Source organism: Rhinopithecus roxellana, chromosome 19 (genome assembly GCF_007565055.1).
Source record: "Rhinopithecus roxellana isolate Shanxi Qingling chromosome 19, ASM756505v1, whole genome shotgun sequence".
Taxonomy (NCBI): domain Eukaryota; kingdom Metazoa; phylum Chordata; class Mammalia; order Primates; family Cercopithecidae; genus Rhinopithecus; species Rhinopithecus roxellana.
Window position 1 is genome coordinate 33,924,389 of NC_044567.1, and position 240,808 is coordinate 34,165,196.

The 240,808-nt window shown below is 44.0% G+C and overlaps 7 protein-coding genes across 19 annotated transcripts; 4 read left to right on the forward strand and 3 right to left on the reverse strand.

The window, feature by feature from the left end:
- Positions 1 to 22,543: 22,543 nt before the first annotated feature.
- LOC104659616 lies at positions 22,544 to 28,233 on the reverse strand. Its single transcript, XM_030923257.1, has 5 exons — positions 27,600 to 28,233; positions 27,211 to 27,276; positions 26,635 to 26,734; positions 26,127 to 26,276; positions 22,544 to 25,191 (listed from the first exon to the last, which is right to left on the reverse strand). Exons 1-5 carry the CDS (start codon positions 27,609 to 27,611, stop codon positions 23,984 to 23,986), a joined length of 1,536 nt encoding a protein of 511 aa, XP_030779117.1. The 5' UTR covers positions 27,612 to 28,233; the 3' UTR covers positions 22,544 to 23,983.
- Positions 28,234 to 29,175: 942 nt separating this feature from the next.
- Positions 29,176 to 50,158, reverse strand: LOC104659614 (TBC1 domain family member 28-like). Its single transcript, XM_030923258.1, has 8 exons — positions 50,051 to 50,158; positions 34,160 to 34,235; positions 33,902 to 33,984; positions 32,059 to 32,098; positions 31,505 to 31,585; positions 31,198 to 31,305; positions 30,761 to 30,870; positions 29,176 to 29,500 (listed from the first exon to the last, which is right to left on the reverse strand). Coding segments are annotated over exons 1-8 (600 nt in total). The 5' UTR covers positions 50,053 to 50,158; the 3' UTR covers positions 29,176 to 29,400.
- Positions 34,211 to 67,699, reverse strand: ZNF286A (zinc finger protein 286A). Of its 7 annotated transcripts, none has more exons than XM_030923254.1 (7): positions 67,499 to 67,664; positions 66,917 to 67,074; positions 65,962 to 66,050; positions 60,170 to 60,284; positions 58,717 to 58,809; positions 50,051 to 51,301; positions 34,211 to 34,235 (listed from the first exon to the last, which is right to left on the reverse strand). In XM_030923254.1, the coding sequence occupies exons 1-6, from the start codon at positions 67,555 to 67,557 to the stop codon at positions 50,070 to 50,072; spliced, it is 1,746 nt and encodes a 581-aa protein (XP_030779114.1). In that variant the 5' UTR covers positions 67,558 to 67,664; the 3' UTR covers positions 34,211 to 34,235; positions 50,051 to 50,069. The 7 variants fall into 7 exon arrangements, with proteins under 7 accessions (XP_030779114.1, XP_030779113.1, XP_010358005.1 ...); XM_030923253.1 differs by lacking the exon at positions 34,211 to 34,235 and adding an exon at positions 42,767 to 43,356; XM_010359703.2 differs by lacking the exon at positions 34,211 to 34,235 and having other exon boundaries at positions 46,576 to 51,301; positions 66,917 to 67,151; positions 67,499 to 67,699.
- On the forward strand, positions 62,197 to 62,797 carry LOC104659612 (60S ribosomal protein L29-like). The gene has a single exon (XM_010359702.2). It carries the CDS (start codon positions 62,207 to 62,209, stop codon positions 62,672 to 62,674), a length of 468 nt encoding a protein of 155 aa, XP_010358004.2. The 5' UTR covers positions 62,197 to 62,206; the 3' UTR covers positions 62,675 to 62,797.
- A 15,222-nt stretch (positions 67,700 to 82,921) lies between the features above and the next one.
- Positions 82,922 to 136,580, forward strand: TRIM16 (tripartite motif containing 16). Of its 3 annotated transcripts, XM_030922843.1 has the most exons (7): positions 82,922 to 83,807; positions 86,350 to 86,438; positions 122,945 to 123,040; positions 128,533 to 128,766; positions 131,844 to 132,009; positions 132,842 to 132,937; positions 135,341 to 136,580. In XM_030922843.1, exons 1-7 carry the CDS (start codon positions 83,720 to 83,722, stop codon positions 135,922 to 135,924), a joined length of 1,353 nt encoding a protein of 450 aa, XP_030778703.1. In that variant the 5' UTR covers positions 82,922 to 83,719; the 3' UTR covers positions 135,925 to 136,580. The 3 variants fall into 3 exon arrangements, with proteins under 3 accessions (XP_030778703.1, XP_030778701.1, XP_030778702.1); XM_030922841.1 differs by lacking the exons at positions 82,922 to 83,807; positions 86,350 to 86,438 and adding an exon at positions 112,833 to 113,556; XM_030922842.1 differs by lacking the exons at positions 82,922 to 83,807; positions 86,350 to 86,438; positions 128,533 to 128,766 and adding an exon at positions 112,844 to 113,556.
- Positions 136,581 to 140,767: 4,187 nt separating this feature from the next.
- Positions 140,768 to 188,909, forward strand: CDRT1 (CMT1A duplicated region transcript 1). The gene is given in 15 exon segments (XM_030922840.1): positions 140,768 to 140,801; positions 140,804 to 141,268; positions 144,844 to 145,008; positions 146,008 to 146,208; positions 146,298 to 146,425; positions 147,221 to 147,343; positions 152,131 to 152,240; positions 154,371 to 154,571; positions 160,480 to 160,601; positions 162,498 to 162,646; positions 164,259 to 164,401; positions 179,752 to 179,910; positions 182,434 to 182,705; positions 185,075 to 185,131; positions 188,045 to 188,909. Coding segments are annotated over 15 exon segments (3,147 nt in total). The 3' UTR covers positions 188,863 to 188,909.
- Positions 188,910 to 190,572: 1,663 nt separating this feature from the next.
- Positions 190,573 to 217,493, forward strand: LOC104659611 (Golgi apparatus membrane protein TVP23 homolog B). Of its 5 annotated transcripts, none has more exons than XM_010359700.2 (7): positions 190,573 to 190,886; positions 198,923 to 199,005; positions 200,490 to 200,634; positions 207,103 to 207,192; positions 208,337 to 208,468; positions 213,645 to 213,773; positions 216,350 to 217,493. In XM_010359700.2, exons 1-7 carry the CDS (start codon positions 190,875 to 190,877, stop codon positions 216,374 to 216,376), a joined length of 618 nt encoding a protein of 205 aa, XP_010358002.1. In that variant the 5' UTR covers positions 190,573 to 190,874; the 3' UTR covers positions 216,377 to 217,493. The 5 variants fall into 5 exon arrangements, with proteins under 5 accessions (XP_010358002.1, XP_030778707.1, XP_030778705.1 ...); XM_030922845.1 differs by lacking the exon at positions 190,573 to 190,886 and adding an exon at positions 190,895 to 192,128; XM_030922846.1 differs by lacking the exon at positions 190,573 to 190,886 and adding an exon at positions 190,895 to 191,099.
- Positions 217,494 to 240,808: the final 23,315 nt, after the last annotated feature.

Below are 240,808 nucleotides of genomic sequence, written 5' to 3' on the forward strand. Positions count from 1 at the left end.
GATGTGCACAGATGGCATCTCTTGGGCCCCCTTTTCACTGTGGCTTCAGGTTGTTCTCACCAATGGAAGTCACTGGCAAGAAATCAAAAGACAGGTGGAAAAACAAGTTGAATATTTTCTCCACTCCCTCCCAGTTTCAGCATCATAGCTGTGAAAACGGCGCATCCCCCTGTAATCACAGCTCCCCTGAGCATCACTGGTTCTAGCAGCTTCAATCTCTCCCTTCCCTTCAGGCTGTTACTGAACTTGGAAAACCCACATTATCTTTTGTTTTCAGAAATTTGCCCTCACTACACTACCGTATGCTGTCCCTTCATTAAAAATCTCATCTAATTCACCTGATCGAATCTGTTTATCGGCAGGGTCCTGACTAATAACAATAATAGACCCACCCTTCTCTCAGCAGTCATTTGTCAAACACCTCTTTCACTTTAGGGAAACAAAACATCATTCATTCTGAGCTGCTTATACTTCACTGCTGACCATGATGCAGTCTGTTCCCCACTAGCGATCATGTGCACTTCTGAGGCCTAATCTGTTGCCTTGCTGTGGTTTACACTGTTGCTTCACCCTGACAGCAGATTGACTAGGTGTCGAGACCCTTGCTGGGCTCTCAGGTTACTCACTGTACTTGTCAAGGCTTCAGGTGACAAATGAGTTTCCATGCACCAGTTGTAGCCCAACCTGTCTTGCTTGCAATAAGCAAGGCGAGTCAAGTCCTTATCTTTCTTCCCTCCTCACAGAGCAGTGTTTGTGAGTTTAGATGTTTTGCTTTCTTGATAAAAATCTGTGTAAAAAGCCTGTGGAGCCAGAAGTTTTGATCCTGGTATGGCAAGGCAAGATTCCTGGAGAAGAGAAGGTGCTGGAGGCTTTATCAAAGTTATGACTCTGACCATTGCACAGCTTGACATGAGTGAGTAAGCTTTGGCACTACCTTGGTCCGTCTTGCAAATACCGAAGTGGCTCAACTCCCCAGGCATGTGCAGGATCCTAATGATCTTCTCAGTCCACTGCAGCTCTAAGCAAGCGCTATTAGCCCAGTTTCAATTCAACAGCTCTTCAAGCTCCTGTTCTACCACCACCTCAAAACACTGCAATAAGACTTGGGTTTGAACACCTATTTTGCCAATATGAACAAGTTACTTAACTTCTCTGTATATATTTTTAATCTTTAAAACTGGGATAATAATTCCATTCAGGAAGACGGAAATAGATAAGTTATTGTTAATTGCTATCCGAGTGTCCTATTATGTAACAAAACATTCAACAAATGTTAGTTGTTTCTCTCGTTGAAATGGAATCCAAATTCTTCATCCCTATATCAAATCCTGCTACGCATTATCCAATTTTGTTAAGTTCTCAACCACAACCATAGAATCATGTGCCTAAGAGTAATCGTAAATCAGAAAGATCTGGGCTGAACTCTGGCTATATACCTTTCCAACTGTATGGTATAAAGTCAGCTAATCTTTCTGCATCTGAATGATTAACTCTGGAATCCTATTGCCTGGGTTCAAATTCTAGCTTTATCCCTTATTACCCAAGCAACTTACACAGTGTACTTAGTTCTCTATGCCTCTGCTTCCTCATCTGAATTTATTTTGACTGGAGATCACCTACCTTATTGCGTCATTAACATAATTAAATGACTTAATTCTTATCAAGTGCTTAAAACATGTCTGTTCAACGTAAGTTAACAAATACTCATTTCTTTTGTATGTAAGGTTGGTATGGTATTTACTCATAAATTATTGGATTTAAATGAAATAATAAATTGGGCAGAACCAGATGAAAGTGCCCAACATTGGCCATATGACATTTCTTAGTAACACATGAAACTGTTAACATAATGGCTGACACATATTTAGTGCCAATAAAGGTTACCTGTCACCATTTTAATACCATGTTAAGGTAAAAACTCACACTTACGCCAACTCTTCTGTATACTGTGGCCCAGACTCAGATATCCTTTTGTAGGTTGAGAATATTGGCACTATTTGGTCTAATCCTGTAGACAGAAAGAGATATGAGTTTGCTTTCACTCCCAAACATGTCTTGAATCCCACATGTCTAACATACCCTAAATAGAGCTTTCCAGGGAGCTGGCCAACTTATTGTCTAAAAGTATATGGGATTCTCTCCTCCACCCCTCAGGCTCTGGAGGTGTATGTACTGGCAATATGTGTCCAGATATTCCTTCTGGTTTTGGGCCACTTCCAATTGTGGCAAGCTATAATTCCAGAGCAGCTAGCTTCAAAGTTGTAAGTTTAGAAACTCTTCCATCTACTGTCCCCTAGTTGGCCTCCTGACCAATCACCCCCTTGAAGCGATGGTTTATGGAAATAAAAAATTCATGGCTTTTTGTGTAGAGTAAGATAGCAGGTGGCAAAGCTCTACCGTCTCTTGCATTGAGCTCGCTAAAATGTGCCACTCCGTCCTATATCAGAGAATGGGATAGCACACTCTCCAGAAACAAGGCCGCCTTGCGGCACCAAGGGGAGAAAGGTGGGTGGGAGGGCAGAGGGGTCCTTGGGCAACAAGCTCCTCTTGTAATAGTCCATGAGAAAATCCAAGAAATATACTAAAGGGTTCTTCTTAGACATGTGTTCAAGAGTATTCACATAGATCCACACAAATGGATAAGTTTATAAACCCTACATTGAAGAAAGCCCTCATTCAGCCCTGTCTCCCCGATTCTGAATAGGACTGAATGAACATCTCGCACAGGTGTGTCAAAACTCATTTGAACAGAAGTGGCCAGATGAGGTAACGGCGAGTTAGTAAAAATGTGTTGGAGAGAACAAAGGAAAATTCTTGCATAAAAAATTTCTATTAAATAATTGGAAAATAGAATGAAAACACCTACAGTTTTAATCAAGTTACCAATGTGGCATAGAATATTTGTTAAAATTTTTTGGCACACCCTACATCCAGCCATTTAGTTTTTTTTGTTACGGTGCAGTATCTTTTATTAGTTTATTTCATCCTATGAGTTTTATTTCAAACTTTAAGTTAATAGATTTTAATTGTACTTTGAAACTCATTTCAACTCATACCAGTGGTAAAAACCACAGCAGGGCAAACTACTGAGAATAAATGGCGCAATGATTACAGTTGGGGCGTTAGACTGATCTTGGATAGCTTTTACTACTCACTTTTTGTTGATGCTCAGTTTTTATGTTGAGCTTTGGGGGTGATGAAAGTATAGTTTGTTATGGTAAGTGGTTCTCCACAGCACCTTTTCATTTCAGATACTATATTGTGTGTACTTTTAATTGTCAATTGCTTAGCAATCAGCATTTTTTTTTCCTCCTCTTTGGAAAGAACACACAGTAATACAAAATAGCATAATAATCTCACTTCCTTTCCATTTACTTTTAACTGTTAAAAAACCAATTTCCGTTTTTAAAGCAAATAGTACTCATGTTTTCTTATTTAAAATTCCTCCTGGACCACATATTGTCCTGGACTCAATCATCAATTCCAGCCCCATTTGCTTCCCAGCCTTTTCATGCTGAATTATCTTCACCTTTTTAAATCACAGGACATTAAAGTAGAAATGGGTTCATTAAAAGGTATTATATGTACATACCTGAAGGTGTTGCAGAATCAAACAATACCAGTGTAAGGTTTCTGTTGGCATTGAATTGCCTTTAACATCTTGGCATATGCTTTGAATATCCTTATGATTCTGCTCTTTGCCCTCTGATGGTAGATTTATGCTTCCAATTGTTCAAAGGGCTAGGGGACCAAGTTTAGTGCCAAAAGAGCCATGAACTGGCTTTAATAGAAATAAGGGCACTTATAAAATATTAAGTCCACTCTTTCTTTGTTAGTAAATTCATCAGTCATTTACTTTTAAACAACTCAGTGTAGTGCTACTATCTTAAGTTAAAAGAAAACTTTTACAGAGTTATTTGTCAAGTTTGGCGTGTAAATGTGACTTGGTGAAAAAGGTAAATTTAAGATTAGTGGAGTAGATCTTCTAACATGCTGGATAGCCAGCAGGATTATAATTTTCTGTAAAAATCCTATTCTAGAGCAATGCTTATAAATCCTGAGGAAAATCAAAATCTAATGGGTAAATGGTGACTTACATTGAATCAGAAAATTATCATTGACATCTCAGCCAAAACTAGTTGCTATGTTATAAAATCTCCTCATTTTAAAAATCATAATTTGATGTCATTTGAAAGAAAGACATGTCAACCCTGTAGTAAGCTACTAATTTAATGTGTATATATACACTTTGTATATCATAAGTGTTGTATACATTTATATATTACATTAATATTTGTTAATATACATAAATTTTCAATAATGTATTATTGAATAAATTATTGAAATTACTGAATAAAAATAGGATATTATTTCAAATAAATTTCAATGCATAATACACTTAACTATTTAATTAAAGTAATCAGTAATTCTACTTGTATTTTGCCACAACTATTAAAAGTATTTTTTTTAATAGAAAACTGAAGTTCGCAAAATATTCTTTGGCTTTCACGTTCTATTTTGAATAAAAAACTTCTTTTTAGTCTAAATCAATAGATATTATTGTATATACTTTAAGCATTTTTCTCATTTTTTCTCTCTGAATCTTTTGCTATGAAGCAGGTTAAGTAGAAATTCATGAATTATGTCATTAAAATTTTTGCTAAAAGCAGGTTAAGTACAAATTCATGAATTAATGATAGAAAATGTGTATTTGTTTTACATAAGACATAGTAATAAAAAACTTATTTAATAACAGATCTTTTTTCATGCAATTTCTCTAAAATTACTATAGCTATTTATCTAACCACTTTAAAAATATGCAAAAACCCAAAATTAAAATAAAAAATTAGAGCTCTGAACGGCTATACAATATCATTAAAATTATATTTGGAGTCTCTGACTCCAATAAAATTGATTTTAGTAGAGTACAGAATGGTACACTAATTTCAGCAGTGGTAGTTGTCACCATACAATTTTTCTGTCTCAGGAAATGATGTAAAGACTTGGATAAATTACCTTCAATGTATCCAAAATACCCTGATTACCTTCACTCTCCCCTCCTTGAAAAGGTAAAAAAAAGAAAAAAAAGGAGAAAACCTCTATAAAATTAAAACCTCAGAAAGGGAAAGGGCAGAGTGATAAATTGTAATGCTTCCTAAATACTATGGTCTCCCTTTGCTTTCTAAATATTTTAATTCTTTTTAAAATTGTGATAGGAACATATAAAAGTTTTGGATTATTATATTTTAAGAAGGAGAAAAGTTTTATATACAAATTACAAAGGACGAGAAAAGAGAAGATCAATTTCAAGCAGCAGATGTGTGAATATTCCTTGCTTAAAACCGAATAGGAACCACAGTTAACGATCAAAAATTCTAAACACAAAAGTGTAAGGTCAATGTTTTTATCTCCACAGTGAAAATACTGTTGTGAAGAATAACATGGCAAAACTGAAGAAAAAATACTAAGGTTATTAGAGAGACTGCCCATGATGAATTTTAGAGGAATGGCCCTTAAGGAAAATAAAAGGGAACCTGATTCACTTTTATCATGATGAAAGAAGGAGTTGAGAAATTCATCTCACCATAGAAAATGACTACAAAGCTGTACAAAACTGTCAAAACAGCACTTAAATGTTTGGGAACTGTAAAAGATGTACATAACAAATCAAGAGTGTTTATTCACAAAAATGACTAAACTTCGAATAGTAACAGTGAGAGCATGTGGCATTTTTATTGGCGATGTTCCTATCCACACCTCATCTTTTTGGCAAAGAGGTTCAACCAGAAGAGCAGACCTTGAAAATTAGCAGTCTATTGCTACTGCTAGGGGGACTCATTAAAGCACTGTCAGTAAAGTGATGATCCAGTGACACATGAACATGCAGGGCCAGAGTTGTATTAGCCTGAGTTGAAATCCTGTTTGAAGCAAACAGCAAGGTGACCGCCAGGGAATTTCCGGGAGTTCCAGATGTAAGCTAGCTAGAGCGGACTTGATAAACTCTCTACATATCCTAGGTTGTCCCAAGCCTCGCTGATGCACAACGAGCCTGCAAGGAGGCCCAAGCTCCCCAAGCAGAAAAGCTAGAACACATGCACTGAGTGGAAGTGTTACAGCTTCACCTTGTCACGCTGGCACTGGGAGGCAGGGACCAGTTTCAGTGAAGGCACTCAAACCACCCTCCAAACCCAGCTTTTGCTTCTAGCAAAAGCTGGCCAGGAACTGGGGCCTGGGCTGGGTGTGTGCCTTCACTAAATCAGCCCCTGGCCAGGTCCAGCTGCCAGGAATTGCTGCCCATCTGCACTGCACCCTTGGGGAGCCCAAGTAGGAGAAACTCAGACGAGCCGCCCTCCCCACCAAGTGCTGGTTCCATTCCTGACGCCTCCACACACAGTGCCCTTTTTCCCCTCTCCTCCCGTGGTGCCCACTAAGTCCCCCTGTCTGCTAGTCCCAGGTAGTCTCTGCAACACAGAACATGAGTGTCCAGGCCAGGGAACCACAGTGGGTGTGGGGACCCTGCTGAGCCCAAGAGTGCTCAAGCGTACTCGAAGAGGAGCAGGAGATCACCCTCTAGAGCTTTAAGTCCGGAAAGAGGAGAACGATCCCTTCCTTGGAGTCCACCAGAAAGAAGGAGGTCACCACTGTCACTGCCTCCTCAGCCCGCCAACTCCGCTGGCAGTATAGCCCCCAATAGCACCCCTAACCTGCCCTCTGCTGCCAGCCCTGTAGCCCCTGGATAGCACACCCAACACACCCTACAGCTGCAGGCAATGTAACCCCCAATACCCCCCTGCCCCCAGGCCCCGAGCTCGCAGACAGTGTTAGCACCCGATGGTGCCCACAACCTGACCCACCCACAGGTGTTACTGCACTAGACAGCTCCCCAAACCCGCCCTCCCCCACCCTGCCATAAGCAGCGCAGCTCCTGATAGTGCACCCCCACTCACGGGCAGTGCAGCACCCGACGATGCCCCTGAACCACCCCTCGCTGCCAACACTGTAGCTCCAGCTAACTCCACCCAACCCGCCCCCTGCCACGAGCGCCCTTAACCCATCCACTGCCAGAAGATAGCGCCAGAAGATAGCGCCCTTAACCCATCCACTGCCACTGGCAGTACACGTTAGTGTACACGACCTGCCTCCCATGACCACCCCCGCCACCGTAGCCCCCACTCCACCACCAGCAATGCAACCCCAGAGAGTGCCCCCAACCAGACCAATGCCACAGGTAGGTAGCCTTGGGCAGTGAGCCCCAATAGGACACCCAACCTTTGCCCAGGAGGACAGTGCAGCCCTGGATAACTCACCTATCCCGCCACATTTGTACCACTCTGGCCGAGCTTCAGTCTCTGATGTCACCACCCACCGCAGCGAGGCGACCCGCGGTGGCGCAGGCTCCAGCCTCCAGCATGCAGTGGTGCTTCTTCTTGTCTTCCAGCTTGGCAGGAGAAACTCCCACTGCTAGCTGCCCTCCTACTGCTCTGTCACCACCACCAACAGCAGCGAAACAGGGCCTCAGGCTCTGGACTCCAGGCTCTGGGCTCCAGGCTCCCGCGGGCGGCAAGTGAAGGCCCCTTCCAGTTCTCTAAGCTGAGACGTAACTGCTCACCAGGCTGACAAACAAGAGTCTGAAACGACCTGAGACCGCTTCAACATGCTTTATATACTGAGGTGCCGCACACGCGGATGCTGGAATACATGTTCTGATTGGATGAAAGAAAACCTCTACACCTACTATGATTGGACTTTATTTTCATGCTGTGATTGGTTGTCTTCAGACTTGTTCTCATCCAATCAAAACACGATAATAAAGTCCAATCCGAGTAAGCCTGGAGGTTTTTTTTCCCATCCAATCAGAACATGCAGTCAAAGAAGCTCCACGTGCATAACCTCAGTATATAAAAGAGGCTGAAGTAGAGGCAGGGTCTTTTAGTTTCCGTATCTTCTTGTGAAGCTGGTCAGTTGCTGACTTAGAAGACGAGGAGAAGGGAGTTACACGCCGTGGCTGGAGGCTTGAGTCGCCACACTACGGGGCGGCTCGCTTCGCTGCGGTTGGCGGTGGCTGGAGGCTTGAGTCGCCACACTACGGGGCGGCTCGCCTCGCTGCGGTTGGCGGTGGCTGGAGGGTTGAGTTGCCACACTACGGGGCGGCTCGCCTCGCTGAGGGTTGGCGGTGGCGGTGGCGGTGACGGAGAGGCTGGAACTACGGTAGGAGGAGGAAAATAGTTTCGGGATAGATAGACGGAGTGGGGCAAAGAGGGCGGTTAGTGACAAAGGGAAAAAGGGATAGTGAGGAGGAGAAGACATTGCAAAAAGACAGTGGGGAAAAATGTTTTTGGGTAGATGGAGGCAGAAAAACGGCGGGGAGCGGGAGGGAGGGAAGGTTTTGCAGAAAGACTATGGGTAAATTTATGGGTAGATGGGAGAGGAAAAAGAGAGATGGTGACGGGTGGAAAACGGGGGCGAGCGGTAGTGAGAGAAGATTCTGAAAAAAGATGGTGGGGAGAAAAGTTTTTGGGTTGATAAAGAAGCAAAAGAAGGTAGCAAATGGGAGAAGGAAAAAGAGGGTAGCCAGCCAGAGGAAGAGAAGGTTTAGTGAAGAGACAGTGGCAGAAAAGAAAGATGGTGAAGAAAGAAAAGAGGGTGAGTAAAAAGTGTTTGGGTAGATGGAGGAGGGAAAGAGGGTGACGAGGAGGAGAAAAGAGGTGGCGAGAAGGAGCGGGGAAGAAGGTTGGGGAAAAGACGGGAAAATTGTGGTAGAGAGAGGGCAAAAAAGGGTGGCAAGCAGGATAGGGGAGAGAAGAGGACGAGTGAGAAGCGGGGAAGACTTCGTGAAAAGACAGTGGGGAAAATTTGGGGGGTAGATGGAGGGGGAAAAGAGGGAGGTGAGAAGGAGTGGGAAGAAGGCTTTGAGAAAAGACTGGGGAAATGTTTTTGGGTAGTTGGAGAAGTGAAAGAGAATGGCAAGGAGGAGCCGGGGGAAGACGATGAGGAAAACAGTTTTTGGGTAGATAAGGGAGGAAAAGAGGGTGGTGAGCAGTAGGAGTGGGGAGAAGTCTTTGGGAAAAGACGGGGAAAATGTGTTTGCTTAGATGAAGGAGCAAAAGGGGGTGATGAGAGCGGGAGGGGGAAAAAGAGGGTGGCCAGGGAGAAGGGGAAAATGCGGTGGGAAAAAACAGTGGTGAAAGTGTTGGGTAGATGGATGGGGAACAGCACGGTGAGCAGGAGAGTAGAGAAAGCTTTGCGACGGTAAGGAAACAATGGTGGTGAAAAAGTTTGGGGGTAGTTGGGGGAAGAAAAAGGGTGGCGAGAGGGAGGGGGCCAAATGCGGTCGGGAAAAGAAGGTGGGGAAATAATGGTGGGGGACGAAAGTTTTGGGTAGATTTTTAAAAATAAGATTATTTGTGTTTTTGCTTTTGAGTAGTTTGAGTTCTTTGTGTATTTTGTGTATTTACCCCTTGCCTGAGGCATAGTTTGCAAATACTTCCATTCTCTGGTTTCTTCATTCCACTGATTGCTTCCTCTGCTTTGCAGAAATTTTTAATTTAATGTAATTACTTTTCTGCTCTTATTGCTTGTGCTTTTGATGTTTGTTTGAAAATTCGTTGTCCTAACCAATTTCATGAAGCATTTATCCTATGTTTTCTTCTTTGGGTAGTTTCATAGTTTTGGGTCCTACATTTAAATCTTCATTTTGAGTAGATTTTTGTCTATGGTAAGAGAACAGCCTAGATGTATTTTTGTACATGTGGATGTTGGGCTTTCCTAGCACAGTTTATTGAAGCTATTGTCCTTCCCCAATGTGTGTGCTTGGTGCCTTTGTTAAAAGTGAGTTGACCGTAAATGTGTGAGTTTATTTCTGATTTCTCTATTCCGTTTCACTTGTCTGTATCTGTCATTTGTCTCTTTCTCACCGCAACTCCTTTTATTGATAGTACCATGCTGTTTTGATAGTACCATGCTTACTATAGATTTGTAGTATATTTTGAATCAGGTAGTGTGATGCCTCCAACTTTTCTTTTTATTCCAGATTCTTTTGTCTATCTGAGGTATTTTGAATTTGCATGTGAATTTTAAGATTGTTTTTTCCTATTTCAATGAAGAAAGTGTTTTGTAATTGAACACAGATTGCATTGATTCTGTAGATCACATTGGGTGATACAGATATTTTAACATTATTCCAGTGCATGGACATGGATATCTTTCCATTTACTTGTGTTGTCTGCCTTAATACCTTTAATCTATGTTTTATACTTTTCATTGTGGGATCTCTTGCCTTTTTGGGTAACTTTATCCCTAGATACCTTTTTTTCTAATGAAATAGCTTTCTTGATTTTTTTCTTAGACATTTCACTACTGGTGCATGGGCGTGCTACTCATTTTTATATATTGATAATTGTATCTTGGAACTTGACTAAATTTCTCATTTCTAATAGGCTTTTTGTGGAATCTTTTGGGTACTCTCTATGTTCATGTCACGTGGAAACAGAGACAATTTGACTCTTTTTTCTGATGTGGATGCCTTTTATTGCATTCTCCTAATTGTTCTAGCTAGGACTTCCAGTACTATGATGAATAAAAGTGGTGTAAAAGTAGCCACACTTGTTCCAGAGCTTAGAGGAAGAGCTTTTAATTTTTCCCTGTTGATGATGATGTTAGCTTTGGATTTCTCATACATGGCTTTTATTGTGCTGAGATATGTTCCTTCTGTTACTCATGTTGAGTTTTTATCATGAAGGAATGTTGATTTTTATTTTTTTTCAGCATCTACTGAAATGATTATATGGTTTTCGTTCTTGATTTGCTGAATGTGATGTCACCCATTTATTTGTGTTTAGTGAATCGTCTTCATATTCCTGGGATGAAACCCACTTGATCATGGCAGATTATCTGTTTATTGTGTTGTCAAATGCAATTTCCAGCTATTTTGTTGAGAATTTCTTGCATCTGTGTTTATCCTGGATATTGGCCTGTGGTTTTCTTTTTGTGTTGTGTCCCAGTCTGGTTTTTGTACCAGGGTCACGCTGTCCTCATAGAACAAGTTTCGAAGCGATCCTTCCTCTTCATTTTAGGGGGAATATTTTGAGTAAGATTGGTATTAGCTCTTTTAAAAATGTGTGGTAATTTAGCAGGAAAACCATGATTCCAGCGTTTTTCTTCGCCGGGAGGCTTTTTATGACCGCTTTAATTGCATTACTCATTATTGGTCTATTCAGGTTTTTTATTTTTATTTTTTATCACTCTATTTTGGGAATTCGTTATGTGTCTAGAAATTTATTCACTTCTAAATCTCACAGTCCTTCATATTTTTGCGTTATCAATTGCAATGTCTCCTTTTTTATCTACGATTTTGTTTTCTTCTTTGTATCTTTAGTTAAAGCTTGTCAGTTTTGAATTTATTTTTTCTAAAACACCCCGGCTCTTTGTTCCATTGACTTTTTGTGTTTTTTGTTTCTATTTTTAAAATTTTTTCTCTAATCTTTATGGTATTTTTTCTACTAATTCTAGCATTTGACTGTTGTTGTTTTGTTCATTACTGGAGGTGTACTGTCAGGATGGCTATTTGAGATCCTTCTATTTTTCTGATGTGGGCATTTATAGTTATGCACTTTTCCTCTTAGAATTGTCTTTGCTGCATCCCACAGGATTTGTTGTGTTTCTATTCTTATGTTTCAATAAATGTTTAATTTCCTTTTTTTTCATTTATTGGTTCATGAGCATGTATTTCAATTTCCATGTATGTGTACAGTTTTTAAAGTTCCTCCTGTTACTGATTTCTACTACTACTACACTCAGGTCAGAAAAGACACTTGATATGAATTCAGTTTTTAAAAATGTGTTGGGACTTGTTTTTTTGGCCTGACACATAATCTGTCCTGTGGAATAATCCACGTGCTACTCAGTAGAATGTGCTTTGTGTGGTTGTGGAGTGGAAACCTGTGAAAATGTCTGTTAGGTCCATTCTGTATTCCATATAACTCACAAGAACAGGCAATAGTTGAAAGAGCTAATCATACTTTAAAAACTCAAATACAAAAACAAAAAGGGAGAGATGAGGAATATAAAACACCCCATATGCAATTTACATTTTGCTTTATTAACATTAAATTTTTTAAATTTACAAAAACATCAACTCATGACAGCAGCTTAACAACACTTAACAGGACAAAAGGAAAATAAAAAAGTTGGACAAGATGTATGGTGGAGGGATGCACATACAAAGAGTTGGGAAAAAAGAAAAATAATTACATGGGGAAGAGGATTTGCTTGTGTCTCTCCAGGTGACAATCAGGTGCCTGTATGGGTGCCCACCAAACATCTGAAGGTCTATCATGACCCTCACCAGGAAGAGAGGACTCTAGGAAGAGCCAGAACTCCTGATGCAAGTGATAGCATGAATGAACTCTCAGAGACAAAGGAAAAGCCCCAAAATACTCCCAGGCAGATCCTCCAACATGGGGACAAATCAAGAAACTGGTGCAGATGGCAGAAGACAATCTGAGAGCACGGAACAAACCAAAAACAACTAGTAATGTAACGGTGGCTATGATGGCAGTACTCACTGCAGCAGTCAGCCTCCCTACTGTAAGAGCAACTCAAAATTTTACTTAGTGGGCATATGTCCCATTTCCTCCTTTAATTAGGTCTGTGAGTTGGATGGAACCTGTTATTGAGGTGTATAGCAATGACAGTACCTGGATGCCTGAGCCCATAGATAACTGAGGGCCAGTGCATGCTAATGAGGAAGGGATAAAAATAAATATATCAATAGGATATATATATATCGATGGATGCTTACAAATTTGCACACAAGTCTGATTGGCAGTAATCCCTGGAAAAAATAAATAACAGGCTACCTTGCAGATGATTTCAGGGCAAAGTTTAAAATACAAACATTCTAGCCCTAAAACTCAGCAGTTCCGTCCAAACAAACTCGAATATGAACAAAATAGAGTTTGGCTTGAAGGTGTGGATGTTTGAAATTGGGAAAATTGTATAGCAAGTAAGGCTGAGTTGCTAAAAAATAATTCCTATGGAATCGTCATTGATTGGTCCTCTAAGGACATTTTTAAGAAAAATTGCACTAGAGGGCCTTCTTCTAAAATAGGCGAATGGAATCGTTGGAAAAAAAACTATGCACAGTATATTCAGACAGAAGCTGACGTCTCTATCATATGGAGCCCTGGTGGCATTGTCACTCCTAGTCCAAAAATGGTATCTCCTGCCATAGGACAGGAACATTCAGAATTATGGAAATTAGCTATGGCTCAAAGTTCAATCAAAATTTGAGAGAGTAAATATAATAAGTATAAAGGGGAGGGAGGTAAAGATAAATACGTTCTCTCCTTTCTTTCTAACAGGACCTTTTGGATTCAAAGTTGTGTCCAGCCACCTTTTATGTTAGCAATAGGAAATATTACTCTTGACATGAATACCCATTTTATCACCTTCCCTGAAGGTCACTTGTTTACTTGCATTAACTCAACCTTTGATAAAAACCGAACTATCTTGTTAATTAGAGCCAGAGAAGGAGTTTGGATCCGTGTGTCTCTAAATAGACAATAGGAGTCATCACCATCCATTCATATTGTAACTGAGATCCTTAAAACACTCTTATCCCATTCAGAAAGATTTATAGTTGCTCTTATATTTGCTATAATTGGCCTCATTGTGGTTACCACTACTGCTGCAGTAGCTGGTGTGGCTTTACACTCATCTGTGCAAACTGTTGAATTTAATAAATGACAAAAGAATTCTACAAAAAAAATTATGGAACTCTCAAGCCCAAGTAGATCAAAAGATAGTTAATCAAATGAATGATCACCGTCAGACAGTGACTTGGAGAGGGGAACGCATCATAAGTTTAGAAACTAGAATTCAAATGCAATGTGATTGGAATACATCTGATTTTTGCATTACTCCTTGTGGTTACAATGAAACAGAACACCAATGGGAAAGAATTAAATGCCATCTAGAGGGAAGAGAGGAAAACCTCACCCTCAATATTGTAAAATTAAAATAACAGGTTGTTTTTGAAGCCTCTCAGGCTCACTTAGCCCTGCTCCCAAGAAGTGATATTTTAAGCAAGGCAGCCGATGGGGTGTCTGCAATCCTCTTAAATGAATTAAAACCATTGGAAACTCTACATTTGGAAATTTTGTTCTAATAATTATGTGCTTGTGCTGTTTCCTTTTAGTCTATAGATGTGGAAGCTGCCTCTGGAGAGAAAGCTGCCACCAAGAACAAGCAATGATAGCTGTGGCAGTTTTGCAGAACAAAAAAGGGAGACATGTTGGTGTTTGGATGAACAGAGGCAAGATGGCGCACTTCCGGGTTCTTCATCCCCCAACTTTTCCCGCGCGCGCGAAAATCCAGCCGGCGACCCGGGAAGGTGCAGACCAACTAGGCATGCGCCAGGTGATGTCAATCTGAAGAGACCAAGATTTACCTGGTCGCACCTGTGGAACGCCCCCTGACACGCCCGTGCCCCGCCTATTGCCCTCCCACTCCTAGAAAAGCCGCTCCAGAGGCACGCCACGCGCGGCCTTCCTCAGTCCTCCACTCCTGTCGGGATGTCAGGACTGTGGGAACTCCGTCCGAGAGCTGTACGGGTGACTCTGGGGGCCCCTTTTGTCGGGGGGCCAACAGACCTCTCCCTACCCACCTTCTTCCCTTGAAGCTAGGTGACCAAAATAAACTTGCAGTTTTGCTCCTACCCTTGCCTAGTCGCTGGTTCTTTTGTACCCGCTCTGGTGGTCTTAGAAAAACAAAACAGTTGGTGCCGAAGACCCGGGAGGAGACCCCTCCTCAGGCCTCTAAGGGTTGAGGAACCTCCTCCTGCTCCCACGCGGCAGACGGACCAGGACCTGAGACCCGCTTCCCTCACTCCCACGGCCTCTCTGGGGTAAGTGCCCTTGTCTCCTCTTTACCTCCCTCGGCCAGAAATCCTGCGCAGGTCCGGGGTCCATTTGGAGCCACCAAGTGGCTCGGGAGACCCGTTCAGGACGGAGACGTCCGCCTGAAGGTAATCTCCACTTAGGCTTCAAGAGCCTCTCGTCTGTCTCTGCTGGTTCCAAAGGACGCTTTGAAGCCAGGCAGGGATCCATTCCCATGTCCATTGGGTCCATTGTGTAAGTAAAGAGGAAACAAATGGGAAACCCCCAGTCCAAATTTCCAAAGAGCACCCCCTTAGGGTGCCTCCTAGCCAATTTAAAAACCTTACAGCTTGAACAAGACCTTAGGAGGAAGCGGTTAATTTTCCTTTCCACTGTGGCGTGATCGACCTCAGCAATTTCTGCCAGCGGTTAGGCATGTGGTCTGAAATTACGTACATACAAGGCTTTTGGGCCTTAAGCTCTCGTCCCTATACTCCTTCTCTCCCTGCTCTCTCCACCCCCTCCCTTCCTGCCCAGACTCCTCCTTCCTCCTCCTTACCTACTAGTAATCCACTCAGTCCCGTGCTTCCTTTGGGGCCCCCAACTGGCTGTCTTGAGTCTCCTGTCTCTGCACACACCCGCTCTAAGTGCCCTGCTGATGCCTCCACTCCTGCCCCACACCCTCCTACAGTGTTAGCACCTTTGCGAGAGGTGGCTGGGGCGGAGGGGGTAGTCAGAGTACATGTCCCTTTTTCATTGGCCGATCTTTCCAAAATTGAGAAGCGTTTAGGGGATTTCTCAGCTAATCCCACCATCTACATAAAGGAATTTAGATACCTTTGTCAGGCCTATGACTTAACTTGGCATGACCTCCAGGTTATCCTAACCTCCACCCTAAACCCTGAGGAGCAAGAGCGCATCCTAGCGGCCGCCAGGCAGCACGCCAACCAACTACATTTAACTGACGCCACCATCCCACTAGGGGAGCAAGCAGTCCCCTCGGCAGACCCGGACTGGAACTATCAAGCAAACCAGCCTGGGCGCCGTAGGCGAGACATAATGGTTCAGTGTTTGTTGGGTGGTATGCAAACAGCCTCAAACAAAACTGTAAATTTTAACAAATTAAAAGAAATTATTCAAAATCCAGAAGAAAATCCAGCCGCATTCTTAAATAGGCTGACTGAGGTTCTAACCCAATATACCCGGTTAGATCCGGCCTCCCCTACAGGGGCCACCATTTTGGCGTCTTATTTCATTTCTCAATCAGCTCCTGACATTCGTAAGAAACTTCAGAAGGTAGAGGATGGTCCTCAGGCACCAATACAAGACCTGGTTAAATTAGCCTTTAAGGTCTATAACTCCAGAGAGGAGACGGCTAAGGCAGTGCGACAGGCACGCCTCAAACAGAAGGCCCAGCTCCTAGCAGCGGCTTTACAGCCCAGTTGTAACCCCAGACCAGAGAGCACACACCCCACAGACTCCAAGGCCACGAAAGGAGCCTGCTATAAGTGCGGCAAGGCGGGACACTATGCCAACAGGTGTCCGCAAGGTCCCCAAGCCCCAACGCAGCCTTGCCATAAGTGCAAGGCGTCAGGACATTGGGCCAATGAATGTCCTAAGCCTCGTCCACCAGCAACCCCCTGCCCTGCTTGCCAGCAGGGAGGACACTGGAAGTCTGATTGCCCCACCCTGAGAACAGGTGCTGCGTCTCCACGTGACCCCCTTTCCCAGGATCCTGGGAGCTCCTTCCAGCTCCTACATCTGGACGATGACGACAACTGAAGGTGCCGAGACTCGGGGACCCCCATCACCCTTGCCGAGCCGCGGGTAACTCTCCTGGTAGCGGGTAAGACAATTGATTTTTTTAATAGATAGCGGGGCTACCTATTCTGTTTTGCCGTCCTTCTCTGGACCTAGCCTTCAATCCGTTATCTCTGTAGTAGGAGTAGACGGAAAGCCATCCACCCCACGAAAAACTCCACTCCTTAATTGCTGCCTGGCCAACAACTACTTTGCGCACTCGTTCCTCATTATACCCTCATGCCCTACCCCCTTACTAGGCCGAGACATCCTGAGCACCTTAAAGGCCTCCATATACATTCCCACCAACTCATCCACTCCCCTTCAATCCCCTCATGACCTGTTGCTCATGCTTTGTGCAAGTGCACAGGCTCCTCCTATGTCGCCCCCACCCCCCATCTTCCCTATTTCTGTACACCCTCAAGTGTGGGACACTTCCACCCCAGTCATAGCTGCTCACCACCCACCAGTTCTCGTCAAGCTCAAAGATCCCACTCGTTTCCCAAACCGTCCCCAATTCTCTCTCTCTCCGACACATCTACAAGGTTTAAAGCCAATTATCACGGGACTACTTAGCCAACATATTCTTGTCTGCAAACATTCCCCCTGTAACACTCCAATACTTCCAGTTAAAAAGGCAGATGGAACGTATAGGTTAGTACAGGATCTTCGGCTAGTCAATGAAGCCACCCGTCCCACGCACCCTGTAGTTCCCAACCCTTACACCCTTCTGTCCCATATCCCCACCAATTCTACTTATTTTACTGTGCTAGACCTTAAGGATGCTTTCTTTACCATACTCCTACACACAGACTGCCAGTTCCTTTTTGCTTTCACATGGGAGGACCCAGACACATCTCCAGTGGCAAGGGACACTCCGTGACTACACTAAAAATGAAGTCTCATTTTATACTTATATTGCTGTTTCACTCATACACTCAGACCTTTGCTAGTCCGCCTACTGTATGGCAATTTTTTTCTCATCACTGAAACTTGGCCATAAGACAGCTGAACACACTCAGTAGTACATAGTTCTGCCAGTTGTCTTCCTTAAGGCTATTTCTCGTGCAACTGCCCAATCCTTCCTTTCCGTTATTCAACTCCAAATTCACCCTGAGGTAATCATACTCAGGCACCCAATGGAGGCCAAAACGGCCCCCATTGAAGGCCCGATCCTTCCTTTCCGTTATTCAACTCCAAATTCATCCTGAGGTAATCATACTCAGGCACCCAATGGAGGCCAAAACAGCCCCCATTGAAGGCTATTTCTCGTGCAACTGATCTCTCTCTAAAACTCTTAACCATACAGCCACTAACTGATTCCTCTATGTCCCCGTGTCCTTGGTCCCCAGTCTAACTCTATACAGCCAGGCAGAAGTAGCAGAGCTTTTCCAGCAACTTTCCATGCCACTACGCCACTCCCGTCAAAACGGGCTGTTTTTCCTCCCTCTAGTTATTGGAATCAGCTGAAAGCCTGGCCTCCCTGCAGCGCCGAACTACCTCAATAGCCTAAGTAGCTGCCCAAAACAGGCAAGCCCTAGGCTTGTTTACAGCTGAAAAAGGAGGCACTTGTCTCTTCCTTAGAGAAGAGTGCTGCTATGATGTTGGCAAGTCAGGCCTAGCAGACACTAACATTCAAACCCTCAAATGCTTCCATACCTCGTTCCTATACTAATACTGTGCTTTATTTTATTCTTCATCCGTACGTCCAAATGCCAACCATGGGCCCCGACCTTAACAGCGCCCCTTAACAGCAGGAAGTAGCCAGACAGACCACGGCGCCCCTTTCACTATTATCAATAAAAGGTTGGACTGTTTGGATGAACAGAGGCAAGATGGCGCACTTCCGGGTTCTTCATCCCCCAACTTTTCCTGCGCGCGCGAAAATCCAGCCAGCGACCCGGGAAGGTGCAGACCAACTAGGCATGCGCCAGGTGATGTCAATCTGAAGAGACCAAGATTTACCTGGTCGCACCTGTGGAACGCCCCCTGACACGCCCGTGCCCCGCCTATTGCCCTCCCACTCCTAGAAAAGCCGCTCCAGAGGCACGCCACGCGCGGCCTTCCTCAGTCCTCCACTCCTGTCGGGATGTCAGGACTGTGGGAACTCCGTCCGAGAGCTGTACGGGTGACTCTGGGGGCCCCTTTTGTCGGGGGGCCAACAGACCTCTCCCTACCCACTTTCTTGAAGCTAGGTGACCAAAATAAACTTGCAGTTTTGCTCCTACCCTTGCCTAGTCGCTGGTTCTTTTGTACCCGCTCTGGTGGTCTTAGAAAAACAAAACAGTTGGTAGAAGGGCTGAGGCAGGGCTTGCTTGTCTGACGTAATGTAAAAGAGCCTTGGAACATGTCCTGGGTCCAGGGTCTAAAACCCCTTGTGGCCTATGAAACACCAAGCTCTGTGCCAAAGAGTGGAAGACTGCCCTGCTGCACTACAATCTAAGCCCAGTGCATAAAACCCCTTGTGGCTTGGAGAGCACCCAGGGCTCAGGGCATAAAACCCATCGTAGCCTCTGGAAAGTGTCCAGACTTGCTGGCCCCTTGCTTCTTGCTCTCCAAAGATCATAAATTGATTGTATCTTGAATTAGAAGAATCTGTTCTCCCTTATTTCAAGTAGCAGAGCATATGCTAAACCGTCACAGCTACACTTGATGCACTGCTACCTTTCTACCCCCACATCCTCACGTCCTCACCTGTCTACCACCATGTCCACACCACCTGCTTCTTTGTTTGATTACCAATAAATAGTGTGGGATCCCAGAGCTCAGAGCCTTTGCAGCCTCCATACTAGCATTGGCCCCCTGGACCCACCCTACATACTCTTGTCTTGTTTCATTCCTTTGACTCCGCTGGACTTCGTAGCCCCCACGAGCTGGTGTTGGGTCTGATCACCCAAACAGATTGTTGGAGGAAATAACTTGTTTCTTTAGCTTCACAGGTCCACAAATTGAAAGTGTGCCCCCAGGATCTGCACTAAATGATTTGTGACAAGATTTTAAACTTCAAGTTTACGATGTTTAGGGGCCCATTTTGGACTTTGAGGTGATTAGATGATATGATTTAGATAATAGTACTTTGGATCTGAGCTGATAATGAGACAAAATCTTTGAGAGGGAGTAAATGTATTTTGCCTTTAGGGAAAATAAGAACATTTGAAATTTAGAGGGAACTGTATGGTAGGTGATATGAAGATTTCTTCTCAGATTTTTTTCCATGGTAAACAATTACCATGCTATAGGGAAGGCTGCATGCAATAGAATGGTGGGCAGCCTCCAGGAGTTGAGAGCAACTCTCCATTGACAGGCAAAAAGAAACCAGAATCTTCAGTCATGTAACTGCAGGAACTGAATTCTGACAAAAACCATTGAGCTTGGAAAATGGCCTGAAATAAAATAACAGCCTTGCATCCAACTTGGAAAGGAAAACCTCAAATTCTGTTTGTTTGCAGATGATACAATCTTCTATTTGGAGAAACCTAAAGACTCCACCAGAAAACTAACAGAATAGTTAAATAAATTTAGTTAAGTTGCAGGATACAAAATTAACATACAGAAATCCGTAGTATTTCTCTATGCCACAGTGAACAATCTAAAAAAGAAATTAAGAAAGAAATCCCATTTACAATAGATACAAATAAAACACTTAGGAATAAACTTAACCAAAGAAGTGAAAGATCTCTACAAAGAAAACTATAAAGAATTGGTGCCGGAAATTGAAGAGAACACACACAATTGACATATATTCCATGTTCATAGATCGGAAGAATCCATATTGCTAAAATGTCTATACTACCCAAAGCAATCTACAGATTCAATGCAATCCCTGTCAAAATACCAAGGACATTCTTCACAGAAGTAGAAAAAATAATCCAAATCGAACCACAAAAGACCCAGAATAGCCAAAACTACCGTAAGCAAAAAGAACAAAATTGGAGGCATCACATTACCTGACTTCAAATTATACTACAGAACTATAGTAATCAAAACAGCAATGGACTGGCATAAAAACAGACACATAGACAGTGGAAAAGAATAAAGAACCCAGGAATAAATCCCCATGCCCCTGGGCCCTTTCCCGTCTCCCCTTGTGTTCAGGGGTGGCTGCTGCTCTGAGAACTTTAGAACTGGGAAGAGAGATGGAGCCAGTGCATTCTTGGTGGGCATTATCCTAAACTTTTAGATCCAAGTGAATCCCCCTTATTCACTGTGGCATTGCTTAAGCATTGCCCTGTGACTGCTGCTAAAGAACTTCTCACCAGAGGCAGGCAGTGGCCATGGGCACTGCCCCTTGCATTAGGTCTTGTTTGATGTGCTCTTGTGAATTTACTTTGTTAGAACAAAATATTTCCACGGTGGTCTTGGGAATCTTTTCCTTTATCTCCCAATCTGCTATGAAATTCAGGAAAACATTTTTCCTTTTTCCTAGTACCCTCCTGTGTAGGTGCTGATTATTTCAAAGTGTGTCTGACCACTGAAGGACCCCTGGGTGACCCCAGACTCATTCACACCAGTGTATGAAAAATCATCTGCATTTCTGAGATGCTGGCTGCCCGTTCAGTGTTTCACAGGAAGACAGATGGGCTTTCCCTCTTCAGATGCCTGAAGGGAGTGCTTTGAGCTGAGTGGTTTGCTGGCCTCCCTCCAGCCCTAGGGCCCTCCATGGGTCTGGGCTCCCTGGAGGGTCACTGCAACCTCCCTGAAGGTTTCCTGTTGCACTGGCACCACTGCAACATATAGATCTGAGTGCTATTGTATTCTGGCTTGGTGTATATGCTTTTCACTTTGTAAAACTGCCGTTCTTTTGACAATTCAAGTGACTGTTTTGTTTACTATATCCTTGAAAACAAAAATTGTAACAAAAACATTCCCATGATGGTGCTGTGGTTGGAGACTTTATTACCAACATATTTACACCTTCATTTTCCTCCCCCCAATAACTTGAGTCTTTCCTATGTCATAATAAAGCTACAATTTCTTCTGAAAACTGGCAGGTTCTCACTTCCTAACACAGACAGCCGAGGAGAGGGTGGCAGGAGGGAGAAGAGCAGCCAGGGCACACCGGCCTGCATGGGGGCGTTCCTGGTAAGAGTCAGCGGCCAGAGCTGCAGCCTGCCTTTGTGCCCAAAGTCTTGACTGGGGGTCAGGAAGGCCATGCACTCACATTTCATCTCTCTTTGTGACTGGTCTGCTGCTGGTTGACCCTTGGTCCTCCTTTTTTGGGCAGGAAGGTGACATCCAGGATTCAGGACAGCCTTCTGACTTGGGTGTGCATGAAAGTCACCTGAGGCGCTTGACGTGCAGGAATCCTCGCCAGGGTTGGATTGCAAGCCCCAGGCTATGGTATAGCAATGTGCATTTTGTAGCAAGCTCCCTGCTTGATGGGAGAGTCACAAATGGCAAGAAATACTATAATCAGTGGAGAGAAGATGTGCACAGCTGTACAAGTGTGCGGTTCTGTGACAGATTACAAGGTGGGGGTGGATCTGTATGACGTCTTCTCCCAGCAGCCCTTGCCCTCAGTGGGTCAGGAGTCTCCTGCTTGGCCTCATCTTCGATTCTGAAGCCTCTGAGTTCTGAATAGTTCTGCCCCCTACTTTTTCAAGTTGCCTCTGTGGCAAACCTGTTATTTGACTTTTCTTTTATTTGACAGAGCCTCGCTCTGTCGCCCAGGTTGGAGTACAGTGGTGCAATCTCGGCTCACTGCAAGCCCTGCCTCCTGGGTTCATGCCATTCTCCTGCCTCAGTCTCCTGAGTAGCTGGGACTACAGGCGCCCGCCACCACGCCCAGCTAGTTTTTTGTGTTTTTAGTAGAGATGGGGTTTCACCGTGTTAGCCAGGATTGTCTGGATCTCCTGACCTCGTGATCTGCCCACCTTGGCCTCCCAAAGTGCTGGCATCACAGGCATGAGCCACCATGCCCAGCCTATTTGACTTACTTTACGTGGAAACATCAAGAACACCAGAGAATGCCCCAGGGTTCCAGGCTTAGTCCCGTCTCTTCATTTTAAATAGAACCATTGTTGTCTTCCCCTGGGGGAAGCTTCACTCTGCGTGGGTCCTAAGACTTTCCAACCAGCAAAGCTCCCTTTCTCCAGGACAGGAATAGGAAAACTTTGTGACTGAGACATTCGGTGCAATACTGAACATCGTCCACTTTCACACCTTCACTCTGAGAACTACACCTTCTGGGTGTCGGAGAGTCAGCACCGTATACTGGATTCCGGTAGAAAGCGTAACATTTATCTTGTAAAACAAACCATCACTTCAGCGTAACTGAGCGATCCTAAGCCCAGTTGCTTCCAGGTGGGGACTGATGTAGTGCGAACAGTTAGTTCTCTGGTCAGGGGCCACTGCTGCATGTCCCTCACTGTGAATGAAGTGACCTGGTCAAAAGCAATACCATGTGGGCTGCCATGATGGTGACAGGCAGGACAAGCAAGTCTATATCCAGGTAGGGGCTCCCTGCAGTGAAGGCCAATCTCAGCTCCCTCCACAGCTGAGGAGGTCAGCTGGTCCTCCTGGGAAACAGTGCCAGCCCAGGGATCCACACCAAGTCCCTCGTCAGCAGATGGGATGCTTGGCAGTGCTGTTGGCCTGGTCAGCCTTGGTCAGGGCACATGCAGCATGCTGAGCCTCTTCTGTCCCATGCCTGTCTGATGGCCACTTTGTCCCCGCCTAACATGGTGGCCAGGGAAAGAAGCTGACTTCATCTCCTGGCATGCCGTTTTGCCCACCTTTGATCAAGAGCATCCTCTGCAGGGATTCTCTTTGGTGGGAACAATGGAAATGTGGATGAAACCACCTTCACAGTCTGAGCCGCTGAGGCTCCTCTGCCTTCTGGGAAGCCTGACTGGAAGGAGCTTGGCAGCGGTGCCTGCTGTGGTTGTGGCAGCAGCTGAGCTGCAGGACGAGGCTTCCAGGAGGGGGGTGGTGTGGCAGGCAGGGCCTCAAAGCCTCCAGGTGGCATGTTGGCACAGCAGACCTGGGCACTTGGGGCACTGTTGGGCCAGGCTCTGGGGTGCAGACTGCCTGCACTGCAGTGATGGAGTTGGGAAGAGGCAGCAGTGTTCACAGCTGTTGACCCCCTTTTGCCAGCTGCCCATAGCATCACTGTGCGGGCTCAGCATCTCTGGCCCAGCTTGCCCAGGTTGTCTGATGTGAACTCTCGCAGCACCCAGGGCTCGCTGTGCCCTAGTCCCCTGTGTGGGCCTGCGGTGCCCCTCTCCCCCTAGGACTCAGGTTGAAGCCAGGTCCCTCTGGGCCGGGGACTTGGGCCCTGGGGGAGGGGCTGTGACCCACAGGTGGGGTCAGGGGCCCCAGGGCACGCTGCTGGCTGGGGCTGTGGGAACCCCATGCTCAGCCTTCCCTCCTGAGGCCGTGATGGGACCAAGTCCCGTACTGAGTATTTCCCAAGGCCCAGAAGACAAAAATATAAAATAAAAATAAAGTAACAGTAAAAAACAAGGTCCAGCAGCCATCTGGGGCTGCGAGGCAGCTGGGCAGGGGCTGCGAGGCAGCTGGGCAGGCGCTGCCTGGGCTCCCTCCATGCCATGTTGTTGTTCTACCAATGTGAGTCTCAGGCAGGGGACACCTTGTTGCAGGGGTATCTCTCGAAGTGCCTCCTCCCTGTCATAAACCCAGGCAGGGCCTGGTGTCGCGGTCCCAGTGGGCTTGCTGGGCGGGGTGCATCTTGTTGTTCCAGGGCTGCTGTCCACAGAAGATATATAACTGACAGAATCCCAGGAGCCGTGTTCAAAATGGCAGCACAGGAAACACGGACCCCCGACATGCGGGTCTGTGTGGAGCTGTGGCGTAGAGTTCCCGGACAAGTGTTTCCGTGTAATAGAAAGCCTGACCTCACCGGGGGACAGGCTGCCCTCATCTTGAACCTCTGGGCACCCCAGAGAGCAGCCTGCTGCCCTGGGTTCTTGAGAAGCCCCTGGGCCCCCGACATGCAGGTCTGTGTGGAGCTGTGGCATAGAGTTCCTGGACAAATGTTTCCGTGTAATACGAAGCCTGACCTCACCAGGGGACATCCTGCCCTCATCTCGAGCCTCTGGGCCCATCGGACAGCAGTCTTCTGCCCTGGGCTCTGGGGAAGCCCCCTCAGAGTCCCAGGAGCTGTGTTCAAAATGGCAGCACAGGAAACATGGACCCCCGACATGCGGGTCTGTGTGGAGCTGTGGCGTAGCATTCCTGGACAAGTGTTTCCGTGTAATACAAAGCCTGACCTCACCCAGGGACAGGCTGCCCTTATCTCCAGACCCCAGGCTCCTCAGACAGCAGTCTTCTGTTCTGGGTTCTTGAGAAGCCCCTTTGTGCTGATGGACCTCAGCCTGGGCCTTGGGGACAGCCCCATTAGGCCAGGCTGGCAGAGGACAAGGCTTTTGTCCCAGGGGGACTGATGGCATGAGGTCCTGGAGCTGAGCTGGTGGGGTGGGGACGGCCAGTCTGTCCCCATCATGGAGGGGTCCAATGCCAGGGGACACCCTCGAGGACCATTGCCCCAACTCGGCTGAAAAAAAAAGGAGCAGACATGGTCAGCATCTTCTCCAAGCCCATCTGGTCTCTTGAGGGCTACGCCCCATAGGCCTGAGTCTCTGGCGTCCTCTGGGTCCCTATGCAGTCCCCTGGCCTGACACTGAGGACGCCCCTGCAGGCTGCTGATTCCACGGCGAGGGCTGTGTGCAGTCTGGGGTAGGGGAGCTTTCAGGGAACCTCAGGTCGCTCCTGAAATGGCCCCCAGGGTTCAGGGTGGCTCAGGGCTTCCTGCCTCACGCCCTCACCTCAGGGCAGTTTGGCAGCCCCGATTCAGGACTCACGTGGGAGGGACCTGCACTGTCACCCAACCCCCTTGCCACCTCACATGGGGACCTGTCTCCACAGCGGGTGAGAAGGGAATGGGCACAGGTTCCCCTCTACCCTCCAGGCCGCCCACTCCATGCCAGGGCTGAAGTGATCCCACACCCGGCTGAACTCTTTTGTGGCTCTGGGTCAGGGCTTCCCCCGATGCTCTCTGCCCGAATGCTCTCTGGGTCAGGGACACTGATTCTCTTGTCCCCCTGGCTTTTTATTTTGACACCCTTGGGGGGCACTAGAGAATGAGGGGTCTCTGCTGCTTGGAGGTGGGGGTGGGGGCTTCCACAGCTGGGTCTGACTGCCCCACTGTCCCTCAGGGCCCTTTGAGGGGGGAGGGGGACAATGTGGAAAGTGGAGGAGGGGTTGGGGGGTCCTGCCCATGCCCCTGCCTGTCCACTCAGCATGTCCAGCACACGCATGCACTCAGTGCCTGCCCTGAGGACCGGTAGACCCATTTGAGTTTCTTAGAGGAGGAAGTGGAGAAGAGGTGCAGGAGGAAGGCCAGGTAGGAGGGCTGGTGGGGCCAGGGCACTCCCAACCATTGACTGTCCCAGAGGGAGACTTGGGAGGGGACCTGGTGCTGGGGCTCACCTGGGGGTGGCAGGTCCCAGTGTTTTTTTGTGAGTTCTTTCATAGAGGCATGAAGATTCCTGAGGACTGTGTTGTCCTCCAGGGCCCAGCTCTGAGACAGTCGCTCCTGAAACTTCCAGATGGTGCTCCAGGAAAGTTTCATGAGGCGCTCTAGGGACAGGGCAGGCATCAGGCCAGGAAGGTTCCCTGGGAGGGGTCAGTGCCTGAAACCCCATTTCCACCAGGCCCACCTCCCACTGGGTGGTGCCTGGTCCTTTTTGGCCACCCTGGGTTCCAGCTGTGCACAGGAGGCTACAGCTGGGGAAGGACGGGCAGGGAAGCGCTCACCACACTCCTGACTTCCATCTGTGTCATGTCAGGGGTGGACTCAGTGTCATCATGCCTTGCCCAGCCCACCAGGCCAGACCCCCCAACCGGGATGGAGCAGGCAGTGTAAGGACACTTCCCTCAGGCCAGCGGGCTCTGTACCACGTGTTCCCCCAAGCACCCTTGGGCACACGGGACTCACTCCTGTGTATTTTGAATGATGTATGCGCCATGGCCGTCAGTACCCGCTCGCCCTCCAAGATGAGCACATCCCACAGTCTCAGGGTGAGCCGGAAGGATTTCTGTGGGGACAGCAAGTGTGAGAGAACCTGCCCTTACAAGCTGGGGCCAGTGGCCTGAGCAGGGCCCACTGGGGTTTCAGTCCCCTGGCGTGCTAGGGAATCCCCTCCATGGGATGAGAACCCCCCGTAAGACTGAGTCAGACAAGGTCCTGTAGCTCCTCATGGGGGACTCATCTCAGTAGCGCTGTGGCTTCTGGAAGGAGGGGTTTCCTGAGGACTTGGGGCTTCGCTGGGTCCTCACAAGTCGGGTTCTGCCCCAGTTTGCCCACGAGGCTGGGCCTGAGCCCTGGTCTCTGCCATGGGATGCCCCCTCTTAGGCAGAGCCTGGCTTGTGAGCCCTGCAGGGACCTGCCTGTGCCTCCTGTGGGCTGGAGGTGAGCCAGGTCCTCCTGGGGGAGCTGGACCCCTGAGCTGAGGGTGCTGGGCACTGCAAGGTAGAAGAGTCCCAGGGCTGGGGTCTCCCTGTGCCTCCTTACCCCATCAGTGAAACACCGGAGGAGCCTCGTCAGCATGGAACCCTCAATGCACAGCCCTTCCTTGCCCTGAAGGGAGGAGCAGAGGTGCTCAGGGCCCCTGAGCTGCCCTGAAATCCTCCCACTTCCAGGCCCCTCTGCAGACCCTTCCTTAAGAGGCACAACCCAGGGTGATGGCCAGGGCTCCAACACCCTCCGCATGCACGGACAGCCGGTGGACACACTTCTTTTAGCCCTGCTCAGCTGCAGCTCGGTCCTGGTCCCAGCGCCTCTGCCTCTGCCAGGCCATGGCTGGCACTCAGCCTCTTGCCAGCCCCATGAGGGGCTCAAGCCTCCCCTGGCCTATGGGGCCCAGGGCCTCTGGGGAGGAGCCAAGTGTGTCATCCACTCACCAGGTGTCTCATGATCTTCGGGAAGGACTTGTGCAACACCTGCTTCTGGTGTGATAGGAGCCTCTTGAGCTGGGCAGCATTTGGGCTGTAGAATACTGAGAAGTCCCTGACCCATCACCCCATCAGATCCCACGCCCAAGATGTGGAGGCATCAGCTGGAAGATCTGGGCAGGGCAGGGGACCCCAGACCCCAAGGCCTCCCTCCGTCCCATCTGGTGACCCCAGCATGCAGCCTCAGCCTTGGCGAGGAGGGCCCTGGCTGGAGGTGCTGCCCAGTAGCATCCCGGGTCCAGGTGCCTGGAAGGCAACCTGCCTTTGACACCATGAGGCAGGTGCTGGTAGGGAGAACAGGGTGGAAGCTGGGGGCTATGTGGCCATCTCTTGGATGTGGGGTCAGGCTGGGGGACATGGGATGGGCAGACACTGCCATCTTGGTTTTGTTGGCCCATCTGTAGGGAGGGAAGGTGGCTGGGAGCACAGCCAGCTGGGAGGCAGAAGGACTTTCAAGGAGGTGAGTGGCACCTGCACAAAATCGGGGCTGGCTTTGGGCGACAGAGGGCGGCCTGGGGGAGGTATCCATGTCCTCTGATATTAGGGATGAAAGGCGTCTGACTTGAGGTGAGGGAGTTCCTGTCCAGACCCAGGCTGCTGTGGGACCTCAGCAGGGACATCCTGGAGGCTCCAAACAAGCTAGGATACAAGGAAGACACCTTGCCTGGAAGTTGGGGTCACCAGCCAGGGTGGCCGTCCCCTGGCATGGCTGTGTAAGGCCTCGGGGGCAGCTGTCCACCTACCCTGCAGGGAGTGTCCCTCACCGGCCAGCAGCTGGGTCAGTGCCCAGAAAGCATCTTCCTCCGGCAGATACAGGAGGATGATGGCGGTGATGTGGCTCAGGTCCCTGTGGTAACCCACCTCCTGCAAGAGCCAGAGTCACTGTGGAAGGATGTCACCTGGGAGGGCTGAGGCCACCTGGGAGGATTTACATCACTAGAGATGGCACAGGTCCTTGGGAACACCTGCCTGAGGCCCCAGGAGATTTGAGGTGCAGCTGTGCACCCCTCCCCTGGCACTGGGCATGAGGACTGGGCAGATCACGCACAACTCAGTTGACAAGGAGCCTGGGGGCACTCCTGCAGCTAGCGTCCAAGCTCACATGGCCCGAAAGGGCAGGCTGGGGAGGCCACTATGCCAGGCCTGGGGAAGCACCTCTGAACTGCACCCACCACGAGGGCAGGCAGCAGGGCGCTGACCACCACACAAAAGGTCCCGCAACAGCCCAAAGGCTGCCTGCCAGACACAGGGCAGCTGGGTCCTCCATGTAGGCAGCTCATGCAGTCAGCTCAGTGGCTCTCCCTGCCTGGAATGGTCTGGAAAGTGGGGGTCAAGCAGGAGCAGCCACCTGGGTGACACACCTCCCTATCTGCTATGCTCCAATGGGGTTCGGGCAAAGAGGAAATTGGATCCTTGCTAGGTTTCCAGTGAAGAAGAGGCTCCCTCAGGATGCAAACTCATCTCGTGACAAGAGCCTGACCCATCAGGCACCTCAGCAACTTCTCAAACCTGTCTCCTATGAGGACCATCCTGCGTAGGACCCTGACAAGCTCCTAGGCTTTGGGGCAACACCAGGAGGGGAAGGTCATTTCTTCATCTGAGACATGGTGATTGGGTCCAGGTGACAGCAGGAGTCCAGGCTTCAACCCTCTTCTGCCAGCAGTGAGCTTGAGTCCTGCCTACTACATGCTGGTGGGTCACGAACACTGAATTTTCAAGAAGTGCTGACACCCTCAGGAGACACCCATGCCTATGAATATGGGTACATGGCCCAGGAATATCGCTGCCCGGGAATACTCACAGGATTATATGCAGAATAGGCCACAAGGATGTCACATAATTCCTGCTGCCTAGAAAAGAGGGAAAAGAGGATTTTGTTTGTTTTGTGCAGGTGCTGTCAGTTTCATTTTCTCTACAAACCCAGACAGCAAACAATTCTGGGATAAGATGATCCCCCAAATAAGCAGTGAGCTCTTCAGAACACCTGAGTTTTTAGGAATTTTTTTTCTGTAAAATCCACATTCCTTGCAATGCAAATATCACAGGTGTACAGTTGGATCAGTGATTATTTTCACTCTGGTTGATTTTTTCTTCCCCTTTTTCTCGGTTTGCACACACAGAAGTCCAGTCTTTGGGACATGCAGTTCCATGGTTCTGAACCAATGTGCAGAGCCTCCCGTCCACCACTGCAGCCCCTCCCAGAGCAGCTCCTTCAGCCTCCCAAGTCCCCAGCATGTCCCCTTTGCAGCCAGCGTGTCCTGGCTCTGTCAGCCCCTGGCCATCCTGACCTGTTCTCTGTCTCTATGGTTTGCCCTTTTCCAGAATGGCCGATGAATTGGAACCCCACAGTGGTAGCCTGTGGGGTCTGGCGTCATTCCCTCAGCAATACACATCTAAGATCCACCCATGTTCCTGTGGGCATTAGGGGTTCGTTCCTTTTCCTCCCTGAGTCGTTTCTCTCTGAAGAGTGGAACCCCCTTCCTCCTAAGTTCCCGTGTTGAAAAGCATCTCGGTAGCCTCCGGGTGTGAGTGACAATCAAGCAGTGAATGTGGCATGCAGGTTTTACTTGAACCTCAGTTTTCAAATCAGTGTGGTCAATATCTGTCACACTTTGGGGATGTGTGGTACAAGGCCACTGAACTTTGTGAGTCACAGCCCATCTGACTTACAAAGTGGCTGTGCCCTGTCACGTTCCCACCAGCCAGGGATGAGAGTTTCCGGAGCCCCGCATCCTTTCTAGTATTTTGGGCTGTCAGTGTTGCCTGGGAAGGCTCCCAAGCGCACCCATCTTGCCACCTTCCCATGGGTCCCTATTCTGGGTAGTTGTGGGTCATGGAGAGCACTTTTCACCATCTGCATGATTTTTTTTTTCTGCTTTCCATCTCCTTGTGAGCCACCTGGGTTCTGGCCCTAAACGTCCCAGCCTGGCCCAGGGCTTATAGCCGGGGAGGTGCTCAGTCCATGGTGCTGGCTGCTCCCTGGGCTAGGAGAGCCCTTGGTTGTTCTGTCACCCCTCCTGGGTGACCCTGGCGTCTGCCCTGGGTATGCCCTCATCCCTCTGGATTACCCCCATCTTCCCTGGTACCCCTGCAGCCCCCATAGGTCTTACCTGACTCCAAATCTTTGTATGAACATCATGTGGTTCTGTAGGGTGCTGCTGACATCTAGCTGGATGCGGTGGATGATTCTGGAGGACCTCTTGCCCTTCTCCTTCATGGCCTGTAGGAGGACCAGCAGGGCCAAGAGGAGGAAGCAGCCTCAGAACAGACAAAAGACTCCCTGCCCCTAACGGCAGTCATCCCACAGTCAGCACTTCTGAAAGGAAGGGAGGAAGGTTTCCTTCTGCAGAAAGTTCCTTTTTGCCAGGGAGGGTCACAAAGCCCAGCACACCTGTGGTGCCTGAGTTACCATCTATGCCCAGGATGTGCATTTGACCACAGCCTCCATCCCCAACCCAGGCTCGACATTCCCTCCAGCTGGAGTACTGGGCTCCTGTTATAGCCTGGCTTGTTTGTCCTGCCCTGGCTGAGTGTGGGAGGGACTTACCTTATATTTGCCTGGGTTCTGGGACTTGATTTTGTCAATATTTAGCAAACGTGACCATGCCTGGCCCCGCACCGCCAGGGGAATGCCTTTATATACTCTTTGAGACAGCTACAGACAGAAGAACACTCCAGTGAGACAGGACACAGGGCAACTCCGCGGAGGAAAGCTGGCGGACAGGCCTGCTGTGCTATGGTGAGGACGGGGTGCCACCCACCCACTGAGGCAGACAGTGCCAGGTCTGCCATGGGTGCCTGTCCCCTGGCTCTGCAGAGAGCTGTCACAGGGGGCCACTCCCTCCCCATGTTACCTTCTTGGTGTTCCTATATTTTGGCCAGTCTGCAAACATCTTTAGCCACTTGTTGGTACGTTTACTTTCCTTGCGTCTTTGCTGTCAAATGAGCCATGATGGAGTTAGCGGAGCTGCCAGGCCTCTGACAGTGGCCCATGGATGCTGGGTCCAGGGCTTTGGGGCCCTGAAGAGACCCAGCCTGAAGGAATCAGGAAAGGGCAGACCCCGGGGGCTGAGACCCTCTGAAGGAACCAGAGCTGGTAGTCTGGACTGGTGATGCCAGAACAAGCCATCCTCAGGCCATAAATGCCCCGAGTTTGGGTTAGGTCCAGCCTTCCGCTGGGGTCTTGGTTCAAACAGGCAGTGGACTCTGAGCCAGGACTGCAGTTCTTGGTTTGGGTTTTGGTCAAGCCCTCATGGGAACAGAGTGAAGCAGGAAAGGTCGCCCCTCCCAGTGACAGCTGTGGCCCATTCACTACCACACAGGCCCATAGGCCACCCCCTCTGCCTCACTGACCACCCGATTCCTGGTCCCTGGAGCAGCCTCCCACGCAGCAGGCACAGACTCTTACCTTCACCTCCAGGGCTCTTATCGGGGGCAGTTCCGTCTCTCTGTAAGGCAACCCAGGCAGAGCTGAGGACCTGGCCGGGCCAGGAGCCATCCCCGTCCCTGAGAGGGCCCCGGGGAAGGACCAGCCTATCCCCATCCACCCTAAGTCTCAGCCTGGGAGAAGACACAGAGAAGGACGGCAAGGGCCTTCCTGTGGATCTGACACCTGCGAGGCACTGGGACCCTGGAGAGAAGGGAGCTCGAGGCTGCTCTGGCAGCGGCCACTCAGGGCCCGTGGGGCGCCTCGGGCTGCGCAATGGGGCTGCTCCTCCAGGGCTGGAGGTGACATGTTCTGTGGATGCTGAGAAAGTCCAGTTCTGAGAGGGGATGGGTGCCACCCCGGGTGGGCGGCCAAGCCCTGACTGACAGCAGTGCCTTAGGAGTGACCACATCACCCACCAGAGTCCAGGGAGCCTGGCCTGAGCGCTGCCTGGTGCCCTGAGGACACACCTGGAGCCCATCCCATCTGACATTCCCCATGGGCCTTGCAGGGTCTGATCTCCCAGCTTGCACCTGCCTTCCCCTGCATCCTGGCCGCTCACCCTGCCTGCTCCCCATCTTCCCTCATCCTGCCTGGCCTAGAGACTGTGACCCTCTCTCTGGCCACCCTGGCCCTTCGTGACCCCGTCCTGTCAGAACCTCTGAGTGAGACCTCCCAGATCCATCCACACCCATGCCTTGGTCACTGTTTCACTGGGCTGCCACTGCTGGGGAGACATCCAGGGCAACAAGGGTGACCAAGGGCCCTGCAGGCAGTAGGGCTGGCTCCACCACTCCCGCTGCAGCCTCAGCTGGCTCTCAGGGTCATTGGCCTTCAGCCCTCAGCCTCCTCCCAGCCACTGCAAAAACCAGGAAATGGGATGCCTGCCTGTCCTCCGCCTACTGTCCTGTCTGCCCCGACTCAGCCCCTCCATCCACCTTGCACAGTGCTGACTGAGCCAGCAGGAAGCAGAGTCTCTGGAGGGCCACGCAGAGCCTTGGGGACTGACTGAGTCCCCCCACTGAGGGGTCCCAGATGAGCCACTGTTCCCTGCCCACCCCATCTGTTGTCCTGCCCAGGCTGTCAACTCCACTCTGGGCTGGCTTGGTTCAGGTGCGTTCCAGAAGTGGCAGGTCTCATGGGCTCATCCCGCCCCCCTGCCCCAGGCTCCTCTCTCTCCATCCTGTGAGTCCTGAGGGGCTGGCTCCAGGCTGGGCTCCCCTTACCAGGCGCAGGTCCCTTCCCAGCACTACTCCCAGGGCCTTCAGCTGCTCGCTCTGTTGTCCCCCTGGCCTCCGTGAGAAGCCAAGTCCAGGGCCCTGCCCTTCTTCTTCCACAACCTATCAGGGCCAGGGCCAAGGCCCTCACTGTCCCCATGCCCCTTCCTCTTGGCTGAGCCCCCTGAGCCCTCAGAGATCTGCTATACAACTGCCCACAGGCCAGGCCAGATGCCCCCTTGTCCTGTGGCCACAACCCTCAGATCTCACCAAGTCAGGCCCTAAGGGGACAGGGCCAGATCCTCAGGCTGCCTCCTCCTCTCCAGCTTACTTGGAGACGACAGTGCTGAGAGTCCATGGGCCTGCCCCGAGAGTCCCCTCTCTGTCCTGACCCCCTCTCTCGAGCTCCCTAAATGTGTCATGAGGCTATGCCCTAACCGTGACCACGGGCTGGGCCTGCAGGAGAGCCTGGAAGAGTTCTCACCCTGGAGAGGAGGTTGGCCCAGCCAGGGAGACATGTCCTACTTCAGAGAGGCCTTTCTTTCTAAAAGCAAAACCCATCCCTGAGGTGAGATTGGTGGCTGGGGTCGGGGGCACAGAGGACTCACTGCATAATCCCGAGGTGATTAGCGTATTTCCCGATGTTGATCTGCTCATGCCCCATGTCCACTGCTGCCCCAGCTCGGTGTCCCTGAAACCCAGAGGAGGCGAGGGTAAGGGGGGGAAAGGTGAGAGGTATGGGGGGGCCCAGAGATGTGGGCAGCCCCTCTCCACCCGGTGATCTTAGGGAGCCCAGGACCCTCTGACCAGGGCACAGCGGGAGAGGCAAGGTCCTACCTCCCTTGAGGGAGCGGCCCAACCTGTACCTGCTCATACTTAGTAATGATGATGTTGCCTTGCCGCTGGGCAGGCAGGGTATCCGGGTCCTCATCCATCTCCATCCTGCAAGACAAAGTCATCCAAAGGCTCTGCCGCACCCGAGATCTCCAGAGCACAGCTGAACCATACCCACTGCACTGCCAGACACACTCCAGTCTGGTGAGCCCCATTCCACCACCCCTCCCAGATGACAAGGGGCCAGACTAAGTGGCCCCACCCCTGACTGGATCTCTGGAGTCCTCCAACCACTGGTGTGTTCCTTCCTGAGGACTTGAGCACACGGGATCTGGACAGAGAGGCCCATCAATCCCCGAACACCCCAAGGCGGACACACACCTGCCCTGGCAGGACAAACAATGTCCACTTGTTAAGGGTGAAGGGCCCACAATGGGCTGTTCTGGGCATCTGGAGGCAGGTGGAGTCAGGGACCGGATGTCTCTTACGATCGTTTAGAAACCAGGAAGATACTTAGTTTTCTGTAGGAAGCAAGACATCTGGTGACTGCTTCATTCTGCCCCAATTCTCACTCACTCTGCCCAGTGAAGCCGCTTCAGGAACACCACCAGCCAAGCAGTTTGGTTTGAGGAAAAGATGATCTATTGACTCCAGAGCAGCCTCTGCTCGTGGAGACCCTGTCTCAGGTGGAGGATGGCGGACACCACAATTCCTAGCTGTCAATACAGGAGGGGACTTCGTTTTCCTGGGTCATCAAGAAAGAACAAGAGAACTCTGGGGCCATAAGTCCTAGAGAACACCCGGGGGGACCGTCCCTGCCAGGAATACTCAGGGCAAAGGGAGGATAAGGCCTCTAGAGGATCAGATAGAATGGGACGCTGTGGGAGGGTTCCAGTCCCCAAGCCCCTTTGACCAGAAGGGACGATCGTCACTCTCCAGGCAGCCCTCCAGGGCTCCTTTGTTTTCCACAACTGCCTGAGGGCAGAGGGATCCCCGCTCTACTCCCAGACGAAGGACCCCATGTGTCCAGTAGGTCCAGCAACCATCAGTGACCGCACCTGAAGTCTGATTTGGTGAGCCCTCCTCCTGTGGGGACCCAGCCTAGGGCCCAGACTTGGACCAAGAATCGCACCCTCCACCCCACCCACAGGGGCTCTGTCCCACTGGCTCTTCCAGGACCAGACCCTGCCTCATTGAAGTCCAGAACTCCAGGAAGATTTGGAATCTAGAGTAGGGAGGCCACAGCGGTCAAAGCTCAAGTTCAGCACAGCAAAGGGTAGGGTTGAGTGCACGGCCTGGGTCACATCTGGGTCTCTGGGCCGGTCACCGCCTCTCTGACTCTACACATCTCACCTGTGGAATGGCTACATTTGGGGACAGCACCCACCTCACAGAGTCACTGTGAGGACAAAGGAGAGGACGGTCCACTTAGTGCAGAACATGCACCTGGTGAGTGCTCAGGGATGACCCTCCTTGGCATCTGCCTAGAGGTCACTCACCTGAGTCTGCTGAGGCAGCTGTGTCTCTCACTTAGAAAAGTCGTTTATGCATAGAACCAGACACCTGTGTGTTTCTTGTGTCCAAGTGCTGCACAACACAGAGATGGGCGGGTGGGTGGATGGGCAGTCACTAAGCACCAGTGACATTGTGGGGTCATGACACCCATCACAATGGGCCATTGCCCAGGTCAAGAGGGCCCAGAGTCAGTGTCCTCCAGCCCCCAAGGTGTCAAAATGTTTGTGCAGGTGAGCATGCATGTTTATGTGGGTGAACATGTGTGTGCACAAGTAGCCTCTCTGGCCGGGGCTGGCTGTCCCACTTACATATGCACCCAAGTCCTCATCAGTGCCACCTTCCCTTGAGGCGTGTGGCCAGCATCAGAGCATCCATGGGTCCTCCCCAACCTCAGGCCTCCCTACCTGGGGCAGTCCTGAAGATAGAGATTGGGGCTAGGGGATAGAGGGCACAGGGCAAGGTCCCTCATTAGGGGGAACTCAGCTAGACTGTAAAATGCTAGGTGTGAGTGGCAGGGTCGGATTCCACACATCTCACCTCCTCCCAGTAGCCTTCCTGGGTGCCATGACTCATTTCTGCTACGGATGGAGGCAGGGAGGCTCTAAGGACAAACCCCATGCCTGAGGTCACTCAGCAACCATCTGGCCAGCCCCCCACTAACCAGACTCCTGCTGGCCAGGCTTTCACTGACCGTTTTCCCAGCGACTAGGCCTTCTGACTAGGTGCTCGCTGATCAGGCCCCTGATGACCAGGCTCTAACTGACCATGTCCCCACTGACCAGGTTTTCATTGACTAAGCCCCAGTGGCCAAGCCTCTGCTGACCAGGCCCCTGATGACCAATTCTCTACTGACCATGTCCTCACTGACCAGTCCCCCAGCGACCAGGCCTCCCTGACCAGGTCCCCACTTCCCAGGTCCCCCCTGCCCAGGCCCCAGAGCAGCAGTGCTCAAGGTCCCCTACCACAACTGCCCACAGGCAGAGGGCTCCCTACTCCCTCCCAGACAAGGGACCCCATGTGTCCAGTGGGTCCCGCAATGACCATTAGTGACTGCATGTGAAGTCTGAGTTAGTGAGACCTACTCCTGTGGGGACCCAGCTTAGGGCACAAACTTGGACCGAGCACCACGTCCCTCCACCCTACCCATAGGAGTTCCATCCCAGGGGCTCTTCCATGGGCAGACTCTGTCCCATCACGGGGCAGAAAACCCTGGGCAGATTTGGAATCTAGGGCTACAAAGGTCAGGGCGTGCACAGGGCAGGGCTAAAAGCACAGGCCAGGATCACGTCTCGGTCCCTTGGCCAGTCACCACCTCTCTGACCCTAGACATCTCACCTGTGGAATGGGTACATTGGGGGACAGCACCCACCCCACAGATTCCACCAGGTCAGTCCAGAACAGGCACCCGGTGAGTGCTCAGGGATGATCCTCCTCGACACCTGCCCAGAGGCTAGCACTGCCCACCAGGTAGTGACTGTCCCCAGGTCAGCAGGGAGGGAACAGAGCAGGTCAAACTCACTTGAGTTGGTTGAGTCAGCTGTGTCTTACTTAGCAAAACTTCCTCTTCTGAGAACCAAACACGTCTATGTCTTGTCTGCAAGAGCTCCAGACACAGAGAGGGCAGGCAGACAGGTGGGCAAGTGCTCAGCACCAGTGATATTGTGGGGTCATGACACCCATTACAATGGGCCCCTGCCTGGGTCAGCAGGGCACAGAGTCAGCACCCTCCACCCTCTGACGTGTCAACGTGCGTGTGTGCAGTTTGTGCATGTGAGCAGGCACGTGTATGTGGGTGAACACGTGTGCATGTGTTTGTCACTGCTCTGGCTGGGCCTGGCTGCCCCACTCTTATTGCACCCAAGACATTGGGTCACCCTTGTCACTGTCTCCTGCCTCAGGACCCATGGCCATCGTCAGAGCATCCACAGTGTTCCCTAAACTCAGATCTCCCCATCCAGGGCAGTCCTGGCATTGCAGATGGAGGATAGGGGGCAGAAGGTTGACGGTTGGGGGCAAAAGGCAAAGGGCAGATCCCCTCCCTAGCAAGGGACTCAGCTAGGCTATAAAGTACTAAATCTGTTTGGCAGAGCTGGATTCCACACACCTGCTCACCTCCTCTTCCCAGCAGCCCTCTGGAGTGCCATGACTCATTCCCACTACAGATGGCAGCAAGGAGGCTCCAAGGACAAATCCTGCCTGAAGTCACCTAGCAGCCACCTGGCCAGGCTATGCCAGCCAGACCCCCACTGACCAGGCCCCCACTGACCAGGTTCCCACTGACCAGTCCCCCACTGAGCAGAACCCTGAGCTGCGGTGCTCAATGTCCCCTGCCAATGACTCCTCCCTCAGTCCACAGACCTCCCTTTCCCGCATCAGCACCCACAGGCCATGCCCTAGGGGGTCTTCTTGGTCAGGCCCTTCCTCCAGGACACGGAGGGACAGTTGGCCTCAGCCTCTGGGTGCCCACCTTCACACTTGCCCCCAAAAGCCCTCTGGGCTCACCTCAAAGGGGGTAATGAGATGGCCTGGCACTGCCTGGACATGATATCTCAGCCTATTCCTGAGCCACAGAGCCAGAGGAACGGGGGGACATTTTTCAGACCAGGCACCCCATTTTGCTGGGTCTCCCAGGGTTCTTCCTAGGCACAGCACCGAGGCTGCAGGGTGACCGGCCCAGAACCCTTGAGACTAGGCTGGGGACCGCATGAGAACTGTCCCCAGATGACCAGAAGACCCTTTGCTAATTTCCTGGTACCTCATTTCTCACCAGTTACCCTTCCCCCACCAGGAATCCCCTTCTTGCAGAGTCGATGAGGAGAGGAAGATGGTCACAGAATCCATGGAAAGAAAGAAAACAAAATGACAATAGGGCGTCATCTATTTCATGTCCATCTGAAAGGAAAGCCTAAGGAAGCCTATTGGGTTCCATCACCCTGAGGGGGTCCCAAGGATGGCATCACACAGTGCAATGCCCAACAGCAGGGGCTGTGCTCCATCCCTTCAGACGTCACTGAGGGTTGTCCAGGGTCACCGACCTGGCCACAGAGCAGAAACTGGGTCAACAGGAGTGCACACATGTGCACACTCACATACTGGAATAAAATGAATTGAATTTTGTAGCAAGTGTCCACATGCACACACACACACACAAACTTGTTGCTGATCTGTTGACTTATCTCATTGGCATGAAACAGCAGCTAAGCCTGTAATTGCTCTGCCTTTCCCGGGATTTTTCCTTTAGTTTCTCTGACTGCTGGGTTACTGGCCTGTGTTTAGCTTCATGAACATGGGTTTCACTTTATTTTTATAGGGTTCCAGCACTTGCTCATGGAATTCCTCCTTGCCTGTTCTGTAATCTTCCCTTTTTTACTGCCTGTGGACTTCAAGTACCAGACACAGAGAAAGCTTTGTAGAGACTGTGTACTCCGCCCTCACAATTTCCATAGCAGGTCTCTTAATTCCCATCACCTCCAGGGAGGGTCATTGCTGGGATCCTAGGAATCATGTGCCTTTCTCAATGGCCACAGTGGTAACCATAACAGGCAGTTCTTCCCTCTGTGCAATTCTGGAACATAAAAATCTTCTCTGGTAACAAGACTACAGAAAGCAATGAAAGCAACACTAAACTGAGAGTTTGTTGGTCTGTGTTCCTAAGAAATTTCATGTGTTTACATAAATAAGAAGAAATGACTTTTCTAAAGTTCCTGTCATTTATGCCATGGATTGGACTCTTCTGTGAAAGCCGTTTCATTGATGGATGTGGATAGCTTAATTTCAAGTAAAAGATTAGAGAGCAAATTGTAAACACAACTGTGCTTTTTGACACTCAAATGACATGAATTAGTTTTGGATTTCTAGAAATATATATTTGCACACATAAGTTCTATATTGAAATACCCAAGTGTGGAATCCTTCGGGTGACATTTTTCATCAACTAGAAATAATATTAAAATTGCAAAGATTTATTATGATTTACATTATTTGTCCTAATGGCAAAAATGAATTCAAATACATTTACTCAAGTATAATATACACAGGAATCCTACTATTCTACTACCCAATAACAATCTGGCAATCCCTCTCCTGAAGGTCTGCTCCCTAACCACTGCCCATCTGTCTTGCCAAAGCGAAGAGTCACCTGGTTTTTAGCAGCCCCAGTTAGTGTTGCCTGTTTCATAAATGGATGCATGGAGGGCCATTCGGTAGGAATGGTTTTGTGTGTGGCTTCTTTGGCCCAGCATTACATTTGTGACACTCCTTCAGGTGGTTTCATGAAGCAGTTCTTTTCTTTTGAGACGGAGTTTCGCTCTGTCAGCCAGGCTGGAGTGCAGTGGCGCAATCTCGGCTCACTGCAAGCTCTGCCTCCCAGGTTCACGCCATTCTCCTGCTTCAGTCTCCCAAGTAGCTGGGACTACAGGCGCCCACCACCAGGCCCGGCTAATTTTTTTTGTATTTATAGTAGAGATGGGGTTTCACTGTGTTAGCCAGGATGGTCTCCCTCTCCTGTTCTCGTGATCCATCCGCCTTGGCCTCCCAAAGTGCTGGGATTACAGGCATGAGCCACCGTCCCCGGCCCAAGCAGTTCATTTCTTTTCCCTGCTTGGTAGTGCTCTGTATGAATATGGCACATCTGTCAATTCTACTGTTGATGGACATTGGTTTGTTTCCATTTTGGGACTATTAGCAATAAAGCCACTATGAACATTCTTGTTAATTTATCTTGGTACACATGCATAGATATTTTAGTTAAGTACAGACTTACAAATAAAATAGCTTGGTCATAGTAACTGCATACGTTCAAATGCAATGCATGTCACTAAAAATTTCAGCTAGGAGGAAAAGCTCAAGAGCTCTGTTGTACAACATGTTGACTACAGTTAATAACAATGTGGTAATACTTGAAATTGTTGAGACAGCAGATTTTAAATGTTCTCAACACACACACACACACACACACACACACACACAAGATAAGTATCTGAGGTAACCGATATGCTAGATAGCTTGATTTAGCCATTCTACAACGTATGTCTGTGCCTATATATATATACACACAGATTTAGCTATTTTACAATGTGTGTCTGTGTGTGTGTGTGTATGTATGTATATATATGTAAAATGTGGTACAGCACAAATACATACAATTTATCAATTAAATTTTAATTCCAAAGACTTTTTTGACTAATATATAACCCAACTACAAGTTTGAGTTCTAATTAGATGTCCTTTCCAACACTTGATTTTGTCAGTCTTTCTTTTATATAATCTGGTTAGTGGATAATGTTATTTTGTTTTTATTTATTTTGGTTTTCTGATTATTAAAAGGCCTGAGACCATTTTCATAAATGTTTATTGAAAATGTATATAATCAGGCTGTGCACGGTGGCTCATGCTTGTAATCCCAGTACTTTGGGAGGCCGAGGTGGGCGGATCACTTGAGGTCTGGAGTTCAAGACTAGCCTGGCTAACATGATGAAACCTACTAAAAACACAAAAAAATTAGCTTGTCATGGTGGCAGGCGCCTGTAATCCCAGCTACGTGGGAGGTGGAGACGGGAGAATTGCTTGAAACGGGGAGGCAGATGTTGCAGTGAGCCAAGAACATGAGTGCCATTGCACTCCAGCCTGGGGGACAAGAGCGAAACTCCATCTCAAAAAAAAAAAAAAAGACCAAAAAAGAAAAGAAATTAGCCGGGCGTGGTGGCACATGCCTGTAATCCCAGCTACTCAGAGGCTGAGGCAGGAGAATCGCTTGAACCCAGGAGGCAGAGGTTGCAGTGAGCCAAGATTGCGTCATTTCACTCCAGCCTGTGCTTCAAGAGTGAAACTCAGTCTCAAAAACACAAAACAAAAAAGAGAATGTATATAATCATATTTTCAGGGGTCTATGCAATTTTTTATACTTTTTCTACTGTGGTATCAATCTTTTTAAATGATCTTTGAGAAGTTTTTAAAAATAAATTATTGACATAAGTTTTTGGGGTTTTTGTCAGTTAAAGGTGGAAATATCTTCTCTATGAAAGATCTTGGTTGGGCACGGTGGCTCACGCCTGTAATCCCAGCATTGTGGGAGGCTGAGGTGGGCTGTTCACGAGGTCAGATCCAGACCACTGTGGCTAACACAGTGAAACCCCATCTCTGCTAAAAACTACAAAAGAATTAGCCAGGCGTGGTGGCGGGCGCCTGTAGTCCCAGCTACTTGGGAGGCTGAGGCAGGAGAATGGCGTGAGCCCAGAAGGTGGAGCTTGCAGCGAGCCGAGATCGCGCCACTGCACTCCAGCTGGGTGACTCCGCCTCAAAAAAAAAAAAAAAAAAAAAAATTAAAAAAGAGCTTATTAAGCCGGGCGTGGTGACTCACACCTGTAATCCTAGCACTTTGGGAGGCTGAGGCCGGCAGATCACAAGGGCAGGAGATTGAGACCATCCTGGCTAACAGGGTGAAACCCTGTCTCTACTAAAAATACAAAAAAATTAGCTGGCTGTGGTGGTGGGCGCCTGTAATCCCAGCTACTCGGGAGGCTGAGGCAGGAGAATCGCTTGAACCTAGGAGGTGGAGGTTGCAGTAAGCTGAGATCGCACCACTGCAGTCCAGCCTGGACTACGGCGCAAGACTCTGTCTCAAAAAAAAAAAAAAAAAAAAAAAAAAAAAAAAAAGCTTATTAATGGATAGTCAATCATTGGAGACGTTAAGTTTTAGGTAAGATAGAAAAAAGGGTCTTTTAACATAGTGGTATTATATATATTTTTGCCTTGTATTTTTATGTTACAGAATGGGTCTAACTTTGGGTCAATATATGTGTTCACTTAATTTTGTTTTAATTTGGAAGTAACCTGAAACTTACACAAAGATTGCAATAGCATTACAAAGGATAGCCAGGTTCTTCTTAGACTGACACACTGTTAACATTTAATTCTGCTTGTTTTATCATTTGCTCTTTCTATATACAAATTTTTCTTGAATCATTTGAGAGTAAATTTCGTACATTACTCTTCTTTATCTCTAAATACTTCAATATGCATTTCTCAATAATGAGGATATTAATACTTTACACAACCATGATATAGCTATCAATTGCAGTAAATTTAACATCAGTATATTACTTTAATCTATTCTATTGCTTGTATTTCAGTTTTGAAAAATTGAACCAATAATGTTTTTAGGAGATTTTCTCTCACACAAGACCTAGTCGAAGATCCTGTATTGTATTTGGTTGTCATGATGCTTTAGTCTCTTTTAATTTGGAACAGTTATTCAGCTTTTCCTTGACTTGTGTGACATTAATATTTTTGAAGAATGCAGTCCTTTTAATAGTCCTCATTTTGAAGTCTGTCAAATATTTCCTCATGATTAGATTCGTTATGCATTCCCAGCCAGAATAGTATACACATTATGTTATGTCCTTCTCATGGCATCACATCTAAGGCACACAATGTCCATGTGCCGCTTACTCATTATATTAATTTTGATCATGTAATCAAAGTTTTTCCCAGTTCTTCCGCAATTATGTTTTTGCCTTGCAATTGCTAATCATAACAATCTCTGGAAAAGATACTTCAATTCTATGCAAATATCCTGTTCCTCATCAAAATTTCCCCTTAGATTTAGCATCCATTGATGATTCTTGCTTGAATCAGTCTTTACTGTTATGGCTACAAAATGATAGTTTTCCAGCACCAACATTCCCTTCGCATTCACTCGTTGGCATAGGGTATTCTGCGAAAGCAAGGGTCCTCTGTTATCGCTCATTTATTTACTTATTATCAGTGTTATTGCTCATTTATTTACTTATTATCAATGTGAACGCAAGGACTACTACTTTTTCATTGGTTTACAATTCATTTTCTTGTTTTGCTGCTCAAATTGTTCCGGATTTAGTCAGTGAGGGCTACTTCCTGTGTCTTTGTGACCTACCCTCATCATTTTTTTGAGTACTATTTTTTTTTTTTTTTTTCCGGAATAAGATGTTCCAGGATCTTCTTGGAGTTTCCTTCCCTTAGACCTGCAATCAGCCATTTTTCTGAGGAGCCTTGGTTCCTTTTAGTAGAGAACAATGTCAGAAACCAAGATCTGGGCTCATGGCAACTGAGGTGTCATTGCTTTTAGCCCCTTTCAGTAGACAGAGCTAGGAAATGTGTGTGTTAAGAAGGTGTAAAAGGGATATGTGGCTGCAGGAGGTCATTTTATATGTTTGTGAGTTTTGCTCATCTGCTAAGTTGCCTGTCAATGTAGAGAGTTCTGATTATCTACATCCCAATTAATTTCTTTGGTTAGCAAATTTGTGATTAATATGAGTGGCTGGGAGGCTGTATGAAAACAATAGTGTCAACGAAACTGTGCAGAAAAGTTAACATAGCAAGTCCGAGCCTGCTATCTTTAGAAAGACTTGCCTACAAGGTTGGCCATGGCTGGTATCTGGGAACTATAACTTTGGGATCATTTCCCCTAATTCTGGAATTAAAGTGAATCACTGCTCCTAAACTGTCTGTAAAAACAATGCAGTTTATGCTGAACACCTGCTTTCCTCCTGGAAATCTGGAGTTTTGGTACATGCTACACAGAGAGTGCCTATGTGACCAGCACCCAGTACAAACCTTTGAATTGAATCTCTACTGAGCTTCCCTGATAGAAAATGACAACATGCTGAGTCCTGTGGATCCTTCTAGTGAATCATTGAACCTGGGGGTGGTCTTGGGGATCACTAAACATGTAAAAAGAAAATGTGATGTTTTTGTTTATCCAGAGAAAACAGGACTATTTTTCTCTTAGAGTGAAATGTGTGGTTATTGCAGCATGCGAAAGATAGTAAAGCACAAAACTGGAGAGGAATCTGTAAGTTTTGGAAGGTTTGGGGAAAGTGAACTTTACTTGTGCTTTATAATAGCTGCGAATACTGAAAAGAAGAAATAAAATATATTAAAATTTGGACAAAAGTTGGCTTGATTTTGATGGGTTTCTTCATTAAAATCTTTGTAAAATCTTTAATTCAAAATATTATATTTAAAAAGATTCAACTTTGGTTATCTTTGCTTAAGTGATAGTTTGTTCAATAAGAGAAAGGGAAAGATCATTTTTTACCTTCTGTGTAATCTGCCCAAATAGTAGAAATTGTCTCTCATCAGAACTACAATTTTGTGCTTTGTTCTGCTTTTCATTATACACACACACACACACACACACACACATTTATATTTACATAAATGAACAAAGTCAAAACAGACCCTTATCTTGGAGCCTATGATATGGCACTCATAAACAGGAAAATGTAAGAAATACTTGGGTTTGTTTGGTATGTCCTATAGTTATTAATTAGTTCAAAATGATTGTAAGAGCTGCTCTGTTTATGGGAAGAGGTGTCAGATCAAAGAGAAGGGAAACCTTCCCTAGTTTAATTTTGTACAGATATGTTACTAAAATAAATGTTTCAGAAACTATATACTTATGTTTAGAAGGTCCTGGAGATGTCCACACTGTATATAATGCATTCTTACTCTCAGGGGAACACTGATCAACTCCTCTTTGGAATAATCATGTGTTATACTCCAATAAAGGATTTTACTGTCCTTCATTCTGATAATTATAATAAATTATAAATCGTTATTTATAAATTCAGATAGAATTAAATGGTGCTGAGATAGCAAGAGAATGATCTGATGATATCTTCTGAATATCTGAATCCAGTCATATCTGAAGCCAGATCTTACCATGGGTTTTTAAAAATTACAGTCCTGGGCTGGGAGCGGTGGCTCACGTCTGTAATCTCAGCACTTTGGGAGGCTGAGGCGGGCGGATCACGAGGTCAGGAGATAAAGACCATCCTGGCTAGCATGGTGAAACCCCGTCTCTACTAAAAATACAAAAAATTAGCCGGGCATGGTGGCAGGCACCTGTAGTCCCAGCTACTCGGGAGGCTGAGGCAGGAGAATGGCGTGAACCTGGGAGGCGGAGCACGCAATGAGTCGAGATTGCGCCACTGCACTCCAGCCTAGACAGAGCAAGACTCTGTCTCTGGAAAAAAAAAAAATTACAGTCCTGGATAACCCAGCAGGTTTGAGTCACTAAAACATGAGATGCATAGGTCACAAGATTAGGAACTGAATCAACCATACACAAAATTATGTTGATATGGCAGAAGAAATATTTATGGTGGTGGCTGCCCTATAGCATATCGGGTCCCTAAATGACTACTGATGAACAAAGACTCCCTGACAGGTCACAAAGGACAGGTAGCACAAGTTAGCATTAAGAACTGGCACCCTCGTGAGAGGTCCATGCTTTTTGCATACCAGAACCTGGCATCAAAGAATAGAAAATTATCACCAAAACACAGCTCAGCAATGTGCAACAAAGCCCTTTCACATATATAATTTAACATAACCCTCACAGAAACTCTATGAAATCAATGTTGGAAATACTTTCTTAGGTTTTTTTTGTTTTGTTTTTGAGATGTTGTCTTGCTCTGTCACCCAGGCTGTCACCCAGACTGGAGTACAGTGACATGATCTTGGCTCCTGACCTCAGGTGATCTACCTCCCTTGGCCTCCCAAAGTTCTGGGATTACAGGCTTGAGTCACTGTGCCTGGCCCATTTTGCCTAATTTTAACTGTGCTTTTTATACGAAGTTCTTCCCTCCCTTTCACCCCAATTAGCCCTACTGAGTGGTACCTATACCTGGCCTGGGGACTCAGCACTACTTGTTAGGAACTGTCTTCTACTCCTTAACCTTCTTGTAGATACTTGGGCTGCTGAGGGTATCTCCCATTCCATCACTCCAGAAGTTGTGAAGCCAGATGAACAGCTAGAAATGGGACTGGTATTCTGAACGATATGGAGATATTTTTTGGTTGGTCCTTCATTACCAAAGGGAAGGACCTTTGGTAATTTAAAAGCAATTACCTTTTTAAAAGGGAAGAATTTAAAAGCAATTTATAAAAGTTTCTGACAATACATATAAAACATCTTTATTGACAAGTGAGCCAATAAGAGCACATTTAGGTTACAAATAACCAAAAAAATTGAAATGCATAACATTAAAATTTCCAAGATTCACATTGCAGTACAAACATGTGGCAGGTTAAACATCAGGCATAAAAAGGACAAATACTGAAACGCAAAGGGCCAGAGATCCCAAGTCCCTTAACACTATTTAAAAGGTTACTCAACTGCAAACTTCAGCCTCTGGAACCATCCCAGATAGCTACTGGTTAAGTGATATGAAGTAGGAAAAAAGAAGGTTCTGGATGGTCTCAAGGAGGCTGTGTAGAGAACAGCACCAGATGGAAGCAAGAGCAGAAAGAAGTCAAGTCCCATCTTTATGATAAGCCAGAGAACAGGATGGTCACAGTTCTTCATGGGTAAACAAAAGATGGGGAAGACACAGCCACCCTTAAGTAACTTCTACTGACAGATGCTCCAGCACTTCTCTATGTAGAGAAGGAGAGAGAAAGAGAGCACCAAGCAGGAGTGGGGGACTCTACATTTATTGTCTGCCAGTTCCTTTATATGCATTGTCTTATTTAATCCTTATGACAACTTTATGAGAAGCTGATGATTTATTCCCTTTGTTGAAACCTAATACAGATAAAGAAACTGAGACTCAGAGTAGGGAGTTTTTCAAACTTACATGACTGCTTAGTGGGGGTGGCAGAATTCAAACTCAACTTTGAAAAGCCCATGTTGGTCTTCTTTCCTTAGTCAAATTTTGGCCCTCAAATGAATTTATTTTCACTCAAGAATTTGGTAAGTTTCAATAACTTGAATTCTCCTGACAATATATAGTAACATCCTAGAGGTAGGAGTATTTTGATACATCATTTCCCATCTCTTTTATTTTTCTGACCCCTATGAACTCTCAGTAAGTTCAACTTTTCCATTCCACCTAATTTCTCTGACTGGTTTAAACCCTTTATCCCATTTCTTGATGAATGCTCTACAACAGGGGCCAAGCAAATATTTTCTGTAAAGAGCCAAATAGTAAATATTTCAGGCTTTCAGGGACATACAACCTACTATGGGCTATATCCCCACCAAAGTCATATAATGAAACTTCATTGATGGTATTACAAAATGGGGCCTTTTGGAGGTGATTAGGTCATGAGGGTGGAGCTCTCATGAATGGGATTAGTGCCCTTATAAGGGGCTGAAGATACCAGAACTCTCCCCTTCTATCACGTGAAGACACGGTGAAAGGTGCTTTCTATTAACCAAGAAGCAGACCTCCCCTATACCCTAAATATGTTGACATCTTGATCTTGGACTTCCCAGTCTCCAAAACTGTGAGAAGTAAATTTCTGGTGTTTATAAGCTGCTCTGTTTGTGATATTAAAGCGCAAAGGCACAACCTCCACTGCAGCTACTCAGCTCTGACACTGGACACAAAAGCAGTCAAGGACAACACGTAAATGAGTAAGTGTGGCTGAGTTCCAATAAAATTTTCTTCTGAGAAACGTGGTGGGTCAGAGTTGGTCGATGAGTCCAGGCCACAGTTTGTCAATTCCTGCTCTAAACCATTAGTACTAAATACTAAGATGGTAAAAGAGGTGAGTTCCTTTTCCTGTTTTCTTTCTTTTTTTTTTTTTTTTTTTTGAGTAATGATATGGTTTAGGTTTGTATCCCCACCCAAATCGCATGTTGAATTGTAATCCCCAATGTTGGAGGTAGGGCCTGGTGCAGGGTTACTGGACCATGCAGGTAGTCTCTCATGAATGATTTAGCACCATCCCCCTAGTGCTGTCTCGTGATAGAGTTCTCATGAGATTTGGTTGTTTAAAAAGTGTGTAGCACTTCCCCTCTCTCTCTTCCTCCTGCTCCTGCCCTGTGAAGATACCTGCTCTGGCTTTGCCTTTTGTCATGAGTAAAAGCTCCCTGAGACCTCCCCAGTTGCACTTCCTGTACAGCCCATGGAAGTATGAGCCAATTAAACCTTTTTTAAGTTCAGTCTCAGGCATTTCTTCATAGCAGTGTGAGACTGAACTAATACAGAAGACAATAACAAAAAGTAGGTAAATATGAAGGCCTGAGAAATGGCAACTTCTTCATGAAGGGAAGCTGCTTATCCTCAAGCAAGTCAGTTGAGGACTATCTTGTGAGCTATTTTCTGTACCTGTTTTCCACTTATACAGGGAAGTATGCCCTGTGTCTCACAGTTGCTTCAATTCTTCTTTACTGAGACCCTAAATATAATAACACACTGAGCCACTCAACTTCTCAGACCCTCAATATCCCTAGGGCTTTTTCTCAAATGGACACAGCATAGCTTACAGAAAGCTGAATAATGTAGACAAAGGAAGTCTCCCTGACCCTTTGATTATAGAAAACCAAGGATTCATTCAGTGCCAAGGATAAAAAAGGAGGGACTTGATCAACAACCACCGTTAAGATTTTGACCTATCTGCTACTTCACATAAACTCCCAGGGAAAAGGAAAATGAAAGAAGGTCTCCACAGTAGAGGGATAACAATGATATAAATCAATGATGATGCCAGGCGCGGTGGCTCATGCCTGTAATCCCATCACTTTGGGAGGCCAAGGCAGGCAGATCATGAGGTCAGGAGATCAAGACCATCCTGGCTAACACAGTGAAACCCTGTCTCTACTAAAAATACAAAAAACATTAGCCGGGTGTAGTGGCATGTGCCTGTAGTCCCAGCTACTCGGGAGGCTGAGACAGGAGAATGGCATGAACCTGGGAGGTGGAGGTTGCAGTGAGCTGAGATCGCGCCACTGCACTCCAGATGGGGCTGCAGAGCAAGACTCCATCTCAAAAAAAAAAAAAAAAAAAAAAATCAATGAACATAATCCATGTGAACATAACTTAGAATTGTCTGTAAATATTATATAGCCTAGTTATAGCCATCAAATTAGACAGCAGCTTGTTGAGGGGGGAAGGGAATGCTAAGGACTTTCAACGCGGCCTTTTTGGTTTTTATGGATAATATAAAAGAAATGACACTCTAGAGGAATTGTACCATATGTGTATCTAGATCTCAACTTGGGACTCAAAGAGTAATAAATAACAACATTGTGTCTTCCTGATGATAAGGATATAAGCCCTCAGCCTAACCTACCCAATGAGAATTCCCTTACAAAGCAAGAGGCTTACAACAAAGCTCTGACATAACCAAGAGAGGGGAAAACTGAATTTCACAACGTTTGTACTGCTACCCACTCTCAGGGACTTCTTGAATTTCCACAAATAGCTATTTGGGAGGTTGGAGATTAAAATTTTGAAATTGCTGGCTACATGTCATAATGATCAAATTAATGGACATAAGGAACCTGCCTATGGCTCAAAAGTATGTATTACACAAATGAAATTAGATGCATACAGAATTGGTCCTCACATGCATATTATGGATGGATCTTCCACCTAAACACACAAGTATTTAATATAGTGATAAAACCAACTTACATTTCTTCACATTAATTTTTCAGGGTTGCTCTTCAGTGTGAACTCTTTGATGTCTGATGAGAGATGAACTGCACTTAAAGCTTTTCCCACACTCATTACATCTAAAGGGTTTCTCTCCGGTATGAGTTCTCTGATGTTGAATAAGAGCTGATGAATGAATGAAGGCTTTTCCACACTCACTACATTTGTACGGTTTCTTTCCAATATGAATTCTTTGATGTTTAGCAAAATTGGAGCTCCGGCTGAAGGTTTTCCCACATTCATTACACTCATAGGGTTTCTCTCCAGTATGAATTCTCTGATGTTGAACAAGATGTGTGCTCTGACTAAAAGTTTTTCCACATTCACTGCATTCATATGGCTTTTCTCCAGTATGAACTCTCTGATGCTTAGTTAGGGATGAGCAATGGCTAAAGGCTTTCCCACATTCTTGACATTTATAAGGTTTCTCTCCAGTATGAGTTCTTTGATGTTTAATGAGTGCTGATGAATGAATAAAAGCTTTATCACATTCATTACATTCATAAGGCTTCACTCCAGTATGAATCAGCTGATGCTGCACAAGATGTGTACTTCGATTAAAACCTTTCCCACATTCATTGCATTCATAAGGTCTCTCTCCAACGTGAATTCTCTGATGTGTTGCAAGGGATGAGCTTTCTGTGAAGGTTTTCTTGCATTCACTGCATTCAAAGAGAATTCTAGTATGAGTTCTCTGGTGTTTAGTTAAATTAGCTCTGTGGCTAAAAGATTTCCCACATTCATTGCAGGTATAGGGTTTCTCTCCAGTATGGACTCTCTGGTGTCGAATAAGCACTGAATGGTAGGTGAAGAGTTCACCACAATCATTACACTTATGAGGTTTTTTCTCTTTGTAAGTTTTCTGCTTTTTCATTAAGTTTGATTTTTGTTTCAACCTTTTTTCAAGTGTATGAAAGGCATAAGATCCTTTGGGAACTCTGTCTTCAGTGATAAGGACAGATTTCTGATTGAAGCTTTTCCAGTATACATGATGCTCATGGTCTGTTTCCTCAGAGAGTGAATTCATGTGAGTGAACATTTCTCTCAAATGTCTCTCCTGATTTCCTGGCTGACTCTCTAACCAATTTTCACATTCAAGAGCTGCTTCCAAGTTGGAGTTATAGACACTATTCCGTGTCAGTCTGTCTATTATTGCAACTTTGCATGATTCTGCTTTGGAAAAATCTTGCACTGAAGTTGAATCCTTGCTCTGTGGTCTAGTCTCCACGTCTGAAAGACATTGGAAATGCAAATTTCCTTCGTTTTCTGTGCTCAACAAAAAGGCAGTTCTGTAATAGGTAAGAGTTAATGAAAGTGAAAAGCATGCCTTCAAGAAGCAAGTGGATTTGACTCTTTTAGATGATTTGCAAAGAGAAACAAATGGAGGGAAACAAATGTTCAGAATATGCAGAGAAAATGAGTACATCCTATCCAGGAGAGTCAGAAGAGGGGAAAGATGACAAGAAATATAAGAGTAGAGATGCCGATGAAGCAATATATCCACAGATGAGCAGGCAATGCATACACAGATCAGGATGGGAAGAAATAACTTTTTATAGAATACCTACTTGTTGTGATAAATTTCTAGGCACACAACCATCTTAGTGTAGAGCACAGTTACGGCTTCTAAATTTTCACTATTCCCATCCTACTTACATCCAAATATGTATTCCATTGCCAGTTTAATCTTCCTAACAACGCTTTTGTAACATTTCACTGATCAAAAACCTCCTATGATCTCCCAAAGGCATAATGACAAATACATGACATATGCACAAGGCTTTGTTGAAGCACTAATTGAGGTAGCAAAAGACTGATAACATCTCACATATCCTACTATATAGAAATGATTGAACATACAGTGGATACGTACAATGGAGTACCATGCAACTCCTTAAAAAATGACAAAGATCTTTACATATTGCTATAACGTGACCACCAGGATATATTAAGTTTAAAAAGAAAAAGCAAGATATAAATAAGTATGCACAGTTTCCTACTGTTTTATAAAGAAAAAAAGGGGGTACAAATACATATACTATTTGCTTACATTTTACAAAACAACAAAAAAAGGATAAAAAGGATAAATGGAAAACCAATAAAAATTTGTACCTATAGGGAAAACATCGGAACAGGGAGGGCAGAGATGGAAGCTTAACCTCTCTAAATATATCCAATATACATATAGTAGAATTTTTATATCCAATACAAAGCTAATTTATACAGAGATAAAATATTTTCAATAGTGTAGTTCAAAGAAATAAACAGAGGAGTAAAACAAGAGCAAATACAGAAATACAGTATATGTAAGAATTAAAGATAACATGAAGGTGGTATTTCAGTCAGTGAACAAAACAGAGATTTGTTTTTCCAGTGATGCCATGGAAACTGATTAACTATTTGAAGAAAATTAAGTTAGATGAGTCACTCATTTCATCCACTCAAATAAATTGTATTCATTCATCTATCTCTTCATCTTCTATCTATTTTATTCAACAAATATTTATAGAATATCTTCCACGTGCTAGGCTCTGAACTAGTCACTGGGAAAAAAGAGTCACTATGCATACACAGGAAGAAATAATTTAATCTAACATTCACAAGCAAAACCTGAATTGGAGTTCTGCCGCTTACTAGCTGTGTGATACTGGATGTTATTTAACCTCTTTACTTCAGTTTCCATATGTGTAAGAGGGGGTAATAACAGTACCCATCCTACCTTAATGAGCATTAAATGCAAATATTTATGAAGCACTTAAAAATGCTGACACAGCATAAGTGCTACATTAAGTGTTTGTTAAATAAATAAAACAAATTGATAGAAGGCTTGTATAGGTAGGTAGAGGCAAAGATCCTCAAGGATGGTCCATGAACCCCTGGGAAATAGTAAGTTCAAAACTGCTTTCAAAATAAGATTTAGATGTTATTTGCCTTTTTCATTGTCTCAACATTTTCAATGATGTTGTAAAGTAATGGTAAAATCGCTTACTAAACTTACTAGTAGTCCCCATCATGTACTCTTCGTTTTTTTTTTTTTTTTTAAAGCCAGTTTTATTTAAAAATGTCTATGGAAGCATAAACATTACTAATTTCATTGAATTTTAACCCTTGAAGTGCCTTTTTAATATACAGGGTTAATGAAATAGGAAATATTCATAAGGCAAATCTGTTTATACCAAAGAACAATGGTCACCTTGAGGAAATGAGTTGTGAGCTGAACCAACCGCTTGTTTCACAGACCACCATTTTACCTGAAAGGGTGACCGAATGGCAAACTATGTTATCTAACTTGGGTATCTGGCAGACAGTTTCTCAAAAATGAACAGAGTAAACCTGTCGTATCAAGGACAACAAATGAGTTTTTTATAAAATTTGAGCTTTCAGGCAGAAATTACAAGGTTTGGAAAACTTCTATCTACTACCGAGAGCTTGATGGCCTCCTAAAACTTAAAGGCTTTTCTGATAACGTCAGTTGTGATACTGCAAGTTATAATATTCAAAAATATTGCACAATATAAAGTGTCAACAAAGATCTGCATAACTTAGTGAACCAATATTGTCCAAAGACTGATAGAGTTCAATACATGAAAAATTCACGGATGTGGTTTCAGATTCTACATTGAACCTAATCTTTCAGAAAGTACCACTTGTTCAGTTTTGGAGCTGTTTCAAAGAAGAAAAGCCATAATTACCTGAAAAGACCATAAAATACTCCTTCCTTTTCCAACTTATACCCATGTGATGCTGGATTTTCTCCATGCATGGCAACCAAAACAACAAGTCATTTCAAGTTGCATTCAGAAGCAGTTGTAAGACTATAGCTACCTTCTATTATGTCATACATTAAAGAGATTGGCAAAAGTGTAAAACAATGCTATATTTCTTAACATTTTTTGGTTAAAGAAAATAGCTGTTTTTTAATAAAAAAAATACTGTGCTAACATGTAACAGGTTTATAATTTTTTATTTATATTTTTCTTTTAAGAGATGAGGTCTCACTTTACTGCTCAGGCTAGTCTCTAACTCTTGGGCTCCATCGACCCACCCACCTTGGCCTCCCAAGGCACTGGGATTACAAGTGTGGACCACCACACCGACCAATTATTTTTAAATGAATTAGCTAATAGCTTAAAATTTTTCTGTTTTAACTTGCAGTATAGTAACTATTGGTAGATATAACCCACATAAATGAAACATCTTTAGGGTCTTTAATAATTTTTATAGTTACAGTAGGTCCTTTGATGCCAAAGCATTCAGAACTGCTACCCTAGAGCACAGAGATGAAAGAAGAGTAGCTGTGAAATGAGGTTGGGATAATGAGTAAAAGCCAGATTTCGCAAGTTTTTGTAGACCTCCAGGATTCTGTCTGTTACCCTGAAGGCAGTGAGAAGCCATTCAGATGTTTCAAGCAGAGTGATGGCAAGATCAGATTTGATCATGAAAATACCAGTCTCACTACAGAATGAAGTATATGGGGCAAAGGTAGAATTAGAAAGATTATCACAGTAATCCAGGCAAACAAAAAAATATATAAAGGAAAACTCACCATGAAGAAATACTTAGAATATAATTAGGTAAATACAGTAATGAATTGAGTAAAGGAGAAAGGGGGAGATGTAAAGACTGTGCATAGATTTCTGCCACGTACAATTTGATGACAGTAAGTATTACTAAAACAATTACTGGAAAAGGATCCTATGAGAGAGATGGGAAATTTAGACTTATTTTAGATATTCAGTTTTAAACATGCTATATTGAAGTATCTTTGACATAAGCAAACAAAAGAATCAAATAGTTAAGATGTTGAGAACAGCCCTGAGGAGAGCTCCAGGATGGAAATACCAATTTGGGACTCATCTTGATAGACAGTAACTGGTTGTGGGAATGATGAGACTAATGAAGAAGTAAGTAGAGGCTGCAAACAGTTGATCAGTTGGCCAAATCGGACTTTAGACACATTTTCTTTGGGCCACACTGTTTATGCAAACTTTTAAAATTAGTTACACACAGTTAAAAATAGGGAGATTGCAGCTGGACGCAGTGGCTTACGCCTGTAATCCCAGCACTTTGGGAGGCCGAGGCAGGCGGATCACAAGGTCAGGAGATGGAGACCATCCTGGCTAACACGGTGAGACCATCCTGGCTAACACGGTGAAACCCCATCTCTACTAAAAATACAAAAAATTAGCCAGGTGTGGTGGCAGGCACTGGTAGTCCCAGCTACTCAGAAGGCTGAGGCAGGAGAATGGAATGAACCTGAGAGGCGGAGCTTGCAGTGAGCCGAGATCGCGCCACTGCACTCCAGCCTGGGCAACAGAGACAGACTCCATCCCCCCAAAAAAAGGGAGATTACAGATAAATGCAAATTTAGGGTTTCTCTCTTGAAAACAACTGGAAGCATACTGAAGGACAACAACCATTTAGAGCAGGGATTGGCAACTATAGCCTGATGCCTACTTTGCTAAATAAATTTTTACTGGAACATAACCATTTATGTTGTATTTTCTAGGGCTGCTTTTATACTACTGTGGCAGACTGAATGGCTGCAGGGAGACCATGTCCCACAAAGCCTAATTATTTACTATCTAGCCATTTACATAAAAACCACGCCAGCCCTTGAGCTAGAGCTAATGAAGTAATGGCTACTCCTTTCAGTTGAGGCCTGCACTCCTCTGGGTCACCAGTTTCCACCTTGCTTGCTTTAACTCAGTGATATTACCTCCTGGCCCATGTAAGTACTCAAGTTTATGATCCCAGGTATACAAAAGGAAGGGCGATTAAAATCAAATTTTGAGGAATTAGAATATTTAATTGTTCAAAAAAGAAGGCTAAGAAGATACACTCAGAGAAGTAAGAAGCAATTCCAAATGGATTAAGAATTTAAAGAAAAAAAATAAAGAATATACTAGGAAACAGAGGCAAATATATATGTAGCCTTGGGGTAATGAAAAACGTTTTAAGCAGTACTGAAAGGGCAGAAAAAAAAAGATTGCAAAAATTAAACTTGTACATCAAAATGCATAGCAAAACTGAAAGGCAAAAACTAGAAAAAATATCTGTAACATAACAAAAGGTAAAAAACCTCATATATAAGGACCTCTTAACAGATCACTGTGAAAACTGCAATACCCCAAAAAAGGGAGATGGGTGGTGAGTGGGTAAGTCACAGAAACTGACAGGTCTCTGAGGTGAAACAGACATATCCATAATCACAGGGATTTTTTTTAAAACTCTTTCAATATTCAAAAGCATAACATTTTTAAAAAATAAGAATATCCAGGAAGGATTTTCTTTATGAGCTGTACATACTACTAAGTATAGTAATGAAAACAGTATGGTACTGGACACAGACAAGAAACAGAAGCAAGTATGCAGGGGAACTAGGTTTACCACAGCTAGCATTACAAATCAGTAACAGAAGATTATTCCACGAACAATGCTGGACTTACTGGCTTTAAGTATGGAAAAAGACAAAATTAGTTTTCCTGTTTCATACCATATACAAAAATAAGTAACTGTAAAACAAAATGGAACATTTTGGAATAAAATAATCTTTCTGACACTGGGATAAAGTAGATAGACAATTTATAAAAAACAATATTAAAAAGTTATTAAAAATTTTAAATTCTATATGCCTAACACACCAGAAAATAAAATACTCCAAAGATTAGAAGAGCCAATTTCTTCTCACTGATTTGCAATGCTACTTCTGTCATATATTAGCACCTAAAATATATGAAGAACTCCACCAAATCAAGAGAAAAGATACAAACAGCCCAATCCCAAAAAACAGGCAAAGGGTAACTCACAAGAAGAAACTTGAATAGCCAACAAACATGAAATGCTCAAACTTGTATTTATCCCTCAGAGAAATGAAAATTTTAAAACATCATTTTACATCTGTCAGATTGACAAAAATTACCAAGTCTGATAACTCAACTGTTGGCAGTTCCTAGTAAAGCTAAACATGTGATGATTTAAGACCTACTAATTCTTCTTCCAGTTATCTCTCTAAACCAGCTCTCAAGATGAACATAAGGAAAAAAAAAGAAAAAAAAAAAATGAACATAAGGAATCAATAAAAGGATGATCACTGCAACTGTTACTAATGGCAAAAAAATAAAGTATTCAGTTTATTCATACAATGGACTTACTACTCCACAGTAGTTAAAATGAATAAACATAATTCACATATATTAACAGATTAATATCAAAATATAATGTGAACTTTAAAAAATCAGACTACACAAGAAAAAGTGTAACAATAAAACACATTGTTTTATATACATATGTATATACGTCTCTGTGTATACATACACATACACAAACACTGAAATGATTCACACCATTTCAAGATATAATGGTTACTTCTAGGGGAGAAAGAGAATAAAAGGGTTTCTTTTTTTTGTTTTTTGTTTTGAGACAGAGTCTCCCTCTGTCGCCCAGGCTGGAGTGCAACGGCATGATCTCAGCTCACTGCAACCTCCGCCTACTGAGTTCACGCAATTCTCCTGCCTCAGCCTCCCAAGTAGCTGTAATTACAGGTGCCTGTCACCATCCCCAGCTAATTTTTGTATTTTTAGCAGAGACAGGTTTTCACCATGTTGGCTAGGCTGGTCTCAAACTCCTGACCTCAGGTGATCCACCCATCTTGGCCTCCGAAAGTGCTGGGATTACAGGCTTGAGCCACCACGCCCGGCCAAGAATAAAAGGGCTTTAACTGAATATGTAATATTTTTTATTTCTTAAAAAATAAAAGATATCACACAACCCAAAAGGATGGCTAAAATGAAAACACGATACTAAGTGTTGATAAGCATGTGAACAACTGGAACGCACATACTCTGCTGCTGGGAATGTAATTGGTACAGTGACTCTAGAAACTTCTTTGGCACTATCTACTAAAAATGAGTATGTATCTATCCTATGATAAAACAAGTCTACTTGTATGTATATATCCAAAAGAAATGCATATATTTGTTCACCAAAAGGCATTTAAAAAGTGTACATAGCAGCATTATTCAGACAGCTAAAAAAGGGAACTATCCAAATACTCATCTTCAGAAGAATAAACTGGTATATTAACAAAATGAAAAATTACACAACAATGAAAATGAATAAATTACAATGACATGCAACAACACGGATGTATCTCACAGCTAATGTTCAGTGAAGGAACCCCAGACACAAGAGTACATACAATATGATTCCATTTATAGAAAGTTCAAGAACCGTCAAAACTTGGTGCTATAAGTTAGGATAAGGTTACCCTTGGGAGGAGAGAGGGGCCTGAAAGAGGGCACAAGGGTGCTTCTAGAGGTGCTGGTAAGGTTGTTTTCTTGATGTGGGCAATCGTTACATGAATGTGCTAAATTTGTGAAAATTCATCCAACTGTGAGTTTTATATTGTAAGAAAAAGAAACAAAAGAGGCAAATGAAGCAAAATATTAGTATGTGTCTAATCTCAGTGATGGATATATGAATGTTATTTTATTTTCTGGACTTCTGTATATATTTAAAATGCTTTAGAATTTTTAAAAAATTAAAAAATAAGGGCACACAGGTATTTTCTTAAGCACCAAAAAGTATTTCTTCATTGTCCTGCCGGGCTATCATTTCTGAAGACTCCCATCTATCTGGCTCACCTGAATAGCTGCTTTTGGGGGTTTTTCTCTCAAGCTTCAATGGTTCTTTTCCATTCTCCAAGTTGTAGTTCTCAGGTTTGGAAACTGGAAGCCCTATTCATTTAAAAAAAGAAAAAGACAGAAAGAAGAAAGTAATGGGAGTAAGTTATTTGTGGAAGTTTTCTTCCAGCAGGTTGAATTGTTACATATTCCTTTGTGAATTCCAACTTTCTTTCTTATTTTTTTAATTTATAAAAATTTACTTTTTATTTTTTATTTTTTATTTTTAAAGTTAATGGGATCTCACTATATTGCCCAGGCAGGTCTCGAACTCCTGGGCTCAAGCTATCCTCCCACCTCTGCCTCCCTAAGTGCTGGGATTACAGGCATGAGCCACCACGCCCAACTTTCATGGCCACTGTCCTGCTGGACTTATTTATTTGCAATGGGTATAAAGATCTAAACTGGAATATGGTCTCAACTTCTTGATCTACAAAGACAAAGTATTATATATAGGAAGAGCTGAAGTAAGGGAGGGTGAACCTCTAAATAAAGCTTAAAATATCTACAGCAAGAGTCTGGGCCTGGTAAGGAGTTCAACTGGATTTGTAAATACAAATATTTTCAACTCAGAAAAGAAAGGAATTTCTCTTTATTTCCTTATTGTGCGAGGAAACTTCAGAGAGATGTTGCAAATTAGTCCTTACCTCAGGAAAGGAGGAAAAAGTGGGACCTCAATGGCAGCACCACATAACTGTGGTAACTGAAGTTTTATCTTCTAATGTTTTTCCTTTCCTTCTTCAGTTACTAGAAGTCACTTTCTTAGGGGATTTTTTTTTTACATGAGGTTTGGGAGGGGCTAACAGTTCCCTCTACCCCTCACATAATCATATGCATGCACGTGTGTATGCGTGCCATGCTGGTAGGCCCAGGATCTAAAACTGGCCACAGAGTACTCAATCTCTCTGGCTCTAGAGATTATTTCACCGATGGGCCTGTGACCTTATTTGCTGAAACTCCCAGAAAAGAAGCATTTTCTTTTTTAGCTTAGCTATCTAACTGGAAGAATAACGTAACCCTGGGACTGCCACTGGCCATCTTTGCCACATAGGGAGATCCTAAGAATAAAGCTAATACAGAGCAAAACCAAGCCAATTGATTAAAAATAAATCAATGAATACAGGAAATTCTTGATAATATATTTGGATTCCTGAAAAATCAAGATTTTTTTCCCCTTTAAGAGTGTGAGTTAAGTTTCTGTCACTTAAATCCAAAGAATCCTGATACAAAACAAGCATAGACATTTCATCAAGAATCTAAATCAAAAACAGATTTTCTACATAGGCCAAAAAGAATTAACACTTTTTGACTCCTGAATGCAAAGGTGAAGGCTTTGTTAAGTTATTTCACTTTCATTAAAGTAATGATGTTCCCGTAAGCAGATTCCAGAATCACAATGATAATCCATTCTTACAAAGTGAGACCAGGTTCCTATAGTTCTCCAGCATCACATCCCTTTGTGCAGGATCCAGCTTCCCCCACTCCTCTGGCGTAAAGTCCATGGCCACATCCTTGAATGTCACTGTTTCCTAAGACATAAAACATCTTTTTCAACATCTTTCCCTTGATAACCTCTCTTTCATCCCCCAGTTTCTGCTGGCCCTGGAGCAAAAGCCTGAGATGCACTTAACAGGGGAACTGACTGTGATAAATGACAAGTATTCTAATGGTCATCAGATTCAGAGTACTTTACGTAAAGGGTAACTATCAATTATGTGCCAGGCACACTATGCTAGATTCAATATGAGAACTAAAAGATGACCCTGGTTTCTCCATTGAGAGACTACAATTTTTCTGAGGAATAAAGTATTAAAATACGAACCAATGAGTCAACAATGTAGTTTGATTAAAGTAAAATATAAGAAGAGGGAAATAAATGTCATGTCTACATAATGCTTCTCTGAGTTCTCAATAAAAAATTGATGAGTCAGTCTAGCCAATCACAAGATGAATTGCAATACAGAACTTGGAAAAGAAGAAGTCGTGGAAAGAAAAGACAGCAAAAACAAATCCAATTAAACATGAATTAATTCAAGGCAAAAAGCATTAAATTGGAAAATGGCTCCAATTTATGAGATACGACTCATAAATATTTACGTGTAAAATATCGTAAGATTATACTTCTATAAGACAAAAAATACAAAAACCATAAGGAGATAGATACATATCTGCATTGAACATGCACCTTTAAGTAAACCCATAGACAACAGCAATAATATTTCAAGGTTACTGAAAGAAATATGCGTCAAATGCTCTAACTGGATAGAAAACACCTTCTGTTTAAACATGTAGCATTTGCAAGAAGTAACAAAGTAAATTTCAGTACATTCCAAAAATAGAACAGAATAATTTATAACTGAGAAAATACATCAAAATATGAAAATAATGATGAAATAAAATAGGAAAAAAATGCCAAATGGCTAAAACTGTACTCAGAGGAAATTTCATAGCTTTAAACACTTCCATTTCATTTTTTTAAAAATGTAAATAAATGACCAGAGCACACAAATCAAGTTAGAACAAAAAACAAAGGAAAAGAGAAATATTTACAATATAAAAGCAGAAATTTTTACAAGAGAAAAATAAGACAGCTGGAAAATCTGAATAAGGTCAGTAGGTTATAGTATTATGCCAATGTGAATGTCCTGATTTTGAAAAAAGCATAATAAAGCAAAGTAAAATATAAATTTTTACAAAATCTGGGTGAAGCATATACAAGTTCTTTGTGCTATTTGCCACACTTCTTATGTCTAAAATTATTTCAAAGTAAAGCTACTATGGGAAAATAATCTAAGATTTAAGAAATAAGAGAATTATTCCCTTAAGATAAAATAATACGTAAAAATCACTCAGTAGCCCCTAAGTAGAACAGACATTATGAGGAAAAATGACCTTTAGCTTCGAATCTGCATATACATAACTAAATCAACATTCAGTGGGGATTAAGTGCCAAACGATTAGAAGAAAAAGCCAGAACAACAAAAATGCAAACCATTGCACAAACAGCAGGAAAAAAATACAAAAGAGGAAACAATAAATCACAGGAAACAGAATTATAAAAATCACACGGCAAGAAAAGTTTGAAACGCATGTATTACATGTGAATGAGCAAATTTCCCTTATAAAAAGGTTTTTTAAAAAAGCCACATCCTATATACAGAATAGGCCATCCAAACAAAATATTATTGCTAGGTTGGGTACTGGTGAGTAAATGGAAGGAAATATAATATACTGTATGTCTGAATACAGTAGTGCAAGCACAACAAAAAATGTGAAAAAATATACATAGTAGAGAGAGGCAGGGACTGATTTTGAGGGGAAAGTAGCATTACCTTTACATTTCTGTATGTCTGTGTTGTTCACTTTGTTACAATGAAGAAGAACTAAAACCTTAATATTTTTAAAAATCTATTAAAGATAAAAAATAGCCCAGGCGAAAAAAGGTGCAGACATGGCCAAGTCCAAGAACCACACCACACACAACCAGTCCCGAAAATGGCACAGAAATGGTATCAAGAAACCCCGATCACAAAGATATGAATCTCTTAAGGGGGTGGACCCCAAGTTCCTGAGGAACATGCGCTTTGCCAAGAAGCACAACAAGAAGGGCCTAAAGAAGATGCAGGCCAACAATGCCAAGGCCATGAGTGCACGTGCCGAGGCTGTCAAGGCCCTCGTAAAGCCCAAGGAGGTTAAGCCCAAGATCCCAAAGGGTGTCAGCCGCAAGCTTGATCGATCTGCCTACATTGCCCACCCCAAGCTTGGGAAGCGTGCTTGTGCTCGCATTGCCAAGGGGCTCCGGCTGTGCCGGCCAAAGGCCAAGGCCAAGGATCAAACCAAGGCCCAGGCTGCAGCTCCAGCTTCAATTCCAGCTCAGGCTCCCAAAGGTGCCCAGGCCACTACAAAGGCTACAGAGTAGGTATCCGTCTGCCAACGTGAGGACAGAAGGACTGGTATGACCCCCCACCCCCACCTCTGGGCTGCCATCTGCATGGGGCTGGGGTCCTCCTGTGCTATTTGTACAAATAAACCTGAGGCAGGATTTGTTAGCCTCTGTCTATGGAAAAAAAAAAAAAAAAAAAAAAAAAGCCCAGGCAAATTCTAATAAGAAAAAAGCTCCAACACTGCACTTTAAATATCTAATAAAGTGCACAGAGAACAAAGAGAGTTTTTAAAATTTTCCATAATAGGTTCAATCAGCTTGATGCTATTAACAGTGTTGAATCTGATATCAAAATATTGAAATATATATTCACACTTATGGTACCTGTGCCCTAATTTTCCCCTAGCTACTATGCCTGGCCACTTTGAATCTGTGTAGTTCAGGTAGTACTGACTCCATCTCTGACTCACGGGTGGGATGTGTGCGCGTGTGCACGCCCGCGTGTGTTTGTAGGTATATTCTATAGAGAATTACATTTAGATTTGGCCAATATCTCATCCAGGAATAGGCCTAATACCCCATTAGAGTCAATCCCGGCACTTCTGCAATAATGACTAGAAGAGAATCTGCCCTTTTTCTCTGGCCTTCAACACAGGAAGATGTAAGCCTAAACTCGTTAGGGGCAACAATAGGAGAAAAACCTATTTGACAACAAAACCCATGGCGAGAAAAGAAAAGGTCAGTAAAATGAAGAAATAGGTTTTAACATTCTTGTTTGAGCCCTATATGTAGCCAGACCTAGATTTTTCCATTAGTCAGTAGTTACTTCTTTTCACTTACGCCCATTTGAATTGATTTCATCAGCTACAACTTTTAAAGCTTCTTGACTAATAAAGCCTTCAAGACTAGTGTAAGACAGTTAAGAAGCCAATGGAGACAGGCAAGTACATAAAGGACCCTGAAAAGTCACTTTTACAAACACTATGAACATGCAGTATCTACTTTTCACACCTCGGATTATAGAAGCAAAGAGAAAGGCTGATTGAGGAATCTCTGGGTTGGGGTATGCCACACATATCATGGAAAGCTCCTTTTTCCCTACTCCTTTTTTTTTTTTTTTTTTTTTTTTGAGACAGTTTCATTCTCACCCAGGCCGGAGTGCAATAGCACTATCTCTGCTCACTGCAACCTCTGCCTCCTGGGTTCAAGTGATTCTCATGCCTCAATCTCCAGAGTAGCTGGGATTACAAGCATGCACCACCACGCCCAGCTAATTTTTGTATTTTAAGTAGAGACAAGGTTTCACCATGTTGGTCAGGCTGGTCTTGAACTCCTGATCTCAGGTGATCTGCCCGCCTTGGCCTCCCAAAGTGCTGGGATTACAGGCATGAGCCACTGTGCCCAACCCTAACTTCTTTTTTTTTTTTTTTTTTTTGAGACGGAGTCTCACTCTGTCACCCGGGCTGGAGTGCAGTGGCTGGATCTCAGCTCACTGCAAGCTTCGCCTCCCGGGTTTACGCCATTCTCCTGCCTCAGCCTCCCGAGTAGCTGGGACTACAGGCGCCAGCCACCACGCCCGGCTAGATTTTTGTATTTTTTAGTAGAGACGGGGTTTCACTGTGTTAGCCAGGATGGTCTCGAACTCCTGACCTCGTGATCCGCCCGTCTCGGCCTCCCAAAGTGCTGGGATTTCAGGCTTGAGCCACCGCGCCCGGCCTAACTTCTTTTAATAAAAGTTTCAAACATACAAAAGTTGAAAGATGAATGCAATAATCACTGATAAAGTACAATCACCTAAATTCAAAAATTCTTTTTTTTTTTTTGAGATGGAGTCTCGCTCTGTGGTTTAGGCTGGAGTGCAGTGGCCGAATCTCAGCTCACTGCACGCGGCACTGCACGCTCCGCCTCCTGGGTTCATGCCATTCTTCTGCCTCAGCCTCCCGAGCAGCTGTAACTACAGGCGCCCGCCACCTCGCCCGGCTAGTTTTTTGTATTTTTTAGTAGAGACGGGGTTTCACTGCGTTAGCCAGGATGGTATCGATCTCCTGACCTCGTGATCCGCCCGTCTCGGCCTCCCAAAGTGCTGGGATTACAGGCTTGAGCCACCGCGCCCGGCATTTTTTTTTTTTTTTTTTTTTTTTTGAGACAGAGTTTCCCTCATTGCTCAGGCTGGAGTGCAGCAGTGCGATCTTGGCTCATTGTAACCCTCCACCTCCCAGATTCAAGTGATTCTCCTGCCTTAGTCTCCCGAGTAGCTGGGACTACAGGCGCGTAACCACCACGCCTGGTTAATTTTTTGTATTTTTAGTAGAGATGGGGTTTCACCGTGTTAGCCAGGATGGTCTCAATCTCCTGACCTAGTGATCCACCTGCCTCGGCCTCCCAAAGTGCTGGAATTACAGGCATGAGCCACCACGCCCAGCCAAAAATTCGTAATATTTTTCATATTTACCTTTTAGGAGACAGGGGCCAACAATATAAAAGTAAGTTGCAGACATGATCATACCTTAGCTTTCATCATCTCAGAGGGCTGGATTCTAACTCTTTAAATTATGCCTTCATAGGCTTTCCTTTTCCAGTAGTTCTTTGAACTATGTGAGTACTTATTATTATTATTATTATTTTTGAGAGATTCTCATTCTGTCGCCCAGGCTGGAGTGCAGTGGTGCGATCTCGGCTCACTGCAAGCTCCGCCTCCCGGGTTCATGCCATTCTCCTGCCTCAGCCTCCCGAGTAGCTGGGACTACGGGCGCCCGCCACCACTCCCCGCTAATATTTTGTATTTTTAGTGGAGATGGGGTTTCACCGTGTTAGCCAAGATAGTCTCGATCTCCTGACCTCGTGATCCACCCGTCTCGGCCTCCCAAAGTGCTGGGATTACAGGCGTGAGCCACCGCGCCCGGCCGAGTACTTACTACTTTTACAATCACTTCAGCATTTAAGTGCTTTCTTAAATTGCTACTTAAAGTCACATACATGCTGCTTCCTCTAGAGAAACAAGTTTTAAGAGGTATGTACCACATTATATTTAAAATAGTTTCTCACATTACCAAGCACAGAAATGAGCATAGTAGGCTAAGGGAAATGCTGCTTACCTGTCTGTTGAGGGACAATAAACACTAAATAGGGAAGAAATCCATCCAGTGTTATAAGTAGAAAACATTTTCTTCTGAGTCCATTAGTCCCTTGACTAGTCTCTTAGATTTAGAACTCCGCTCTGCAGACGGGCTTTAGTGGATAAAGAAACTCCACATAACAAAGAAGGGAGCGCATCTACAGTCAAGAAACAAGGTGTAATTCCAAAAATTAGCAGACTCACTCACCTGGGATCTGGCCGTGAGGCGCAGAGCAGCCACTTCTCCCTCTTCTGTGCTCTTCTCTTGGAAATGGGGAGAATCCTGGGAAGACAGAGCTAACGACAAGAAAGCAGTAATGATGAGACCTAGACTTAACTTGCCACTCAGATTTAAAGTCTAAAAACTGCTTCAACATACTGTATGTGCTGCCTACAAACACTGAGACTGAAGGCACCCCAAAACAACCCACCTCCTCCCAGGACCCTTGTCCCAGGATGTACGGGAATATTGCTACTCTGGGCTCGAATTCAGTTGCTATAATCATAACACATTCTGTAAGATGATATCCTCTGATCTAGAAATTAGAATATGTCAGTTAATTTCCCAGCTTAATCGATACTCATTGGTTCTCACTCTGAAAGCTTATTTATAATGTAGATTGCTGGATGCCAACTCAAAGTAATAAGCATTAGTTGAGCCTGGGGTACAATCTAGAAATCTAACAACCACCCCAGGGGGAATTCTGGTGTAGGAGGTCACAGCACAACCTTCATGAAACTGGTCAGGTAGAACTGAAGTCAGTCATTAACTACTATGCCTGTTTTCTCCTATGTAAAACAAAATATTTTTGACAACTAAAGGCTGAATTCTTAGCCCCAATGGAGACTAGCATGATATAATCATTTGGGAGGAAGAGTACATGAGAAAATGAAGTAATTGAGGCTTTTTGCTCATGTCACAGAAGTTAACATTTCACTCACATTTTGTGGGTAGCTGTGAAGAGTCCACTGTGTGTCCAGCTGCCATGGAAAGGGCGGTGCTCCCATACCAAGCCCTTCAGTCTCACTTAAAAAGCCCATCCATCCCCAAGACAATGGAGACAGCCAGCCAAGAGCCACCTCCCGTGAGCCAACCGTTTTCCCTTCAGGAGCAGAAATTTCGTCCTTTCACGCCACAAGTTCAACACGTCCGCAATTCTCACCTCTTTTCTCAGGCATTTCAGTCAAATCTGTCTCCATGATCACCACTTCCTCCTTGTTCTGGAGATTCTGCTCTTCACCCCAATTCAGATCTCCCTGGCCAGACGAATTAGAAGACCCCCGGGCCTCGTGGTCCCACTTCCTGCTTCCCTCCTGGGCTCTGATGAAAGGCCTGGGTTAGATCGGGTCGGTTTCTTTCTCACAGTGGAGTCTGCCTCAGTCCTGCGGCGCTGGAGCCTGGAAGCCCAGGGACAGCATCCCTGAGGCTGGGTCCTCAGGTGTCTGTCCCTACCGCTTGGAGCTGTCCCTGGGGGAACCGGGCGCCTGGAAGAGGTGACGCTGAGGCATCAGGAATTTGGGCAAATTCTGCCGCGTTCGGGGCACTGGCCCAGGACCCCGCGACCGCCCCGCCCGTCGCACAATCGCGTCCCCGGAGGAGAGGATCAGGCCAGAGTGAGAAGGGACGGGGCTCATGGTCTGCCCTCGAGGCCCCTTTAACAAACGAGCACTCTGCCACAGAACGACCCGGGTAACCACTGCCGAGGCCGAGCGGAGACGAGCGACATCACCACAACCAAACTCACCTCCCATCCTGGGCCTCACAAAGGGTACGAACTTGTTTGGCCAGCTCGGAGTCGCGCATGCGTAAGAAGGAGCGGAGCCAGGCGGGCAGCTCTCATCCCGCCCGGAACTACAATTCCCAGAAGCCCCTTGGCATCTCCCGACCCCGGTTCTCCGCAGGTGGGAGCACCAGCGGTGCGGCTGGGAGAATCGGAGGATCGAAGAGCTCCGTCCCTCTCGCGAGAGTATGAAACAACATCTCGGGTGTCTAATCCTCTGGGCAAGGGAGGGAGGGAGTAGCGGAGACGCGGAAAGAAGTCAGGGTCAGTCCCCGCGCTTTGTCTGCAGAAGTTCCTGAGGCACAGTGCTTAGGGCTGCTAAGTTCAACCCAAATTACTCCGGTGTAAGATACATTAAAATACATCGTTTTTATCCGTATTTTGTGCTCTCAGAACTCATCCTTTGCTTTCAAAACATATGAAGGATATTTTTAGGAAGAGCAGGTCCCTCTTTGTACACTGAGTCCGATGTTCCTGTGTCCACAGATTACTTGTAATCCTAAAAATTCATGTATTTAAAATGAGTTGAAAAGATAGAACCTGTTTTAACAAATTTGAGCGACAGGTTATTTGCAGACATAAACATTAGTTTAAATGTATCATAAAAGGTGGTTCAAGGGACCGTTATTCAGTCTCTCCAATTCTATTAAAGGACTAACCCATCCACCTCCAACTTCGTGTGTAGACTGCCCTCCTTTACTCAGTGAATGACATTACTGCCCACTCATTTGCACAAGTCAGAACCTGAATATTCTTAACTCTTTAATCTCACCATCTATCACCAAGTCCTATTCATTATATCTTAAATAACTCCATTGTTTCCATCTTTCTCCATTCCCAGTAGCATTACCTTACTTGGGGCCACCACCATTTCACTAGGATTGCCATTGCAGCCTGATAGCTGGATTCCCTAACTAAGGTTTTCTCTACCACCAATCTGTTCTCGACACTTTCTGGCTAGTGCTCATTCTAAAACAATATGCTGTTACTTTACTGCTTAAAACCGTTCAGTGGCTTTTAGAAACTTCAAGGAAAGATGATTTCCAGTTCCCAGAAGGGATTTGTAACTCCCATTATCTCAGCCCCCTGGTAGTTACACCTTTGTGCAATCCCCTCCTCTTGTGTATGGACTGGGACTTGCTTTTAACCAATACAGCACAATAAAGATGACATAAAAGTCTAATGGGCCGGGCGCGGTGGCTCAAGCCTGTAATCCCAGCACTTTGGGAGGCCGAGACGGGCGGATCACGAGGTCAGGAGATCGAGACCATCCTGGCTAACACGGTGAAACCCCGTCTCTACTAAAAAATACAAAAAACTAGCCGGGCGAGGTGGCGGGCGCCTGTAGTCCCAGCTACTCGGGAGGCTGAGGCAGGAGAATGGCGTAAACCCGGGAGGCGGAGCTTGCAGTGAGCTGAGATCCGGCCACTGCACTCCAGCCTGGGCGACAGATCGAAACTCCGTCTCAAAAAAAAAAAAAAAAAAAAAAAAAGTCTAATGTGTGTCTTGCTAGGAGACTCCTCTCTTACTGGCTTTGATGAAGTGGTAGTGACGTTGGGGAGGCCCATATGACAAGGAACTGAGGATGGCCTCCAACCAGTAGCCTGCAAGAACCGAAGGCCCATGGTCCCACAACCTGCAAGAAGCTGAACCCTTTAGGCAGCTCTGTGTGCTTGGAAGTGAATCATTCCTTGTAGAGTCTTCCCATGAGAACCCTGTCTTGCCTGACGTTTTCATAGCTGGCTGCAAAGAACTCAGTTAAGCTGTGCTCAGCTAAACGTGTGCTATTTTGGACCACTGAGTATGTGATCATATTGCTATGCAGGAAAATTTAACTAATACAACTTTGTAACATGAAAGAGGTTCTTCTTTATCAAAATCCAACCTGGAGATTGTCTGTAAGAGGGAAAATTGCTGGAATGAACAACTATTGAAAAGTTTATTTGAAACCCACAGGAAGACAAATGGCTACGGTTGGTCCTAGGAGGTGTGTGGCCTGTACATGTACTTTTAAAAACCTATCCTAAGAATGGTAAAGGAAGATACAGGAAATATCAAGCAAGAACTTGTCATAAAAATAAAAACAACAAAACTGTGTGTCAAAATATGACAGTTAATACTAGATTGGATAGCAGAATGGGTAAAATTGAAGAGTGAATATCTAGAATATTCTAGTGAAGCTAGAATATCAGGCTAGGGAACTCTACACTTCCAGAAGATATCAGGAAGGGAGAAAAAGTTGAAAAATATGAAAGAAATGTTAAGCAATGTGGAGACTGACTAGATTTTATGAGAATCCAGGAGGAAAGAAAAACAGAGAGGAGGAACTATTTTAAGAAATAATCAAGAATTATGGAAAAATAAAAAAAGACTTCATATTGAAAGTATTCATAGAGAGTCAAACAAAATTATGAGAAGACACCACATATTACAGTGAAATCTAACAAAGAAGAAATTCTAAAGTCTTCCAGAAACAAAACATAAATCACCTACAAAAGAAAACAATCACAATTAAAAAAAAAATCCTCAGTGTTGAAAACAGTGCCTGTCTTAGGACCAGGTAGTGTCAGAGCTCCATCAGCCCGGACAGTGGGAACTAAACTGGTGCATTCTCCACACTTACCTTCCGGTGGGTTGCTGATGAGAGAACCTGAAAACACCTACACCTCTACAACAGGTCGAATTCATGACCTGAAGCTGAAAACTTCAAGCGTATTTGTTCAGGGTGTAGATGGGAATAAATTATCTTTGCAGTGCTCTGTTCCCTCCATCTCCCCAAACATCTGACACCCTAAAAATCATCCACAGCTGTGGAGCCTGAGCGACACCTTGATTTGTGTTGTCACCTGACCAAGCCTAAAGACCTCCAGCTCAGTCCCTCACTTTCATCCCATCCCCAGATGTTAAAATTCAGACCTCTCTCCTGAAAGGCAGAGGTTAAACATTCAGGACTGTTTCTGACCGAGGACTTCTTCCAATTAAAACCCCCACCGTGGGCTGTCTCCCCTCGTTTCGTTTTTCTAAAGGGGCAGAGGCCTTTTTTAGAAAATAACAAGATGCAATGTGTGTGATTTTCTTTTCTGATCTCTGAGAAATAGGGAAATATAAAAGTGTGTTCTTAACTCCAGAACCATTCTTTTTGCATAAACACCTCATCGGGCAGCTTTCTAAGTGTGATTTTCCTTAGTCTCCCTTCGTTGGATCTGCCGGAGGACTTGTCAGGGAACCTTTAGTGAAGTTACTTCTTCCTATTTTTCTTCTGTTTTTGGAGGCATACACATTATGCATAACCAAAACAGTGGCTCCATTGTGTTCAACTTTGTATTTTGATTGCTGAGAACAAAAGTATCAATGTGAAAAAAAAAAAAAAAAAAACAGTGCCTGGCATTTTGTGGCTTCTCAACAAATAATTAAATAAATCTGATTTGTCAATAGCAGTACTGATCACAAGAAGAAAATGTAATATCGATAAATAATATTTGTATGTATTTGTGGGGTACATGTGATATTTTGATACATGCATAATACATGTAATAATCAAGTCAGGGTATTTAGGATATCCATCACCTTCAACATTTATCATTTCTTTGTGTTGGGGAAATTTGAAATGTTCTTTTCAAATTTGAAATGTCTTGGGGATTTTGAAATATACGATATATCATTGTTAACTGTGTTATTAAAGATTCTAACTTATTCCTTCTATCTAACTCTGTGTTTGTACCTGTTAACCAACCCCTTTTCATCACCCTCCACACCCTTCCCTGCCTCTGGTTATCATCATTCTATTCTCTACCTCCATAAGATGAATTTTATTGGCTGCCACATATGACTGAGAACATGTAGTACTTGTCTTTTTATGCCTGGCTTATTTCACTTAACATGATGACCTTCAGTTACATCTATCTTGCTGCAAATGATAGTATTTCATTTTTTTGTTATGGCTAAATAGTGTTGCATTATGTATATATACCACATTTTCTTTATCCATTCATCCACTGACGGACACTAAAGTTGCTATTGTGAATATGACTGCAATAAACATGGAAGTGCAGGTATCCCTGTGATATACTAATTTCCTTTCCTTTGGATAAACACTTAGTCATGGGATTGCTGAATCATATGGTAGTTCTAGTTTTAGTTTTTAGTCTGGGTGTGGTGGCTCACACCTGTAATCCCGGCATTTTGGGAGGTTAAGGTGGGTGGGTCACTTGAGGTCACGAGTTCAAGACCAGCCTGGCCAACATGATGAAACTCCATCTCTACTAAAAATACAAAACAAAACAAAACAAACAAACATGGCCGGGTGCAGTGGCTCACGTAATCCCAGCACTTTGGGAGGCTGAGGTGGGTGGATGACTTGAGGTCAGGAGTTCAAGACCAGCCTGACCAACATGGCAAAGTCCCGTTTCTACTAAAAATACAAAAATTAGCCGGGCATGGTGGCACATTCCTATAGTCCCAGCTACTCAGGAGGCTGAGGCAGGAGAATTGCTTGAACTCGGGAGGCAGAGGTTGCAGTGAGCCCAGATTGCGCCACTGCACTCCAGCCTGGGTGACAGAGCGAGACCCCCCATCTCAAAATAATAATAATGATAATAAACAAACAAACAAAAAACAAAACAAAAAAATTATCTGGGCATAGTGGCATGTGCCTGTAGTCCCAGCTACTCAGGAGGCTGAGGCAGGAGAATCACTTGAACCTAGGAGGGGAAGGCTGCAGAGAGCCAAGATCATGCCACTGCACTCCAGCCTGGGAGACAGAGCGAGACTCCATCTCAAAAGAAAAAAAAAAAAAAGAGGCCACGCGCAGTGGCTCACACCTGTAATCCCAGCACTTTGGAAGGCCGAGGCAGGCGGATTACCTGAGGTCAGGAGTTCGAGACCAGCCTGGCCAACATGGTGAAACCCAGTCTCTACTAAAAATACAAAAATTATCCGGGTGTGGTAGCATACGCCTGTAATCCCAGCTACTTGGGAGGCTGAGGCAGGAGAACTGCTTGAGTCAGGGAGGCGGAGGTTGCAGTGAGATGAGATCGTGCCACTGTGCTCCAGCCTGGCCGACAGAGTGAGACTGTCTCAAAAAAAAAAAAAGAAAAGAAAAGAAAAGGAAAAAAGAAAAAATAATTTTGCTGTATATAGTGTCCTGGGCCGATCAGCATAAAAAAAACACACATTCATAACCATAAAAAATGGATGGGAGGTGGGGAAGAAACATAGGTGTGGGTTTTAATAAGTTAGGTAGAAGCACCAGGAGAATAAAAATAGGATGTATAATATTCAAAGCATAAGAAAAGGAGTGACTGGCTGGGCTCAGTGGCTCACACCTGTAATCCCAGCACTTTGGGAGGCCGAGGCAGGTTTATCACCTGACGTCAGGAGTTTGAGACCAGCCTGACCAACATGAAGAAACTCCGTCTCTACTAAAAATACAAAACTAGCCAGGCATGGTGCTGCATGCCTGTAATCCCAGCTACTTGGAAGGCTGAGACAGGAGAATTGCTTGAACCTGGGAGGCAGAGGTTGCAGTGAACCAAGATCGCACCATTGCACACCACCCTGGGTAACAATAGCAAAAATCCATCTCAGAAAAAGAAAAAAGAAAAGAAGTGATTATTCCATGGAAACTGAGAGAAGAGGAATAAAAGAAACAGAAAGTATGGAAAAGAGAAAACACAACCCTGTCTCAAAAAAAGAAAAGAAAACACAAAATAAGACCTATTATATCATGTATCACAATAAATGTAAATGGGTCAAACTTATCTGTCAAAAGGCTAAGAATCTCCATTTAGATTAAAAACTAAGTAGGGCTGTGCGTGGTGGCTCACACCTGTAATCCCAGCACTTTGGGAGGCCGAGGCGGGTGGATCACAAGGTCAAGAGATCAAGATCATCCTGGCCAACATGATGAAACCCCGTCTCTACTAAAAATACAAAAATTAGCTGGGTGTGGTGATGGGCACCTGTAGTCCCAGCTACTCAGGAGGCTGAGGCAGGAGAATCACTTGAGCTCAGGAGGCAGAGGTTGCAGTGAGCTGATATGGTGCTGCTGCACTCCAGCCTGGTGACAGAGCGAGACACCGTCTCAAAAAACAAAAACAAACAAACAAAAAAACCTATTAAGTAAAAAAAAAAAAAAAAAAAAAAAAAATGCAGCAATATTTTTTGTTGTTTTTTGTTGTTTTTTTGTTTTTTTCTTTTTACAAAACATACATTGGAATTCAAGCAAAACAAAAATATTAAAATCTAAGTCATTACAAATATATACCAGGCTAATATGAACAAAAAATAGCCGGATAACAATGTTGTTATTAATAAAATTAAACTCAGCTGGGTGCAGTGGCTCATACCTGTAATCCCAGCACTTTGGGAGGCTGAGGTGGGGGGATCACGAGGTAAAGAGTTCAAGACCAGCCTGGCCAACATAGTGAAACCCTGTCTCTACTAAAAATACAAAAATTAGCTAGATGTGGTGGTGGGTGCCTGTAGTCACAGCTACTTGGGACTAGAGGCAGGAGGCTGAGACAGGAGAATTGCTTGAACCTGTGAGGCGGAGGTTGCAGTGAGCCGAGATTGTGCCACTGTACTCCAGCCTAGGCAACAGAGCAAGACTCCATCTCAAAAAAAAAAAAAAAAAAAAAAAAAAAAAAAAAAAAAAAATTAAACTCGATTAAAAAAATTATAATGGACAAAAAATGGACATTATATTGTACAATTTGAGGAGAGGGATGATCTATTGTATTTGACCATATTTTTACTTTTTCTATTGTTCCTTCCTTCCTTCCTGATATTCCCTGATACTTTCATTTATCATATTCTTTGTGTTTAGAGAATTTCCTTTAGCCATTCCTTAAGGCTAAATCTGACAGCAACAAATTCTTGTAGTTTGCACACATTTGAGAATGACTGGATTTCCTCTTCATTCCTGAAGGGTAATTTCACTGGATACAATTCACAGTTTGCAGTTCCTTTTTTTTTTTTTAAGTTGGCAGCACTTGAAAAATATGCTATTTGTTTCTGGCCTTCATGATTTCAAACATGAAACCTCGTGTCATCAAATTGGTGTTCCCCTGGATGTAATGGAAACATTTCTCTTAGCTGCTGTTAATAATTTTTTTATCTTTAGTTTACAGCATTTTAATTATGATGTATCTTGGTAGGAATTTATTTGACTTTATTTGGGGTTTGTTCAGCTTCTTGAATCTGTAAGTATATGTCTTTCATAATTTGGAACATAAACCAAATTTGGGAAATTATTTTCTACTATTTCTTTAAATACCCTCAGTCCTACTATTTTTTTCTCTCCTGGGACTCTGATGTTAAGATTGCTGAATCTTTTGTCATTGTTCCAAAGAAAGGTCCTTGAGGTTGTGTTCATTTATTTTCAGTCCATTTTCTTTTTGTTGTTCAGATCGGGTAAATTACAGTGATCTCTCCTCAAGTTCCCTGGTTCTATTATTTGTCATCTCCATTCTACTATCAAGCCCATCCAGTGAGTTTTAAATATTTTAGTAGTTGTATATTTTTAATTTCATAATTTCCTTTTGATTCTTTTTATAACATTTATTTGCTAAGATTTTTTATCTTTTCATCTGTTCTAAGACAATTTGTAATTTCTTATTGAAACTTTATTATGATGGCTGCTTTAAATCCTGACAACATGATTCCAGAATCTGATTCTTCTCAGTATAAGGATTAGTTGATTGTCTTTTGTCTTTCAAGTTGTGATCTTCCTATTTCTTGGTATGATGGGTGATTTTGGATAGATTTCTGGATATTAAGAGACTTTGGGTTCTATTTCAATCTTTCACTTTTTAGAAGACGTGTGTGTGTGTGTGTGTGTGTGTGTGTGTGTGTGTGTGTGTTTGGGGTGGAAGAATGGGAATTCCCAGGTCTGATTGGGCTAGTGCTTGCTGTGGCACATCCCCTGTGATGGTACTGCCCATCCACCTGTTGCTGTAGATGGGAGAGGAGAGTCTCAGGCCTGATGGGATCCCCTCTGGCTGCTTATGGTTAGTGGGATTTCCAGTCAATCCCTCCAGGCTTACCTGGTGCTGTTAGTGGGGCCCTTGTTCCACAGGGGGAGGAATAAGTCTATGTGGGCCATCTTCTATTGCTAGGCTCGGGGTAATAAGATGCCCTACTAACATGATGTTCCTCCACTCCTGGGGTCCCTCTCTACCCAGTCCAATTTCCTTTTTCTATCTGTCAGAGTTCTTGTTCGTTATTTCTAGTGTTCATAGTAGTCAGCAGGAAGGAACGAGGAAAAATAAATCTACAACACCTTGTCTGCACACATTATAAACTTATAAAAGGAATGTGAGATCAAGAAGGTATAACGACTGAAAGAAAAATCAGTAATTGTAGTAGGAAAATTTTACATAATCCTCTGAAAAACTAATATATCAAGTAGACAAAAGGAAGGAGAGCTTTAGGAGTTTCAATAACAGGATTATGAATCTCATGGTAATAGATCTACATGCAACTTTACATGTGACAAACAGAGAATGTACATTCTTTTCTAGCACACATGCATTAGTCAGGAAAGTTGACCTTATGCTAAAACACAGATGATTCTTCAGTGAATTTAAAATAATTCATATACATCAATACCACTATACATAGAGAGAAATATAATGTCAGCTACATATGTAATTTTAATTTTTAGCTGCTCTATTTTAAAAACTTTTTAAAAGAGGTGAAATTAATTACATAAACCTATTTATTTAACCCAACATATCCAATATATTTTATTTTAGCTTGTAATCAATATCAAACTTATCAGTAAGATACTTTATATTGTTTGCCCTGTCTTCATAATTTGGAGGTATTTTACACTTACAACGCTTTTCAATTCAGACTAGGCAAACTTCAAGTGCTTGGTACGCCCATATGGCTATATTGGCTGCCATTTTGGACAGCACAGATCTATTGCTGTTTGAGATAATGCAATAAAATTAGAAATAGAAAAGAGAGCTAAAATGTTTTCTGAATATTAAAAACAAAAATAAAGAAAACCCCACAATACTAAGTAAATTTGGGGTTAAAAAGATAATAGTATAAGAAATTACAAAATACTTAAACCTGAATCACAAGTTATACAAAAATTTTAGAGTACATCTAGAAGAGTATTTAGAAAATATGTATAATTTAAATACATTTAAGAAAAATTGGAAATAAGTGAGCTAAGAAGTTTATTCAAGGAGCAGGTTAAGCCAAAGGAATACGAAATACAGAAATAATAAATGCTCAAAAATCAAGGAAGTCCTGGCCAGGCATGGTGGCTCACGTCTATAATCCCAGCACTTTGGGAGGTCGAGGCAGGCGGATCACGAGATGAGAAGATTGAGATCATCCTGGCTAACGCAGTGAAACCCCATCTCTACTAAAAATACAAAAAATTGGCCAGATGTGGTGGTGGGCACTACTGTAGTCCCAGCTACTCGGGAGGCTGAGGCAGGAGAATGGTGTGAACCTGTGAGGTGGAGTTTGCAGTGAGCCGAGATCATGCCACTGCACTGCAGCGTGGGGGACAGAGAGAGACTCTGCCTCAAAAAAAAAAAAAAAAAAAAAATCAAGGAAGTCGTGTACACAAAAACCAATAAAAAGATTATTGAAACCAAAAGCTGGGTTGGGCGTGGTGGCTCATGCCTGTAATCCCAGCACTTTGGGAGGCCGAGGTGGGTGGATCACTTGAGGTCAGGAGTTCAAGACCAGCTTGATCAACATGGTGCAATCCCGTCTCTACTAAAAATACAAAAATTAGCTGGGTGTGGTGGCACACGCCTGTAATCCCAGCTACACAGGAGGCTGAGGCAGGAGAATCGCTTGGACCCGGGAGGCAGAGGTTGCAGTGAGCTGAGATCATGCCACTGCACTCCAGCCTGGACGACAGAGCGAGACTCCATCTTAAAACAAACAAACAAACACCGAAAGCTGACTTAATGAACAGATTAATAAGATAAACAAACTTCAAATGAGAATGATGAATTTAAGAGAGCAAAGTTATACAACTGCAGATTGAATAAACAGAGGTACAAAGGACATTATTAACTACCAATACATTTGAAAGCATAGATGAAGTAGATACATTTAGGAAAATATGAAATAAATAAAAAGGTGCAAAATGAAATTGGAAACTTCAATAGCTCAATTACCATAAAAGAAATTAAAATGTGGGGCCACACTCCAAATTCTACCAAACTTTCAATGTACCAATCTTCTCTATCTTATATAAAAGGTGTTCTAAAACAACTCAGAAGAATAAAAAGAGATAAAGCTGCCAGATTTATTTTAGTAATTTAATATAAACTTGGTTCTTAAAATGGATAAGGATAATACAAGGAATAAAAATGAAAATTATAAGCCAATTTTACTTATGCACATAAGTACAAAACCTAAATAAAATATTAGCCAACTGAATTTTTCATTTTTTTCTTTTTCTTTTTCTTTTTTTTTTTTGAGACGGAGTCTTGTACTGTCGCCCAGGCTGGAGTGCAGTGGCACAATCTCTGCTCACTGCAAGCTCTGCCTCCCAGGTTCATGCTATTCTCCTGCCTCAGCCTCCTGAGTAGCTGGGACTACAGGCACCCGTCACCATGCCTGGATAATTTTTTTTTCTTGTATTTTTAGTAGAGATGGGGTTTCACTGTGTTAGCCAGGATGGTCTTGATCTCCTGACCTTGTGATCCACCTGCCTCGACCTCGCAAAGTGCTGGGATTACAGGCGTGAGCCACCGCGCCCGGCCAGCCAATTGATTTTTTTTTTTTTTTTTTTTTTTTTTGAGATGGAGTCTCACTGAGTCACCCAGGCTGGAGTACAATGGCATGATCTCGACTCACTGCAACCTCTGCCTCCCAGGTTCAAGCAATTCTGCCTCAGCCTTCCGGTAGCTGGGATTACAGGCACCGGCCACTATTCCCGGCTAATTTTTGTATTTTTAGTAGAGATGGGGTTTTACCATATTATTCAGGCTGATCTTGAACTCCTGACCTTAGGTGATCCACCCGCCTCAGCCTCCCAAAGTGCTGGGATTATAGGTGTGAGCCACTGCACTCAGCCAGCCAACTGAATTTAACCTATACATGATCAAGTTGATTTTAACATCAGAAAATCTAGCTATGAAATTTTCTACATTAATGGATTCTAAAGGAAAAGTAAAACCAAATAACTAACTCAATAGAAATCATTGATAACGTTCAATATCTATTGATAATTAGGTTAAAAGTTAGTTTCTGAATTTAGATTAAGAAAAGTTTATAACAAAGAGAGAGCTGGAAATAGAGCAAGATGGCTGACCAGAGATGTATGGATCTTGCCCCCGCTCCTCCTACCCAGGAAGGACCAAAGCAATGAATAAACAGGTAAAACAGCTACAATTTTACTGAAATGTTGAAGGGAAAGCACTGGAGTGCAGTGGGGGAGTGGAGAGGCAGCTGAGGTGATTGGAAATCCAGGAGAGCAGTGCGGAGTTACCCAGCCTCTGCAGCCCCATCTCCCCCACCCAGCTTCAATCAGCCTGGAGACAGGAGGGACTTCCCTTTACAGGAAAAAGGTAAGCAGAACAACTCCACCAGCCCCCATTGCCTTACCCACAGTCCTTACTACAGGAGAATCCCACAGTCCTTGAAAGCCCTGAGCCTAGTTTAGAGAGCTGCCTGAAGTTCTTGCTACCGCACTGCTCTGGATTAGGAACAGAAAGTGTGTGCTCCCAACCTCCACTCGCCCACTGTGAACCAAGCTGTGGCAGCAGCAGCACCAGGCCATCTTGAGAGTAGAGCCACCTCTGGAATGCACCATTCTATGGGGTCAATAGCCACTGCACCTCTGCAGCATCAGGGCTCCATCTTCTTTCTGCAAATCTCACAAGGGTGGCTAAACTCCATAATCCCAACTGTGCATAGATTGGGCCTAGGATCAATTGTGGTTCTGGTCCTGCATAACAGAGAAGACAACCCCAACTGTCTGCACTTCGAGACAGAGGAACCACGTGGCAATCCTGCCCAGGGCAAATATGTCTTAAGCCAGCCAAACTGCTGACCATCATCCACAAAGCAGGAGAGGTCCCTGTGCCACTGAGCAGCTGACATGCTGCCCTGTCAGCAGAATGGCTATGCTCCTGTGCCCACAGCCTGAGAAACAGCCCTGTGGTACCCACTCCCATTGTTGACGTGCCCCTGTCCTGCCCAAAGGCCCCACACTCCTGATCAGGGCCTATGATGCAGCATCGTGGCTCACTCCTGGCAGACATGCCCTTCAGGCTGGCTGACCAGCTGTCTAACCACATCCCAGGCCTGAGAAACAATCCCACAGGGTGCCCCTGGAAGGCACGCCCTAAGGCTGATCCAGTAACTGTACCCGCACATTCCCAGCCTGAAAAAGTCTTTCAGGCCACCCCTGGCCAACCAAGAAGCCAGGAGTCCACATCCTGAACCTGAGAAAAAAACCCTGTGGGCCATGCTTAGCAGACATGCACGCAGGCCAGCCGAGAAGCCATGTGTCCATGTTCAGGGCCTGAGAAACAGCTTCACAGGCTGCCCCAGGCAGACACCCCACCAGGTCAGCTAAGCAGTGTGCCTACATCCCAGGCCTGAGAAACAGTCTCATGGGCCACTCCAGGACACACATCTCCTGGCCAGCCAAGCAGCTTTGTGCCTTTGTTGCAAGCCTAAGTAACAGCCCCGCAGGCTTCGCCTAGAAGACATGCTCCCAGGACAGCCAAGCAGCTGTGCTCCTGTGTCCAGGGTCTGAGAAACAGAGCCACAGGCCACCACTGGCAGGCACTCTCTAGGCTGGCCAAGCAACAATGCATTCGTGTCCTCACCCAGAGTTAACAGTCCCATAGCCCCAACCCCAGTGAGCCAGACCCCAAGTTGGTTGACCCACCATGTGCACAAATGAGCCCCTGACTTGAGAAACAGCCCTGTGCAAAAGCCGCATGACCACCACCACCACCTCTTAGCCTAGGCCGCTGAGACATTCACAAATGTCACCAGCATGTTTGTTTGTTTGTTTGTTTGTTTTCTGTTTTTAAGACGGAGTCTTTCTCTGTCACCCAGGCTAGAGTGCAGTGGCATGATCTCGGCTCACTGCAATCTCCGCCTCCTGGGTTCAAGCAATTCTCCTGCCTCAGCCTCCCGAGTAGCTGGGATTACAGGTGCCTACCACCGCGCCTGGCTAATTTTTGTGGTTTTAGTAGAGACGGGGTTTCACCATCTTGGCCAGGCTGCTCTTGAACTTCTGACCTCTTGATCCACCTGTCTCAGCCTCCCAAAGGACTGGGATTACAGGAGTGAGTCACCACACGCAGCCTGTCATTAGCATGTATTACAGCTGAAGAAACTATGTAGAGAATGCACTACTGCATCCACCTAGAATGAAAGCTAACACACTCCGTTGAAGAAACACCCCAAGACCCATACGAATAAATCTTTCCCTGCAGAACCTGCTCCATGAAATTGGAAGGGTGATTGTTTCATCATATGTGTATAAATCAATGTAGAGCCGGGTGTGGTGGCTCATGCCTGTAATCCCAGCACTTTGGGAGGCTGAGGTGGGCAGATCGCTTGAATTCATTCAGGAGTTCCAGACCAGCCTGGCCAAAATGGTGAAACCCCGTCTCTACGAAAAATACCAAAATTAGCCTGGCATGGCAGCACATGCCTGTAATCTCCGCTATTTGGGAGGCTGTGGCAGGAGAATCCCTTGAATGTGGGAGGCAGAGGTTGCCATGAGCCAAGATCTCACCACTGCACTCCAGCCGACAGAGCAAGACTCTGTCAAAAAAAAAAAAAAAAGAAAGAAAGAAAAAGGAAGGAAAGGAAAGGAAAGGAAAAGAAGGAAAGGAAAGGAAAGAAAGGGAAAGGGAAAGGAGGAAGGAAGGAAGGAAAAAATGTAGAAACACATGAAACATGAAAAAGCAAGGAGCACGACACCTCCAAAAGAACACAATAATTTCCAGTAACAGACACCAATCATAAAAAAATATACAAAGTTCAACCATAAGATAATATACAAAGTTCCGGCCGGGGGCGGCGGCTCACGCCTATAATCCCAGCGCTTTGGCAGGCTGAGGCGGGCGGATCACGAGGTCAGGAGACTGAGACCATCCTGGCTAACACGGTGAAATCCAGCCTCTACTAAAAATACAAAAAAATTAGCCGGGCGTAGTGGCAGGCGCCTGTAGTCCCAGCTACTCAGGGGGCTGAGGCAGGAGAATGGCGTGAACGCGGTAGGCGGAGCTTGCAGTGAGCTGAGATCCGGCCACTGCACTCCAGCCTGGGCGACAGAGAAGAGACTCCGTCTCAAAAAAAAAAAAAAGAAAGAAAGAAAGAAAGAAAATATACAAAGTTCCAGAAAAAGAATTTAAAATAATAATCTTAAGGAAACAGTGGAATTCAAGAGCATACAGTTACACAATTCAATTAAATCAAGAAAACTCATAATTTGAATGAGAAATTTAACAGAGATATAAAAAAGAACCATATAGAAAATCTAGAACTGGAGAATTCAATGAATTAAATGAAAAATACAATCAAGACTCTTAAAAACAGACTAGACCAAGCATAAGAAACAATTTCTGGGCCGGGCGTGGTGGCTGGCGCCTGTAATCCCAGCACTTTGGGAGGCCAAGATGAGTGAATCACCTGAGGTCAGGAGTTCGAGACTAGCCTGGCCAATATGGTGAAACCCTGTCTCTACTAAAAATACAAAAAAAAAATTAGCTGGGCATGGTGGCGGGCGCCTGTAATCCCAGCTACACGGGAGTCTGAGGAGGAGAATTGCTTGAACCCGGGAGGCGGAGGTTGCAGTGAGTCAAGATCGCGCCACTGCCCTCCACTCTGGCGACAATGCTAGACTCCGTCTCAAAGAAAAAAAATACTTTACTCTATAACTTCACTTTTAACATTGTTTAGGTTTTTTTTTTTTTTTTTGAGAGGGAATCTCGCTGTCTCCCAGGCCGCTCCGGACTACATTTCCCAGGAGCCTCGGCGCGCACTTCCGCTTCCGGCCCCTTTGTCTGGAGGGGTTCTGCGCGTGGCCAGTCTGTGTCCTCCCTGTCTTCCCTAGCAGAGTCCCTCCCCGTGTCTGGACCGAGGAGGAGCAGACGCTGGACAGGGTGTATGTGTTCAGCAGTGGATTGTCAGACTTAGATCCCGGCTTTTCCCCTTTGGACCTCTCCCTGGGCCCGCTGATCTGACTGTAATTCCTTCTACTGGAGCTAGGACTCGGCCACCTTGACGCGCCCCCTCTGCCCCTGGAGCGTGTCTTTCGGTTTTGTGTGTGTGGGAGTGGGGTGTATGTGTGTTTCCTGTCCGAGACACCTCCGGGTCGTTTGCTCGGAAACAGGATGAGGGCCCGCATAACTTGGAGCACTTGGCTGGAAGGTGTGGCAGGTCGTGCCCAAGGCTCCGGTGCCCGGGCCAAGTTAGGCACCAACGCGTCTCTTATGTCTCTGCAGCCTGCAGTGTGGTGGAACCGTTTTATAGACGAACAGTGTGAACATGGAGATGGATATCAGAGATCCGTTTATCTACATTTTCAGAGAATGGTATTGCTCTGATGTGAGTGTAAGCAGGTTACTCTCTGTGTCTCGTGTTCTTTACCTGTAATTTGAGGTTTGTTTTACCTACTTTTCAGTGGTGATTGTGAGGATTAAATGGAATTTTGACATGCAACAGTTGACACAGGGCCAGACACCAAGTAAGGGATCAATCAGTTGTCGCTTTTATTAATAGTAGGCATCCATCTCCCCATTTGTACATAAGAAGGAAACACCCAAGAAGGAAAAGTAACTTGTAGGGCACCCAGCCAACTAGCACATCGTGGAAATTAGAATCCAGGCACTCCCAGCAGGGCACTTTCCACCACCCTGCACTTTTGTATTCAGCAGGCACAGTATCTTGACTGCTGTCTGTAACTAGCTGTCTCTGTTCCTAGCGTCTGACTCTGCAGGGCCCTGGTGGTATAAAGGTACTGAGACTTGCCTGTGTTTAGGGCTTCCTGAAGATTAAATGGCTGCTGAAGTTCTTGAGTTTAGTTTTGGCTCAAAAGATACTGCTTCAGACTCTGCGTTCTGAATAGAGTCTCAGAGAATGAAAAAAGAAATACAATGAAAAAGGGAAAAACTTCAATCCAGAATCTCTTGCCAGAGTTTCTAGGAGAATGCTGGCAATTCCCAGGAAGATATGTGGAGAACGGAAAGGTTGCTACACCCAATTAGTGTAGCAAAGGCTATGATTATGGAGGACTGGACCTGCAAACTCCAGAACAGAGGTGAGAAATAGAAATAAAGTGTCCTGCCATTAGCCGAGAATCTACAGTGTGCACACACAACCTCATTTTAGTTTTTCTTTACAGAAACCTTGTAAAATGTGTGTGGGCAGCACAGAGACCTTGGGCAAGTTAACAGTTTCCTCATCTGTAAATAGTGATTTATGGAAAGCACCTGGTGCATGGTGAGTGTGCGAAGAATGGTAGTGATTTTACTAATATCATTCCCTTTTAATTTGAAACTCTGAAAAAACAAGATACCTTACTTCCATACTCTTTCCATTATGCCACCTGCTTCTCTGAAGGATGAGGGGGGATAAGTCAGATTCCTTGGAAGAGGAGAAAGAAATAGGTATGGAGAGGCTGATGACTTGATTTGGCATTACAGCACACAGGAGAGCCCTAGTCCCTTGAACCTTCTATGAGCTCAGGGGTAGAGCTGGGGCCTGCGTCCCCAGGGTCCATGGCCCTGCTGCTCATTTCTGGCAGAATTAAGGACTGCTCCTTGGCTCTCTTTCAGTTTGCTCTCAAAAAGTGCTTTCTCTTAAGGAGATACAAAGGGATGTCCCAGATTAGGGACTTCCATAGTCTATCTCTAGTCTGTTTGGCTCTCCTGTAATATCCTGCCCTCAGGCCCTCTGATTTCTGGAAGTCCTGGAACTTAGGAGTTCCTAACTCTACCTTAGCTCCCACTGATTGCCAGTGTCCAGTACAGGGAGGGCACAGGCATCTTGTGGGGAAGTTGGATTTGGGAGTAGGACCAAACATACTGATCGTACCTTTTTTCCTTGTAAAACAAAGTATAGAAAGAAACTGCCATAAAGTCTTGGTTAATGTTGATATGCAGAAAATATTGAGAGTAATAATTAACTGATGATTAAATGACCTTTCCTGAGTGCTTATTCTGTCCCAAGTACTGGTTTAGGCCATTTATGTGCATTAATGCACATTGTAGCAGGGTAGGTGCCATTATTATTATCATTATTATTTTGAGACTGTGTCTCAGTCTGTTGCCCAGGGTGGTGCAATCTCGACTCACTGCAACCTCTGCCTCCCAGGTTCACGCCATTCTCCTACCTCAGCCTCCCGAGTAGCTGGGACTACAGGCGCCCGCCACCACGCCTGGCTAATTTTTTTTCTATTTTTAGTAGAGACGGGGTTTCACCGTGTTAGCCAGGATGGTCTTGGTCTCCTGACCTTGTGATCTGCCCGCGTTGGCCTCCCAAAGTGCTGGGATTACAGGCGTGAGCCCCTGTGCCTGGCCATTATTCTCTTTTTTAAAATTAGCCGGGCGAGGTGGCGGCGCCTGTAGTCCCAGCTACCCGGGAGGCTGAGGCAGGAGAACGGCGTGAACTCGGGAGGCGGAGCTTGCAGTGAGCTGAGATCCGGCCACAGCACTCCAGCCTGGGTGACAGGGCGAGACTCCGTCTCAAAAAAAAAAAAAAAAAAAAATTAGGAAACGGAAGCCCAGAAGAAACTTGGCTATGGTTATACAGAGCCAGGATGTAAAGGCAGCAGGCAGGCAGACTCCAGAGCCAGAGTTCCAATGACAAAGGATTACAGGAGGCTTGGATTCTACAAAATTGTGAAACCCTGTACTTGATAATAACTGAGGCCTAGAAAGAACTACTTCTTCCCCCAAACACATCCACAAGGAGCTTTAAGTACTGCTTTTTGGATGTGGGTGGAGAGAGGATTGAAAAAATAATAAACTGTAAAGTATTAGGAAAGTAGAGAATGATATGTAGAATAAGATAAATAGCATGTAACCCTACTACCTAGAGGTAAGCTCAAAAAAGTGCTCAAAGGTAATATGATCAGCAGTTTTCTCCCTACAGGCAAAAAATCAAAATGGAGAAGTAAATTATGAGCAGAAGGTTGCTTGTTGGGCATAGAATCAGACCGAGGGAATCTGGGGCTCATTCATTAATTCATTCACAATACTTAGGGACTACTGTCTGCCGAGTACACTGTGCTTGGTGCTTAGGACTCAGGGGTAGATGATATGACACATGCAATTTAGTGGCGCGTGTGTGGTGGAACAGACCTAAGATGGCTACAGACTCACCGTGGGCCTGGAATACTCACGATGGGGTGGCTAAAGTTGTCCGTGACCATGACTGCTGGGGTGGGCACTGCTGCCTTTTGCTGCTGTGATTCCCTTTTTCTTGTTCTGTAAAATTGGTCACTTTCTCCATTTGCGAATAAAGGAGTTGAGCCTGGAGGTCTTTAAGCACCTCTCCAACTGTAACATTGCACTTCTTGTTTTGTTTTAGGGTTTTTTGGTCCCAGGGAACCTCATTTTCAGAGCAGTGGCTCATGCAGATCCCGAACCCAGTTAATGGTCATACCTTTCCCTAAGTTTACGTTCATTCTATCCTCTGAGATTATCTTTGAAGTCTCATTACATAGATGTCTGTAAAATCCTTCAAGCTATGGACAGCCAAGGTCAGAGGCACATTTTGTCATAAGTGGCTGTTTCTAAACTCACAGGTTTGAGATACATGAAGATAAACCAGATTCCTTTATGTCGATTTCCTTCCAGTTCTGCCTTCTGAGGACCCTGCCGTTTCCCAAAAGAGGTGTCTTGAGAAGGAAAATGTGGCTGCTCTTTGCCGGACAGCAGAGTCCCAGGTGAGTTGGGGATTTTCCTCTCTTCTCGGAAATCTTATTTTAATTGAGTTGGGGATTTTCCTCTCTTCTTGGAAATCTTATTTTAATTCCTGAAGCAAATTTCTTTCTCTTAGCATGAAGCTTGTCAACCACATCAGCCACAGCAGTTTGAAAGGAAGGGATCGAGTGGGTGGGATGGACTGCCAATGAGATGGCGTTCCAGTATTCCTCAGTTGTATGGCAGCAGCAGTGAAGGTCAGGCGGCTTGGTAGCCTCGCCCATCAGTTGGCAGTGTAGAGAAAGGATGGAGGCAGCGGGGTGGGAATGAGGCCTCTTTAGCAGATAATTGAGGAGCATAACTCCTAGAACATGGTTGGGTGAGAATCAAGCTTCTTTTTGTTCACTTGAGACATTTGGCATAGATATGCGAAGGCACGTGAGGCATTTCTTCCATCTTAGAATATTTTGGGGAGAAAAGATGTACACAAATCTATGTGGCATAAACCAGCAGATTTATTATTCTTAAGGACCTTATTATTAAGGGCCTACTGAATAATAAAGTGTCTTAGGGAAAATGCTTTTTGGACTTGGAGGATCAGGAGCAAATGTGTCTGGCTGAGAGAGATTTAGGAAGGTTTTATTCATTCAACTAGCATTTTAAAGTTCTTTTAAGCAGCTCCTAGGCTAATGAAAGTTGTAAGATTTGATGTGGGCCCTGAAGGCTGAGTAGAATCTTGAAGGATTTATAGAAAGTTAGTGACATAAATGACTTAGAATCAAAGCAAGATACTGATTCCTCTGGCACAGGAAAAAAGTCAGTACATTGAAATCACGGAGATGTTGTTCCACAAAAAATTAAAGGCTTCTTATACTCAAAGTTCTTTCCTAGATATGATTCTCAAGTTTGGCCTATTTCTATTTTTTTTTTTTTTTTTTTTTTTTTTGAGACAGAGTCTCGCTCTGTCGCCCAGGCTGGAGTGCAGTGGCGCGATCTCAGCTCACTGCAAGCTCCGCCTTCCGGGTTCACGCCATTCTCCTGGCTCAGCCTCCCAAGTAGCTGGGACTACAGGCGCCTGCCACCATGCCTGGCTAATTTTTTTTTGTATTTTTAGTAGAGATGGGGTTTCACCGTGTTAGCCAGGATGGTCTCCATCTCCTGACCTTGTGATCTGCCCACCTCAGCCTCCCAAAGTGCTGGGATTACAGGCGTGAGCCACTGTACCCGGCCAGCTTGGCCTATTTCTTAGTTACTTACTTACCATATGTCTCTCTCAATTTACTTAAGTTAACCTTAAGGCCAGCTGAACAATACACTTGGGTGGGAAGGCCACATTCTCAATCTGACCTTTTTTTTACAGGGCTAAATCACTTTGTTTAGTTGACAGATGTAATGGGCCTTTATTGCTCAAAACTCTTGTTAGACTTACTTCACACTGTTTGAGATCTAGAAACAGTTTTGCTTTTCCAACCATGTGAGGCCTCAGATGTCTGTACTCTATTCTCTTTTGCTTTGGCTTGAAAATTGACACATTGTTTCCTGAACTTAACTCATTCTTTCTTTGCCAGACATATCCAGGAGCATTCTACACAAAGAGCATTCTGGCGGCGCTTTCCAAGCTGTTCTAGAGCCACAGGCCCAGTGAGCATTTGCCCTGCCCTCATAGTTGCTAATTAGTTTGCCAGTGTATATTAAGAGTCTACATCTTTTGGCTGGATGCAGTGGCTCATGCCTGTAATCCCAGTACTTTGGGAGCCCGAGGTGGGCGGATCACCTGAGGTCAGGAGTTCGTGACCAGCCTGGACAACATGGTGAGACCCCGTTTCTACTAAAAATACAAAAAAAATTAGATGGGCGTAGTGGCTTACGCCTATAGTCCCAGCTACTCATGAGGCTGAGGCAGGAGAATCGCTTAAACATGGGAGGTGGAGGTTTGCAGTGAGCCGAAATCATCGTGGCCACTGCACTCCAGCAACAGAGTGAGGCTCCGTCTCAAAAAAAAAAAAAAAAAAAAAAAAAAAGAGAGTCTGTGTTTTTCCAGTCTTAAATATTCTTTTCTTTGAAGCGTGCCACCTGACTTTCAAGCCAGTGCCACCTTTGTGTTTGAACTTTTTATTACGATATCTCCCAATTGAAGCTGCTAATTTCTGAATTAGTTTGGGTTGGCTTACTAGTAACTGTTGTAACCAATAGACCCAAAATATATATGGCCTTAATACAATAGAAGTGTATTGTTTGCTGTCATAGCCATGTGACTGGGTATATAGATTGATAGGATGGCCATTCAGGGACCTGAGCTATCTGAAGCTCTAGCCTCTTTACCACGTGGCTTCCAAACTCACTCTGGGGCTCATGGCCCTACCAGCCAGTCAGAAGGGGAAAACAGCATGGAAGAATATACGTGAGTCAGGCCTGGAAAGGACGCACATCACTTCTGCTTGCATTCCGTTGGTTAGGATCTCATGGCCAGGTCTAGTTGGGAAATGTTTGTATACCCAGAAAGGAGAGGAGGAGGTGTATTTTCATGGACGGTTAGCAGCTCCTAGCACTGTTCTCAAACATTTAGGTTATTTAGAATGATTTTGCTATTTTGCTATTGTAAGGTATAAATAGATGTGATTCTTTGTTTATAACTCTCCATATTTCTGATAGTTTTCTTTTTTTTCCTCTTTTTTTTTTTTTTTTGATACAGAGTCTTGCTCTGTCGCCCCGGCTGGAGTGCAGTGGCGTGATCTTGGCTCACTGCAAGCTCCGCCTCCCGGGTTCACACCATTCTCCTGCTTCAGCCTCCTGAGTAGCTGGGACTATAGGCACCCACCACCACGCCTGGCTAATTTTTTTGGTATTTTTAGTAAAGATGGGGTTTCACTGTGTTAGCCAGGATGGTCTTGATCTCCTGACGTTGTGATTTGCCCGCCTTGGCTTCCCAAAGTGCTGGGATTACAGGCATGAGCCACCGCACCCTGCCAATAGTTTTCTTGTAATTGAGTCCTATATATAAAATTACTGTAAAATAAAACTATCAAATTATGTCAAAGGGGTATATGCGTTTTAAGATTTTAAGATTCTTTAATATACGAATCAATAAAATCTTGTCTTTGACACTGTGAACATAGTTTAATCTATTTCCTCTCCATCCCATTAGTCTCCCCTAATTATGCCTCATTTAACTTTTTCTTCAGAACCCCATGCAGGTGTTTCAGGGCTTTGTGTCATTCAAGGATGTGGCTGTGAACTTCACTGAGGAAGAATGGAGAGAACTGGAGCCTGCCTGCTCAGAGTCTTGTACAGAGATGTAATGCTGGAGAATTATAGGAACCTGGTCTCCTTGGGTAAGCTTGGGTCCTTCCACCCCAGATTGACCTTTCAGGATACCTTTGTCTTCTAAAGATTCCCTTGCTTCTATTAGGGGATGATAACAAATGAGGCTTTGATTATTTTCCCCCACAGAATCCAGATCAGATCCTTAAACTGTTTCTCACCCTACTTGGGTAGAAATTATTTAATTGCTTTTGACAATTAGTTATTTCATTTTCTCCTCTCTAACATGCAACAGAGTGGGACTGAGAATAGGGTGGTCCTTTCTCTTTTGAACTTAAAATTACATTCTGTTTGTGTCTCTTAGTAGGATGTCCATTTTCCAAACCTGCTATCTCCCAATTGGAAGAAGTGGTAAACCCACGAACGCACGTGCAGGAGACAGGTGCCAAGAAGCAGCTGTACAGGCAAGTGAGAACAAGGCAGATTGCATCTTTAGAAATAAGAGTTAGGAGTTCTTCCCAAATCCTCCAGGCCTGTAGAAGATGTTGAATCCACCTGCAGTCTCATCTTCACTTGACCACGTCAGAATCCTAATAGCTTACCCCTCTATTTCTTCCCAGACTCAAGGAAGAGACACTTCCTGCTTAAAGTTATAACCCCAACGCATGATCCAGAGATCACCTTTGTGCCTCATCCTGAGGCATTTTATGAAGCTATTCCCCTTTCCTCTTTAGTAGCTGGAATCACTTCTTTATTTACTCTGTCCTCATTCTACCTAGTTTTCTACTGTCTGAGAAATACGAAGAGAAGGAAATAATTTGAATAATTTTAAGGTTATAAAATTGACATAATTTGTTGTATAGATTTGAGAGGTGAGGGAGTAACAGACAAAGAGAATTCTCAGGTTTCTGGTTTGGATGTGTAGGTGAATGGAAGTTCTCTTCCCTGAGATGGAGAACACAGGAGAAGTAGCAAGTTTAGGGGGTGGAAGATGAGTTCAGTGTATCTTAAGTTGTTTGAAGTGTCTGTAATAAGTCTAAACCAGTGGTTCTTAACCAGGGACAAGTTTGCCCCCCAGGGGACATTTGGCCATGTCTGAAGTGTGCTATGGGCATCTCATGGGTAGCGTCCAGGAACCAGGGATGCTGCTAAGCATCCTACAGTGCACAGGACAGGGCCCCACACAAAGACATGTCCGTCTAAAATGTCAATAGTGCTGCAGTTGAGAAAACCTGCTCTAAGTGGTGACGTCTGGAGGCTAGATGAATATAAGGAGGACATGCCAAATGTATCTTAGTAAAGGAAAGAGATCTTAACTGGTGGTACAGAGTTGGGAGTTGCCTGAGAATGGATGGTAATTGAAGCCATGGAAGTGGATAATACCACCCAAAGAGCACAAAAAGAGTTGCAAGAGAGCCTGGAACCCTAATGAACACAAACATTCAAGTATCTGCAAAAAAATAAATAAATACACAAATATACGTATATAGTATATAGTACATATATTTTATAGTATATATGCAAATATATATGTATATATTTACTAAAACTATAGTTATAATTTCAGCCTTAAGGAAGGGGGAAACAAAGAAAATTCTAAGAAAGGGGAGATGGAAAAAGCAAAATAGATTCCTCATCAACAGAAGATACAATTATATAATTTTATAATTTATATTCTATTATAAACATAATATATGTATGTATATATGTATATATACATATGTGTATATATATACACAGGGCTTCTCTCCAGTGTGGATCCTCTGATGTTGGGTAAGACGGGCAGTTCTACTGAAGGCTTTCCTACACTCCTGACAATCAAACGGTTTCTCTCCAGTATGAACCCTCTGATGCTGGGTAAGAGATGAGCTCTGGCTGAAGGCTTTCCCACAGTCTTTACAGGTGTAGGGTTTCTCTCCAGTGTGGACTTTTGTATGTTTTGTAAGAGTTGAGCTCTGACCAAAGGCTTGACCACATTCTTTACACTTGTAGGGATTTTCTCCAGTATGAGTTCTGTCACATAAATGTGGCAGAGCTTTCAGGTGTAGTTCAGCCCTCATTAGACATCAGAGACTTCACAGTGGAGAATCTACCTGAATGTTTGGGCAAATCCACTCAGACTCTTCATTTTGTTAAATACCAAAGAATTATACTTTCCTAGGTTGTTACAGTGGCGATGCTTTTCTATTATATTTTAAGGGATGAAAATTCCCCCCTCTTCTAACCTAGTTATTTTCTCCTGCAAAGCTGTCAGAATATCAGAAATCCAAGTGAAGAAATACTGAACTGAAATCTGGAATATCCTAATAGACTCTAAAGCTCAATTTTTTTTTTTTTTTTTTTTTTTTTGAGACGGAGTCTCACTCTGACGCCCAGGCAGGAGCGCAGTGGCCCGATCTCGGCTCACTGCAAGCACCGCCTCCCAGGTTCACGCCATTCTCCTGCCTCAGCCTCCCAAGTAGCTGGGACTACAGGCGCCCGCCACCACGCCCGGCTAATTTTTTGTATTTTTAGTAGAAACGGGATTTCACCGTGTTAGCCAGGATGGTCTCGATCTCCTGACCTCGTGATCCGCCTGCCTCAGCCTCCCAAAGTGCTGGGATTACAGGCGTGAGCCACCGCGCCCAGCCAAGCTCAATTTTTGTGTGTATACGTGTGTATTTTTATCTGTACCTGAAATGACTGATGTCACCATGCAGTAATTTTATCCCCCTCCCCTGGCCTCAGGAATAAGCCAAGAAATTCTAGCTGTGCAGAATTGAGCTTGTTGCCCCTTCTTGTACTGATGGAAATAGTGCCATGTCCAAACAAAATAGAGAAGGTCATGGCTAATTACATATCCTAATACCACCTTCCTATAAAACTTTGCTATAATCTATAGTAATTCCTGCCCCCAGCTCATACCCTCCTGTGGGCAGCTTTTGTCTGCTTTACCTCATCCCACTGTTTTGTGATCACCCCCCAGAAGATGAGGGACCCAGTTAATAGGCCAGATGTCAACACTGATGACATTTCACACACCAAGAGAACTTGAAAGTTTGCTACTCATACACAGGATTTCTGGGGAGAGCAGGATAGATGAAAGCTGGTCCAAAATGGCAAGAACAGAGAGGAGGCTGGGCCTTCAAAGTGGCTAGGGAGTGGGGCTGGAGAGCATTCAATCTGTGGGCTTGAGGGATTCAAGCTTCCCGCCAGTGCTGGGAGCTCAGGAGATGCCCATGGATTTCTGTATCTAAAGTACCAGGTGTGTGGTGGGGCAGTGTAGGGAAGGGGAGAATAGAAAATGGTGGAAGCTTAAATGCTGTCAGTGGCCAGACATTAAAAAATGGGGCCAAACTCTGTTACATCTACGTTCTCAGAAAATCTTTTTTCACTTATCTCAAAATAGCTCTTTAATTTTATTGTGTCTTCTTTTTTTTTTTGAGACAGAGTCTCGCTCTGTCACCAGGCTGGAGTGGAATGGCACGATCTCAGCTCACTATAACCTCCGCCTCCTGGGTTCAAGCGATTCTCTTGCCTCAGCCTCCTGAGTAGCTGGGACTACAGGTGCCCGTCACCATGCCCAGCTAATTTTTGTATTTTTAGTAGAGATGGGGTTTCACCATGTTGGCCAGGATGGTCTCAATCTCTTGACCTCATGATCCGTCCGCCTCGGCCTCCCAAAGTGCTGGGATTACAGGCATGAGCCACTGTGCCCAGCCTATTGTGTCTTCTGTTGATGAGGAATCTATTTTGCTTTTTCCATCTCCCCTTTCTTAGAATTTTATTTCTTTTTTTTCCCCTTCCTTAACGCTGAAATTATAACTATCACTTCTCAGAAAGTAAGAACCATTTATCTTGGAAACTGACAGCCTTACATAGTAACTATTATGCAATCCCAACAGAAGAGTTAGGGAGAATTTAGTCAACACTTTTAGAAAACATTTTAGAAAAAAATAGTCATATGAATTTGTATCAGACTGTCACCAGATTAAGTTACTTGAGGCTTCCTGATGAAAATTCCTGTATATGGCTCTAAGAAATGTTATGTGTACCTAATAAAGCCAGGCATTATTTTTTGGTTACACTGTGACTCAATACATACATGCAAACTTTTTTTTTTCTTTCAAATCTTCCTAAGCTTAAACTGATGTTAGAGTCACTTTTTAGGTTTCCATGAATTATTTTCCCTGCCTTTTTTTTTTTTTCTCCTGTTTTAGGTGCATTTCAGTTACCTGAGAGTAATCCTATTGTATAGGATTGGAGTCCCTTGACTTTCCCATATCATTCCCAATATACTAGCCAGAACCTGAGATTTCCGTGCTTTCTATTTTTCTCACTAAAAGGGCTATTCTGAACTCTCTCTTCTCAGCTGCTTTCCTATCCTTCTCTTCTATTTAAAGAAGTTCGTGTTAGTACAGCTTGAAATTCAACAGGGCTTGAATTACAGAAGGCACAACTGAATTTAAAGAAGAAAAGATTTTTGTTCTGAAAATTAGTGGTGAGACAGACCACTCTGAATAAATGGTAATATCTGGAAATAATTTTTGAAATGCCCAAAATCCTTAGTAATTTTAAGAAATTGAAACGGGGTGGAGAGGATCATCTATAAGAGTGTCTGCATTAGAATAGGACTTCTTAAAGTAATGTTTGTTAACAGTTTCGGTAACAAGGTCATTTCCGAACATTGTTCCTGGTGCCAGTTATCTTTGGATTGGTGGAAATCATTGTTGTTCCTTCAGAGGTCTCATCTGTGGTAATTTGTTTTAGAACTAAAAACTCAAGACAGATGTCCTTGAACTAAAGGTCTGTCCTAGAATGGGTGGATTGCATGAATTCGCGGATTGTACTATAGTGAATTTGTATAATTCTCTTGTAGCCTAAATATAATTTGGATCCAGAAATATTAAAATTTTGAGGACATCATAGTGACAAAATATTTTAAATCAGAACAGTTCTAGAAATGTTATGACTGGGACTGGGACTTACAGAGCCTTTTTGGTTTTCTTTCAGTTTACTCTGCCTGTACTGTTAGTAGTGTGGTCTGTGCTTCTACTCTCCTCTCGGATTTGTTTGTTTGTTTGTTTGTTTGAAACAGGGTTGGCCGGGCGCGGTGGCTCAAGCCTGTAATCCCAGCACTTTGGGTGGCCGAGACGGGTGGATCACGAGGTCAGGAGATCGAGACTATCCTGGCTAACACGGTGAAACCCCGTCTCTACTAAAAAATACAAAAAACTAGCCGGGCGTGGTGGCGGGCGCCTGTAGTCCCAGCTACTCGGGAGGCTGAGGCAGGAGAATGGCATGAACCCGGGAGGCGGAGCTTGCAGTGAGCTGAAGTGAGCTGAGATCCGGCCACTGCACTCCAGCCCGGGCAGCAGAGCGAGACTCCATCTCAAAAAAAAAAAAGAAACAGGGTTTTGCTCTATTGCCTGGGCTGGAGTGCAGTGGCGCCATCACAGCTCACTGCAACCTTGAACTCCCAGGATCCTTGATCCTCCCACCTCAGCCTCCTGAGTAGCTGGGACCACAGGCAAACGTCACCATGCCTGGCTGATTTGTTTGTATTTTTTGTAGATGGCATTTGCCATATTGCCCAGACTGGTCTTGAACTCTTGAGCTCAAGCAGTGTGCCCACCTTGGCCTCCTGAAGTGCTGGCATTACTGGCATGAGCCGCCATGCCCAGCATTTGGATATTTCTATAACAGGATTCTCTCTTGTGTGCTGTAGTGTGGACCACACTTACCCTTCATGATGGAGAATATAATTCCTCTCCTTTTATCACCTAAGCTAAAGCTCTATGTGTTTGTTTGGTTATGGTAAAGTCTGGGGCAGGGTTTTGATTTGGAGCTTTAGATAGTACATGTTCTGATATTTTGATCTCTTTTTGGTAGGTAATCTGGATTCTTTAGTTTTTAAATCGTGTCTGATTTTCTAATTTATATGTTAAAATTGCCTGTATGCTTGGCTGATATGCGTCCAGTGAAGGGAAAATTGATTTACATGTTAAATTAATTCCTCCAAGCAAATTATCCTGAATAATTTGCACTGTTGTGATAAGCTAACTAGGGTGACCCCAGGCTTGATTGGAGGATTGCAGGAAGAGATACTTAGTGATTAAAGCAGGGCTTTCTGTCTTTTCGGAGGAGGCATTAATACTTGTTAGGTTTTCTTTAAGTTAAGAGGCAGTTGTCACTTTATCACTCTTTTCAGTTTGTAAGTTAGTCTCCTTTAGGACCCAGCTTAAGGTATCACCTCCACCCTCACCTCTTCCTTGTCCACTGTCACTGAAAATAATCTCCTCCTCTGAATACCAGTACTGGTCACTGTTTATATCACTCACATATGCCTATGAAACATGACAGTTCTGGTTTGATACTAATGTCCGGCCTTATTCTCAATGTTAACATCATCAGGGATCATGATTTTAACATCATTGTCATCATCAGGGAAACCTCTCTTTGTTTAGGTCTTTTGTTGCTGATTCTACACAAAATAATACATACGGTTAAAAAAGTCACATGAAATAGAGTTTTTCAATGAAAAGTCATTCTTCTAGGACCTTTGACCTATTAGATATATATCATATATTTGATGACTGCTGGGTATGTTTTGCCAAGAGTCATCTATGCAGAATACAGTGGCTTGAGATAAACATCTCAGGAAAAATCATCTCCTACTTACATTTTACTTAACAAGAATTCACCCATATGTACCAAGATATACCCCTCAAACCGAAAGATAAATTAGTGTAATTAAGAATACTATAAAATTGGCCGGGTACGGTGGCTCACACCTGTAATCCCAGCACTTTGGGAGGCCGAGGCGGGTGGATCACAAGGTCAGGAGATCGAGACCATCCTGGCTAACACAGTGAAACGCCATCTCTACTAAAAATACAAACAATTAGCCGGGCATGGTGGCGGGCACCTGTAGTCCCAGCTACTCAGGAGGCTGAGGCAGGAGAATGACGTGAAACCAGGAAGCGGAGCTTGCAGTGAGCCAAGATCGCGCCACTGCACTTCAGCCTGGTCGACAGAGTGAAACTCCATCTCAAAAAAAAAAAAAAAAAAAATACTATAAAACTATATTTTGCACACCTGCATAAAATTATATTATTTATTTATCTATTTATACATGAGTTATTATCAGAGCTATACACAAAACTAGCTGTATTTTATGGGCAAATTGAAGGATTTATAAAGACAATATTGGTACTGCCCTATTTTCATCTTGCACGCTGACTACGGAAGTAACCTTGTGTAAGAGCGTGACTCCAGTGAATCTAGAGGCCCAGCCAGTTCATTCGTGTGCTAGTTTATTCCTCTCCCTGAATGTTTTTGCTTCGTTTGCCAAAGTTGACTGTATCAGACGATATGCCAATTTATCCTAGTAGGAAGATTGCTAGGATACAGCAACATGGTGAATTAAGAAGCACTCCAGATTAATCCAAGTCTAAAAAAAAATCCACTTAACCTTAATCAGCTTCATATATTAGGCCTGGAATAAATATGACTATAGTGCAAGTGGGAAGACATTAGACAATATTCATTTGTATATTATTGATATTAGATGAGGCACACTGACAAAAACAAAACCCTAGAAATACAGTAATTGTATAGTGAAGTCATGGCTTAGGATTCTTTGCTTATATCATGGTTTTTATAGGATCCCAACACTAGAAATTAAAAAGATTCCCAGTAACACCAACTTAATTGTATGTAGAATAATTCTTAATGGAGAAGATACTTACAATTGTATAGAAAGCCTACAGTGGATCGTTTGTTATAATCCCTGTTCATAGATTTTAGAACCAAAAGGGAACTTTGAATATCTAATATGGGCCTTTTATTTTGCGAGTGAGGAGATGGAGATTTGGAAAGGTTAAATGATATACCTATGCTATTTGGGGTGAAGGCAGTGGATAACGGAGCTGAGCTTCCACAGACCTCCCCGCTCTGCATGAAAAAATGACCTTTCTGTGACATGTAGACCATAGAGAGCGTCTGGGAGAGCAATGGGCGTAGGGACGCTTGGCAGTGGAGGAAATTAGTGGCTGAATGAGGGACAGAAGGGAGCTGGTAGTAGTTACTGGCTGGAGCGCTGTGATGAGGCCATGGTACAGAGTGCTTTGAAGTCCTGCCCTGGGCCTGGGAATGGAGTGTGGACACATGTGATAGGCTTTTCATCCTTGTTGCTTCTGCCCTGTGGCAACTGGGGATTTACTGGATGAAAATGGGTTTTCTTGTCACTGAATTTAAACTGCAGAATATCTCCAAGCTATGAAAATAATTCTGTGTGCGCGCACCTGTGGGTTAGAACACTCATTCTAACCGACACGAGGAAATTATCTCATGAAGACTTTACCTGGTGTGATATTCTTACGAGTGAATCAATGAACACCTTTTGTTTCTCTACTTTGCACTCACAAGACTCATTCTTTCACATTAGTGGTTGTCAACCAGGGGTGATTTTTTCCCCCTCCAGGAGACAACTGCCAGTGTCTGGAGACAGTTTTGGTTGTCACAATTGGGGGAGGGGGTGTTACTGGCACCTAGAGGATAGAGGTGAGGAATACTGCTAATCGTCCTACAATGCACAGGACAGCCCCCACAAAAAAGGACTGTCCCACCCAAAACGGCAGTGGCACTGAGATTCAGAAATTTTTAGATGAGCAATTTACTGTGGCAGTATATCCCCACGAGGTGGCGGTACAGCCTCCTGCTGCCATGTTAAACTCAAACTACAGTAATTCACCCTGAGCAGTTGATTATAATAGCAAATGTATTCTCTTTTTCAAAAAGTACACTTAAATGTTTTTTACATTACAAAAGTGAAATATTCTTTGTGACACATTCAAATAGTATACTGTAGAAGTGTATAAGTAAAAGAAAGGAGTTCCTGAGTTCCCCCTTCAAATCCTACCCTTTAGAATTGATGTGTATCTTTTTAGATTCTTTTCTTGTGCGTGTATATGTACGTATGCATAACTAGTAGTGTACTGCTTTGTTTTTCAACTCACTTATAACTTTCAACATTATACTGTAGACATCTTTAAAAATAATTTAGAGGTATCTCATTTTTTAAATGGATGCATTGTGTTCTGATGTATGGATGTCCTATAATTTCTATATATTCTTATTAATGGGCATTTGGGTTCTTTCCAGTTTTTTTCCTGATACAGGCAATTGAGTGGTCATGCTGCTATTTCTGTAGGATAGATTCCTGGAAATGTGAGAGCTGGGTCAGAGTACATTTAAAATATTGATGAATTGGCTGTACTAGTTTATACTCTAACAGTGTAGCAGAGTGCTTTTTTCTCTTCCTAACATTGGATACTATCAAGATTTTATTTTTAATATATATTTTATTATATTTCATTCTTAATAATGTTGAATGTCTTTTCCTATGTTTATTTTTTCTATGTTTATCAGTTATTCGTAGTTCTTCCATGAATTGCCTATTCATTTCCTTTTTCCATTTTTATTGGATTGCTTTCTTTTTATCAATTTGGAGTAGCTCCTTATACATTTTGCTTATTAATGCTTTGAAGTTTCTTTTTGAATATGGGGTAAGTTAAAGATAACATAGCTAGCCAATTGAACTAACTGTCCTTATTGAATAATTCCTCCCTTTCTCACTGAGTTGAAATATATACATATATGAGTCTGTTTTTGAACTCTGTTCCATCTAATGCTGTGCTAGTTTCACAGTGTTTTATTTATTGTGGCTTGTAGCTGGTTGGTGAAGAAGAATGGAAAGAATGTTAGACAGTGTGTTTTCATGTGCAAAAGCCTAGAGATAGGAGAAAACGGCAAGGGAGTGAAGGAAGGCCAGAGGCTAAGGAAGGAACGAGGACATGAGGAGAAGGGAGAATGAGGGGGAGGGGAATGATGCTGGAGCGCAGATGGGGCTCAGATCATACAAGACCCCATGGGCCATTTTCAAATTTGGATCTTTATTCTTAGAGCCATGGTAAGATTTTAACCAGAGAAGTGACATGATCAGACTTACATTTTTTGAAGCTTTCTTTGGACTTCTGCTTCTGGCTATGATGGAGTAAGTGGTACTAGGCTTGCCCTCCCACCATAAACTGCTGTACAACATGACAAAATAGATGAGACAACTATTTTCAGGCAGTGAACAATAGGTCACACAAAACAACTGATCCCAGACAGAGGGAACCTCATGAGGTGAACCCCATGATCAACCCAACTTTCTGTCTTGGAACTACTCCCAACCATGGCACAGATAGCTGGAATCTGTGTAGAGCACAGTGGTCCCACTGAGTGGAGGATGTGGAGATCGGGGTTCAGAGCAGCGGAAGCAGACAGATAGTGCGGGGTGAGATACAGAGAGGAGGGAGTTGTATAAGAGCGTCCACCTGTACATGGATAGGTCCCTTGTAAGTCGAAGGTTGAGAAGCAAGCTGAATGTGAGCTAGGTGAGATCACTCAAGGGTTACGAGATAGCGGCTACTGTGGGATTGAGAGTAGAACAGTGTCACGGTGGGATCCTGGGACATACAAAGGACACTGGGAAAAACCAAGGAAATCTCAGTAAGTATGGACTTCAGTTAATAATGTATCAATATTAGTTCATTAATTGTGACCAGCTATCATAGAGTAACATAAGATGTTAACAATAGGGGTGTTGTGTACCCCTATGGTAGAAAGATTGAAGGGTCTTATGTACCCCCATTGGGTGTGGGGTATATAGGAACTCTTAAAAAAAGAGTTTGATCTACCATGGTAGAGAATTTATTCTTTCCATAGAAATGATAGAATTCTTAGATGAAGAAGCATTCAAAGAGAAGTCAGCCAAAACGTATAGGAAGAAGAAAGTCATAGATGTGTATCAGGAAGTTAAATATTCTCTCTGGGAAAAAAAAAAAAGCTACTTTTTGCATCTTACACAACTGCACATGTACATTTTTTGCTGGAAAACCATCAGAAGTCCCATTTTGTCACTTAGAATGTTTTAAAGTCATGGACTCGAGATTTGAGATATAATGAAATTAATAATTTTTACTGTTGTTGTCAAGTACATTCTTAAGTGCAACTGGCTTCTTTTTAAAATTTATTTTCAATTTTTGAGTGTGTGGAAAAGTACAATGACTGCTAGCACAGTTTGGTGCCACTGCTTTGATATGTGTGCTGAGGCCCCAGCAGTTTTACTCACTATTGCTCCTGCATCATTGCACAAATGACAATATGGTGAAAAAGGCAAAGAATACTCAAGTATTATCATGAAAATAGTTTTGACCTCACACATCCCTGAAAGGGTCTCAGTGAAGCATCAAGGGTCCGCAGATCATGCTTTTAGAACCACTGGGTTAACAGCAGGTACCTGGAGTTTATGTAAGACGAAGGAAGGCAAGCCTCTACAAATACTTTATGCTTTTAGACTTATCCCATTCATAAGCCTATTAGTTCTGTTCCATCCCACCCACCCCCACCAAGGCAGAGATTATTAGACTGAATAAAAAGCAAGACTTGCTTACATGATGCCTGTAAGAGATGCATTTTGAATATCAAGAGCCAGGTAGGCTGGTAAAAGGATGGGGAAAAGATAATATCAGATAGCCCAAATGTAGAACAAAACCAAATGCTCGTCAGCGGGGTAATGGGTAAACACGGTTGGCTGTAGAAATAGCAAGGATGCTACTCAGCAATGAAAACAACAGGCTACTAATACGCACCATGACATGGGTGAATCTCATACATGTTTTATTGAGTGAAATAAGCCAGACACAGTAGTGCCTACTGTATGTTTCCATTTATATAACGTTCCAGAACAAGCAAAACGAATTTATAATGATGAAAATCAGATTCTTAGTTGCCTGGAACCAGGCATGGTAGAAAGATTGAATAAGAGGGCATGAGGGAGCTTCCTGGGTGCTACAAATATTCTCTATCTTGATTGGGTGGTGGTTACCAGAATGGAGTTATTTGTCAAAACTCATTCACCTGGACACTTAAAATAGGTGAATTTTATTGCATGTAAATTATACCTCAATAAAATTGAGGTAAAAAAGCTTTCTCTGAGGGTGGGTATCCTAACATTTTGGGAGGCCAAGGCAAAAGGATCACTTGAGACCAAGAGTTCGAGTCTAACTTGGGCAATATAGTGAGACCCTATCTCTAAAAAAGAAAAATAAGTACATAAATGAAAAGCTTTCTCTGGATGCAGAATGGAGAATGGATTGGCAGAAGCAATGAATAGATGTAATTTTTGTATTTTTAGTAGAGACGGGGCTTCACCATGTTAGCCAGGATGGTCTCGATCTCCTGACTTTGTGATCTGCCCACCTTAGCCTCCCAAAGTGCTGGGATTACAGGTGTGAGCCACTGCGCCTGGCCCCTCTGTGTTCTTTTGAGCATTCTTGCTGCTTTGCTTCCTGAGTTTCTGACTCCTCATGGAGAAAGAGGCTAGTTTTCCAAATATTTCTGACTCCTCATGGAGAAAGAGGCTAGTTTTCCAAATATCTCTTTTAAGAGCTGAGGACACTCCATCAATGTTCTTTTCATACATCATCAGCTTAAATTTGCAAAGACTTCTTTATCCCTGAAATAGTTACCACTGGCCGGCAGGCTGTAGTAACCAAGTCTGGTGCAGATAAACAGAGCCCATCCTGGGAGCTGGAGTGCATGGATGTTGGAGGGTCATGTTTTCTAAACTGTGGAAGAAAAAACAGAAAGCTATATTCTTCCAGGAGGTATTTAGAACAGAGGTTGAGTTTGGGATTCAGATGCCTGGGCCTGTGTAGTGCACTTGTGGGGCACCCCAGCAGGGGCCTCCTAATAGAAAACGCATCCTGAGAGAAGGAGTTAAGTATAAGCTTAGCTACACCTCAGAATTTCAGGGTCAGAGTGGGAAAGTGGTTCTAAGTAGGCCAGAATCTGTCACTAGGATCTTCTCTCAAGCCAGCTTCCGTGGCATCATGGAGCTGAAGCGAGAAAAGGCTCTCTGAGTAAAAAGAGAATGAGCAATTTCCGTAACATTGGAGGGACACATTGTACCGGGCATCCTTGCTCTGGGCTTCATCTCACAAACAGAATATATTATACCTCATTACCAGGCAACCTGGGCACCATTTGGACTGCAGGGCATCAGAGGCAGCAATGGTAGGAGAAGAAGGTGCCTAGTGGAAGACAGTGCTCCAGGGACTCCAAGAAACGCTGAGAGGAGGGGTCGGGCAGGTCCAAGACCCTTGCTTTTAGTACATAGGGAAAGAAGCTGCGAAATATGAATGTTACCTATAAATGTGACAGGCTTCTGGGGAAGTTGGGGTTTCTTACATTTTAGAGAGAGGAGGGTGATCCTTGGCCAGTGCCTTGTCTCACAGCTTAAGAGAACTCACTGGAAGGAGCCTTCAGCTTCTCAAATCCTGCTGTGTTTGTGCCCATAATATGATTAGCATGCAAGTTTCTTTGCATTTGCACGATGTGTTCACTTTCATTTTCTCACAAACCGTAAGGTTTTTGTCAGGTTATTGGAGCAGATATTACATCCCCATTTTAGAGAAGGAAACAGATTCAGAGAGGCAAGCTACTTACCAAGGTCACACAGCTAAAAGGTGCTGGGATCGGGACTCCGACCACTTAACACTTCTAACTCCAGATTTTCTTTCTGACCATAACGGGAGCCCTCTGTAACATATACCATTTACCAAGTCTTCTAATTAATATGCCTGTTTCCTTCCTACTAAAACACTCTTGGCAAGGCAGTGGTTATTTCGCTGTCACGGAGGCAATATGCCCTCTGTGTTCTTTTTTTTTTTTTGTTTTTGTTTTTTTTTGAGACACAGTCTCGCTCTGTGGCCCAGGCTGGAATGCAATGGCGCGATCTCGGCTCACTGCAAGCTCCGCCCCCCGGGTTCACGCCATTCTCCTGCCTCAGCCTCCTGAGTAGCTGGGACTACAGGCGCCCACCACCATGCCCGGCTAATTTTTTGTATTTTCAGTAGACATGGGGTTTCACCGTGTTAGCCAGGATGGTCTCGATCTCCTGACCTTGTGATCTGCCCACCTTAGCCTCCCAAAGTGCTGGGATTACAGGTGTGAGCCACTGCGCCTGGCCCCTCTGTGTTCTTTTGAGCATTCTTGCTGCTTTGCTTCCTGAGTTTATGCACATGCTTGGAGGAGGGCTGCCTCTCATCCCAGGAAACCCACGTACAGATAGGCTTCCTCCACGCAGACAATCGGGGTATAGAAATATGGAGTGTTGAGCCATCTGGTTTTCAGCAGGGAGGTGGAAATCAAAACCATTTGAGCATAGGAGTGTCCCAGGGGAAGTGGAATGAAGAATTGAGCTTCAGTGGCTGCTGAGACATAAGCCATCCATAGAGGATTTGGCTGAGGCCGACTATGTTATTTATAGAGAAACGGGCTGGTCCTCTGGCCCTGGCCACAGCAGTCGAGGGAGGGGCACATTTTTGGCCCTTGAATGAACAATGTTTCTTCCTTCTTTTGTTGAGGGATCTAGGTCAGCCGTCCTTACTTATTGTTTAAAAAAAAGAAAAAACAAACCTCTCAGTAAATATTGGGAAGGTGAAGGGTGGAGGGGATGATTTCTTGAGATTCCTTCCAACACTGAAGGGCTATACCTCACTAGTAAAAGCAAGAGGACCCTCACCCCCACCCTGTAACTTGTTGCTACCTGAAGGTGTCTGTCTGCTTGCCTACCTGTTGTGCTCCTGTCCAGCAAGCCCGGCCCGCCCCGCCCTGGCCATTGGCCTTGCTGAGCTGCTGAGCTGCTTCCCTCAGTGCCCTGGAGGTGTTCACACCTGGCCTGAGATAAGTCTGCCCTTTTCAAAGGTGAGTACTGAGTACGGCTCCCTGGAATGTGTGGTATCCCAGCAAATAGCAAGATTAGAGGTGCCCATTTTGACTGGGAGCTGGACAGCTGCCCAAGTTCTAGAAAACCAACCATGCTGAAACAACAATTGGCTCAGGGCCTCAGGGGAGCCGGCCTGGGAAACCATCTCCTGTCCCAGGACAAGAGAACTTTTGTTACAGATTTTTTAAAGATTCACTTCATTTATTATGTGTAGGTTGTTTTGACATTTTTAGGCAAAACCCATAAAGGTAATTAGAGTTAGATTTGTGTGATTATTTGGGTTTCATACCAATGTTAGAGTAATTACAGAGGTTGATACGGAGATTCAACAAAGCATCGTTCAAATGTGCTATGTGCCGCATAAAATGTCACGCCCTGGCGTCTGGAATTTACTGAAGGTCATTTGAGATGTGGTCAAATTCTTGAGCTCTCCATTTCCAGGGCATTGCAGACTCCCCCACGTAGGTTTCTAGGTGGTCCAGCTGCTAATTCTGGCCTTGTAAGCTTGGGTGGTCTGAGAAGTGATCAAAGTGGTGCCTGTGTACCACAGCCACACCTCACTGGAAGACAAAAGAGAACCCTAGAACTGCCCAGGACTAGACCTTCAGAGGCTTAGGGAAGAAATGACTGTGCTGCACCTCCTTAATTGGCAGATGTCTGTGGCTGAGGGCACAGTTGAAGCTAACTTCGGTGTTTTCTTCATCCAGTAGTGGGGTCCTTCAGGCTGTGTGCAGGGTACTGAGCTGGCAGTCTCGTCTTCTGTACCAACAGGTGTGTCCTCCTGTCTTTGTGAAGGGAAGGCACATGCAGTGCCCTGGGACAGCCCCTCCTTCTTGGGGAGGAGCCGTCACTACAACAATCGTGTTCTGAGACTAGGAGCAACAGCCCTTAGTGTCTGTAATCCGTGGTTCTTCTCACCTTTATTTTGTTCCTTTGTTAGTGGTAATTAATTACCAAAGTGATCCAAGAGGCCATCTTATTTTAGGAGAAAGACAGGGCTGGAGACCAGTTTGCTGGTAGTGACCCCAAACCAGAAAGTTCACTGGGTCCGCACCTCTAGGTAAGCCAGGAAAATTCTGGGCTGGTTTCTAGAGGAGTGATGCGACTTCCAGCTCAGTGGTTCTCAGACTTTGAGATTTTACGAGAAAAATTGCAGAGTGAATTTGGAGGACTGACTTAGATGTCACTGTTCCAGACATTCCCAATCCTACACTCATTGCTATTATTTCAGAAGAGATAAGACCTTTAATTCCAGAAAAGGGGGAAGGACACAAGCTCAATAAAGTACAGTCCCATAAATCAATCAAATTCATGGTTACGATCAGTTTATTATATTATTTTTATTTTTCTCAGTCTGATGGGCTGATTTGTCTTGAAGTCTGGTGGACAAATATTACCTGTGTTTGTGAATCATAGCTCTGCGTGACTCAGCAGAGACACAAATGAAGAAAAAAGTCCAGTGAGATTTTTGAAGAGACAAATTAAAGGCTGTTTTTACTTAGCGAAAAAAAAAAGCTTGGATAGCTTTTTTAGCCAGGAACTGCAAGAGAGAGTCTTTGGGTTAAGAAAGCTCTTCTTACTTGAGTTAACCTAGAGTCCTGCGAGTGATGGCCTTAAACCCCTAAACCAGGAGGGGACCTGTTGGCAGGCATTACTTACATCCTCTCAGAGGACATAACTTTCAGTTTGTCCATTGGTGGGATTATTTGTCACAGACTCAACAGGGTGAAAGATGAATAATTACCTGCCTACTACCAATTGCCTACCACATCTCTTGGTAGCATTTGAGTCATCCGAATTCTGGGTGGGGATTCCTCCCTCAATTCCAGAAAGGAATCCTGAACCACACTTTGACCTCACATTCCTGGTGGTAGGTTTGGTTTAGGAAAACAGAATATCTAGGTGAAGTTACATTTGTTTTATGAAGACAAGAAAGACACTTCATTTTATGCAAGAGAGACTTCATTTTAGCCCCTGAATGCTTGGGGTTAAGAGGAAGCCAGTGATGTCCAGTCAACACCTGATGAACCTGAGACATTTTTTCCACAGGGCATTTAAGCAAGCTGTAGGTAAAATCAGAGAGAGGATTCTCAATTCATAAATTTGGAGGTTGGGATTTGTGTTGAATGCAAACTCCAGGTGTGAGGAAGGAAATTCAGATGCATGCTATGATATGAATGAACCTGGAGGACATTACACCCAGTGAAATAAGCCAGTCACAAAAAGACAAACACTGTATGATTTCACTTCTGTGAAGTGCCTCCGGTAGTCACAATTATAGACAGAAAGTAGAATGGTAGCTTCCAAAGGCTGGAGGGAGAGAGGGAATGAGGAATTATTGGTTAATGGCTACAGTTTCAGTTTTGCAAGATGAAAAGGTTGTGGAGATAGATGGTGCTGATGACTGCACAACAATGTGAATGTACTTAAAGCCACCGAACCGTACACTTAAAATGGTTATAATGAGCCAGGCACAGTGGTGTGCACCTGTAATCCCAGCTACTTGGGAGGTTGAGACGGGAGGATCACTTGAGCTCAGGAGTTCAAGGCTGCCGTGAGCTATGATCGCACCACTGCAATCTAGCCTGGGTGACAGAGGGAGACCCCATCTCAAAAACAAGCAAACAAACAACCCAGCCTGAGCAACATAACAAGATCCTGTCTTTTAATAAAAACAGTTAAGATGGTAAATTTTATGTTTTTTGTATTTTATGTTAGGTGTATTTATGTGTATTTTATCACAATTAAAAATAAAAATAAATCCAGGTGTGGGTGGTGACCATAGGGTAGGTGGCAAGCATTCAGAAGCTAGATGCAGTGGCTCACACTTGTAATCCCAGCACTTTGGGAGGTTGTGAAGGGAGGATTGCACGAGCTCAGGAGTTTGAAACTCGCCTGGGCAACATAGTGAGACCCCATCTCCACAAAATTTTAAAAATTTATAAATTAGCCAAGTGTGGTAGAGGACTTGTAGTCCTAGCTACTTGGGAGGCTGAGGGCTGAGGTGGGAGGATTGCTTGAGCCTGGGAGGTTGAGGCTGCAGTGAGCTGTGATTACACCACTACGTTACAGCCTGGGAGACAAAGTTTTGAGATCCTGTTTCAAAAAACAAAAACAAAACCAACCAAACAAAAAACAAAAACAAAAAGCATTCAGAGGTAGAACATTCTGAGAATGACAGAGTTGGGGTAGAGGAGAGGCTGGGAGCCAGAAGCGTAAATCTGCCGCTAAGGGAAATGACCGAGAGGCTGTGGAAGACAGCCAGGAAGAGAGGAGGGGTGGTCTTTTGGGGCACATACGGGGAGCAGGTTTTGCAAAGGGGCTGGGGAGGGGCAATGGTCTAGATGTTGTGATGGGAGCTGAGGGGGACTTCCCTACCACCTAGGCATAGGAGATGAGAGAAGGAGCTACACGGGTTGAGAGGTGGCAGGAGAAATTGTCTTTGGGGGACATTCAAATTTTGGTTAAGACAACGGGCAAAGCAGAATCCAAGGAGAGACAGAATATCAAGATGCCCCAGGGCTGCTTGGGAGCAAAGCGGGGTGGTGGCTGTAGAGCCTTTGAAGCAATAGGGAATTTGAGTTCAGAAGAATCATGTGACTTTCTAGCCTCAATATTTGGGTGCCGGGGGTTTGAGCATGGGCATTTGAGGCTTGATGGGATGTGTCACAGTCCCTGGAAGCAGGATCAGAGCTTGGGCCTAGTGGTGTTCTGCTTCGAGGGTTGGCATTAGAGGGGACTTAGAAGTTGTGGTGAATTCTGTGGTCCCAGAGGGCTGGAGACGAGCCTCCAGAGGGGCCACCACTCCCAATCCCATGCCCCTGCCAGACATCCCAGCCTGAGCATGATGCCATCTCCCAGTGAGCTCAGACATTCTCTTAGACCCTGCCACAACAAAATTCCTCAGAGAGCCAAACTAGAAATCGATTTACCAGCCTTGACTTAGGACAACATACTCATTTCATGGACAAGGAAACTAAGGTTAAGAGAGGACACGGGCTGGGCATGGTGGCTCACACCTGTAATCCCAGCACTTTGGGAGGCCAAGGCGGCAGATCACGAGGTCAGGAGATTGAGACCATCCTGGCTAACACGGTAAAACCCTGTCTCTACTAAAAATACAAAAAATTAACCAGGCGTGGTGGTGGGTGCATGCAGTCCCAGCTTACTCGGGAGGCTGAGGCAGGAGAATGGTGTGAACCCGGGAGGCAAAGCTTTCAGTGAGCCGACGCGCCACTGCACTCCGGCCTGGGCGACAGAGTGACACTCCGTCTCAAAAAAAAAAAAAAAAAAAAAAAAAAGAGGGGACAAATGATTGGTGCAGGCCAGGCCTGGGCCCACATTCCCATTTCCTGTTTTCCACACAGCTGTGGAATGTCTGCTAGCTCAGCACTTCAGTGGGGCATTGATGAAGGGCTGAGCTCTCCCATGAACTGCTCTAAAAGGGTTAGCCATAGAGAAGCAGGTATGAAACAATTCATGAGAGAAGAAAGGGTGGGAATGAGATAGGGAGGGAAAGAATGAGGAAGAAGTGAGCCACGTGGAAACCCAAGCAGACTCTATGCCTTCTGATTTCTACTGAAGCTGTAGAAAGGGCCAGGCAGGGCAACTACCTTTTCTTCCCCCTTCTTGGAGAGATCAGAGGCCCTGTGGCATGCAGGTGGACCAGTTTGGCCTCCAGTACCAGGTCACTCTGAAAAGGGGATTAAAAGTTAAGCACACCTGTCCATTAATACTGGAGAAAACACTGACAATGGTCTGGACTGGGAGAAGCCAGTCCTGGCTGGAGACGTGAAAACCATGGAATTAAATTCCAGAACTCTGACAGAAGCCTGTGTGACTTTATGTGGTCTGAAAAGCTACATTTTTTTTTTTTTTTCAATTTTTAAAAACCCAAAATATAAGGACTTCAATGACGGGACAGCCATTCATCTTTCTGCATCTCATAGTGCTCTGGGACACTTAAGGAATCAGAGAGACTGAGGGGTTGAGGAGGATACTTATTTATTATTTAGGTGCAGTGGCCCAGTCAGATTAACATCCAAAAAGACTGAGCCTCGAACAAAGAGTCCAGTTACCTTTTAAGCATTTTGTGGGGTGTGGGGAGATCTGTGCAGGGGGAAGCATATTACAGATGCAAGAAACAAAGACAGTTATTCAATTAAGACATGCATTACATAATTTACTCTTCAAGGAAAAAACATGTTTTACAACTTGAGTTTATCTGCCTAGTGACCTTGTAGCTGCACAGTTGGAGAAACAGGGTCTTCACAATGCCTGGGAAAGGGAGAGATAAGGCTCACTGGCCACAGAAAAACAGGCAGTTCATTTTTAAAGGACTTCAGCTCTTTCTCTTCCTCAAGGGGAATTGGGTTTTCTTACATACAATGAGTTTTTTGTTATACATTCTTGAATTTATTTTAATTCCTGTTCCAATAGAACTGGACCTGAGGCAGCTAGGAATAGGATGCATGTTTCTGACCCTGGCCAGGATCAGAAAGAAGGAAACCTCTCCTGAGGGTCTTCAGCAGTGGAAGAGGGCAGTCAGGACAGGGACAGTAAGGAAACATTACATCACTAAAAACAGCTACTTATGCATATTCTATGCATGGTTGAAAATAAACAGCACTGCGTCTGGAATGAATTTATAAAGTCTTCTGTGCCTTCCAACTCTTGAGTAGTCACTAGGTCTCTTGGATTTCTGAAAAGTCCTAGTCAGTGACAAGAAGCATCCCTGTGTTTATCTAGTTTGATCCAAATCCTGTAGAACTCACCCCAGAGGTGCAGAGCCATAGGGAGTGTAATATCTTGGAACCATCCTAATGCCTAATCCCTGGGGCTAGCTGGATCTGACCCCTCCCCCTCCGTCCAATCTCTCTCTCTCTTCCATTCGCCTTCCAAATCCATTTGAGTTCAAATGTATCTGATTAAATCTGGGGAAAACTGTAGAAAGCTCTAGGATACAGAATTTGGGGTCCAGGTACCCTGGAACCATCCTGGATTCCTTTGTATCCATTTGCAAACTCTGGGTACACTGTGTATCCCCATCCAGGGGTCATGCCTCACAGCTCCTTTCTTCTAAGGAACTAGAGGCTTCCAGTCTCATGCCCTGACCATGTGTTATGGGCTGAATTGCATCTCTTTCTTCTACAAATGTGTATGTTGAAATCCTTGCCCTTAGTACCTCAGATGTGACTGTATTTGGAGAGAAAGTCTTTAAACAGGCAATTGAGGGTGGGCCATAATCTAGTCTCACTGGTGTCCTTAAGAGGAGATTAGGACACAGATGTGTACAAAGGGAAGACCATGGAAGACACGGGAGAAGCCACCTGCAAGCCAAGGAGAGAGGCCTCAGAAGAAATCAGCCCTGCCAATGACTTGATCCAGCTTCTAGAACTGTGAGGAAATGAATTTCTGTTGTTGAAGCCAGCCAGTGTGTGGTTCTTTGCTATGGAAGCCCTGGCAAACTCATACACCATGTGTCTTAGTGTGTTTGTGTTGCTGTAAAGGAATACATGAGGGAGTGGGGGTAACATATAAAGAAAAGAGATCTTTTGGCTTTTTGCCAGGCTGTACAAGAAGCATGGTGCTGGCATCTGCTTCTGGTGAGGGCCTCAGGCCGCTTCCATCCTCAGTGGAAAGGGTAGGGGAGCTGGAGTGGGCAGGTCACATGGAGAGAGAGGAAGCAAGAGAGGGGGTGATGCCAGGCTCTTTTTAACCATCAGATCTCGTGGCAGCTAATATTAATAGAACGAGAACTCACTCATCACTGTGGGGATGGCACTGAGCCATTCATGAGGGATCCACCCCCATGACCCAAACACCTCTCACCAGGCCCCACCTCCAGTATTGGGGATCAAATCTCAACATGAGGTTTGTGGGAACAAATGTTCCAACTATAACACCATGTCTAGGAACGTTTTGTTAAGTGGGCAAAAGGGCTATTAACCTGAAGGGGCTGAATGGAGCATTCTGTGGAAGAAGACAAGTCTTCCCTGACCCTCCTGATCTCCACTGAGTACTCTCATGACGTTCATCTTCTGGAGTGCGACGGACATTACTGGAATGTTCAGGAAGATAATATGGAAAGGTCAGCATCAGAAGCATGCATCCTGGCTGGGCACGGTGGCTCATACCTGTAATCCAAGCACTTTGGGAGGCGGAGGCAGGCAGATCACCTGAGATCAAGGGTTCGAGACCAGCCTGGCCAACACAGAAACACTGTCTCTACTAATAATACAAAAATGAGCCAGGTGTGGTGGTGGGCGCCTGTAATCCCAGCTACTCAGGAAGCTGAGGCAGGAGAATCGCTTGAACCCAGGAGGCAGAGGTTGCAGTGAGCCAAGATCGCACCACTGCACTCCAGCCTGGGTGACAGAGTGAGACTCTGTCTCAAAAAAAAGAAAAGGAACATGCATCCTATTACTAGCTGCCTCATGTCCAGTTCTATGAGATGGGAGTAGATGAATGGCTGTCCTGGTGTTGAAGTCCTTACGTTTTACATCTCTTTAAAAAAATGAAAACGAAAGGCCTGATGCAGTGGCTCACGCCTGTAATCCCAGCACTTTGGAAGGCCAAAGTGGGTGGATCACGAGGTCAGGAGATCCAGACAATCCTGGCTAACACAGTGAAACCCCGTCTCTACTAAAAATACTAAAAATACAAAAAATTAGCCAGGCGTGGTGGCGGGCGCCTGTAGTCCTAGCTACTTGGGAGGCTGAGGCAGGAGAATGGTGTGAACCTGGGAGACGGAGCTTGCAGTGAGCCGAGATCACGCCACTGCACTCCAGCCTGGGTGACAGAGCGAGACTCCATCTCATAAATAAATAAATAAATAGGCCGGGCGCAGTGGCTCACGCCTGTAATCCCAGCACTTTGGGAGGTTGAGGCGGGCGGATCACAAGGTCAGGAGATCAAGACCATCTGGTGAACACGGTGAAACCCTGTCTCTCCTAAAAATACAAAAAATTAGCCGGGTGTGGTGGCGGGTGCCTGTAGTCCCAGCTACTCGGGAGGCTGAGGCAGGAAAATGGTGTGAACCCAGGAGGCGGAGCTTGCAGTAAGCCGAGATTGCGCCCCTGCACTCCAGACTGGACGACAGAGCCAGACTCTGTCTCAAAAATTAAATAAATAAATAAATAAAATAAAATGAAAACAAAAATATGTAGCTTGTCAGACCACACAAAGGCACATAGGCTTATAACAGAGCTCAGGAATCTCCAGTCCTTTCTGGAGCAGGCACAGAGACACGTGGTCTTCAGCAGAGCCTATAGGGTACAGATGATTCACATGAGAAGTTTCAGGGCTGGACCTGGGGAGGAAGCCTGAGCCTGAGCCGGCTGTCCTGAGCCTGAGTAATCTAGCTGCGTTGTCGTCATCCATCTGGCTGCCATCCAATGCCAGGACACAGTAATGAGAGACTGAGCTTCCTCTGGGAGGGAGGAAACAGTTAAAATCTTGCAGCAGCTGCAATCATCTAGGCGTGGTTCTCTTGTCTGACTTGGGCTGCACAGATCCTGGGCCAAGGGACAGAAGAAAGACAGCCCAGGAGCAGAGCCTCCCAGATGGCTGAATTGGATCTGATGGCTCCAAGGCCACTGCCCAGGGCCACTGCTCAGCCCCCAGCCCTCCTCAGCCTGGACTCTGTGTCGGCCAGCCCAGTGGAAGAAGAGGACATGGGCTCCTCAGAGAAGCTTGGCGGGGAGACAGAGGAACAGGACAGTGACTCTGCAGAACAGGGGGATCCTGCTGGTGAGGGGAAGGAGGTCCTGTGTGACTTCTGCCTTGATAACACCAGAAGAGTGAAGGCGGTGAAGTCCTGTCTAACCTGCATGGTGAATTACTGTGAAGAGCACTTGCAGCCACATCAGGTGAACATCAAACTGCAAAGCCACCTGCTGACCGAACCAGTGAAGGACCACAACTGGCGGTACTGCCCTGCCCACCACAGCCCACTGTCTGCCTTCTGCTGCCCTGATCAGCAGTGCATCTGCCAGGACTGTTGTCAGGAGCACAGTGGCCACACCATAGTCTCCCTGGATGCAGCCCGCAGGGATAAGGAGGTGAGTGCTTGGGGTCCATTCATCCATTTGGGAGAGGGCTGTGGGGGATGGTATGCCTGGCTGGCTGCAGCTGCTGGGTCCACTGACACCACTACTATGCGCTGAGCATACCTGAAAAAGACTTTAGTCTCAGCGTCTGCCTGCTGGGTCAGTGTAAATATACATTGCACTTGGTTTTGGAAACTGTGGAGTAGGTTGCTCTGTCCCCATCTCTGTCCCAATGTCTCTGTGCAATCTCTTGTCTGTGTCGCTGTCTCCTCCTGCTTGCTGGTTTCCTGCTGTGCCTTATACAGCTTTGGGTGGAGGGCGCAGAAGTTGTGGGGCTTAAGACGGTGGTATGTCCGTCTGGCTGGATCTGCATGGCACATCCATTGTCAATTAATGAAATAAAACCTTGGCAAAAATTCAAGAGAAAAGAACAACTCTTTCTCCTAGTTTCTCCTTTTCTCTTTACCCCAAACAAGAGACCAGTAGAACGGGCCCCTCTGGAGATAACAGGAAATCTAAGAGCTTGAAAAGTGCTAAGATAGCAGAGAATTTGAAACTTAGGTCCAGATATAATGTCACAGATGGCTTAGGGAAAATAAAAGTTCCTCACCAGGTGGAGGTATCAGGAGAGACTAAGAAACATCATGCTCATCACCCGTCGTTTTTATTTCCATCAGATAAGGAAACTGTTTCTAGAACAACTCATTTTTCTTTGCCCTAAAGCTAGATCCTGGAGAAGTTCCTGGAAATTGGTTTGGCACTTTATATGCTTTTTTTCTTCTACTTTGACTTTCAACGAACACTTTTAGTTTTCAGTCAGGAAGTGTAGTTAACGTTTGTCCCACATTTCTTACATTCATCATCAAGGAAGTTCCCTGTTGACACTGCGTGCAGACGGCAGACCTATGGCCATTTCTCGGCAAATGTTCCCTGGCATCAAAGGAAAAAGGTTTCTGGGAAAGGGGGTCTACTTGCCAGGGCCCCTCCTCTCTGCCAATCCCTAGACATAGATTTTAGCTGGTGCTAGTGGGATTTTTCTGGAAACCTCTGTATTCCAGATGCCAATGAGTCACCGTTTCCGGCCCGGGAAGCCACTTGCCAAACTGTTTCCAGCGTTTCCAGGGTAGGGAGTGTCCCATCTGGAGGACAGGTAGATGAAGAAATAGATCAAAGGACAACGCTCCATAGAGTTGAGGAAAACAGCCTTCATTGAGTATTGCCATGTGCTAAATGCTTTTTGTGGATTTTCTCACCCAATCTTCAAATAACTATGAAGTTATCTCATATCCTCATTATCTCCACCACACTTGTCCAAGCTCATAGTCGACTAAGTCACAGAGTGAGGAATGGAAGCCTCTGGAAAGTCATCCTACTGGAGAGACATGAAGAAAGGACACAAAAATCACAACGTTATATCTTTTTTTTTGCACCAAAACCTGCCACACATATACAAGAATTTTCTTATTTGTAACTGGAAAAGTGATGCATGACGATGTTAAACAATAATCTCCACCAGCCGGGTGTGGTGGCTCACACCTGTAATCCCCGCACTTTGGGAGGCCGAGGCGGGTGGATCACGAGGTCAGGAGATCGAGACCATCCTGGCCAACACAGTGAAACTCCATCTCTACTAAAAATACAAAAAATTAGCTGGGCATGGTGGCGGCGCCTGTAGTCCCAGCTACTAGGGAGGCTGATGTAGGAGAATCACTTGAACCCGGGAGGTGGAGGTTGCAATGAGCCAATATCAGGCCACTGCACTGCAGCCTGGTGAGAGAGGGAGACTCTGTCTCAAATAATAGTAAGAATAGCAATCTCCACCAAACAGTGCAATCGAATTTACTAGGAAAGGAGGGTCCCCAGTCCATCCCAGATCACCAAACCTCCCTTTTCTCCTCGAAGACTAATACTGTCTACACTTGTTTCCTTGCAGAAACGTTCTATGCCTGTACCAACAGAGACACAATGTAAATTTTAAATATAGGGCACCTAATGTATTACAGAGACGTGGGGTAATTGAAGTTCCGAGCAGGAGGAGTTGTGTAGAGCACACGCAGAACTCTGAATTCAGACGTCCTAGGAGATAAATATCTAAGGTAAAATGAGGACAACTGAGGAATGGGCTTAAGGGCAGTTTGGGGCTGAGAAGCAACATGGCTTTAGATACAGTGCTAAAGCCCCATTCCCCAGATCCCTCTGCTTTCTGGTCTGCTTAAAAGAGCTCTTGTCCTTCCCATCCTGTGTCCTTGTTTTCAGCTCGGAGAGCAAGTTTACTCTGTAAGTGTAGCCACACTCTAGGTGGCTTGTCCAAATCTTAGAAGCCAAAAGGTTTCTTGCAAGGAGCCCAGGAGACCAGCCTAGAAGACACAGTACCTTGACGAGGCTAAAGCCTCCACCAGGATGATTTTGAAAGTCATCAGACATAACTAAGGCTCCGGAAGTCCAGTAGTCCTTTCAGCTAGCCCAGGCCTGCTGTAGTCACTCACTGAAGGTCACTTTGGGTGGTGTGAAGAGCTAATTACTCGGGCAGTCATCCTGTGTATAGGAAACTGCAAACGGCAGGGTCAACCATGAAGACACAAAGTGGCTGAGATCCTGCTTAGGGTCCACAGAACGACTCATTTCTCAGTTAACCAAGTGAGCCCTTTCTGAAGTTCCTATGGTTTCTAGCCACATTGGTGGGCAGACACTGTGTGCTTTGAGAAGTGGGTGTTCTTTGGTTGTCTTTTCTCTCCTGCTGAGCTTCCAGAGCCCAGCTATTTTTCATGGGGACGTCAGCACTTCCCTTTGACCCAGCCCAGCATCTCCAGGCTTTTGTTTTTTTTTTTGTTTTGTTTTGTTTTTTTTTGTTTTTTTTTGACAGAGTCTTGCTCTGTCACCTAGGCTGGAGTGCAGTGGCATGATCTCTGCTCACTGCAAGCTCCGCCTCCTGGGTTCATGCCATTCTCCTGCCTCAGCCTCCCGAGTAGCTGGGATTATAGGCGCCCGCCACCATGCCTGGGTAATTTTTTGTATATTTAGTAGAGACGGGGTTTCACTGTGTTAGCCAGGACGGTCTCGATCTCCTGACCTGGTGTTCCGCCTGCCTCTGCCTCCCGAAGTGCTGGGATTACAGGTGTGAGCCACCACGCCTAGCCGCCCCTTTGGTTTTAAGAGCTGCTGGTCTTGCCTGCTGGCTGCCAAGTCTTCTCACCTTCTCTGAATCTCAGGCTTGCTATGTGGAAATGAGATCGTGTGTGTGTGTGTGTGTGTGTGTGTGTGTGTGTGTGTGTGTGTGTACAGGAAATCTGGACTCCTTCTATGACTGCCTTTCCTGTTTGTTCTGATCCATGAAGCAGGTATGGTTCTTTCGTTTTCCTCAACCATATCAAATGTTACTAAGTGCTTCCTATCGCTAAGTGCTGGGCTGCACTGTCTCGCCTCCAGGAGCTTGGACTTTAATCAGGAAGCCGAGACACATACCCTAACTCCATGGGGTACCAAGAGGCTGGCACAGTGCAATTACTGCACCTGTGGAGCCAACCCTGGGAGCAAGGTCAGGGCAGGGTCCTAAAGCAGGAAGACCTGAGCTGAGCCTTGTCCTCTATAGATCTTTGGAGAGCGTTAATGCCAGGCCACGACACTGAACCTCCGCATCAGTCCCAGAAACTTCAGGGCTGAATGCTGACTGCAGACACGGTCTCCATGGTGAGCAAGAGCCAAGTATCTAGAGCCAAAAGTATCCATGCTCATTTGGGGAGCAGTTAACTGGCATCACTCACAGCCTGTTTGCTGGCAGCCGAAAGGTGGATGATATGTGTATGTGGCCAATTGGGAAAGGAATTACTTGAGCTGGGAGCAGAGGCTCACACCTGTAATCCCAGCACTTTGGGAGGCTGAGGCAGGTGGATCGCCTGAGGTCAGGAGTTCGAGACCAGCCTGACCAACATGGCGAAACCTTGTCTCTACTGAAAAAATACAAAAATTAGGCTGGACACGGTGGCTCACACCTGTAATCCCAGCACTCTGGGAGGCCGAGGCAGGCGGATCACGAGGCCAGGAGATCGCGACCATCCTGGCTAACACGGTGCAACCCCGTCTCTACTAAAAATACAAAAAATTAGCCAGGCATGGTGGCAGGTGCCTGTAGTCCCAGCTACCTGGGAGGCTGAGGCAGGAGAATGGCATGAACCCGGGAGGCAGAGCTTGCAGTGAGCTGAGATCACGCCACTGCACTCCAGCCTGGGAGACAGAGTGAGACTCTGTCTCAAGTAATAATAATAATAATAATAATATTAAGTATTCACATAGTTCAGAGAACTACTGGAAAAGGAAAGCCATGAAGGCATCATTTAAAGAGTTAGAATCCAGCCCTCTGAGATGATGAAAGCTAAGGTATGATCATGTCTGCAACTTACTTTTATATTGTTGGCCCCTGTCTCCCAAAAGGTAAATATGACAAATATTATAAATTTTTGAGTGGGCATGGTGGCTCATGCCTGCGATTCCAGCACTTTGGTGGGCCAAGGTGGGCAGAACACGAGGTCAGGAGATCGAGACCATCCTGGCCAACATAGTGAAACCCCGTCTCTAATAAATACAAAAAAAATTAGCCGAGCATGGTGGTGCATGCCTATAGTCCTAGCTACTTGGGAGGCTGAGACAGGAGAATTGTTTAAATCAGGGAGTCGGAGGTGCAGGGAGCCAAGATCGTGCCACAACACTCCAGCCTGGCAACAGAGTAAGACTCCATCTCAAAATAAATAAATAAATAAGAAGAAGATAATATATTGTCATTTGCAGTTGATAAGACTGTCTACATAGAAAAACCAACTGTTGGCCAGGCACGGTGGCTCACGCCTGTAATCCCAGCACTTTGGGAGGCCGAGGCGGTTGGATCATGAGGCCAGGAGATCGAGACCATCCTGGCTAACATGGTGAATCCCCATCACTACTAAAAATACAAAAAACTAGCCGGGCCTGGTGGTGGGCGCCTGTAGTCCCAGCTACGGGGGAGGCTGAGACAGGAGAATGGCGTGAACCCGGGATGCGGAGCTTGCAGTAAGCTGAAATTGCGCCACTGTACTCCAGCCTGGGCGAGAGAGCGAGATTCTGTCTCAAAAAAAAAAAAAAAAAAAAAAAATTAGCTGGACACAGTGGCAGGCGTCTGTAATCCCAGCTACTCAGGAGGCTGAAGCAGGAGAATTGCTTGAACCTGGGAGGCAGAGTTTGCAGTGAGCCGAGATTGCGCCATTGTGCTCCAGCCTGGGTGACAGCAAGACTCCATCTCAAAAAAAAAAAAAAAAAAAAAAAGAATTTCTTTCAGCCATTTTGAGGAATGCCCAGGACTCAGTATCACGTAACTTGGTTTTTCTTATTCTCCCAGGCTGTATTTTGAGAGGGGGGAGTGTGTGTCTTATGTGACTGAGCTGGCATGTACTATATGTCCTATGGTGAATTCTGACCAGCTGACCGAGGAATGCAGTCAGCGTCCAGGTGAACGCTAGCACTGCCTTCTCTAGAACGGCGAACCCTGCGTGCTTGGAATACAAAGGAAATGGCACAGTCTGGGATTTTCTTCTCTCTTCTCACTCCCCCTGTTCTTCCTATTTTTCATCTCTAACATGACCTGGCCGTCACTCTCTGTGTGCCGCCTTTGCCCTGTAGCAGAAGGAACCCTTCTGTTAGCATATTGATGTAGTCTTGCACCAGATAAGAAGCTAAATGACTTGAATGGCTTGATGAAGCCCATGTGGCCAGCACGTGGCCGGTCACATAATATTCCGGACTCTAAATAGTGTGCCTTTGACACGTTTGTCCATTGTCTTGCTGAAGCAGGCAGAGCTGTCTGTGCCCTGCCTTCCAGAGCTTTCTGTGCTCATGGGCACCACAGTCCTGCCTCTGGGCAGGGCTCACCCTTACCTGAGACGTGTGTGTGGCTGACTTCTTGGGAAACCCTGAAGCCAGAGTCTGAGGCACCCCATCATTTTCTAGGAACAGGAATAACTGGAGAAACAAGTCTTCCAAAGTGGCTCCACCTTTTGAGGTAACTGGGAGTGCCTTTTCTTGGGGTGACTCAGGAAGGTCCCCGATTGTGTGCTTAAGGAGTCCTTTTCTCTCCTTTTATGGTAGTCTGCAAATAGCAGAGAGAAGCCCCTTTCTCTGGATGCTCCCTGGGTGCCTCCTTATGGCCCTGCTGCTGCCGACTGCTTTAACACATTCTTCTGTCCCTGCTGTTTAGATGCCGTGTTGTAGGAGCCTGTTGCTAGGGTGTGTTCTGTTGTGTCTTCCACCACTTTTAAACAAGCAGCTCATGTTCCTTTTCTCTCCCCTGGAATGGATCACTGTGTAAGCCTTTTTCGTAGGTTAAGAATCCAGGATTGCCCCCAAATAGGCCAGACCCACCCCCACTCCCCACTCCCAGGCATCAGGTCTCAGGTATCAAAGGTGAAAGGTCACTGGGGCCCCCTCAGCTCCACTCTGAGTGACCTGGAGCCTGAGCTAACATTTCCTGCCTTCTGCAGTGTCCTGGAGAGATGAGTCCTCTGCCTGCAGCAACTTCCCTCCCCAGGGGGCCTGGAATTCCCCACCTCCGCCGTCTTCAGTGGAGAATGGAGAGACAGTTTATGCCCTCTGAGTTCTATCAGGGCATAATGACTCGCAGCTTTAAATGCAGAGGGAAGCTATTAAAAGCGGTGAAAGCTATTCTTTTTTTTTTTTTCTTTTTCTGTATTGCCCTTATGGAAGTAGGAAAGTGACAGGGTCTTTGAAGTTCACAAAGGCTTAAGTGCGCCTTGGCACACCTCTTGGTGGAAGATGTTTAGTGCATCCCAGGAGGCAAGATTGAAGCTGAGGCCAAAGCAGGCAAACCCGAGGTTCTTGAACAGGCACTTGCCTGGGCTAGAAGGGCTGGCTCTGCCTTCGAATACAGAACATGAATGCAAAGCAGCCATGGTAGCAGGAGTAATAATGATGATGTGACGATGCTGGCACCCACTGACATTTATGGAGCTCATTAATAATGTCCCTGGTACTATACAAAGTTCTTATTGGCATACGTTATCTCATTAGTCCATTCTTTCCTAATCCTATGAAGCAAACACTTTACTGATCCCCCTCTCACAGGTGAAGAAATGGAAGTTTAGAGATATTAAGTTCTGAAATAAACAGGCCAGGCACGGAGGCTCACACCTGTAATCCCAACACTTTGGGAGGCTGAGGTGGGCAGATCACGAGGTCAGGAGTTCGAGACCAGCGTGGCCAACATAGTGACACCCTGTCTCTACTAAAAATACAAAAATTAACTAGATGTGGCGGTGTGCACCTGTAATCCCAGCTACTCCGGAGGCTGAGGCAGGAGAATCACGTGAACCCGGGAGGTGGTGGTTGTAAGACTGCGCCATTGCACTCCAGCCTGGGTGACAGTGCAAGACTCCGTCTCAAAAAAAAAAAAAAAAAAAAAGAAACTTAGGTTTGGTCTCTGCCCCCATTTCCTGGCACCCAACAACTCTTAGAACCCCAGACTCTGAAGTGATAAGTGTCTGAATGCCAGTGAGATGACTGGGTGACTGAGAGGGCTCCCGAGAGCCTCAGGCTGGGGGCTAGTTGCCAAGGGAGCCAATCCTGTGATTAAAGGGTTTGACTTCCAGCCCCATCTCCCTAGTCTCTTCCAGGGAGGGAAGTGAGGCTGAAGGTTGAGAGGATCACCAATGGCCAATGATGTAATCAATCATGCCTTGCACAGTGAAGCCTCCATATAAACCCAAAAGGCGTCAGGCGCGATGGTTCACACCTGTAATCCCAGCACTTTGGGAGGCTGGGGTGGCAGGCAGATCATTTGAGGTCAGGAGTTCGAGACCAGCCTGACCAATATGGTAAAACCCCGTCACTACTAAAAATACAAAAAAAAAATTAGCCAGGTGTGGTGACACATGCCTGTAGTCCCAGCTCCTTGGGAGACTGAGGCAGGAGAATTGCTTGAACCCAGGAGACAGAGGTTGCAGTGAGTCGACATCGCACCACTTCACTCCAGACTGGGAGACAGAGCGAGACTCCATCTCAAAATAAACAAACAAACAAACCCAAAAGGCTGGGCTTCTGGGAGCTTCTGGATTGCTGAAGGAGTGGAAGTCCCTGGAGGGTGTGCACCCTGCACCTGGAGAGGACATGGAGGTGTCACTTCCCTCCCACATCCCTTGCCCCGTGCATCTCTTCCATCTCCAAGTAGGGAGTGTCAGAATTGAGTTACATTTTAGGACACCCAGCTGATGTTGGAGAATGGCTTTGTGAAAGTGTTCTGTGTTGTGTGAGTATAAGACAAAGAAAGTTTGTTTTTGCTAGTCATAAGTAAATTTGCCCAAATTCTCAACTGCTAAGTAAAAAAAATGTGGACTTCCCACCTGGCCATCTGACTCCAACCCTGCACTGCCTATGAGGCTCCTGTGGGGTCAGCCTGGGGTCAACTCCATTGATGAACTTGGAAACATGACTTGATTTTGTCACCTGTACATTTGAAATAATAATCATGTTTACCTGTGTTGACAAAAGGAGTCAAACTCTGTAAAATATTTGAAGATATTCATCCTGAGCCAAATATGGGAGACCAATGGTCTGTGACACAGCTCTCGGGAGACCCTGAGAACATGTGCCCAAGGTGGTTGGGGTACAGCCTCGTATACGTTTTAGGGAGACATGAGACATCAATCAAATATATGTAAGATATAATTTGGTTTGGCCTGGAAAGGTGGGACAACTGGAAGCCAGGGCTTCCAGGTCATAAGTAAATTCAAAGATTTTCTGATTGGCAGTTGGTTGAAAGAGTCAAGTTATTGTCTCAAGACTTAGGAATGTCTGAGTTAAGATAAGAGGTGGTGGAAACCAAGGTTTTATCATGTGGGTAAAGCCTCCAGGGAAGAGGTTTTGGAGAGAAGAGATTGTAAATGTTTCTTATCAGACTGAAAGAGTCTGCTGTATCAGTAATTCCACAAGGGAGGAGGTTATAATGAGCCATGTCTGACCCCCCTTCCCATCATGGCCTGAACTAGTTTTTCAGTTTGGAATGCCCTTTGCTGAGAGGAGGAATCCATTCAGATTGTTGGGGGTCTTAGGACTTTATTTCTGGTTTACAGCTAGTATGGGTATGGCAAGGATGGTGTGAGGTAATCCACAAAATGCTTGAAATGGTGAGCAGCATGGCATATGTGCTCACTGTATTTTTGCTGACTCATGCTGACTGCAGCCCCCGGAGGGCATGGACTCACTGCTGACTCTTCATGCCTCCCGGCTGATTTCTGAGATCAACCACAGAGGTTAAACTTCTTTCCAGGGAAGAAGGGCGGGGATGTCAGGACCGGAGAATGCCTGTATCCTTCTCTATGCATTGGGGTCCTTCCTCCTTAATTCTCTGCTTTCCACTTTTTAGGCTGAACTCCAGTGTACCCAGTTAGACTTGGAGCGGAAACTCAAGTTGAATGAAAATGCCATCTCCAGGCTCCAGGCCAACCAAAAGTCTGTTCTGGTAAGACCAGCCTGGGTCAGCCAGGCCCTTCTAGGGGCGTGGGACATGGTACTGCATGCCTAGCCTCCATTCCTGTAGGTTCCTCGGGGTTTCTCCGCAAATGAGAATTGTAGATACAGTTGACTACACCATGGGGTAGCCTCACCTTGATGGCAGGATTTGTTATGAAATTAGTTTAAGTTTTAAACCTGGCAACTGATTTGCTTTTTAATAATATAAATTAGAACCAAGATGAATCCTATAATAACAACATTCTTATTTCTACATTTGCATATGCTGTCTTGACAGGGTGTATGTGTGTGGGGGGCTGGGTGTTTAGTCAGAGGTCCAGAAATTATATGTAATCTTGGCTTCTTCCATTATATGAGTCTCACCAGTCCTATGACCTGGCAACTGGAAAAAAGGAGTTGAGAACTCAGGATTAGTGATGGTATTTGAGAAGGCCATGGTGTGCCAAGCTAAGTAGGCAGTAAGTGGTCTCCAAGTGGACTCTGAGGAGTTCTGCAAATGCCTCTCATCAGTGGCAAGCCAATAACCACCACTCAGAAGAAAATGCAAAACAGGCTGGGTGCAGTGGCTCACACCTGTAATCCCAACACTTTGCAGGGCCGAGGCGGGCAGATCACTTGAGGTCAGGAGTTCGAGACCAGTCTGACCAACATGGTGAAACCCCGACTCTACTAAAAAATACAAAAATTCGCCAGGCATGGTGGTGTGCACCTGTAGTCCCAGTTACTCAGGAGACTGAGGTAGGAGAATTGCTTGAACCCAGGAGGCGGAGGCTGCCGTGAGCCAATTTTGCACCACTGCACTCCAGCCTGGGTGATAGAGTGAGACTCTGTTTCAAAAAAAGAGAGAGAGAATGCAAAACACCTACCCTGTGGAAGTGAATCAGCATTGTCATCTTTATATCCTGAGAATGAATGATTCCATCCATCCTCCATCCATCCATTCACCTACCCCTAATGCATGTATTCATTTCAACTTAAATTTTCACCTCCTGGGTGTTTACAACCAACTAGCTACTGAAGGATGAAACACCTCTTTCTTACCCACAATATTTTATTAAAGGAAGAAAGAGAATTATCACCTTAAAGTCATATAAACCTTCAGAGATAATGGATTTCCAGGCTCAGGCTAACCTGTAGAACCACATGGAGGGTCTTGTGTTTCCCCGCTCTTTAATTTTCAGATACTTTGATCCCTCCTCAGTTCTCATAAGTACATGACGACCAGGGGAGGTGGTTATTACAATAGCTACCATGCACAAGGGGCATGAAGATGACAAGACTTGTCTAGGGCTATCTAGATTGATGGAACGGGAGAACCTAGAGTTGTTGCTCCCTTGACCTAGGAATGACTCAGTATATTGACAGGCATGCACACCACCCTCCAATCTTTTAAACCATTACCTGCTGGCTCCTTGGATGTGTTGAGGCCTCTCCTCTCTGTACTATTTCTGCTTTAGTAACGCAGTAAGTAATGCCCTTTGCACATTACCTTTACATGCAAGAAAGAAGTGTTTCTCAATGGGAAGGTTTAGGAATGAGAGGCCAGGCCACAGCAGAAGTCAACTCAATCCACCAATATCATCTGACGCCTCCCTTCCACCATCCTTCCTGAGGATGGCTTCAGTTGGGGCTGGGGGTGAGGATTTGGATCCTGAGTTTGTCTTTAGTCTCATGCCTCTTAGTCTTGTGGTATCGTGCTTCTATGAGGAACCTATGGGTCGTAATTGTAGACAGGATTCTGCTCCTTTCCTACAACACCCTCATGCTGGTTCCCATGCTGTGTCCTGCTCCTGCTTTCTGGAGGTGATCGGGAGTGGGCAGTGCAGGCAGGGAGTACTCTGTGGCCTCTGTGACTCGTAGAGCCTGGACACCTGGAGCCTGAGTGGACATGAAGGGTGAGTAAGCCAGGGAACTAGGACACATTAGCTAACACAGAGCCTGGATCAAACACTGATCCAGGCTATTTGCCCCTATACCACCACTATTTGCCCCTGCTCTCCCAAATGGTTATAAGCAAAACTCTCCTGTCTTCTGAGGTAGATTTCTTCATCGTTACTTCTTTGCCATATGGAAATGTAATTTGACTTTTAGATTTAAATCCAGTCGTGATTAATACCGCAGGAATTACAGTATTTACAATGTCAAGGAGGCAACACCTATAAACAGTTGGCCTAGGAATTGCTGGGAGGCTTGGCCTCTTTCCCTCTTGGTCGCCTGCTCAGCAGCAACCTGTGTATTTAGTCCATTATGGGCATAGGATGTTCCCCTAACTGGTGCCCACAGTGAACAAGGGGCTAGGCCCTGTCTCTTGTCGGGTCTTGGGAGGGGCCGAACTTAAAGGTCCTTCCCTGCAACATCCCCCCTAGCCACAGCTCATGGGCTGAAAGAAAGCTCAGCTGAGCTCCTCGTGTGCCTCACCAGCTCGTCCTAGTGAATGTGCCAGGGCCCAGAAGGAGAGGTCAGGCTGTGCCAGCTAAGTACTATACTGCAGACACATGGATCCCCAACCCTGGGCCCTACTTCGAGGCAGTGTGGAATGGTGGTCAAAGGGATGGACTCCAGAGACCAACAGTCTGGGTTCAAACCTTGGCTGTGTGATCTTGGGCAAATCAGTCCATTTATCACTGTCTCCGTTTCCTTATTTAAGAAATAGAGACCCTAATAGCACCTACCTTTAAGGGTTGCCAGGAGAACAGTGCCTGGCACATAGTAAGAACTTACTACATGTTGGTTGTTTTTATGATTATTGTTATATAATTAGAAGAGTGACCAGGCTGGCAGCAGAGGGTCCTCATTCCCAGGACAGTGGCAAGAGGGAGAGAGGTGAAGTGTCAGAGGGCTGCAGAGCCTACACCTGGCAGAGCCCCAGGCAGCAGGTTTGCCACCTGGGGGGCCTGGGTGGGGCCCAGGTAGCTTTCCTGGATCTCAGGTCTTCACTCTTCAGACAGTGCTCTGAGCCTCCCATCCACAGTCCAGAGCCCATTCTCTGCCTGCCTCCTTCTCCACTATTGTCCCCACCTGCAGTTTCTCTGAGCAGCTGGTTCAGGTGCTGCTATTCCTCCTCCCAAGGGTGAGGGCCAGCCCTGAACAACAGGGCTCTGGAGGGAGCCACAACACCAGATAGCCTCAGGTTTCCCAAATCGCCTCTCCTGCTGCCGTGGCTTCTCAACACCATCACCTGTCTAAAAGCTTTTCTTGGTGTGGACTGGAAGAATTTGGATAAAGTCTACCATCCCCGCTCTTCCTTAATCCTATTACCACAGTTTATTTGCTCCTAGGTCTGTCCAGCTACCTAACCTCAAGGAAGCCAACAGGTAATGGAAAAGTTGGCATAAAAATGAGAATGTAGGCCGGACGTGGCGGCTCACACCTGTAATCCCAGCACTTTGGGAGGCCGAGGCAGGCAAATTGCTTGAGACCAGAAGTTTGAGACCAGCCTGGGCAACATAGTAAGATCCTATCACTACAGAAAATATAAAAATTAGTTGGGCATGAAGGTATGCACCTATGGTCTCAGCTACTTGGGAGGCTGAGGTGGGAGGATCATTTGAACTTGGGAGGTCAAAGCTGCAGTGAGCCAAGATTGTGCCACACCAACCTGGCAACAGAGCAGACTTTGTCTCAAAAAAAAAAAAAAAGAGAGAGACAGAGAATGTAGGGAGATTGTCTGTGTCTTCCCACCATCCCCCTCCAGTAGGGGTACCCCTTGCTTTCTTTGTCCTGCTTATTCTTCCCTTTGCCACCAGACTGAAGACTGATCAGAGACCAGTCATTCTCGTGGACTGAATTCCTGAGCCCTGGCCTAAGCCAGGGCCTGAGCCAGGCAGAAGACCTCCTATCTGGTGTCATCATTTTTTCTTCCCATCTCCCTCCAAACCTTTAGGCTCCCACCCAACCTGGGCCCAGAATCCCATCCTTTCTGAGTCCTCTCCTTACTGTGCTCCCCTTTTTGATCCGGGTCTCATTCTCCCTCCTTCTCTCCTTCCTTGCCAGGGATGGGAGGTGCCCCTGAAGCCTCTGCCCAAGGATATCTGCTGTTTGACTCGCTTTGGAGCCCTGATGTTCAGAGCTGGCCCTTAACATTGGGAGGAGAAAGAGAAAACAGCACCCGGAGGGGAGCTCAGAAAGTCTCAGATGGGATAGGGCTGGAGTGCAGGGCCTTGATCTCCGCTCACTGCAAGCTCCGCCTCTCAGGTTCATGCCATTCTCCTGCCTCAGCCTCCCGAGTAGCTGGGACTACAGGCGCCCACCACCATGCCCAGCTAATTTTTTGTATTTTTAGTAGAGATGGGGTTTCACCGTGTTGGCCAGGATGGTCTCCATCTCCTGACCCAGTGATCTGCCTGCCTTGGCCTCCCAAAGTGCTGGGATTACAGGCGTGAGCAGCCACCACGCCCGGCCGTCTGCACCAATTCTCAAGAATACCAGAGAAGAGGAAACCTTCAGAACTTGGAAGGATGTTGTAAACATGATATTGATCGAAGGCATTCCCAGAGGATGCTCACCATGCAGAAGAGTCCACATGCATATGCCCTATTGTTCAGACCCTTAATGTTTCTCACATGGGTTTTCTTTTATGTTTTATTTGAATGTCACGTTCTGTTCTGTATATACATGCTTGTCCTGGAATTGCTTGGGTGCTATGTCATCTACACCCTAAACATTTTGTGGTGATTCTGTACGTGGTAGAGACAGTATCATCTTAGACATGCATTTGGCTCTGATGGACTCAGTGTTCAGTTTAACCAGACATAATGAAATACTAACTCATGCTGATTTTTTTTTTTTTTTTTTTTTTTTTTTTTTTTTTTTGAGACGGAGTCTCGCTCTGTCGCCGGGGCTGGAGTGCAGTGGCCGGATCTCAGCTCACTGCAAGCTCCGCCTCCCGGGTTCACGCCATTCTCCTGCCTCAGCCTCCCGAGCAGCTGGGACCACAGGCGCCCGCCACCTCGCCCGGCTAGTTTTTTGTATTTTTTAGTAGAGACGGGGTTTCACCGTGTTAGCCAGGATGGCCTCGATCTCGTGACCTCGTGATCCACCCGTCTCGGCCTCCCAAAGTGCTGGGATTACAGGCTTGAGCCACCGCGCCCGGCCCACTCATGCTGATTATACAAAAAAAAAAGCCAAATTCTTTACCTCTTGAAATATAACTATCAAGTAGACTGAGTACACGCATTGCTCTGGTAGGAAAATCAATTTCGGAAACTTGATTAACAATCCCAGAGTGTCAGGGTTGTGAGGGATCTCAGAAGTCATAGAGGAATTCACTCTCTCATCAAATGGATGAGGAGACCAAGTTAACAAGTAAATCCTTTTTCCAGGAACCTGGAATTCACATGAGAATAAAGGATTCCTTTTACAATAGGGAACTGCTCCCTAGTATATGTTTCTCAAGCTGACATTTCTGTATGTTGAGCTTCTATCAAGTTGGACGCCTCACTAAGAAGTGCTTGGTTGTCTTCCACCCCATCCCCCCACCAGGTGTCGGTGTCAGAGGTCAAAGCAGTGGCTGAAATGCAGTTTGGGGAACTCCTTGCTGCTGTGAGGAAGGCCCAGGCCAATGTGATGCTCTTCTTAGAGGAGAAGGAGCAAGCTGCGCTGAGCCAGGCCAATGGCATCAAGGCCCACCTGGAGTACAGGAGTGCCGAGATGGAGAAAAACAAGCAGGAGCTGGAGAGGGTGGCGGCCATCAGCAACACTGTCCAGTTCCTGGAGGTACGGGAGGTGAGGGAGCGGAGGCATCCCACAGCTGCCTCACGAAGCACCCTCGCTTTGCTAGGCCCATGGCCATCTGTGAATGGAACTGCTTTTTGTTAAATGCTGTGCACAGGGAGCTGTGGGAACAGAGAGAAGCAGATTCTTCATTCAGCAGAGAGTATAGGAGGGGTAGGGAGGGAGGACTGCTCAGAGCAGGGAAGCTTGAAGCAGGTCCTGGAAGATGAGTCAGGTTCAACGTGCAGTATGTTCCAGGTAGAGGGAACAACATAGGCAAAGGCAGAGAGGTTTGAGGAAGCACAGCTGACTTGGGGAACCAAGGTACTTTAGCAAGGGTGGAGCCTGAGGTGCTGGGTGCAGAGTGAGGAGGCTGGCATGGCCAGGCAGGTGTCTGGCTGGGAAGGGCCTCAGATGGGAGAGTGATGAGAGTCAGTGAGTATGTTTTATAAACCGCTCCAGCAGTCCACTGCATGGAGGTTTGCTTGGTAGGGATGAGACTGGAGCCCTGCTGCTTTTCAGAGAGGGCTGTGGCTGGAGTGATTGAGGAAGGCTCAGAAGAGGAAATGCTTTTCATTACAGTGTATCATTAGACATTAAACTGTAAGCCATTGGAACCAGGAAATACTTTTCATTACAGTGTATCATTAGAAATTAAAATGTAAGCCATTGGAACCAGATCTGAAGAACACGTAACCTTCCAGGGAAGGAACACTAGGTTGGGGGTAAACTACAACATCCTGAATCGGTCACTAAACAGCTCTGTAACAGCTCTTAACATCCCTGGGTCTCAATTTTCTCATTTATCAACAAGCCCACTGGAATATATAATTCAGAAGCCTCCATCTAAGCTCTGATATTCTGAAATACAATTTTTTTCTTGCTTCCATTTGTGAAAAAATTCTCTGCTAGTTACAAAAACAAATGTTTATTGTGAAAAACTTGGAAAATACAAAAAAAGAAGAAAAAAATGATCCATAGTCCCAATACACAAGTACAACGTAATTAACTTTTGAATGAGTAAAAGAGAAGCAGAGAAAGACAGACAAAAACCCCAACAGAGTTTGTCTCTGTCAGTTTCTTTGCTTTTCAATATCAAAACACAAAGAAAATATGAACAACCATTTAATAACCATTTGGCTTCCCACCTCACAAGTTTCCCTTAAGATCTGCCCCAAGAGTATACAAATTATTTCTGTTTTCTCCTTGTGTAACTTTATTTATTTATTTTTGTTTTGTTTTTTGAGACAGAGTCTTGCTCTGTCGCCCAGGCTGGAGTGCAGTGATGCGATCTTGGCTCACTGCAACCTCCTCCTCCCGGATACAAGCAATTCTCTGCCTCAGCCTCCTGAGTAGCTGGGATTACAGGCGCCTGCCACCACGCCTGGCTAATTTTTTAAAAATTTTTAGTAGAGACGGGGTTTCACCATCTTAGCCAGGCTGGTCTCAAACTCCTAACCTTGTGATCCACCTGCCTCGGCCTCCCAACGTGCTGGGATTGCAGGCGTGAGCCACCATGCCCAGCCTGTAACTTTATTTTTAACATAAAAGACTTTAATACATATAAAATAAATTTTAGTGTAAGATAACTTACTTATTGGCCAGGCACGGTGGCTCACGCCTATAATCCCAGCACTTTGGGAGGCCATGGCTGGCAGATCATAAGGTCAGGAGTTTGAGACCAGCCTGACCAACATGGTGAAACCCTGTCTCTACTAAAAATAAAAAAAAAATTAGCCAGACATGGTGGCGCGTGCCTGTAGTCCCAGCCACTTGGGAGGCTGAGGCAGGAGAATCGCTTGAACCCGAGAGGCAGAGGTTGCAGTGAGCTGAGATTGCGCCATTGCACTCCAGCCTGGGTGACAAAGCAAGACTATGTCTCAAAAAAAAAAAAAAAAAAAGATTTATTTTGGCAAAAGATAACATTTCCCCCAAAATTGTTGGTTAGGCATTCAAAACAACATTTATTGAATAACTTATCCTTTCTCCCACTGATTTAAAATGCTACTTTTGTCATGTACAGTATGTAGCATTAAAATGTTGAATTACCCTTTTCTTTATCAATTCTCTGGTTTTGATTTCCATGGCTCTATCTAATCATTTTCATACAACTGTTTTCATTACTATGTTTTCTGCTATACCTGGTCTGCTCTTTAATGCTTCAGTTGCAGCTGAAGTTTGATACTGTGTTATATCTGAAAGCATCTTTCCTGATCACACGTTGTTTTGAAACTTACATGAAACTGTGTGATTATCTGTGTGAAGACACTTTCCAAATACTAAAGCAAGGTACAAGAATTACAGGAATTTATGCATTGGATGAAATTGACAAGGAAGAGGCAGCACTTCTGCCTGAGAGCTCCTCCATTTTCTACCATGGCTTGTGTTTATATTGTCAAAAAACAAGTATTGACGGAATTAACAAAGCAAGAATGTTCTTTATTTCTTTGGTCCCCAGTCTGGACTGTGTATTGGAGCTGTTCATGGCCATCTAGTACATCTTGATTTTTAAAAGCCCACTTTCTCACTTAACTTTTTATTTTTTATTTTTATTTTATTTTATTTTATTTTTTGAGACGGAGTCTCGCTCTGTCACCCAAGCTGGAGTGCACTGGCCAGATCTCAGCTCACTGCAAGCTCCGCCTCCCGGGTTCACGCCATTCTCCTGCCTCAGCCTCCCAAGTAGCTGGAACTACAGGTGCCCGCCACCTCGCCCGGCTAGTTTTTTGTATTTTTTAGTAGAGACGGGGTTTCACCGTGTTAGCCAGGATGGTCTCGATCTCCTGACCTTGTGATCCGCCCGCCTCGGCCTCCCAAAGTGCTGGGATTATAGGCTTGAGCCACCGCGCCCGGCCCTCACTTAACTTTTTAAAATCCCACTTATTCTGAGGGTCTAGCAGCTAGAAAAGTGCTTTCTATTTTGTTAGACCCCGAGCTTGACACTTTACGTGTACTTTCTTTGTCAAGGACACGTTACCATCAGCCCATTTTACAGATGCAAAAAGTGACTTAATGAGGAGAGAAGCCTAAGTTTGGAAATACAGAAACCACAGCAAGTTCTGCTGTTTCCTTTTCTGTAGGAGTACTGCAAGTTTAAGAACACTGAAGACATCACCTTCCCTAGTGTTTACATAGGGCTGAAGGATAAACTCTCTGGCATCCGCAAAGTTATCACGGACTCCACTGTACACTTAATCCAGTTGCTGGAGAACTATAAGAAAAAGCTCCAGGAGTTTGCCAAGGAAGGTGAGATGCATTCTGGGCCATGGACTGTAGTGGGTGTGTCTCTAGCAGTAGATGATGGGAAGGTGAGAGAGGGTCAGGGAAGGGAGGATGAAATCAGGGGAATGTCTCATTTTCTTTTCTTTTCTTTTTTTTTTCTTTCGTGTGTGTGTGTGTGTGTGTGAGAGAGAGAGAGAGAGACAGTGTTGCTCTGTTACCCAGGCTGGAGTACAATGGCGTGATCTTGGCTCACCGCAACCTCCACCTCCCGGGTTCAAGAGATTCTTCTGCCTCAGTCTCCCTAGTAGCTGGGATTACAGGCACCTGGCTAATTTTTGTATTTTTAGTAGAGATGGGGTTCCAACATGTTGGTCAGGCTGGTCTCGAACTCCTGACCTCAAATGATCCGCCCACCTCGGCCTCCCAAAGTGCTGGAATTACAGGTGTGAGCCACCATGCCCAGCCAGATGTCTCATTTTCAAAGCCATCCTTCAGACAGTGTGTGTTACTAATGGACTCTCATCTTGATGATTTTCTTTTACAATTGAGACCCAGAGAAAGAGAATTAGTCATGCTTATATTACGCCATCGGCTGGCATTTCTATGACTAGCTTCCCAGGTTGCTGATGCCTATACTTTTAAGTTAAATCCAAGACAGTCTGGATCACTTTTTCAGTGGTTTATACCTTACCTATGAAAGAAATGTAGTCTATTGAGCATATCTCTGTGAAACATTTCTAGTTTTCAGCCCCTTCTTTCCTCAGGAAGTCCAGGGAAGGGTGGCTGGGAAGTCCTGATTTGCAGATTCTCCTGACCACTTGGACAGATGTGCATTCACAACTCTCTGATTTTCTAGAGGAGTATGACATCAGAACTCAAGTGTCTGCCGTTGTTCAGCGTAAATATTGGACTTCCAAACCTGAGCCCAGCACCAGGGAACAGTTCCTCCAATGTAAGTTGTGAACGGCACCCCCTTCTCCATTGTTGATATCAGTGCAGTGCTTTGCTAAGTAAGAACCATCATCTGTCATCTAGGTTTCAGGTTCTTACAACCTCATGTCTATCCCTAAATGATATACTTCTTAAAATTTAATTTAAACAATTTTTTAACTTTTCATTTTGAAATAATGTGAAACTTACAAAAATATTACAGAAATAGAACAAAGAATTCCCATATATCTTTCACTCAGTTTCTCCTAATGGTAACATGTTACATAACTACAATACATTGATCAAAACCAGGGAATTAACATTGCTACAATGCTATCAACTAATCTACAGAATTTATTCAGCTTTCACCAACTCTTTCATCAATGCCCTTTTTTCTAGCTCAAAGTCCAATCCAAGGTCACAGATGTTTCCATGTCTTCTTAGAACCCTTCAATCTGGATCAGTCTTTCAATCCTTGTGTTTCATGACCATAGCACTTTGAAGAGTCCTGGCTAGTTACCTGGTGGTTCATTTCTATGTATGACTTGGCCAGAATTGCATAACTCATTGACCTGTCATTAAGTGGTATTGACTTGGTCCATTAGCATTTTTAAAACACTGCACAGTTGACCCTCGAACAAGGTGGGAGTTGGGATGCCAATTCCTCATATTGTTGAACATCCACCTGTAGCTTTTGATTCCTCAAGAACTTAACTAGTAATAGCCTTCTGTTAATTGACATAAACAGTCAAGACATATTTTGTATGTTTACATATATATATATGTAGACATATATATGTATGTATGTATGTATATTTTTTGAGAAAGGATCTCACTCTATTGCCCAGGCTGGGGTGCAGTGGCTTGATCATGGCTCACTGCAGTCTTGACCTCCCACATTCAAGCAATCCTCCTCCCTCAGTCTCCTGAGTAGCCACAGGCACATGCCACCACATCTGGCTGATTTAAAGAAAAATTTTTTTAACAATTGTAGAGATGGAGCCTTGCTGTGTTGCCCAGGCTGGTCTCAAGCTGTTGACCTCAAGTGATTTTCCCATCTCAGCTTCCCGAAGTGTTGGCATAAGCCTCTGCACCCAGTGAGAACTTTTTAAATTATGGAATTTTTAAAATAGCCTTTAATATGCTAATTCATTTGGCAAGCATATACTGAGCATCTTCTCTGAGCTAGAGAAGAATCCCATGCAAAATGCAAAGTTCATAGATTAGAGAGAGGACAAGCAGGAAACAAATACTCACTTGAATACATTATTACAAATGAGGAGGGGTGCCAAGTTTAAAAAGCCATAGTGCTCTGAAAGAGAGTGATTTAGAGTCACAAAGGGCCTCTTCGAGGACATGAACTCTCAGTTGTAGCCTGAATGGATCAGTAGGAATCACCAGACTCAAGGTAGGGCATGATCACATCTTGGAGGGAACAGGTTGTACCAAAGGCTCAAAGAGGATTGAGTGCTGAGTAGGTCTGAGATCAGCATGGTGGGAATGTAGCAATCAAGGGAGAGAGAGACACAGGAAAGGACCAGGGATGTGGGGCCTGGTAGGCCAGGGCGAGGGGTTGCTGCTTTATTGTAAGAGCAAGGGGCACCATGAAAGGGTTTTAAGCTAGAACAACATGACTGGCCTAAGCCTACAGCTCGAAATAAGCAGCACAGCTCTGTTGTGGAGAAGGTCTTGAAGTGGGCAAGAGAGAACAGCGAAATGACCAGTCAGGAACCCACTGCACGAGTCCAAGTGAGATGAGTGTTGGCTTAGGTTGGGGGTAAAGCACGGGGCTGGAGAGAAGTGGTAGAATCCATAGGAGTTGCTGCTGCCTGTGTGTGTGGTGAGGATGGGGGATGAGGGTGAGGGCAAAACAAATGTCAAAAATGACATAGAGCTTGACTTAAGCAATGAGGTGCATGAGACCCTGTTATTCTTTGGGAGTGGGAGGAGAACATGAGGGCACGTTTGAGAGTTCTTCATGCTCCATTTGATCCATTCATTCATTTTTAAGATGTTTTTCAAATATTTTGAAAAATGAATGAATGGATCAAATGTGGGTATAGGAGTACCTGCTTCCCCAAACACTTGGCAGCACTGGGTAGGATAATGCCAGGCATTCAATACATGTTTGTTGAATGAATGAATGAAAGAGTAAATTAATATATTTCTTGATTCAGTTCATCAAATAATATCCTCAATGTCAAGCAATTTGGGCTTCATAAGGGAAGGGAGTAGATGATTTGTGCTCTCTGTTTTCTGGTCTTCACTCACCTCTTTGCCTAGGGAAACAGCAGCCTGGGTAAATAGAGAACAGAGAAATGGATGTTTTCTCATATGTGCTTTGGAGCCTAGCTGGGTTTAAAGCGTTCTGTCTGAATCAGCTGTCAGTTCCTGAACCACTCTCCTGCCTTCTGTGTCTCCTCAGATGCTCATGACATCACGTTCGACCCAGACACAGCACACAGGTATCTCCGGCTGCAGGAGGACAACCACAAGGTCACCAACACCACGCCCTGGGAGCACTCCTACCCGGACCTCCCCAGCAGGTTCCTGCACTGGCGGCAAGTGCTGTCCCAGCAGAGTCTGTACCTGCATAGGTACTATTTTGAGGTGGAGATCTTCGGGGCAGGCACCTACGTTGGTCTGACCTGCAAAGGCATCGACCGGAAAGGGGAGGAGCGCAACAGTTGCATTTCCGGAAACAACTTCTCCTGGAGCCTCCAATGGAATGGGAAGGAGTTCACAGCCTGGCACAGTGACATGGAGACCCCGCTTAAAGCCGGCCCTTTCCGTAGGCTCGGGGTCTATGTCGACTTCCCAGGAGGGATCCTTTCCTTCTATGGTGTAGAGCATGATGCCATGACTCTGGTTCACAAGTTTGCCTGCAAGTTTTCAGAGCCAGTCTATGCTGCCTTCTGGCTTTCCAAGAAGGAAAACGCCATCCGGATTGTAGATCTGGGAGAGGAACCCAAGAAGCCAGCACCATCCTTGGTGGAGACTATTCCCTAGACTCCAGGAGCCATATCCCGGACCTTTGCCAGTCACAGTGATGGAATTTGCATTTTAGGGTGATTTGGGGGCAGAAATAACTGCTGATGGTAGCTGGCTTTTGAAATCCTATGGGTCTCTGAATGAGAACATTCTCCAGCTGCTCTCTTTTGCTCCATATGGTGCTGTTCTCTATATGTTTTGTAGTAATTCTTTTTTTTTTTTTTTGAGATGGAGCCTCGCACTATCGCCCGGGCTGGAGTGCAGTGGTGTGATCTTGGCTCACTGTAATCTCCGCCTCCCAGGTTGAAGCAATTCTCCTGCCTCAGCCTCCCGAGTAGCTGGGATTATAGGCGCCCGCCATCATGCCCAGCTAATTTTTTGTATTTTTAGTAGAGACGGAGTTTGACCATGTTGGCCAGGCAGGTCTCAAACTCCTGACCTCGTGATTCACCTGCCTCGGCCTCCCAAAGTGCTGGGATTACAGGCATGAGCCACCGCACCCGGCCTGTTTGTAGTAATTTTTAGGCACCAAATCTCCCTCATTTTCTAGTGCCATTCTCCTGTCTGTTCAGATAAATGTCACACTGTGCCTCGAATGGATGACCAGAAACCTTCAGACTGGCTGAAAAGAGTGCAGAGTTATCATGATAAATTGCTAACTTGTGTATTTCCTATGTGCTAGATACTGTCCTTGTGCTTTCTGCATATTAACTCAGTCCTCACAGAACACCCGTTGGGTAGATGCTCATATCATCCTTTTTTTGCAGATGGAGAAACTGTCTGGGGCAGTTAGCTAATTTGTTCAAGGTCACTCTGGTCACATGGTGACTGAGTTGGTCACATGGTGACTGAGTGGCAGAGCTGGGATTCAAGTCTGGGGTAGAATGACACTGGACTTTTAACCACCACATCATATTGTCTTCCTTATTACATCATGCACATTGTATGGAATAAAGTGCATAGCAGAGAAACTTCTTGAAGTTTGCAAATCCACACACAACATCTGACTCAGCCATCCCGCCATGCACTGGCTCACTGGCTCACTGCCTCACACAACAGCCCTTTCTATTTGGGGACAGCAAGGATTAGAAGAAATGTCTTAACAGAGTCTTGAGTTTTAGTCCCTGTGACCTCTGAAAAGGGGTCCTACTCCTCTCCTCTAAAGTAACCTGGAGTATGTGGATTTGTGTGATTTCTCATTCAAAGAATGAGGTGCTTCAAGAACTGTCATGTAACCCCCACGCCCCAGATGTTCTTGTTTGCATATTAAATTTTCCACCTTCCTTTATGATTCTCACTCCTTTCCCCCTGATTATTTCATTCTTCTTTCGGCAGATGAGCTTCCTAAGATTAATCACAAGCATTCATCAAGCCTTTAGGTAAATGGCAAACTGTCTTTAAATGAATTTCTGAGGCTATAACCTGAAGTCTCTGGTGGGATTCACTAGAAATATAAATTTTGAGTCTGTTCCTGTGATCTTTATCAAGGCCACAGGAACTCTTTTTCTTCAGTCAGTCTGATTGGCCTGTCTCAAGAGTATATTACTTTAGCATAACTTGACTTGTTACCTATATTTGTGTTTAAGGATGTATACAGTGTAGGATTTAAAATGATTTTACTTTAATTTCATCACATTATTGCTTTATGCTGAGATACTTGGGATTCATGGTTCCTCATGCAGTATATTCGCTCTCCTTCCTAGCTTAGTGTCACCTGCACAATTGGTAACCCTTTCTTCTTAAGTCTTATCCTTGTTGCTAAATATCTTGATGAGATTAGGACTAAATCTAGAATCTTGTGGCACTCAGTCAATAGCTTCTAGGTTTAGTTACATAAAAATTATGCACGGGTGGAACTGTGCAGTAATGTGGCCCCAGCTTTTTCACCTTTATCCACTGAACTTGATGAAAGACATTTTCAGTGGGAGAAATCAGGATATGCTATGTTTAGGCCGGGTGTGGGGGCTCACGCCTGTAATCCCAACACTTTCGGAGGCCGAGGCAGGAGGATCACCTGAGCTCAGAAGTTCGACACCAGCCTGGCCAACATGGTAAAACCCTGACTCTACTAAAAATACAAAAATTAGCCAGCCATGGTGGCACGCGCCTGTGATCTCAGCTACTCAGAAAGCTGAGGCAGAAGAATTGCTTGAACCCAGGAGGTGGAGGTTGAAGTGAGCTGAGATCGTGCCACCGCACTCCAGCCTGGGCGACAGAGCAAGACTCCATCTCAAAAACAAAACAAAACAAAAAAAGATATGCTATCTCTGAATTTCTTTGATCTATCTAATGATCTCAAGAGAAATTGAGATCAGCTTGGACTGCCTTGTTTTATTGAATCCCTGCAGGTTGTTAGTGCTTGGTCATGGTCATTTTCTTTTCTAAATATTCACAGAATATTTGATAAACCACTTTAGATTTCTGCTGTGGGTTAATATCACGCTTACTAGTCTGTTGTTTCCAGAATCTATCTTGTTTTTCTTTTTTAAAAAATTGAGATGCCTGTCCGCATTTGATACAATTTGGATATTTGGCCCTTCCAAATCTTATATAGAAATTTGATCGCCCATGTTGGAGGTGGAGCTGGGTGGGAGGTGTTTAGATAATGAGTTGGATCCCTCATGAATGGCCATGACGACACCATGCTTCTTGTACAGCCTGCATAACCATAAGACAAATCAATTTATTTTCTTTATAAATTACCCAGCCTCAGGTATTCCGTTATAGCAACACAATGGGACTAAGACACCGTCCTCTATCATTCTCCCTAGTTTCTCAAAGATTCCCACCTGATTTGCAGTCACATCATTAAGTTGTGTCAGATTCCTGAAATGTAATTTATTTAGGCCAGAATACTTGAGCTCATATAAAAGGAACCATTTAGGTGTCTCCTTACTTGTCTTGAACTTCATTTTCCTGTTAACTTTTTGTCTATTAGTTTTCAAGTTCAAGACCTTTCTTCTTGATACAAAAGAGCAAAGCAAAATTAAGAGTTGGGCATATTTGGCCAGGCACAGTGGCTCGCTCCTGTAATCCCAGCACTTTGGGAGGCTGAGGCAGGCAGATCACGAGGTCAGGAGATCAAGACCATGGTGAAACCTCGTCTCTACTAAAAATACAAAAAACTAGCCGGGCGTGGTGGCAGGCTCCTGTAGTCCCAGCTGCTCTGGACGCTAAGGCAGGAGAATGGTGTGAACCCGGGAGGCAGAGCTTGCAGTGAGCCAAGATTGTGCCACTGCACTCCAGCCTGGGCGACAGAGCAAGACTCTGTCAAAAAAAAAAAAAAAGAGTTGGGCATATTTGGGCCAGGCACGGTGGCTTATGTGTGTAATCCCAGCACTTTGGGAGGCTGCAGAGGAATCTGGAGAAAAGGTGTGAGTAGATTAATATTTAATTAATCAGGAAGGCCAGACAAAGGAGGGTGGCAAAGAAAAGGGAGGCCCAAAGCAGACTCTTTGGATCTGTAAGGTGGGCGCATTACCCTAAGGGGTTTGCCTTCTGTTATCGCCTCAAGCAGTGGGCACATCTTTTTTCTTTTTCTTGGTCTAAAAACTGAAAATTGACTAAAACAAATAAAAAAGGAAAAATAGAACAAGGGCTTATTTTATATTCTCTGGCATTTTCCTTAGCTGTGTGTATGCCACTCTTTAGTATTTACCCATCTGTATCTCTTCTTCCATTATGTAGACTTACTAAAAACAAAACAAAACCAACAAAAAAAAGAAACCACACTGAACATCTGAATTCACCAACAGCTCACTTTGGTGCCACATGGTTCTGCTCCATTACCGGACCATTTGTAATTGCAGAGTCAGAATTCCTCTTCAGACAGAAGAGGTTGAGCTGTGAGAACTGATCTCATTCTTAACCTGATTCCTACTCCCCCCATTCTGACCCTAGTATGTGACTACCATTGCCAACCAAACCCCAGCGATGGATTCCATTACCTTTCTCTGGTTATGCCTGGTCTTCCAACATGGGCATTAGAAAGGCACACAATATTGCAAACCTTTTGGTTTTATCTAGGGTAATAATGCTTTAGTAACAGTAACAATAGCAACAACAACTTCCCGCCTTTATCTTCTCCATCCTTATAACTGTGATGGAGACACTGAGGCTCAGAGAGGACAGGTTGCTTGCTAAGACCATATAGCTCCTAAGTACCAGAGTCAGTGTTTGAACCTAGTCTTACCTGAAATAGGAGAATTATCTCAGCATGACTTTGAAACTCTTTCTGTCAGCTGCCCAATATGTTTTGCCTGGGCACTTTGACAATGGTGAGATTTCTGGTTAGTATTCTGAAGCAGTTAAATAACTTAAATTTATATTAAACATTTCTGCTTTTACTTTGATGATGACTTAAGAAAATGAATATAAACATATTTAGTATCATTGGGATAGCCACCTTGTAACTGAACAGATACAAACATAAGAAGTTTGCATCTTATTTTATATTCATGAATATTCAGAAGCCATATATAACAGTAATTAAAGCACAATACCAGTAATAGTCCACATGTTACTTAAATTTGGCTAACAGTATTCTTGTTGTTCTAGAAATGAGATGACCAGCTCTTTCAGAATATACAGCAACTGCCTCCACATAAAGCAGTGCCAGGTTTAGGAGATTTACGGTAAAGCCATGTTTCCAAGGAGGTCTGTACAAAAAGCCAGACTTCTACTGGCAGTTTCTGAGAGATACGCTTTCCATCCATGGCAGCCATTTACTTTTGCTCTGGGAGACGTTTGTAATTGAAAAGGCACAACTGGGGTATTTACTCATTTCTCCCGTTCCTCTAGTGTTCGGTGGTGTTGCCGTTGCAAGTGGGCAGGGCTAAAATGAGCTGGTTATCTCAGGATCATGGAAAACCTGGAATCAACGCTCAAGAATGCCCCCATTTTCATTGTGAGAAGGGAACCGATTCCATCCCTCTATGCCAGAAGTGTGAGACGTGTGTCTTAGCGTGGAAGATCTTCTCTACCAAAGAGTGGTTCTGCAGGATCAATGACATATCACAGAGGAGGTTTCTAGTTAGCATTCTGAAGCAGTTAAATAGCTTGTATTTGTTACACTATTTCCAAAATATCCTTCAGACCACACAGGGAAAGGATTTCATCTATAACAGGTCCCGGATCGACCTCAGCAAGAAAGAGGGGAAAGTTGCGAAGTCCTTGAACCAAATGTTGGATAAAACAGTAGAACAGAAGATGAAGGAGATCTTGTACTGGTTTGGGAACAGCACCCACTGGACCAAGGCGAATTATACTCTCTTACTGCTGCAGATGTGCAACCCCAAATTACTGCTCACTGCTGCCAATGTGATCAGAGTCCTGTTTCTGAGAGAGCAGAACAGTATCTCAGGTAAACAAGGCCACAGGCAAAGACCAGAGGGCCCCCAGAAACCGGAAGACAAGACTTCAGAAATCTGTAGGGAGCTGCAGTTGTAGACAACATAGGTAGGTAGAGATTGCACAGAATGCAGCGTAGGTTTTTTTGAACTGACACCTTGTCCTGACACCCGATCCTGTTTACCAAAGGAGAAATGACTGAATGTAACTTCCTTCTTGAAAATGATCAAATGCAGGAGGAAGTACACAACTTTTAACTGACAAGCATTTATCATGGATTTCTGCATCTCATAGGCCCAGAAATGGCTGGCCCCTGCCTCTGACCCCTTAATGCTGGTGTCATTCCTGCTTTAGGGATTGGACTGGGCTTGAGAGGGTTGTAAAGGGGAAGCTATTGGTTTGCTGTTCAGCTGCCCTGCACAGAAACCAGACCAAGAAGTCAAAACTTACGGCTTTTTTTTTTTTTTCATTCATTCTACCATGCTCCTTGCTTATCCATGAAATCAAACCTTAAAGTAGAGTTTCTCCAAGGCTGGAGATAGCTTAAGGGTCAAATAAGTCTAGGGTGGTAGTTCTCCAGCTGTGGCTTGTATCAGGATCTCCAGCAGGACCTGTTAAAACAAGCTCCTCCCCCAGAACTTCGGACTCAGCAGGTCTGAGGTGGGCCCAGGATTCTGTATTTCTTTTCTTTTCTTTTCTTTTTTTTTTTGAGATGGAATCTCGCTCTGTCACCCAGACTGGAGTGCAGTGGCGCAATCTTGGCTTACTACAAATTCCACCTGCCAGGTTCAAGCAATTCTCCTCCCTCAGCCTCCCAAGTAGCTGGGACTACAGGTGCGTGCCACCATGCCTGGCTGATTTTTTGGTATTTTTTAGGAGAGACGGGGTTTCACCATGCTGGCCAGGCTGGTTTCGAACTCCTGACCTTGTGATCCACCTGCCTCGGCCTTCCAAAGTGCTGGGATTACAGGTGTGAGCCACTGCGCCTGGCCAACAACCTTCTCTTTTCTTAGAACAGATTCTCTCTTAAAAAATTAAATGTTCTGGCCGGGCATGGTGGCTCACGCTTGTATTTCTATCAAGTTTCCAGCTAGTGCTGATGTTGCTGGTCTGGGGATCTCTCTTTGAGAATCACAGGCCTAGGGTGTTAGAGAATCCTGGAAGTGTTTGGCCAGCTAGTTCAGGGAAGCAGAAGAAACAATAAGGGTGGCGTCTGTTTTGCTTTGCTATAAAGGAATGCCTGAGGCTGAGTAATTTATAAGGAAATGTATAAGTAATTTATAAGGAAAAGAGTTTTATTTGGCTTGCAGTTCTGCAGACTGTATCAGAGGCATAGCACCAGCATCTCTTTCTGGTGAGGGCTTCAGGAAGCTTCCACTCATGGTGGAATGTAAGGGAAATCAACGTATAATGCGGCAAGAGAAGCAGCAAGAGAGGGGGACGGGTGTCAGTTTATTTTAAACAGCCGGCTCTTTCTTGAACTATATTAATAGAGCGAGAACTCACTCATTACTGTGGGAAGGGCACCAAGCCATTCATGAGAGATCTGCCCCAAACCCAAAAACCTCCCATCAGGTCTCACTTCCAATATTGGGGGTCACAATTCAACATGAGATTTGGAGGGGACAGATATCGAAACTGTATCAGGAGGCAAGAGAATTGAGTTTTGGAGGGGTCCGGGAGTGGAAGGGTCCAGTGTGGGGAAGCTCAGATTTAAGCAGGGGTGGGAGAAAGCTGGGAGGAGGTGGTCACATGGAGGCATTTTGGAGTTTTAGCTCTTGAAGGTGTGTAATTCCTGTCACCAATGAGACCTGAGAGGTGGTCATATTTGTAGACTAGTGGAATCGAAAAGAATTTTAAAGCTGGATGGCCTAGGACGCAGTTAGATCACAATGTATGTCACTTGATTTATTTGGCGTGTCAGGGGTATAAAAGAATGATAATATAGAATGAGGACACAGTGAATCCCAGGGTGTCAAAAACAGTAAGTTAGATTGGAGATCAACCGACTGGTTGATCCTTAATAGTTACATAAGGAGACCAAAGTCCAGGGCATCTGAATGACTTCGCTTAGGTCACCCACCATGTGGACTGAAAACCAGGATCCCCTCCTGAGCCTCTTCCACTCTGCAGTGCTGCCAGCAGCGGAGGGCCTGGCTTGTACGCACAGATGCAATGCTCCGCGGTGCTCTTCCAAAAGTTTCATCACGCACCATAGAAATGGGCTATTTACATTGGAGTTGTGTAAGTCCTATTACAGGTTGTGGCAACCTTCTTTTTTGTTTGTTTGTTTGTTTGTTTGTTTGAGATGGAGTCTCACTCTGTCACCCAGGCTGGCCTGATCTCAGCTCACTGCTGCAAGCTCCACCTCCCAGGTTCACGCCATTCTCCTGCCTCAGCCTCCCGAGTAGCTGGGACTACAGGGGCCTGCCACCATGCCCGGCTAATTTTTTGTATTTTTAGTAGAGACGGGGTTTCACCGTGTTAGCCAGGATGGTCTCGATCTCCTGACCTCGTGATCCGCCCGCCTTAGCCTCCCAACATGCTGGGATTACAGGCTTGAGCCACTGCGCCTGGCCAACAACCTTCTCTTTTCTTAGAACAGATTCTCTCTTAAAAAATTAAATGTTCTGGCCGGGCATGGTGGCTCACGCTTGCAATCCTAGCACTTTGGGAGGCCAAGGCGGGCGGATCACTTGAGGTCAGGAGTTTGAGACCAATCTGGCCAACATGGCGAAACCCCATCTCTACTAAAAATACAAAAAATAGCCAGTTGTCATGCGCTTGTAATCCCAGCTACTTGGGAGGCTGAGGCAGGAGAATCACTTGAACCCAGGAGGTGGAGGTTGCAGTGAGCCAAGACCATGCCATTGCATTCCACCCTGGGCAATAAGAGCAAAACTCCGTCTCAAAAAAACAAAAACAAACCAAAAAAAAGTTAAATGTTCTCATTTGACTTGAGGGTGGTTATTTCTATCATGAAAGAAAATTCATCTTGAGCTTCCAAAGAACATTCCCTGTTGCAATTCCGGACCTCAACTCTCTCTCTCCTTGTGTAAACAGCTCAAGATATTTTACATTGGAAGTATGCTGAAACGCTAACAGGAAGCTTTCTGAGATTTTTGCATAGAAGTTTGGAGGCCCCAAATAAAAACAGACACAACTGCTCTGGTCCGTTCTGTACATCTTTAAAAGAAGGAAGAATCATGCCTGTAATCCTAGCAGCTTTGGGAGGCCAAGGCAGGCGGATCACGAGGTCAGGAGATCAAGACCATCCTGGGTAACACGGTGAAACTCTGTCTCTACTAAAAATACAAAAAATTAGCCAGGCGTGGTGGCGGGCGCCTGTAGTCCCAGCTACTCGGGAGGCTGAGGCAGGAGAATGGCGTGAACCCAGGAGGTGGAGCTTGAAGTGAGCTGCAGTCGTGCCACTGCACTCCAGCCTGGGCGACAGAGTGAGACTCTGTCTCAAAAAAAAAAAAAAAAAAAAAAAAAAAAGGAAGAAAAAATGAAAAAGTTTCTCTCCACTTCATTTTCCTCAACACACCTGCTTCAAGAGCAACCTTGTCTTGGTCTTTTGTTTTTCAGGGCTCAATCAAGACATCACAGATGTGTGTTTTTCCCCCGAGAAAGACGACAGCTCCAAGTCTGCGACCTCACAAGTCTATTGGACAGCCAAAACTCAGCACACATCCCTTCCTTTGTCCAAAGGCCCAGAAAATGAACACTTACTTGGGGCAGCATCTAACCCTGGTAAGTCAACTTTCAAGAAGAAAGCCAATATGAAACCAATGTGAGATTGGGAAGACCCCATGGAACTGGAGGGGCTGGCAGGGTGATAGCATCTGGGGATGGCAGATTTGAGGAACTCACATTCATTTAGCATCTACAATGTGCTGGGCTCTTTGATATTTACTTCCCCATCTAATTCTCACAGCTGGTAAGGGGAGGAGCAAGGATTGAAATTGATCAGTATGGCCCCCAAGCCCATATTCTCACCTCTTCACTGCGGTGTCCACAAGACACATCTGAAAATAGAAATCAGAAAGGAGACTATCAATGGTTTCCTTTGGAGTCTTTCTCTGCTCCGAGCCACAATCCATCATCTAGTCCCTGGGCTCTGGCATGGTGGCCAGCTCTAAAATTAAACCCACCAATGGCTATTTTTGCAGTATTGGATTCGATCTTGAGGAGGGAATAAAATTAATGGGGAATTTGGTTCCCCACCTCAAGGCATTCCTAAGTTGGGTTTTGAAGCAAGACATATACATGAAATATCATAGGAAACACAATATCGTAGGAAATGCAAGGCATAGATTCAAAAACACTCATATGGAAAATTTCAGATTTCAAAAGGATATAGAACAGTATGATAATCACCCACCCACATAGCACTGGGTTCAACAATTATCAACATTTTACCAATTTTATTCCATTCATTTCCCCCCCTTTCTTAAATTGTTTAAAATTTTTTCTTGTTGGAGTATTTTTAAGAAAATTCCAGGCACAATGTCATTTCAGACTCTGATACTCTAGACTTCTCCTTGGGCTGAAAAAGTTGAAAAGTACATGTATATTTGGGTCAAAAGGTTCTATTCTCATGTGGCAGAAGAGATGACAAAAATCTAGTGGCCTAAGGGTAGATTCTGAGGAGGTTTATTTTGTGGGAGAGCTTTTGGTGAGGACTTGTTCTTGGCCTGGAGTTTCTACAGAGCCAACTCAACCACATACCTTTCTCTGGCTTCACTCTAGAGGAACCATGGAGGAATTCACTCCAGTGTATTTCCGAAATGAATAGGCTGTTTTCTGAAAAAGGAGGCATAACCAAGCTAGGGTACGATCCCTGCAGTCTATTGGTTAACTTGGATGACATCAGAGACCTGTCTTCTGGGTTCAGCAAATACCGAGACTTCATCCGTTACCTGCCCATCCACCTCTCCAAGTACATTCTAAGTATGCTGGGGTGTTTGAGGGGATTTCCCAGACACCTCCCATCTTGGCCCAGTTCTGGGGTTTCTGGATCCATCTTTTTTTTTTTCCAGGAATGCTGGATAGACACACCCTGAACAAGTGTGCCTCTGTGAGCCAGCACTGGGCCGCCATGGCTCAACAGGTCAAGACGGACTTGTCAGCGCACGCCTTCATTCAGAACCAGATTATCTTCATGCAGGTACTTCCCGCAAGTCTGAAAGGGGAATGTCTGAGACCAGCTTCATTTTCGTGTTGAGACTGATCTGACTGTGGACCTTTCGTAAACCCTTAGCTGGCCTCCTGCTCTACATTTGTGGCCTTTTAGGCTTCATGGGTCTTTTCTTTTTGGTCCAAATTCCTGTTGATGACTGAGTACTCTCTCATTGTCAGTACATCTCACAAGGACAATAAGGATAGAGAGCACTCAGGAGCAGACAGGCAGAGCCTTTCCAACACCTCACAAAGCAGAGAACCCCCAGTCCCCAGGGAGTTACATCGCAGCTTACACAGCAAGAAAGCCATAAATGTGTTTCTGCATCAGCCTCATATGGAGCACAGATGTTTATAAGGCCGCAAAGTCTTTTTTTAAGTTGAAACGCCATTTTCCCAATGGTAATCTTCTCCAGCATTTTTACTTCTCTGTTTCTTGCCAGAAGTCTCACCCTAAACCATGGATTTTGGTAACTTGATTTTTTTTTTCCCAGCAGAGAGGACAGAGGATGAAAAGCAGCAGCTATGGTGAGGCTGGCGATAGTCTAACCATCTTTGCTGGTCCCCCTGTGGCATTTGGTGTTTCTTTTTTCTCCTCCATTGGATCTGCACACACTGCCAGAGGAACTAGCCAGAACTGGGCCTGCCTGCCGCAGCCAGGGCTTACCCATCTTTCAGATTTTGCCAAGAACTAGTTTTTCCCTTCTTCTTGCAGAGTCGGAGCTGAGAGTAGCCATTTTCTGTTTTTATTTTTATTTATTTTTAGTTTTTTGTCTTTTTCGAGGGGTCCTACACAAGAGGAATTGATCCTAATTATGCCAATAAGGTTTCTATCCCAGTTCCTAAAATGGTAGATGACGGGAAGCGCATGCGTGTGAAACATCCGAAGTGGAAGCTGAGGACGAAGGTGGGTTCCAACGGCATCTGGGGCAAGTAACTGTGAACGTCTCATTCTAATTGGCCATTGAAGGCTGAAGTCCAGACTCAGCTCTGGAGTGAGGACAGAGGATCATGGCAGGTAACACTCCTTAAGGAAGACCAGAGTTCTGTGTTGCTACTGACTTGCAAGATACTTCCTCTTCTTCTTTTTTTTTTTTCTTGAGACAGAGTTTCGCTCTGTTGTTGCCCAGGCTGGAGTGCAGTGGCGCAATCTTGACTCACTGCAAGCTCCACCTCCTGGGTTCACGCCATTCTCCTGCCTCAGCCTCCCCTGTAGCTGGGACTACAGGTGCCCATCACCACACATGGCTAATTTTTTTGTATTTTTAGTAGAGATGGGGTTTCACCGTGTTAACCAGAATGGTCTCGATCTCCTGACCTCGTGATCAACCCGCCTCGGCCTCCCAAAGTGCTGGGATTACAGGTGTGAGCCACTGCGCCCAGCCACACTTCCTCTTCTTAAGCCTTGCTTTACTCATCTGTTGGATGGGTGGATTGATCTGGTTGTCCTCTCAGGGTTCTTCCTTACTTCAAAGCCCATGGCCGTGTTCTGTGTCCATGGCACCAGGTCATTTAGTGGCAAGTTCAGAGGCCAGGAGCAACTCCATGAGCCCATGCCTCTGGAGGCTCCAGCATCTGCTGCTCAGGAATTCGAGGAGGACCCGAGGGGAGGGCCAGGGCTGGTTGCAGAATGCCTGGGGCCTAGATGAATTCGGCTCCCTCATCTCTCACTTCCAGGTTCATTCTGGCTCTAGGATGGAAGGAGAGAGTTAATTAAATGTAGCCCTCTCCACTAGTTCGTGGGCAATAATGAAGAGTGAATGGAAGACTCTTCGCGCTCTTTGCTTTGCCTATCAAGGCGTGGTTGATATTCCTAAAACCATTAGATTTCTGCCCCCTCGTCTCTGCTTAAAGTCTATTTTGAAGTCTATTCAATTGGCCCCAAAAGGATAGTTAATGAGGGATGATTTGACTGCTGCTTCCCATAAGGAAGCTATGTTAAATTAGAATTTGAGAAACAGAAGCATCTAGAGAGAGCATCTAGCTCATATGACCTGGAGGGGCCAGGCAGGTGACACAAAGGAGGAGGCGGGTGGTGTGGGCAGTAGCGGACGGTGTGGCTGTCATGGACTGGACAGTTCACCTGCATCTGAAGGGCCAGCTGCTGCTCAGTTCTGGCTAATTCTTGTCTTGAGAGATTATTTTGAGGCCCCTGACCTGCTAGACCACCTAAGCCTTAGAAGATAGAACTCTGACATATTATGTGAAATCTCTTGCTTTTATTAAATGCGGGCAACCGTTTAAAAGCAGTTTTAAAAACTACACTGGCCAAATAAAACACATTTCTGGGCCAGGTGCGGTGGCTCACGCCTGTAATCCCAGCACTTTGGGAGTCCAAGGCCGGTGGATCACAAGGTCAGGAGTTTGAGACCAGCCTGGCCAACATAGTGAAACCCCGTCTCCACTAAAAATTACAAAACATTAGCTGGGCGTGGTGGCGGGCGCCTGTAGTCCCAGCTACTTGGGAGACTGAGGCAGGAGAATGGCGTGAACGCGGGAGGCAGAGCTTGCAGTGAGCTGAGATCACGCCACTGCACTCCAGCCTGGACGACAGAGCGAGACTCTGTCTCAAAAAAAAAAAAAAGAAAACACATTTCTGGATTTCATTTGACCTGCAGTTATTCATTTCTGAGCTGGTCCCTTCACCCATTTTATAGATAAAGAAATTGAGGCACAGAGAAGTCAAGCTCTCCCAGCCAGCTGAGTGAAAGAGGCATTAATTTGAACGTGAACCTGCTTTTGTTTTCAAGTCTGTTGCTCTTTTATGTATAACACAAACAACACCCTTCTTCCTTGGGTGATGCAGTCAGTAATGGCCCAACAGAAGGACTACCCAGCCAGTGTTTGACATTCTAGGAATGTATTCACAGAACTGGAGCACCGTCATCTCGGACAAACACCGCCACTTTAAGTACCAGGTCCCTTTCTAGTCGCATGCGTTTCAAGGAAATCACTTCTCTTCTAACTACAAGCAACCAGAAAGAGCAGACAGTAAAACACAGATAAGACATCTTGGGCACAGAGGGAGGTAGGTGGGAAGTCTTTTGAGTAACTGCCAGACTTCACCCTCATACAATGGGCCCCAGTAAAACAGTGGGCCATAATAAGCACATTCCTTTCCCTTCAAGTGCACTAGGATAGGGAAGCTAAATCAGACTCGGTGGGTATGTCTGCAGCTGCAGAAAGATGTATGGGGACAGACACACAACTCTCCCTCCCAGATAAGCACAACAAAGAGACACAAAAGCAGTCCGAGCATCTGATAAACTCTCCCACCCTGAATCCTTAAAAACTCTTAGTCTCTAAGAGAGTGTGGCTTCCGACCTAACTCAGTCAGAATTCCCTCCCAGATTTGAAATAAACCTGTTGACTGTCAAGCCACCCTTCGTGTTTCTCTCCTCTTTCTTTAATTCTTACATGTATAGTTTAAGAAAAGGGGCCAGGCGCAGTGAACTGAGATTGCGCCACTGTACTCCAGCCTGGGCAAGACAGTGAGACTCCATCTCAAAAAAAAAAAAAAAAAAAAAAAAAAAAAAACAGAGAGCGAGAGAGAGAAAAGGGAGAGAAGCAGGTGAAGCAGTATGGAGAACACATTAAATAGCAAGACTAAGCAGTTATAGAGTCTCCTAGGAAAAGTGAAGGTGAGTGCTTCTCAGGGTGGTAATAGCATGAGTGTGAACTGTGTGCCAGGCACAATGCCCATAGCTCTGCATGCAGCATTTACTTGACTTCACCATAGATCGAGGAGATGTCGTTGTTCCCAGTTTATGGATGTGGAAATGAAGGATATGCTGTGAGAAAGTGCCCAGGGTCTCATAGCTGGGCAGTGGCAGAGCTGGAATTTAAACTCAGGTCTTTTCCCTCCCAATGACTCCACCATGTGGCTTCTTGGGCTCACAAAACTTAGGAGATGAGCAAGGGCCAATGAATTCCCCCTGGGTTGGGAGAATCCAGGGCAGCATCATTTAATTCAGGCTGGGATATGGAAAGCTCCCTGGACCCTGGAGGGGAGGCAGGTTGGCAGATTCTTCTGGGCAGAAACTTCTTGGTGGACATTGCTACATGGTTAAAGATTAAGGAGAGGAGCAGAGGAAAGAGGGCATCTGAGGAAGAGTCTAAAGGCATGGAGCAGAAGGCTAAGGTTTAGAAGGAGACTTCAGAGATGTCTCCAAGAGGACTCTCAGGTGCAAACATGATGCTATGTTCTTCTTTGCCTTCAAGATAAAAATATTCTGCTTTTTCTTTCCTGCTAGTTTAATGGGACTGTAATTTCTGACTATTTGAGGATAGAATATGGCAGGGAATATAAATGGAACTGAGAATCTAGTTCAGTCATCTATGCCAGAATTTAGCATGTCTGGAATGCCATACCTGCTCAGAAGGTGTGTGATAGAGGAAGCAAAGGAGGGAGGAGGAATGAAGGCAGGCAGGAAGGAAATAAAAGAAAGACTGGGAAGCAAACAAAGGCACCCCTGTCAAGACTTGATAAAATTGATTTCCTTTCCCTGAGTCCCAGATACCTTATCTGTAAAATAATGAGAACATTTTGTGGGGCAAGTGATCTACCTTGTAAGGCAGCTGCAAGGACAAATGAAGGTTGCAGATGTATGAAAACTTTGAAATGCAAATGCAGGTGGGGCGTGGTGGCTCAAGCCTGTAATCCTAGCACTTTGGGAGGCTGAGGCAGGCGGATCACCTGAGGTCAGGAGTTCGAGACCAGCCTGGCCAACATGGTGAAAACCCGTCTCTACTAAAAATACAAAAATTAGCCAGGTGTGATGGCACATGCCTGTAATCCCCCCTCCTTAGCAGGTTGAGGCAGGAGAATTGCTTGAACCCGGGAGGCAGAGGTTGCAGTGAGCCAAGATCATGCCATTGCACTCCAGCCTGGGTGAGAAAAGCAAAACTGTCTTAAAAAAAAAAAATGCGGCCAGGCATGGTGGCTCATGCCTATAATCCCAGCACTTTGGGAGGCCGAGGCGGGCAGATCACAAGGTCAAGAGATCGAGACCATCCTGGCCAACGTGGTGAAACCCTGTCTCTACTAAAAATACAAAAATTAGCTGGGCATGGTGGCACATGCTTGTAGTCCCAGCTACTCTGGAGGCTGAGGCAGGAGAATCACTTGAACTCAGGAGGCGGAGGTTGCAGTGAGCCGAGATGGCACCACTGCATTCCAGCCTGGCGACAGAGCGAGACTCCGTCTAAAAAAAAAAAAAAAAAAAGCAAACGCATAGCATGTATAGCAGTAATTTCACACGTGGCTTAAAATCCCCTGAGTGTGCTTTGTACTATCAGGTAGATTTAATATACATATGACATTCTGACTTCTGTGAAATGGTCAAAGGGCATCTGTGACTTTATGTTGTGAGGATACCCTTTGTGAGCTCATTTTTGAAAAAGTTGTGTTATTGGTGCCATTTGGAATTCAGCCTTGAAAGTTCATGGAATCAGGGCACATGGAAAATCAAAGAGATGAAAGAAAAATTAAGAACCTTGACCCAACACTTTCTAACTCACGGTTTCCTTTGGTGCTTGCTCACCGGCTGCTCCCTTCTCTGCAGAGCAGCAGCCTCAGCCTTCAGAGGAAGAATCCGTGAGCCCTGTGCCCTTGCCAGGGAGACCCTAGGGGCTCTGGGACTGTGGGTATTTGAAGTTACCACTGAGATTTAACTTCAAATATTCCCTTGTTAGAATGAGTACAACCTGTGGACTGCATACCAGAACCAGGAAACGCAGCAGGTCCTAATGGAGGAGAGAAATGTTTTCTGTGGAACCTACAATGTTCGCATTCTCTCTGACACGTAGGTACTGGGTTCAGAATCTGGGTCGCTAGGGACGCTTGAGTTATCCATACTGACACTTGGGATTTCCCTGACCTTTGTGTACATGGAAAGGCAAGCTCTCCTCACCTCAAGCTCCAGCCCTAAACTTGCACGTGATCCCATGTAGACAATAGCTGCTTCATTTTGCACCATTCTTGGCAGTGGGTAAAGGACACTTTCCCTTTATAAATTCTGGGTATGCTGACCAACAACCTTTTGCACAAGTCACACATAAAATCTTTATTTTTTGAAATCTCTTTATTTTGTTATATTAATTTTAGAAATAATATACAGTTATTGGAAAAAGTCTTCCAAATGCCAGAAAATGTGTAGAGAAAGGCAAAGTTTTCCTGTAGTCTATCACCTAGCAATAACCACCATTAATATTGATGTCTACCCTTCTAGAATTCTTTTCTTTCCATACTTAGCACATCTTTTAAGTAGCGGTGGTGTTATATTACACATATTTCTGTAACCCAGCGTAGCAAAGTACTATAGATATCTTTCCATGGTAAATATGACAATCGTATTTATAATTGCATACTCTGACATCATTTCAATATGCCGAGAGAAGAAGGTTCTTTAATAATCAACTTTCTGCCATATTTAGGCCTAGGACTTCACTTTATATTCACAAGGTTTTGCAAAGTCCACCTCTACTTTATTTTTGGCCATGAATCTTATTAACAAATTGCATCTTGACAATAGAACAGTCAGTATGAGGAAGATAGAGAAGATAAGATAGGGGAAAGGCAAAGTCGAATTTTTATGGATAGTATGGTGATAACTGTTCTTTAGAAGAGATGGTGACTAGTTGAACTCTAGGTATGACAAACGGAATAAGGGCAAAAATATCAAGAATTGCTCCTTATAATATATGTGTGTACATATACATATATACACACACACACATACACATATGTACATGTATATATATTTAAAAAGTACATATACACACACACATATATATATTTTAAAGAACAGTTATCACCATACTATCCGTATTTCTTTTTTCCGAGTGAACCTCATTCTGTCGTCCAGGCTGGCGTGCAGTGGTGCAATCTTGGTTCATTGTAACCTCCACCTCCTGGGCTCAAGCGATTCTCCTGCCTCAGTCTCCCAAGTAGCTGGGACTATAGGCACATGCCACCACGCCTGGCTAATTTCTAAATTTTTTTGTAGAGACGGGGTTTCGTTCTCTGGTCAGGTTGGCCTCAAAGTTCCTCGTATTTAGAGTGGATATACATCCCTGTTTGTTGGAATGATCCCTCTCTACTCTGCAGTCCTAGTGTCATTAATAATAGTGTCCCCAGTTTGGGTGTGGTGGATCATGCCTGTAATCCCAGAACTTTGGGAGGCTGAAGTAGGAGAATTGCTTGAGGCCAAGAGTTGGAGTTTACAGGGAGTTATTACTGCGCCCCTGTACTCCAGCCTGGGTGACAGAGCAAGACCTTGTCTCTAAAAATAAATAAGTAGTGTCCCCTTTCACAATAAAAAACTCTCAGTTTGGACAATACATTATTTGGTCATCCTGTTCATACTTTACCTATTTGCTAATAATCCTGTGATTGAAACATTAATTCAACTCACCTAGTTTTATGGGACAATAAGTTCATTGTAAGTAAGGTCCTTATCTGATAATTTTTTATATTTCCTGTGGTATCTGCTAGCACAGGACTTTGAATCTAATGTATGCTCACTGGATATTGATTAAGGGAAAAAAGAAAAGAAATATAGTGTGCAGAGGACTTCCCAACTGTGTTCCTCGGACGTTTTCCAAGAAAAAAGGTTTCCATGATCAGTTAAATTTGGGCAATGCCACATACTCCATTCTCTCTCGGGGATTTAGCATACATTTACAGAATTTTTTAAAAATTGCCTTTTGTCTTTAGTTTTTAAATTTGACGGAAATGGATTTTTATCATGTATGAGAGTGGGGATCCCTCAGGGCCTGTTAATTCTCGACCTTGCCTTCTGCTGCCTCCCTTGTTGAAAGGCCCTGATTTTTCCTTTATACCACTGCTGTAGGCGAAAGTCAGGGGGCTAAGTCAGTCCCAGGAAGGGCACAGACTCTTCTTTCATGGATAATCCTTTTCCCCTGGCACTCAGGTGGGATCAAAAAAGAGTCATCCACTATTCCGGGGGAGATCTGATAGCTGTGTCATCTAATCGAAAGATCCACCTTCTGGACATCATACAAGTAAAAGTGATACCCGTTGAATTCCGAGGCCATGCTGGGAGTGTCCGGGCCCTCTTCCTGTGTGAGGAGGAAAATTTTCTCCTAAGTGGAAGTTATGACCTAAGTATCAGGTGAGGAGTCCAAAGGCATCCTGATCCCCATCCCACCTAAGGCCTAGAGGCAGCTCATGGAAGAAGTATGCATGCTTTTTTCTTTTTATATTTAACAGTTATCCTAGAAGATACTGACTTCTAGAATAGCTTCAGCTTATTATTTTGGCAAGGAAAAAGTCAGGAATGTATATATTGCTTAAAATTTGAATGAGATAGATTTATAACAGTTATCAGATATATTTTCTAATTGATGAGTGCAAGTCAGAAAAATTTTCTTTATTAGCATTCTTAGATGAAGAAATAATTTACCTTTGTTCTTACAGATTCTTTCAGGGAACATGGCTTTTTATGGGTATGAGACAGACTATAGAGGCAAAATAGTGTTTTAAAAACGCATATGTATGTATATTTTTAAATAGTATAACAAACACTCATGCATCCATTAGATATCACCATTTCCTAACCCTCCCACTGTGCCTTTCTCCTCTTGCTTCTTCCTGCCAACCAGAGGTAATGTTATCCTAATTTTATACTAATTATTCCCTTGCATTTCTTTATCATTTTTGCTTCCTTCTTATATATCTCCAAGAGTATTAATTACTTTTGCCTGTTTTTGAACTCAACATAAAAGGAATCATATTTTAAAAATCTGTTGGTACTTCATTCTTACATGGAACTCTGTTTTTGAGATTCACCTATATGATGTAGGTGGCAGTAATTAACTTATTTCACTGAGATACAGTATTACATTGGATGATTGTATCATAACTCATGTGTTTGTTTTTCTGTTGGTGGACATTTGCATTCTTTCTAGTTTTTTGTTTGTTTGTTTGTTTTTTGAGACGGAATCTCTCCCTGGTCGCCCAGGCTGGAGTGCAGTGGTGCGATCTAGGCTCACTGCAAGCTCCGCCTCCTGGGTTCACGCCATTCTCCTGCCTCAGCCTCCCAAGTAGCTGGGACTACAGGCGCCTGCCACCACGCACAGCTAATTTTTTTTGTATTTTTTAGTAGAGACAGGGTTTCACCATGTTAGCCAGGATGGTCTCGATCTCCTGACCTCGTGATCCACCCGCCTCGGCCTCTCAAAGTGCTGGGATTACAGGCGTGAGCCACGGTGCCCGACTCTTGTTTCTAGTTTTTCATTATTTCAAAAAATGCTGCCAGAGACGGGTCTTGGATGTGTTCCCTGATGCTCATGTGCACGAGTGTTTTAAAGGTATATTCTTAGCATGGGAATTTCTAGGAAGGAGTACTAAACTGCTTTCCAATGTGGTTGTATTAATTTACATTCCCATTGGCAGCATATGAGAATATCTCTTCTTATGTATTCTCACAAACAATATTATCAGTCTAACAGTTTTGTCAATCTGATGGGTATTAAATAAAACCCACTGTGTTTTATCAGGGTTTAAATTTTAACTTTCCTGATTATTAATGAAGTTGAGCACCTTTTCATATGTGTATTAGGATCTCCAGAGAAACAGAACCAATAGAATGTGTATATACATAGGAGATTGGTTATAAAGTATTGACTTGTGTGATAAAGGCGGCTGGCAAGTCCAAAATCTGGGGGCTGGAGACCCAGGAGAGCCAACAGTGCAGATGAAGCCCAAAGGCCGTCTGCCAGAGAATTCCCTTTCACCAGGACTATCTATTAACTTTGTTCACAGTATCTATATGAGGTTTGTTGAACAAAAATTCTCAATATGGGCCGGGAGCGATGGCTCACACCTGTAATCCCAGCACTTTGGGAGGTCCAGGCGGGCAGATCATCTGAGGTCAGGAGTTTGAGACCAGCCTGACCAACATGGAGAAACCCCATCTCTACTAAAAATACAGAATTAGCCAGGCGTGGTGGCACATGTCTGTAATCCCAGCTACTCAGGAAGGCTGAGGCAGGAGAATCGCTTGAACCCAGGAGGTGCCACTGCACTCCAACCTGGACAACAAGAGCAAAACTCTGTCTCAAAAAAAAAAAAAAATCGATATGAATGTAATAAAACATCAGTTTATCAGGGTTTTTTCCCCCTCTTTTTTGTGATTCTTCCCTCTTCCAGGTCACAGAGATATTTTCTAATATTTTCTTCTACCAACATTACAGTTTTATCTTTTGCATTCAGTTTTTTAATCTATTTGCAATTCAACCTTATATGTGGCGTTAGGTAGGGTTTCCATTTCATTTATTCATATTTAAATAAAATCAGCAGTCTCTCTCTCACAGCAACTACTATATAACCTGCCACTTCCTCCACTGATTTGTGGTGCTATCTTTATCACATGGAAATTTCCCGTATGTGCATGAGAATGTCCCTGAGCACTCTGATCTAGTCCATTTTCTGTTTTTCTGTTTTTAGTCAAAATCCCCCTTCTTGAAAATTGTTTGTATTATTTTTAGGTATGCATTTAGAGAATGTTTTAAAATGTGATGGGGAGGGAAATTCTACTTTTCACTTTTCTTTCTTTTTTTTTTTTTTTTGAGATGGAGTCTAGCTCTCTCGCCCAGGCTGGAGTGCAGTGGTGCCATCTCGGCTCACTGCAAGCTCTGCCTCCTGGGTTCACGCCATTCTCCTGCCTCAGCCTCCCGCGTAGCTGGGACTACAGGCGCCCGCCACCACACCCGGCTGATTTTTTGTATTTTTAGTAGAGACAGGGTTTCACCGTGCTAGCCAGGATGGGCTCAATCTCCTGACCTCGTGATTCGCCTGCCTTGGCCTCCCAGAGTGCTGGGATTACAGGTGTGAGCCACCGTGCCCGGCCTCACTTTTATTTTTTGTGTAACAGCTATAGTATATACGTTTTGAGTTTTTGGAGTAAGTTTATCAACTTTCAATAAAAGCTAACTAGACTTTTTATTGGGATTGCATTGAATTTATAGATTAGTTTGGTAAACACACTCAATTAAATAATCTGTGTTCTTTCTTAGAGCCTTAAAGTTTTTTTCATAAAAGTCCTGTGTTTTTTTACTTAATGCCTATAAACGTTATAATTTTGTTACTGTTGTGAATGGTATCTTAATTTTGCTTATATTTTCAAATTAGTTATTGCTGGCATAGAGAAATGCAACTGATTTTTGTAAATTGATCTTGTGTCTGGCATCGTTGCCAAACTCTCTTATTAGTTCTAAAAGCATGTATGTTTAATAATTGGTTTTTCTATGTAGACAATCTTATCAACTGCAAATGACTATATATATATATTTTGTTGTTTTGCTGTTGTTGTTGTTTTTTTTTTTTTTTTTTTGAGATAAAGTCTCACTCTGTTACCAGACTGGAGTGCTGTGGCGCGATCTCGTCTCACTGCAACCTCCGACTCCTTGATTCAAACAATTCTCCTGCCTCAGCCTCCCAAGTAGCTGGGACTGCAGGCACATGCTACCATGCTTGGCTAATTTCTTTTTTGTATTTTAATAGAGACGGAGTTTCACTATGTTGGCCAGGATGGTCTTGATCTCTTGACCTCGGATCTGCCCACCTCGGCCTACCAAAGTGCTGGAATTACAGGCATGAGCCACTGTGCCCAGTCAACAATATATTATCTTCTTTTCTATTTTTTTTCTTTTTTTGAGACGGAGTCTCGCTCTGTCGCCCAGGCTGGAGTGCAGTGGCCCAATCTCAGCTCACTGCAAGCTCCGCCTCCCGGGTTTACGCCATTCTCCTACCTCAGCCTCCAGAGCAGCTGGGACTACAGGCGCCCGCCACCTCGCCCGGCTAGTTTTTTGTATTCTTAGTAGAGATGGGGTTTCACCATGTTAGCCAGGATGGTCTCGATCTCCTGACCTCGTGATCCGCCTGCTTCGGCCTCCCAAAGTGCTGGGATTACAGGCTTGAGCCACCGCGCCCAGCCTATCTTCTTTTCTAATGCCTATACCATCTTTTGTTTTTCTTTCCTTCTAACTTTGCCTAGGCCTTCCAGTGCTGTGGCAGGCAGTAGCAGTGAGAGTGGGCATCTTCATCTTGTTCCCCTTCTGGAAGGGAATACATCTACAATTTCTCCACTGAGTATAATATTTACTGTTATGACTTTGGCTTATATCTTTTACTAAATCCAGAAAGTTCCTTCTATTCCTATTTTTCTGAAAGTATTTATCAAATACCTTTTCTTGCATAAATTCAGAAAACCAACCTGAAGACATAAACCACCATACTGCTAGAAACAGAAATTCAAAACATGCTTGCTTTCAGAGCACTGTGCCATCATTCAATGCACTGTGGCTGCATTGGAGGCTCTGAGAAACTGGTAAGGCATTGGTAAGGCTGCAAGACCCTCGGGAATATTAGAAGAAAAAGCTTAACATATTCAAAAAACCCCAAAGACATATTAATCGTTTTTATGTGCAAAACCTCACAATAACTGTATGAAGTGCAATTTTTTTTTTTTTTTTTTTTTGAGATGGAGTGTCACTCTGTCACCCAGGCTCGAGTACAGTGGCGCGATCTCGACTTATTGCAAGCTCCACCTCCTAGGTTCACGCCGTTCTCCTGCCTCAGCCTCCCAAGTAGCTGGGACTACAGGCGCCCACCACCACGCCTGGCTAACTTTTGTATTTTTAGTAGAGATGGGGTTTCACCGTGTTAGCCAGGATGGTCTCGATCTCCTGACCTCGTGATCCACCTGCCTCGGCCTCCCGAAGTGCTGGGATTACAGGCGTGAGCCACTGTGCCCGGCTTTATTTTTAATTTTATTATTATTATTATTATTATTATTATTATTTTAGACGGAGTCTCGCTCTGTCACCCAGGCTGGAGTGCAGTGGCGCTATCTCGGCTCACTGCAAGCTCCGCCTCCCGGGTTCACGCCATTCTCCTAGGTGGGACTATAGGCGCCCGCCACCACACCAGGCTAATGTTTTGTATTTTTAGTAGAGACGGGGTTTCTCCACGTTAGCCAGGACGGTCTCAATCTCCTGACCTCGTGATCTGCTCGCCTTGGCCTCTCAAAGTGCTGGGATTACAGGCGTGAGCCCCCCGGCGTGGCTATAAGTACAATTATTGTCCTCAGTTTACAGATGAAGAAACTGAGGTACGTGGTGGTTCAGTAACTTGCCCAGGATCACACAGCTGGTAAGTGATGTCCCTGGGAATGGACTTCAGGAAGCCTGCTCCAGAACCATTATCTCAGCATTCTGCTTTGTCCTGTCTCAAAAGCAGCCTAGCTGAAGCGGAAGTACAGTTGAGAGACCTTGGGCACGTGTTCTTAACAAAAAACAGGATAATTCATCTTTGCTCCCATCTATCTCTTAGATATGCTCTGTATGTACATAAATATTTTGGATCTAAGTGACTGGTAAAGGATTCTGTTGCTCTTGTTTGAAGATCTGCTGTACCACTGAATCAGTGCCATGGATTATAAGGCTGGTGGAAAACCACCTGACATTGATCAAGCATTTTGTACATGTTAGTCACTATTCCAGTGTTACCTCCACTGGTGCAGGGTTTCTCAACCTTGGCGCTATTGCCATCTGGGGCTGGGAAATTCTTCACTGTGGGGCCTGCCCTGTGCAATGTAGAATGTTTAGCAGCATCTCTGGATTCGACGCACTAGGTACCAGTGTCTCTTCCTTCCCTGCTTGTGACCACCAAAAATATCTCCAGCTATTTCCAAATGGCCCCTGGGGGTAGAAGTTACCCAGGGTTGACAATCACTGTATTAGTCCATTTAATTCTTCACAAAAACCCTATGATGTAACTACTCATTATTATTTCCATTTTATCAGTGAGGAAAGGAAACTTACACAGAAATTAACTTCCTCAAAGTTACACCAAACAGGTGCTGCAGCTGGGATTAAAATCCAGGCCCCTGACTCTAAGCTGAACCATGAGGCTCTGCTGCCTCCCAACTACCTATTTATCTACAGGGATTCTACGCAGTATGATCCTCTGAGCCCTCAGGAACTCTCACAAACATTCTTTTGGCCTGATTCCTGCAGATACTGGGATCTGAAAAGTGGGGCTTGCACACGAATCTTCAGTGGTCACCAGGGGACTATCACTTGCATGGATTTGTGTAAGGACAGGCTCGTGTCGGGAGGAAGAGATTGCCAGGTAAAAGGTGAGAAAGAAGTGCCTTAAATTTTCTAAGAAGTTTCCTGCAACTCATGGGTTACCAAAATGCTTTGTTTTGTTCATTTCTATAGGCCGGCAGTCATTTATTCTCTTCCTTCCTTCCTTCCTTCCTTCCTTCCATCCATCCATCCATCCATCCATCCATCCATCCATCCATCCATCCATCCATCCATCAATCCATCCATTCAACAACTATCTGTAGAATACCTACAACAAGCTACACACTGAGCTAGGTGCTGAGGAGAAAAAAAAGGAATAGGATACAGCCCTTTAGATACAACTTTTTATTTCTTCAAAGGGCTCATAATCTCCTAATGGAAGCAGATACATAAATATATAGTGGGGAATATAATAAGTCCATGAACAACAACAGCTGCCATTTACTGAGTACCAATTTTGTGACAGATGCTTAACATACATTATTTAATCCTCACGAGAGCCCCATTGGTAATTTTATAAATGGGCCAAGATATATACATAAAATATAAGCGAAGGAACGCATACTTACATAGTTAGGGCTAACCTAGCATAAATGGTTAAGCACAAGGCCTCTGGATCCAGACTCCCTAGGTTCAAATCCCAGCTCTGCCACTCACCACCTACCTGACTTGAGCAGGCAACCTAACTTCTCTATGCCTCAGTTTCCTCATCTGTGTAGTGGGGAATAATAATAGTACTTTTCTTGTGAAGATGAGCTCATGCATGTCACACACCTTGAGTGGTCGCTGGCTTACTGTTAGTACCATGTAAGTATCAACTCTGGTTGTTGTTATATTTTTTCTCAGGCCACTTGTCCTGTTGCCTGAGGAAGAAGGTGCTTTTGGGAAGCACCTTTGAAGGAGACTTTAATATTTTCATTCCTGAATTCATAGAGTTCACTTTTAACTTCTTGTTTTTTTTTTTTTTTTTTTTTTTTGAGACGGAGTCTTGCTCTGTGGCCAGGCTGGAGTGCAGTGGCACAATCTCGGCTTACTGCAACCTCCACCTCCCAGGTTCAAGTGATCCTCCTGCCTCAGCCTCCCGAGTAGCTGGGACTACAGGCGCGTGCCACCACACCCAGCTCATTTTTGTTTTTTAGTAGAGACAGGGTTTCACCATGTTGGCTAGGCTGGTCTCGATTTCCTGACCTTGTGATCCACCTGTCTCGGCCTCCCAAAGTGCTGGGATTACAGGCGTGAGTCACTGGGCCTGGCATCAACTTCTTCCTTTTAGGAAACCCTGTTCTGCCACCCACCCACTCTCATCCCCACTACAAGATGCCAGGCAGTTGCTGTAACACAGTCTGTGTTGAAGCAGCAGTAAACCCACCCCTAGTCGTGACCATTTCTCCATAAAATCCAAAAGTCAGATTCAGAAGTATTTAAAAATGTAAGTGAGGGTAGACGACCTTCTTTTATTTTGGGGATAGAAGGTGTGGGTCAGGAAGACAGCATCTGGGAAAAATGACAACATTACATGTATGCCGTGATTTTCTTCCTTTTTTTTTTTTTTTTTTAATTTTACCTGCCCCTACTCAGGCTGTATGCCATGACTTTTATGAAATCTACTTGATAGCAAGCATGTTTCAGGCTTGATGAATCAGCTGATTGGAGATGAGCTCCAACTTGGGCCTCAAGGCTAAGTTCCAGGGCCATAGCCAAGGTCTTCTGGATTGCGGGCTCCCCCAACCACCTGTATTCAGGGCACTCTGTGCTGTGGGTACATGAGCTCTTGGTGAGCCTGTCCTGTGGAGGTGCTAGGCCAGGGGAAGTCCCTCTAGAGTCTGACTTGATGGGCTCGATGAGTCTTTGCTTCTGTGATGGGGAGCAGAACTCCACTGTTAACTTTCCTCTTCCCCCTTTTTCCCCACTCCCATCTCTTCCTCTCTCTCCCTCCTGTTCAGTATGGGATATAGACACAGGGAAGTGCCTGAAGACGTTTAGACACAAAGACCCCATCTTGGCCACCAGGATCAATGATACCTACATTGTGAGCAGCTGTGAGCGAGGGGTGGTGAAAGTGTGGCACATTGTCATGGCCCAGTTGGTAAAGGTGAGTGGGCAGTGGGCTGCCTTGGGGGAAAGGGCAATGGGGAGGAGATGGGTGGGCTCCCCCTACCTAGCTCCTCAGGTCATCCTAGAGCAACTGAGTATGGCCATCAAGAAGGACAGTCCTGAAGCTCTAAAGGGGAGGGCCCCAAAATGGGGCATTCAGAGTCCATGGAGGGTAGGGGCTCCACTGCCCACATCATGACCCACGGTATCATGGGGTTGGTGGAGGAAGGCTGCATTCTGACTTAGCATGAGTTATGGGCTCAGTGCCTTCTAACAGCAGTGGAGGTGAAGTACCTTTTTCTCCTCAAGAGTATTGCACTCTGTAGGGCCAGATGCAGTGGCTCACACCTGTAATCCCAGCATTTTGGGAGGCCGAGGCGTGTGGCTCATGAGGTCAGGAGTTCGAGACCAGCCTGACCAACATAGTGAAACCCCATCTCTACTAAAAAAAAAATACAAAAAATTAGCTGGGCATGGTGGCGGGCGCCTGTAACCTCAGCTACTTGGGAGGTTGAAGCAGGAAAATCACTTGAACCCAGGAGGCGGAGGTTGCAGTGAGCTGAGATCATGCGTCTCCAAAAAAAGAGAAAAAGGTGTTGCATTCTGGCATGGGGTGAGGGGATGAACAAAGCATTGTTTTCCTAAGAAGAAAATACTGGGGGATGAACAGAGAATTTTTTTTCCTCTTTGCTCTCTAATGAAGAGAGAACATGGATGGTCTTGAAAGTGATTGGATGGTCATAAAACATATTCTTGCTGGATCTGAACCCCTGGCCTTAGCGGTTGGTGGTGACACATGATTTGCAGCAGGAACACAGGATCACAGTGAAAAGTGGCTGGCTTGGCCTGTGGAATTTTCCCACCAATCCTGTCACTATGGCCAATCCAGCAGTTGCAGGCACAGGGATGGCCCATGTGCACTCTGGGTTCTGGCAAGGAGCTGGGATGGCACACGTTGCCTTCATCCTTCTGACAGCAAAGGACAGTGATTTCTGGCCCTTTCTGGTACTCCAAGAAGGTAGTGTCTGCCCCAGACAGAGACCCACCAGAAACGTGGCCCCTCCCTGATCCCATTCCTCTGTAACCAGAGAGAGAGCTCTACGTGGAATGGGCTCCACTGGCCTTCTTTTTTTCTCTTCTTTTTCTTTTCTTGTTTTTTGGAGACAGAGTCTTGCTCTGTCACCAGGCTGGAGCACAGTGGCGAAATCTTGGCTCACTGCAACCTCCACCTCCCTGGTTCAAGCGACTCTCCTGCCTCAGCCTCCCAAGTAGCTGGGATTACAGGTGTGCACCACCATGCCCAGCTAATTTTTGTATTTTTAGTAGAGACAGGGTTTCACCATGTTGGCCAGGATGGTCTTGAACCCCTGACCTCGTGATCTGCCCACCTTGGCCTCCCAAAGTGCTGGGATTACAGGCATAAGTCACCACGCCCGGCCTCCATTGGCCTTCTTACAGCGAAAGCAAGGTTATCTAATCAGGTACCTACCGAGTGAATGGCAGTCACAGATTGGTGGGGGGTGGCTTTGGCATTCATCTGAAGAAGCCTCAGCTTTGGTCCTTGGAGGAGTCACAGTCTGAGTTGAAGACAGTAGTATCTTTTCTTGCAGACTCTCAATGGCCATGAGGGAGCCGTTAAGTGCCTGTTCTTCGACCAGTGGCATCTCCTCTCGGGAAGCACTGATGGCCTGGTCATGGCCTGGAGCATGGTGGGGAAGTATGAGCGCTGCCTGATGGCCTTCAGGCATCCCAAGTAGGTGCCTGTGAAGCCTGGAGCGGTGAACCTGGTGTCCTTCCCTTCCCCGTCATAGCCTAGACTGTAATCATTGGCAGACCTTCTGCTCCCTGTGGACATCGTGTTCTCTGCACTTCACCCTCTCTGCTTCCTTCCTCTTCCACCCGGGACCCATTTTTCCCCACCATCTTCTCTGTTTGGCTATTAACCTCTTCCACTCTTCCTTGTTTCTCTTGCGAAGTAACTATAGAGCTGGGGGTTTTGAGAAGTTATTGAATTTTTTTTTTTTTTTTTTTTTTTGAGATGGAGTCTCACTCTGTCACCAGGCTGGAGTGCACTGGCACAATCTCGGCTCACTGCAAGCTCCACCTCCCAGCTTCATGCTATTCTCCTGTCTCAGCTTCCCGAGTAGCTGGGACTACGGACACCCACCACCGCGCCCGGTTAATGTTTTGTATTTTTAGTAGAGACGGGGTTTCACCGTGTTAGCCAGGATGGTCTCAATCTCCTGACCTTGTGATCCGCCCGCTTTGGCCTCCCAAAGTGCTGGGATTACAGGCGTGAGCCACCACGCCCGGCCTGAAATTTTATATTTATGACCCTCATGATAAATTCATACCTGATAGCTAGCAGACATATGAACACTGGTAGAACCATCCCAAATAATGCCAATTCTAGTAAACTTAAAATTCTAGGAATTGGTCTTTATCCCAGGATGCTTGTGCTCACAAAAGCTTAAAAATGATCCAAAGACTTTAAAAGAGCTGAGAGCTTAAAAAGAGGAACTTACAACTACAAGTCTACAGGCTGGATCCTATTCCAGGGTAGCAAATGGATTTCATTTTACATGCCAATTCAAATTTAGTGGTGGTGGCTGCTTGGAGCCAAGTAATAAGCATTCTGAGGTCACATCCGCGCTTGTTTGGAAAGAGTATTGTGGTCAATTCTGCCATGGTCATCAGTTTTATATGCTACTTTATGCTACTCTTAAACTACATGAATATAGCTTCTTTCCCTGCATGCATTATAAAAATTTCCAGGAAACTAAATGCTACCTTAATTGATTAAAAGAATAAGTGGGCTTTTGGCCAGGTGTGGTGGCTCACGCCTGTAATCCCAGCACTTCGGGAGGCCAAGGCGGCCAGATCACGAGGTCAGGAGATGGAGACCATCCTGGCTAATACCGTGAAACCCCATCTCTACTAAAAATACAAAACATTTGCCGGGAGTGGTGGCGGGCGCCTGTAGTCCCAGCTACTCGGGAGGCTGAGGTAGGAGAATGGCATGAACCCTAGAGGCGGAGCTTGCAGTGAACTGAGATGGCGCCACTGCACTCCAGCCTGGGTGACAGAGCGAGACTCCATCTCAAAAAAATAAAAATAAAAAGAATAAGTGGGCTTTCTAGGGGATCCATCAGAGGAAACTTATTTTTAGTAAATTGATCTTTTTTTTCTGGCCTACAGTGACTTATCTTACCCTTAGATATTAAGAGTCAAAATGAACCATGATTGCTTCCTGATTGCTGAGTTTTGTGCAAAGCCCTCTTAGTCCCCACCACAAGACTATAACTCCACCCAGCCAGTTTAGTAAACCTTCTGGATTATCAAGCCTTGATCTCCGGGAGGAAGTCAAGCTTTATGAAATCACCTGAAAATGTCAACTATATGTTTTAAAATCTTCTAAGCAGGATTCATTAGGATTAGTTAGTGAGCAGAAAATAATTTGTTCCCAGCAAGCCCAGCAATTTCGTCACGGTTCCATCATACCACTAGCCTCTCCCTCCACCTCTGCTATGAGACCTTCTCAGACAATTCCCACTCCTATTGAATGACAGCCCCTAACGTACCATGCATATTAGCTCTTGCTATCCTGCATAGTAACAGAAAAACCATAGACATTTGGAAGACAGGGTCAATACTCTCATTTGTAGATCTCTTTCTCCCAACTTGTCTGTAGGAGCTCTGTGCTCAATAAATGTATCTAACTGATTGGTAACAAGGAATAATTTGACAGCTTGCGTTTCTGGAAAGTTCTAACGATTGGACTGATAACTCATCTTTTGAATGTGACATAGGTGAGAAAGCAGATATAGTTGCTATCTGTCCTTTGATGGAAGAAGGGCTGGAGAAAGTGGTCTTTCCATTCCTGATGTAATATTTTTTCAACCAAAATTAAGATTTTGCACATAGCGTGGGACAGAATGGATATGAGGGAGGAAATCTGAGGATGCAAAATAGGACTGACAGGAATGATGATCTTTGGAAAAGCTTCTGTACTTGCAGTGTCCTTTTATAAATTTATTTTTATTTATATTTTTATTATTATTATTTTTAATGGCGTGACGCTCTGTTGCCCAGGCTAGAATGCAATGACGTGATCTCGGCTCACTGCAACCTCTGTCTTCCAGGTTCCAGCAATTCTCCTGCCTCAGTCTCCTGAGTAGCTGGGACTACAAGCATGTGCCACCACGCCTGGCTAATTTTTGTATTTTTAGTAGAGACAGGGTTTCACCAAGTTGTGCAGGCTGGTCTCAAACTCCTGACCTCAAGTGATCCACCCACCTTTATATTAGTATATAGTATCCCAGACTCCCAAAGTGCTGGGAATACAGACGTGAGCCACAGTGCCCTGCCTGTAGTGCTTTTTTTTTTTTTTTTTTTTTTTTAAATATAAGCCTGGCCAACATGACAAAACCCTGTCTCTACAAAAAATACAAAAATTAGCCTGGCATGGTGGCACACACCTGCAGTCCCAGCTACTTGGGAGCCTGAGGTGGGAAGACCACCTGAGCCTGTGGAGGTTGAGGCTGCAAAGAGCTGTGATTGTGCCACCGCACTCCAGCCTGGGCAACGAAGTGAGACCTTGTTTCAAAAAACAAAACAAAAAAAACTTTATTCCTTAATGTATTTTCCATAGCTCACATTGTAATTTGTTTTTCGCTGCGATTTTTAATTAGGATATGATTCACATAACATAAAATTCACCACTTTTGTGTGCAATTCAATTTTTAAAGTATTTTTTAAAGTATATTCATAATGTGCAACCATTACCACTATCTAATTACAAACATTTCCATCGGTCAGTAGAAATGTCCCCTGCTTTATTCTTTATATTAGTAATCTGAGTCTTCTCTCTTATTTTCTTGGTCAAAGATTTGTCAATTGTCTAGCTAATAGTTTGTTGACTTTTTTTTTTTTTTTTTTGAGATAGAATCTTGCTTTTTCTCCCAGGCTGGAGTGCAGTGGTGCAATCTCAGCTCACTGCAACCTCCGCCTCCCTGGTTCAAGTGATTATCCTGCCTCGGACTCCCGAGCAACTGGGATCACAGGTGCTCACCACTGCACCCGGCTAATTTTTGTATTTTTTAGGAGAGATGGGGTTTTGCCATCTTGGCCAGGCTGGTCTCGAACTCCTGACCTCAGGTGATCCAACCACCTCGGCCTCCCAAAATGCTGGGATTACAGGCGTGAGCCACCACGCCTGGCCGTTTGTTGACTTTTTAAAAAGAGAACTGCTGGGTGCGGTGGCTCATGCCTGTAATCCCAGCACTTTGGGAGGCCGAGGCGGGTTGATCACCGGAGGTCAGGAGTTTGAGAGCAGCCTGGCCAACATGGCGAAACCCCGTCTCTACTAAAAATACAAAAATTAGCCAGGCGCCTGTAATCCCAGCTACTAGGGAGTCTGAGGCTGGAGAATCGTTTGAACTCGGGAGGCCGAGGTTGCAGTAAGCTGAGATCACGCCATTGTACTCCAGCCTGGGCAACAAGAGCAGAACTCCATCTCAAAAATAAGTAAATAAATAAGCAAATAAAAAAAAAAAAATAAAGAGAGAACCAACTTTTGGTTTCATTTGATTTTCTGTATTTTTAAATTGTCTATTTCTAATTTGTGCTAAAATCTTTATTTTCCTTCTGCTTCCTGGTTTGAGTTTCATTTGATCTTTTTCAAGTTTTTTAAGGTGAAAGATTATTGATTGGAGAAAGGTAGGCATCTACTGCTATAAATTTCCCTCTGAGCACTGCTTAGCTTCATTCCCTAAGTTTTGATAGGTGGTGTTTTCATTTATCTCAAAACTATTTTCTCATTGCCTTTCTGATTTATTCTTTGACTCAGTGGTTAAGACAAGGTTGTTTAATTTCCACATAATTAAGAATTTTCTAAATGTCCTTCATTATTCATTTCTAATTTAATTTCATTGTAGTTGGAGAGCATACTTTGATTTCAGTCTTTCAAAATATATTGAGATTTGTTTCGTAGCCTAACATATGGTCTATCCTGGAGAATGTTCCATGTGCATCTGAGATAAATGTGTGCTCTGCTGTTGTTTGGTGGAGTGTTCTGTATATGTATGTCAGCTCTAGATAGTTTATGATGTTGTTCGTGTCTTCTGTTTCCTTGTGGATCTTCTAACTAGTTGTCCTATCCAGTCCCAGCTATTCAGGAGGAGGCTAAGGTGGGAAGATCGCTTGAGCCCAGGAATTTGAGGCTGCAGTAAGCTATGATCTCACCACTGCACTCCAGCCTACGTATGGAGTGAGACCCTGACCCCAAAGAAAAAAAAAAAAAAGAAGACTTACTTCTGTTATTATGCTGTTTTCCATAGTCTTATGTATTTTTGTTCCTGAATTATTTCATTGTTGCCTTTCTTTGCATTAAATGGATATTTTTAGTGTGTCATTTTAATATCCTTGTCATTTCTCTTTTCTATAATGTGAATGTGTCCCCAAGAAGTATGAGTTAGAAACTTAATCCCTAATGCAACAGTGTTAGGAGGTGGAGCCTAATGGGAGGTATTAGGTCACTAGGGCTCTCCTTCAGGACTGGACTAATGCTATGGTGGGAATGGATTCATTATTGTGGGAGTGGGTTCCTTATCAAAGGATGATTTCAGCCTTCTCTTCCTCTCTCTTTTGCTCCCTTTGCCTTCGGCACAGCAAGGTTCTCACAAGATGCCAGTCCTTTGGCCTTGGACTTCACAGCCTCTAAATCCATGAGCTAATAAGCTTCTGTTGATTAGAAATTACCCAGTGTATGGTATCTTGTTATAACAGCACAAAATGGACTACGACAGTTTTCTTTCTTTTTTTTTTGAGATGGAGTCTCGCTCTGTCACCCAGGCTGGAGTGCAGTGGCGCGATCTCGGCTCCCTGCAAGCTCCACCTCCCGGGTTCACGCAGTTCTGCCTCAGCCTCCCGAGTAGCTGGGACTACAGGCGCCCGCCACCATGCCTGGCTAATTTTTTGTATTTTTAGTGGAGACGGGGTTTCACCGTGTTAGCCTGGATGGTCTTGATCTCCTGACCTTGTGATCCGCCCGCCTTGGCCTCCCGAAGTGGTGGGATTACAGGCATGAGCCACCATGCCAAGCCAACTACGATACTTTTCTAATGATAAATCATCTATTAATCTTACTGAGGATCCTTTTTACATGAGGACCTACTTCTCTCTTGTTGCTTTCATTATACTCTTCACCCTTGGTGTCTGAAAATTTGATTATGATGCATCTAAGTGTGGACCTCTTGTAGTTTATCCCAGTTAGAGTTTATTGAGCTTCTTAGACCTGTAAATTAATGTTTTTCATCATATTTGGGAGGTTTTCAGCAATTATCTCTTCAAATATTCTTTCGGCCCCTTTCTCTACTTTCTTCCTGGATCTCCTATTATGCATATATTGATTTGTTTGATGATGTTATATGGATTTCTGGGGCTCTATTAATTTTTCTTTATTCTTTTTTTCTTTCTGTTCCACACACTGCATAACTTCAATTGACCTTGTTTCAAGTACTTCGCTTCTTCTGCTTGCTTAAATATGCTGTTGAGCCCCTCTAGTGAGTTTTTTTTTTTTTTTTTCCCTGTAGTTGTTGTAGTTGTCAGAATGAGGTCCATTCTGTTCCCTCCACCACCAGGACTGGAGGCTGTTACTTTCATGGCTACCACTGGGCTGGGGGAGGTGGGAAGTGGGACTAAGTTAAGTTAACCTGTCACAAGACTCACTATTCTGTATTCTTTTTGTTTTTGTTTTTTTTTAGACATAGTCTTGCTCTGTCACCCAGGCTGGAGTGCAGTGGCACAATTTCGGCTCACTGCAACCTCTGCTTCCAGGGTTCAAGTGATTCTTCTGCCTCAGCCTCCTAAGAAGCTGGGATTATAGGTGCGCACCACCAGGCCTGGCTAATTTTTGTATTTTTAGTAGAGATGGAGTTTCACCATGTTGGTCAGGCTGGTTTCGAACTCCTGACCTCTAAGTCTCATTATTCTTATTGACACTATGCCATTTTACTTGTGTAAGTCCTCCCTGGGTTGCTGTAAACCTTTGATTATTTTCCAGAGGTCTGGATAAATTAATTTTGGTGAGGTCGTGTCACTGCACTCCAGCCTGGGTGACAGAGCGAGACTACGTCTCAAAATAAAAAAAAAAAAGAAAAAAGAAAAAAGAAAACTGAAGACTGAGAGATTAAATTACTTTCTGAAGGTTATGCAGCCCATAAGTGGTAGAGTCAGGTTTTGATCCCAGGTTTTCTGATCCCAAAGCTTGTGGTTTTAATTACTAGGCTACAATGATATAGACTGAACTACCAAATATCACAGGGATCTATGGGAAGAGAAGTATGGACTCAGCTCAGCAAGATCAAATGAGATACATGAAGAGGCAAACTTTTCCATCACATGGCATCTCTCCCAGTGCTGGAGTACATGATTGGCAGATTGTGTTGTGCTTAGGATACCATCAAAGTTATTATGGTTCCACCTTGAAAAAATTTAGAAATTTGTTGGGTCTTTCTTCTTTCCCTTTCCCTCCCTCCCTCCTTCCCTCCCCCCCACCCCCGACTCCCTTCTTTCCTTTCCTTCTTTCCTTTCTCTTTCTTTCCTTTCTTTTTTTTTTTTTTTTTTTTTTTTTTATTATACTTTAAGTTCTAGGGTACATGTGCATAACGTGCAGGTTTGTTACATATGTATACTTATGCCATGTTGGTGTGCTGCACCCATCAACTCGTCAGCACCCATCAATTCATCATTTATATCATGTGTAACTCCCCAAGGCAATCCCTCCCTCCTCCCCCCTCCCCTTGATAGGCCCCAGTGTGTGATGTTCCCCTTCCCAAGTCCAAGTGATCTCATTGTTCAGTTCCCACCTATGAGTGAGAACACGCAGTGTTTGGTTTTCTCTTCTTGTGATAGTTTGCTAAGAATGATGGTTTCCAGCTGCATCCATGTCCCTACAAAGGACGCAAACTCATCCTTTTTAATGGCTGCATAGTATTCCATGGTGTATATGTGCCATATTTTCTTAATCCAGTCTGTCACAGATGGACATTTGGGTTGATTCCAAGTCTTTGCTATTGTGAATAGTGCCGCAATAAACATACATGTACATGTGTCTTTGTAGTAGAATAATTTATAATCCTTTGGGTATATACCCAGTAGTGGGATGGCTGGGTCATATGGTACATCTAGTTCTAGATCCTTGAGGAATTGCCATACTCTTTTCCATAATGGTTGAACTAGTTTACAATCCCACCAACAGTGTAAAAGTGTTCCTATTTCTCCACATCCTCTCCAACAACTGTTGTTTCCTGACTTCTTAATGATTTCCATTCTAACTGGTGTGAGATGGTATCTCATTGTGGTTTTGATTTGCATTTCTCTGATGGCGAGTGATGATGAGCATTTTTTCATGTGTCTGTTGGCTGTATGAATGTCTTCTTTTGAGAAATGTCTGTTCATATCCTTTGCCCACTTTTTGATGGGGTTGTTTGTTTTTTTCTTGTATATTTGTTTGAGTTCTTTGTAGATTCTGGATATTAGCCCTTTTGTCAGATGAGTAGGTTGCAAAAATTTTCTCCCATTCTGTAGGTTGCCTGTTCACTCTGATGGTAGTTTCTTTTGCTGTGCAAAAGCTCTTTAGTTTAATTAGATCCCATTTGTCAATTATGGCTTTTGCTGCTGTTGCTTTTGGTGTTTTAGACATGAAGTCCTTGCCCATGCCTATGTCCTGAATGGTACTACCTAGATTTTCTTCTAGGGTTTTTATGGTATTAGGTCTAACATTTAAGTCTCTAATCCATCTTGAATTAATCTTCGTATAAGGGGTAAGGAAAGGATCCAGTTTCAGCTTTCTACTTATGGCTAGCCAATTTTCCCAGCACCATTTATTAAATAGGGAATCCTTTCCCCATTTCTTGTTTCTCTCAGGTTTGTCAAAGATCAGATGGCTGTAGATGTGTGGTATTATTTCTGAGGACTCTGTTCTGTTCCATTGGTCTATATCTCTGTTTTGGTACCAGTACCATGCTGTTTTGGTTACTGTAGTCTTGTAGTATAGTTTGAAGTCAGGTAGCGTGACGCCTCCAGCTTTGTTCTTTTGACTTAGGATTGTCTTGGCAATGCGGGCTCTTTTTTGGTTCCATATGAACTTTAAAGCAGTTTTTTCCAATTCTGTGAAGAAACTCATTGGTAGCTTGATGGGGATGGCATTGAATCTATAAATAACCTTGGGTAGTATGGCCATTTTCAAGATATTGATTCTTCCTATCCATGAGCATGGTATGTTCTTCCATTTGTTTGTGTCCTCTTTGATTTCACTGAGCAGTGGTTTGTAGTTCTCCTTGAAGAGGTCCTTTACATCCCTTGTAAGCTGGATTCCTAGGTATTTTATTCTCTTTGAAGCAATTATGAATGGAAGTTCATTCCTGATTTGGCTCTCTGCTTGTCTGTTACTGGTGTATAAGAATGCTTGTGATTTTTGCACATTAATTTTGTATCCTGAGACTTTGCTGAAGTTTCTTATCAGCTTAAGGAGATTTTGGGCTGAGACGATGGGGTTTTCTAAATATACAATCATGTCATCTGCAAACAGGGACAATTTGACTTCTTCTTTTCCTAACTGAATACCCTTGATTTCTTTCTCTTGCCTGATTGCCCTAGCCAGAACTTCCAACACTATGTTGAATAGGAGTGGTGAGAGAGGGCATCCCTGTCTTGTGCCAGTTTTCAAAGGGAATTTTTCCAGTTTTTGCCCATTCAGTATGATATTAGCTGTGGGTTTGTCATAAATAGCTCTTATTATTTTGAGGTACGTTCCATCAATACTGAATTTATTGAGCGTTTTTAGCATGAAGGGCTGTTGAATTTTGTCAAAAGCCTTTTCTGCATCTATTGAGATAATCATGTGGTTCTTGTCTTTGGTTCTGTTTATATGCTGGATTACGTTTATTGATTTGCGAATGTTGAACCAGCCTTGCATCCCAGGGATGAAGCCCACTTGATCATGGTGGATAAGCTTTTTGATGTGCTGCTGAATCCAGTTTGCCAGTATTTTATTGAGGATTTTTGCATCGATGTTCATCAGGGATATTGGTCTAAAATTCTCTTTTTTTGTTGTGTCTCTGCCAGGCTTTGGTATCAGGATGATGTTGGCCTCATAAAATGAGTTAGGGAGGATTCCCTCTTTTTCTATTGATTGGAATAGTTTCAGAAGGAATGGTACCAGCTCCTCCTTGTACCTCTGGTAGAATTCAGCTGTGAATCCATCTGGTCCTGGACTTTTTTTGGTGGGTAGGCTATTAATTGTTGCCTCAATTTCAGAGCCTGCTATTGGTCTATTCAGGGATTCAACTTCTTCCTGGTTTAGCCTTGGGAGAGTGTAAGTGTCCAGGAAATTATCCATTTCTTCTAGATTTTCTAGTTGATTTGCGTAGAGGCGTTTATAGTATTCTCTGATGGTAGTTTGTATTTCTGTGGGGTCAGTGGTGATATCCCCTTTATCATTTTTTATTGCGTCTATTTGATTCCTCTCTCTTTTCTTCTTTATTAGCCTTGCTAGCGGTCTGTCAGTTTTGTTGATCTTTTCAAAAAACCAACTCCTGGATTCATTGATTTTTTGGAGGGTTTTTTGTGTCTCTATCTCCTTCAGTTCTGCTCTGATCTTAGTTATTTCTTGCCTTCTGCTAGCTTTTGAATGTGTTTGCTCTTGCCTCTCTAGTTCTTTTAATTGTGATGTTAGAGTGTCAATTTTAGATCTTTCCTGCTTTCTCTTGTGGGCATTTAGTGCTATAAATTTCCCTCTACACACTGCTTTAAATGTGTCCCAGAGATTCTGGTATGTTGTATCTTTGTTCTCATTGGTTTCAAAGAACATCTTTATTTCCGCTTTCATTTCGTTATATACCCAGTAGTCATTTAGGAGCAGGTTGTTCAGTTTCCATGTAGTTGAGCGGTTTTGATTGAGTTTCTTAGTCCTGAGTTCTAGTTTGATTGCACTGTGGTCTGAGAGACAATTTGTTATAATTTCTGTTCTTTTACATTTGCTGAGGAGTGCTTTACTTCCAATTATGTGGTCAATTTTGGAATAAGTGCGATGTGGTGCTGAGAAGAATGTATATTCTGTTGATTTGGGGTGGAGAGTTCTATAGATGTCTATTAGGTCCGCTTGGTGCAGAGATGAGTTCAATTCCTGGATATCCTTGTTAACTTTCTGTCTCGTTGATCTGTCTAATGTTGACAGTGGAGTGTTGAAGTCTCCCATTATTATTGTATGGGAGTCTAAGTCTCTTTGTAAGTCTCTAAGGACTTGCTTTATGAATCTGGGTGCTCCTGTATTGGGTGCATATATATTTAGGAGAGTTAGCTCTTCCTGTTGAATTGATCCCTTTACCATTATGTAATGGCCTTCTTTGTCTCTTTTGATCTTTGATGGTTTAAAGTCTGTTTGATCAGAGACTAGGATTGCAACCCCTGCTTTTTTTTGTTCTCCATTTGCTTGGTAGATCTTCCTCCATCCCTTTATTTTGAGCCTATGTATGTCTCTGCATGTGAGATGGGTCTCCTGAATACAGCAGACTGATGGGTCTTGACTCTTTATCCAGTTTGCCAGTCTGTGTCTTTTAATTGGAGCATTTAGTCCATTAACATTTAAGGTTAATATTGTTATGTGTGAACTTGATCCTGCCATTATGATATTAACTGGTTATTTTGCTCGTTAGTTGATGCAGTTTCTTCCTAGCCTCGATGGTCTTTACATTTTGGCATGTTTTTGCAATGGCTGGTACCGGTTGTTCCTTTCCATGTTTAGGGCTTCCTTCAGGGTCTCTTGTAAGGCAGGCCTGGTGGTGACAAAATCTCTAAGCATTTGCTTATCTGTAAAGGATTTTATTTCTCCTTCACTTATGAAACTTAGTTTGGCTGGATATGAAATTCTGGGTTGAAAATTCTTTTCTTTAAGAACGTTGAATATTGGCCCCCACTCTCTTCTGGCTTGTAGAGTTTCTGCCGAGAGATCTGCTGTTAGTCTGATGGGCTTCCCTTTGTGGGTAACCCGACCTTTCTCTATGGCTGCCCTTAAGATTTTTTCCTTCATTTCAACTTTGGTGAATCTGGCAATTATGTGTCTTGGAGTTGCTCTTCTGGAGGAGTATCTTTGTGGCGTTCTCTGTATTTCCTGAATTTGAATGTTGGCCTGCCCTACTAGGTTGGGGAAGTTCTCCTGGATGATATCCTGAAGAGTGTTTTCCAACTTGGTTCCATTTTCCCCCTCACTTTCAGGCACCCCAATCAGACGTAGATTTGGTCTTTGTATGTAATCCCATACTTCTTGCAGGCTTTGTTCATTTCTTTTTCTTCTTTTTTCTTTTGGTTTCTCTTCTCGCTTCATTTCATTCATTCGATCTTCAATCGCTGATACTCTTTCTTCCAGTTGATCGAGTCGGTTACTGAAGCTTGTGCATTTGTCACGTATTTCTCGTGTCATGGTTTTCATCTCTGTCATTTCGTTTATGATCTTCTCTGCATTAATTAGTCTAGCTGTCAATTCTTCCACTCTTTTTTCAAGATTTTTAGTTTCTTTGTGCTGGGTACGTAATTCCTCCTTTAGCTCTGAGAAGTTTGATGGACTGAAGTCTTCTTCTCTCATCTCGTCAATGTCATTCTCTGACCAGCTTTGATCTGTTGCTGGCGATGGGCTGTGCTCCTTTGCAGGGGGAGATGCGCTCTTATTTTTTGAATTTCCAGCTTTTCTGCCCTGCTTCTTCCCCATCTTTGTGGTATTATCTGTCTCTGGTCTTTGATGATGGTGACATACTGATGGGGTTTTGGTATAGGTGTCCTTCCTGTTTGATAGTTTTCCTTCTGACAGTCAGAAGGACTGTCTGTTGGTCTGTTGGAGATTGCTTGAGGTCCACTCCAAACCCTGTTTGCCTGGGTATCAGCAGCAGAGGTTGCCGAAGATAGAATATTGCTGAACAGCGAGTGTACCTGTCTGATTCTTCCTTTGGAAGTTTCCTCTCAGGGGTGTACTCCACCCTGTGAGGTGTGGGGTGTCAGACTGCCCCTAGTGGGGGATGTCTCCCAGCTAGGCTACTCAGGGGTCAGGGACCCACCTGAGCAGGCAGTCTGTCCGTTCTCAGATCTCAACCTCCGCGTTGGGAGATCCACGGCTCTCCCCAAAGCTGTCAGACAGAGTCGTTCGCGTCTGCACTGGTCCCCGCTGCTTCCCCTGTTGGTCTTCAGCTGTGCCCTGTCCCCAGAGGTGGAGTCTACAGAGACAGGCAGGCTTCCTTGAGCTGCTGTGAGCTCCACCCAGTTCGAGCTTCCCAGCGGCTTTGTTTACCTACTTAAGCCTCAGCAATGGCGGGCACCCCTCCCCCAGCCTCGCTGCTGCCTTGCGGATAGATCGTGGCAGACTGCTGTGTTAGCAGTGAGGGAGGCTCCGTGGGCGTGGGACCCTCCCGGCCAGGTGTGGGATATATTCTCCTGGCGTGCCTGTTTGCTTAAAGCGCGGTATTGGGGTGGGAGTTCCCCGATTTTCCAGGTGTTGTGTGTCTCAGTTCCCCTGGCTAGGAAAACGGATTCCCTTCCCCCTTGCGCTTCCAGGTGAGGCGATGCCTCGCCCTGCTTCAGCTCTCGCTGGTCAGGCTGCAGCAGCTGACCAGCACCGATTGTCCGGCACTCCCTAGTGAGATGACCCCAGTACCTCAGTTGAAAATGCAGAAATCACCGGTCTTCTGTGTCGCTCGCGCTGGGAGTTGGAGACTGGAGCTGTTCCTATTCGGCCATCTTGCTCCGCCCCTTTTCTTTCCTTTCTTTCTCTCTCTTTTTCTTTCTTTTGTTCTTTCTCTTTCATTCTTTAGTTCTTTTTTTTTTTCCCCTAGAGTCTTACTCTTTTGCCCAGGCTGTAGTGCAGTGGTGCAATCATGGCTCACTATGACCTCATAACGTAAAACTCTTGTGCTCAAGTTAGCCTATCACCTTAGCTTCCCAAGTAGCTGGGACTACAGGCACACACCACCATGCTCCTGGCTAATTTTTAAATGTTTTTTTAGAGCCAAGGTCTCAAACTCTTGGTCTCAAGCAATCCTTCCACCTCAGTCTCCCAAAGTGCTGGGATTATAGGCATAAGCTGCTATGCTTGGCCTTGTTAGAGTTTTTAATACTTATTTTACAGCTGAGTTCTGTCTGTCTGTCTATCTATCTATCTATCTATCTATCTATCTATCTATCTATCTATCTCACATAATCAGGGGTTCACATCATATTTGCCTCCTTGCTGTCCTTTGAGTATGCTGATCATGCTCCTGCCTTTTGAGGTCTTTGTTATTTCTGTTTGGTTAATGGTTGGGGCCTTGAAAAGTCTTCATCTGATCCTGGGATCTGACCAAGTCTGAGGCCGAATGGCATAGGGTGGACGTCATTCTTTTAACACATTGTAGCAATGACCATACTCTGAAAACATGAGCAGACAGTCACTTTTTCAACAAATATATATTAAGGACCTACTATGGGCTGAGTGCTGTGCTAGGTGATAAGCATGCAGTGATATGAGTTGTGCCCAAGAGAATATGAAAGTATACTTGAAATTTGTGTACATGTGTGATGGGGGGAGATGTAGGACGGAATTAAGATAAGAGATGGCTTTTTGGAGAAGGTAGCACATGAACTAGGCCATGAATGGCCTTGGATGGGTAGAGCTGGCAGGAATTGATGGACTTGCTTTGCATATAGAATCTAACAAATTGGTGGTATCAAATTCAACTTTTTGGTATCATTAACAGGAATAGGGAAATTATACTTCTTAGAATTGAATACTCCACATATCTGGAGTCTAATTGGAACCCAGAAAGGTTCTAGAAAAGATTTTGTTGGAGGAATCTGTCTAGATCTTCTCCTGGTCCCCCCTCCCTTTTCCTATTGGCCATCAAAAAAGGACATTCCTAAATTTCATCCCTGGATACAATTTTCCTTAAGGATATTTCACTGAAAGAATAAAAGTCACCAATTTAAGATAAAAACGAAACTGCTCAAATGTAAACTATTTGCTTTATATAATGATAATCATTTTCCTTCCTGTTTTTTCGTTTTTAATATGATAATAGTATTATTATTATTTTTTTGAGACGGAGTTGGAGTCTTGCTCTGTCATCCAGGCTGGAGTGCAGTGGCTCGATCTCAGCTCACTGCAAGCTCCGCCTCCTGGGTTCACACCATTCTCCTGCCTCAGCCTCCTGAGTAGCTGGGACTACAGGCGCCCGCCACCACGCCCGGCTAATTTTTTGTATTTTTAGTAGAGATGGGGTTTCACCGTGTTAGCCAGGATGGTCTTGATCTCCTGACCTCGTGATTCACCTGCCTTGGCCTCCCAAAGTGCCGGGATTACAGGCGTGAGCCACTGCACCCAGCCGATAATACTATTTTAAAAGGAATCAAAACATTAAATAATTCTCAGCATGACTATTGTATAAGTAAAAGCTAGGAATCAAATTGCAAGAGACAAACATGGTCACATCTATATGTTAGATAAAAAAAAAGATTGTGACATCAGCCCTTTTGTTTTGTCATCTGTGGCCCTGTGACCTAATTGCAGGGAAAGTAGTTGCAGAATGGAAAGAGGTATGTCTTCAGAGTAGCTCATGGTTTAGTTCCACAATTATAAAATGACAGCATACTGGGCGCGGTGGTGCACGCCTGTAATCCCAGCACTTTGGGAGGCCGAGGTGGGTGGATCACCTGAGGTCAGGATTTCGTGACCAGCCTAACATGGTGAAACCCTGTCTCTACTAAATACAAAAAAATTAGCCAGGCGTGGTGGTGCATGCCTGTAATCTGAGCTACTTGGGAGGCTGAGACAGGAGAATCACTTGTACCTGGTAGGCGGAGATTGCAGTGAGCCAAGATCACACTATTGCACTCCAGCCTGGGCAACAAGAGTGAAACTCCATCTCAAAAAAAAAAAAAAAAAAAAAAAATCACAGCAAACACCATTTCAAGGCCAGTTATGACCACTGCCTCCCAATCACACACAAAATACCCCCAACCTACTAACAAACCCAGGCATTTTACGAGAGGATGGGTACTGCCTGCTGTTCTATTCCCTTCCAGGGAGGTGCTCCACGTGTCCCTTGTCTTCCTCCGGGTCATCAGCGCCTGCGCAGATGGCAAGATCAGAATTTACAATTTCCTCAACGGGAACTGTATGAAGGTGATAAAAGCCAATGGCAGAGGCGATCCTGTGCTGTCCTTCTTTATTCAGGGCAACAGGTGGGTGATAGGTGCGGAGGTCAGAACTGTGACGATTCTGACAGTCTTGTTGTGGGGACTAACAGGGCTTTGCACAAAACTTAGTAATTAGGAAGCAATCATGGTTCATTTTGACTTTTTTTTTTCTTTTTGAGACATAGTTTCACTCTGTTGCACAGGCTGGAGTGCAGTGGTGCAATCTTGGCTCACTGCAGTCTCCGCCTCCCGGGTTCAAGCAATTCTCTGCCTCAGTCTGCCAAGTAGCTGGGATTACAGGCGCCCACCAATATGCCCAGCTAATTTTTAGTATTTTTAGTAGAGATGGGGTTTCACCATCTTGGCCAGGATGATCTTGAACTCCCAACTTCGTGATCCACCCGCCACGGCCTCCCAAAGCTCTGGGATTACAGCTGTGAGCCACCATGCCCGGCTTATTTTGACTCTTAATTCATCCTGGATATTTGTGGGAATTGCAGTGGGTGCAACATAACGCTTCTGTAAGGATCACAGTTCTACCAACGTGCAGCCCCTGCTTGCTCTTTGATCATGCCTTTGGCTGCCTGAGAGCTCTATCAGCTAGCTATCTTTGATGCCTCACTTCTAATGCAAAGAGGCATATAGGAGGGTGGGGAGTGACAGCAACAGGGGGTACAGTGAGGGGGAGCTGAGCTGGTGAGCTTACAAAACCAGTACCATGACTGACTGCATTGTATACAGTACTGTGCTTTATATATGCATAGATTCAGGGTGCTATTATATGAAAAAAACCAAATAGAACTAACCTGTAAATTCTACTTCAAGCTCACTTGAGACATCACTTAATGTCCCTGTACCATATTGCCTTCTTTTTAGTGAAACTTCATTAGTATTATTTACCATCTTAAAGAGGGCAGCCTGGTGATAAGCCTCAATTAATGAACACTTTTCAGTCATGCTGTTTAAAAAAAAAAAAAAGCTCTGACCGGTTTGCACTCACAGCATCCAAAGAAAGGTGTTTTCCTTTCGGCTTGAGTCTAAAAGGGGATTTCTTTTTTTTTTTTTTTTTTTTTTTGGGACGGAGTCTCGCTCTGTCACCCAGGCTGGAGTGCAGTGGCCAGATCTCAGCTCACTGCAAGCTCCGCCTCCCGGGTTTACGCTGTTCTCCTGCCTCAGCCTCCTGAGTAGCTGGGACTACAGGCGCCTGCCACCGCGCCTGGCTAGATCTTTGTATTTTTTTAGTAGAGACGGGGTTTCACCATGTTAGCCAGGATGGTCTCGATCTCCTGACCTCGTGATCCGCCCGTCTTGGCCTCCCAAAGTGCTGGGATTACAGGCTTGAGCCACCGCGCCCAGCCTAAAAGGGATTTCTTATTGGCATGACACCCTGCATTCCATTCCAGCAGTTCCAGCCAAAACAAGTTACTTTTCGAGAGAGTTTATGCTGTTGGTTAAGGTCTTAACATTGCAGCCTTTGGAGCAGAAAGAAACCTGCCAGAGTGTTTTCATTTCTTGTTTACAGTTAAGGGAAGAGCACAGAAAGGGGAAAGCTGCTTGCTTGTAAAACTGGTGGGTTGGGAAGGCAGTGCTGCGGGGGGACAGGCAGGGGACAGGGAGGGCAAGCTCTGGAGCTCTTTGTCTACGGAGCATAGAAGTGGGGATTAGAGAAGTTAGAAATCATCTCACTTTATAAAGTACAGATGTTCTGTCTACATCTAGAGTGTGTGCAGAGATCCTGGAGTGACAGCATGGAGTGTGTGGTGTCTGTGTGGAGGGTCTGTGAAGGAGAGGAGTCCTCCCCATTAGAGAGCTTTCCTCATTCCCAGCAGCAATAGTAATATTGAGTTTGGAAGCTGTGCTTGAAACAAACAAACAACAAACAAAGTGAATTTCAAGACATCTGTGTGCAGAGTACCTTCTTGGCACCCTAGGTACTTGGCACTCACTCCAGGAACAGAAATTCATTTAAAAGCATTTTAACTTGAGGCCAGGCGCAGTGGCTCATGCCTGTAATTCCAGCACTTTGGGAGGCCGAGGCGGGTGGATCACTGAGTCCTGGAGTTTGAGACCAGCCTGAGCAACATGGTGAAACCCTGTCTCTACTAAAAACACAAAATGAGCTGGGCGTGGTGGTGCGCGCCTGTAGTCCCAGCTACTCAGGAGTTGAGGCACGAGAATTGCTTGAACCCAGGAGGCGGAGGCTGCAGTGAGCTGAGATCATGCCACTGCACTCCAGCCTGGGCGACAAAGCGAGACTCCCTCTCAAAATAAAAAAAAATAGAAAAAAATAAGAAAGCATTTTAACTTGAGAAGTGAAACAATCGGAACATATGTGCCCCAATCATGTTTATTTTTTAAAGAAAAGAGTGACAAAGCTAATGACTCCTGTTGCATGGCCTGGTAACTTTCACCACTCTCCACCCTCCAGTCGCCTACACTACTAGTCTGTTTGGTCATTACCTGGGCACTGTTCCCTTGGTCTAAAGACCAGGTGGGATGGTAATTGCAGTGCATCTTTCGGTGGCCTCCATACTCCTTTTGTGGACAACCCTGTTGTTTCGGTTCCAGGATGGTGGTCAACACAGAAAGCAATGTTCTCATGTTCCAGTTTGAACACATAAAGTGGCAGTATGCCATGGAAAAAATGAAACAAAAGAAGAATAAGGAGAAAGAGGAGGAAAAAGAAGAAAATAGCCTCATGGAAATTCTCTCTAAGTCTAATATGCAGGTTCACAGCCCGAGAGAATCTGTATCCAGTAAACAAACTGTGATCCAAGAGCTCCTACCGAGCAAACCTCCCAAGTCCCGAGTACTCCTGAAGCCGGCCAAGTTCTCTTCAGGTAAAGAACGGAAATACCAGCAAGTTCAGTGATAACCTGCAGAGCAGATCGGGTTTGGTTGGGGTGGTGGGAGCGGGGGAGGACTGGTTCCTTTATGGAATATTTTGGCCAATGGTTTCCTGAGGATATATATGCTAACCCTCCAGGAAGCCAGAAAGGTAGGAGCCTTTCTCTCTGACCCGCCAAACAATTTATCACCCAGTTAATGGGAACCTTCTGGTTTGCAAGATCTAGTCGATCTAGTCAGTCCTTCCTTCCTTCCTTCTTTTTTTTTTTTTGACAGAGTTTTGCTTCTGTTGCCCAGGCTGGAGTGCAACGGCACGATCTCAGCTCACCGCAACCTCCGCCTCCCAGGTTCAAGCGATTCTCCTGCATCAGCCTGCTGGGTAGCTGGGATTACAGGCATGAGCCACCACGACTGGCTAATTTTGTATTTTTTTTTAGTAGAGACGGGGTTTCTCCATGTTGATCAGGCTGGTCTCAAACTCCCAACCTCAGGTGATCCTCCCACCTCAGCCTCCCAAGGTGCTGGGATTACAGGTGTGGGCCACCGCGCCTGGCCTGCAAGAGCAAGATTTTCAAACTTATAAGAATCTTTGCACAGTAGATAAGACTAGCTTTAATATCGCTGAAACAAAAAGTGAGCAACCAATACCCCCAAACCCCCCAATTTAAAACATATATTACATAACTATTTCTTCAAGACAGAGACAGAAGTTGTTATAAGCAGAAAAAAGATCTATGCAGAATATATTGTTTTTAGATCTGAGAGATAATGTTTGTAGCTGGAAAAATCTCACGTATAAAGCAGGTGTGTGTGCGTTTGTGTGTGTGTATGTAGGTGGGGGTGCAGGCATGGCCAATGCCATTTATAAGATATCCAAAGAACAAATTTTGTGTGGGTGAGAGTAGCAAGACTCCTTCCTTATACCAGCCCTATATTTGGCAGGTGAAATTGGATCTACAGATCTATAGAGAAAACTACAAATCACCCCCAAGCATATCACACTACAAATAGTCAGCTATCTCTTGAGAGGAGGGAACTGAGAGTGTTAGCTGATGCTTAACAGTAGGAAAAGTGGGTCGGAGGGGGAGTCAGGATGCGATCTAGGCCTTAGACTTGCCAACCTAAAATAATCAAAAGATTCAGGATCTAGCTAAAAGAGTTTACCCAAGTGCAAAGTTTGAGGGCAGCATCCAGGGACACAGGGACACCAAAGACTAGTGACCAGTGCTCCTGGAGTGGGGAAAAGTGAACATCCTTTAAACAGACAAAAACAGAGGTGCTGAACAGAATTCAATTTTCCATACAAAGGCTAACATATAGATGTAAGACTAGATTGGCTACTATTGATGACCTCTAATGGTTGCTTAGCATTCTGCTGTAAAGAGGTGACAATCACAAGGGGAGTTGCTTAACATTCTGCTGTAAAGAGGTGACAATCACAAGAGTGTCTATCTCCACATCATTTAGTCTCGGTTTCAATGAAGAATAGGGAGTCTGGTTAATGGAAGCAGGAAAACAGCTGTGCTATGTGACTCAGTTTCCAGGGCTTCACTTTTCCCTGTCACACAGTCAATTTAGAAGGCTGTTACACTCTCTTTACTTTTCACAGACTCCAGGTAACTACTTGGTTTCATAGGACAATAAACAATATGGTGTTTGGTAGAAAAATACAGTTAGATGGAAGAGATATAAGTTCCAGTGTTTGGTTGCACAGTAGGATGACTACAATTATCAATAATGTATAGCTGGGTGCGGTGACTCACGCCTGTAATCCCAACACTTTGGGAGGCTGAGGCAGGTGGATCACCTGAGGTCGGGAGTTTGAGACCAGCCTGATCAACATGGAGAAACCCCGTCTCTACTAAAAATACAAAAAAATTAGCCGGGCGTGGTGGTGCATGCCTGTAATTCCAGCCTTACTCGGGAAGTGGAGGCAGGAGAATCGCGTGAACCCGGGAAGTGGAGGTTGCGGTGACCAAGATCGCGCTACTGCCCTCCAGCCTGGGCAACAGGAGCAAAACTGCATCTTAAAAACAAACAAACAAAAAACCAATAATGTATTGTATATTTCAAAATAGCTAGAGGAGAAGATTTGGAATGTTCCCAACACAAAGAGATGATAAATGTTTAAGATGACAGATATCCTAATTATCTTGATCTGATCATTACACATTTTATGCATGTATCAAAATATCACATGTACTCCATAATTATGTATAATAATGTACCCATAATAAACAAGATAGCGATATTTTGTATAAAAATCAGTCCAATTATCAGCCCCCATTATGATTGATTATATTATTTTATGCCCTAATTGAAGTATATAATGACTACAGCTTCTTCCTCTATCTCAGTTTAGCAGTGTTAATAGAGGAACTTCAAAGTCAAGGAAAGTCAAAATCACCCCGAAGAGATGGTAAAAAGAGAGTTTATTCTGTTCATAAGGGAACAAGTGGCATGGATGGTGGGCAAGAGAATTTGGAAGCAAAATCCATAGCAGGAGATAAGACAAACAGTGATACTTAATTCTGAATTAGTGGCAAGATCCAAACTCTCTCTCTAGTTTCCTATTGTTTTCCAGCAGGCCACTACCTTTGCTTGTCTTTGAGAATCTGGAATGAATACAATGCCTGGCTTCTCCCAAGAGTGACTGTTTTCCTTAATTGTCCCTTTTCTGACTTGAGGCCACAGAGGGAGAACTTTTTTTCCGGTTTTTGGCTGACAGCCCACCTGTGTTCCCTGCCAGCCTCCTCACTTCTTGGACTGTTATGTCATCAAGCTGAGAAATGGGCACAATAAAAGAGAGAACAGGCAGTTGAGGCTGGTTTCAGAGAGCATTTTAAGAGACTTTGTTAGGTATGAGAGAGATTGGGGGCAGGTGCTATATATGTGAGATAAGGAGATAAGGGAGAGAGAGATGGGGATGTGCCTTTTAAGAAGTGTTGCTGGGATAGGCATAGTGGCTCATGCGTGTAATTCCAGTGCTTTGGGAGGCCAAGGCGGGAGGATTCCTTGAGGCCAGGAGTTGGAGACCAGCCTGGGCCACTTAGCGAGACCCTTATCTCTACAAACAATTTAAAAAATTGGTCAGATATGGTAGCACACACCTCCTAGCTACTCAGGAAGCTAAGGCAGGAGGATCCTTTGAGCCCAGGAGTTTGACGTTACAGTGAGCTATGATTGCACCACTGGGTGATAGTGACACCTAGTCTCTTAAAAAAAAAAAAGTGGCCAGGCATGGTGGCTCATGCCTGTAATCTCAGCACTTTAGGAGGCTGAGGTGGGCGGATTGCCTGAGGTGAGAAGGTTGAGACCAGTCTGGCCAATATGGTGAAACCCCATCTCTACTAAAAGTATAAAAAAATTAGCCAGGTGTGGTGGCATGTGCCTGTAATCCCAGCTACCTGGGAGGCTGGGGCAGGGGAATTGCTTGAACCAGAGAGGGGTGGGGGTTGCAGTGAGCCGAGATCGTGCCACTGCAACTCCGGTCTGGGTGACAGACCAAGACTCCATCTAAAAAAAAAAAAAGTTTCTGGACATCATGACTCATGACTGGGATGTCCCTTTGTTATTTTTTAAGGACATAGATAAAAATTTTAAATGTCTTTCAAATATTTTTGACTAGTATAATAGTGTTTCTTTGGAACAGGCTCTGTGCAGAGACTGGTTTCAAGGTGAGGGGAAAACAATTGTTTTATGAGGGCTGCGCTAACAGTGGACATCCTTGTATAAACCTATGTCAGTGTACAGGTACAGGTATACCCGAAGGGTAAAGTCCTACGAGTGAAATTGCTAAGCCAAAGGATAAGTGCATTCAAAAACTAGAAAGATATTGCCAAGGTTGTCCTGAAAAATATTATACTAATTTACACTCCCACAAGCAATGCATGGGAGACCCCACTGCATCTGTGCCAACTCTGGGAGTCAGCTGGCATTTTGTACTTCCTTGTATAAATAAAAATGGTGTCTGCATTTTCTTCTAGGTTGATCATTAACAAACTAAATGTCCACCAACAGGCAATAGCTAAGTAATTAAAAATCTATTGTATGGAATATTATATATGGCTAAACGTTGTATGATGAGGATTTGTATATACTAACTTGGAAAGAGATCCACAATACATTATCATTTGAAAAAAGACAAATGAACAACAATGAGCTCATCATAATTCCTTTTTTTATAAAAGGAGAAAAATTCTCTTTTTGAGTTTGCAAGGAGAATAGGGAAGATTTTGACATCTTGATTTCACCTTTTTTTTTTTTGAGATGGAGTCTCACTCTGTTGCCCAGGCTGCAGTGGAGTGGCGTCACCTTGCCTCACTGCAACCTCTGCCTCCTGAGTTCAAGCGATTCTCCTGAGTAGCTGGGATTACAGGTGCCTGCCACCACACCCGGCTAATTTTTTTGTATTTTTAGTACAGACAGGGTTTTTCCATGTTGGTTAGGCTAGTCTCGAAGTTCCGACCTCAGGTGATCTACCCACCTAGGCCTCCCAAAGTGCTGGGATTACAGGCGTGAGCCATCGCACCTGGCCTGAAGACAGGTTTTATTTTGGGCAACATTCAAGATTATTTGGAGTCAAATTTGATTAATAAGGTAAAGATCAAATTTTGCAATATAATTATTGTTGAAAAATACAGTTATGCTACTATAAATTTATTAAGATCTGCTTTGTGTGAATCATAAATGAGATGTGAAGGTCATTCCCAACTTCACATTTTCTTTTTTTTTTTTTTTGAGACGGAGTCTTGCTCTGTCGCCCAGGCTGGAGTGCAGTGGCACAATCTCGGCTTACTGCAAGCTCTGCCTCCTGGGTTCACGCTATTCTCCTGCCTCAGCCTCCTGAGTAGTTGGGACTACAGGCGCATGCCGCCACACCTGGCTACTTTTTTGTATTTTTAGTAGAGAGGGGGGTTTCACTGTGTTAGCCAGGATGGTCTCGATCTACCTGACCTCGTGATCCGCCTGCCTCGGCCTCCCAAAGTGCTGGGATTACAGGCGTGAGCCCCTGCTCCCGGCCCCAACTTCACATTTTCAAAAATAAGTGGAGCATCGAAATCACATGTTGCCTTCAAAATATGCACACTTAGAGGCTAATATACACTTTACTCAATACTAGCATTTTATTTAAAACTAGTTTTATTAAATAGTTTCTAGTATCAGCATTTCTAATACGACTGAGGATGCCTGCCTGTATGATGGCATACCTGTTGGGCAACAAAGACCTCAATGTGCTTTGAAGTTTGAATGCCCAAGTACTTAATGCATATGTACTTCATATTTTTCACAGAATGCCGATTTTTTTTTTCATTTTCTTTTTTTGAAGAAGCAGATGATGTCGAGAAAGCACAAAAACAAGGACAATTGGAAACTCCTGAAAAACTGCTCAATCACCCAAAGAAAAAGTCTTGGAAAATTCCTATGTCACCTGACCAATTCCTCCTGACTGTCAGCGCCCTGCAGCAAGCCCATAATTCCGGGAAATTCGCCTATCCCTGTAGGCCCCGAACAGAAATTATTGATGTCTGGGGACCTTCAATTTCATACCCAAGGAAGGTCTTGAATTTCAAAGGAAAATCAATCCAACATGCAGTTGATCGGTTGAGATTGAGCAATCCTCCTACAGATGTGAAACAAATCAGTATTCCCCTTGAAATCCAGAAACTGCAGCCCAACTTGAAGATCTCTTTGCACAGTCCCAGAGTCCAGTCCACCTTGCCGCAGCCCATGATTATCCGCTCCAGGTTCTCTGGCAGCTTAAAGGGTGGAGACCAAGTGACCAGTTCAATTGAAAGGGCAGTGTGCAGTCCCCTGACCAGTATGCAGGTCATTAAACCAAACCGCATGCTAGCTCCACAAGTGGGCACAGCCACCCTATCTCTTAACAAAGAACGGCCTCGCATCTACACAGCCCTTGATCCCCTTAGAGTGAACACTGAGTTCGTGCTGTTGACCGTGAAGGAGGAGAAAGAGCACCAGGAAGCCAAGATGGAGGAATATCAGGCCAGGGAGTCCACTGGAGTGGTTGATCCAGGAAAAGCCAGCAAAGCTGCATGGATCAGGAAAATCAAAGGCCTGCCTATTGATAATTTCATGAAGCAAGGGAAAACAGCAGCCCCTGAACTTGGACAAAATGTATTTATCTGAACCAGCCTTGGGAAATTACAATGTTTTACAATAAACAGCCCAGTGGATGTTGCTATTTGGCCTTTTTCTTTTTTTTTTTTTCTTTTTGACTGTTTTTTCCTGGTAATTAATGTGGGAACTCCCAATTATCTTCCTCTGAGCCAAATATCTGATATCATCAAAATAAGAAAACAGAAGGAGGTTGGGTGAGATTAGCATCTGTACTCCCACTGAAAAAAAATTTAGTGAGCATTAGGAAAGCCCAGTTTCGTTGATGGGGGATGGGGAGACGATCATTGGAAATTAGATACCATTCATCACTATCAATTTAGTGCTATTAGTTCTTCCGGCAAATAAAGTTATGGGATTATATCAGGGTAATGCATTGGAGTTTTCTGGCATTTTTGCATAGAAGCCTGATGAAACCCATTAAGAATTTAAAAGGGGAAGCCCTTAATGGGGTTGACCTGTTGCATTTGACCACATCTAAGGATGAGAATTAGCATAATATCCTCTGTACAAAGAGGGCCAGTACCATCAAGGGCATTGAGGTTTCTGCTTAAACCTTTGGACTATGGTGTCAGGGACCAGGTAATTTAGAAGACTGCAGCCCACTACAAGAGCTATGGCCCATCAGAAAGTTCAAGCCTTGGCCAGGCGCGGTGGCTCACGCCTGGAATCCCAGCACTTTGGGAGTCTGAGGCGGGTGGATCACCTGTGGTCAGGAGTTCGAGACTAGCCTGACCATCGTGGTGAAACCTCGTTTCTACTAAAAATACAAAATTAGCTTTAAAAACTAGCTATTAAAAATTAAAAGACGGTAATGAATGAAAACAGAATGCCTTAAAAAACAAAAACACCACAAAACTCCACAGCACTGAGTGGACCACTGAAAACCTGCCATGGGCAGGCTGGATGTACAGGCCCCAAATTTGTCAGCTTTTCATCTCCAAGGGCACGAATGCGATTGTGCTGCCGAACTTTCTCGCCTTTGAGAAATGCGTGTGTGTTTTTTCCCCTTTCATTATTAGAATATTAGGTTTTAAATGGCACTGGCAAACAGCCACGTAAAATTTGTTATTTTAATAGAGAAAATCCCTTCAATCAAGGAAACGTGCAAATATCACTATGCCAACAACAGCAGTCTGACTAGGCCAGATAGATAGAATACTGTCATCATCACCGTTTCAAAAATGACTTAACGCCCATCAATTTCACATCCTTTGTTCAGGCAAGATCACACATGAGCTGCTGGACTTAAAACAGTAATAAGAATAACGACTCCCATTTACTAGTAACGAAACCATTATCATCCCCACTTTACGACTGACGAAAGAAGCACATAAAGGTTGGTGATATGATTGGCAATAGAAGACCCAGGCGTCCAAGCTCCAGGGTGCAAGGTCTCAACTCCTATTCCTTAGTTTCCTGGCGTCTAAGGTTATACCTCCCATAATAATGCCGTCCATTACTTACTCTAGAGTCCCCCTGCTTTGTTTTTCTTAACGTTTTACTTCTTCGCAAGCACATATTTTAAAAAGTTGTTTCTACAATTTAAAGTACAAAAGTAATACTGTACAGGAGTATGTCTTTGTAAAATATTCAAAGAAAATTAAATTAGAGACTAAAACCCCGACCTCCTGCATTCCGGGTAGCGACGCTGGCGGGAACGACTTCAGAATTTGCACTGGATGGACAGCAAACATTTCCTCAAAACAGACCAAGAAGCTTTCCACTTAAGAGCCCACTGTGGTCCCAATGCCTTTCCCAGCCGGTTTTCGCTCCTGCTCCAGGCTCCGCCTCCGCCGTGTCCGCGCTTCTCGCCCCGCCCCACACAGCAGCTCCGCCCCCGCTCGCTCCGACCCCGGAGTTACTTCTCCGGCGTTGCTCCCTCAAAGCGGAAGTGAAGCGGGACTGAGGCGCCTACAGTGGTCCCTCCTGGCCTTTGGTGACGAGTCGCGTCAGTTCCGACCCGGACCCGTACGCTGCTGCGCTGACGTGGCTCCCGGAAGTAGGGCTGGCGTAGGGCCGCCATGTTGCAGCAGGTGAGGGGCTGAGGGCGCGCAGGGAGGATGGCGGCTCCTGGGACGGGCTCTGCAGATTCCTTGGGACTGGAGTCCGCCTTCCCTGCGCCCGCTACTCGAACTCGAGGAGGAGCGGGGCGGTCGGGAGTGGAAGGCTGTGGGTAGTTGACTGAGGAGGGTAGCTGGGGGTTCTGAGGCCTCTGGAGGAGGCGTGACTCGTGCGGCACCGAGCAGGTACTGCTTGCGGCTGTGGAGACGCCCGTTGTTGACCAGCCCGAACGGGGGTCTCTCTTTCTTCAGCCCTTAGTGCGGGGGTGGAGGTGGGGAGTAGCGGCCTGCGGGCCTCTTAGATCCCTGACCCCCAGGGCTGCGATGCGATCTTGTAGGAATCGGCGACACCGCCAGAGCCTCGCTTTCAAGTTACTCTTCCCAAACTAATGTTGGTGATTCTCTCTTTTGTGCTCTTAAATTGTAGTCCACGTGTTGGCAACCGGAGACTAGTAAGATTAATTTAATAATCTCTTCTTTTTAGAAAAAAGCTAGTGTTTATAGTCACTTAGATTGTCTTACGTGTTTTTTTTCTTTCGGCTCACACATAATTTATTGAGGGATTACTATGACTCAGACATGGTTGTAGGCCCAGGGATAGGGCTGTGACCAGTACAGACAATTTTTTTGCCCCGTATTTTCGGGTTAGAGAAGTGGGTTCTAGGAGATGGGAGTGGGGTGGGGAGACATGATACATTATATAACCAAAGATATTTTCAGATAATTGCAAAGGCAGGGTGATGAAATAGCAAGTGTCTGAGGATAGGACAACGAAGATTTGTGGTCAGAAAAGACTGCTTATGAGGAGATGCCTTGAGTGGAGAAAATCTAATAATGGTTGAGTTCAGCTATGTTACAGGAAAGGCGTCCTGATCCAGACCCCAAAAGAGGGTCCTTGGCTGGGCGCGGTGACTCACGCCTGTAATCCCAGCACTTTGGGAGGACGAGGTGGGTGGATCATGAGGTCAAGAGATTGAGACCATCCTGGCCAACATGGTGAAACCCTGTCTGTACTAAAAATACAAAAATTAGTTGGGCGTGGTGGTGCACGCCTGTAGTCCCAGCTACTCGGAGGCTGAGGCAGGAAAATCGCTTGAACTGGGCTGGCGGAGGTTGCAGTCAACCGAGATTGGGCCACTGCATTCCAGCTTGGCTACAGAGGGAGACTCCCTCTGTCCCAAAAACGTTCTTGGATCAGGCAAGAAGGAATTCAGGGTGAGTCTGCAGTGCAAAGTGGCAAAGTGAAAGCAAGTTTATTAAGAAAGTAAAGGAATGGCTACTCCATAGAGCAGCCTGGAGGGCTGCTGGTGGCCCATTTTTATGGTTATTTCTTAGTGATATGGTTAACAAGGGGTGGATTATTCATTCCTCCCCTTTTTAGAACATAGTAACTTCCTGATGTTGCCATGGCATTTGTCAACTGGCATGGCGCTGATGGGAGTGTAGTAGTGAGGATGACCAGTGGTCACTCTCGTGGCCATCTTGGTCTTGGTGGGTTTTGGCTGGCTTCTTTATTGCAACCTGTTTTTTCAGCAAGGTCTTTATTGCCTGTATTTTGTGCCAACCTCATATCTCATCCTTTGACTTAGAATGCCCTGTCTGGGAATGCCGCCCAGTAGGTTTCAGCCTCATTTTACCCAGCTGCTGTTGAAGATGGAATTGTTCAGGTTCACATGCTTCTGACATCTGAACCTGGCACCCAGGCCGGATGAGGCTGGAGAAACACAACCATGCCGACTGTTCCCACTATTTATGTATGTATTTATTCATTTATGAGACGGAGTTTCACTCTTGTTGCCCAGGCTGGAGTACAATGGCGCGATCTCGGCTCACTGCAACCTCCGCCTCCCGGCTTCAAGCGATTCTTCTGTCTCACCCTCCAGAGTAGCTGGGATTACAGGCGCCCACCACCATGCCCGGCTAATTTCTGTATTTTTAGTAGAGATGGGGTTCCACCATGTTAACCAGGCTGGTTTTGAACCCCTGACCTCAGGTGATCCACCCGCCTCGGCCTTCCACAGTGCTGGGATTACAGGCGAGAGCAAGGCCCAGCCGACTGTTCCCACTTGGTAAGTTTGTGACGCGAACCTCAGTCGAGCCCTTAGTGCTGCCAGGCGGTCATTCTCCATTTCTATAGCCCCGTCACCCTCTCACCTTAGGCAACTATTAAAACTCAAATCTTCAACATTTCTTCTCTTATCCTCTCTCAGCTGGTAATGTTGCTTCTTGTTTCACTGAAAATGGAAGCCATCGGAAGACAATTTTCACACTAGCTGCCTATTTATTTGCATGTTTACTCATGGTCTCATGTTCTTGTGTGATAATTGGACTGTCCGTGCTCCATTCTTAGGTCTTCCTGTCTACTGTGTCCTGGTTTCCATCTCTTCTTGCCTACTGGAAGGCATTGTTCTAGTAATTCTCTTTTTTTAATCATTTTAAACGTTTTTTCACATCAACATATAAACATGTTTTAATTTCTCTTACCTTAAAAAATGAAAACTTGACACCATATGCTCTTTGACTTGTCACCTCATTCTTTTTCCTTTAAAGACTTGTATCATATATACTTGTCTTCTAATTCTTCCATTCTCTCTTGTATTCATTCTAGTCAGCCTTTCTTCTCCTCTCCCAACCATACTGGAACTGAGGTCCCCGATGACCTGTTAAAAATAAAGTGGCGGCCGGGCGCGGTGGCTCAAGCCTGTAATCCCAGCACATTGGGAGGCCGAGACGGGCGGATCATGAGGTCAGGAGATTGAGACCATCCTGGCTAATACGGTGAAACCCCGTCTCTACTAAAAAATACAAAAAACTAGCCGGGCGACGAGGCGGGCGCCTGTAGTCCCAGCTACTCGGGAGGCTGAGACAGGAGAATGGCGTGAACCCGGGAGGCGGAGCTTGCAGTGAGCTGAGAGCCGGCCACTGCACTCCAGCCTGGGCGGCAGAGCAAGACTCCGTCTCAAAAATAAAAAATAAAAAATAAAAAAAAATAAAGTGGCTGGCCGCGGTGGCTCATGCCTGTAATCCCAGCACTTTGGGAGGCCGGAGTGGGCGGATCATGAGGTCAAGAGATTGAGACTATCTTGGCTAACATGGTGAAACCCCGTCTCTACTAAAAATACAAAAATTAGCTGGGCGTGGTGGCCCTTGCCTGTAGTCTCAGCTACTCGGGAGGCTGAGGCAGGAGAATTGCTTGAACCTGGGAGGCGGAGGTTGCAGTGAGCCAAGATCACGCCCCTGCACTCCAGCCTGGCGACAGAGCGAGACTCCGTCTCAAAAAGAGAAGAAGAGGAAAAAATACAGTGGTCACTTTTTGGTTTTCATCTTACTTGTGAGCAGCATTTGACACAGATGATGGATCCTCCTCCTGGAGGCACTTCGTTTGGTTTCCAGGACACTACCCCCTCCTGGCTCACCTCATGTTCCTTGGTACTTCTTTTTCAGTCCCCACTGCCTATTCCTTTTTATCTTTGTGATCTCTAATTATTGGAATGCCAAGAATCTGTCTTAGCCATCTTTATCTTTTTAGTTGTTCAGGACAAAAACTTTGGAATCTTCCTTGATTCCTTTTATTTACCCTTCCTCCACCTCTCCAGTCAACCCATCAGCAAATCTTGTCAGCTCTACCTTAAAATGTATTTGGGATCTATTTTTCATCACCTCCACTTCATTCACCCTAGACCAAGCCATTACTTCTTGGCCTCGTGATTGAAGTATTTTTCTAACCAGTCTCCTAGCTTCGTGCCTTTGTCCCTCCTTCCTCTCCCCTCCCCCCTCAAGATTTTTACTACAGTAGCCAGAATTCTCTATTTAACAGGTGAGTCAGAACATGCAGTCTTACAGTTAGAACACTCCCGTGGATCTCCCTCTCAATGCTTTTTGGTTTTAAAAATACTAGCATCTTAAAATGTCCAAAATCAAACTGTTGATTTTGCCCCGAAATCTTTTGTGTCTTCCCCATCTTAGTAAATGTACATTAGTAAATGTAACTCCAAGAGTGCAAAGCTATTTGTCTTTTTTTTTTTTAATCTGTACCACTTACAGCAGTACCTGGCACTTGGTAGGCACTCAGTATTTGCTGAATAAATGAGAAGAAATCAGTGTTTCAAAGAGCAGGGTAAGAGAAGTATTCTAGGTAATATGAACCAAAAGTGCAAAAGAACCTGCTGGGGCCTAAGTTTGGCATGTTTAAGGAACTGAAAAGAAGGCCAGCCTGGACGTGGTGGCTCATGCCTCTAATCCTAGAACTTTGGGAGGCCAAGGCAGGAGAATTGCTTGAGCCCGGGAGTTTGAGACTAGCCTGGGCAACACAGCGAGACCCCATTTCTGCAAGAAATTAAAATATTAGGTATGGTGGCTTGCAGTACTCAGGAGGCTGAGATGTAGAGCCTGCAGTAGTGACCCCTGATTGCTCCACTGCACTCCAGCCTGGGCGAGAGCCAGACCCTGTCTCAAAAAGAAAAAAAAAAAAAGCCAGTCTGGCAGGAGCTTAGGTACTGTATAAATTTCCTATTGGTACTGCAGCAGCAAATTCCTATGTACTGTTGTAAAGTTCTGGTGGTCAGAAGTCCAGAATGAGGCTCCAGGGGTTAAACATCAAGGTGTGGGTAGGGGTTCTGGAGAATGAGTTTCCTTGCCTGTTTCAGCTTCTAAACACCTGGGATCCCTTCCCCATCTTAATGCCATCAGCACAGCGTATTCGAATCTCTGTCTCTGATCTCTACTTTGCTTGTTTCATCACCTTCTCTGACTGACCCTCCTTTGTTTCTCTTGTAAGGACCATTGCGATCACATCATTTGGCCAGCCTGGGTAATCCAGGGTAATCTCTTGACCTCAAGATCCTTAACTTAATCCCATTTGTGAAACTCTTTTTGCCAAGTAAATTCACATATTCACAGGTTCCGGGGATTAGAACCTAAACATCTTTGGCAGGGGTGAGGAGATATTCAGCCTGCCACAGTTCATGAAGGGTGAGTGGCCTGAGATAAGGTCTTAGAGATTGGCAGGTACCAGATCATGATAGATCATGATAGGGAGTCTGTTTTTTAGTCATAGTGCTGAGGGGTTTCAGTAGGGGAATGATATGATTTGATGTGAAAAAGTCTCCCTGGCTGCTGGATGGCGATTAGACTGTTGGGATCAAGAGCAGAAGGCCTCAGCTTTTTATTCATAACATCATACTGTGGATCTCAATCTTGGCTCTACATTGTGATCACACCTCAAAGCAATTATATCTGAACCACTGAGGGCTGGACCCAATTATCAGCTTTTTTTTTTTTTTTTTTTTAAATAAAAAGAGCATTCTAATTGTAGCAAAGGTTGAGAACCACTAGTCTCATAGATCTGAATCCATTTTACCTTTTCAGCCTTAGCTCAATAGGAGCTTCTCCCATCCATCACTTACTGCATGGGCTACTTGGCCATTTCTTAGACAAACTTCCTGTATTCCCACCTGTGCCTTTCAAAATATACCTAGTCTAGGGAGGCCTATGCGGACTATCAGGGCCCAGCTGATAAACTCTCCTCCAGAAAACTTCTCCAGTGCCCTGTAGTAGGAATGATTTGCTTCCTTCCCCGGCTCCCATTTGTACTTAGATTTCTCAGCCCTGATCACAGTCAGCTGTATATTACAGCCTCCTTTGCTTATTTACTCATGCCTTCAACAAATATTGTACCACTTGGCTGAATGCTCTGCTAGACATGAGGATTTATTACAATGCAAAGACAGTCCTGGTTGGGCATGGTGGCTCACACCTATAATCCTAGCACTTTGGGAGGGTGAGGTGGGCGGATCGCTTGAGGTCAGGAGTTTGAAACCAGCCTGGCTAACATGTTGAGACTCTGTTTCTACTAAAAATACAAAAATTAGCCAGGCTAATTAGCTGAGATACACTCCTGTAATCCCAACTACTGAGGAGGCTGAGGCACTAGAATCACTTAAACCCAGGAGGTGGAGGTTGCAGTAGGTTGCAGTAAGCTGAGACCATACCACTGTACTCCAGCCTGGGCGACAGAGCAAGACTGTTTCACAAAAAAAAAAAAAAAAAAAAAAAAAAAAAAAAGACCTTGTTCTCCAGGTCTTCCAGCAGTTTATATATGGAGGTAGGAGTGGGTAGACTTGCAATAAGAATACTCCGAGATAATTGTTCAAATGGAGATTTGTCCAAGTGCTGTAGGAACATGGGGTTTTCAGAGACAGGTTTTCAGCTGTTTCAGTATTTGAGCTAAAAAACTTGAAGGATGATTTGGTATTTGCCTGGCAGTGAGCAGGGCATGGGGAAGGGAAGAGTTTTCTGAGACAACATGTGAAAGGCAGGAGATGGGAGAGAGATTACAGTGTTTCTTAGCGACTATGTAGTTAACAGTATTGCTTTAGTGCTCAACAGTGCTCAATGAAGACAATGTCAGAAGCAAATATGGGGCATTAGATTCCGTGATCTTCTATGCTTTATGTGAAGGAGTTAAATTTTATCCTATACTTGTAGGGATGCCATTGAAAAATTTAAGCAGTAGAGTGACATGGTATGATTTCCATATTGGGAGGATTGCTCTGGGTAATGTAGAGGAGAGGCTGGAATAGAGAGGGATAAAGGCAGGGAGGCTGTTGAGTGGCACTAGGAGAGGAACAGGAGCAGGTTCGTTGTCATTGAGGGGAATTGCAGTGAATTGAGGTGTGAACCACTCTTAGAAGACTAAGGTTATGGGGCTGGACAAGGTGGCTCACGCCTGTAATCTGAGGACTTTGGGAGGCCAAGGCAGGTGGATCACAAGGTCATAAAATCGAGACCATCCTGGCTAACACAGTGAAAGCCTGTCTCTACTAAAAACATGCAAAAAATTAGCCGGGCTTGGTGGCACACGCCTGTAGTCCCAGCTACTTGGGAGGGTGAGGCAGGAGAATCGCTTGAACCGAGGAGGCGGAGGTTGCAGTGAGCTGAGGCCGTGCCACTGCACTCCAACCTGAGCGACAGAGCAAGACTCCATCTCAAAAAAAAAAAAAAAAAAAGGCTAAGGTTGTAAAAGGAAGCAATGCTTTGGGAAGGTAGAGGATTGAAGGGGAGATTCAGGATCAGGGTTCTTAAAATCTTTTTTGTCTAATAAGTGGCCTTGAAGAAGTTTATATGCATATGCTGATTAGAAAGATTCAGTAGAAGCCAGGCTCGGTGGCTCATGCCTGTAATCCCAGCACTTTGGGAGGCCGAGGCGGGCAGATCGCCTGAGGTCAGGAGTTCAAGACCAGCCTGGCCAACATCACGAAATCCCATCTTAGCTAAAAGTACAAAAATTAGGTGGGCGTGATGGCACTCACCTGTAATCCCAGCAACTTGGGAGGCTGAGTCTGGAGAATCGTTTGAACCCAGGAGGCGGAGGTTGCAGTGAGCCAAGATCATGCCATTGCACTCCAGCCTGGGTGATGAGCAAAACTCCATTTCAACAACAACAACAACAACAAAAAGATCCAATAGATAGACTTGAAGGTAGAAGAAAATGTAAATAAAGGGGAAAATGATGAAACAAGTCCCCGAGGAGGTATGAAAAGAAGTTATTCTGAGCACAAATAATTGGTTTAGCCTTGGATAAGAAGAGAAGGAGTTGTGAGAAGGGGTCATGGAACTAAGGATGCAGTCAGATGATTTTGTGAAGGAGCCAGAAACCTTGAGATTATCCCCAGTAGCCTCGGCTTGCTCTGTGACTTGGGAGAGAACAGGTGAGGATAGGTGTTAAGTTTGTAGTAGCATCACCTGCACCCCAGAGTTTTCTCAGAAAGTGCAGCCTACGGGCAGGAATGGAGCAGCTGAGACTTGTATTATTACCTGGGGTTTTTGCCAGATGATTTGAGGAGGGTGGGATGGAGGATCTGCATGTGTCCTTTTCCTAGGTTTTGAATTCCTGATGCTGTAACCACATTATTTTATCTTCTATTTTGATGAGTATGCAGTTTTGCATGCAGTGACTGTGTAAACACTGAATATCCTTTTGCTTCTTGACCATTTATTTTTCCTACTAGGGTAGTAATGATGACACTGAAGATGTTTCCCTGTTTGATGCAGAAGAGGAGACGACTAATAGACCAAGAAAATCCAAAATCAGGTAGGAGGAGAAGTTGCATGAGCTGTGTTAGTGTCCAGTGCTGTTCTGTACGTATGTCGTTGTTTCGCTGTGCTTGTGAATACTGCATGTTGCTGATTTGACAACATGCAGTATTTAGTGTAAGACCAAGATGACATTTTAGATTTTCTTGCGAATAATTGGCATATGGAATTTTACTTAATACTGAGTTTTAAAATTAGCAAATCCAATTATTTGAACACCTGTGTTTTAATTCTGTGCTGTTTTCCAAGAATGTACCATTTCTTCATATAGTTTCTATAGATACATTACATGTTGATTTATTGTGCACGTTTCAAAATCACATGACATTTCTATTCTAAATTTAATTCTCTCTAAAGAAATTCACTTACTGAAAGCAAATTCTACCTGAACCCTGCTAAAATGCTGTTTTTCACTTTTCTTTCATCTTTCATGCCAGTCACAAAAGACCACATATTGTGTGATTTCATTTGTATGAAAAGTCCAGAATAGGCAAATCTGTAGAGACAGAAGATAGATTAGCTGTTGCTAGATACTGAGGGGTTTGAAGGTAAATGGGGAATGACTGCCAGTGGGTACAAAGATTCTGTCTGGGGTAATGAAAAGTTGTAAAATTGATTGGAGTGATGCTTGTACAACCCTGTGAATGTACTACAAACCATTACAAACCATTAGATTGTTTACCTTAAGTAAGTAAATTGTATGATATGTGAATTATATCTCAAAAAAGGTGTTAAAAAACAAGAAACAAACAAACAAAAACAAGAAACAGGCTGGGTGCAGTGGCTCACACCTGTAATCCCAGCGCTTTGGGAGGCCGAGGCGGGCGAATCACGAGGTCAAAACATTGAGACTATCCTGACTAACACGGTGAAACCCCCTCTCTACTAAAAAAAAATACAGAAAATTAGCTGGGCGTGGTGGCGGGCGCCTGTAGTCCCAGCTACTCAGGAGGCTGAGGCAGGAGAATGGTGTGAACCTGGGAGGCAGAGTTTGCAGTGAGCCGAGATCATGCCACCACACTCCATCCTGGGCGACAGAGCGAGACTCCATCTCAAAAAAAAAAAAAGAAAAGAAAAGAAAGAAACAAAACAAGAAACAACCTACCTGATAACTTGGTCTTAATTTCTGAAGTGATTTCTGAGGGCTAAGGAATTCTTCTGGCATGGTTTGAAAATATGATTCAGATTCTAAGATATAGTTTCCTTATTTCTCCAAGCGAGGTAAAGTTCTTTATTACATATTTTGTGAAAGTTATATGAAGTGTTAAAGTCATCTGTGCATAGTGTATTTTCTGTGACAACAGGGCCTAGTCAAATAGTGGTACTTAAGAAAAAGAGAGCTAGGACGTTTGCTTCCTCCTAAAGTCATCTCTTTTATTTTGACAAAACTCTTCGCAGTTACACCATGGCTAAAACATTTTTTCTCTACATTTGCTAGTACCTGTAGTAAAATGTAATTGCATATTGTGTTTTGGTTTTCAGACATCCAGTAGCATCATTTTTCCACTTATTCTTTCGAGTCAGTGCAATCGTCGTCTACCTTCTCTGTGAGTTGCTCAGCAGCAGCTTTATTACCTGTATGGTGACAATTATCTTGTTATTGTCGTGTGACTTTTGGGCAGTGAAGGTAATTTTGATTGTTTTTATTCGAAAATTATATTTAATATGAAAATGATGTATAAAATAATGAGAACATTTTGCATTAGAATTAATCTTTTGTTACTTCAAATCTTGTCTGTGTTAAAGTGCTAGATATATCAAATTGCATGTAGATTTTTTTTTTCATTTTTTCCCTTTGACAATACAAGATGAGACATGTAGGTTACTGTGCTGCTGATTTTTCTGTGCCATATTCTAACCTACATCAGCTTTAAAGTCAAATAAACAAATGTGACTAGCAACCATAGACCCTCCAATGTTGCTTCTAATCCATACCATGGGTTTTGCTTCAGGCTTACCTGTAGGTGTGCTGTATATAGTTTCTAGATAAGGCCCCAGTGTAGGTTGTCCACAAATACTTAAAAAATACCTACCTTTTGCAGAAGCTCCTATGGGTGCTTTAGGGCAGTGTTTCTCAACCAGAGACAAGCTTGCCACCCACTGAATATTTGTCAGTGTCCAAAGACATTTTTGGTTGTCATGACTGGAGGTGGGAGGAGTGTGCTATTGACATCTAGTGGATAGAGGGCAGATATGCTGCTAAATATCCTAACATGCAGGACAGCCCCCCTGCAACAAAGAATTACCCAAAATGTCAGTTGTGCCAAGGTTGAGACACCCTGCTGTAGGGGATAGAAAGGAGTGTAAGAAATGGTTTTAAACTCAAGAACAATGATTAGAGAGATGGATGGATGGATAGATAGGTACATGGATAAATAGATAATCAAGTAAGGATAATAAAATATGAAATATGGACTCTAGATGATATTTGGGTATTCACTGTAAAATTTAACTCTGTGTGTTTGAAAATATTCATAGTAAAATAGTGGAGAAAAAAAATCAAAGGCTAATTTTGGAGTTTCAGAGACATACTGATTCAAAGACCAGTAAGATGTTACAACCCTATTCACACCCACCAATGTATCCATTTTTAGATCTTTTAATTCTTGTTTTATTTTTTTTGAGATGGAGTTTCACTCTTGTTGCCCAGGCTGGAGTGCAATGGCATGATCTTGGCTCACTCACAGCAACCTCTGCCTCCTGGGTTCAAGTGATTCTCCTGCCTCAGCCTCCCAAGTAGCTGGGATTACAGGCATGCACCACCATGCCTGGCTAATTTTTTTGTATTTTTAATAGAGACTGGGTTTCTCCATGTTGGTCAGGCTGGTCTCGAACTTCTGACCTCAGTGGATCTGCCCGCCTCGGCCTCCCAAAGTGCTGGGGTTACAGGCGTGAAACACCGCGCCTGGCCGTCTTTTAATTCTTATAGATATCAGAAGTGGTTGGCTTGGTGATGGCCAGTTTCCATAGGCCACATAATGCCGAGAAGGAAGATTTCAAAGGTCTGTTTTCTTTAGGTTTTTCTTTTGTCCACTCTTCTTTAGCTTGCATTTCTTTGAATTTCTTCTGTTACTTTATGCTTTAAAGTATTTAGTACATACCTACTCACAGTTTTGATATGCGTTTCTTTTTGTTGTTCATAAAATTTCTGTTCAGCCAAATAGAATATGCTTTCCAGTCAGTTCTTCCTGGTAATTTCCAAACTCTTAAAATTTTTCTGGGTTTAGAGTTTTAAAAAATGTGATCAAAATAGTTTATCTTCTGATAAGGTTTTGTTTTGTTTGTTTTTGTTTTTTTGTTTTTAAACAAGGGCTTAAAAAATGGCACCCTTTTATCCTTGGCAAAATTATAGATAGCCAAACAATGGAGATATGAAGCAAAATTAAGTCAAGAATAGGGAAGTTATTAAGTGGACTTCAGATAAGCAGGGTTCTGAAACAGTTAAAATAGAGATGTGTCATAATTGTTATAAATCTCAATGTACTTACTAAAAAAACAAAAAAGCAGTCTTTATCTAAACCCCTAGGTGTCCAGTCTTTTGGTTTCCCTGGGCCACAGTGGAAGAAAGAATTGTCTTGGGCCACACATAAAATACACTAACATTAGGTGATGAGCTTAAAAAAAAAATCACACACAAAAAAATCTCATAATGTTTTAAGAAAGTTTATGATTTTCTTGGCCAGGTGGTGGCTCATGTCTGTAATCCCAGCACCTGGGGAGGCCAAGGCGGGTGGATCATGAGGTCAGAAGATCGAGACCATTCTGTCTAACATGGTGAAACCCCGTCTCTACTAAAAATACGAAAAAAAAATTAGCCGGGCGTGGTGGCGGTCGCCTGTAGTTCCAGCTAACCTGGAGACTGAGGCAGGAGAATGGCATGAACGTGGTAGGCAGATCTTGCAGTGAGCTGAGATCACGCCACTGCACTCCAGCCTGGACGACAGAGTGAGACTCTGTCTCAGAAAAAAAAAAGTTTATGAATTTCTCTTGGGCCACATTCAAAGCTGTCCTGGGCAGCATGAGGCCTGTGGGCAGAGGGTTGGATAGGCTTGCCCTAGGTGATGTTAATGAGGATAAAGAAGTAGAGAACGGAAAATAATTTAAAGGTATGTTTAAATGCTAAAGCTTATATTGCTTTTTATTTTATTCTTCACTCTGACAAATTAAGTAAAAAAGGTTAAATAATAGTTTTAAAAATTTAATGACCACTATTAGTAAAATTTAAAACAAGTCATGTATCTTCTGAAACATTAGAGAAGATGGAGCAAGTAAAACAGTTCATAGAGCAAAAGAAGGAAAACAAAGCAAGTGTCAAGGAAGCTTAAATCAGAAAGCACATGTATAAGGTGATGTAAGTAATAGCAAATTCATTATAATAGTAAATGTAATTTGATTAAAATACCCATTTAAAGACAAGAGTTTTAAGATCGGGTCAGAAATCAAAGTCCAAACAAAAGATCTAACCAAATTAATGACATTAGAAAAAATAAAAGAAGGCAAAGATAACATCAGATTAACTCAAACAAAAAGAAACTTGGCATTGTATGATTATCAGATGAGATATGAATCAGGGTAAGAAAGCACAAAGAGGAACAAAAAATGTCATTTTATGAATCACAGTGAAGATCATTCAGAGCAAAATTATATCCAACTATGTATTTAAAAAATTAGAAATATTAAAAGATAGAAAAGCATTATGATAAGTCTAACAAACTACAATCTTTAACAAACCAAAGTGCCAAAAAATAACTAAGGTCTGAAGGATCTGAATGAAATAATTGGCAACATCAATTTAATAGCAGTTTTTGGGACTTTGTATGACAGAATACTTTCTTGTAAAGTGCCTGTGGAGCATTTACAAAAATTGACTAAGTATCACTGTGAAGAAAATCGAAATAAAATTGCGCAGAGCACCTACATTTTCTAGTCCAATGAAACAGAACTAGAAATTAATAGAAAGTGGTTGTCAAAATTGGAATTCTTTTTAAAAAGCCAACTGCTATGTAATTGGGTTTAAAAGGAAGCAAAAAACTGTAAATATAGGTTATTTATACCTTAATGGTGATCATTTACAGTCAAGCTTTCTGAATATGTCAAAAACTGAATTTAAAGAGAAAATAGTAGAAAGAGGGAAAATAATGGACTACTTAAATCCAGAAGTTTCAAAAATAAGCAATAAGCCTGAGAAATTAGGAAAATAAGCTAATAAAGATAAAAGCAGGAAAGAGTTGGAAAATGGGAACATGGAAGAGTTTGAAAGTATTCTGAGAGCATTCTTTGAAAATACCTCTGGTTTAGGTCTCCCTTGTCAGCTCTTTTTTTTTTTTCACTTAACATCTCTCCCGTAGGAATATTGGTTTCATAAGATTCTTCCTTTTCTTCTCCTGTATTCCTTTCCTAAGGAGTGCCATCTGTGCTTCTGGTTTTGATTGCTGATCTGTAAGCTGTGTTGCTTCCCAGATCTGTATCTCCATTCAGGTTTGTCTTCACAACTCAAGGCCTCTCCATGTGCCTTCTTCACGTTTTTATGTGGCTGTCTTGAAGGCATCTCAGATCTTTTTATTTGAGATGAAATCTCGCTTTGTCGCCCAAGCTGGAATGCAGTGGTGTGATCTCGGCTCACTGCAACCTCTGCCTCCCGGGTTCAGGCGATTCTCCTGACTCGGCCTCCTTGGTAGCTGAGACTACAGGCATGTGCCACCATGCCTGGCTAATTTTTGTATTTTTAGTAGAGACAGGGTTTCGCTATGTTAGCCAGGCTGGTCTTGAACCCAAGTGAGCCACCATGACTGGCCAGGCATCTCATATCTTAACATATGTAAAATACTACTTGCCATCTTCCACTCCCCACTCTTCTTCTTTAAGTGTTCCGTTTCACGGGGTCTGGAATCACTATTTTTTTTACTTGAGCCAACCAGAAATGTATCAGTTGCCTCCTTCCTACTCCATATCCAATTAATGACCAAGTCCCATAAATCCATAGATTATACTTTATTCATTAGGGCGTCAGTGCCTACTACTCTATCTGGAATGCTCTTCTTGCTTCCACATCACCTTAATACAGGGATTCCTAATCTTTTTATGCCATGGGCCCCTTTCATAGACTCATGATAATGTTTTCACATATATAAGGTACATAAGATTACAAAGGAAGTCACTTATATTGAAATATAATTTAAAAATATTTAAAAAGTAAATTTTTGATTGAGTAATATGTGTAGTAGTCCCCCCATTATCTGAGGTTTCACTTTCTGTGGTTTCAGTTATGTAGTACACTGTACTAAACAGTAAGATATTGCGTGAGGAGAGAGAACCACATTCACAGAAATTTTATTAGATTATGTTGTTATTATTGTTCTATTTTTATTTCTTGTTATTAATCTCTTACTGTGCCTTACTTATAAATTAAACATTATCATAGGTATGTATGTATAGGAAAAAATATAGCATATATAGGGTTTGGTATTTTCTGCAATTTCACGCATCTTCTGGGGGTCTTGGATTGTATACCCTGCAGATAAGGGAGGACTACGATACTTTATCAATTTATTAATGGTAAGATCTAGTGGCAGGTCTAATAGCTACTTTCACAGCAGTAGTGAGCATAAACAATGTTTTGAGATAACTGCAGCAAGTATAGTATGAAATGAAAAATGTCTGTGGTTTCTATTGTGTCGGGGTGTTTTTAATTTTATCTATATTCGTAGTTTGTTGTCTCTATTAATAATTTAAAGATATGCTAACTACTTTCAAAGCAGTGGTGAGCCTAAACAGTATTTTGAGGCTGGGCGCGGTGGCTCACTCCTGTATTCCCAGCACTTTGGGAGGCTCAGGCCGGTGAATCACCTGAGATTAGGAGTTCAAGACCAGCCTGACCAACATGGAGAAACCCCGTCTCTACTAAAAATACAAAATTAGCTGGGCGTGGGGTGCATGCCTGTAATCCCTGCTACTTGGGAGGCTGAGGCAGGAGAATCACTTGAACCTGGGAGGCAGAGGTTGCAGTGAGCTGAGATCACCCTATTGCACTCCAGCCTGGGCAACAAGAGCGATACTCCATCTCAAAAACAAAAAACAAAACAAAAAACAAAAAACCTACAATATTTTGAGGTAACTGTAGCAGGTATAGTACAAAATAAAAAAAGTCTTGATTTCTGTTTTGTCAGGGTGTTTTTAATTTTACCTACATTCGTAGTTTGTTGTCTACATTCATAATTTAAAGATATGTTAAATTTCAGCCAGAGGTTAATGGAAATGAAGATAACATTTTTTTTACCCATCGAAGTTCATAGAACCACTGAATCTATTAGTGGACATCATTAATTAAACATCCCCGGTACTACTGATTCTTATTTATTCTTTAAATTTCATTCCAAATGTTGATTCCTCAGAGAGTCATTTTCTGACACCCAGACTAGATCAAATTTCGCTGTTATACCCTTCAATCATCCCACACTTTTCCCTTGCAGGACTTAACCTCAGTTGATAATGGTACATTTGTACATTGGTTGTCTGCTTCCTCTTCACCTCTTTCTCTGAGAAAAGAGATGGTATCTGTTAGTCACTGTTGTATTACCAGCACATAGTAGATGCTCAGTAAATATTTGTTGAGTCAATAAACATTAGGAAAGCTATCAAAGGAATTTGTTACCTTAGTAAATAGGAAAAGGGCTTGGTACACTCGAGAGACTGACTGAAGACTAGTGTGTATAACCATTTTTGGGGATATGTAGTTGTAAAATATATGTAGCTATAGTCAGGATGTAAGGTAGGTCACAGTAACCAAATAGCAAGGAGTTTAGGGAAAATTAGGGAACTGGAGAAAGGGCAAATTGTTCATGAGGGAAAAGAGAAGGGGTAATGTTTATGGGTAGACTTGTGGCTTGCTCTGTTACCTCTACCTCTACTACTACTGCCATCATCATTTTACTTAATCATTTAGCCAGGCCTGATATATAGTAGTCTTTGCTAACTGGATATTATGGAGGTAAAGCTTAAGGTGTTTGTTTGTGAAATGTTACACTAAGATATGAGCTGATGATAGATCTTTAAATAATGCTTTTAAAATGTGCCTGTTTACATTAATCTTCACCAGAATGTCACAGGTAGACTAATGGTTGGCCTACGTTGGTGGAATCACATTGATGAAGATGGAAAGAGCCACTGGGTGTTTGAATCTAGAAAGGTAAAGTGCCTTTTTTGTTTTAGATAGTGTTATCAGCTAAATTATTTGTAGATTATATTTAAATATTAGAAGATGAAGTATTCAGAATTAAAAACACTTAGCAAATCACTTGGCATGTCGGTACTAAAGGAGATGGCCTTCTAGAATTTAATGCATTTTTCTGTCTAGTTCAGACCAGAAACAAGCAATACACAGAACAGAATCCTTTGAGGAAAGACACTGGGTCAGCGTTTATACAGTGTGCTAAGCTGCCTGTCAGGGACTGCTGATAAAATACCTCTGTGTTGCCTTCATTAGTATCTCCATGAATCCCTCTATGCCCAGCAGATAACTGCTTTCAACATCTTGTTCTGTCTTTGCTCCTGTGGTCGTCTTTCCTTTCTGGGCAGGAAAAAGGAGGAGGAAGAGTGCAACTGGATAGAAAAGCTGATCAGAGCACTCTATTCTTCAAGCTTCTGCCTTCAGGAGCCCTGGGGGTCCTGGTCTGTTTTGGGTTAGCCTGCTACACTATAGTGAATATTCACTTTCCTTGTGGAAATAAGATTTGGAAGGAGAGGACCAAATTCTTGGCGACAGTACATCAAGGGTATTGACAAGTTATTTTAAGAAAGTAGCACTGTGTTCAATGAGCCTATATTCTTTTATGTTATAGAATCTACCTTGGACACAACTTACCACCCTTATAAATTCCTGGGTATTGTAAGACATTTTGATAATTGTCTTGAATCCCTTAATTCCATTTTTTCCCCCTCTGGATGCTAATTTGACCTTTTAGTCTCCAGAATGATTATAACTGTGATTTCCTTGATCCTTAGTCAGAAAGGTATCATTTAGAGCTTCCTTATGAATAAGTAGTACAAGTGCAAGAAGAATTGAATAGAAGCCTATCAGAGACCACTCTTTACTGTCATGTGTTGTGGTAAACCATCCATCCTGTCCTGAAAATGCAAAATTCTTGAGTTAATATAGATCAGTTCCTAAAATTACAAGAGTGGAAGTCATGTGTTTTTTTGGCTTCTGACTTAGGACTTGGGCTGTCTGTATTAATATTTGAACTTGTGAGTAATATGTTTTTTATTGAACATGTTGAACTTTTTATTGATAAATCTCACAACATGATAATTGAATTTATTTTCTTTTATAGGAGTCCTCTCAAGAGAATAAAACTGTGTCAGAGGCTGAATCAAGAATCTTTTGGTTGGGACTTATTGCCTGTCCAGTGCTGTGGGTGATATTTGCCTTTAGTGCACTCTTCTCCTTCAGAGTAAAATGGTTGGTGAGTATCAATGTAGAACTTTCAAATAATCCATTAAGATGTCTGATGGTAATCATAGGAAGCAACAACCAAGTCCTTACCATTAGGGACCTATCTTGAATAGGCAGCTTCATCATGTAATTTCCAAGGTTTGCTCCCAACTCTACCTTTCTGTATAATACTGGAGAAGAGATCCTAAAAGACCCCTTCCCACCTGTTTTCTAGGATATTAGTGGTCTTTTCTGGAAATAATGGTTGGTAATCTGTTTTGGTTACCTATTGCTGCATAAGAAATCACCCCAAAACTTAGTGGCTTAGAACAACAACAGCCATTATCTCACAGTTTCGATGGGTCAGGATCTTGGGAAGGGCTCTGCTGGGAGATTCTGGCTTGGGGTCTTGAGTGGTTGCAGTCACACAATAGTTGGAATGATTGGGGGTTGTGAGCCATCTCCTCTTCATGAGATCCCATGGCCTCTCCACATGTTTTTCCACGTCCGTTAATTTGGGCTTCCTTATGGCGTGGTGGCCTGATGGTGGTGGGACTGTTTACATGGAAGCCTAGTACTTCATTTGTGGGGTGTTCTAGCTCACAAGCTTTTACAATCTAGCTAAGGTGTCACAGCATCACTTCTGCTGCCCACCCACATTCAAGGAAATAGGAATTAGGCTCTACTCTTGATAAGGCGTAAGAAGGTGCTAGAAGACTTTGTGGAAGAGGAGATATTCTTGCTGCTATCTTTGGAAAATATAGTTTGTCACTTGACCCGGTTTGTAAGTCTTATTATTTCTTTTATATTATTTTTTCTTATTCTATCTTATATCTGATACCAGTAAATATTGTGTGAAAAAATTTCACACAATATTTACTGATATCAGGTATATTTTGACTTTAATTATGTTTTTCCTCCTAATTTGTAGTGTTTTTTTAGTTCTGTTTTGTGATACAGGTTCTTTTTTTCTTTGTGTGTGCTCATACATTCATACTTCTTTGGATTTGGAAACTTACTATCTTTTTCAGTTCTTCCAGTAGTTACCTTTAATTACTTTATATGTTTATATCATTACCCTCTTTCATGAATTAGGAAATTTATTCAATATTTGTAGATTTCCTGCTCTGGAAAATGGGAAACTTTACACTCATATGGTTTCTTTAACTTCTCCCTGCTCCTACCTCTAGAGTTTTGCTTATTGTAGTCTTATTTTAGTCCTTCTAGTGGTTTTCTTTGTAACATTAATTAATGTACTTAAATCTGTTTATTGACTTAATAGACTCTGTTTAGAAAGGGAAGAAAATAAACACTCATATTCCTTCCTATGAGTCTCCTCCTTTCTTTCTTGTTTGTTCCAATGTTATTTTTGTGTTATCAAGTATTATAATAGTTACCTTTTGAAAACATATTTCTTAGTGGGTGTTCAGTCTTTGATCTGTTTTTTAAAAAAATCGATTCATTGCCTATCACCAGTCTTACTGCAGCTTCTCCTTTTACTTATTGGTTGGTTACATTTTCTTTTGACTCATGTTTAAACATACGAGCCTATTGACCATTCTTGAATGATGACCTGGCTGGATTAATATTCTTGGGTCACAGTTTGTTTCCTTTTGGAAGATGCTATTCCATCATTTTCTTATATTGAATATTTTGGAGAAGTCTGAGGTCAGGCTTACTTAACCTTTGTAATCTCTCCCCATAAGGTTTTGTTTTGTTTTTTTTAGTTCGTGTAACCCGGATGTATCTGTATTTATCTTTCCATATCAATTTTCTGGAGCCTGTGTGCCTTTCTGAGACAGGCAGACTAAAGTTTTACTTGGAATCAGGACAATTTTTTTCTGTTAAATCTTTGCATTTATTTATGTTCTATGTTTTGACCTTTAATTTTGAAGTATTATGTCTATGTTGGATCATTTTTATTTGTTCTCATCTACTATTTTCTTGTTGCTGTAATTATTCATTTCCTTATTTATTCAGCAATTTTAAGAGTTCACTGTTATGTCAGAGCGGCCTGGGGACACGGGGATAAGTTAGGGGACAGGTAAACAAGATGACTGTTCCAGTAGAGCTTGTGTTCTAGTGGAAGGTAGACAGACAGTAAAAAATACAGTAGGGTATGTTACTTAATGATACAAAGTAATGGGGTAGAGAGGGCAGAGGAGAGAACAGTAGCTATTTTAGGTGCTCAGCTAAGGCTTCTCTCGGTATTTCCTTAGCTTTGTCAGCTCCGTTTTTATCTCCTGTTATCTCATCCTCATGCTTTTTGAGTTCTTATCTTTAGGTTTTTCTATAATAGGGTGCAGTATTCCCAGGAATGCTTTTATTTTGATGTTTTTTTTTTCTTTCTGAGTAGATTCTTCACCTATCTACTGTATACTGTGCTTCTTTTTTCTTTTTTTGCTGTAGTTTTGCATAAATGCACTTTCCTTTGTCCTTATCCATTTTGCTTATCCTTACAGTGACAGCCCTGTCCAGCCCTTCTCTTTCTGCTGGTTTAGTGAGGGTGAATCTTCCTTGACCACCTTCCCCTGATGTCTGAGGCATGTGGCTGCTGCTCTGAGCTGGAGTTGCAGTGCTGGGTTTGGTGGCATTAAGACACAGGTGTGAGATGCGAGGTGGAGAACTCGCCAGGCTCTGGCTGTCTTGGCTGGGTGGCCTGGTTTTGCGTTCTCTTCCTTAGTGGAGCTCTTGTCTCCTGATTGGCTGTGCACTCTCCTCTGGTTCTTCCCTTCTGCTTTGGATTGTTTGTGAGACCTTGGAGTTTTAGCATCCATCCAGGAGAGTCAGCCCAGTCTTTTTCTAGCAGTGTTTCTACTTCCTTAAAACAAAACACGGAGAGGTTATGTGAAAGCCAGTTTGATCCTGTGTTAACCTCCTTATGCCTAGTGTTCCATTATTGGAACGCTAAGCATGTAGGAGTTATTTATATCCTACTGCTCAAGATCATCACCAAGGTCTGATTTTTCACTCATGCAAAAATTCACAAAATTGCAACCTACAACATAAATGGGTTAAGACTGCTGGGTATAGTGGCTCATGCCTGTAATCCCAGCACTTTGGGAGGGCCGAGGCGGGCAGATCACGAGCTCAGGAGATCGAGACCATCCTGGCTGACATGGTGAAACCCTGTCTATACTAAAAATACAAAAAATTAGCATGGAGGCAGGCGCCTGTAGTCCTGGCTACGCGGGAGGCTGAGGCAGGAGAATGGTGTGAACCCAGGAGGCGGAGTTTGCAAGGAGAGATCGTGCACTGCACTCCATTCTGGGCGACAGAGCGAGACTCCATCTCAAAAGAAATAATTAATTAAAAATAATAAAAATAAATGGGTTAAGACCACAGGACAGGAAGGGGCTTCACCCAGGCTCTCCATGAGTCTCCCACCTTCTCACTTCTCTTAAGATGATCAGCTCTCATGATTATTGATGCTTCTGTGCTTCCTCTCCTGCCTTCTTCCCACCTGGTGGCACCACTATGGCCAGCTGCAGGGATTTTCCTGCCTTTTTGGGCCATTGTTAGTTGGGAGGAGTTTCTGTTGTCATGGCTATTTCTGCATGTTTTTTCTCGGGTCTTTTGCTTTTCTGTAAGTTGCTGGGGATGGCAATTATTAGTGAAATCTTCCTTAGAGCTTCTTTGGAGAGTGTGGAGCTGTGTAGAGCTGCTCCAGGCTGGCTCTTCGGCCACCAGCCCTTTTTTATGTTTGTTGGTATTAGTTTATTTGCGTTTTTAAAAACGCTGTTTGCTGTTTATACCTTAAGGGGAGGAAGATCTTCATGCCTGACCTCACTGCACCATCTTAAACCGGAAGTTTAACTTACAGATTTTAACATTTGTTGCCATTGAGTAAACTGATGCCTTAGCAGGACCTGTGATTGGTCTGTGAATTCAGGTGTACCCTGGCATGTTGATATATACATACCCAGCAGCGCCACTGTTTGAGAAGCATGGGAAGTTAAAAGGACATTTATTCAAATAAAGACACAGTTTTATGTTTATGTAGGTAACTAGCAACCTCTTATTACACTAACACGTTTAATTCCATGAAACATAAGTTTAGAACAGGAAGGACCACTTCCTTGTCTTTTACTAGGAATGTGAGCCTGTTCATTAATCAAATATTTAAATCTATTAATTAAACATTAAAATCAGCCATACATCTTGTTAAGGGTAAGGAGAATAAATCTGGAAAAAGACATTTCATTGAGCTGCTTTGCTTGTCACAGATATAAAAGAGTAGAATGGTTGATGAGCTGTTTATTCCAGAACAAGGGTTGGCAAACTATGGCCTGCAGACCAAATCCAGCCTGACACCTGTTTTTGTGAGTTTTTATTGAAAAACAGCCTTGCGCATTTATATATCGTCTATGGCTGCCTTTGGATTAGAACATTAGAGTTGAGTATTTGCAACAGAGACCGTATGGTCTAAAATATTTATGATTTGGCCCTTTACAGAAGAACTTTGCTGATCACTGTATTAGAATCTTTAACCATGGGAATTCCTCACATTGTCTTAATTTTTCTAATTGAGATTAATTAGAAATTTTTAAAGAATGGGTTTTGAGTTTCTTTTTCTCACTTCTCATTGATCCTAGTGGGATCACCATAGGTGAGAAAAAGAAACTCAAAGGAACAAATAGCTCTGCAAAAGTACAGTTCCCCTTGGAGCTGTCTCCCTCCTCAGGGAAGGCAGGCATCTGTTGATTGCTCCCTTAGGGCATTGCATCCCCTCTACTAGAAGCCAGTTGTCACATAGAGCAGAGATTCACCCCTGCCTGCTCTCAGTTTATTGGACTTGATCTACCTCTTGACTGTTCTTTTGTAATTCTTACGGGAATAATTAACATTTGAGCCTTTCCTGAGTCTTGTTTACTTTTCCTAACTTTACTCACAGACCCGGGGGTGAAACAGAGAACAAGAAGGCTCCCCCTTCACTGCATGCCCAGCAGCTAGTATGTGCCTGGCACATAGAGCGGTTGTGTTCAGTAAATACTTGCTGGGTGAATGACTCGTGCCTTGTGCAGAGCGTCTATCAGTTGGGTCTATTCTGGCAGCTGTCTCTGGAAAAGTCTCACTGGCACAATCATGGCTTTGCAGAGCTTCCTCTTCCCTCTCTTTCTCATGACAATCTGACTTGTCTCATCTATGGCACAGAGAAGGGTCAATTTCAGGCCAATAACCACTGATTATTTTTTCCCTTGTCCCAGGCGGTGGTTATCATGGGTGTGGTGCTACAAGGTGCCAACCTGTATGGTTACATCAGGTGTAAGGTGGGCAGCAGAAAGAATTTAACCAGCATGGCTACTTCATATTTTGGAAAGCAGTTCTTACGACAAGTAAGTGTTTTCTGGATGTGATCAGTGACTAATGCAATTATTTTTCATCTTTTTTTTTTAGACGGAGTCTTGCTCTGTTGCCCAGGCTGGAGTGCAGTGGCGCAATCTCGGCTCACTGCAAGCTCTGTCTCTCGGGTTCACACCATTCTCCTGCCTCAGTCTCCCAAGTAGCTGGGACCACAGGCGCTCGCCACCACGCCGGGCTAATTTTTTTGTATTTTTACTAGAGACGGGGTTTCACCGTGTTAGCCAGGATGGTCTTGATCTCCTGACTTCATGATCCTCCCACCTCGGCCTCCCAAAGTGCTGGGATTACAGGCGTGAACCACCACACCCGGCCCATAGTTTAATTTTTATGAAACGCTCCTGAACAAAAGTTTTTTAAAGGCATTTAGTTATTTAAATATAAAGATAAAGATGTTTTAATTGCTCTTTGGGGGTGTTCAAGACAATCTGGAAGTGTATTGTCAGTATCCTAAAATTATTTTAAAGCCAGGAAGGATAAACTATCATTGATAATAACTTATTTTTTAAAAATTACTTTTAAGTTCAGTTGTTTTTCATTAATTATGGGAGCTTTAAGTGAATATCCTTGAAGAATGTTGTATGGTTTTTTTTGAGACAGAGTCTTGCTCTGTCACCCAGCCTGGAATGCAGTGGCACGATCTCGGCTCACTGCAAGCCCTGCCTCCCAGGTTCACATCATTCTCCTGCCTCAGCCTCCCCAGTAGCTAGGACTACAGGCACCAGCCACCACACCTGGCTAATTTTTTTGTATTTTTAGTAGAGATGGGGTTTCACCGTGTTGCCAGGATGGTCGATCTCCTGACCTCGTGATCCGCCCACCTCGGCCTCCCAAAGTGTTGGGATTACAGGTGTGAGCCACTGCACCCTGCCTGTATGTTGTATGGTTTTAGGTAGAACAGTTGAATCACAATAGGACCATAACATTTGTACTCAGATGTCTTTTCCCCCTAGAACATAAGGATTTTACTGTAATACCCCAACATCAGGGTTTTCAGGAGGATGAGTAGTCGTCGTAGGTAAATAATTATTGGTTAAATCTCTTGGGAAAAGTGACAAGGTCGGCCAGGTGCGGTGGCTCATGCCTATAATCCCAGCACTTTGGGAGGCCGGGGCGGGCAGATCACCTGAGGTCGGGAGTTCGAGACCAGCCTGATCAATATGGAGAAACCCCATCTCTACTAAAAATACAAAATTAGCCAGGCGTGGTGGCACATGCCTGTAATCCCAACTACTAGGGAGGCTGAGGCAGGAGAATCTCTTGAACCCGGGAGGCGGAGGTTGTGGTGAGCTGCAATCGCGCCATTGCACTCCAGCCTGGGAGTTCGCTCTTATTCCAACAAGAGTGAAACTCCGTTCCAAAAAAAAAAAAAAAGAAAAGTGACAAGGTCTTTATATGAGTAATACCTTGCATTTGGTTAGTACAGTAGGTTGGGCAAGTGATGTTATATAGGACAGGGATTCTCAAACTCGAACATACATGAGAATCACCTAGAGAGTACAAGATTGCTGAGTTCCACCTCCAGACCCCTTATTCAGTAGATCTCGGGGTAGGGTCTCATAATTTGCATTTCTCCCAAGTTTCTGGGTGGTACTGAGGGTGCTGGTCCAGGGATTACATTTTAGATAACTAAAGTCCTGAGAAATTAAATTATTTACTTAAGATTATACAGCTAATAAGTGGTACAAAGCTAGATCTTAAACCCAGCCCTTCATACTCAAAATTTATTGTTCTTTTTATGCTACTGTATAGTTTCTCTTCCAGAAGATGAAAAGTAGAGAAAGTGAGTATTCATGTAGGGACATGATCATCTCATTCTGAAGGATATTTGCATGGTCCCAGTATACCTTTACTGTGGTCCACCTTAGGGTAACTTTCATGTATGTACTTATTAGGTTTTTTTCCTTAGAATTTTCAGTGTTTCTGAAGGTCTGGGGAGGGACATGGAATACAGGTGAAATTAAACCTTAAACCTGGCATAACATGGATAGGGTTAGTGTCTTACGTGGTACTGGCATCTGCTCAAATGGGACAAACCGGACAGCTGGGTGGATGATGGTGTCCATGGGTTTACTTCAGTAGCGCGTGTCTACTTTTTTTTTTTTGAGACGGAATCTCGTTCTTTCTACCCAGGCTGTAGTGCAGTGGCGTGATCTTGGCCTACTGCAAGCTCTGCCTTCTGGGCTCACGCCATTCTCCTGCCTCAGCCTCCTGAGTAGCTGGGACTGCAGGCGCCCGCCACCATGCCCGGCTAATTTTTTGTATTTTTAGTAGAGACGGGGTTTCACCGTGTTAGAGCCAGGATAGTCTCCATCTCCTGACCTTGTGATCCGCCCACCTCAGCCTCCCAAAATGCTGGTATTACAGGGCGTGAGCTACCACTCCTGTCCTGGCATATCTACTTTTTAATGTGATTGGGTCATTGTATGTAAGGTAATGCTCTGCTTAGCAATATAGAGTGTTTTCCTAGGCGTAGGCCTTGAAGTCCATGGTGTGTGAAGTGAAATAACTTTGATATTAAGGAGTTTTTTTTTTTGTTTGTCTTTTGCAGAACACTGGAGATGATCAGACTTCCTGAATAGAGAAAACTTAATGTGCTTTGTTACATTGGGGAACAACTGAAGAGATTCTTGACTCTGAACCTTTTAGAGCTTAGTCCATGTTGCAACGAGGAGTGTTGGCTTTGTTTTTCCACTTAAAAACTTTATTTATAAAAAGGAAAAGTAGTTTTCATATTAAGTTTTTATTTCCTTTCCAGCATTTGGGGCTAGAAAGTATATGTTGGATTTATTATGCACATGTTCCATAGGTATGCACACAGTCATGTAATACCAGTATATCCCAAGTTAATGGAAGTGTTTATTTACATAGGTAATGGAGACCTTTGCATTTTGATCCATAAAACATAGGAGGATGTTCTTAGTCTGTCTCAAAGCTCTATGTGTTTACATATTATTTCTGTAGATTATTTTCAGGAGTAAATTTTGCTTCCATGGTAAGAGTGAGCACTTTGGCTTAATAAGTTAGAAATTATTGTTAGTTTTTAATATGTACTTCATGGGGAAATTTCTTAGACATATACAAGCAAGTGAAAACAATTAGGGCCAGTGGTATTAACTCCTTTCTAAAATCTTATTTTTATTTGTAAGAAGTCATTTACTGAAGGCCCAGTTAATATAAGTGGAATCATCATCGTTTGTTTAAGGAATACCCAGAGATTGCTGCTGTTCTATTTATTTTACAGAAAGGATAGCTAGATTGAAAGCTCTTCAGTGGACCTTGAGCTAATAGATCTTTTACCACTAAAAGAGCATTATTCTCATGTCATAATGAGAATAATCATTTACATACTTGGCATAATAAATGCCTAAAAGACACTTTATTTTCTGAATCTATTTTTTTCTTGCTATAATGGGGATATTGTAAATTATGCATTTGTATTAATGGTATTTCTTAAAGCATTCTGTGTAACTGTAAACCAATCTACAAACTATTGTAGGCATTTGTAAATTCTGTTGTAGGTATCATAAACTTTGTTGAAGTCTTAATCAGCAGATTATGTTGTGAATATATTTGTACATTGTTAAAATTAGTTTTTAAGATTATTTGTTTAATTGAATAAGTGTCTTATTGGAGTGATAGCTTTGAAGGTGCAAAACTTTATATTTGTATAAAATTCTACTGTTTACAAGGCATTTGACATGTGTAATCTCATTTAATCCTCATGACAAATAGGTAATACTTTAGATGATGTAACAGAACTTCCAGTTATTGAGTTGACTTTCCTAAGGAAAACAGATTACAGAAATATCTGTAGGATATAAAACACGATATATTAGTATTTTTAGAGAAAATATTTGCTCTGAATGCCTTTTCCTTTCTTAAAAATTAATAATTTGTTAAGAGCTTGTTTATTTTACTTATACTCAGCTGTTCTGTCTGGTGAGAAGAATTGATACTGCACTGAAGACATTTTAAAATTTAATCTGAAAGATCTAACCTAAATCTTTAGGGCTGAGAGTCTAACAGAGGATACATTGGTATAGTTCTTTTAGGTAACTGTGTTATTTGAACTGTAATCCTAAACCAAGTAACAACTGAATTTTAGAGTATGCATGTGGCAGGAGCTACCACGTATTCCCTAATACTCGTTTTTCCCCTTCTACAGATTTACCACCTAATTAGCTAGGGCATGGCATCCTGGAATAAAGAAAACTTTTCCCAAGTTTTATCACTGTATCTTGGTGTGGCCACATGACCGAGTTCGGGCCAATGGATAACATTTCCAGGAGGTATCCTTAAAAGGAGGAGGCATGCCCATCCCTTCCCCCTTTCTCCTGAAAGGTAGACACAGTGCAGGAACTAGAGCAGCCATCTTGGACTATGTAGTAAAGGCTTCGTTTTGTGAATGGCAGATAAATGAGGTAGGTATTGTCTGAATCCCATCTTGTGTATAGCATCCCTGAACTTGTCTGAATTTTTTTTTGAGACAGAGCTTTTGCTCTTGTCACCCTGGCTGGAGTGCAGTGGTGTGACCTCGGCTTATTGCAACCTCTGCCTCCTGGGTTCAAGCGATTCTCTTGCCTCAGCCTCCCTACTAGCTGGGATTACCACCCTGCGACCACGCCTGGCTAATTTTTGTATTTTTAGTAGAGACGGGGTTTCACCATGTTAGCCAGGATGGTCTCTAGCTCCTGACCTCGTGATCTGCCCGCCTCGGCCTCGCAAAGTACTGGGATTACAGGCGTGAGCCACCATGCCTGGCCAGCTGTCTGAACTTTTAATAAAAGTGAAGGGAACTATCTTCTCCAAGTGTTATTGTTCTGACTTCTCTGTTGGTCATAGCCTAACTGGATTCTTGTCAATACAGTGCACTTTTGAGCATTATCCATGATTATTTCCATTTGTACTAACTTTCCATATTGTACTAACTGGAGTTGTTAGTACAGTACACTCCAGTTGTTAGTACAGTATTAGAGATATAATAATTTAGTAAATACATAGTTGATCTTTATGTAGTACTTAAGTGAATATTATAGTTGCCACTGAGTTGCACTGTCCCAGATGCTGTTGCTACATAAAACTCCACCCCCAGAATTACTGGTACTGGTGAAAAACAAGTCATTTTATTATGCTCACAAATTCTGTAGGACAGGAATTTGGATGGAGCACAGTGATGGCTGGGGAAGGAGCCAGGAAGTGGCATGGAGCTTTTCAGCCACTGACCTGGAGGTTGACATTGGCTGTCAGCTGTGGCGTCAGCTAGGCTGTTGGTTGGAACACCTACACTGTCTAGTTTCTCCCTGAGGGCACATTTGACTTCTTCACAACCTGGCACTGGGTTCTAACAATGAGCCTTCCAAGAGAGCAAGAGAAGTGCATGGCATTTTAACGACTAGTCTTGGAATTCACATTATGTCTCTTCTGTCGTACTTCATTGGATGAAGCAGTAACCAAGGTCCATCCAGCTTCAATAGAAGGGTACATAGAGCCCAGTACTTGATGAGAGGAGTGTTAAGATTACATTATAATAAGAGTATGTGGGATGGGAGATACTCTTTGGAAAATAAAATCTGTGACACTTTCATCATTTCATCAAGACTGAAGAAATTAGGAGACTGAGGATAAGTGGTTTTCCTCTCTGTTGTCCCTGGTCAGCCTTGGATACAGGTGAATTGACTGAATGGTGCTAGTAAAATGAAAGTAGAATCACATTTTTTTTTTTTTGACATGGAGTTTCGCTCTTGTTGCCCAGACTGGAGTGCAGTGGCACGATCGTGGCTCACTGCAACCTCCACCTCTCGGGTTCAAGCGATTTTCTTGCCTCAGCAGACCAAGTAGCTGGGACTACAGGCATCCGCCACCACAGCTAATTTTGTATTTTTAGTAGAGATGGAGTTTCTCTGTGTTGGTCAGGCTAGTCTCGAACTCCCAACCTCAGGTGATCCGCCTGCCTCAGCCTCCCAGAGTGCTGGGATTACAGGTGTGAGCCACTGTGCCCAGCCCTGTAAAATCACATTCTAATTCCACATCCCCTAGAGTGTCTATTCTTTGACCCAGACCTCTAAATAGATAGGTACGGATGTGTGTGTGTGCGCGCAGAGGTGATGGCACATTAATTCCAACATATAGGTACTATGGGCCTTTTTAAATCTCTGTAACTCTTAGAGCTTATTAAAGTTCTTTTATGTATTATCTCATATGATTCTCCCCAAGAGGGAAGAATGACCATTATGTACCATGTAACCTCATGTTACAGGTAGGTAACTAATACTGAGAGAAGTAAAATGATTTATTGAAGGTTGCATATAGTAGAGATAGTAATGCTCACTAAACGTTCCATTTGTTCTACATTTCCCAGCTTCCTTAATTCACTTGAGGCCATGAAATGTGAGTGAACAATGGCCAATGAAATGTGAATGAAAGTGAATACAGATGCTAGGTGCCTAAATAGCATAGGACAATTTTAGACAGCAAAGAATTGTCCTGTATCTCATGACTTCTTTGTACCTCGCTGAATAATTATGTACATGGAAATCCTGTTTATAATGAGAAAAGAAAAGCAACCCTTACAGCTGTCAGTTGGAAGCTGACCTGGCTCTAATGGCTAGGCTATTCTGTTGAATATAAACAATTTTATAGAACACCAACATCTGACAAGGCCACTCTGAATGTGGTGGAGGAAGACAAAAATTAAGACACTCCATAGTCATGTTAAACTTAGAAGCAAGATTCTGTGTAAATCATAGAGCGACCAAACATTCCTGTCTCTTGGCTTACATGTGTGATAGTTGGTTCATTACCCATTGGATCACTCTGTTCCTTATTCCGCCTAGATTAAAAATTTTAATATTTACACTCATTTAGAATTGCCCTTGCTTTCTGAAAGCACTCAATCCAGAGTAAAACTAGGATTCATGGAGCCCTTCTTGAAATCACCCAACACAACCCCAAGTCCTATAAAAAGCCCTTCCCAGCACTCTCATACTGAGGCACTCCATGGTTCCCCATGCTGTATGATCTCTCTTGTGCAAAAGCATGCTGATAAACCCAACTCGATTCAATGAGATCTGTTCCTCAAGATCTCTGACTGGTGGACATCGACAATTTTTTGAGCTTATAACTCCATTTCATATTTTTGTTGTTGCAGATCTGCAATACTTGTTTTGCCCAAAAATGCAATTAACAGTTAAGTGAGGGAAGGTTGTATCTTTGTTCAGTACGTAACCAAGAGTTTTCTATCATTTTAAAAACTCAGTAGTGGCAACATTGCTTGTGGCATTTGAGTTCCAGGTCAAAAGTACTGCAGTAGTCTGCATTTGTAGTGGGCACATTAATGGTAATTATATGTACATATGCAAGCACCTAATTATTGTGTCATCAGGAGTTTTGGCCATTTCCAGATTGAATTACATACTATAAGTTGCTTCCTTTTATTTCTCTGTTACATTACAGTTAGATATTAAAGATACCTTTAATCATGATAGATGATTAAAAATATGCCTGAGGTTAAGTTATATTGTTTGTGTTTTAGAATAATAAAACATATTTTAAAATATTTCTGATAAAAAGTGGCTGTGAGCCTGAAGGGGTGAAAACCATTAGTCTATAGTCATTGATGAACAGTCTGTCCCTTAGGCCCTCTTAGTTGGAGCTGGAGAGTGGATAGACATGAACTTGAACTCTGGTGTTCTAATATTCTGTGTTGTTCACTGAAGGTAGATGCCATGTGCTTTGGAAATCAGCATGGACGTTCCATGAAATAAGAGAAACAATTTTCTCATTTAGATGGTCTATCATGGGTGGTAATGTGTAGTGTTCTAAGTGAATGTAGTAGATGCTGCTTATATTAATTTAAGAGAAATCCTATGTATCTCATTAAAAAAAAAAATCCTAGAGAAACATTTCCGGAATGGTGGAGTATGGATCTTTGAATATCTGATTCTGCATAAAATCAACGAGTACACTGGCAGAAATGATCAAAATAAACTTTTTGAAACTCTGGAAATTAACCAAAGGATTGCAACAACCCAAAGAAAATGTGTTTGAGAAAAAGGCTGAATCTCTGATCAGTAAGCTTTGTGGTGTTTTAACTTGTCCTGTCCCCATCTTCTTCTCTTCACCTCCACAGTAGCCTTGAAAATCAGCAACCTTGAGACCACAGTAGCTGTGAAAACCAGTAGCTTACAAGCCACTGAAGGAATTTACAGTCCCTCTAAGATAGGTTTGGAGTTATCTAAGAAGCTCCATCTCCGGAGATTTGTTACTCCTTGACCTGCCTGGCAGCTCCCTGGAATAGTCCCAATCACAGGGCTTGTCTTCATTTAACCCAACTCAGGTCACTCATTGAGGAAAGTATCCTCAGGTTGTTTGTCAGAAACAATTGGTGGCAATTATTTAAACAGCACAGTTGCCTGACATGGCTATACTAGCTGGGACAAATGAGAGACTGGCCAGAAAACTTAAAAATAAGGGGAGTGTGATGTCTATAGAGGCTTTGAAAAGTGCCAAAATATTCTCGGGAGCTAGAAAGTCAGGTAAGGTGAGAGACTTACTGCTTCAATCACTTAAGGAAATCCCTGTCTAATCACATGCTCAAGACTAAAGTAACCAGGCAGAGATTTCGGTGACTCCAACATGACAAAGAATACAGACTAAACAGAATTAGTCCTGGAAAGGTACTAGACATACCACCATTGCAATAAAAATAACAACAACAAATAGTAACAAACCCTACAAGGGTGGAGGGTGTGGGACAAATCTGATTTGCAAAGTTGCCACCTTACATTATTTAAATTTTCCAGTTTTCAACAACAACAAAAGATGTGAAGAAACAGCAATTATGTCTGCCTATATATGGGGGGGGAAAAGCCCAGAAAACAAACCATCCATGAGAAAACCCAGACATTAGATCTAGTAAACAAAAAGTTTGTCAGCCTTTAAATACGCTTAAAAACCTAAAGGAAACCATGGACAAAGAACACTAGAAAGGAAAATAATGTGTAAACAAAGTGAAAATATCAGTAAACAGAAATCATGAAAGAAATTCTGGAGCTAAAAAATTGTAATTGAAAAATTTCCTAGAGGAGTTTACAGATTTAAACAGGCAGAAGAATCAGCAAACTTGAAAATAAGACAAATAGGGATTATCCAGTCTGAGGAACAGGAAGAAAAAAGAATGAACAATGAACAGAGCCTGAGGGATCTGTGGCATGCTATCAAGTTACTAACATACGCATTATAGGGGTTCCAGAAAACTGAGAGAAAAAGGCAGAAATAATATTTGAAGACATAATGACTGAGACTTCCTAAATTCAATGAAATACATGAGCCACACATTCAAGACGCTCAACAAATTATAAGTAGGATAAACTCAGAGATCTATTACTAAGCACATTACAATCAAGCTGTCAAAAGCCAGAGACAAAAGGAATCGTTAAAGTAGCAGGAGGAAAACAACTTATTACATATAAGGAATCCTCAATAAGATTAAATGCCTACCACTCATCAGAAACTACAGAGGTCAGAAGGCTGTAGAATGACATATTCAAAGTGCTAAAAGAAAACAGAGAATTTTAGATCTAGCAAAACTATCCTTCAAAACTGTAAGAAAGGGTGAGCATGGTGGCTCACACCTGTAATCCCAGTACTTTAGGAGGCTGAGGCAGGAGGATTGCTTCAGCCCAGGAATTTTGAGACCAGCCTGGGCAACATGGCAAAAAGCCATCTTTACAAAAAATACAACAAACAACTGGGTGTGGTGGCATGTGCTTGTGGTCTCAGCTACTCAGGAGGCTGAGGTGGGAGGATCACTTGAGTCTGGCAGGTTGAGGCCTGATTGTGTCACTGCACTCCTACTTGGGTGACAGAGTGAGACCCCCCTCTCAAAAAAAAAAAAAAAAAAAAAAAAAAGTAGAAATTAAAACACACCCAGATAAAAACTTAAAGAATTCACTGCTAGCAGACCTGCCTTACAAGAAATGCTAAAAGAAGTCCTTCAGGCTGAAATGAAAGAACACTAGACAATAACTCCAATCCACATGAGGAAATAAAAAGCATCATTAAAGGTAACTACATAGGTAAATATGAAATACAGTATAAATGTATTTTTGTTTGTAATTCTTTTCCTGTCTGACCTAAAAGACAACTATATAGAGCAATACTTATGAAATAATGTTGATAGGGTTATAACTTATAAAGATGCAATTTGTACGATAATAGCACAAAGGAGGAGGGAGGGAATAGAGCTATACTAAAGTTTTCAAGTATTACTGAAATTAGCTTGGCATTAATCTGAACTTAGATTATGTTAAGATATTAATCATAGTCCCTAGGACAACCACTAAGAAAAAAACTCAAAAAATACAATAAGAGGAACAAGAAGGAAATTAAAATGATATACTAGAAAATACCTATTTAATACAAAAGGAAGCAGTGGAGAAATAAAATCAAAAGACATAAGATGCATGAAAGGAAAAGAGCAGATAGCCCACAAATAACTCCCACCTTATCAGTAATTATATTAGAAGAAAACCAGTTAAATATTTCAATCAAAAGACAGATAGGCGGCTGGGCACAATGGCTCATGCCTATAATCCCAGAACTTTGGGAGGCCCAGGTGGGCCGAGGTGGGCGGATCACTTGAGGTCCCGAGTTCACGACCAGCCTGGCCAACATGGTGAAACCCCATCTCTACTAAAAATACAAAATACAATTTATCTGGATATGGTGGTGGGTGCCTGTAATCCCAACTACTCTGGAGGCTGAGGGATGAGAATCGCTTGAACCCGGGAGGTAGAGGTTGCAGTGAGCTGAGATCACGCCACTGCACTCCAGCGTGGGTGACAGTGAGACTCCATCTCAACAAAACAAAACAAAACAAACAAAAAAAAAAAACCCCAAAAACCAAAAAAAAAAAAAAAAAAAAAAAAAACAGATTGGCAAAAAACATGATCCAACTATATGCTGTCTACAAGAGGCACACTTTAGATTCAAAGACACAAACAGGTAGAAAGTAAAAGTATAGAAACAGATACACCATGCAAACAGTAATGAAAAGATAGCTGGAGTGACTATGCTAATGTCAAACAAAGTAGATTTTAAGGCAAAAATTGTTTCAAAGGACAAAGAAGGGCATCACATATTGATAAAAGGACCAATTCATCAGAAAGACATAACACTTAAAAACAAATATGCACTTAAAAAATCCCACACATGAAACACAAGCTGACAAAACTAAATGGTTTAATAATTATTAACAATTAATTTACTCTTTTTTTTTTGAGATGGAGTCTCACTCTATCACCCAGGCTGGAGCATAGTGGCACTATCTCGGCTCACTGTTACCACCCACTCCCATGTTCAAGCAATTCTCCTGCCTTAGCCTCCCAAGTAGCTGGGATTACGGGCCTGCGCCATCACACCAGGCTAATTTTTGTATTTTTAGTAGAGATGGGGTTTCACCATGTTGGCCAGGCTGATCTCAAACTCCTGACCTCCAGTGATCTGTCTGCCTCAGCTTCCCAAAGTGCTGGGATTACAGGCATGAGCTTCTGAGCCTGGCATAACAATATACTCTTAATAATTATTAATAACTAAATGAGCTAATCCATGCGAAAGAGTCAGCATAGTCCCAGGTATATGGTAAGCACTTGATAATGATAATTCTTATTTAGAAAGAAAAACTGAGTTTCTTTGCTAGTTAAAGGTAAAGAAGTCAGAAAATCTAACAATAGTGGCTGGAGACATCAACACTTCATTTATAGTAATGCATAGAAGTAGGCAGATGATCAACTAGGAAAAAGAGGATTCAACAGCACTATAAACAAACTAAATCTGCTGGGCATGGTGGCTCATGTCTGTAATCCCAGTACTTTGGGAGGCTGGGGTGGGCAGGTCACTTGAGGTCAGGAGTTCGAGACCAGCCTGGCCAACATGGTAAAACCCTGTCTCTGCTAAAAATACAAAAATTAGCCGGGTGTGGTGGCGCATGCCTATAATCCCAGCTACTCGGGAGGCTGAGGCAGGAGAATCACTTGAACTTGGGAGGCGGAAGACTCGAAGAGCCAAGATCACGCCATGGCACTCCAGCCTGGGTAACAAAGTGAGACTCTGTCTCAAAAAACAAGCAAACAAACAAACAAAAACCAAACAGACATCCGTAGAGACTCTGTCCAACAATAGCAGGATACACATTCTACTCAAATGCACATGGAACATTCTCCACGATAGACTGTATGTTAGGCCATAAAACAGGCTTCGATAAATTTAAAATAATTGAAGTCATACAAAGTATAATCTTTGGTCAAAATGGAATTACATTAGAAATGATCAACACAAGGGAATTTGGGAAATTCACAAAGATGTGAAAATTAAGCAACATACTGCTAAATAACCAATGGGTCAAAGAAGAAATCACAAGGGAAATTAGAAAATATTTTGAGATTAATGAAAATGGAAACAAAACATGCCAACACTTACGGGATGCAGCCATAACAGTGTTTATAGAGAAATCTGTAACTGTAAACTTTTTTTTTTTTTTTAAAGAAGAGATCTCAAATCAACAGTCTCACCTTTCATCTTAAGAAACTAGAAGATGACCATAGTAAATCAAAGTAAGCAGAAGGAAGGAAATAATAGATTAGAAAGGAAATAAAAAACATAAAGACTGGAAAAACAATAGAGAAAATCAACAAAATTAGAAGTTGGTTATTTGAAAGGATTAACAAAATTGACAAACCTGGAATCAGATTGAAAGAGAAGATACTACTACTGTTTACTGAAAAAGCAATCCTTACTGAATGCTTTTGTGAAGTGATTGGTTATCCCAGTAGAATATACACCACTTGACACCTATTTTTTGTGTGAACATTCCGTTATGTAAGCATTCAAACATTGTTGCTTCTCCAAAAAGTGCTTTCCACGAATTGTTTCATCCTTGTGACATTCTTAGAATGTAGAAGCTGTTGTATTTAGTAAACTAATCATTAAGAACTTGTATTTGATTCAGGCAGATCTGAGTTGTGGATCCAGTTCAATATCCTTTTTTAGACTTTGAGAAAGTCACTTACCCCATTTTTACAGATGAGGCTGCAGGCTCAGAGTCATAAGCACAAATAAATACCCTCGAGGTGGGAGGAGCTTGTGAGGATTAAATGAGATAACTCATGTAAAATGTTCAGTATAGTCCCAAGCCCACAGTAAGCACTCGATAATGGTAACTTGCTCAGGTGAAAAACCGAATTGCTAAGCTAAAGGTGGAGCAGTCAGGAGACCTAACCCCTAGTTAAGTGGTTCCTCTTTAATTTAGATTCTCATCTAGTATATGGCATGGATAATCCAAATGCAGCAAAGCAGTCAATTACAGGAAAGAATGCTGATTTTATTTTATTTTTTATTTTGTTTAGAACAAGTTAGAGATGATGGAAGAAAAACTTTAAACAAAATAAATTTAATGGAGCAAAGAATGATTCATGGGAATTGGGCTTTGCTCTGAAACATGCGCAATGAGTATTTACAGCCAGAAAAAGGCTGAAGAATGCAGAAACAAAGAACACAAAGTGGACTGGTTGTTTCAAAATTACTTTCCTGGTAAAGGTTAAAGCAGAGGGGACTTCCTTATCAGGCAGGCTAAAACTGGCTGTTTGGAGATGTGGCTATTATCTCCCTCTCTCCTGATTTCTCGGAAGGTCAGGTAAACAACGTAGTTTTGGCTTGGTGGCCTGGAACTTTACCGTGGGTAATTCCATTTTGGTTTGGTCTACTACGGCCTAGTGCAGGACTTAGTTCAAACCAAAGACCTCGTATAAATTTTATTTAACAGAGATCATAAGTTTATGAGCCGGTAACTTACTCTGGCATTCATTTCTAATTTATAGTTAAAACACATCCTGTTATTTATTTTTTTCACATAATTGTTGAAATCCAAACTGCTACGGACGAGTCTTAATGTTTTAAACATTTCTTCTAGGATGTTGCCTTTCTCTACAAGCCCCGGTTTCCCTCTTGCTTGTAACTTGCACTTAGTCCTCTAGATGGCAATACAGGAACATATGATGTAAATGAAACAACTGCGTACTGGAGCACCCAATTTACTCGGTTTAGTAAGAAACGATGGTTTTCCTACAAGTGGTGGGTTAGGACTAAATCCATGCATCTTATTGTGAAATTAGTCAAAATCAGTGCCAGGGAATGAATAAATGCTGAATAAATAAGTACAATAAAATACCCACAATGTACCAGACATCAAGACAGGGACTGTAGACACAGAGAGACATAAGAACTATGTGTGATATATGTCTACCTTCCTGATCTCGGCAAACCCTGCCATTTAACAAGTGAGAAAACTGAGCATTGGGGGTTTAGTAGCTTTCCCGGGGTCGTGTAACTAGAGAGAAGTGAAGCCAGGACTTGTCAGTGGTGAGGCTTCGATGATGAGCTTGAATTTAAGATATGTCAGATTTGAAGCCAATGGATCATATCAAAGTAGCAAAGTGCAGTGGAAACCTGGAACTCAGGATTAGGCTAAAGGTATACATTTAAGAGGCATCTCTGTAGCGCAGAGTGGAAGCTGTAACAATGTAGGAGTGGTCTACGGCAACTGTGTCTGTTAAAGAACTGATAGCTGAAGTGTAATTCCCAAAGACCACGGTGATATGGCAGAGGGTAAAGGGCATACACAGTACACAGACAAACCTGAGTTTAAATCCTGGCTTCATACTTAGTTGCTGTGCTGTTCATGGGCATTTAACCTCTTAAATATCACAAGGTACTTAATCTCTTTGACTCTTTGCCATAACCCTATGAGGGAGATACTATCTCCATTTTACAGATGAGGAAACTGAGGGTTAGAGAATGTAGGAGTTGACCCAAGGTCATGGTGCATCTAGTACATGATGGATCCAAGGTTCCAATCTGGACAGTCTGCCTTAGGCTCACAGTGCTAAGTACAACATGCAGTTTCCCCAGTCATACCCCTTAGGACACCACCTTTGTATGTGGGTCTCCTTGTGCCAGAGATGAATGCGGGCATGTGCGCGCGCGCGCACACACGCACGCACACACACACAGATTTATTTCAAGGAGCTGGATTACGCGGTTGTGGGAACTGACAAGTCCAGATTCAGTAGGGCAGGTCAGCAGGCTGGAACTCTCAGGCAGGAGCTGATGTTGCAATCTTGAGGTCAACTTTCTACTTCCTCAGGGAAATCTTAGTTTTGTTCATAAGGCCTTTAACTGACTGGATGAGACATTCCCACACAGTAAAAGGGCAATCAATTTTACTTAATGTTAACAGATTGTAGATGTTAGCCACATCCATAAAATAGCTTCAAAACAAACAACACCTACATCAGTGTTTGATTAAATAACTCAGTACTAGCCAAGTTGATGCAAAAAATTTACCATCACATGCCTCCAGTTGTCTGTAAACGCTACGACGGCAGGAAGCCTATCTTTCTCATTTGTCTTCACATTGTCAGTGCATGGCCCAGTGCCAGGCACCTAATGGCACTCAATAAACATTTATTGGGCATGTACCCACCTTTTAACAGTATAGGTGAAAGTCACTGTATACATGCTGTTTTCAGCTACTGACCTGGGCTAGGTACAGATTTTCAGTGTGTTCAACTCACATATTACTTTGAAGGACTGATCTCAAAGCAGGAGACAGATACACCTCCTTCCTGGAGATCTGGCTTGGCCAACTGGGTAGTTTTCCTTTTCAGAAGACGAAGCAATGGTCATTGCCAGCGGCCATGAGGAGGGCTGCCGCTGCCAAGAGCCGAGTGGTGGTCCTGGTAGGACACTGCTCATACACTGTGTCTGTTCTTAGGTTTCAGCTGGCATCTGTTTCCAACTCTTGGTGCTATTTGCAACTTTGTATCTTAGGATGAAGGTGTAAAGGTTTTCAAGCAGCAAAACCTTCCAGGGTTAGATAAGAGTGTTTCACTGTGGATCTGTGAGCATCTATAGCCACTGTGTGCATCCTTCTGGGACCCCAGTAGCTGCTTCTGAGAAAACAGAGGGATGGAGAAGAGGACGCCACCCAGATGGTGGAAACATCTATCAAAAGTTAGAATGTCCTCCGGAAAGCCTCTTTGGGTGTCTGATTTCATATCTCCTTCCTCATCAAAGAGAATGGCATCACCACCTCCTATTTGATGAGAATTTAAACACATCTAGAACATGTGCTTTTCTTTTCTCCTCTCTCTGGGATCACATCATACTGCCTCACAGAATCCTGTCCTTAACCCCCTTCCTTAGAATTTACAACATAGCCTGGCAGCAACCAAGCATTCATCTTTATTCTAAAGTACCTAGGACAGAGCTGGATATGTGACAGATGCTCAAAGACTGTTTAAACAAACAGGAAAAACCCATATTGGGAGTAGGGAGTAGTGGGAGGCAAAATGGTACTGTCAGTGAATTATAATATTTTCAAATTTGTCTGATAGAGAATATAAAGCAAACTGGAGAAGCATAAAGGAAGGTCATGCTAATTTTCATGAGGTATTTTCTGACTCCAGGAACAAAATGGTGAAAGGGCATTCTAAGTCAAAGGAATTTATTGCGTAAAGGTGTGAGAGTAACACACACACACACACACATGCACACACCCCACTCTGTGCTACAACCACAAGAAACACTTTGTTGTTCTTCAAATGCACCAAGCTCTCTTCAGCAGCGTTTTGTACTGCGTATAGGACATCTTCAAAATAGTCTGGATATTTATCCTTTGTCTTCTTGGCGTGTTAAAAATATCTTCTGGCGGCCGGGCGTGGTGGCTCACGCCTGTAATCCCAGCACTTTGGGAGGCCGAGGCAGGTAAATCATGAGGTCAGGAGATTGAGACCATCCTGGCTACCATGGTGAAACCCCATCTCTACTAAAAATACAAAAAACAAAATTAGCCGGGTGTGGTGGTGGGCGCCTGTAGTCCCAGCTACTCGGGAGGCTGAGGCAGGAGAATGGTGGGAACCTGGGAGGTGGAGCTTGCAGTGAGCCGAGATCGCGCCACTGACTGCACTCCAGCCTAGGAGACAGAGCAGGACTACATCTCCAAAAACAAACAAACAAACAAACAAACAAAAAACAAACAACAACAAAAAAATTCTGCTCTATAACTTCACTTTTAACATTGTTTAGGGAGTTTTGTGTTAGTTCGGTTTGTTCTTTTTAGAGGGAATCTTGCTCTGGTGGCACACGGGCGTGCACCACCATGCCCGGCTAATTTTTGTATTTTTGTAGAGAGGGGGTTTCACCATGTTGGTCAGGCTGGTTTGGAACTCCTGACCTCAGGTGATCCACCCGCCTTGGCCTCCCAAAGTGCTGGGATTACAGGCATGAGCCACCATGCTTGGCCAGGAGTCTTTGGACTTACATGTTTTAAAAACTTGCATGTTTTTAAAAAATGTAGCCAAACGTACCAACTTTTATGACTTACTTATCTTTTCAATATTCATTTAAAACACTCTTTCCTTATCAATGTAAAATGAGACTCTACATTTTCTTTCAAAGTTATAAAATGCTGCTTTTCATATTTAGCTTTTAAAATTATTTAGAATTGATCTTGGCATATAGAGTGAAGTAGGGATCTCATTTTATCTTTCCCCATGTAGCCAGCCAATTGTATCAGCACCCTGTATTGAATAATCCAGATTTTCCTCACTGATTTCTGATGCCATTCTGTCAAATACCAAGTTCCTAGTGTGAATAGGTCTATTTTTTCCTTGTTTATTTATAGGGGTACTTTGTGTTTCCTGAATGCGAATTCTTTGCCGCTGATATATATTGTGAATGTCTTATCTCACTTTGATTTTCTCATGAATAGCAGCTCTTAATTAAAATTACCAATCTTTTATAGCTTCTGTTTTATGTTTCATATTTGTGAATCTCTTTCTTACCCTAAGGACATAAGGATATTCTCCTATATTCTCTTAAATGTTTCCTAAGTTATGTCTTTAAACCTCCTTAAATTGATTTTTTTGGTATGGTGTGAGTTAGCATCTGTAGTAATTTGTATTATTTGCTCACAATTCTTTCTTTCCTTCCTGCCTGTGCCATGATTCATTTTGGGCAGAATATACTCCACTTCCCCACTGTCTTTGAGCTTAACCACGTGACTTGTTTTGGTGATTAGAATGTGAGCAGATATAATGTATGTCCCACACAATAGGAAACCTTAAATGTGTGGTTTGATTTACTCTCGTATATTCCTTACCTGCAACATGAGAAGTGCATGCCCCAGGTAGCCACATTCCTTCAGCTTGGGTCAGAGAATGAGAGACATGTGGAGTAGACCTGATCTGACCTGCAGTATGCCACAACTGACTTATAGACCTCTGTGTGACAAATCTATGTTACTGAGATTTGGGAAGTTGTTACACAGCATAATTGCAGCAACATGGCTGACTAACACATAATCACATTCCTTTTTATTTCCCATATGGCTAACCAATTATTGAAATATCTGTCCTGTTCACATTGATCTCCAATACCAACTCTATCATAAACTAAGTTTCTCTACATATGTGGCTCTCTTTTATGCCTCTCTTTTCAGTTATATTGCTCTATTTGAATATCCCTACACCAATACCCATGAACTTAATTAGTATAGATTATACTAATTTTATAATCAACTTGTTAAGTACCAAAAAAGCTCTGCTGGAATTTTGATCATAACTCCATTGAAACCATATATCAAGTGGGGGGAATTCTCATCTTTGTAATACTGAATCTTCTGATCCATGAACATTGTATGTCTCTTAAGTCCTTGATTTCTTCAAGTAAAGTTTTTATAATTTTCTCTATAGAGGTCTTTTCCATTTGTGGCTAGCTTTATTTTTGGGTACTTCACATTTTTTGCTGCTTTCATTAGCAGTATTTTATGCAATCATGTTTTTTAAAGGTTCATTTTAAATGTATATACTTTAGGATTTTTGTGTAGATATTTTGGGATTTTTATCTAGACAAACATGAAACTGCAAATGATGATACATTCTTTTCCTTCATTTCCAATCTTTGTATTTTTTTTATGCCTTACTGCTTTCCCTAGGTACTCCAGTATAATTTTGTAAAGACATGGTGGTATCAAGCACCCCTGCTTGCCCCCAATATTAAGGGTAATGTTTATAATATCACATTTAATGGTAAAATATTAAAAGCTTTGTTTGAATATGTGTGGATGTCCAGTTTCAGCCATAATGTGATAACAAGAACCAGACTTATCCTCCCACTGTAAGTAACTAGAAAGTGGACCAGATACATAAAATAACTTATTTCAGGAAGTATATGATTGTGATCCCTGGGAAAATGGACATAAGTGAAATGAACTCTATAAGTGCCTTGGCTTTCTACCTGGAGGCAAATTCTGACAAGAGGAAAAGGGAGGAGGAATCTAAACAGAGCCTGGAATCCTCTCTGTGTTGAGAAGATCAAAGATGACCCAAGAAAGGGAGCCCAAGGGAGGTTAGGTGATCTGAAACCATGTCATCTGGAAAATACTTAGAAGTCTTGGGCTGTTTAACTGGCAGTAGAGAAGACTGAGGGGCAATATGAAAACCATCTATAGAGATTAGAAAAACTGTCACGTTGAGCAGGAGTTGTTTGTGTTCTGTATGGCCCTGAAAGACAGAGTTTAGGACAGCTGGATGGAAATGAGAGGAAGAAGATTTTGGTGAAGTCCAAGGAAACACTTCCCAGCAATCACGGTGGATCAGGCTGGAGTGGGCAGCCTTCCTCAGCTGGTAGATGAAGGCACTGAGCAAGCATGCTGGGTTGTTGCTGAAGGAGCTTCCATAGTGGCAAGTGACCAAGCTAAATGGCATCCAGGGTCCCTTTTACTCTTAAAGTTTTTCATAGTTTGGTTTGCATAGCTTGGCCTCCATAAAAGGCAGCTGTCACCAACTGACAGTACTTTTTTTGTTTGTTTGAGACGGAGTCTTGCTCTGTCACCCAGGCTGGAGTGCAGTGGCATGACCTCAGCTCACTGCAAGTTCCACCTCCCAGATTCATGCCATTCTCCTGCCTCAGCCTCCTGAGTAGCTGGGACTACAGGTGCCCGCCACTATGCCCAGCTAATTTTTTGTATTTTTTAGTAGAGACGGGGTTTCACCATGTTAGCCAGGATGGTCTTGATGTTCTGACCTTGTGATCCACCCACCTCGGTCTCCCAAAGTGCTGGGATTACAAGTGTGAGCCACCACGCCCCGCCACCAACTGACAGTACTTTTAAGGCATGTTGAGAAAAATGAGTCCTTGAAGACCCCAACCTTTATAAAACTGAGTAGACAGGGTTTTAAAAGAGAATTTTCCCCATGCTTAACACATAATTTGTGTGTGTATGTGTGTGTGTGTGTGTATATATATTTGAGATGGGGTCTTACTCTGTCACCCAGGCTGGAAAACAGTGTCACGATCATGGGTCACTGCAGCCTTGAACTCCTGGGCTCAAGTGATCCTCCTGCCTCACCCTTCCAAAGTGCTGGGATTACAGGCAGCAGCCACCGTGCTTGGCTTGTATTTATATTTTTGTTTGGTTTCTTACCTCTGTGTGTCTTTTCTTGAAGGCAGGGATCATGTCATATACATGTTTTCATGTTCTAGTATGGTAGTATATGGATACCAGGTGCTTCTTCAATACCTAAGTGAATTAAAGGTATATTAGTCTGTTTTCACACTGCTGTAAAGAACCACCTGAGACTGGGTAATTTATAAAGAGAAGAGGTTTAATGGACAGTTCTGCATGGCTGGGGAGGTCTCAGGAAACTTACAGTCATGGTGGTAGGTGAAAGGAAAGCAAGGCACGTTTTATATGGTGGCAGAAGAGTGAGAGAGAGTGGGGAACTGCTACACACCTTTAAACCATCAGATCTTGTGAGAACTCACTCACTATCACCAGAACAGTATGGGGGAAACCACACCCAAGATCCAATCGCCCTCACCAGGTCCCTTCCTCAACACGTAGGGATTACAATTTAAGATGAGAGTTGAATGAGGTCACAGAGCCAAACCATATCACAAGGTGATTTGGCCTGAGGAAGGGTTGGAAAACCTTCATCTAGTGTTCTCCTCTCCCTCTTGTATCCTGGGCAGACATCACTAGTCAATCGTGGAGCTCTTCTCTACTGAGCCCAGTCTTAGCCATGGAATTCTTTGGAAAACACAGATTCTAGACAGTCACTTTTAATTAATTAGAGTTAGCACGGACACTGTCTGTTTGTCATCCCAGAGCTAAAGGAATGGGAATGCTTGGGATTCTCTAAGGCACAGTGACAACCTGTCCTAGTCACAGTCTACTTTGTTGACCAGCTGCTGAGAGCCCAACTGTCATCTGCTTTCCAGATGTAGGAGTTACATGGGTATTGCTGGCATGCTGATGGTTCAGCTGAGTGCCAAGGGGGACATTTTGGGCCCCTGAATGCTAGGGATGCCTGCTGGATGATGCACATGAAAAGCTTTTTAGCTTGGATATGCTGTTGACACAGTATGTAGCATTGCAACCATATAGAGTAGGATTTGGGACATGATCACATCTCTGAACCCCCTTATATTTGGGTAGATCTTGATGCTCTATTGGCTTCACCTCCTGACTCTTAGTGCCCATGGGGTTCTCTGTGACAGGCTGGGAACATTCTTCTTCTTCTTTTTTTTTTTTTTTGAGACGGAGTATTGCTCTGTCACCCAGGCTGGAGTGCAGTGGTGCGATCTTGGCTCACTGCAACCTCTGCCTCCTGGGTTCAAGTGATTCTCCTGCTTCAGCCTCCTGAGTAGCTGGGACTACAGGCACGTGCCACCACACCCAGCTAATTTTTAAAAATACTTTTAGTAGAGACAGGGTTTCACAGTGTTAGCCAGGATTGTCTCAATCTCCTGACCTCGTGATCCACCCGCCTTGGCCTTCCAAAGCACTGGGATTACGGGTGTGAACCACCGTGTCCAGCTGAGGCTGGTAACATTCTTGAGCGAGAATTCTCTTATGGTGCAGTGGGAAGAGAATGGGCATGGGACTCAGCCCTTCTGAGCTCACCTTCTGTCTCTGCTGCCTGCCAGCTGTGTAGTCATCTGGATGTTACTTACCTTCATCGGATGTGGCTTCCTCCTCTTTAGGGTGGGATGGCAACATCCACCTCAAACCATTGTTTGGAGGTTTAATGAGACAACCTAGGTAATGTGTCAAGCACATGATGGATATAAACAATTCCCAGTACTCATATAGGTTGACTGTGCACTGAGTGCTACTCTAAGCCTTCTACATGTATTAACTCATTTAATGCTCACAACAACTTGATGAGGTGGATGATAAAAGTAATTATCACCCTTATTGGATAAGATGAGGAAACTGAGGCATGGAGTAGCTAATTCTACTCAGGGAGGGTCACACACCTAATACTTGGTAAAGACAAGATGCAGATCATGGAAGTCTGTGCTCTTAACTACTGTGAACCTGTTAGAGATCATTACCCATTTCTCTGCATAACTATTGATGCTGATTTATTGACCCCTGCTCCCTGAAAGAAACTGTGTTAGATGCTGGGGAGGATACACGTATTAGTTAGGTACATTTAGGACTGAATAAAAAGAGCTATGAGATTGAGTGGGACACAGTCCCAGGCCCCAGAAAGTTTACTACCAGTTGGGGAATGACAGGGAGGTGGAAAGGGTAGACAGCAAAGTAGTCCATGGAAAGGTGTGACCTATGGAAATGACTGGTGTGCATTATCCTGCCAGGAATCTCTGTGAGTAAATTATTAAATAGAGACTCTCATTTATAAAGCAGCCTCTTTGGGGTTTGCTTGGCAAGGGAACTGACTGATGGGGGGCTTGTTCAGCACTTGAATAGATACAATTGAGTTTCTGAGCTTGCAAACCTGGGATGAGTTGCTATGCCTGTGTTTTCCCAGACAGCACACACCGTGGGATACCCCCCTGAAGTAGGGCAAGCAAGCAGGATCTTCTAGTCTCCTGTAGCCAAGGCCTCTCTCCTGAAGATTATGCCCAGGTCTGTGATACACCTGCCGGACATTCATACTTGGGATGTGTGGCCATCCCCTCAAATAGAGTCTTTCTGGAATCAAACCCACCATAATATTGCTAACTCTTAAGGGATGAATTGTCCACCCCCACCCCCAATTTCATATGTTGAAGTCCTAACCCCACATTACTTTTCAAGGTGACTATTTCGAGACAGGATCTTTAAAGAGGTGATTAAGATAAAATGAGTTCATATGGGTAGGCCTTAATTCAGTCTGCCTGGTGTTCCATAAGAAGAGGATATTAGGACACAGATACACACAGAGGAAGGACCATGTGAAGACAAAGGGAGAAGATGCCATCCACAAGCCAAGGAGAGAAAGGCCTTAGAGGAAACCAGCCCTGCTGACACCTTGATCTTGGGCTTCCAGTCTCCAGAACGCCGAGTAACACATTTCTGTTGTTTAATCCACCCGGTCTAGGGAACATTGTTATGACAGCCTGGGCTGACTAATGTACTAACCATCTCTTCCTTCTCCCTGTCACATCTGTTACCAAGTCCCCTAGATTTCCTTCACAACCAACACCTGTATTTCTTCTCCATTCTTGCTGTTGTCTCCTGTCTGGACACTGTGGCAGGTGGCCTTTGGCCTTGCTGTGTGTATTAGTCTGTTCTCTCATTGCTCTGAAGAAATATCTGAGACTGGGTAATTTACAAAGAAAAGAGATTTACTTGACTCATGGTTCTGCAGGCTGTACAGGAAGCATGGGAACATCTGCTTCTGGGGAGGCCTCAGGGAGCTTTTACTTATGACAGAAGGCAAAAGGGGAGAAGGCATCTTACTTGGCAGGAGAAGGACCAAGAGAGGGGGTGGAAGTGCCACACACTTTTAAAACAACCAGATCTTGTGATAACTCTATCAGGAGAACAGCACTAGGGGATGGTGCTAAACCATTCATGAGAAGCCACCCTCATGATCCAGTCACCTGACACCAGGCCCCACCTCCATCTTTAGGGATTACATTTCAACGTGAGACAGGCAGGGACACAGATCTAAACTCTATCACTGTGCCTGTCATTCACTCATCTTGCTCAGGTCTGCAGGCCACCCAGAAGACATTTGGAGACCCTGGGGCAAGGGAGGAGAATGGTAAAAGCTGGGGTTTAGGATCATTAGGGTCTCCATTCCTTGAGTGTGGCATTCAGAGATTTGTCCTCTATTACCTGGCCATCCTAGGTTCTGATTCTCCACTAATAAAAACAATTTATAATGATACCTGTATTCACACTCTCCTCTGAATCCAAAGTACTTTTTCAGCATGAAAATCGTATCTCACGTAGTTCAATTTTCATTGCTCATGTCTCAGGCTCCCAACTAGGTGTGTATGTTTCTTGAGTGGAGGCAGGATTCCCCTCTGAGGGGTTAATTCCCCAACAGTGCCTGGCCCGGTGCCTGGTTCACATGGGTGCTTGTCTCAGGTCAGGTCTTCGGGACCAGACGCTTACATGAGGATTCCTACACAAATGATTTATTTCTGGTTCCAGGGGAGTAAAGTTGAGTTGGAGGAACATCAGGTAGGAGGGGGTATAATTTTAGGTTAAGTTCCAGGGAGTTCCAGGCTAAGTTCCGGATTGCACAGGGTGACTCTGGAGTGTACGCTATACCTTTGCACATTTTTCCTTTGTCCCTGGGACTCAGGGAGCAGGGCTTTTTTGCTCTCACATCTGTCAGTCATTGACTCAGGGCCATGCCCACTGTGGGTATGGGCACTTCTAGCCACTTCTAGCTTATGTATTCTGGCAGCTGTGTTTCTAGTACAATCTCAAAGACAATCCTTGAAAAAGGAGTTGCATTTCTGGGTTGTTGGAAACCTAAAGCACACTGAAGCTGGGGAAAGATGCCCCTAACCTGTAAAAGGGATCCACGGGGACCTGGGTGGCACGCTCCTGGTGTCCGCCGCAGCCATGTAAGTCCCTGTTGTCTCATCCACCAGAGAAGGGGCTCAGGTTGGATCCCATTGCTCAGTTTCGCACTTGTGTTGTCCCCTGTGGCTTTTTGTTTCATGTGTATTTCCTGTAAGTAGCCCTTGTAACAGGAGAGGTCTCAAGTGTTGAGTAGTGAACCCTTTTTGACCTGGCAAGATTTGGTATTATTTTATGTGTTTAATCTTTGACCTCAATCGTTTACATTGTAGCACTCTCTCCGTTTTGCCAGTTTTGCCATAAATTGCCTACATTATACTCTGCCACACTGATGTCAGCTTGCCTATTTCCCTGACCTTTGGAATATTGTGATCCTTATTTTCATTTATTCCTTTCTTTCATGCTGTTTGTTTTCTATCACATACAGTTTAGCCGTTTTGTCATTCTTAAAAGTCATAACAAAATGCCAAAGCATGCACGCACTTCTTTAACCATGTAAAGAAATCAGACAGCTATATAGGTCTTACAAACATTTTAACATGCTGTACTAAGTTGAAAAGAGGTAACATGTTTAATGTTGCAACAGAAATCCTACTATTTATTGTTAAAGATTGAGTGTCTGTTTATAAACATTTCCTATTCTTTTGAAGTGACCCTACTTAATTGTCGTTTGACTTGTTTAAGCCACCCAGGCTGTGGTATTTTGTTATGTCCCAGCTGAGGCAGGACAGTTGAAAAGGCTGCTCCAACCTGAAAAAAGATTCTTAGCTTTAAAAAGGGTGTTTGCTGCCGGATTGATGGGCCATATTCACCTTGAGAGTCCAGCATCCTCTCCTAAGCAAGTAGCCCAGAGTAAATGGCTGCACCCCACAAACAGTGGTAAGAACGTTCTCTTGGAAGGTGCGGAGAATGCTTCTCAATGCTGTGGTTTTCTGGTTAGTGACAGGCCCTGGGTCTCTGGGCCTCCCTCACTGTCCGCTCCTGCATTCAGAGCACGCTTGAGAAAACCATGGAAAGCACTTTCTATATCCAGCTTCTTCTGCTCTATGCTGAGATTCAGACAGTAGCTTTCCTTCACTGCCTTTTTTTATGTTTCTGTATTACTTTAGTGTGAATTAGGGAAAGGTTGCATGAAGCCAGTGGGGTGGTGATAGTTAGGGACTCAGATATCCATTTTACTGGATGTTTCAGACTGTTTACGGATCTGCTGTTCATGTCTTGCTGGGGAAAGCCAGGCAATGCTAAGAGCTAAGCATTTGGCAGATACTAACCTCCTGGTTGAAAAGAACCCTTTGTCCTGCTATTTGATGCTATGAAAGAGAATCCTGAAACTGTCAGAAAGAAAAGAGAAAGCATTTTACCTCTTCGCTTTGAAAATGTAAATTGCTTGAGAGATTTAAAGTTATAAATCTTCATCCCTTGCTATCGACGCTAGGACTGGACAGCCCTTGAACCATGACGTTCAATTCCCCATCTCAGGCTGGAGCTTCCTCTATACTTACCAATTCCAGTTGTGAAAATCGAAGTAAAGAAAATGGATAACTGTTTTAAAGAAGAAATACTCAATTGTTTTCACATAGAAAGTTTTTTAAAGCCTAGTTTAAAATTCAGTCCACTTTCAGGGTATTTTTAGTCTCTTGAGAATGTTCCAGATCGCTGACTCAGTAAGCCCAGGCTGTTAAAAATGCATGTTTTTAAACTCCACAATGTGATATTGTCTAAGCTCCTTGCCATTTGAGTCTGACTGTATATTCTGAAGTCTGCCTTGGCTTCTTAAGGACTGTTCCTGGCCTTCTGGAGCCCCCAAACTCCCCCACTCAAATCTGATGATGGGGCAAGTTCCTTGCATAGCACAAAGAGAAGGGGCCCAGTAGTGGCATGCAAAAGAACAGAAAGTTACTGTGTTTATGGCCGTCGGAACCAAAAGTGCTTCTGAGAGAATGAAATCTAGCTTTCTAGAAGAAGAAATTAAAGCCCAGGGAGGAGAGGGGATTTGCCTAACATCCTACATAGCCCATCTGTGCCATGTCCTCAGCCTTCCCAAGCAGCGGGGGACTCCATGAGGGTGGGTGGGTCATCTCCCTTTTGATTTGACATAGTCCTTAATCAGGCATC

What these genes read in the sequence shown, in the direction of transcription:
- TRIM16 (XM_030922841.1), top strand. Translation starts at nt 113,059, where the DNA reads ATGGCTGAATTGGATCTGATGGCTCCAAGGCCACTGCCCAGGGCCACT. An exon ending in CAGCCCGCAGGGATAAGGAG is followed by an intron (nt 113,557 to 122,944) that starts GTGAGTGCTTGG and finishes TCCACTTTTTAG; the next exon opens with GCTGAACTCCAGTGTACCCA. An exon ending in CAGGGAACAGTTCCTCCAAT is followed by an intron (nt 132,938 to 135,340) that starts GTAAGTTGTGAA and finishes GTGTCTCCTCAG; the next exon opens with ATGCTCATGACATCACGTTC.
- LOC104659616 (XM_030923257.1), bottom strand. An exon ending in TCCGGTGTTTCACTGATGGG is followed by an intron (nt 26,735 to 27,210) that starts GTAAGGAGGCAC and finishes CTGTCCCCACAG; the next exon opens with AAATCCTTCCGGCTCACCCT. An exon ending in CTGGGACCTGCCACCCCCAG is followed by an intron (nt 25,192 to 26,126) that starts GTGAGCCCCAGC and finishes TTTTTTTTTCAG; the next exon opens with CCGAGTTGGGGCAATGGTCC.
- ZNF286A (XM_030923254.1), bottom strand. Translation starts at nt 67,557, where the DNA reads ATGCGCGACTCCGAGCTGGCCAAACAAGTTCGTACCCTTTGTGAGGCC. An exon ending in TAGGAACCTGGTCTCACTTT is followed by an intron (nt 58,810 to 60,169) that starts GTAAGAATGGAT and finishes TTAAATGAATAG; the next exon opens with GGCTTCCAGTTTCCAAACCT. An exon ending in CCCCAAAAGCAGCTATTCAG is followed by an intron (nt 51,302 to 58,716) that starts GTGAGCCAGATA and finishes AATGTCTTTCAG; the next exon opens with ACGTGGAGACTAGACCACAG.
- LOC104659614 (XM_030923258.1), bottom strand. An exon ending in TCATTACTAAGTATGAGCAG is followed by an intron (nt 33,985 to 34,159) that starts GTACAGGTTGGG and finishes TCTGGGTTTCAG; the next exon opens with GGACACCGAGCTGGGGCAGC. An exon ending in AATATAGGAACACCAAGAAG is followed by an intron (nt 31,306 to 31,504) that starts GTAACATGGGGA and finishes TTCTGTCTGTAG; the next exon opens with CTGTCTCAAAGAGTATATAA.
- LOC104659612 (XM_010359702.2), top strand. Translation starts at nt 62,207, where the DNA reads ATGGCCAAGTCCAAGAACCACACCACACACAACCAGTCCCGAAAATGG.
- LOC104659611 (XM_030922844.1), top strand. Translation starts at nt 191,303, where the DNA reads ATGTTGGTGATTCTCTCTTTTGTGCTCTTAAATTGTAGTCCACGTGTT. An exon ending in CCAAGAAAATCCAAAATCAG is followed by an intron (nt 199,006 to 200,489) that starts GTAGGAGGAGAA and finishes TTTGGTTTTCAG; the next exon opens with ACATCCAGTAGCATCATTTT. An exon ending in GAAAGCAGTTCTTACGACAA is followed by an intron (nt 213,774 to 216,349) that starts GTAAGTGTTTTC and finishes TGTCTTTTGCAG; the next exon opens with AACACTGGAGATGATCAGAC.